The sequence below is a fragment of the Balaenoptera physalus genome, assembly GCF_965194825.1.
Source record: "Balaenoptera physalus genome assembly, chromosome: 3".
NCBI lineage: Eukaryota > Metazoa > Chordata > Mammalia > Artiodactyla > Balaenopteridae > Balaenoptera > Balaenoptera physalus.
In genome coordinates this window covers 13,726,867-13,961,252 of record NC_138890.1, presented here as the reverse complement: position 1 = coordinate 13,961,252, position 234,386 = coordinate 13,726,867, and the positions used below count along the sequence as shown (strand labels likewise).

The 234,386-nt window shown below is 51.5% G+C and overlaps 9 protein-coding genes across 24 annotated transcripts; 4 read left to right on the top strand and 5 right to left on the bottom strand.

Annotated features, from left to right (window-relative positions):
• Positions 1-924: 924 nt before the first annotated feature.
• On the bottom strand, positions 925-9,256 carry CILP2 (cartilage intermediate layer protein 2). Its single transcript, XM_082457806.1, is given in 9 exon segments — positions 925-3,658; positions 3,907-4,064; positions 4,292-4,400; positions 4,768-4,965; positions 4,968-5,045; positions 6,121-6,276; positions 6,805-7,077; positions 7,952-8,050; positions 9,047-9,256. Coding segments are annotated over 9 exon segments (3,471 nt in total). The 5' UTR covers positions 9,111-9,256; the 3' UTR covers positions 925-1,322.
• A 476-nt stretch (positions 9,257-9,732) lies between these two features.
• On the bottom strand, positions 9,733-18,568 carry YJEFN3 (YjeF N-terminal domain containing 3). Its single transcript, XM_082457767.1, has 6 exons — positions 18,145-18,568; positions 14,006-14,114; positions 12,023-12,133; positions 11,673-11,786; positions 11,443-11,593; positions 9,733-9,996 (listed from the first exon to the last, which is right to left on the bottom strand). Exons 1-6 carry the CDS (start codon positions 18,258-18,260, stop codon positions 9,791-9,793), a joined length of 807 nt encoding a protein of 268 aa, XP_082313893.1. The 5' UTR covers positions 18,261-18,568; the 3' UTR covers positions 9,733-9,790.
• Positions 18,569-18,791: 223 nt separating this feature from the next.
• NDUFA13 (NADH:ubiquinone oxidoreductase subunit A13) lies at positions 18,792-27,129 on the bottom strand. Its single transcript, XM_082457803.1, has 5 exons — positions 26,980-27,129; positions 21,107-21,185; positions 19,671-19,742; positions 19,203-19,272; positions 18,792-18,985 (listed from the first exon to the last, which is right to left on the bottom strand). The coding sequence occupies exons 1-5, from the start codon at positions 27,071-27,073 to the stop codon at positions 18,866-18,868; spliced, it is 435 nt and encodes a 144-aa protein (XP_082313929.1). The 5' UTR covers positions 27,074-27,129; the 3' UTR covers positions 18,792-18,865.
• Positions 27,130-27,256: 127 nt separating this feature from the next.
• Positions 27,257-29,206, top strand: TSSK6 (testis specific serine kinase 6). The gene has a single exon (XM_082457796.1). The coding sequence runs from the start codon at positions 27,929-27,931 to the stop codon at positions 28,748-28,750; it is 822 nt and encodes a 273-aa protein (XP_082313922.1). The 5' UTR covers positions 27,257-27,928; the 3' UTR covers positions 28,751-29,206.
• A 5,075-nt stretch (positions 29,207-34,281) lies between these two features.
• GATAD2A (GATA zinc finger domain containing 2A) lies at positions 34,282-133,825 on the bottom strand. 12 transcript variants are annotated; one of them, XM_082457681.1, is made up of 13 exons: positions 133,495-133,825; positions 95,340-95,428; positions 70,802-71,070; positions 47,687-47,819; positions 47,453-47,584; positions 45,521-45,610; positions 44,361-44,492; positions 44,043-44,210; positions 41,721-42,000; positions 38,970-39,268; positions 38,110-38,292; positions 37,719-37,914; positions 34,282-35,254 (listed from the first exon to the last, which is right to left on the bottom strand). In XM_082457681.1, exons 2-13 carry the CDS (start codon positions 95,352-95,354, stop codon positions 35,124-35,126), a joined length of 2,028 nt encoding a protein of 675 aa, XP_082313807.1. In that variant the 5' UTR covers positions 95,355-95,428; positions 133,495-133,825; the 3' UTR covers positions 34,282-35,123. The 12 variants fall into 12 exon arrangements, with proteins under 12 accessions (XP_082313807.1, XP_082313806.1, XP_082313809.1 ...); XM_082457680.1 differs by lacking the exon at positions 133,495-133,825 and adding an exon at positions 120,210-120,528; XM_082457683.1 differs by lacking the exon at positions 133,495-133,825 and adding an exon at positions 93,250-93,363.
• A 15,232-nt stretch (positions 133,826-149,057) lies between these two features.
• Positions 149,058-179,999, bottom strand: MAU2 (MAU2 sister chromatid cohesion factor). 3 transcript variants are annotated; one of them, XM_082457669.1, is made up of 19 exons: positions 179,684-179,999; positions 169,111-169,128; positions 168,675-168,740; positions 167,874-167,969; positions 166,282-166,376; positions 164,153-164,180; positions 163,629-163,784; positions 162,341-162,487; positions 162,163-162,253; positions 160,930-161,033; positions 160,261-160,338; positions 159,892-159,957; positions 158,458-158,544; positions 157,027-157,076; positions 156,749-156,826; positions 156,425-156,536; positions 153,423-153,513; positions 152,423-152,550; positions 149,058-152,038 (listed from the first exon to the last, which is right to left on the bottom strand). In XM_082457669.1, exons 1-19 carry the CDS (start codon positions 179,957-179,959, stop codon positions 151,889-151,891), a joined length of 1,917 nt encoding a protein of 638 aa, XP_082313795.1. In that variant the 5' UTR covers positions 179,960-179,999; the 3' UTR covers positions 149,058-151,888. The 3 variants fall into 3 exon arrangements, with proteins under 3 accessions (XP_082313795.1, XP_082313794.1, XP_082313793.1); XM_082457668.1 differs by having other exon boundaries at positions 149,058-152,045; positions 158,461-158,544; XM_082457667.1 differs by having other exon boundaries at positions 149,058-152,045; positions 179,684-179,998.
• A 298-nt stretch (positions 180,000-180,297) lies between these two features.
• On the top strand, positions 180,298-209,665 carry SUGP1 (SURP and G-patch domain containing 1). 3 transcript variants are annotated; one of them, XM_082457692.1, is made up of 14 exons: positions 180,298-180,373; positions 182,066-182,237; positions 186,031-186,131; positions 187,140-187,340; positions 189,373-189,484; positions 189,816-189,916; positions 190,882-191,005; positions 199,087-199,442; positions 206,093-206,199; positions 207,048-207,225; positions 207,609-207,715; positions 208,548-208,693; positions 209,039-209,168; positions 209,467-209,665. In XM_082457692.1, the coding sequence occupies exons 1-14, from the start codon at positions 180,340-180,342 to the stop codon at positions 209,491-209,493; spliced, it is 1,896 nt and encodes a 631-aa protein (XP_082313818.1). In that variant the 5' UTR covers positions 180,298-180,339; the 3' UTR covers positions 209,494-209,665. The 3 variants fall into 3 exon arrangements, with proteins under 3 accessions (XP_082313818.1, XP_082313820.1, XP_082313819.1); XM_082457694.1 differs by having other exon boundaries at positions 180,299-180,373; positions 189,361-189,484; XM_082457693.1 differs by lacking the exons at positions 180,298-180,373; positions 182,066-182,237; positions 186,031-186,131 and having other exon boundaries at positions 187,175-187,340; positions 189,165-189,484.
• Positions 209,666-212,523: 2,858 nt separating this feature from the next.
• On the top strand, positions 212,524-221,088 carry TM6SF2 (transmembrane 6 superfamily member 2). The gene is made up of 10 exons (XM_082456753.1): positions 212,524-212,760; positions 214,393-214,496; positions 214,905-215,002; positions 215,073-215,176; positions 215,580-215,662; positions 216,304-216,428; positions 216,611-216,712; positions 217,043-217,135; positions 217,803-217,922; positions 220,593-221,088. The coding sequence occupies exons 1-10, from the start codon at positions 212,666-212,668 to the stop codon at positions 220,797-220,799; spliced, it is 1,131 nt and encodes a 376-aa protein (XP_082312879.1). The 5' UTR covers positions 212,524-212,665; the 3' UTR covers positions 220,800-221,088.
• Positions 221,089-222,336: 1,248 nt separating this feature from the next.
• HAPLN4 (hyaluronan and proteoglycan link protein 4) lies at positions 222,337-230,669 on the top strand. The gene is made up of 5 exons (XM_082456256.1): positions 222,337-222,656; positions 223,680-223,797; positions 224,075-224,437; positions 226,023-226,355; positions 226,741-230,669. Exons 1-5 carry the CDS (start codon positions 222,654-222,656, stop codon positions 227,130-227,132), a joined length of 1,209 nt encoding a protein of 402 aa, XP_082312382.1. The 5' UTR covers positions 222,337-222,653; the 3' UTR covers positions 227,133-230,669.
• The last annotated feature ends 3,717 nt before the right edge of the window (positions 230,670-234,386 follow it).

Here is a 234,386-nt window from a genome sequence, read left to right as displayed (position 1 = left end):
CCAAGGGAGTCTCACGCGTGTTCTTGAGGGGACTGCTGGGTCACCCGGGGAGCCCCCGCTCCTGCCGGGATTCACTCCAAGGCCCAAGCAGCCCTTTGCCTCTCCTTTTTGGGACCTCAATTTCTCTGTCTGGAAAGTGGGGGTGTGGTCAGAACAGCGCCTGCCCCATGGGGTGTCAGGACAACTTGCCTGGCCACGCGCACACAGAGCGCAAGCAAGTGATGGTTCTGCACCTCCAGACTGAGAGTCCCGGTGAGGTCAGAGGACTCAGGACCATGGCCTTGGGCAGCCAAATCACCATGTGGTCAAGGCATGGCCAGGCCTCAGCCGGGTGTGACCCAGGGCAGGGCAGCTGTGGCCCCGGTGGAAGTAGTCCAGGGAAGCCTCAGTTCCTGCCTCCTGGGGCAAGCGGCCCTGCCAGGGCCTCTCCCTGCCCACAGTAGCCCCTGGGCATGTGGCCAGATAGGAGCCACTGACCACAGCCAAGCAAGGAGGATAAGGCCAGGGCAGCCGCTGCTACTGTGTTTTGCAGTCAGGGCTGCACAAGCCTGGGCTGCTCATGAGTCGGCTCTGCACACACGTCGCAGATGCACTTCTGTGGGCATCAGTTGGGGCCCACGTGCCTGCCTGAGGAGTGTCCGGGGCTGCACGGGGGCCTGCAAGCCGCTTGCACAGCCATGTCCGTATGTGCTTCAGGCCTGTTTCTGCCTGCCAAGGTGCACCTGGATCCAGCAGCCCCAGCCTCCATCCTTCTCTCCCCAAGACTGACACCAGGAGTTGGAAATGCAGCATCTTTAATTGAATCCCTGCCCCGACCCCCTGGGGAATCTCCAAGCACCAAACATATGAGAATTGTGCTCCCCCGCCCCAGAGCCAAGAAGCCTCTTCCCCAGACCTTCAATGGGCCATGTCCAGACCCCACACTCACACCTGTTATTATTTATTCAATAAATAACCCCAAGAACAAAACTCAGGGTAGAGGACCCAATAAAGCATCCGGCTCAGCACGGAAATCTGAAAGGGCAGATTATCTGAAATCAGGGTCAAAATATGAAATGAAATCAGAGCTGGCATGTGAGCTGGGAATGATCCCCTCTGGGCCTCAGTCGGTCACCAGCCCCGACCATCACCCCAGGATGCTGGCTTCCACAGTCAGGACAAACTCCATTTCACGTCACACAGCAACAATTATCTGCCTGCGTTTCCACCATCGGACCTGACTGAATTCTGGGCAGGGGAGGGAAGTACCCAGAAACCTGAAGAGGCTTCCCAAGGACAGAGGAGTCTGGAGCAGGGCAGAGGAGTGAGGCTGGGGCCCAGGGTCACTGCTGGACCCTGCCACGGCGGGTGCGGAGGGGACCTGAGGCTCGTGCCTGTGCCCGGGCCACCTCGCCCATCTCCCTGCGGATGTCACCAAGAGCTGCCGATGGGGACTCCAGCAGCCTCTGGAAGAGGCTCGGCCGGCCCTCTGGTGTCTCCCGGCACTGAAAGGTGACGGCTGTGCCAGCATCGGCCTTCATCTCCCTGGAGAAGCCATCAGAGGAGCCATCGAAGCAGCGGCCGATGGCAATCTCCTTGGCCAGCCTTGGGCTTTGGTCAGTGACTGTATAGACACCATAGTTGTGACCCAGAGGGTCCAGCGGGGCCAGCATGGAGAAGGCAGCCAGGTCATCAGCGGGTGCAGCAGGGGGGTGCCGGGTCAAGTAATCCTGCAAGAGTCCGTTGACCTCCACGCGCCGGCAGCTGCCCTGGGGCATGATGGTCACCAGCGTCCTGTCCACCTGACTCTGGTCGAACAGCATCCCGCTGCACTTGAACTCCACGCAGGCGGCAGATGTGCTAGGGCGCTGGGGGTCTCGGACACTCCGGTCATCCCGCAGACCGTAGAGCTGGCCCTGGGTCTGAGGGTGGCTGCCGCCCGAATTGTGGGAGCGGACCATGTATTCCTGGGGACCCTGGATCTTCACCTTGAGGAAGCAGGCCCTGAACTCCTGCGGGTTGGGCCACCACGCCAGGAGATCTCCAGTCCAGGAGGCCGGCACGCCCTCGCGGAAGGGGACCACGTTATACTCGTATTTTTCCATCTCCACGCGAGCAAAGCGGAAGTGGCTGGCGGTCACCGGGGCCTCCTGGCACTCCCGCAGGTTGCGCCACGGGTACACGGGGCCGTTGGCCTCGGTGGGGTCGCCGGACCTGGGTTTGGCGAGGTTGATGCGGAAGCCATTGCGTTTGAGGGAGGGGTCATCGTGGTCGGTGCGGCGGTAACCCAGCTTGTCTAGGTAGGGCTGGGCCACGCCCACGGTGGCCGGGAGGGGGCGGGGCCGGGAGGGGGCGGGCTCCAGCTCCTCCCCGCCCAGGGTGGCCGTGACCAGGGCGGTGTAGGCGTCTGGCCGGTCAGCATCGCAGAAGGCGGGGAGGCAGGCCCCGTTGGGACCAGTGACGGCGCTGTCGAAGCGGCCCCAGGCGCGGGGGTTGGCCGAGAAGCCGGGGGCAGGCTCCAGGTTGACCAGCGTGACCACCACGCCCTCCACCTGCTCGCTGGGGGTGAACTTTTCGTTGGCGTAGGCGCGCACCTTCACCAAGCAGCGGCGGCGCTCAGGCACGTCCAGGTTGAACAGACGCCGCTCCCGGATCTCCACGTTGCCCACCAGGAAGACCCGCTCCTCCCGGCGGACCCGTGAGGCCGCCGACCTCTCACGCTGGAAGCCGCTCTCCTCTTCCCACAAGCCCGTGTCAGGGTTCAGCGACCACAGCTTCAGGGCCTCCACGTGGCCGGCCATTCGGATCTGGCTGGCAGCCACACGCACGGCCACCGGCCCGGTCTGCAGCTGCTCTGCGGAGCCGGCAGCACGCAGGTCCACCGAGAACATGCCGTAGGTGCGCAGTGGAGCCAACTCCCCGTCACCGTCCACAAATCGCAGGTCACTGGGGGCGGCGGCCGCCGAGGTGACATTTCGGGGGTCCACGAATGTCACCCGGGCCTCCACAGCCCCTGCGTAGGGTTCACCATCAGCTCTGCGGAAGGCTCTCGGCGGGATGACCAGCTCGCCTAAGGGGGCTTCGTCCTCCATCTCCCCGAGGGATATCGTGTTGCTCTGGCTGGCATCTAAGATGACAGGGGCTTTCTTGCGCATGGCCTTGACCTCATGGTACACGCCCGCACCTCGAGGGTCAAAAGGCAGGACCCTGACAGTGTCCACGAACTGGCCACTGGGATCCACGAAAGTAATCACCGGCCGCTGAGTGGAAGGTGCCACCTCAATGGTGAAGTCACCCTGGTAGGATGTGAAGCCAATGGGCTCCCGGCCCAGGAGGATCCGAGCAAAGCGCAAGGGCTCCCTAGAGTCAGCGGCCACCACACGTCCCCGGATCAGCCCCCGAAGGGGCAGACATTTCCGGCAGCCACATTCAGCCACTATCTTGACTGGGAGGATGTAGCCAGAGCAGTGGATCTTCCTGCTCTCCAGGCGGTGCACTGAGCAGCAGCGGGAGCCTGCATCCCCACATCGGGGGCTCGAGCCTGCAGAGCTGGGGCAGAGGGTGTCAGGGCAAAGGCCCACGTCCAGGTAGATGGGGCCGCTGCCTGGCTGACCACAGTCGTCTGGAAGCTTGATCAGGTGTTCTCGGGGCTGGGGGTCACAGGCTGGCTGGCCTGGGGCTGTGGAGCAAGAAATCAGCCAGATCAGGGTAAGGGGGGGAACTCCATGGAGGCCAAGGTTGGGGGCCTAGATTGGGGTCAGAGGCTCAACCCGGGGGCTCAGTGGGAGCCTGGGATCCGACTGAGCAAGGTCAGAGATCAGTCTGAAGTTGGGCTTCCATTTAAAGTTGCGTTTTAGCTGGGGTTGGGGCTCAGTTTGGTGTCAGGGCTCGCTCAGGGCTGTGGGTAGGGTTGCTGAGGACGCTCACCAAGCACGGTGAGTTGGGCAGTGCCCGATCGCACGGCCCCGGCATCATTCCACGCTTTGCAGTGATAGGTGCCTGCCTGGTCTGGGTGAAGCCCATGCAGTTCCAGGTGGGTCCTGTACCTGTGCTTTCGCCTGTCCAGCAGGGTCCCGTTGTGGAACCTGGGTGGTGGGTGAGCAACACCATGAATGCCCTTGGCACGGGGGAGGGGCTGCATCCGTCCCGCCCCACGTGGAGCACAGGGAGGTTGCAGAGCAGCTTCCTCTGGGTCTCTGAGGCACCACACAGGCACTTGTGAGGCACTCACAAGTCTCTGAGTCTCCATGGGAAGCCCATTCCAACCCCAAAGCTGGGCGCGAGACCCTTGAGCATGGGGCAAGGCACTCACCAGGAGTATTTCTTGGGCATGGGGGTGCCCAAGGCTTTGCAGCAGAAGGTCACATTCTGGCCAGCCTCTCGAACTCGGGACTCAGGGTGCTTCACCAGGTAGGGCTTCTCTGGGGGCAGAGGCAGCAAAGGTCAGGGCCCTGCCCCATCCCAGCTTCTCCCAATGACCCTTCCCAAGAGCAGGGCCCCATCCTTTCCCTTACAGTGATGCCCTGTTTCACTTGGGCCTTTTCTGATGACCCTCCCCTCACTCAGGTTCACCTCACATCTGCTGGAGACTGTGCCCTTAATGCTTAATCTTAATGCTTCCCTTTGCAACTCCACCTGTCACCTCACATCTTCTCCAATGACCGTTACACCTTATTTCTTGCCCCATTGGCCTCACTGTGCATCACATCATCCCAAGTGCTTGGTGTCACCCTGAATTTCCTCCCCAGTTCCTCAGCCCCCTCATCCCTCTTGCCACGAGTCACTTACCCAACTTATTAAGGACAACAGTGACCACAGCAGAGTTGGAGCTCTTGGCCTGGGCCTGGGCCATGCCTGCAGGGAAGCCATCCATTTGGGCACTGACATTGGCTCGGCTGCTGGCACAGACTCCAGGCACCCAGAAGGTTCCGTGGGCATGGCTAGTAGCCATGGTGCCAGGCCAGTCTCGCAAGGAGACCCTGGCTGTGGCAGCGGACGCCCAGATGGGGTGACCACCGAGCCCAGAAGGATGTGGTCAGGGCACCCACAGGTGTTGGGACCACACCCTGGGGGAGGGGGGACACAGGAGGCAGAGAAGACTCTTGACCCCTTCCTGGGGAGGGCTTTCCTCTCTATCAGTCACTCAGCAAAGGTACTCAGACACCCTCCCCACCTTGTTCCCCTCAGAGAGTCCTCAGCATGGACCTGCTTGGAGCAGCCCTTGGTGTGAAGGACATGGGGCTGAGTGGTCAGGGCTGGGCCAAGGGGAGGGACTTGGGGTCCTGGTGTGAAGGAGATGCCCTGGAGGAGGGGACAGGATAGGTGACTCTTACAGGGCAGAGAGGCTCCTTCTAGCATGAGGGGAAATGTTCAGGCAGGGGCTGGGGGCCCAGCGAGGGGATGGGTCTTGGGCCCAGAACATCTCCCTCCCGTCACAATCCTGTGGTTTCGCCATAAAATGGAAAATTCCACTGGAAACTTCAGGGCAGAGGCACAGAGAAGGCAGAGCCAAGCAGAGTAGGGTGGGGATCCCACCACCCCATTGGCCACTGTGCTCCCCCACCCTGCTGCACGCTCTGCTGGGGCAGTCTCCAGACCATGTTTGTGGAGACCAGGCCTGATTGGAATTTCCAGTCGCCTCCTGGCTGGCCTGGTGTCTGGCCCAGGGAGGGCCTGGGCATCGTGTCTGCCAGGGTGTGAGCGCATGTCCGCGTGGGCATGGGGGACGGGCGTGGCCTGCGAATGCCACGCGTGTGTGCACCCCGAGTGCGTGAGCCAGCTTCTGTGTGTATCCACGTCCACCAGGACATCCGCACACTCCAACAGGCACACAGAGGAAGCGCCTCCTCAGATCTGCCCATGACTGGACGCGACCCCCATGGCGTCCACCCGTCCAGATGTACACATTTACCAATGCTCTTCGGGGGCCGGAAGGGAAGGAAAAGCCAGTCTCCACGTGGTCCAAGTTCTGGTCGTCCAGGCTCCGCCCCTACACTCAGGCTCCGCCTCCTCCCTCCAGGCGCCGCCCCATCAGGCTCCGCCCCAACTAGCCCCTCTAGGTACTTCCCTCAACTGGCCCCGCCCCTACACCCAGGCCCCGCCTCTAACCCCACTATCTCCTCCAGGCCCCGCCCCTCCTACCTGGACATGGAGGCCTCACACACTTCTGCGCCTCCAGGGGACGCCCAGGACACGCATCCGCAGCGGGGCTTGGGCAGCGGCGGCGGCGCAAGCGACGGCCTGGCCCACAGCTCCCCGAACAGGGACCCCACGGGCCCCACGCACCCCACGTGACCTCTGGAGAGAGGGCAGGGATGGGGGCGTCAGGTAGAACCTGGAATTCTGTTGACAGTGTGGGACTGGAGGGTGCTCCCGTCACGTGCATCCGAGTCAGAGAGAAGTCCTGCCCACTGCCTCAATCGGTGCTCCCCCAGGCGCACCAGTCGAATGTGCAGTTGAGGTACCTTCCCGCCCTCGCCAAGATAAGCCCTGCTGTTCTCCCTGCGTCTCACACACATCTGGGGCTCAAACACACCTCCACAGAACGGCCCTAGTTCTAAGGCCTAGCAAAAGACGGCAGTGAGAGGGAGCTATGTTCCTGGGGGCCCCTTCCTGACCCCCACCTGGGCCCCGGCCATTCTTAGCCCCTCCCTTCCAAAGCCCCTCTCCTATCCGGTCCGGCCCTCTCCTGCGGCCTTGCTCCTAAAAGACCCCGCCTCTTCCTAGCCGCGCCCTGCACCCCCCACCCCCCCACACACAACACCATCCTTTCAGGCCTCATCCACCTATGGCCAGTCCCCGCCGCTCCCTTAGCCCCGCCCTCACCGAGCGGGCAGCGGAAGCGCACGTGGTAGTTGGAGCAGCGGCGGCCTCGGGGCTGCTCGCGGTTGAGGCACCAGAAACCTCGCGTGGGGTTCAAGTGTACGCGCTCGCCGACGTCTGACGGCAGGGCCCAGTCTGTGGTGCGCGCCTCCAGCGCCAGCGGCCGCGGGCACACTCGCGCCGGCCCGTAATAGAAGCGGATCGCAGCCAGGCTCTCGAAGTCACCGTCGCCTCCCGGGTGGTCGACGTTGAACCAGGACGTCCACTCGCTGGCCTCTGCGGGCACCACACGCGCTGGGACCCGGGCCTCAGCCGGTCGGGCCCCATCAGTTCATGCAGGAGCCCGGGCTGCGGCCTGCCCACCCCCATCTGCGTGTTTAAGCCAGGTCCCCCTCCCCACAAAAGTGCATGGGCTAGCCCAGCCTGCCCAGATCCAGAGCCCTCGAGGGCAGAAGGAGCTGTAAAAGGATCAGGGGAGGTTGGATTGCGCTTGCACCGGCCCTAGTTCTGCTGCTCAGTATCTGAGCTGGCCCATGAGTGTATGCTGAGATCTTGCCACTGTCTCACCAGCCCCCACTCAGAATTCAGAACCGTTGAGGTGTAAGGAGATATAAAGGCAGCACGAGGAGCCAGGCCTGAGACCAGCTGTTCCACTGCCTAGCGGCCTCGCATCACTGCCAGCTGGGACCTTGCTCATTGCCCACTGAACCTATCAGGCAACCTCCGTTTCACGGAAGCCAGAGGTGGGAAGGGTCTGGTCTCTCACAGGTTAGCTTCTGTTTCCATCAACCCCCCAAGGGGCGCTCACTCCTTTCCTCATTCAAGAGCAAGTCAAATAGAACCTTCCTAGCTGGGAAGCTAGAGACTTGGGTTCCAGAACTCCTGTTTCCCCGACTGAACTGAGCTGGTTATCTCACCGCCCCGCCCCGCCCCACCCTGGTTTCCTCCTGGACAAACAGCCTGGGCTCTCATCTCCCTGCTCCTAAAACTTAGACCTCTTGGGGCACCGCTTCCAGGGGCTGCCATGCCCAGGGACCAGGACAGTCCTGGGCTCTTCACCCAGCTTGTATCCCCTCCTCACAAGACCCTACCAGCCAGAGCTCACACAGAGTCCACAGCAGAACGAGGACTCGGACCCAAGCTGGCTCACCTTCCCAGTCCTCCAGGGCTGGCGAGGGCTGGCCAGGATGCAGCAATGAACCTTCAAGGCCCCACGCAGTCACCATGGGCTCCTCAGGGGTGGTGGTGCCTGTCGAAGGGGTGAGGGGTAGGGGGAAGGACCTCTGTGAACTCCTGGTATGCAAAGTGCTGCCACGATCGTCCCCATTTCACAGAGGAGAAGCCAGAATCCAGCTCTGGCTGATCCCGAGAATTGCAGCACCCCCTCCTCCAGGAAGCCTCCCCATGACCTCCCCACCCCCAGTCTCCCACAGCCCCATCCCTCACTCTGACACAGCCCCTTAGGTTGGGGAAGTCTGTGTCCACTCTGCTCCCCAGACCCAGTTCTCCCACTGTGCTCAGTGGCCATGGGTTCAGTTGGCTGTGCCCCTCCCTGATGTCATATTGATCTGAATTTTCTTTCATCCGTTTGCTGACTGGAAGTCCCTCCCTCAGTCTACCTTTCATCCCTGCACTTGGGGCCCAAGCTGCCAGTGGGAAGTCCTTGGAATCTAGCCTGGCTTCTCCGGCCACGAGTTGTCTGAGATAGCTGGGCTGGGCAGTGACTTCAGACAAGTCCCTTCCCTCTTGGAGTCTCAGTCTCCCCATCTGAGAAATGGGCCCAGTTCCCCACTGCACTGAGTGTTCCAGAAATGGGAATTTCTTTTCTGAGTGCTGTGTGTGTGTGTGTGGAAGAGGGAAGGAGTTAGGTGAGAGGGGACAGCTCTGGCCCCTTCATACTGAGGCCAAGACTGGATGATTCAGGGTCCAAATGCTGTGGCTGAGATGGGCACCCTGCAGTCCTGAGAATCCAGAGGAGCCTGAAGTTCATAGCCACACTCCCGGTGCCCCTATCGTCCCTTGGAGGAGGGAAGACAGTGGATGAGATCCCCTCCTGCCCCAGGTGGTCCCAGAGCTCCATCTCTTCGTTGCCCCCTCACTCCACCCCCGAGGCTGGCAAAGGGAATGCAAGCCTGGGGAAGCAACTGGGTCCGTTGGTTCTGTCTCCAGGCTCCGGCTGCTTGCCACGCCCTCTGTCAGACGTTCGGCGCCTAGGGGGCTGGTCTGGGGTCTGGGGGCGCCTCACCTCGGGTCCCCGCCAGGTGCGCGGTGGCGACACAGAGGCAGAGCAGTATCTGCAGTGACGCCATGGCCAGGTCCGAAAGTCGGAGGGAGGGTCCCAGCTCCGCTGTGCACTCGGGTCGGACTCCCGCGGGTCTGGCGGCCGCTGGGGCTGTGGATGTGGGAGGGACGCGACCGCAGGCCACGCCCCGTCCAGGCCACTCCCCGTCCAAGCAACGCTCCCGGGCCCGAGGTGACTGCGGTGCGCAGACAACCTCTTTGGGTCGCCCCCCCCTTGGTGCGTCCGGCTGTATCTCCGCCCTCGGGCTGGCCTGAGTCCCCTCGTCGCCGGCTGGAAGTCCCCTCCTTAGCCCACCCTCTGTTCTCCACGTCGGGAAGTGCCTCCTGGAATCCAGCCTGAAGCTGTCCGAACCTCCAATGTTTAAGCCGCCCTTTAGGAGGCTAGAAATCCTCCATCGGGTCTAACTTCGATTCTGTTGGCTTTAGGCCACCCTGAGCAGCCTGGAAATCCCACCCTGAATCTACCCTCCAATCTTCTGGCTCGTTTTCTCCGAGGCCAGCGGGAAGTCCCATTTACGTCTGCCCTCCATCCCTCCCGCCTTGGGGCCACCAGGGGACCGGTGGGAAGTTCCTCCCTGAGCTTCCCCACCCCCGCGCCAGACCCCGCGCACAGAGGAGGCCCAGGCGAGGTGGCGGTGGTACGTGTGTTTATTGGCGCGGGCCCAAGCCGCGTGGGCACGGGTGGCTGTCAAAGCGCCGCGATGCAGTCGGTGCCCGTGTACCCCGGTAGGCGCAGAGCGAACTTTCGGCGCACGTCGTCGGGCACGAACCTGCCAGCCACGAAGTGGTGGCGCCCGGAGAAGCGGCCGGCGCATTGCTTGGGCGCCGCCAGCGATACGAGCACGTCGGGTCGTAGCCCGTCCTCGGCGTCGCCGCCGGTCTCTGGGTCCCAGCCTGAGGGAGGAAGGATGGGAGGCGGGGATCAGGAGCTGGAAGGGGTGCTGGCTCTCAGACAAGAGACCTGCCGCCCCATCACCCACTTCCCCTTCCCCATCAGACACAGCCTCTGCTCTGACCCGTGAGTTTGGTCAGACCTGCCTCCCATAAAACTGAGCCTCTGCCCTCAGGCCAGTTTCTCCCCGCTCCTTGGAGATGTTTCCCTCCTCCTCTGACCAGAGCTTCTGCCCTCATACTTGTCTACCTCTGCTCCCATCCTGCTGCCCAATCTTCCTCCTCCATCTGACTCAGCCTCTGCCTTCAGACGACCTCATTTCTACCTGCTGCCCTTTCCCAATCAGACCTATGCGTCTGCCTTCTGACCCGGCGTCTGTCTCTATACCTCCCTCCCTATCAATCCTGAGCTCCCCTACTTAAACTAAAGTCTCTTTCCACCCAGACCTCCCAGCCTCCTCCCAGATCCCCACTCTCTACTCAGGGGACAGACTTGCCACCATCCTCAGGCAAGCCTCCCCCATCAGACCTGTCTCTTTGCCCCAGGTTCTTGCCTCTGACAAGATGTGCCCCCCACCCCTCCCAACTTGAGCAGCCATCCTCCTCCCTCTGACTAGAGACTCTTCCCTCTGACCTGACATCCCTGCCTTCACCTTCAGACTAGATCTTGCCTTTTGACTTGGCAGGACCCTGCCCCCTCCCTCATTGGGTTGTAGCCTCTGCCATCCCTCAAATGAGCCTCCACCTTCAGACTAGGGGCTTTGCCTTCTCTCCTCCCTCTGACCTGTCTGGGGCCACTAACTAAAAGCCTCCTCCCTCTGACTTTAATCCTTCCTTCTCTGACCCTAGCCTCCACCCTCAGACTAGGGGCCACTAATAATCCCTCCTGACCTAACAGGGAGACCCTCTCTGTCCAAGGCTATCTGTTCAGACATGAGCTTGCAGTCTGTCCCCTCAGCCCACCTCCTCCCTTAGACACCACCCCCAGCTCTGTGGCATCCTGCTGGTATGACCCCGGGGTCTTGTAATCCGGGTGATGTCCCCCTGAGTCTGGCCACCCCCACGGAGGGTCTGGCTGGCCAGCAGCTGTTTGTTCCGTTCTGCCCATTGCCTAATGGCTCCAACAGGCCTGGGGCGGTGGCCAGGATGAGCGGGGCCTTTGCCGAGTGAGCTCACGTCTGCCCCGGGTGACTGGGCCAGGGTGGGCAGCGGGCACACTGTGCTGGGTGTAGGGGGGAGGGGACCCAGGGTCACATGGGCACCAGCCTGGGTATTCCCCATCCGAGGGATGGACATGACCCTCAGCCTCACCCAGAGTGCAGGATCCATCCATGCTGGGGAAACTGAGGCTCAGGGTGGGCAGACAGGCTGGGACCACCAGAAGCCAGGGTACAGGGGCCTCCACCCAAGCCCTCCAGGTCCTCATGCCCCCCGCTCCACCTGACATGCCTGAGGGAATGTCCAGGCTCACGAGGGGGATGGACAGTAGCTTGAGCGTGGCCAGCGCACGCATGCAGGGGCCCCCGACCTTGCCCGGCTCCACACCGGGGCCCAGCACAGCGTCCACCACCAGCCTGTAGGCGTCATTGATGAGCCGGACCTGGAAGGGCAGGCAGAGTCAGGGGTCGATCTTGGGGCACTGTCCCCCACCAACCCCCTCAGTTGCCACCTGAGCTGACCTCCGTGGGCAGATAGGACAGGAAGGGGATGTCCATCTTCTCACACTGGGTAGTCAGGTCGCGGTGCAGCGGGTCCAGTGAGCGAGTGGGGTAGAAGATGGTTGGTTCGTACTCCTGCGGGGAGTGGGAAGGGGTCAGCACTGGGGCCCTCCCAGGCTCCCCACTGGGCCTCTGCCCCCCGATCTGGGTACCAGGCAGCAGACACTGCCTGGCACAAGCACTGGGCATATTCTGTAACCTGACATGCCTCATCCTCCCCCTGGGACACTAATAAGAGGAGGAAGCAATTGTTTTTCAAGGATGGGTTGGGAGTGTGACCCTGGGAGGCCAAGGAAATCCTTGCTACTCACAAACACCCGCAGGTGCCGGGCACAGACCAGCCCCACTGCCCCATTCTGCTCCGGGCCGCACACGACTAGCACCGTCCTCTGCTTCCGGGAGTGGGCAGGCAAAGGGAACACCTGGCAGGGGCACAGCAAAGGCAAAGGCATGGCGTTCGGAACTTCTCTTTACTCCAGTGGGGAAACTGAGGCTTGGAGTAGAGGATGGGATAGGGCTTGGGCCTGGAGGCAAGAGGACAGGACAGGAGGAGAGGGGCCAGGGCCTCTGGGGGCCTCAGTTTCCTTGTTGGAGACCCAGAGTCCTTGCCTCAGGCTCTGCCAAGCCCAAGCAGAAAAACGTGCCTCCTGCCACGACCCGAGCCCAGAGTGCGGTTTGTTTATTCTCGGCCTGAGTTGCAGACATTCTTCCACCTTTTTCCACTGCAGTGGCTGCCCCTCCCCCCGCTCATGTTTCCAGGCCTCCGTCCCTCCGTCCCTCCCGGAGGCCCCAAAGCTGGGGGCAGTAGGGGAGGGGGGTATTTTTCCAACGCGCCATACCCTGTCTCTCTCCATCCGTCCCTCTCCGTTGGCCTCTGTCTTCACCTCCCTGTCTTTCTCTCTGTATCTCTCAGACTCTCTACGTGTCTCTCCTCAGATGAGACGTGTCTCTCGTTTCTGTCTTCGCCTCTGTGTCTTTCTCTCAGTCTCTGTATCTCTTAGACTCTCCTCTGTGTCTCTGTGTATCTCCCTCTCTTTTAACGCAGAAGCTAAGAGTCTCAGCCCTACCCTGACTCTCTGCTTGGCCTCAGCTCACTCTCCTTCCCCAGCCTCTATCAAATGGGAGTAACAATGGCTCTGACAGGCTTGTGGGGTCTCTACCAGGCCCAGGGTGGCTCCAGGGGGCCCAACTATAACCTCCAACCACACAGAGGGAAAGTTATTTCCTTTCTGAGTCTCCTCCCCAGGGCCTCAGCAAGGTCCTGACCCAACCTGGTCCTACCTATGACCCCACCATGCCATGCCCAGAGCCCCAGACCCGCAACCAAGTCGGGGAGAGTGATAACGTCCAGCTGGCTAGGACCGAGGGGCCTCTGGACAAACACAGAGCTTTCAGTGCAAAAACTGGACGGTTGGTCATCAATGGCCAGGCGTGAGTTTACTACACTGAGTTTGCTTTTGTGGCTTTGATTTTCATTGTTCTCTTTTCCTCTGAGCATCTCACTCAGGATCTGTTTCACTTGGAACTAGCAACATTTAAGTTAAAAGACAATTGAGTCCACATAAAGAAAGATACTAAGTTTTTAAAAAACTATACAGTGGTAATAAGAAGAGGAGGAAGAAGGGGAGGAAGAGGAAAAGGGTTAACCTGCTGGAGCCCTGACTCAATCAGGCACTTTTCTAAGGCATTTGTGTTTATTAATTGGTGTCAGTTTATTACCCTTTTTCAGAGGAGGAAACTGAGGCCCAGGGTGGTTTGGCAACATGACACAAAACACTGGACAGTAGTATCGTCATTGCTATTATTCTTGCATCTCTTGCAGGCACCTCGAGGCCTGGGGGTTTGCTCCAGAGCCAAACATAGCTCTACTTCCAACCCCCCAGGGCCCTGCGCAGACCCTTCCCCACCTCTGGGCCTCAGTTCCCCCACCTGTGGCTGGGAGTTGTTTGCGGATGCTCAGACTTCAGGAACTGACGTCCCCTCTGCTCAAGACCCAGGAGGTGGCAGAGGCAGGCAGTCAAGGGCCCCAGACCTATCTCTGTGGTTGCCTCCACGTTTGTGGGGACCCCCGTCTCTGTCCTGACGCTCATCAACACCCTGGCCTGGGCCAGTGATGATCCTCTCTGGACCTCAGTTTCCCCATCTGAGTGATGGGCTGGGGTGGCCCCAAGCAAAGAGGGGCTTCTTGAGGGCAGAAATGACCATCCTGGCCATGGGGGTCATGCAGCTAGGCCTCCACTCTGGTGGGCTGGCCATCTGGTTGGGGTCAAGGTTGAGAATCAGGGGTCAGGTACCTTGGTCACAGCCACGGCACTAGCATGGCCGCACCACTCCACCAGCTGCTGCCGCCCGAAGCAATAATCTTCTAGCAGCTCCCGCTCCAGGGCAGCTGCCTCCGCTGTGCTGGGGGTCAGAGTGGGGAGAGATGCTCAGAGACACAAAGAGATGGAAAGACTTAGAGACAGAGACTCAGCTGGAGCCAGAAATGTGCCACCAATGTTCCGAGCCAGGTCCGGATGCCACCCCCACCCCGTGCCCAGAGCCGAAGACCCTTCCTCAGTTTCCTCATCCATCGCACACACCATTGAACGGAAGTCTGGAAGGCGGCGGGACTTTTGAGCACAAGCCTGAGGCGCGGGAGCCCTCTGGTGGTCGAAGAAGTGCATGGCAGTGCATGTTGGTTCTATTGCCCCAAAGCATGGGATATAGAGCCTCACCCAGATGCCCCCAGCCCCCAAGGCAAGAGGAACCCAGAGGGGGGAATAGAGCATGAAGGACTTAGTTGTTGGGGGTGACGCGTGGATTTCAGGCAGTGAAAACCACTGAAAGGATTCTAGGACACTGGAGGTTAACTGGACTGGGGGTGCCTGGGGGAGGTGGGTTTTAAAGGCAGCAGAGTTTTGTTTTGTTTTGCTTTGTTTTTTTGGCCACGTTGGGTCTTTGTTGCTGAGCACGGGCTTTCTCTAGTTGCGGCGAGCAGGGGCTACTCTTCATTGCGGTGTGCAGGCTCCTCATTGCGGTGGCTTCTCTTGTTGCCGAGCACGGGCTCTAGGCGCGGGGGCTTCAGTAGTTGTGGCACACGGGCTTAGTTGCTCCGCAGCATGTGGGATCTTCCCGGACCAGGGCCCGAACCCGTGTGCCCTGCATTGGCAAGCAGATTCTTAACCACTGTGCCACCAGGGAAGTCCAAGGCAGCAGAGTTTGATGGCTCACATGGGGAGGTGGATGTGGCGCCTGCAGCTATGAGACTCAGTGGTGATCCCTCTTCAGGGACAGTGATAAAATTCAATAATTGTGGCCAGAGAAATGGAGCCAAAGTGCTTGAGGTGAAGCTCAGCCCCCAGCTCAGTGAGTGACTGAGGTCCGTCTCATCTCTCTGAGCCTTGCTTCCTCCTTTGCAAAAGAGAAGGCAGGACAGGCTAATTTTCTAGGTCCAGTGCAAAATGCAAATGTGGGGCCCCTTGATCAATAATTATTAAGAATTTTAAGATGGTGATGGCAGAGCATTAAACCAAGTGTTGGGCCCTTCTAAGAGCAGGGCCCAAGCTGGCCTTGGTCTGGGCTTGGTGGCTACAGAGAGGAAGAGCTGGCTGGCATTGAGGACTGGAAGACGTTCCTCACTCCAGAATCAGGGGCTGGAGCAGCTGGGCAGGGTCTATAGCCTGATGCCAGCTTCCCGTAGCCAGGACCCCTTCCAGCTGGGGAACGGCACTTGCCCCCAGCTCAGCACACACTAGAGTGTAATGATAATAATAATAATTGTTATTATGATAATTATTATCATTATTATTATTATTGTAAAAGGACCAGGCCCAGAAGAGTTGGAAGAACATATAACAACTCAGATAAATAAAATGGTTTGCCCAGAGTCATGTAGGAAGCAAGTTGGAAAACTGAGCCTTCTACCCTTGGTGTCTGTCTCCAGAGCCACGGATAGAGTGTGAGCAAAGCAGAGGGAGACCTACAGATGGGCAGAGGTTTGTTGGGATGAATCCTGAGGTTCCTTTTTTTGATTCTGTGAGCAGGAGACCACAACCTTCTAGCCAATTGTGCAGTGTGACCAGGCCAGGCAGCAGGAGGGGTGGAGGTGGGAAGCAAGCATTGCTATGCAATGGGGAGTCAGGGAGGGCTTCCTGGAGGAGCTGGCCTGGAGTGCTGTGGGAGGTAATCCAGGTGGCAAGAACAGTGAGGGCCGAGGACCTGTGGTGGAAATGAACTTGGCAGGTTCAAGGGACAGAAGAGAGGCAGAGAGAGCGAGGCTGAGAAACTTGGTCAGAAAGATACTTCCGGGTCCCACACAGATGGGGAAGATGGAGGCTTAGGGCAAGGTGACATGCCTTGTCACCCCAGCGAGCAGAGCCAGATTCAACTCCCAGGTGTCTGCGGCTGATGCTGCAGGAGGTTGAAGGACCGGGTGGGGAAACAGAGCTCATGGTGGGGCCAGATGAAGAGCGCCCCCAGGACAGGCCGGCCCAGCTCCCGGGAAAGAACGTCGAAGGCGCTTTAAGAATGTGGCGGGGCTTCCCTGGTGGCGCAGTGGTTAAGAATCCGCCGGCCAGTGCAGGGCACACGGGTTCGAGCCCTGGTCCGGGAAGATCCCACATGCCACGGAGCAACTAAGCCCGTGCGCCACAACTACTGAGCCTGAGCTCTAGAGCCCGCGAGCCACAACTACTGAAACCCGCGCACCTAGAGCCCGTGCTCCACAATGAGAAGCCACCGCAATGAGAAGCCCACACACCTCCACGAAGAGTAGCCCCCGCTCACCGCAACTAGAGAAAGCCTGTGAGCAGCAACAAAGACCCAGCGCAGGCAGGCAGGCAGGCAGGCAGGCAGGCAGGCAGGCAGGAAGAATATGGCTCATTCCTCTGTCTTCATCTTGTGACAGCTCTGTTGCCCCCGCAGGAGGGCTGGGGGAGGATCATCCATTCCTCCTCTTCTTTCTGTTCCAAAGCTTTGGGCTCTGGCCTCCACCTGGAACCTTATCTTCCTGCCTAACCGGTCACTGGAGAGATAACCGGGACTCCACAGGCAGAGGGCAGTCCAGGCTTAGGAGCCTGAGGGTAGGGGCAGCAGCTGCTCTGGGCAGGGGAGGGGATAGGGCAGAACTGTTATGGGACTGGGGAGCGGTGCTCAGTTTATGAGGGTGCCTCTTGCTTCTCCCAACCTCGGCCCCCAGATGAGAGGAGCTGTGAGGCCCCGCGATTTGCCCACCAGCCCCAGAAGGGGCAAAATGCTCCAGGAGGGGGCTTTTTAGAGATGAAGCTCTGAGGCTAGGGTGCCTGTGCCACACGCTCCCTGCTTTCTCAGCTCCATCTGCTTCTCTCCACCCTCGTGCCTCTGCCCACCAGCCCTTCATCATTGCTCACCTGGCTGCCGACTGCAGTCACATTCCCCCAAACTCAACACAAGCTGAGGGGGCTTTGAAAACTTGAACACCAGATTTCACCACCCCGTCCCAAACCTTCTTATGGGTCCCCAGTATTCAGAGAATATTCAAATTCCTCACCTTACTTACAGGCCCCCCACTATGTCTCCCATCTCAGCCTCCTCTCCCCGTGTTCCACTCCCACCCAACACACAGCACCCCATCACTCCTTAGTTGGCATCTGAGGGCCCCCCATCCCCCACACCAGGTGAAGTCACAGCTCCAGCTTCTAGAACATTTTCTTCCCCCTGCCTAGCATGTGCTGGGTCTCTCGCTGAGTCTGGACATCAGCCAGTCGCTCCACAGTATCTGCCTTGAGAAGAGGGGCTGAGTGGACAGTGGGCAGGTAGCCGCACAAAGGACTGTGGGGTCTGGTTTACAGTGAGGTCTACAGCCCTGCTTGGGGTCCCATGTCACAAGCGCTTAGAGAAGGACACAAGAGGATGACTTAGGACAAGGTGGAAGGCACAACCACAGCTGCCAGCTCCAGACCCCAAATTCATCAGCCCGCTGGCAAGTGGCCTATGTATTTAACAATCACTTTAGCCCTAGGGCAGCCAGTGGCTTCCCTCCCCAGGCTTCAGTTTTCTCCTCTGAACAAGGGGTTAGTAGCAGGTGCACCATCAAGGAGTGTGTGAGCATCTGAGGGGCTAAAAGAGCTCAGCTCTTCCTGGATGGGGGACAAGGGTCATGGGCTCCAGGGTCCCTGGGAAAGATGGAAAGGGGAGGCGGGCCCTGCTTAGGCTGTGGGTAACGGGGGAGCGACCAGTGGTGCTGATGAGTAATTCATGAGGGGCGGGCCTGCTGCAGATGCCGTTTCCCTGGCAACACAGCTTTGGCGGTGTTGGCAGCTGCAGGCTTAGTCTCTCCAGTGAAATGCGGGATGGGCCTGGGATTCTCCCCGCCCCCCATCCCGGCCATGCCTTTGCCTCTGATCTACAGCCCCTGGTCCCCCAGGCCCTCTTCCAGCCATGGCCCAGCCTCCCGTCCCTCTCCCCGGCTGACCTGAGGAAACACCGCTCCTCGGGCGCCTCCGCTAGGCCCGGGCCAGCCGCGCTGCTCATGGCGGAGGTGATCTGTGCGCACCGGCAGCCACCACCACCACAGCCTTTTAAGTGCATCCCTGGGCAGAGGGGGCGTCCTCTCTCCTCCCACCCACCGTGTGTCCGCCAATCAGGAGACGCCGCGAAGGCGCTGCGCACAGCCGTTGGTCGGTAGGTGCAAGTGGACTTAACCCCACTGCGCCAGCAATGCAGCTGCCTCAGAGGATGGCGGGAATCCCAGAGTTGCGAATATTGGCAGGAAAACAAAGTCTGGAGGGGCAGCGATGGGCCGGTTACCCCTGCTATGGGATCCTGGCCTGGGAGCAAGGGGACCCGCTTCTGCTGCGCCCCTCTCCATCCCGGTGCTCTCCTATGCAGGTCACCCACCCACCCCGTACCCAGGTGGAGAAGCCCCCCCATCTGAAGGGGTTGGCTGCTGACAAGCAGGGTTTCAACAAAGGTAGGAAAAAGTCCAGGCATATTTGGTAGCCGATGCTGAAGGGTGATCCAGGGGCCATCCCACTGGCATCTTCTGCTTAGTCCCTGCACCTCCTGTGACACCCCATAGCCCCCCAACCCCCAATCACTCAGTCCCTAGGACACAGGCAGGCCAGTCTCCAGAGCGTTTATTCTCTCCTAGTGGGGAGGGAGTAGGGGTCCAGTGGTCTGAGGGGCACAGGCGCCTACGTGTACCACATGAAGCCATAGGTGGCACGGAGAACCTCCTCGTTCATGCGCAGCCCGTAGAGCTCGCCCATCGTGGGGGTCACCCAGCGCGTTGTGTGGAACACGGACTCGCCCACCTGCGGGGACAGAAGGGTATGGGTGGCGGCGCAGCTAACCCCTTAGGCCCATGCAGCCTGCTGGGACCCCACCAGGCCTGGCAGCCACTGCGCCTACACCCAAAACTGCCTTGCCCTTCCGGCACTTGGCACCCACTACCCCTCTGCCCCAGGTTTTCTGTGGGAGGCTGCATTTCTGCAGTGGCCTAGACCCCCACCCTCCCTGCTGAAGACCCACCTTCCAATCCGGCACATCCTTCATGATGATCGCCTCCTCCTCCAAGTTCTCCCGAAGCATCTGGAGAACCCTGCGGGCACAGGGTGGGAGGTGGGCGACAGGCCTGACCACCCTGAGGGGCCCCTGCCTAACAAACCTGCCAAACCTGTCCCTGCTCCACCTCCCCATCACCTCCTGCAGCTTTCAACCCTGCACACGCTGACTCCTCTTCTTTCCTTTCTTCCACTGGCAAACTCTTACTGTCCTCCTGCCCGGCCCCAATGCCCCCTCCTCCAGAAGCCCTTCCATTCTCCCTCTTGGGTCTCTGCTGCAAATCAAGTTTGGGGCCCTCTCCAAAGACGATGGCATCCCCTGGAGCCACATACAAGGTCATGGCTGTCGGTCCCCATGTGTGTTCTGGCCTTATCCCACGCTGCAGGCTGCAGCACTCAGGCCTGTAACCTCCCGACCCTGGCCCCAGCGGCACACCTCCGGTCCTTCTCTGCCTGCAACAGAGGCATCAGTGCAATGCGGGCCTCGAAGTCCTCGATCTGCAGGCGCCTGTGAAATCCCAAAACCAACACTCAGATCAGACCATGGTGGGATGGGGGGCAGATGATGAGGCCCTTGGACATGCATTACCCTGGAAAGGGGTTTGGGGGAGAGGCAAGCAAGGGGGAAGGGCTTGGGCAGTGGGCTCTGCCCACCAGCAGCCTGAGACGGGGGATGGGGGGGGGTGCATGCAGTTGACACAGGCGGCGTCAGTCCACAAGACTGCTGGCTTCACACTTTCTTTTCTGTTCAAAACTTTTTTTTAAATCCTAAAAATAGCCCGGGCCTGATGATTGCAGTTAACTGTGGGGAACGTTCATCATCGGGTTCTGGACTTTACAAAATCACATCCTTTTCACCGCAAAATAACCGTGGGGGGGGCAAGCATCATGGGCAGCTCCTTTCTTCTCCCTGATTTTTGGCATCTCCAAGCCACCAGCCCCACCTGTGCTGGGTGGCGTGGGGAGAGCGATGCCCAGTGATGTGGCCCAGGGGGTAGGTAGCCTCCGGCCCTGTCCCCTCATCACTAGGAATCTCACAGTAGCACAAGGAAGGGTCTGGGTGAACTTCAGCCCCCACCTCAACCCTCCCACCCCCTCCCCATTCCCCAGGACCCAGGGTAGCAGCCCCGCTCCAGGCTGCTGCCCTCACCACAGTCACACACCGTGGTTACTACTGGGTCCCTCTGGGAGACTGGGCCTGGTCTTGCCTGCCCAGTGTGGCGGCCCTAGCGTCCAGCACCCACCAGGTGCTCCTGAGTTCACTCAACAATGTTGAGCGCCCTCCACGTGCTAGGCCTTCTCCAGCACCGCCTGTGCTGGGGGTGGGCAAGCTCAAGGTGGGTGCTAAGGACACAGGACACAGAGTGGGAGAGGGTGGAGGGGCCCAGATCGTTGGGAGCCAATGAGAAGGAGCCACGTGGTGGGGCGTTGGGCAAGCTCAGAGGCGGCCAGAGTCCCAACCAAGGCCGTTGCAGACCTGGGTCCCTCAGGCCCTGTACTGCTGGCCCGGCCACTGTCTTGCACGATCTGCTTTTTAAGCCTTTGTATCATCATTACCTGATCACCACCCACAAAAAGACAAAAACCCACTAAGAGAGTGCATCACGGGCCTGTCCCTCCACCTCCACCTCTGCTATGCTAACGTGGACCCTCGGGTACCCAGTGGTGGAGGTCAAGGGCACCCAGTAAACATCTGGAGGCGAGCTTCTTGCTTACTAGTCAGTCATTCCTTGAGGGTAAAGCCCAGAAATGGACTTGCTGTGTCAGGGCCTGCACTCCCTGAGGCCTGAGGAGTTGACAAGGCGCCCCGAGGTACACCAAGTCCACAGGCACACGTCCCCAAGCTCCCCTTCTCACCAGCGCAGGGCCTACCTGCGTTCGCGGTTCCATTTCATCATGCTCCAGTACCCAAAGAGCAAGGTCCCGACGCCCACGGCGAACATGCTGTAGCCTGTGGGGAGAGGGGGCGCTGCTCAGCACCTGCACGTGGGACAGGCCACCTTGTCCTTTCTTCTCCTGAAGCATAACCCGCTCGCTGTGCAAATACTCCAGTAACATGAATGAGGGAGAAGGCAAAAGCCCTCATGAACCCCCTGCCAGAGATGGCTGGTACCGTCTCTAATGCTTATTTTTTCAGACTACATTTTTTTGTCTCTGTGGAAAGTCCACTGGCCCCCTCCCTTGGACACCCCCTCCCCCGCAGCTGCAGCCCACTCTTTATCCCATTCACCCACTCTGCGGGCAGGGACACCAGGCTGCGAGGCTGCTACACCTCTGCCCCCACGCCAGGGTTCCTGGAAGGTACAGGCCTGGCAGAGACTATGAGAGGGCCTGAGGGCCTAAACTTTTACGGTTGGGTGGCCCTGGCCCCGCCACTGCCTAGAAGGTTGTTTGGTTCCCTTCAGCCAGCTGGTCCCCATGGGGAAGGATGGTGTCCACGCTGCGTCCCAGCTCCACGGAGGTTCTGGCTGCCTGGGCCACCTCCCTGTGTGTTGCCCACAGGGGGCTGGATGGGGCTGCCGGAGGCAGGTAGTGCCCTGCAGGGGCTGCCCAGCCACCCCCTGGGCTCCCAGGTGCTGCTTCCTCCCGGCCCAGTGGGGTGGAGCCCCTTCCCGGGACCCCAGGAGACAGAGGCCGAAATGAATATTTACTGAGAACACGTGGGCACCTGTGCTGTAATTCTGACAGGCCATGAGCCTGCTGGGGTCTTCAGGGAGGTCTGGACGCTTGGGGCCTGGCTGGGGCTGGCTCGTCCTGCACCACCTCATCTTTCAAGCCACAGTCTCTCCTCTGGACAGAACTCGTGGTTGCTGGGGTGAATTGACAAGCTCAGCCAGACCGAGCTCCATTTAACACCCAGTAAAGGACCGGCAAATGGTGGGTAAAGCCACTTCCTGGGACTCGTGGGGGGACAAAGTGGGGGCTCTTTCTTCTTCAGCTCGTCTCCAGCACAAGGCTCCTCTGGCACCTCTGTTGGACCCAGAGATAATGAGAAACTGGCTCAATTTTTTAATTCCTTTAGTTCAACCTGTTAAAAACATGAGCTCAGGGTAAGGCACTTCCACGTTATGGGGCACAAGGTAGCGAGGGCACCCTGGTTCCTGTGCTCAGAAGTAGGACCTCTCCTGAGAGGGCCGAGTGCCCAGGACCAGTCCCTGGTGCACCCATGGCTCTCCCACAATGGCTGACCACCTGCGTTGGGCACTCAACGTTCTTTCCATTGGGTGGGAGTGTTTCATCAGAGCTGCCCGTTATTTGCAACAGCTGCAGAGAGGCCTGGGGCTGCTGCTTCCGACCCAGCCCCAGGGAAATGACTGAGAGACTGTCTTTGTGAGGACCTCTTGCCCTCAACATTGGGCACCCATGTGTGGGCCCATCTGTAAGATAAATTCCAAGACTAAGGTAAGGTGGCCTTTAAGATGATGCAGCTCTAATTCATCTATTCCTCATTGACAGTGGTGAGGCTGAGGCCCCAGGCCCTCAGGGGGTGTCTGTGCCTCCAGAGCTGCCAGTCTGGTGGGAGAGGCCAACGAGGGGCATGCCCAGAAGGGGGTGCGGGCCACATGTAAAGAAGACCTAAATGAATAGAAACGCATCCTGTGTTCATGGATCGGAACTTAACATTGTTCAGATGGCAGCACTCTCCAAACTGAGATACAGATTCAGCAGTCCCCATCAGAATCCCAACCTTCCCGCCCCAGTCCCACAGAAATTGACAAGCAGATCGTGAAATTCATATGGAAATGCAAGGGACCAGAATAGCTGAAACCATTCTGAAAAAGAAGAACAAAGTTGGAGGACTCTTCAAACTTATCACGCAGCTGTGTGTACAAGACAGTGTGCCCTGGCATAAGGATAGACATGTACATTGATGGAACAGAGCTGAGAGTCCAGAAATAAACCCTCACATTTACGGTCAATTGATTTTGGACGAGGGTGCCAAGATTATTCAATGGGGAAAGAACAGTCTTTTCAGCAAATTGGACAACTGGATAGCCACATGCAAAAGAAGTGTGCTCCTTCCTCCCTCCATACACAAAAATTAACTCAAAATGGATCAAAGACCTCAATGTACTAAGAGCTAAAACATAAAACTCTTAGAAAACAGAGAAGTCATTCTCTGTGACCCTGGATAAGGCAATGGTTTCTTAGATATGACACCAGAAGCACAAGTGACAAAAGAAAAAATAGAATTGGACTTCGTTGAAATTTAAAACTTTTGTGCTGCAAATGACACCATCAATGAGCTGAAAAGACAACCCACAGACTGGAAGAAAGTATTTGCAGATCATATACCTGATAAGGGAATGGTATCCAAAATATATAAAGAACTCTTAAAACTCAATAATAAAATGATTAACCACCCAATTAAAAATGCATAAAGGATTTGAATAGAAATTTCTTCAAGGAAGCTATATAAATGGCCAATAAACACATGAAAAGATGTTCAACATTGTTAGTCCCTAGGGAAATGCAAATCAAAGCCACACTAGATACCACCTCACACCTACTAGGATGGCTAAAAATTTTTTAAATGGAAAGTAATTAGTGTTGTCCAGATGCAGAGAAATTCGAAGTCCCGTACATTGCAGGTGGGAACGAAAATGGTACAGCCAATTTGGGAAGTCTGGCAGTTCCTCACAATGTTAAATGTGGAGTTACCATATGACCGAGCAATTCTACTCCACCTAAGAGAAAGGAAACATATGTTCACACAGAAACCTGTACAGGAATGTTCACAGCAGCACTGTTCGTAACAGCCAAAAGGTGGAGACAACTCAAATGTCCAACAAGTGGTAAATGGACACACAAAATGTGGTCCATCCGTGCAAGAATATTATTCAGCCATAAAAAAGAATGAAGCACTGAAATACTACAACATAAGCATTAAAAACGTGCTGAGACAATCCCACTACTGGGCATATACCCAGAGAAAACCGTAATTCAAAAAGACACATGCACCCGAATGTTCATTGCAGCACTATTTACAATAGCCAGGTCATGGAAGCAACCTAAATGCCCATCAACAGACGAATGGATAAAGAAGTTGTGGTACATATATACAATGGAATATTACTCAGCCATAAAAAGGAACGAAATTGAGTCATTTGTTGAGACGTGGATGGATCTAGAGACTGTCATACAGAGTGAAGTAAGTCAGAAAGAGAAAAAATAATATCGTATATTAACACATGTATGTGGAACCTAGAAAAATGGTACAGATGAGCCGGTTTGCAGGGCAGAAGTTGAGACACAGATGTAGAGAACGGACATATGGACACCAAGAGGGGAAAACTGCGGTGGGGTGGGGATGGTGGTGTGCTGAATTGGGCGATTGGGATTGACATGTATACACTGATGTGTATAAAATTGATGCCTAATAAGAACCTGCAGTATAAAAAAACAAACAAACAAAACAACTAATACTAAACTTTCATTGGGTTATTTGTATGGAAATATGTTAATATAAATGTTTCAGACATTAAAAAAAAAAAAGTGCTGAGAAGTCACACAAAAAGGACACAGAGTGAATGATGCCATTTATATGAGAGGCAAATCCATAGAGACAGAAAGCAGATTAGTGGTTGTCAGGGGCTGGGAGAGAATGTGGAGTGACTGCTAACGGGTAGAGCATTTCTTGTTGGGGTGATGAAAATGTTGTAAATTTAGATCATGGCGATGGTTGCACAACTGTGAATAGACTAAAAATTGGTGATCTGTACACATGAAATGGGTGAACTGTATGGTATGGCATGTGCATCTCAATAAAAATGTTAAAGATACCAGAAAAAAAGAAAGGGCCACTCGCTGGGTGCAGGTGGGAGTGGAGAGAGGAGAGCTGGGGGTGAGAGATAAAGGGAAAAGGTGGGGGTAGCAGTCACTTCGGTAGCAGCATGGATTAAAGGCGGCCTGAGCCAGCTTGGCATGTTCTGGGATGTTGGCGCTGAGTGGGCCAGGCAGAGAAAAGGGGAGTGGGTGCCAGGCTTGGGGCCACAGTGCCTTGACAAGAGCAAGACTGACTGGGAGAGAGCAGCTGTGGATAAGGCTGGAGGACAGAGGATGAGGGCAGGGTGCAAGACAGACTGTAGGGCCTTTGCATTTACTGTTCCCTCTGCCTGGGGAAATCCTTTTCAGAGAGGTCCTTTCGCCCATTCTGGCTAAAGCAAGCCCCAGTTATCCTGGGCCTCGGCACTGACCACGATGGGAAATTATGGAGTGGTGTGTCTGTCTCCTCAGCTAAACAGTGAGCTCCTCAGGACATAGCCCAGCACCACGGATGCACTCAACAATTACTAAATGCAGGTACATAAACAAAGACCACATCCCAGAAAGGAGTGTGGTCTTATATTCCTCACCCCTCTGCAACCAGGAAAGACTGGGGTGGGTCTGTCTGTGCTGCAATGAAAGTTGGTGTCAAGGGCTGTGATGTGAGACCCAACCCCAATCGGTGGTATTTGAGGCACACGGGAGGCACTGCTGTATTATTAACTGGAAGGGGACCAGGATATGGGCCACATTTGTGACTTAAAAATGAAAGAGATGCTGACTGTGGGAAGCCCAGGGAGACCCAAGGGCTAGGATCTTTCTGCAGCCTGGTCTGCAGCCTGGTCACAGAACTATCCATGTATAAACAGACCTCATGCCACACACCCGAGGAGTGCACTGACCTGGGTGTTAAGAAGAGACTCAGATCACTTCATATTTGTTGAATCTAGGAATGAGTCTAGAGTCGAGTGCCCATGTGGTGCCAAATCTAGTCTGTAACCTGTTTTTGTACGTCCCTCGGGCTAAGAACACTTTTAGGTTTGCAAAGTTGTAAAAAAAAGCAGCAATAGTGGATAAAGACCATCTGGCAGAGAAAGCATGAAATATTTATCTGGCTCTTTACGGAAAAAGTTTGCCAACCTTTGTTCTGGATTACAAAAAAGCCAAGAAGGGGCGGGGGAAGACCTGAGTTTTCACCTGACAATAACTTTTCTACTGTCTGAATTATAACTTTTTTTTTTGAAACTATGCCCATGAATTTTTTTGCTTTTTAATTGAGGCATAATTTTCATAACATGCGCAGGGTTAAATGTAAAGTTCAATGACTTGGAGCAAAGTACTCATTCTTAACTCGTTTTACATTTTTTATATTTCTCTGTTATCCTTGGGTGCAGAGTATGGGCGCCTTTTACTTTCTCACTTACATTTTTTTGTGTTGAACCCAATAAAAAAATTTAAAACGTTACTTAGAACCCCTGACAATTTTAAGAACACATAATTCTGGGATAGCCTGAAGTTGGGGGAGGAACCACTGCACATAACGTGTTTTTTTTTTTTTTTCAGAACATCTTTTAAATTCCCTCGGTATTCCGGGTTTCGGCCCCAGCTTTGCTCTGGGTGGCCCTGTGGGGAGGTCGCATCCTCTCTCGGGCCTCAGTTTCCCCACCTGTGAAACCGAAACGTGGCGGAAGGCTCGCGGCGCGGGCTAAATTAACCTCAGTTTCATCAATTGTAAAATGGGAATAATTAACGGGACCGACCTCTTGGGCTGTTCCAAGGAGGCAAAGGGCTTAGTAAATGCTCGACAAACTGCAGCAGTTGTCGTTATTGTTAGTACTGAAGCTGTTGGGGATCCTGGAACTCCGCCTCCCGTCATATGGAGAGGGAAACTGAGGCCCGCTAGACTCCCCGGCATCCCGACCCCGCCGCGGCGCCCAGAAGGCCCAGACCCTGACACCCCGGCGCAGGGCGACACTGACCCGACAGTCCTCGACGGGGAAGGTTCCGCTTGTAGTCGATAGGGCCGTAGCCCCCCAGCGGTGGCATGTCCTGCTTCACCTTCGACGCCGCCATGCTTACAGAACCCTGCACTTCCCGTCGCGAGAGGAAGTTACGCAACGGCGACCAACGCCATGATGAGTGTGGCGGAAGCTGCCACGCCGGTCTCGGACCCGGCTGCAAAACCTAGGGCGCTGGTGCACTTACCTACCCCAGTGCGTGGGAGGGCTCGGATAGCTGGGCCCGCGATCGACTGCACGCCCCCAGCTGCGGCCGTAGAGTCCTTATTTTCTCTTCTCCCACATGGGGCGTGGCTCAGTCGGTGTCAAAGCCTGCAGCCCGTCCGGTCGCCAGAGTCCTTGCACCAAAGGACCACCCATTCACCTTCCCTCTGGGGCGATGTGCAGGCCAGTTAGAAACCTCAGGCTCCCGAGGGAGCCAGGTCTCTTCCCCATTTTCTCCCCCTCGGGGGGCCCTGTGGGCAGCCCAGGGCTCCACAGGGTCAGGGCTGAGTACACGAAGTTGGGGGACGGCTGCTACTCAGATTCGGACTCATGAGGAGCCGCCCCAATCCCAGGCACGGATTCCACTCCTGGTGGTGGTCGGGACGCCTTGCTAGTGTCCTCTCATCGGGAACTGGACCATTCAGAGTTATTATGAGTCACAAAGCCCTAGGGCCTTGGGGGCACCACGAGGCGGGGTCTGGGCCCCCACCCCCCACCCCGAGGCGGGGTGACGCTCGCGGTCACTTCACAAGGCAGAAATTGTTACCTAGGCAATAAAGGGCACCGCGGCGGTGGGGGCCCGGGAGTGGGCACATGGGGGTGCGGGTGTGCAGGTGCCAAGCGCCATGGGTTAGGCCCGAGATCGGAGTCCGACCGCCCACCGACAGCAGCCGCCTCCTGCTCCCCACGAGCCCCAGGCGCCACCATGTCGGGCGACAAACTTCTGAGCGAACTCGGCTATAAGCTGGGCCGCACGATAGGCGAGGGCAGTTACTCCAAGGTGAAGGTGGCCACGTCCAAGAAATACAAGGGCACGGTGGCCATCAAGGTGGTGGACCGGCGGCGCGCGCCGCCAGACTTCGTTAACAAGTTCCTGCCACGCGAGTTGTCCATCCTTCGGGGCGTGCGGCACCCGCACATCGTGCACGTCTTCGAGTTCATCGAGGTGTGCAACGGGAAGCTGTACATCGTGATGGAGGCGGCCGCCACCGACCTACTGCAGGCCGTGCAGCGAAACGGGCACATCCCTGGGGGGCAGGCGCGCGACCTCTTCGCGCAGATCGCCGGTGCTGTGCGCTACCTGCACGACCACCACCTGGTGCACCGCGACCTGAAGTGCGAAAACGTGCTGCTGAGCCCTGATGAACGCCGCGTCAAGCTCACCGACTTCGGCTTTGGCCGTCAGGCGCATGGCTACCCCGACCTGAGCACCACCTACTGCGGCTCGGCCGCCTACGCGTCGCCCGAGGTACTTCTCGGCATCCCCTACGACCCCAAGAAGTACGACGTATGGAGTCTGGGTGTCGTGCTCTACGTCATGGTCACCGGGTGCATGCCCTTCGACGACTCCGACATCGCCGGCCTGCCCCGCCGTCAGAAGCGCGGCGTTCTCTACCCCGATGGCCTCGAGCTGTCTGAGCGCTGCAAGGCCCTAATAGCCGACTTACTGCAGTTCAGCCCGTCGGCCAGGCCCTCCGCGAGCCAAGTAGCGCGCAACTGCTGGCTGCGTTCGGGGGACTCCGGCTAGAAGCCGGGGTTCCCACCATTCCCGCCGCCCCGAGCACTGCGCAAGCGCAGCGCACGCGCAAGAAGCGCGCTTCCGGAGTTCCGCGAAGCCGCCGCGCGCCGTTGCGCACGCGCCCTTTCCCCTTTCCCACTTCGACGCCGGAGGCGGCAGTCCCCCCCGTTTGGAAATCAGCTCGTCCGCCAAGATCCCAAGAGCAGAAGGGCGCGTGCGCTTCCTCGGTTCCCCGAGAGAAGGCCCCGGGAAGGGGCTGGACGAGAGGAGAGGGAAACGTTGCCCCCGTGCGGAATGAGCGACCGCTACGCGGCGGGCAGTGGCTGCTTGGAGAAGCTGCTGGCGAGCGGACGCGCGCGGAGGGCGTCTGTCCACAGCCAGCCGCGCATGCCGGTGAGGGACGGCGCGCTCCAGGCGCTGCCCCCCTTGGAACTTGCAATAAACTCGCTCTTTCTCGCACCTGGCTCTAGCGACGGCCCCCTTTTACGGAGCTGGGGGGAGGGGATCGCTCCCCGGGAGAAGGCAGGCGCGGGCGCCCCATTTTAGAGAAAGGCTTGTGGAGGTTCTTGCTACAGGTCTGAAAAGGGAGTTGGAAAGATTCGAACCCAGACCTTTCGGGCTCCCCATCTTGGGCAGACTCGAAGGGGCTTTGGAGTCGTCCCCGGCGTCGTAATGGTCCTGGGAATGGAGGTGCTGGACTAGGGAGCAAGAACCCCAGCACCCTTCTGGTGTTTAAGGATGGAACAGCAAGGGGCGGGGGGCGCCTGTCCCTACAGAAACAGCATTTGCAAAAGAGGAAATTGATGCCCACACCGGTATCACTTGCCCAAGAACAGCCAGGATTTGCACCCAGATATGTCTGAAGTGGGGTGGGAAGGTGGTGGAAGCTCTCCCTAGTGAGGGTCCCTTCCTTGGTGAGGGTAAGAGCCTCGGGGGAGAGTCTAGGGTGGGGCATTTGTCTGACGGGTTCATTCTGTACTCTGTCCTTCATGCATTTTTTTGAGCGCCTGCTGTGTGTGCCAGGCTCTGGGACTCAGCCAAATGGCTTGGATTCATCCCTCCTGTCAGTGAAGGGAGCAAGTGAAAAGTAAAATAAAAGAATGGAGTGAAAATAAAATAATTGTAAGTTGTTGCTAAATGCCAGGTGGGGGTGAGCAAGGAGGGACTGAAGGGAACGACATTTGAGCTGAGCCGGGAAGGAATCAAACACTGGAAACAGCAAAAGCAGTGTTCCAAGTGTTCCCAAGACAAGATGGAGCTGGTGTGTTTGAGTAATGCTAGGAACTCCTGTAGCTGGAATGGAGGGGGAAAGAAGGTGGAGAGGTAAAAGGTGTGTGTCTGGTATCTGGAGAGAGACCCCACAGGGTCTGGGGGAGATTGGGGGTTATTTTGCTTGTGATGAGGTTACTAGGTTTGGTGACAGTGGCTGTTGTCATTTGGGGTGTATGGGAAACACCTCCCTAGGCCCTTATCCTACCTGCCTCCACCCGAGCCCCACAGTACCTGAGGAGGGTGGTCATTTATGGGTCTGACCATACCCCACCCCTGCTCCCTCACCCTCCATGGCTCTCAGGTGCCCTGGGGATTATGTGCCACCTCTCCCCTCACTTCAAATAGGCTGTGGCCCCAACCCCCTCATTTTGCAGAGGAAGAAACAGGCTAAGAAAGGGGAAATGACTTGCTCACTCAGAATAAAACCCACATCCTTTTCCCCTTGCCCCCAAAGTCCAGCCACACTACTCTCCTTTGTCCTCAACCTGCCTTGCTTGGTCTCACCTCCGAGGCTTTGCACAGGCTGCTCCCACTCCCTGCACCACTTTTCCCCTCCCTTCATGCAAGACTTGGCCTAAAAAGGTCACCTCCCATGCTACCCCATTCTTTCCCTCCTCACCCTTGTCTCAAGGTGTGATCCCAATGCCTGGGGCATGGCACATGCCTTTTTCTGTCCACTGGTTGATCTGTGTAAGCAATGGGCCTGGGGTCCTCCTGCCTCACGGCCACACCCACAACTCAGTTCAGAGGGGACAAGGTCTCAGGGACCAGGGCTGGTGTCCCATTTGTTAGGTGGAGAAGATGCATGAGACTTGCCCTCCGTCCACGGAGTAGCTTGTGCCTAATCCAGCAAAGACTCACTTGAAGGCTGGCTGTGGAACCCCGGAAGTGGGCTTCTCTCAGCCAGTGTCGGGGTGTGGGGCACCAGCCAGTATGTGTCACGGGTGGAGCAGGACAGGGTTGGGTTTAATTTCAGTCATGTCTTGTACCAGTTCTATGCCTTGCCCAGGCTAGTCATGGCCACTGGGGAGGCTGGAGGCAGAGATGCCCCAATAACAAGAAACAGCAAAATACATAAATAAATAAAAGCACCTAGGAAAACAGGGTGATGTTTACTGCACATTGGAATTCAACAAAGTGCTTACAAGTCTCATTTTTGTGAGTAAAATTTTGAAACATGGTGTCAACATCTGAAAACAAATATTCACCAGAAATTGTTCATTTCGGAGGCAGCCGGGTGGCTCCCACCCTCTGTGCTTAGAATCTACACCTGCAACATCATGTCCTGCAGCAGACACCCAATGCCATGCCAATCCAGAAAAGCCCACCACTCTGGGATGGAGGCTGGTGATGACTAGGAGCCAGGCCAATGGGCAAAACCCACTGCATTCTCACTGCACTCCCCCAGCGCTGTGGGTAAACGGGCCACAAAGCCCCAGGTTCTGGTGGAAATGGAGGCCCAGAAGCAAGGCTGTGGAACCCAGTTGGGAGAAAACTAAATACCCATGACAAGTGAGGCCTGAAAGAAGCCCAAGAAGCTGGTGTCCTCTCCTTTGCTTCCCCGTTAACAAAGGGTCACCCTGCTGTCCCTTCCCAAGTTTCCAAGCTGCCCCAAAGCCACGACAAAAACAACGTGGGATACCAGGGCTGAAGGGACGAAAAAAAAAAAATACAGCCAACACATCATCCATTTCTTTATTGTCCTTCAGATTCTAAAACTTCCTCATGACATAATGTATAGCCATTGATTCCAGCGTCTTTGTTTACTGGAACTTCTGTTCCGGTTTGGTGGGAGATTTTTTTTTAAACATTTATTATCAAAGACTTAGAGTCACAATAAATACAAGTGACAATCTCCTCCCCCCAACCAAAACAAACCACCTCCCAAATACCCTACACTAGTGTGACTATTATACTTTCTTTGTTAAGGATTATAAAACTTTAGCTGTCCTTTAAAAAAAAAAAAAAAAGCTCAGTCCAAGTTCTTTAGGCAAACGCCATGTGCAGCATAACTAGGCATCAAAGAAAAACCCTACGGCAGAGCAGCAAGGACTGTCTTTCCCATTATTTACACCCCTGTGATGATAATGTATTATTTATATAGAAAACTCCTCCCCGTGTCTCTCCGCCCACAGGAGAGTGACTTGTGGGACACAGGAGCCACAGGATGCAGCAGGGGTGTACTGTCGCCTCTTTCATTCCCTCTGCACTGGAGTGAGCTTTTGCTTCCTGAAGATCTTATAGTACAGACAGGACCAGAGCCGCGCCCCGCCCCCCGCCCCCACGGGAAAGGCCACTCTTGACCTTGTCAAAGGTGTGGGTCCCAACAGTACACATGGGACACTGAGGACTGGAGTCCCCATGACATGGTCAGGATGGCCAGAGCCGTGGGCAGCTCCAAGTGGACGCACAGTTATCTGTGCGAGCATCCACGTGCACTCGGGCCCACACAGGCAGCCACTTCAGATGGGGAAGTGAGCTTGGTGAACCCCACACCCGAGTCCACAGAACAGCTGACGTTTTGAATAGTTTCCAGTTGCCATCGGGGGTTCCTGTCACAGATTCCCCGGCAGTTACAACTGTCATTTGGGACTGGGGGCTCCCACATTCTCTGGTTCTCCTGGGAACCAGATCCTCCTACAAACCTACAAACTGGGAGCCTACAAACTCCCAGAACTGTAGCCAATTTTGAGGGGTGGGCTTTGGGGCTGGGAGAATACCCTTAATGTTACTATCCTTCCCGTATTCAGAGAGGTATTTAATGCCTTTTCTTGCAACATTATAAATTTCATCACAGAACCACGCACTTGAGGCTTATAGACGTTACACTGCAAAGGGGAAATTAAAGGAAAAAAGGGGGGAGATAGAAGTTTTGAGACAGTAGAAATGAATAAAGATTAAGGCATCTCACCTTCTTGACCCCCTTTTAAAAAGCTACATTTATGTCACAGTATGTCCTACTATGGGAATGTTCCTGCAATGCTGAGCTGCAGGAGGCAGAGACAAGGTCAGGGCCCGGCCATCCCGTCCTCCGCCTGTGGCGGTCAGTTTGTACTGAACTCACAAGGCCTATTCAACAGCCTGGAGAAGTCTGGCCAGGTGAGGTGAGGAGAGGTGGTTCCTGAGCATAGTGGAGAGTGAGGTTCTGATGGGGACGGGGTTCGGGGCCAATGCAAGTGGCTCAGTTTGAGCCCTGGAGTCACAGACCCAGTCAACCCCCACGGGGGTGCAACAACCGTGGTGCATCCCCAGTGCAGAGGTGACCTTGGCCCAGACGCCTGAGTTGCTGCATAGGACTGAGGTCAGTTTGCAGGGGAGGCCAGCGGGCACTCCTTCTGGGAGGATTTGGAAAATTTGGCCCATGTCATTGAAAAGAGAGAGCTAACAGCTCAGAGTAGTATAAGACAGGTATTTATTTGCCAGGCACACAGAAAAATGAGAGGAATAGAAATGCTTGCATACTCTTGATTTTTTGGTGTAAAAACACACCCTTCCCCGCTCCCCCACCCCTCCTGAAGGTCAATTTCCCCTTTCCCCCAAATCCCTGGATCTTGGAATGAAAGCCACCCTTCTCCTGCCCTCCCCTCCTCCTTCAGCCCATCTACATTATGTACTCAAAAAAAAATCAATGAGAAATTTAGGGTTTTACACAACAAAAAATTAGAACGCTTTGGAAAACTAGTTCTATGGCATGTCAAAAATGTCCTCTAAACACTGATAGTCACACAACATGGGAGGGGGCGGCGGCGGTTAAATGAGCCTTTATTAGAATGTTGCAGCAGTGTATTCGAAGAAGGTGGCCCTATAAAATAAGGATTTTAAATTAAGTCCCTAACTGCATGGATAGGAAAACCAGGGCTGGGGCTGAAGTGAGGAGCAGCATACCCCATCTACACACGCGTGTGCACGTACGCGTGACACCCTCACACCTGCACAGAGCTGGCCCATGTGCAGCACACACACACACAACAGCTTCTGCCTTTCCTCATGGACTGATTTTTAAGGAGTGGGAGAAACCAAAACACAACACAACTAAAAGCAGACCTGATCCTTTGTAAGACATTTCTGTAGACTCTAGGGGGGTTTAAAAAAAAAAAAAAAAAAGTCTGAAGGCAAACCCTGGCAGCATGGCCCTGCTTTAAGGGAAGGTTCTAAACTAGACCCAAACATAAACCCTGAAGTCTGGGGGGGTGCAGGGGCGCCTCCCCACCCAGACACACCTGACAGAAGCACAGGCCAGGGCTTCGGATGTTGTCCATCAAAGTAAGTAGGAAAAGAAAAGGAAAGAATTTAATAAAATAAACCACCACAACAAAAACCACAACAGCCAGCCCCTCCCAACTTCCCGCTCAGGCTCTGGATGTTGCTGCCGATTCTCTCCTCCCTACTCTGTTGACGGTTCTCAGCTTCCAGGATCCCGGGCTCTCTGGCTGGGTCTGGGTTGCAGTTTGTTCTTCTGCTTAAGTGTGGAAGGTCGGGGGTCTCCGGGACGAGCAGCAGCAGAGGCCTTCTGCTGGAGCAAGGGCTGGGTGGTCAGAGGCCCACCCTCCAGGGCATGGGGGCCGTGCTTGGCAGGGAACCCTGGGTCTGCACGGTTTACATTAAACTCCATCATCGTGAGGTGATTAAAAAAATCTGTCAACCTAGAGATTGCCATGAAGGAAGGCAGTCAAAGATTAGGAGGCTAAGACAGAGGGAAAAGCAAAAACAAAACAGAATGCTCCGCTCAACTTCAGAAGCCCCGGGCGCCACTGCCCGAGCATGTCACAGTGTCTAGGGTGAGCCGTCCATGTGCCCTTCGGGGGGCCGAAGGAGAGGGCGAGGAGCAGAACCAGCCCCCAAGGTCCACTTTTCTGCTGGTGTTGGGCAAACTAAAGGCAAAGAAAGGAAGAAAGCCCATGGGAAAGGTCCCCAGTAATAATCCTGGTCCACCTGTGAAGTGGTCCCCCCACGTCGATGAGACTTTGCAGCCAAGATCGGAACTCTCACTTCCGCAGCGCGGCTGGCGCTTACTCGCCCTCTCGGGGAGCAGGGTGTCTTCCCGGGTGGAGGGTGGTGGGGCCAGGTGGGAGGGAGGAGGGAGCCTGTTCTCCACTGGGCCCGGCTCGCACTATTTCCACGTGGCCGACTGGGGGATGGAGCGTGGCGGGATCATGTCCAGGAGGTACTCCCGCTGGCGGTCCACAGCTGAGGAGGTCTTGTGCACCGCCAAGCTCGGGCTGACAAATGCAAGGGCCCCGCCTGCAACAGAACAGAGCAACAGGCCACAACAGCCCAGTCAGGGGGAGGCACCTGGGAGGACCCCAGCCTCAGCTGGGCCCACTGAGCAAAGGTGGTTCAAATACCAGCCTTGAAGCTGAAGAGAATTTAATAACTCAATCGCTTTTACAATGTTCCCAGCCTCTGCCATGGTAACCTTACACGTGGGGCAATAATCAGAGATTCTGTCATCTACCAGAACTATGAAAACTGAGTTGTTTACTACAGTGCTATACAGAACACTGAAAAACTGCAAATGACTGAACTGTGCAACTGGCAATCCAGTATGATGCAATACTATGCAGTCATTACAACTGATCCTGTCCTCAGTTTTTAATGATATGGTAACATTCTCTCATTAAAACATTAAGAGGGACACAGAATGCTAAATACAGCATGATCCCTCTGTAAGGCACTTCCTGTTTTTTATTATATATGTGCTGGCATTTACACACATGTGACATGTGAGTGAAGAGGTGGAGGGGGGTTGGGGAGGAGAATCCTGAAGTGCAGCATTTGTTCTCCTGGGGTTGACAATGGCCACTGCCATTATCTTCTCTTTTTGTTTTCTCCAAATTTCCACGATGAACAAGTACCACTTTTTTTGGGGGGGTGGGGGTGGGGGGGTGTGCTGCACGGTTTGCAGGATCTTAGTTCCCCGACCAGGAACTGAACCCAGGCCCCAGCAGTGAAAGCACCGAGTCCTAACCATTGGACCGCCAGGGAATTCCCCAAGTATCACACACCCACACCCACCCTGCCCCCCACCGCCCCACCAGCCTCCAACCAGCACACTTAGGTTTTGGGCTGGCCTGCGGGAAAGGACTGCCCTGGAGTCTCAGCTGCAGCAGGGACCAGAGTCGCTGTGTTACTCAGAAGTATTTTTGGTGGGTTAATATATTTTGTGGAATAAATGTTCCAAAGTCAAATGCACCACAGAACCCTCCCTGTGCATCCAAGGCCAGCACTCCAGAAACCTGCTGCTAGGTCCCGCCCAGAAAGCCACCATCCAGAAACCCAGGGCAACCAGGAGTGCAAGCAGAACTCCTCTGAGAAATGCTCCTCTTAAGCCATGACACTTTCATATCTAATCCCACAAATCGTTGAACACAGCAACTATTTATTCCTTCATATTCTTTCAAACGTTACCCTTAATACGAAGTTTTCACGTGGTACTATCACTGTGCGTACACGCATACTCTCATATTTGACTTTTCCCACTTATCTCATGTACTTTCAAATTTCCCAGAAAAAGAACTTCTGACCAGTCTATGAGTTCTTAGCTGTAATCTTAAACATGCTGAACAAAAGTATCTCTGGTTTGTTTACAAATGCTCTCTGCTCTCCAGGAGGGCCAGATTCTTCTGCAGTTGGATGAACTCCCCCGAGCTCACTCTCCTCTAGAAGGCTCTGACATTTGGGCATGTTTATAACTCATGGTCAGCTGTGTGCACAGCCGGCTTCTGTGTTTTGTTTCCACCAACAACCCAGACTTCCCAGTTCTGACTAGTGAGATGGATCTCATGATGCTGCCTCTTCTTCCTAGAGCAACCCCGGGGTGGGGGTGAGGAGGGAGATGGGACACTTGGTCCAATTAGACCTCTCACCCAACTCCTCCTCTCAGCTCTTTGTGCCTACATTTCACTGTCCAATTACTGACGGACACAAGACATATTTAACTTTCATCCTAAGGCCAGCACATAAATAATAAAAAACAGGACAAATGGTATGGGGGATGACCCAAGGACAACCCAGGGAAGGTGGGGCTGTGGCAGACTGGGGGATGACCACCTGAGGGTCTCCACCTCCCCTGGTTGTTCCTCAAATGCCATCTCCTCAGAGGCCTTTGTTGCCTACCTCAGTTGAAATCTCAGCCCCCGCCCAAGGGTCCCCCTCCCCCTGCCTGCTTCCTCATTCTGTTTTGCACTTTGTACCATCTGACCTGTCTAAGCCAGAGGGGGTGGGAAGAGGGTGCCCAGAGAGCAGGGAATGAAGGACACTGGGTGAGTAAGAAATGAACTCAGTGCGCCGCAAAAGGTATCAATACACTGTAACAGCAGAATCAGACATTCTCTATGGCAGGAAGGGAGAGGGGGTGAGTTGGCAAAATGAGCATCTATGCTCACAGGGTCCACAGACGGCGCGGGGGTGGGGGGCACTGCCTGAACGGGTTCTGTCCCCCATTTTGGGTCAAGAGCTGAGAGTCTGGGTATAGAGGGTGGAGACAGCGAGGGTGATTAGTATTTATCCAGGGCTGCCACTTGTTCAGGGCATCCTATTTAGTGAACAGAAGAGATGAAGCTGAAGAGTCTGAGGCAGCAGGTCTGCAGGTTCAGGGCCCTTTTGTGCCATTACCTGTGCATGTGCACGTCTTGGTTAAAAATAAGGAAGGGATGGACCCAACCCCAGCGAGGTTCCTACTCCGAGCCCCATAGGGTCTGCCCACCTGTACTCAGGGGCGCCTTCTTCCAGTTGGAGGTGGCACTGCCCTTGCCAGCGCTCACGGCTCTCTCGGAATGTCTGCCGGTCCTGCTAACGAGGGCTGTGGCCGAGGCTGCATTCTGCAGTTTGGGTGACTGGCTGAACGTGTGCAGGATGCCTCGGGGCGTTGTGGCTGAGCCCCGGGACAGCTGGCTGGAGGCCTACAGTGGAGAGAGGGTGCAACAGCTCGTGTGGGGAAGGGGACAACAGAGGGCAAGATGCTCAGCGCAGCCGCTCCTTGCTCTGGCTGACCTCTTCCCACCCACACGGGATCCCTGAAGTCCAAAATCAGGAGACTAGGTAAGTTACACCGAGGCGGGAGGGTAGGAGGAAGGGAAAGAGAGAGAGAGACACACAGACAGACACAGGCAGTGTGACAGTCGGCGACTGACGTGGTCACGGTCTGGGATGTGAGGGCCGGTTGGTGGTTCGGTGCAGGGGGCTCCCGGCACCGCAGTTCTGACCTGTAGCACAGCCCCGTTACTCCAGTCGCGGGCCTCTCCCGAGCGGAACGCCAACTTACGCCGGGGTTTTATGACCTACACAAACGGGGGTTGAAATCGAGGTCAGCACTGTCCAGAGTCTGGCCAAGGGTGACCTAGAGTGACCAAAGGGCAGCAGCTATGGCCACTTGAGGCCCAGTCCCCACAGGATAGGCATTTCCTGAGGGCAGCGCAGCCACCCACTACGTAGGGATCTTGAGAAGATGTGTTTATTAGTGAATTACAAATGACTTCCAAGAACACAAAAAATTGCCAACAGGGACCTTTGGGTCTATAGGGGGTGGGAAAGCAAAGCATTATAAAAAAAAAAAAAAAAAAAAAGCAGCCAAAAAAACTTGATTTCAAACTTGCTTCTCTCCTTAATTTAGCTAGAACATTTCTTCCAAACGCCCCTTTTGTATCTCAATGTGGCTTTCAGAAAAGTCCTTTTAAACAAGAAGTGCTTGTCAGCCGGCACACTGCGAGTGAAAGCTACAAAATCTAAAGAAACTGCAAATTAGTATTTTCACCACCAAACACCACCATTAAATGCAATTTAGATGCACAAGTTAACAACCAGGCAGATGATCGCCGAGTGTGGGAGAGAATGTCTGAACATCCTGCCTGCTAGCGACAACTCCCTGCCAAGGGAACGAGGCCCCTCTCCTGGAAGGCGAGGCCACCCAGCCCATGCTCCCAGGCCACAGCTCTGGCTCCCATACCAGGACTCTCACCTGCTTCAGCGCAGGGTGTGGGGCGGCAGCAGGCTCGGCCTTGGCCTGCGCGGGGGCGGCGCCCTGCTGTAGGAGGCGCTGCTCGATCTCCTGCTCCTGCTGTAGCGCCTTCACGAAGGCGGCCTTCAGGCGGCTCGTATGCTCCACCTTGAGTGCCTTCTTCTGGTTGGACGCCATGCAGTTCTCACACATGATGGCGCCGCCCTTCTCCTCCCGCCAGCGGCACGTGAAGTCCGTCTTGCACTGTGCACACATGTAGGGCTCCCGGGACAGCACAACGGCGGCTGACATCCTGCCCGCTGCAGGGAGAGATGGGTGTGCCGCACGTCAGAGGAACAGGAACACCACAGTAGGAGCCCGGACCACCCCCAGGTGGGATATGGATGAGGGCAGAGCAGGGGCAGCACCCTGGGCCATGTGGCCCAACTGGCATCAGGACACCAAAGCCTCAGTCAGTGTTCGTTAGGCAAACACATATTGGGTGCCAACTGTGTGTGGGCACTGGGCCAGCCTCGGGAGGCTTTGCTGGCAGAAGCAAAGTTGAAGCACTTTAGAAAACACTGTGAGTTAGGCACTCTTGATACCAACTCTCAAAGACATCAGTGCTGTCAGCTTGGCATCTCCCAGTCATCTTTCCTACCCACAGTGCAGACATTTCCAACCCTCCCGTACTGCGTCACCAGTGGAGAAGAGATGGTGACCACTCAAGGCCCCACCTTGTGGTGACTGGCACCCTTGCTAGTGGGTGAGTTAGCAGAGGACTAGTCATCTAGGCGAGTGCTTATGCCGACAGGCACTGTGCCTGGTGCCTTGTGGGTATCAGTGTGTCTAATTCTCACAACAAACTTCTGAGGGGCACCCCCCACCCCACTGTCCTGAGGAAGAAACTGAGGCCAAGGAGCTGAAGTGACCTGTGCACGGCTGGTCAGTGGCAGGGCCAGGACACATACCCGGCTGCCCTGGGAAATGGGAACTCGGTGGCTCCTTGATCAGCTACAGGAGGGGTGACTGGGGAAGCCACAAAAAGCACCTGCTGAGGTGTGGGGTCGATACTTTCTTCAATGTATATATGTTTGCCATCCAATGTGCAGTAAGGGGTACCTTTTGCACTCTGTTCCTATCTTTTCTGTGTCCAGCACTCCTGAGTTTAATTGCCTCTTGGCATTATGGACCATGATGCCGAGAGACCCTTAGCCTCCCCATCCCGCCTTGGGCCTGGCCGAGCTGCCCCTAACTGCTGAGGGGCTGTGCAGGATCTGACTCTAGGGGGGGTACCTGTCACTCCACGGAGCAGATGGGATGTTGCCTGCCCAAGCTGCCCAAGGCTCAGGGGTCTACACTGGGCCCCCAGTTCCAGCCCCCAGCCTACAGCTAACATGCTCTGGTAACAAGAGCACTTCTGCTTCCACACATCCAACCCCAGAGGATGGGGTACCTGCTTCCCAGGCAGCTGCGGCCTGCATGACCAGTGCCAGAACAGACACACCAGCGCAGGGCTGCACTCAGTGTCCACCTGTGGCTCTGCGAAATGTCAAGAGACACCTCAAGCAGGACTCAGAGCCTCCTCCCACAGTTAGGTCCTGTTTTTTGACAACAGGAGAGGGTGACTGACCCCTGATGAGAACACGCGGAGACAGACTGGTCTGGGAGAGCGGGTGCCCAGCACAGGCAAGCGTACGACGGGCAGGCATCGCCTCCTGACTCAGGCCTCCTGCCTGCCGCACTGCACTGGCCTTATAGCAGCTTTTTTGCCAACTTAATCTCATCATAAAGGAGTCACTGAAGGGATCCAGACACATCCAGGCTGTGTCAGAGCCCACATCTCTCCCCACTGGGCCTGGCTCTGGTGCCCCACAGTCGCTCAGGTGGAGTCCACCTGGCCATCCCCTGCCCTGAAAAGGTTACAGCTCTGCCTCCTCCTCAGCTCTGAGCATCTGACGAGATCACGTGGGGCGGGGATTCAGGCTGGCTGCCTAATAAATGCCACCACGAACTCAATCTAAGGGCAGAAAGTCCTCAGCTCAGCATCTGCTGGAGGCTCCCAAAGGGCCAACCTGACCTCCCACCTTTCAGTATCGTTTTTGCTCACTACCTTATATATACTCTTTTATTCCTAAAACCTCCTAACATGCAGGTGTGCTTTCCAAACTACTTCCAAGGAGGGTAATACAATGAGCCTGGCCCGGGCATAGGTGTCCCTCTCCCACTTTGGGGACTAAGAGCACTCAAGGCTCTGCAAAGTTCCACCTTTGCCCAACTCTCAGAAGTGGCCCCATCAGAAAGAAGGCGCCTATCGTACGTTTAAGGAATTATCTAGGGCGGGACGGAGAAATCAGGAGATTGGGACTGACATGTAAACACTACTATACATAAAACAGATAACTGACAAGGACCTACTGTATATAGCACAGAGAACTCTACTCAATATTCTGTAATGACCTATATGGGAATAGAATCTAAAAAAGAGTGGATATATGCATATGTATAACTGATTCACTTTGCTATACTCCTGAAACGAACACAACATTGTAAATCAACTATACTCCAATAAAAATTAAAAAAAAAAAAAAAGAAATTATCTAAACCTCACAGCAAGCAAATAACTAATGACAAGATGTCATCCACAATGTGCCCCACAGCTGTGGGTACACAGCAGACATGCCAACATGTGCTATGCATGGAAAACAAATTGCATGATGGAAACTTCAGCAGCAAGAGACAAAAACGGCCCCAGGCCCAGGGCCTCCTCACCTTGCGTCTCCAGCAGGTTCTGCACCACCTCCTCCAGGCCGACCAGGTAGATGAATTCGTTGTTGGCAGCGCTGGGTAAGAAGTTCATCTCAGGGGCGGGGGGCTTGGGTGGGGGGATTTCAAGCAGCGTCTTCTCCAGCTGTTTGCGCAGTGCAAGCTTGGCGGCTGCCTGTCGACTGGCTGGAGAATCAGCAGAGGTGACCACGGAGGTCACGCTGGTGGGGGTGGAGTTGGCCTGAGCAGAAGTGGCTGTCGTTCCTTTCAGCGATGCTGGGGAGGGCTTTTGGGAGACAATGACCTGGTCAGGGTGCTTGAGGCGCCCACCCTGAGGAGAGCCCAACCACGGCACCCACAGCCCAGGTCGGCACCATTAGCTACACTAAGTCCTTATAAAAGTAGCTCCAGGTCAGCACCATTAGCTATACTGACAAATCCTTATAAAAGTAACTCAGGACTTCCCTGGTGGCGCAGTGGTTAAGAATCCGCCTGCCAATGCAAGGGACACGGCTTCGAGCCCTGGTCCGGGAAGATCCCACATGCCGCGAAGCAACTGAGCCCGTGAGCCACAACTACTGAAGCCCGCACACCTACAGACCGTGCTCCGCAACAAGAGAAGCCACCACAATGAGAAGCCCCCACTCGCTGAAACTAGAGAAAGCCCGCGCGCAGCAACGAAGACCCAATGCAGCCAAAAATAAAAAAAAAAATTTTTAAGTAAAAAGTAACTCAGAGCTGCTTCACGTCAACAAGCAACAGGAAAAGCGGCATTAAGCTAATTGCTCTATGAAATGACCAATCTTATAAATACACTTGTTGAGGTTTAGCTGATATCCAATTAACTTTAAAATCTGTAATTTGCTACACTTTGCCACCTGAGGACACCCATGAAGCCATCACCATGACAGTGGGTAGCCCCTTGGCAACCGTCCCCCACCCAGGCAGCATGGCAACTGTCCTGTCACTATGGCCTGGCTCTCCTCCCAGCACAGGTCTGGGTGGCCTCCTTCCTCAAAAGGTTGCAAAGGTGGCTCACTGTGGCATCAATGGTATTTCCCTCATGAGCATCTCTGTGTGCCCCTGCACTTCACCTTTCCTGATCCTCACTGCTCCTGCGTTACTTATCATCTTCTGGACCCCAGTGGCTGACCCTCCACCATCTCCTTGTTCCAGACCACTTGCCGTCCAACATTATCAAATGCTCTCCCCCCAAACTTGGAGCTGACCATGCCAGTGCCCTTAGCTTTGTGGCACTGAAGACCATTCTGGAAATCGAAGGAAAGCTGTGCACACCATCTCCAGAAAAATACACACACCTGACAACTTGTAATGTAACACATCATGGGGTAGAGGGAGCCCAGGATGGTTGCCCAGACCCCACCCATGGGGTCTCCACAGCGGAGCAAAACTCCCCACCATAGAGGATGCCATCACAGCACTTTGGCCTGTCCACTCCAGCCTCTGACCAGCCAGTTCCTCCCTGTCCCTTTTGCAGGCTCCCCTGGCCCCACAGGGAGCACAGCCACAGGATCCACCACTGCCTGCCTGGTTCCCATCCGCATGGCATGAGAACAGGGTATGGTACACGGTAGTAATTTGATCCGAGTTTATGGTGTGGATGAAACTGCCTGTCCAGGACGTCCCCATTTGGGTGGCAAGACTGTACTTGAACCTGACTTCAGAAGAGGCAGGGACGCTGTCCAGAGCCCTGCTGGCCATGATCTTATCTGAGAAAGGCGGGCAAGGATGCACCATGCCAAAGGAGGAAGAGAAGCTAACTTGCACATCAACAAAAGCCCTTGCAAACCCAGTAATTTTATCTGTCAATGAGGATCATGCTTCGGCCTGCCCACCCCTGGTCCCATCTTCCCCGCTCTGTTGGGTGGCGACAAACCCTCCCCATTTCAGAGGCTCTGTACAGAGGTGAAGGGATGCACGGCTAAGAATAGATGCACGGGTGCTGAAAGGACATTTGCAGACATTCTCCACACGTTTGTGCCTGTAGAGGGGGAGGGTGCGGAGCGCTCTGGTGCCCCACCCTGAGCCTTCCTGTATCTCAGCTCAGATCTCCACCCCTCCCACTCTCGGCAGCTATCCACCTCTGCTAGATGGCAGTTGGCAACATAAGACTACTGCCCATGACTTTCATGCCCCAACTAGCTCCAAGGAGCTACAGTACCACTGTCTGTGGGGCTGGATTATCCAAGACCTCACTTGGCTCCAAGGAAGCAGGCAAGTCACACCAAGCCACCCTGGAGACGTGACTGGGTCCCAGGACTGTGGGCCATCAGAGGGGCAGCTGCGGGGCACACACATGACCCTCACCTGTGGGATGTTGACGAGCAGACTAGTGTTGGGGACGTTGGCGACGCGGATGAGGCCCTGCTGGATGATCCTCTGTCCCTGAATTTGCACACTGGGCACAGATGCCCGGGGAGCCAGGAGAAGCGGTGGTGGCCCCGTGCTGGAATGTTGTCTGATGTTGTGGATCTGCTGTCAGGGTGTGGTGGGGGGAGACAAGGCAATGAGAGGGACGACAGAGGGCGCCACAGGGCAAGAGCCCCCAACCTGAGAACTAGGAAGGCTCATTCTCGAGAGGTGGAGGGCTGCCTGGGGCTTCCCTTAAGCCCTTGCTCTGCTCACCTGGGCCCCCCTGACGAGTGGGGGCATGACGACCTGCGAGCTCGCCTGTGGCCCTAACTTCGAGGACGTCTGCTGCCCGCCACGGACCAGGGGTGGTGGGATGACACTGCCAGGCATCCGAGTTGAAGAGGTCTGTCAACAACACCAACCCTCAGATCTTACATGACTTTTTAAACAAACAGGTTTGCTGTTTTTGTAAAAGCACATACTCATTACCCAAAAAAAGGTGATGGGGGAGGAGAAAGGGCAAGCTGGGACGAAGTGAGAGAGTGGCACGGACATATATGCACTACCAAATGTAAAACAGATAGCTAGTGGGAAGCGGCCGCATAGCATAGGGAGATCAGCTCGGGGCTTTGTGACCACCTAGAGGGGTGCGATAGGGAGGGTGGGAGGGAGACACAAGAGGGAGGGGATATGGGGATATACGTATACATATAGCTGATTCAGTTCGTTATACAGCAGCAAGTAACACAGCATTGTAAAGCAATTATACTCCAATAAAGATGTTTAAAAAAAAAAGATTAAAAAAAATTTTAATGTCAAAAAAAAAAAGGTGGTGGCAGAGAAAATAAAAGCTAAAATGCCTATTTATTCAAAACACAAAAGAACCAGGAACAGACTCTGACAAGAGCCACGCCAACCTGGGCTCACTCAGGCTCACTCAGGACTCGGGCCCCACCGCAGCAAGAGTCCAGCTAACTGGGACCAGTACCACCTGCCTGCTGGCCTGAGCTGGGGGCTCAGGCCTGTTTGAGGGGAGGTGGCCCCTGGCCTGACCTCTGTCCTATGGCTGGAAGTGGGAGATCTGCCCATCTCACCCCGTGGGCAGAGGAGGCTGTGAGCCGGGCTGGGACAATGCCCCGCTGGGCCCCCCAGCTGCCCTCAGAGAGTCAGGCTGAAGGGAGCCCAGTCTGCCTAGGACCTTGGTCCTCTCTCCAGTCTCCCTAGGGGTGGTCATGGGAGGGGTCCTCCGAGAGTCTGTGTGATTTGTTTATGATGTCAACAGGGGCCTGGGTTGGGTATGGGAACACAAGCATGCTTTATTTTTTGGGCTCCCACCAGAAGGCCTCATTCTAGTCTAATCAGAAGGAACGAGCGGCCTTTTGCAGAAACTGGATCAGGGCTGCTCAGGAGCATGATGCAGAGGGAACACTGACCTGAAGTGATGGCTTGCCGGAAGGAATGTTCTGGGTGCCCCGTACAAGCGGGGGAGGGGTGGTCACAGAGCTCCCAGTGGAGCCTGCGGGCTGCAAGAGAGCAGGACATGCAGGAGATGAGAGGGCCACCAACCCTGCTCCTCCCACACGTAATTCTGACAGAAGAGCATTGCTTTTCTTCCTCTTCAAAAGGCATCAGGCTCTCAAAGGTTCTGCTTCCCGCCTGCCACGTTCCTTGCAGCAGGAATTGACATGTTTGAAACAGATAAAGGGGATTTCCCTGGTGGTCCAGTGGTTAAGACTCCAGGCTCCCAATGCAGGGGGCCCGGGGTTTGATCCCTGGTCAGGGAACAAGATCCCGCATGCCGCACCTAAGAGCCCACATGCCACAACGAAGATCCCGCATGCCACAACTAAGACCCAGCACAGCCAGATAGATAGATAGACACGTGAATAAATAAACAAACAAATAAATACAATAAACAAAGGACAGATTTTCCAGCACCCTTTACCCCACCCCCCCGCCCCAGGGTGCTTGGCATCACTGTGGTTCAGGTGCCAACTCTTCCCTCCAGGGGACAAAAAAGGCTGGTGGTAGAGGCTGAGGTGAAGGACCCTGGGCTTAGACAGGTTAATCCCAACCCTGGTGAGAAAATGTTGGGTCCAGGCACTTTTTTTTTCTTTTTTCAAAAAAGATTTATTTATTTATTTTTGGCTGCATTGGGTCTTAGCTGCGGCACGCAGGATCTTTGTTGAGGCATGCGGGATCTTTCATTGCGGCGTGGGGGCTTCTCTCTAGTTGTGGCGTGTAGGTTTTCTCTTCTCTAGTTGTGGCACACGGGGTCCAGAGCGCGTGGGCTCTGTAGTCTGCAGCACGCAGGGTTGAGGCGTGCGAGCTCAGTAGTTGTGGTGCATGGGCCTAGCTGTCCCGCTGCATGAGGGATCTTAGTTCCCTGACCAGGGATCAAACCCACGTCTCCTGCATTGCAAGGAGGATTCTTCACCACTGGACCACTGGGGAAATCCCCAGGCACTTCTTAAAGTCACATATTCCACCAGAAAAGGGACACTGACAGACTTGGTTCACATCATCAATTCTTAAGCAATCAACAAGGAAACAAGTAATGAGCAGGCTCTGTCCATCAGGATATTAACAGACGCCAGGCTTGGTCCACTTGTTTACCAGGTGGGGGTGGGGGCTCAAGCAAATCCCCAAGTCTGACCAGAGAGCGTCCCCCTGTCCTGCTCCCTTAAGGGGACACATGTTCTACACACTGTACTGCCTGAAATGCATTTACTTTCTGGTTCACTAAGAGAGTGGTTAGAATATAAGGAAGGGTAGTTTTGTCACCGACCAGGAACCTTCCCAGAATGGGACACCAAAAAAGGACAAAACAAACTTGACCTTGCCTTACATGGTAAGGCGCATTTAGAAGCAGCACAAGGAGCCTGAGGCATCAGGGGAGGTTAACAGGAGAAGCTCTGGGGCCGGGCTATGGTGCACCCTGTGGCATTCAGCAATCTGTCCACAAAACCACAGCGGCCCCTGCTGGCCAGCACATTCATCCACAGGGCCGAAGGCCTTTCTGAAAAGGGGTCTGAGACAGAGCTGTGCTTCCAGCACCGTCAAAGATGCCTGCTCTCCATTTCCTTGATGGAGTCTACAGGGAATGAGGTTTACATACTCAGATCCAGAATATACTAGACCAAAACGTACTCTGATATACTCTAAGCTAAATCCAAAACATGAACTTGAGTCTGCAAATTTCCAATTCAGACCCTGTCCCTACACCCCTGAGGAAACCTGACCCCTCATGACCAGTCTTTCTGGCTCCTGGGGCAGCGGTGGGCCAAGGAAATGACCATGGCTTTCTGTCCCTGGTTCTAAACGGCTCTCACTGACCACTGAGGAGGGAACAGACGCGCACATACCTTCTGGGTGGTAGTTTCCTTTTGTATTTGACTCTGCCGCAACTTTTTCAATAAAACGAGTTTTGCTTCTTCTAATCTTAACTCTTCTTTTAGTTGCTTAATCATCCTTTCTCGTTCTTCAGGACTGCTTTTCTACAAGGGCAAGAGAACAAGGGTTGAGGGGGAGGGCTGGGGGCCGGCGAACACAGGCTGTTCCACTGCGAGATGGTTCCCCAGCATGGGGACAAGGCTCACCATAAGGGCCTCAGTGCTGGTCTCCTTCAAGGCATCCTCGGTCAGCCCATTCACCCTCGGGCTCGCAGGCTGCTCGTTGTCAGAGAGTACGATCACGTCGGGCGAAGGGGCTCTCCTCTCGGACTTCATGTCACTGTGGAACAGGAACAGTGGCAGGTTACTACCAGAGCGTCCCGACTGCGCTGGACAGCGTCCCCTAGAGCCCCGCCCCACACCCCGCAGATGCCTGGATTCAGACGCAGACACAGCAAGGTGGCAGCAAGCAGGGCTGCCTCACCAGACCTCCCCCCACCAACTGCCCACCCAGGCTGCCTTCTCTCACCACACTCACCACGGGGCACTCAAATCTGCCAGTTTACGGCTGAGCCCTTCAAGAGCCGGGACTGTTCTTGGTAACCACTTCTGTGTCCCCCGGGCTGAGGACACCTACGTGTCTGAAGGTGACACAGTCATTTTGAAAAACACCATGGCTCCTATCTCTACCACGTAGCTCAGTACTGAATAAAAACACTGGGTCCTGAATCTTGGGCCTCTGGCTGGGGCTCCTACCTGCCCGTGTTGGAAGCCACCTGATGGGGCATCCAGCCCCCACGCAAATCAGCCTTTCTTTGCTAAACCCAGACTCGCTGACAGCCCTCACTCGCGGACAGCCCACCTGCCCGTCCCCAGGAGACAGAAGGGCTGATGCACATGTTGTCGGCCTACATTCTAGCTCCCCAGCATGGGGTGTCACCACCTCACAAGGTGGCCAAGGCTGCCTGCTGGATAGTCCTTCCTGGGCTACACGTGGCCTCTTCACCCTGCCAGTGGCAATGTAGCGGTAGTGGCTGCATGTTTTGAAACCGACTGGAACATGGAACACATTTTCTCTCACAGATCTGGATACTTTCCACCCACCTGATCCGCTTACAAACTAGTTCCCAGCCACCTCTGCGCATTACCCTCTGCCCTCTTACGCCAACCCTACCGCCCAAGTCCCCTAGGACATACATGCACATCTAGTGATGCTGGACTTCTGCACTGGCATTGCTGACCCCACACATAAGGACCAACGGGTCCCACAGACGGTGCTTAGCCCCGAACCAAGCAGCTCTGTTTGCTGAGGGTGCAACGTAAACTTTCCCTTGAGATCTGGCCTCAGCATTTGTGTCGAAGGAATCAAATCCTTCTATCAGCAGGAAAACCAGCCAAGGACTGAATGTGTCCGCTAGGTGGCACTGTGACCCAAAGAACAAACTCGATGAAGTTAACTGGGAGTAACAGCTCAAAGTTGTCCCATTTCTTCCAGCTGAGCGGGGAGAGAGTTACAGATGGAGAACTGGTGTTTTAACAGCCCACTGAACTGCCCTTTCGATTCCCAGAGTGAGCTGTGTCTTCAGGGAAGGATGGGCACAGAGGACCAGACACTGCATTCCCTAACTCCCGTAGCCCCTCAACCCGCAGTGTGCTCCCCAGGCCCCTCCTGATCCCACCTCCTAGAGCGGCATGGCTGCTGCACCTCAACAATCCCAGCCCTGATCCGATTTAACCAGCACAGCTGCTGGATGGTCTTCCAGACAAGAGACCAGGAGAGTGAACAAAAAAAGGCTTCCATTTCAAGGTACAGAATCCCCTCACTGTGGTTATCAGCCCACGTTCTCAAGTCCAGAAATTGGCTGGCTGTCTATAAAGTAACCCGGGATGTCTCACTAGGGCCTCATCAAACTAAAAACCAATGCAATTCGGGAACCACCACGCTTTCAAGTCTCCGTGTCTCCCTGCTGACTGCCAACTCTGCCCAAGATCAACTTTAAAGATGACCTCGGGGGACTTCCCTGGTGGCACAGTGGTTAAGAATCTGCCTGCCAATGCAGGGAACACGGGTTCGAGCCCTGGTCCGGGAAGATTCCACATGCCGCGGAGCAACTAAGCGCGGAGCAACTAAGCACATGCGCCACAATGTAGCCCCCGCTTGCCGCAACTAGAGAAAGCCCGCGCACAGCAACGAAGACCCGATGCAGCCAAAAATAAATAAAAAAAAAAAGAAAAAAATGACCTCGCGGCTCCAATTCCGGGTTCTGTGGACACACACACAGGCACTAAGCAGACACAAGGCTCCAGCACAGGAGCTGCAGCCGCTGGTCCCAGCCCAGGTGGGTTCCCAGGCGGCTGGCTACACACGGGCAGAGGAGCAGCCCAGGCAGACCCACGTCTGGAGTTACAGACTACAGGCGTTTCCTGAGCAAGAGCGCTCTAAGACAACGGTAACTTACAGGGATTTATCACTTTTTATCATCTCAATGAGGATGTGCACGTCTTCCAAAGGTGAGATGTCTAATAAAGCTCAGATTTGCCTGAGGGAAGAGGGTAGGGTTAGGGACTGGGACCCTGTGGAAGCTGAAGCTCCCTGAGATGGCCACTCTGACCACAGCACTCCCAGGTCCCATCTTGGACTGAGACTAATCAATAACTCGTCCAAGAGATGACATCACCTCCCATCAATGATCACTCAGCATCCCAGCAGCCAGCAGGGAGTGAACTTCCTGTATGCTAATCAGGCCACCAAAAAGTCATGTGACAAAGGCATTTCCCTCTTTGGTCATGTGACCCTTTAACTGTGCCTTCCAACGTGAAAACCATGGCAACAGCCAGTTCTAACCAGTTTGTGACACGCAGCCTTCATTTTGAGAAGTGAGGTAGGGTTCAGGTGCTGTCAGGAAATGGAGGCGCCAGCTCACCCTGGGGCTGCCGGGCTGCAGGCATTTCCTGTGTGGTGCCGGCCCGTTCGATTGTTACAGGGACCTGAGTCACCTCTTCCAAACACAGAAGGGTCACCAGCCCCACTAGTTTCCAAGATGAAAAACTTTCCTAAGTTCAATTTTAAAGCAAAGGTGCTTCAAGTCTCTCATTACTTTCCCAGAGGGTTCTTTTAATTCAGGAAAAAGAACACGCATTTGACAAAGGCTAAAAATTATTGTGGGCATTCTTTTTTTAAAACGTATTTTAAATTATAAAACCATTTAGGCCAGGAGAACAAAGCATTGGAAATTTAGCCCAACATGCCAGGGGAACAGTTGTAGTGGCCAGGTGTACTGCCTCAATCCAGGGCAGCTGCCTGGGCACCAAGTTTATTTAGAAGCTATATGATTTCAGGGCAAATTCATTAAGCCTATCCTGCCCATCTTGGGAACCCTCATATAAAATATTATGATCAGGAGACTTCCCTGGTGGTCCAGTGGCTAAGACTCCACGCTCCCAATGCAGGGGGGCCGGGTTCAATCCCTGGTTAGGGAACTAGATCCCACATGCTGCAACTAAAGATCCCACATGCTGCAACTGAGACCTGGCGCAGCCAAATTTTAAAAAATTATGATCAGAAGAGATTTTACATGACCAACAAAAATCCCTGGAAGCAGGCCAGGCTGTTAGCAAAAATGGTCTCACTACCTCCTCCCCTGTATACCGGCCGTGGCTAAACAAACAAGAGTTCTGTTACCTGCCCAGAACTTTCATCAAGTTTCCTAAAGGGAAGGCAGGGATTATAAACTTAACTCATGACAAGATCCCTCCATTCACAGCACCAGACTACCATCCCAGCTGCTAACCAATCAGCGGTCAGTGTGAGGTTAATATTTAAGTGTCTCACTGGTCTGTGCCAGGGGAAGCAGTCTCATCAAGGGAATGCAGCTCTGACCTTAGTTGTTCTCAATATGGGCCTGCCTGATGTCTGGGGAAGGCACACTTGATCCACACTCATTCATTTACTCACTCACTCCAATTTGCTGAAAGCCAACCTAAGAAGCAGGTGCTGTGTCAGGCAGTGGGGAGAAACCCCTGGATAAAAGCAGTTCCGTCCTTAGGGTCGACCAGGAGGGGCAGACGCAAAACCAGGAGGGGGAGGGGCAGGTGGGAGTGGACCACCACCTGCCTCAGCCCACTGAGCAGCAGAGCAGCTTCACCAAGGCACGTTACTACCCCAGACCTGCTTGATCAAAGCCTGCATTTTTATAAGATCCCTAAGATGCCTGCACACACTAGGGAAGCAGGGGACGAGGGTGGGCCAAATGAGGCCTGGGGACAACAAATTGCTCCTCAGGGCTAACCCAGGGGAGACAAGCAGGGCTGGTGGCCAACTACTCCCTGATAGAACCCTCCCTCTTCCCCTCATCTTTTGGGCCTGGCTGGGCAGGGAGAGGCAGGTGGTTGCTAACTGTTTGCTGGGTACGGCAGGTGCAGGGGGAGGCTTTGCCAGACCCAGCGCCAGTTTCAGCAAACATTAGTCTTGGCCCCACCAGACCCTTCCCCAGGGCATTCCTCCCTCTAGAGCCCATTCACCCCTCCCAGGCCCACAGCCTCTCCAGCCCTCAGCCCCTGAACTCCAAGTTGCTGCTCACATGTACGTCCTGTCATGAGCTCCTCCCACCTTCCCCACCATCCCCTCCAAGGAATGTTCCTCCGTCATACTTCTCATCTCCCTTGTGAGGCCCAACTCACACTTCAAGATGCACTTCAAACCATCTGTGCCCTCAGAAAAGTCCCCGGCTGGCCAAGCCCCGCCCTGGGAGCGTGGTCAGCACTACCCCACTGTACTCACGGGGCCCACCCCCGCAACAGCGTGCATGTCTCAGGCAGCCTTCTTCGCCCTGCCCCTAACTGTCCATCCTGGGGGCAGGGAGCTTAGGGCAAAACTCTGGGGGCTTCCACTCAAGGGCAGCACAAGCCTGAGCAGAGGCACTCCCCTGACAGAGACCAGCTCACTCACCCTCACCTCAGCAAACTATCCAAGAAAGTGCCTCGCCCTCCTACAAGGAGCCAGCCCCGCGCTGGCTCAGTTCACCCTCCCACAGCCTCCCAGGGTGATGCTGTCATTGCGCATTTGATAGGCGGGTTCCCCCACCCAGGGCTGGGGCCGGAGATCACCACAGGCATAGCAGCCAGGGAGCCATGGTCCCACCTGGAGCCATCTCCACAACGCTGGGGCCCTACAGCTCCCGGTGAGGGCCAGGATGCTCCTAAGGTGGCCCGACAAGCAAAGGGCTCCCCACCTCCCCAGAGCCAGAGGGGCAGGACTCTCCTCCTAGTGCCATGCTGGGTGGTGGACAGGCCACAGGGCCTCCTCCCAGGGCAGGCACTGTGCACCAAGCCTACACACACTGAGGGGAGGGGGAGAGTCGCACCCTTACAAAACCTCTCACTTGGTTCTGCCTCTTGCAAGTGAGAAGCCCAGGGTAGGACACTTCCCTCTCTGTGCCCCCTACAAGGATGGGGACAGTAATTCCTGCCCCACTGGGTGGGGTTTGCTGCATGAGGTGAGACCTCAGTGCCAAGGAGGCTCAGACGCCGTAGGAGGCCATCAGGGCAGTTCAGGCCCCAACCTCTCCTGAGGCAGTAAGGGGCTGCTTGCTGTGAAGGTGAACTTGGCACACAGCAGTCAACTGGGTAACACGTGAATATTCTCAAACCCGCTGAAGACAGAGATTGGGCCTGCTGTGTGGGTGCTCAGATGACACAGCTGGTGTGCACCTACCTCCTCCTCTTCCCTGCACCTGGCTCCAGGATGGGGTCTATGAGTTCACGAGGAATCTGCAATGCCTGTAGACTGACGGATCACCTTGCACATGTGAGCAGCTCTTTCCACACGCACACAGATGCTGCACTGGTAAAGGATGTGCAAACTCACTTAAAAGGATTTCTGAATTCTGTGTCATTATGTCTTGTCAAGCATTAGGCCCTGGAAGTCCAACTCCTAATCTATGAGTCCAGGACTCTGGTGGATGTTAAGGAGGAGTCCTAATACACCTGGTTGACAAAACCCTGTACAGAGGACCACCGCACTACACCCTTACGAGCCCATCCATTCAGTCCTGAAGAGCACCATGGAGGTATAGCTCATTCCAAGTGATCCATGCCTCCCCATGCTCACGTCCTCGTGTCTGGTCCTATCCCCGGGACCTGGGTTAGTTTTGTGGCTCACTCTCTGAGGCCAGGAGTGAGGAACATAGAGGAAGCAACGATGCAAGCTTTTGAAGCAAGGTCACAGCCTCAAAAGCTTGTGCTTGGGACTTCCCTGGTGGCACAGTGGTTAAGAATCCGCCTGCCAGTGCAGGGGACACGGGTTCAAGCCCTGGTCCGGGAAGATCCCACATGCCGCAGAGCAACTAAGCCCGTGCGCCACAACTACTGAGCCTATGCTCTAGAGCCCGCGAGCCACAACTGCTGAGCCCACACACCTAGAGCCTGTCCTCCGCAACAAGAGAAGCCACTGCAATGAGAAGCCTGCTCACCACAACGAAGAGTAGCCCCTGCTCACCGCAGCTAGAGAAAGCCAGCGCACAGCAATGAAGACCCAACGCAGCCAATAAATAAATAAATAAAAACTAATTAATTAAAAAAATAATAATTAAAAAAAAAAAAAAAAAAAGCTTGTGCTTGGGCCCTTGGAACATATGCTCTGAGAGACCACCCCAGAGTAGGATACCAAACTAGCTGCTTGGAAAGAGGGTCACAGAGACAGACACAGCGATGGGCCCAGCCATCCCACATGAGTAACCAAGACACTGGGGACACCCAATCCAGCTGACGTGGGACTACAAAGATGAGAACCCAAGAAGCTGCACCCAGCTGGAACCAGCAGACCTGACAGATGATGCTACACCAATAGAGTTACTTTAAACCACTAAACTAATGGGGCCGGCAGCCCAGCTCTGCCCCCAGTGAGCTGGCCTACACCACTATAATGCCATGGCCTCCCTCAGACTCAACAAGGCCACCCACTCTAGACGCTACAGTACCCTGGGAGAGAGAAGGTGGGAAAGAAAAGGTTTACCCAAGTAACCATCCCTGCTGAACCTCAAATCCCCCCAAAAGGACCAGCAGTAGTTCTCTGCACACAGAGGCTGTCCGGGGCAGATGCAGACTTGGGAGGAGATTGGAGCATAGCTCTAGGACTGCCCAGCAGGAGCACAGAGCTGCCCAACAAAGAAAAGGGGGTGTATAGACGGTCCCACAGGAGAGGAAGGGGCCATCCTCAGGTCTGGGAGCCACTACCGGCGGCTTCAGGCACCACTGGGAGTGGTGTCTGAGTCAACGCTGGAAAGCAATTCCATATACTTAATCCAATGAGCACTCCCATTCCAGAAATACTTCTAGAAAAGTCCTAAAGAAAGAAAAATAAGACGTTTATCACCAGTTCCCAGGTTAGTCCTACTACCTGGTAACATTTCATTGGCAGTTCCCAGTTGCATACTGAGCATCTCCGCAGACACACACCACTGGGATCTTTCACAGCCGTTTGGGCATGGGAGCTGCCCACTGGGACCCCATGACACCCCACCCTCCTTTCCCAAGGGGCCCCATCCATTCAGACACACCCAATGTGATCAGAAAGGGAACCGCTGCATGCACACACAGGTGCGCCCCAAAGCCGAACACTTGCCTGCCCTTGAGGTTGGTGGGCACTGACGGGTGCCTGGTCCCTGCCGTGCCCCCCGGAGCCCACCTGCTTCCCGCCAGCCCCAGCCCCTCAGCTCCCTCGGCTCCCCTGCGCAACTCCCCCAATTCCCCCTCGACTCCCTTCTTGGCATCCATTACCACTTCTCCCAGCACTGTAACTTGACACCCTGTTGGCTGGGATGTCAAGACAAAAGCCCAGAGCCTGCTTTGTGGGGGCCAGGAAGTCAGAATACATTTTGCTTCTAGGCCACAGAGGCCATGGAGGTGAGCAGCTGGGACGGGATTTTTGAAACCCAGCCATAATTCTTCCTGGAGACTCCAGGTCCAGCTATCTCTCTGGGACTCCATTATGGCCCACCCTGCCATGGCAACAGGCGAACATCTCGGAAGAAAGGAAGAGAGCAAGTGTGACCAGGGTCTGGTCCCGAGAGCCCATCCCCCAACCAGGGCCCCCAGCACAGAGGCGGGCAGTCCCAGGGCAGAGGCAGCTGCAGTGGAAGAGCACTGTGCCATCAGCAAGGCCAGGAGGCATCCAGTCTGTCCTGCTGGGGATCCTTCTAGGAACACAGGAGCCCCTAGAAGTCACACAGCCTGGCTAGGGAGACCTAGAGGACCTCACTGGGACTGGAAGCAGGGATAGGGGCCAGTTTTGGGGGCATGCAGAGTCGATGGAGAAACAAGCCAAGAATGGGCAGAAGGGAGTGTTCCCTGGGCCAGCAGCTGGCAGTGGCCCCACAGAAAGACCCTGACATCAAATGGCAATGGGGCAGCCTGCAGAGCCAGTACCCACCCAAGGAGGTCACTGCAGCATGACCCTGCCAGCAGGCAACATGTTCCAGTCAGGTCACCACCAGGAAGGCTAAATCCGATTCAGCACGCTCTCTGCTCAGAAATTTGGGAAGGGGCACATATTAGAAATGACCACAGTCAGAACTGAAATGCTGACTTATGTCAGATTTGGGAAAATCACCCAGCACATCTGCTGACCCTTTTTGATGGCCATCCCTGTGCCAACGACCAAGATGCATGCTTCCATGTGATCGTCTCAACTGCTCAACTGTCACCCACATCACCCACATCCACAGGTGCGGAAAGAGTCTTAAAAGAGTGACTTCCTGAGGTCACACACCCATGGCCTGCAGATAACCTGGGCCCACAGCAGGCCCAGCCTCCTATGGACCCCTGGCAGGCCTGGTCAACTCTGGCACGCCAAGGTCTGCCAGGTGTACCCCACAGTGCACGGGGACCTGGGCCCCCTGTCCTAGTCAGACCAGCTGGGCACCCATAGCCTTCAGGGGGCTACATGGTATCCCAAAAAGGAGGTGCAGGGCAGGAAAGGGTAGGTCTCACATAACTGTCAACTGAGGCCTCTAACTCAGCTTATCAAATACCAGTTTTGGACTAGGTTAAAAAGGGGAAAATATTTTTATTTATACTTGACGGATGCTGGATAGCCACCAGCATCTGCATGCCGAGTCCCCGAGGTGATAAAGAGAGATGACAGTGCGAGGACATGGATGTGGTCCTTGGACTTCACTGGGAAACAACTACACATGGACGGCTACCTGCTTGAGAAAGCTGGGTGGGGTTTCAGCACTCGGGAATCCAGGCTTCCAAAGGGCCTGGGCCTGGGGAGTGAAGGTAAAAGGAGTGTAAGACCCCTCTGCTGGTCACAGCACTATCGCTAGCATCGCCTCTTTCCTCTGTCATCGTACCCACATGCCAGGCCAACATTCCTCCAGGGAGAAACTCAGGAGCACGCTGCAGCACGGAGGGACTCCCTACACCAGATGGACCCAAACACACCTCCTGGGATGCCAGCTTCCTCACCAACTCACAGCAAGTCAGCTGTGTGCAGATGAAACCACACTCGAGAAACAGTTTTCCAGCTTGCAATGACCACAAACTCTTGTGATAAATGGAAAGTGCTCTATTTGCCTGGAACTTTCTTGCCCCCTCTTAAATATGTGTTTCAAACTGCTGAGTCCTGCCCCTCCACGCCCTGGCAAATCCCAGGGGATGTCCTCCCAGCATGGCTCGGGTGTCCCCCAACCCCCCACCTGACCTGCTTCAGCTGCTCTAAGCAAAGCAGCTGTGAGACTCCGCCCAGGTCAGCCATGAGGACTCTGGGGGGCTGGGCACTCATCAGTGGCTCCTAGGACCTGGCCCAGTCACCAAACCTCAAAGAGCTTCAGTTTCTTCATCTGCAGAATGGGATGCCACTGACCATGAGAGGATGCTGTGAACCGTAAAGGGCACAGAAAGTGCATCTAGTCAACGGACGATGACCCCACCTCTCTTCCCCATCCTCAAAGAATGTAGTAACATGCACACTCAGGGCAGCCCCCATCACCTTTTCTGCTATAATTTAGCTCTGAACTGATTCATCTGGCCACCTGCCCGGCAATCCGAGGTCTCTGGGGACAAGATCCCAGGCTGAGGGCTTCTCTTCCTCCCACTGTCTGACCCCATCAGGCCACTAACCACTGTCCTGCCTGAGATGTGAGCTCAGAGTCCTGCCAGGCATCCTTGCTTGTGCCCACTGTGGACAGCCTGCCTGCGCTCCTCCCAGTGTGGTCCTCAGGACCCCTTCAGGGGCTCTGCCAGGCTGTTGTAACATCGAGATGACATTTGCCTTTTTCACCAAGTCAGGAGAGCTGCACCAAACTGTGCCAAGACTCACGGTGTCATCACGCTGTAGGCAACGCCCTGCATGAAGTACAAGCTATTGATTTTATTAAAACTCAAGCATTTGAGAACATGTCTTTTTAATATTCTGTGACAAGATAAAGCACTCCTGTTGCGTACAGAAGCAGAACAGACATGCAGGAAAAAAATCACACGTTTGAGCGTTCATGATGCTTGAAGGAAGGTCGGACAGACATGCTGTGGTTATTCAGACTTGGGTGTCTGGCACACACTTTCCCCAAAATGGTCAAAGCAAAGCCTGTTCACTTCAAGGAAAACAACCGATAATATGTCACTAATGATAATGTCTGAGCTTCCAACAAGCAAAATGTAGAATTTTGGGAAATTTGTGAGCCCAAGAGCTTCCCAACAGATCGGATAATTAACTAATCTGATTCCGCAATACTGTAAAATGAAATATATCAGTATTTGAAAGATCTCTGTAACTCAGTAAACTGGTATTTTCTAATGTTCGATGGTATTACAAACTCAAACATGAGTAAAAGATCATTCAGGGAGAGAAAAAACACATCTAGGCAGAAGAATCCAAAATAATTTGTGTAGATGCTCCACTCTCAAGGTGGAGAATGACTCCGCATCCCTTCCCTTAGGTGTGAGCTGACTTCCTTCCGAAGGGCACAGCATGGAAAGGGAGAAAGAAAGTAACTTTACAGTGAAGACACCTGACATACCCAGGTGATCAAGGTGTGACAAGTCACACTGATGGCACGTGCCCTGGACACATGTGTGATGAGAAAGGCACTTCCCCTCTGTGGTCCTCCTCTCCAAAACCCAGTCCAACCATGAGAAAACCACCAGACAAATTCCAACTGAGGGCCATTCTACAGAACACTTAACTCCAAACTGTCAAGGCTGTCAAAACCAAGAAAGTCTGAGACACTGTCTCAGCCCAGAGAAGCCTAAAAAGACATAACAACAAAATGTCATGTGGGATCCTGGAACAGAAAAGGTATGTAAAAAACAGGAAATCTGAATAGACAGTATAGACTTTGGTTAATAGTAATTACTTGTGACAAATGTTCTATAGTAATCTGTTAACAATGAGGGAGATTGGGAAAGGGTGTGCAGGAACGATCTTCGCAACTTTTCTGTAAATCTACAACAATCCTAAAATTTTTTTAAAAATTGTTCTGTTCAGGGACTTCCCTGGTGGCGCAGTGGTTAAGAAACTGCCTGCCAATGCAGGGGACACGGGTTCGAGCCCTGGTCCGGGAAGATCCCACATGCCGCGGAGTAACTAAGACGGCCACAACCACTGGGCCTGAGCTCTAGAGCCCGCCAGCCACAACTACTGAGCCCATGTGCCACAACTACTGAAGCCCGCATGCCTAGAGCCCGTGCTCCGCAACGAGAAGCCACCGCAGTGAGAGGCCCGCGCACCGCGATGAAGAGTGGCCCCCGCTTGCCGCAACTAGAGAAAGCCCTCGCACAGAAATGAAGACCCAACACAGCCAAAAATAAATAAATTAATTTAAAAAAAAAAAATTGTTCTGTTCAAGGTGCAAGAGAGACTGACAGATTTTAATGTAACTGAGTACAAAAACTTCACTGATAATCGAGGTTTCAGAGTCTACAGTGCAACTAACCGTTAGGAATGGCCACTCTGTGTTTTGGTGTCGTATTAAAGGAAGAAACACACAATTATCCAAGACTAACCAAATACTCCTCCCTGCTCAAACTGCTTCTCTGCGTGAGGCTGGATTTTCTTCACATGCTTCATCCCTAACAACTTATCACAAGAGACTGGATGCAGAAGCAGATATGAGAATCCAGCTGTCTACTTATTAAAGAGATCTGCAAAACAGTTATTTTTTTTTATAAGCAATGTTCTTTATGCTAACATGTAATGGGTTTATTATCGTCATCTTTAAATAAATAAGTTATTTTCAGATTTTCTAACACAGTAAATGTCAACATATTTTCCACACGACCAAAGGTTCTCTGGGGTCCAGAGATGGAAAAGGGGCTGCACCAGTGCTTTTGGCAAAGGGTTTCCTGTCCCCATCACAGATGCCAGTCTGAGCAGAGATTCCCAAGTGCAGTCCTCCTGACATACTGCAACCACGTGGTTTTTTCATGCTGCCAAAGTTGTGTTTTGAAAAGCAAATGTACTAAAAATTTAATAGGACTCACCACACATATACGCCGTAATTTCCCTATAAAACCTATTCAATTGTAAGACAACAAAATTTGGTAACCCTGTTCTTGTGGCCTTAAAAAGCGTCAACTGTACAGGCCCCACAGTTACCCAGTTCACAGAGAACTTGCCACTGCCCAGGGCAGCTTGGACACCCTGCATCTGCAGATGGGCAGGCCAAGCACAGACTTCCCGTAGAGGCAGGTCAGGCACCCCAGGCCCCCAACACCAGGAAACTATCCTGCATCTCATGCCCCACTCCCCCCTTACGCCGCACTCCAGGCAAAGGCATCTCCTCCCTCCTCCATCATGTCTACCTCTGTTCTCACATGGAGGCATCCAGCAAACTTCCAAGCTCCACCCACATCCAGAGCATCAACTCTCCCCGCTCCAGAGGGTGGTCCATGGGCTGCGTTTCCCAGCCCGACATCCAGCTCTGCTCCCACCGCCATGGGTCTTCTCAGGCCCTGAATCCAGGCAAACCCAATGGCTCCAGGGAGCTAGCTGGACGCCCGAGCACCCCTATGTCTGGGCCGTGAGCTCCCCAGTACATGCATGCCACCCAGACTGCTCTTTCCCACAATGCCCACGGATACCACATGTGCCTGGATTGGTTGTTCCCTTTAAAGCACTGTTGTGTTAAAGCTGATTTTGAAAGCTGTCAAGGGCCTGCTTTAAGGAACTCTGAATGTCACCAGATCTCAGTGCCCCCTAAGACCTGAAGCTTTTGAATGTGATTACATCACAACTATTTTTAAGATTTAAGCTCTAAAAATAAGCACTCTTATGGCTTGGGATCCAAGGAAGGGGACACACAGTAACGTCTGGTATGTCTCCCATCTCTCCACCCATCAGACGCTCCACGCTCCCCACCTCCTTCGCACTTGGCCCCTCCCCCAGGCGGACCCATCCACAGAGCTGGATCAGCCACAGGGAACTCAGCTCCCCTCTCCCTCATTCTTGGACACCTGTGAGTCCCAAGTCTCCTTTCCATCAGCGCTGTGACAAACCTTACTGGACTATGCCTCACTTCAGAGGAGATGGTGGGCTCCAAGGGTGGGGTGAACTGTCCTGGGCTACACAGGGGTGTGAGTGAAATTGAGCCATCAGACCCCACATTCTTTTTTTAACCACCTGTTATCCCCTGCTCCTTTTCAGGCTCACAAGTTACAATTCGAGTGCTCATCTTCTTGAGGAAAAATCCCAGAAATCTCTTGCAATCAGGCCAGCTCTCTTTTCCTCTAGGGCACATTCTGCTAACTGAGAAAATACTCCTCTCCTGGTATAAATCCTGCTTGCCCCACCTGGGGTCACACACGGTATGTGTGGAAAGTGCTAGGTATTCACTCCTGCTTCTAGTGGAAAGTGCTAGGTATTCACTCCTGCTTCTACCTGTTCTACACACAGAGCTCTCTTCATCTTTCTTCTCCACCAGGTTAGGTGGCCATGAGGGACAGGATGGGATCCCTCAGACCAGCACACTCGCAGGCCCCACCCCCAGGGTTGGTTATGGTTCCAGTACACCTGCTCTCCTCATGTCGGAGAAACCGGCTGTAAGATAAAAAGCAATGCATATAAAAGCAGAGCCTCCACGGCAGAGGGCTGGACAGAGACCCTCCTTCATGTACCCCTATAGGTAGAATGTTTAAACCCACTACAGCAGTGAGGGCATAGCCTGTCAGCATGTGACAAAGCACCAACAGGAATACATGCCATAAGAGGATATCAGAAACTGCAATTGCAGAATTATACTGAATAATTTCAAAATAAGGAAATGATCTGCTTAATCTGCCAATCTGCTTAACTCACACATGTGTGAAGAGAAGAGTTCCTGACTGCTAAACAAACAAGCGCTTACAGCTACTACCCTGATGACTGTACGCGGTGCCTTGCTGGTTCCTGTCAGGGCAGCCACACACTAATATCCCCAGAAGGCTGGCACTATCCAGTGAGAAACCATCCCCTCCAAGGCCAGAGGAGGGCGCCGTAAAGGCAATGGGGAAGTGGCAAAACTGTGGAGCTCCTTACCTGTCACCAGGCTGGCTCACAATATGCCCCATGTGAGCTAGGTCACTCTAAGAGTTAGAAACAGGGCACCCAGAGTCTGTCACTCTGCCATCCAAAAATAATCTAATGATTTTCAGAAGTACAGGTGAACCCCTCAAAGAACAATTATTACAAACCTGGGATAAGATACGGCCCAGAATAAAGACAGGTAGACAGAGAAGAACCGGGATGAGGACCCGAGGGAAGGGGAGAGGCAGAGAATGAGGAGGAGATGGAGACAAGTCACAGAGGTTTGGAGAGGTGGCAGCTGAGGCAGGGGAATCCAGAACAAGGAACCGATTTCTGAAGGAACGTACCTCTCAGTTCAGCTCTTACGTGCTGAAATGCAAGCAGGCTATGGATTTCTAGTTGGAACTGATGGAGCTGCTCCCCAAGGCTGCTTGGCCCCTCCTGGAAGCCGCCCAGCCGCAGACAGAGAACTAACAAGTGAAAGGCCAGCCCACAACAGGTGCTGGGGAGGGGCTGGGCTCCCCAAGAGCCTCCCACAGAGTGCCAGAGGCCCACCCCCACCCCCCCACCCCCCCAGCCCCCCACCCCCGTTGAGGGAAGTGATCGTCACACAGAAGGAACAGGCTCCTGGCTGCGAGACTTCCAAAGCTCTCACACATGGGGGAGGGGGGGGCGGGGTGTCGATCGCTGGCGACTATAGGAGGAGCCAGGGTGAGGGCCACAATCACACTCACTCAGGCTGTGAGAGAACCAGAGCCCTTTCCAGAGCCATCACGCCCACAGCTGTGTAACATTCCCCCGAATCACTCAAGGACGCACATTCCAGCAGACAGCTGGCCGGTGGGTCAGGCACAGCTGCAGTGGAGCATGGTGGGGAGAACAGGGTAGGACGGGGGCTCACGTCTGCACATCACCGTGGAGGACCCCCACCCACCCCCACGCGGGAAGCTGGCGCAGCAACCATCGCTGGCCTCACCCTCTGTGGCGGAAGGGAGAGGGCTGATGGTCACACAAGCAGGCCAGGACCTGGACTCAGACCTCTCTGAAGACTCCATGGCTAAAACTGTAAAGCCTGACACCACCAAGTGAGTATTAAGTAGCTGGACCTCCACGCCTGTGAGAGTAAAACCACCCAGACATTTTGGGGGAAAGGCATGGCAGTTTCTTTAAAACAGCTCAATGCCCACCTACCCTGTGACCCCAGCAGTTTGACCTCAGGTATTTAGCAAGAGAAATGATGATCGATGTCCACGCGAAAGACTTCTACAGGAATGATCACAGCACCCCAAACTGGAGACTGCCCGGTATCTGTGGGCAGGTGAGTGGACGACTATGCACATCCACGCAGCAGCCCCTCAGCAAAATGCTGAAACACACAACAGAGATGAATCCCAATCACGTGGAGTGAGAGAAGCCAGACCCCACCAAGCACATACTCTATGATTCCATTTCTAGGAAGTTTGAGAAGAGGCAAGACTGGTCGAGAGTGGGAGAATACACCCAGTCAGGGAGGGCAGGAAATGTATGGATGGCTCCAGGGCACTTTCTGGGGTGATAAGGTTCTGTATCTCGATAAGGCTTTGAACTACACAGGTGGATACATGTGTCAAAACCGCAGCAGGAGAGGCATACACGGCAGGCACCAGCAGTACTTCCTGGCAAGGCAATGCAACCCCAGGGATTACTGTATCCTTCTTCTCCCAAAGGCCTCTTGTAAAGCATGTCCACCCAAACAAGGACTCTATAACTTGTGGAGTCATCTTGGAAACGTTAAGTGATGCACATACCTCTTCCTGTGGACTCCATTTCTACACAGAACAGAACAAAACAAGGCCAGCCACACAATCCAACATTACAGATGACAGGCGGAAGCACTATCGTGTTACTTTCAGATTCATTTTCACTTTGGAAGAGGACTCGGGCGTTAACATGGGTGTGGATGACATGCCCCACACACACTCACCACTGTGGGTGGCCAAGTCCTGTCTTAATAGCAAATGATCTGCCATTGAGAATCCTAGCTTCTATACAGAGTGTCGCCCTCCACTACCAAAGTCCCAAAAGAAAGATGGGGCAGTAATTCTGTCATCAAGGATACCAGCTGCAACAAAGGTGCCCTGCTTTTGCAGCCTTGGTAAACAGAGGGTGTACTTCTGGTGCATTTTACAGTCTGTTAAACCTTGCAAGAAGGTAGAAAGCCAGAAAAACTAAAGCCAAGAACAGCTCTAATGGCTCAGGTGCTACTGCCAGCTCCCAGTAGGCCACAGGCCCCTCGGTAGGGATAAGAGCACACATCAGAGTCCTTCCCACCCACACCATAGGGCAGACCATTGGTCCAAGTAGAGCCCTGTCCCACAGCAAAAGAGACACACGATGCAAAGCAGGGAAGGAAGAGAAGGTGTCAGACAGCTGCCTGAAGCCCACGCACCCCAATGGAAGCCAGGGAGACACAGTCACCATGACACCTGCCCCACACATCCACACAAGACCCTCGTGGCTGGCTGTCGAGCAGCAGAAATGGGGCTCCAAGTCTGCTCCTGCCCTGCCCATGAGACCCTGGGAGCCCAGCCTTGTTTCCTCCCAGGTAAAATGAGGAAATAGAGATGGTCTGCTTAGGCAACCAGTGACTTCCATCCCTAGTGAGCCACACCCCTAAAGTCGAGGCTCCCCAACACCTCTGCATATTCTTTCATGATCAAGTATCCTAAAAAACATTTAAGTCAGATCCTGTCCTATCACTTCTGTCCCCAGGGACGAGCATGGTACCTGCCACAGACAATCCAGGGAGAGTTGGCACCTCAGAAAAAGGCACACACAAACACATTTTCAGTGAAGTATGGGGGTGGCTAATCATGAAGTTCCCATCCCACACAGGCCCAGGGCAACCAAGGGACCCAGCCCTAACCTTTCAGGTGCAGAACCTCTGGAGAAGAAGCTCATGTTTTACTCAGTTAAATGTTCCTCTACCCAAGAGGCGAAAAACAAAGCTCTTTTCACCTGTGTGTGGCCCAGACTATTTTTGAAGATCAACAATTTGTGACAGAAAGAGAGTCTCCTCTATAGGAAAGTGCAGGAGTGGAATCTATTTATCTCAGAAGCAAAACAGAGAACCCAAAACAGCTTCCTCTGCCTGTCCCAGCTCCAGCCTCTTCCAGCAGTCCAGACTTGGGGTAGGGGGAGGGCAGCACATGCTCATGAGCTTTGAGTTGGCCTCACAAGACCAACAGGATCAACCTCCACCTCTGCGGGGTTTTGTTTTTCCATGAGCACATTTACGGATGCCAGAACGGAAACCAAACTATTTTAACCTCATTTATATTTTTTAACATCCATATTGAGGTATAATTTACATACCACAAAATTCATCCATTTTAAGAGTATAATTCAGTGATTTTTTAGTAAATTTAGAGTTGTGCAACCATCCCTACAATCCAATTTTAGAACACTTCCATCACCCCAAAACGTTCCCTTGTGCCTGTGATCTGTTAATCACTGCCCTCACCCACCCCCCACCCCTGCCTCAGACCACCATCTGAACGCTCTCTGTCTCTGTAAGTTTGCTTTTTTGGACACTCCCTGTAGATGAAATTATACAATACGTAGTCTCTGGGTCTGGTGTCTCCCCCTCGGTATGGTGAGTCTGAGCTTCATCCATGTTGCAGCACAAATTGGTAATTCGCTTTTTTAAAATTGCTGATTAGTAATCCACTGCATGGATATAGCACATTTTGTTTATCCGTGGCCATCTGGATTGTTTCCACCTTTTTGCCTATTGTGAATCATGCTGCTATGGACACCCATGTACCTGTCTTTGTGTGGACACGCTTTCATTTCTCTCAGGTACATTCCTTGGACAGACTGCTGGGTCATGTGGTAAGTTCATGTCTAACTTTCTAAGAAACTGACAAACCGTTTATGCCATTTTACATTCCCACCAGCAATGTATCAGGGTTCCAGTCTCTCCATGTCCTCGCCAACACTTGTTATTGTCCTTTTTTTTTTTAAAAAAAAGAGCTTTTACTTATTTATTTGGCCGTGCTGTACGGCATGCGGGATCTTGGTTTCCCGACCAGGGATTGAACCCATGCCCTCTGCAGTGGAAGCGTGGAGTCTAAACCATCGGACCACCAGGGAAGTCCTCTGTCCGTCTTTTTTATTACAGCTACCCTTGAGACTTGTTTTATGGCCTAGCATATGGTCCACTCTGGAGAATGTTCCATGTGCACATGAGATGTATTCTGCAGTATTCTATAGATGCCCTTTAGCCAAAGAGATCAACAGTGTTCTTCAAGTCTTCTAGAATCTTGCCGATTTTCTGTTTAGTTGCTCTACCAATTATTGAGAGAGGAGTACTGAAATCTCTTAACTATAATTTATGAACTGTCTACTTCTCTTAGCAATCCTATCAGTTTATGCCTCAGATATTTTGGGATTCTGTTGTTAGGTACATATACATTTGTGACTGGTGTATCTTCCCATGTGCCGTTAAAAAATGTCCCTCTTTGGCTCTAGGAATATTTTTTTGTCTTAAAGTCAATTTTATCTGATATTAATACAGTCATTCTAGTTTTCTTATGGTTACTTGTGGTATATCTTTCCTCATCCTTTTACCTAAGGATCTAATGGGTGTCTCTTATAGACAATATATAATTAGGCTGGATCTTGCCTTTTTTATCTGCTCTGACAATCTCTGCCTTTTGATTGGGGTGTTTAGACTACTAACATTAAATGCAATTATTGATCTGGTTGGACTTACATTTATCATTTAGCTGTTTGTTTTCTACATGTCTTCCTTCTTTTTTCTTCTGTTCCTCATTGACTGCTTTCTTTTGTGTTACATATTTAATGTACCACAATTCTTCTGTTGATTTTTTTAAACTATATTTTAAAGTTATTTTCTTAATAGTTGCTCTAGGGATTCCAATAAGCATTTTATTAACATCACAGTCTACTTCAGATTAACACTAACCTGATCCCGGTAAAATGCAGAAACGTTACTCCAATACAGCTCCATTTCATTCCTCCTGTTTTGTACTGTTGTTGTCCCATATATCACGTGTCTATATATGTTATAAATACAACAGATTGTTGTATGCCTTTGGTCAATTGCCAAAGAGCTAAGGTTGTTTTTGTCAGTTCTATCCAGTGTTATGGTTAATGCTGCATATGATGTTATGTCTTTTCACTAAGAAGAAATTAGAAAAAAGTGTCTTTTCTATTAGCCCACATATTTACCATTTCCAGTGCTCTTTATTTCTTCCTGTGAATATATGTTACCAACATGTCACTTCCTTTCAGCCTGAAGAACCAGCAGGTCTGCCAGCAACAAATCCTCAGTCTTTGTTTATCTGAAAATCTCTTTTTGCTTTCGTTTCTGAAGGACAGTTCTGATGCACTGAGAATTCTGGGTTGACAATTTTCTTCTTTGAGTACTTTGAATGCCATTCAGTTCCCTTTTGGTTTCCATTTGAATGTCTCAGGTGAGAAGTCAGCTGTTAATTATATTAATGCTTCCCCTATATGTGATGAGTTGTTTTTCTCTTGCTACTTTCAAGATTTTCCCTTTTTCTCTGGCTTGTAACAGTTTGACTCTGATGTGTCTAGGTATAGATCTCTTTGTATTTATGCTACTTGAGGTTTGTTGAGCTTCTTGGATAAGCTTCTGCTCAAATACACGTTTAGCCATTCTTTCTTCAAATTGTTTTTCTGTCTTGCCCCCAAACATGTCTGCAACCTTGAGCTAACACAGCCACTGTCCCTCCCCACTTGCCCATCTCCAAAACTGTCACTTTAACCAACAAGGCCACGGGTAGGGCTGCTGCCCACCACTCTAAATTGAGTGAGCCCCTTCTCACCCCTGCAGAGAAGCTGTTGGTCCTTACAGCCTGCACTGGCTAGGCAGAACTTCCCTACCAAGAGAGCTGGGGAGAGGGCATGAGAGAAGCCCCAGGTCAAATGCCACAGATTCTCACCATTTTTACCCAGAGTTCAGCAGTTTCTTAAGCACAAACATTTCGCAGACTATTGTGTGGTTCTGGTCAATTTCCAGAGTGTTGAAATGGCTGATTTTGGGGGGTCAATTCTGTGCTGCTTCATAGTTGTTCTTTTGGGGAAAGGATTTGACAATTTCTCCTCATTCATTCACTGCTGGAAGCTGCCCTCCAGCCTTGATTTGTTTTGAAAATAAAACACACACACATTGGGAGACTAAGTCAGAAAAAATGCCAAAGAGAGATGAAGAGGGGAACTGCAGAGAAGGAGAGAACTGATCCTACCATTTTATCGATCTCCACAGTCTAAATCTCCCCAATGTCGTTTAAAAAAAAAAAAAAAAGTTGTATCTTGGTGATTTTAATTCGCCAGCACTTCCTTAAAGAAAAAGGAAATTCTCTCTGCTAGAAGCCACCAGAAACCCCCCTCTAGCCTTCAATAGGCCTAAACTGGGTCATAAGAATAGCACAGCATGAAAGAAAGAAGCAGTTTTTAAAAAGATCCAAACAGAAATTCTAGAAAAATACTATACAGCAATGAAAAAAGAGTAACTATTCCTACATTCAACAACATAAGTAAATTTCACAAACATTATGTTGAATGAAAGCAAGCAAAGGGTACAGACTATATAATTCCAATTACTTAAAGTTCAAAAACAGGAAAAACTAATCTGCGCTGTTTGAAGTCAAGAAAGTGGTTACTCGGAGGGTAGTGACAACAAGTGGGCATGAGGGCGCTAGTAACGTTCTATTTCTTGATTTGAGCTACAAGGATGTGCTCAGTTTGTGAAATGTACTAAGTGGCACATGTGTACTTTTCATTATGTATGCTATACCTCAATTAAATAAAATTCTCTATATGGAGGTTCCCAAGGGATGAGCCAGACGCTCTCAACGAGGATCCAAAGACTGCCTGCTGCTAACACAGAAACTATGGCCACTCACTCCAAAAAAGATTACAGTTTTAGAATGGCTCTGGGCTGGACTTGATCCTATTCTTCTGTCAAAATTCACAACTGTACTTCAACAAACTAGACAGAACATTCTATGTGAGGACTCAAGGAGACACTAGCTCTATATGTGACGTCATATTTTAAGTGAAGCTTGAAGACTGAAGGGTAGTTGTTACCAACACTTATTTCCCTCACCACATGCCATGCACCAGGGTCAATTCTGGGTACGCATCTGTCACCCAGAGATGCAGAGCAGAGATTATCACCCATTTTACAAATGAAGAAGCACGGGCCAGTATCACCTGCCCAAGGTCAGTCAGGGAGTGTGATCTGACCCCCACTCTGCCAAATCTGGGCTCCTTCCACAATCTCACACTGCTTCAAGGATGCCCTGGGGTCTCCCTAGTCCCACAGGAGGACCCCTGCTCTGTGTGCCTGGGTTAGTCTCTGTCTCTTGCTCTCTTACATTCTTTTATGCTCCTTCAACACTTAACCTCTCCCTCACAATTCACTGGCCTGCCCTACAGGGGAGCACAGTGATTATAGGAAAAAATGTAGACCAGGAGCCCAGGAACACAAGAGGGACCCAGTAAATCTCTACAAATGTGGGTTCCTCCTTCTCTTCACCCACCTGTGACACTCTGAAAGGAAAGGGAAGGGAAAGCAGACCCAAACTTAAAATTTTATTTCTAGAACTTTAGAAGAGGCCTCTGGTTTTAGAACAGGGACTGCAGAAAGCAGAGCCAGATAAAAAAGGCCTTTCTGGGTAGCAAGAACACAAAGCACACCACCCCAGACTAATACGCTTCCCCAGTAGGAGGGGGTTAGATTTTCCCACTTATCTCAAGGCGGTAAGAATTTTTAAAGCTGAGAAATACTGAGTCAGACAATCTCTGAAGTCCTTAGGACGCCAACAGTGTGGGGCCCAAATGAATTTAACACAAAGACGGCAGGTTGGGGTCCCCCTGTGGGGTCAGTCAACACAAGGAGGCAAAGAGCACCTAGGTTCTCCAGATCTGCACTTACTGCCCCTCACCCCACCCCGGGCAAACAGACATGGAAGGGAGTCTGCAGAGGAGGCACTGAGGGAGACAAGGGATGAACCACAGAGGGGCTGCAGGGCTTCTCAGGAGGCCACGGCCACCGGCTGCTGACTCATGGGACATCAGGGTGTGAAGGGAGGGGTAACAGCAGGAGCAGGAGCTAGGCCAGCAATTCTCTTTACGGGGAGAAAAGAGGGTTTCTTAGTGAAGACATGGGGTGGTACACTGAGTCTTATTTCTTTCAAGCTTTTTCCTTAAAAGCTGAGGATTGGGAAAGTTACTCTTGAAGCAATCAGTATCGATGAAGGAGAACCCGAAAGAGCCCATTACAGGAGTCCCCAACACAGGGGTCCCTCCTCCCTGACGCACGGCCTAGGAGGAGTGGTGGCGCACGTGAGAGGGCTGGGCTCCCGACTCTGCCCCTAGCCAAGTGACCCAAGCAGGGTGTAGCATCATCCCTGGCCTCCCATGCTCCAGATTTGAAAAGCAGGGAAGCTGGACCAAATGAAGAAGTTTTCCTATAAACTAGAAGAAGCACAGAGCTAGAAAGCAGGTACAAGTTTAGTGAAGGCCTGCTGTCAAGCAGGGGAGCCAACAGAGGCTACCATTCCCCCATCCTGTGAGACCCACGCCCCATGCTACAGATGTCTGGGCCCCAGGGCCCCAAGAGGGAGGTCCCTTGGCCAGGATGGTGGCGGAGGTGCCAGGGCTGGAGCCCACAGCCATCTCCATGATAAGCCACCGAAAGCTGCTTCCTGCAGGCCTGACGGCGGCTTCACCCCCACAGGCCTCCTCACGTCCAGGCCTGTCCCTGGTTCCTGGCCCCTCCTGCTCACCTGTGTGTGGTTCGCATGTCCACGGGCCCATCGCCCACCTGCCCTTCGCCTCTGCCCATGGCCATCGCCTCTGCGCCTCTCAGCAACCCTTGGGCTGGGCCTGCTCCTGGTTCAGGCGTCACTCTCATGTCTCCGTCAGCGTTTAACTCTGAAGCCAGCACTCCTCTCTCCATTTTTATTTTCTTGCTCTCCACATCGTCCTCTGCTGGGTCCCGGTCAAGCGCTCGTTTCTGACTCCGTGTTCGGCATGCTTCTTCAGTCATTCTGAACTTTAGGGGATGGAAAAAACATGACATTTAAACTTGGCACAACGAAGTGGCTGTCTTCTCAGGAACTTTTCACAATGTCAGCATGGAGTGTTTTCCTCACCATGTGACAATGGCAGAAGTAGGTACAACAAATGAAGGGCCCACAAAGCGTGCCCAGGACATTTCTTCACTGATGTGGGGAAGGCGAGAGCAGGAGCAACAGAGCATCTGGGAAGCCAAGCTATGCATCGCCCCATCCAGGGCCAGAAACCTGCAGGGACCTGGACAGGAACAACGGAAGGTGGCTGCTTATCAGAAAGAAGGGGGGAATCTCTGCACTCCAGACTCAAGAGCAAATAGAGGAAACTGTTCTAGATCTGAATTCCCTGCCTATGGGATCCTGAGCACCTACATGGGATTGGAGGTATCTGGAATCCAAGAAGGAGGGACCATGCTGTCTCAGGAGCAGGGTCACAGCCCAACTCCAGCCCTGCACTGCACTGATGAGGGTTGACCCTTCTACTCCCGCTTCAGCGAGGGGCAGCCTTCTCACTCCCTGCTCACCTCAGGGGGGTGAGGAGTGGGGGGTCACACTTAACCCTTTGACTGCCGACGAGGCGAACTCTGAGTGGGGTGAGGCCTGGCCCATCACCATGCCGGCACCCTGTACCTGCAGCATACACATATCTTGATTGAAAGAAGAAAAGAAAAGAAGAAAAAAAACAGCTGAGTCAGTTTTTGATCCCATGACATCACTGGGCTCCACATGACCCTTCCCAGGATTCAGTCTGAGAGACAAAGCACTTTCCAGAAAACCAGTCTGAACCGGTTCCAGACAACAAGCTGAAGTGTTGTTAACCCTCACAGAGACAGGAGGGAAGACCGCAGTGATGTCTGTTTACAGGGAGACTGCTGGCATTCCACAACCGAGTCTGGGACACGAGCACTCGCTCTTAAAGGGGCCGCTCAGAGCCCAGCCTTGATGTCCCAGCGGGGCAGGACATGGGAAACCAGACTTCAACAGTCAGGGTCTAAAAAGCCATGCAAGAGTTCATCACAAAACAAAAAAAGAATTTAGCTGCCAGGCTCCTGAACCCTTGAAGTACCAGTTCTCCACAGGACAGTCAATGCCCACATCTACCAACGTGGGGGCCCGGGGAGGAGCACACCGTATGAGCCCCTCAAAGAATCCCAATTCACACCTGCAGTGCGCCTACGATGAAGACCTCCTGGCTCTGTGTCCAAGCAGGCAGGGCACCCAGCACCTCAGTTTCCTCACCAGCAAACACCCTGGGAGGCCTGTCCTGGGTATGGCCAGGCAGAACCAGTCCCAAAGCAGCCCACCTTCTGGAGACTTGGTGGGGGTGGGGAGAGCACAGGGCATTGAAGGGGCCCCATCACTGTATGTGGGACACACTCCTGAGCTGACTCATTTGCAAGCTCCTTAAAGGAGCTGATTTCACAAATGAGCAACAGTGCAGGGCCCTGCCTTGGACTCAAACTGAAAGGAAGGAAAGTGACAGCTGCTTCGTGCTCCTGGCACAGGAGGCCGAGCGTCCGTCTGACACGTGTTAGGCCAGCGTGCCCCGGCCTGGACCCTCAGACATCTGCTCCCACGGGCAGTCCAAAAGGGTTGAATCAAGCAGGTTTCCCCGTGGCCATGTCACCCCCGCCCCTGGGGTGCTCCCCATTCCAGGCAGGGCTTGAGAAGTCTGAAGCTCAAGGGCACAGACTATCAACTTGGCCTCCATCTGCCTCCAACCCCTCCTGGCATCCCAGCCTGCACCTGCTGCCCACCCCGTGCCACCTCAGCCCTCAGCCACACTCCATCCCTCTGCTCTCACCCAGATCTCCCCATCCCCTCCTTCACCTGTAGAGGTCATCTCCTCACCACCCCAGAGGGAAGCAAGGGATGCTCCCATGTCCCTCTCAGCCTAAAGTTCTAGTTTCTGTCCTTCTCCAACATGCTTTCACCACAAATGCTGTCAGCCTGCTCACTGAGTCTGTCTGTCGTGTCTCCCCATGAGCTGCAGACAAGTCACTGCCCTGAACTGAATGTCAGTCACCCTCCCCTCCTCTCCCTCACTGTGGGAGGGATGGGTCACTTTCCTTTTGGGCACTGCCTAAACAGCAGGAGCTGCTCGAACGTATGGGGAATTGGATGAGAGGAGTGATTTCAGAGGCCACGTTGGATGGTGGGTACCTGTGCTCCCAGGATCAGAGAGGAGCCTATTGGGGGTAAAAGATGAAGGGAGTCCAGGACCTCAGGCAAGGAGGGCCCCCACTGGAGTCAAAGGAAATTCTGTCCCTAAGGGAGAAGCTCCCAGGCTGGCCTGGTGCCCACTGGGGGAGGGGAGGTCCTAAGTGAACAGGGAGAATGCACCCCCCAATCCTGCACTCAGAACCGCCCCCAATGCTTCCCCACTTCGCCTCTGCTCCAGCCCAGCCTGCAGGGCCCCCACCCCCAGCACAGCCTCCAGCCTTGTAAACCCCAGGCTCCAATCCATGAAGCTCATTTGAACGCCAGACCCTGCATGAAGTCCCTCCTTCCTCCCAACTGCCCACATGGATTGCGGTGGGAGGAGAGGCTGACGGAGGTCGCTGTGCATCAGGTCACCAGACCAGCGAGGTGGTGCCCCAGTGACCTCACTTCATTGTCACTGGTGAAGGACAAGCGGTCACAAGGGGCCAGAGTAGAGCCTCACACCCATGGGGCTGTTCCCACCAGTCCCAGAGACCATGCTAGGCCACAGTTCTGGTCGGGGTCCCCAGCAGAGGACCTGGGAGACCATCTGCTTGTGTTCTGTGTGCAGTGTCAGGGCAGCTCACTCAGAAGCTGAGGGGCTGGAACTCTGCCAACCCCAGGCACGCCCTGTGCCTCTGGCAGGCTGCTGAGTGGGGGAGGGGTGCAGCAGTCTTGCCCCCCTCCCCCACCACATAAAGGGTGAGCACAGCTGGAGGGGGCGGGGCCAGCCATGGGGGATGGAGCCTCAGGCTCTGACCTCCCCCTCCTTGGGTGGCGCCTCCTCCACTGGGAAGGCGGTTGCCTTAGTGCCCACATGGGGCCTGCCACCGGCCAATCCCGGACACCACCAGGCAATTGCTCCTGGGGAGGGCAGGTGTTAGTAAGGAGCGGCCTCTCCCTCCTCTCAGCAGGAAGGACCAGTGCCCCAACCTAGCAAATCAGGGCTGGCGGCCACCGCCCTGCAGGCACAGAGGCAGGGACAGCAAAAAAAAAAAAAAAAAAAAAGTTGTCAGGAAGAAACCAGCCTTGAGGAATGAAGTGTGACCTAGGAATGAAGCATGACCGACAATTTCTGCAAAATGCAGTGAGGAGGTGCATTAGAATACTTTCTAAAGAGCAGGTGAAGAGGTTGGATTACCCCAACTGACAAATTAGGATCTGCTTCAAAACTCCTGGCGAGTGAGGGAGGGATAGCAGCCACAACGGCCTAAGTTCCACCACAGGCCCGGGGAGAACTGCTGGCCCACAGAGAGCAGTCCCCTCTAATCAAGGCAGGATCCAGTGCCGGCTGCTGTCTGCAGGGACAGATCCCAACAGCAGCAAGCCCACCGTAAAGATGCGGCCACCAAGGCTGCAAGGCTGCCTGAGGCACAGGCTGCTGCTACATGGGGAGCAGGGCTGGAACCCAGGTGGCCTCAGCCCCTCCTCACTCTCTCCAAACAACCTGGCTGGACAGGCAGGATGCAGCCCAAGTCTTCCTCAGGCCCAAGAAGGACAGGCTCCAGCCATACTAGAGGCTTCACAAGCACACAGCACAGACCAATCCCAGGATGAGTGGGCTACCAAGTCCCAGGTAGAATGCTGACAACATGGCTTTGGGTTGGATGCGAATTTCAATTGCTTCTACCAAAAGATGCTTTCTTTTATTAAAATGTCACCTTCCGGGGCTTCCCTGGTGGCGCAGCGGTTGAGAATCTGCCTGCTAATGCAGGGGACACGGGTTCGAGCCCTGGTCTGGGAAGATCCCACATGCCGCGGAGCAACTAGGCCTGTGAGCCACAACTACTGAGCCTGCGCATCTGGAGCTTGTGTTCCACAACAAGAGAGGCCACGATAGTGAGAGGCCCGCACACCGCGATGAAGAGTGGTCCCCGCTTGCCGCAACTAGAGAAAGCCCTAGCACGGAAACGAAGACCCAACATAGCAATCAATCAATCAATCACTCAATAAATCTTAAAAAAAAAAAAAAAAAAAGATGTGACTGCATATCAGCATCAATAGTAACTAAAATACAATCCCCATATTTAAAAAAAAAAAAAAAAAAATGTCACCTTCCAACTGGTCTGAGGACCTCAGGTGGAAAATCTGTTCTAAGACAACTCCAAAAGGGTGAATTGTGCTGTGGCAGGAACCAGTATTTTTTTTTGGCTGTGTTGGGTCTTCGTTGCTGCACACGGGCTTTCTCTAGTTGCAGCGAGCGGGGGCTACTCTTCGTTGCGGTACGCGGGCTTCTCATTGTAGTGGCTTCTCTTGTTGCGGAGCACAGGCTCTAGGAGCGCGGGCTTCCGTAGTTGCAGAACGCGGGCTCAGTAGTTGCGGCATGTGGGCCATAGAGTGCACGGGCTTCAGTAGTTGCAGCGTGTGGGCTCAGTAGTTGTGGCGCACAGGCTGTAGGGCATGTGGGCTTCAGTAGTTGTGGTGCACGGGCTCAGCAGTTGTGGCTCGCGGGCTCTAGAGCACAGGCTCAGTAGTTGTGGCGCATGGGCTTAGATGCTCCGCAGCATGTGGGATCTTCCCAGACCAGGGATCGAAGCCATGTCCCCTGCATTGGCAGGCGGATTCTTAACTACTTCACCAGGGAAGTCCCAGGAACCAATATTTTTTTTTTAATTTTTTTATTTATTATTTATTTATTATTTTTATTTTTGGCTGTGTTGGGTCTTCGTTTCTGTGTGAGGGCTTTCTCCAGTTGCGGCGAGTGGGGGCCACTCTTCATCGCGGTGCGCGGGCCTCTCACTATCGCGGCCTCTCTTGTTGCGGAGCAGAGGCTCAGACGCTCAGGCTCGGTAGTTGTGGCTCACGGGCCCAGTTGCTCCGCGGCATGTGGGATCTTCCCAGACCAGGGCTCGAACCCGTGTCCCCTGCACTGGCAGGCAGATTCTCAACCACTGCGCCACCAGGGAAGCCCGGAACCAATATTTTTAAACAGGACTCAGGAGACTAACACTGATCCTGCACAGGGGGCGGGGCGGTGGGGGGGGTGTTGGTTGAGAGGGGGGATTAGATAGGCATAAGGCATAGAGCCATAACCCTGAGGTTATCATTAATACTCTGTACTAGGAAATGTTATTTATACCACACTACTACAAAATAACAGCAGGAACACTACTAGTAATACTCCTGTTTCAGGCATGAGAAAAGTGAGGCTTAGTAACATGTGTTTGGGAGAAGTGACAGAGCTGATGCTCTGCAAAGTAGATGATGTGGGGTGCTTTTTCCAGAGCCCAAAGAAGGGAGTGAGCTTGAGGAGGTGGCAAAAGGAGGGTGCTGAGTGTAGACTGACCTCAGGTGGAGCACAGAGGACAGCGGGTGTGTTGGATGGAGGGGGAGTGGGAGTGGGATCCAATTTGTTCTAAAGGATTTGGGGACAGACTGAGGCAGGGAGGTGGCAGAGGGAACAGTCAGGGGGGTTTTGTATCTCGTGGTTCAGGATGGAAAGGGGATAGAGCAGCAGGGAGACATGACCAATGCTGGGTGTACTTTAGAGGATTTGGACAACACAACATACCAACAGTTGGACACTAGGCGAGAGAGGGTTGCTTTGTTTTTTTTTGCCTGAGCAACTGGAAAAAGATGGATTTGATTTTCTGAGATGGGGAAGGAGCAGATCTGGGGGAAGAATGTTGGGAGTGGGATTGTTTGGCATGCAGAGAGGCTGAGGAGTGTCTGCTGACAGGCGGAGGCCCGCACACGCACACGTGAGATAGCCACTGTCCTCAGGGCGGCATGGAAAGAAGGGCCTGGGCCTGTGCAACAACCGATGCAGTTGAGTTACGATGCAGTTGAGTTACGACAGGTTCCAAATGCCAACCTCACTAGCCACTGGCCAAGCTCCACACTCTCCACAGACCCTGGCTGACAGGCATACGTCTTCCCTTCCAGACTAGAGACCTCACTCTGCTCTCTGCCTGAGCTACTTCCTGACACATATCTTTGAGTGACAGTGGCAGGGATAGAGCAGCTGTGTTCTGGAAGGAAATCACACCAAAAACACCAGCTCTTGAGTTTTAAATAATGTCAAACCTCGTTAAGGCCAAGTAGAAGGGATGCAATTTAACTTGGGAAACAGAAAGTTGATCCCAACAGCCAGCCCCCACCACTAGACACTGCAGAGAACACAGGATGGACCTCAGGGAGCAACTGGCCAGGGGAGCTTGTCACTCTCTGAGTCTCAGCTTCCCAATCCATACCTCATAGGTGCGCTATGTGAAGAGGCACAGAGTGACATTAGTAAAAACTTGAATGAGAAAATCAAGTTGCAGAATAATATGATACCATTCACAGTTTTAAAATGCTTACAACCTGCAGAAAAAAATACTGAAAGTTCACTAAAATCGAAACTGAAAGAAACTGGACTAAAATCCACAACACTCATCTCAGAAACTTTCACTGTCTGTATTAAGCATTTCTTGATTAAATTATTTCTCTTAACAGGACTATTTATCAGTTTCTTTGTATTCAAAGAAAACAAAGATAAAAAGGAGAGTTAGATAAAATAACACTCCCACCTACAAAGGTTGAGAACTGAAAGAACAAGTGGTATTGGGTGGGGGTGAGGGAAGAAGGCCCTGCACGGAGGGAGGACCCCCCCCCCCGCCCCCGGCCAGCCTGTTGAAACAGGCAGAACAAAGAACCCAAGATGAACCGTGACCTTCAGTGTACTGAAAGGGGATGCCGCTGCCACTTTCCCATTTGTTGTCGGCAGCTTAACAGTCCACCTTCTATACCACTTGCTACGGTGACTCCTGGGCTCTAAGCAGTAAACCCAAACCCCTTAGCTCATCCCCACAGCCCATCTTCTACCTGGGCCAGTAGCTGTCCCAAGTGGACATCAGGCCACAGCATCAGTGTGGGCTCATTCTGAGAGGGCCCACAGCCCACACTGTTCCTCACTAGGGCTGCCCACAGCAACAACGCCCATACAGCTTGACGGCTTCATCTCAATGTTAAACTCTTCCACGGCAGAAGACTTTTCCCATTCATCTCCATTTTCGGTGTGGAGCAAACAGTACGGGTTCAGAATGTGCTACTGAGTTAAACCTACATTTCTGTAAATTAGCCTCACAAAGTGTATGATTCCTGGGGTTGCCCTACAAGGCAAAATGTAGCAAGCAAGTCAAGTGCTTTCATTAAAAAGTCCTGGGACTTCCCTGGTGGCGCAGTTTAGAATCCGCCTGCCAATGCAGGGGACACAGGTTCGAGCCCTGGTCCGGGAAGATCGCACATGCCGTGGAGCAACTAAGCCTGTGCACCACAACTACAGAAGCCCGTGCGCCTAGAGCCTGTGCGCCTAGAGCCCGTGCTCCACAACGAGAAGCCACCGCAATCAGAAGCCCGCACACCACGACGAAGAGTATCCCCCACTCACTGCAACTAGAGAAAGCCCACACACAGCAACGAACACCCAATGCAGCCAAAAACAAAAAACAAAAAAAACTCCTGCATTCTGACCTTCTGGGAGGCGAGTGTACTGAGATGGAGCCTCACAGGTTGAGGCCAAGGCGGGAACAGGAATCCAGGGAGATGGTCCAGGCAGAGGAACAGCATGGGCCAAGCCGCTGAGCTGGGAGAGTCTCAGGCAGAGGAAGGGAGGCCACAGTGAGCCTGTGCTAAAGGTTTCCTGAAAAACAGAACTAAGTCTTCCTCACTGACTGAAGCTGGGTTCTGAACCCTTAGTTATCTGAAAACTTAAGACACTCCAGAATACAGGTGTTTTCTCTCTTGTACATCATCAGAAGGGGCCCTGGCCCAGCTAGGAGCTCCTTGGACTTTCAAAGACCTGAACTGAGAAGATGAGAAGGACAGACTCTCCCTGCAGCAGTCCTGCGACCCAGGTGGGGACGGGCCACACCTATACATGTGGGGGCAGGGGGACAGGTGACATATACCCAGAGCCTCTGGGGGTAGAAGACCAGCCTGTCATCCCACAAGGTGGGGAAATCCAAGTCTAGTGGGTCTGGAACCCAGGTCCAACACTCTTCTTTCTACCTGGTATTCTTACAAGCTGCTCACTGTGGAACGTTCCACTATACACTCTAAAGCCCTTTTGTTAATCATGTTTAAATTGTTTGTTTTCACCTGGAGAGACAAGCACATGGTAGGGCTTAAATGACACTTGCCAGTGAGGAGGAGGACAGAACAGCTGTCCTCAAATGCCTCCACGGCAGCCTCACCTCAGAAAATTAAGACTTGCCCTGCCAGGGGCTGCGGAAGCACTCATGGGGAGGCCTGGGCAGGGAAGACCCCTGCAACCAAAAGGTACAAGCCCCCTGTCATCAGATGTCACTGCCACCCACAAGGTAACAGGCCATATGATGGCAGGGTCATGCCATCAATGTTCCTGGTGTATCCCCAGCTCCGGAAGAGTGCCAGCCACATAGTAGGTGCACTTCAAACATTTAATGAATGAACAAATGTAGGTTTTACAGAGAGGAGCTCAGGGACTGGGGGGTGGGGTGAGGGGTTGGTGAGCACGGGCTCCCTTTCACCACTGGGATTCTCAGATCTCAACCCAAGTTTAATGCTCCTCTGTTGTTAACAGAAATGTGGGGTCTTCTTTTACAGACAGAACACCTTACACTGACTGAGTATTTACCCCACATGGATCATCTCAGATGCAAGGTGCGTGCTATCGTCAGGCTCTGTTTTACAAGTAGGGAAACTGAGGCAGGTGACGGTCACACAGCAAGTGGGTGGGACAGTGCTGGGAACTGAAGCCCATGCTCCTCCAGACAGTGCCCACTGAAACACCCTGTCAACTACCTAGAGTCAGGCGTGGTTTCCAAAGGACACAGGGAGCTCCTCACAAGCAGGAAGTTTCGCTCTGGCCCAATGGGGTCCAGACAAGATATTAAATGTTTACAACTTTATTGAGTGTTATGAGTGAGACCACACCTTTTTTTTTTTTTTTTAAAGGTGACTTTTTTTTTTTAATTTATTTATTTATTTATTTATTTTTGGCTGTGTTGGGTCTTCGTTTCTGTGCGAGGGCTTTCTCTAGTTGTGGCGAGCGGAGGCCACTCTTCATCGCGTTGCGCGGGCCTCTCACTATCGCGGCCTCTCTTGTTGCGGAGCATAGGCTCCAGACGCGCAGGCTCAGTAGTTGTGGCTCACGGGCCCAGTTGCTCCGTGGCATGTGGGATCCTCCCATACCAGGGCTCGAACCCTTGTCCCCCGCATTGGCAGGCAGACTCTCAACCACTGCACCACCAGGGAAGCCCGAGACCACACCTTTTGCTGTCTGCTTTCAGAGTACAGAAAGTTCTGCTGGAGCACAACATATGCATTCCCAAAACTTGCCACATGGTGCAAAATCATGCAATAAAAACACAGGGCTTGTAGGAACAATGGGGTTAGGGCACAATACCCTAAAACTTCATCAGCGACATAAAAAAAAGACAGGAACCTGATTTTTAAATGGCAGCACGTTAAACAGCTAAGAAATACACAAATGCTGCCTGAAGCCTTATGCCTCACCTGAGGGAAGATCTGGTGTTTGCTCTGACAGTGGGTGGGATGCAGTTTCTGAGTTACTGTGACATGTTGCAAGGAGGCTGTCTGACCCCAGAAGGGGATGCGTGCGGCCCAGAGGGGGCGTGATGCGCATCTGAGGTGTGTGCATTTTCCTTTAGGGTACCAGCAGGCGCTCTTTTAACTAGGAGCAGTTTTCCAGATTCCTATAGTACAGGAGTCAGCAAACTTTTTCTTAAAGGTACACAGTAAATATTTTCAGCTCTGCAGGTCATTCAGTCTCTGTCCTGATTACTCAAGCTCTGCATCTGTGACAGTTCGTTCTCGAATGGGCACGGCTGTGTCCCAATCAAACATTATTTACCCAAACAGGCCAGCAGCCTGTGGGCCATAGCTTCCCAACCCCTAGACCTAGCATTTCTCCTGGACAAAATCGCACATAACCAAACAGTGTGCCCAATATATTAATAGTGTTGGAACAAACCTGCTTTTCCAAACAAGCCTCACAGCAGAACTGACTACAGAGAAAAATCGATTTCAAAAAAAGGACCTGAATGTGTAAATTCAATCCAAGCCCAGAACTCAAGGTTAACCCTTCTGACAAATCAGAAGAAATTTAGTTTCAAAAAGTGTCGAGTGCAGACTGCTTACTGCAGGGTCAGTCTGTCCCACTAGGTGGGTCTATTTTATACCATCCTAAAAGCCCTACACGCTCTCAAGATAAATAGGTCCCTCGTAGAAGGAAATTACATGCTATAAACTCAACTGCTGCAGTGGATGAAACTTTAACCCAGTTACAGAAACAAGCAGTTCCTAAGCACACGTGCCTGAGCATCAGACCAAAGCTCTAAGGAAAAGCACAGGAGCTGAGAACGACCTGATTGCGGGGGCGGGGCGGGCAGGGGGCAGGGGTTAAGCCAGGAAGGAAAGTGTGAATCAAGCACACTAGGGCTGAGTCGCTGGAGACCTGGGGGTCCCTGGGAAGAGCCATAGGGCCAGGCTTCTCCAGGTAACCAGGAATCACCTTTGTCCTCAAGGGCTGGGGACAGGGGGGTCATCTGTGCTAGAGAAACCCTAAGAAGCGCACTCTACCTGGTTGGAGGGGTTGGGATCTGGGAGGACACAGGTTCACACCATACTGCCCCCAACTGTCCCACTCCAGTGCCATCAGAGCCATGCACCTTGCATCCTTAATGAACCTTGGTGCATTCTGCCTGCAACTGTAGCTCCACAGCTCAGCCCCAGCCTGGGGACACCAGGAGAGCCTCGGGAACAGCAGTTAGGCTCAGCCTCCACCTGGTCAGCACCTTGGTCCTTCAATTCTCCTGACCTTTATGCGAATGCTAGGCCTGACTGGTAGGCACATCACCTCACCCCCAGCCTCGTGGCGTCGTGTCCATCCCACACAGGAGCTCCCTGGACCTGGGGACTTGCTGCAAGTTTTCTGAGCCTTCTGCCTAGTGTTAAGAGAAGCCGACGCTGGCTCGCCAGATAAACAGCCACGTAACAAAAATAAAAGACTTGACCAACAAATTCTTCTGTCCTGCTGAAGGGGCTCACTTGCTCTTTCAAAGACTTCTCACAAGGTGGGCAATCTCACTGCTGGCCTCCAAAGGTGGCCAGTGGTGCCTAGGCTCTGGGTAGGCTGAGACAATGAGAAGGGAGTAAAAGGGATGAGGAACACAGGGTGCTCCAGACTTGGGAGCATCTGACCCCACTTGATGGACACCCTACTGGCAGAGGAGGGACACAGGAAACCAGGGTGTCGGCAGACATCTCCCTGCTCCCCAAAATGCAGCACACCAGGCTAGTTGAACACCAAGCAACCTTGCGCCACACACACAAATACACACGCGTGTGTGTACCCACACTCATGCAAACACAAACACATGCGCCCACGTACACATGCACACCACACACACTCATACGTGTGCACAGTTTTCATCCCCTCCTCCCACCTCCAAACCTTCTCCAATTACCTTACAAAGGGTCTTCTCTATTCATTTATGAGCAAAAGAACAGCAGTTCTTATGGGTGATCAGTGTCCAACTATCTCAAGAAGAAGCAAAACCATTAAGTATGGAAATGAGATTAGACACAGGGTCCAGGATCACCAACTTCTAAAGCAAGTGAAGGAGCCCAGAGGGCCTTGCAGAGAGCCCTGCGGGGCCTTGTGCGGATCCTTGCACACCTCCGCCACATCAACCCACAATTCCTCCAACACAAATAATTTCACACCTGGGTGGAACAGCTGAGCATTGTAAAATCACTAGCACTGCAACCATGCTCATTTCTACTACTTTGTGCACACGGTAGTTTAAGTTTCCAGAGAAGGCAAAGAACTGACTTTTGTCTACTGTTGTTTATCTGAGTGATGCCTGAACCCAGAAGGGAACTTCTGCAGCACTGAGGCGCCTGGTCAGTTACTAACGACCAGGGACACCCTCCTCCTAGTTCACAGCCCATCTGGCCCAGGATGTGGACGCCGACAGGCTCCCAACACTGATTCTGCGCTAGACGGCGACCTCCAAGGGGCCAGTGACCTGCAGGCACCACCTTTGTGGAGGGCAGGAAGAGCAGCTTGGGGGGTCCCCGCCCTCATGGGAGCAAAGACCCAGTAAGGGCTATGAGATATGTGTGTCAATCACCATTTTGTTACAAACCAACACTGGAAAAGAAATCCACCCTGCCGGTCCACAGGAGGCGGCTAAGGATCTAGCTTCATTTGAGCTAGGCCCCAAGAGTAGAATCTGGAGTTGTAGAGATGGAAGAGGGAGAAAGAAATGGTAGCACAAAAGGTGAAGTGGCAGAAATACACAGGCGCATGAAAACCCATCTCCAAAGTAAGTAGATGAAACCAGAAAGGAGATCAAAGCTTTTAACAACTTTTTTAAATGGAATGAGGTTGCTTAGAAGGAAAAAACATTCTCCCATTACAGTGAGGCCACTTATATTCAGTATGAGAGGCTAAACAGTGATGATCGGGCCTCCCACAGACTTCTCTGACTCTGGGTGCCCTGCAGGAGTGCAGGAACTGGGGGTGGGGTAGGGGCCCTGACCGGCCTGCCATCAGCCTGTGAGAGTGAGGAGAGCTGGAACATTTAATTAGGTCCTGAAGGACAGAGGAGGGGAGTGCTGAGACCTGTGAAATGGCACAGAGTATGCTCCAAAAAGACACATGCACGCACACAACTTAAATGAAGTGCCTCCAGTCACTCCATCAAACAAATCAATCTGAGCACTGGCACTCTCCGCAGGGAGCTCTCTGCCCTCAGCCCCCAGAGGTGCGCTCTACCTAACCCTTCAGGGAAGAGACACCATTTGCAAATTCAGCGCTCAGCTCAGACACAGAAGTCAAAGGGGAAGGTTAAGTTCAGGAGCATCTCGACCTCCTCCTAACAGGGCACTTCTATCATGCCAGGTGTGCCCAAACACCACACTCCATCTGAAATGCTAATGACCCATTTATAAGGCCATCACCACCCAGAGGAGTCATGCAAGATAAAGTCAGACCAAATCAGCCATCCTATCAAGTCACCTTCAGTCCTTGGTTCAAGAACCACCCAGATACGTAGGTATGTATATAGATTGTTAAGACTGAAAAGAGTAAAAAAAAATAAAAAAATTAAAAAACCACACACACAGAACCTCAGGCTTTTACATTTACAAATAAACACACATTTACAATCTGATTATTTTTTTTAAGGTGGAGGACATGTAAATACAGCCTCTGAAATAATGCTTTTTTGGGATATATTTAATAAAATTAACCTAGAAAGCAGAAACTTTAATGTACTCAAGTAGTAACCACCCAACATTTTAAAAATAAAACCTGAATGGTCTTCAGATTCCTAAAGGAAAATCCCATGTAGACGTGCACTGTGGAGAAAGGCGCTTGGAAGCACCTCACCCCACCACCGCTTGTGGGAACAGAGCAGGTTTTGGGACAAGTCATCTCCAGAAAAATCAGTGGTCACTGCCTTCAATGAGGCTCATGCCACATAAACAGCCAGCCCTCTGGTAGCATGCCCAGCCGCTCAAACTCACCTGGGGACATGCAGGGCCTGGCCTGGAACAGCCAAGTCCCCTGACCTCAACAACCATCCTCCCTCCCTGGAGTCATGGGGGAGGGGCGGCTAAAGAAAGCACAGATCCTGTTGGGGAAGATGGTGTAGGTAGGGAGGGTGTTTCTATCTTCCCCCAGACATCGACAATCTCCTAAAAACTTCTGAAAACACGGAACACCACTAACCAGACAGGCCACGCAGATTCCACTGAGCTCTGTCTACCCCTCAGCCTCATGCCTTGGCCTCTGAGTGCCCCTTCCCAGGGACATGAGATGAAAGTCTGTCTACACCTCCTAGTCAAAGCACACAGTAGGACAAAGTACACCTAAACTGATCGTGTTTTAAGGGGGGGGAGAGAGACGGGTAGCGAGTGTTTTAAAACTGTTGATAGCACCCCCAGGCTCACCCCATGAGGACATGGATTTTGTGTTTACACTCTCAGAAGTGCTCAGTAAGCACCCAACACTGCCCACCTGGAAGTGGCCCCACATGGGTGTCTGAGCCTCTGACAGCGGGGGCCTGTGCCCGAAGCCCAACCCCTGCAGCCCCGGAGAGAGAAACGAATGGTGCCAGAGAACGCGACACAGAAATAAAGGTGCCACCTGTGAAGGGAATCTGAAAAATATGAAATGTCCACAGGGAAATGGTGACCAGGAGTCCTCTGGCGTAGGACGTCACTGTGAGGGATGTCTGGTTGAGTTTCCCTCCCACGGGAAAGGACCAGTCCTCTGTCCCTCCCAGCTGCCTCCCAGGCTGAACCTCCTCGGCCCACAAAGGGTTACGCCTGCCATTTCCATGCCACCTGCAATGTGCCAATCGGGTGTCACATCAAAAATGGGAGGCCTTAACCCTTCCAGGGCTGACTCCCTCAGGGCCTGGCCAAGAACGCAGCCCTGACCACCAGCTTCATCGAGCTGGAAATGGCAGGAGGTTTTACACAGAAAATTCCAGGAAGGGCCAGAAAAGCCTTCTCCAGTCTTGGGAGGAAATGTGAGTGGAAAGTGAGAGAACCAAATGTGCATCTTTCATCGTTTTCAACAGGACACCCAGCAATGTGGTGACGCCACTGCCTGGAAGCGCTGCCTGGGCTCCTTTGTCAGCTCCTCCCTGCACACATCCTGCGGCAGCAGGGCCGGCGGCCGCCCCAAAAGGCTCAGAGCCAGCAGGGAAACCTACGTCTAGGACTAAATAAGTTTCTGGTCTCAATGAAGCCCATGGGTCTAAGAAACAGTTCCTACTGATGAACAGTTCTTGCAGCACTTCCTGCACAGCTGTGAGAGCTGGAACAGAAATCCTACTTCTCTCCTCCACCCTGTAAATGGAAATCTTCCCCTTAGGCAGGGGGTTGTTCTGGGTAGAGACACCTACAACAACCTCCAGGAAATAGCCAAGCTGACCTAGAGCATATCATATTAGTGGTCATTTTGTAAAACATGCTACTCAAGGTAAAAGCAAGGCCTCACCCCAGCCAAGGCCCTGCCAGCCTCTCTGACCTGTCTACTGCCGTCCCCGACACGTCCCCCCTACCCCTCGACCCTATTCTCTCAGCTCCAGCCACTCTGACATCCCAGCTGCTCCTCTGAAAACCAAGTTTACTCCCACCTCAGAGCTTTTGTACTTCCTGCTCCCCCTACCTGGAAGGTCCTCCCCCAGGTCTCTGTATACCACTCTCTTCTTCAGCCGAAACAGCAAAGTTACATGTATCTCCCCTCCATGTATGCACTTCGGTGGGTCTCTACCCCTTTCCCACTTCATCACCACTTGACATTCTATTTACTCATCTCTCCATTTACGTGTTTGCCCCCCCCCACCCCATCCCCCACAAGAACAGAGAATATCTCTCTGTTCAGTGCTACCATCCCAGGGCCCAGGACAGAACAGGTGTTCAATACATATTTGTTAAACAGATGAGAAAAAGTACTTTCAGAACTTCCAGCTATGGCACTCCCCTTCCTGGTTACATAAGCCAAAAAGTCTTCATGTTGGGCTTCCCCGGTGGCGCAGTGGTTGAGAATCTGCCTGCCGATGCAGGGGACACGGGTTCGAGCCCTGGTCTGGGAAGATCCCACATGCCACGGAGCAACTAGGCCCGTGAGCCACAACTACTGAGCCTGCGCGTCTGGAGCCTGTGCTCCACAACAAGAGAGGCCGCGACAGTGAGAGGCCCGCGCACCGCGATGAAGAGTGGCCCCCGCTTGCCGCAACTAGAGGAAGCCCTCGCACAGAAACGAAGACCCAACACAGCCATAAATAAATAAATAAATAAATAAATCCCATTTAAAAAAAAAAAAAAAAAAAAAGTCTTCATGTCAATAAAAAAATATAATGATCAAAACCAAACAAAACCCTTACTGCATACCATATATGAAAATCAACTCAAAATAGGTCAAAGACCTAAATATTAAAAGCTAAACCTACAAAACTCTTAGAAGAAGAGTATGTAAGGGTAAATCATGACCTTCGATTTGGCAAGAGATTCTTAGATATGACACCAAAAGCTCAATAACAACAAAAGAAAAAAGATAAATTAGACTTCATCAAAACTAAATTCTTTTGTGCAAAAGAGAGTGAAAAGATCAACAGAGCGGGAAAAACATTAGAAATCATATCGCTAATAAGGGTCTGGTGTCAGAATATATAAAGAACTCTTAAAACTTAGCAACAAACCCAATTCAACAAAACAGGCAAAAGACTTGAAAAGACATTTCTCCAAAGACAGACAAATGGCCAATAAGCACATGAAAAGATGTTCAGCATCATTAGTCATTAGGGAACTGCAAATCAAAACCACAATGAGATACCACCTCTCACCCACCAGGATGACTATTAAAAAAAAAAAAAAAGGAAAATAAGCGTTGTTGAGGATGTGGAGAAATTGGAACCACCACATATTGCTGGTGGGAATGTAAAATGGTAAAATGGTGCAGTAATGTGAGAAACAGTCTGGCAGTTCCTCAAAAAGTTAAATACAGAATTACCATATGACCCAACAATTCTACTTCTAGATATATACCCAAGAGATGTGCATTTATTCAAACAAAAACTTGTACATAAATGTTAAAAAGCAGCACTGTTCACAACACCCAACAAGTAAGAACAACCCAAATGTTCATCAATCGGTGAATGGATAAACAACATGTCGTATATCCATACAATGAAATATTTTTCAGCCATAAAAAGGAATAGGGCTTCCCTGGTGGCGCCGTGGCTAAGAATCCGCCTGCCAATGCAGGGGACACGGGTTCGAGCCCTGGTCCCAGAAGATCCCACATGCCACGGAGCAACTAAGCCCGTGCACCGCAACTACTGAACCTGTGCTCTAGAGCCCGCGAGCCACAACTACTGAGCCTGCATGACACAACCACTGAAGCCCACGCGCCTAGAGCCTGTGCTCCGCAACAAGAGAAGCCACTACAATGAGAAGTCCGCGCACCGCAACGAAGAGTAGCCCCCACTCGCCACAACTAGAGAAAGCCCGCGCACGGCAACGAAGACCCAACACAGCCAATAATAAATAAAATAAATAAATTTATTTAAAAAAAGGAATAAATTTCTGATTCATATCACAATGCAGATGAACTATGAAAACATGCTAAGTGAGATAAGCCAGACACAAAAGGCCATATAGTATATGATTCCATTTATCTGAGATGCCCAGAGCCACGCGAATCTACAGAGACAGAAAGTATTGATAGATTAATGGTTGCTAGGGACTGGGGGGCACAGAGGTAGGGGAGTGCAGGAGTACAGGCTAATACGTACAAATTTCACTTTGGGGTGATGAAAATGTTCTACAACTACAGGTGATGGCTGCCCAATATTGTGACTGTATTAAATGCCAATGTACACTTTAAAATGTTTTAAATGGTGAATTTTATGTGAATTTTACTTTATTATTTTTTAAGGCAGGAAAACAAAAAAACAAAGTAATCTTAACCTCAAGAGTCACAACCCCTCTACGGCTGCTAAACTACTAAAACGCAAAAGCAGGTTTACTCTGACCCCCCAAGAGCACCGAATAGGGTCCTCAAGGAAAGACTCCTTTGTGTAACAAGATCCAAACAATCGAAGAGCCATTGCCAACTGGGATGCAGTCCTTCCACGAGCAACAACCGTCAGCTTCTCACAGCAACCGAGGGGACCACAGCAAGCCCACGGTACAGATGGGCGTTGTGACCACATGGGAGACAAATGGGACAATTTACCAACAGGGAGCCAACTCGGAGAGAGGGCAAGACCTCTGATGGCAGGGGTCACACGGGCCACCACCGCAGATCCGGATTCAAGTCAGGTTCGTCACAGGCTTCACACTGGGATTGTGCCAGACGCCTCAGTCTCATAGCCATTTCACTCACGCATTCACCCAAACACCTGCTTAGTTTCTACCAAGGAGCAGGAGCTAACTGGGCCCCAGGGACACCCTTGGGGTTTCAACAAAAGGCCTCCCACCCATAGCAGCATAGCCCCAGTAAGCCATTGGGGGGACACACACAGATGTGTGGGGTAGGCAGTGGACAGAGCAGGCTGAGACATGGGGCTGAGGTCCCTCGCACACTGGGAGTTGCAATAATCCCTAGATCACACATAAGGATCAAATCTGCAAAGCAGTGCTTTTAATAAGACAAAGTCATACTGAAGACCAGCTAACTACCTACTTTATCCAGTCTTAATTGGCTATGGCTGCTATGGACAGACCACACCAATAGAGAGGTGAGATTGATTTCTAATGAATAATATATTAATTTATGTCAGAAAACAACATATGGGACATTACAGCATCAGGGTGTTGATGCACTGTGGTGATAAAATGCACTCTGGGTGCTGGGGGAGGTGGGCAGAGTGCTCCCAGAACAGAAGGTGCCATCAGCATCACACTACATTAGGTCAAAACCAGAGTGCCTGGTCCATCTCCGCACACCTCAGCTTCCTCACCTGTGAAATGAGAACAGTGCCCACTTCATCACTAACGTTCTTCAAGGGCTCCATGAAGGTACTTTAAGTGTTGTTATTACAGAAGATGAGAATGCTGTAACAAGAGGTTGTCCCGCTTGACAGGCTACTGGTCACAGCCCCTCACAGCAATTCCAGAATCTCTGCTGAAGGTTTTCTGCTTGAACTTTAACCACAAGCGGCCACCATCCTCACTTTTGTAAACGAGTGTTTCCCCTGCCCTGGGTGACATGAATCATAAAGCTCCCTGAGGGAATGCCTGGGTCAAACCCCATCTTCCAAACTTTTCATTACGGAAAATTGCAAACATACCCAAAGAAGCAGCGAGAACAGCACAAATTAACTGCTCATGCCCACCACCCAGGTTCCATGGTTGTCAGACGACCACCTTGGTCTTTCACACGCCTCACGCCCACTAGCCTCTAAGAAGCAAATGCCATACAACATGCATTTATGAACAGTGCAGTGTTTATCACTACAAGGACAAAAAACCACAATCCCATGCTCACACCATCAACAATTAAACAATCATTCCTCAATCTTTGTTGAAGTCACGCTTGGCTGAAATCTATAGGTTCCGCCGCTGCTTTCTTTTCAATCATACGTTGAAGAAATCAGGCCATTTGTCCTGTTTCCCACAATTGGGTTTTGCCAGTTGGCATCCCTGTGGTATAATGTAACACAACCCCAATGTCCCAAAACTAGATTTTGAGGTCCAACCAAGCACACATCCCTCTGGAAGCATGTGCACCCTTCCCTGGGGGCTGGAAGCTACTGAGGTCCACTGTCTAGACCCACCATTTCATCAGATGCTTGCAAATGTATGAATTTATAATTCCATCGTTTCATATTAATTAGCCAGAATGTTAATAGCTACACGGTCCATTAGCCACATGTGGCTATTTAAAAAGATTTAAATCAAATAAAATTAAAACTTGACTTCCTCAATCACGATATTCCAGGTACCACACTGGACAGTGCGAGTAGAGGATTCTGGAAAATTCTGGCAGCACTGATCTATCTTCGAAGGAAACCAGCTCTTACCTACTTTTTTGTTCCTTGCAAATACAGTCCATAGAGTAGAGGCAGGATAAATGCTTGCTCCTTTCCTTCTATCATCTACCAATTTTCAAAATGAGTTGATTCCCTGACACCTTCCGAAGGGCACCAGTGAGTTTCTTCCTTTCCTTTGAGCACCAGTAGGAACCCTGGATTTTTTAATACATTTGACGCTCCAACTCAGGGACTAACTCTCATTCACATTTACCTGCCCCACCCTTGGTGGGGTGGAGGGGGGGGATTCCTTCTGACACAACCCTGGTACCATCTTATACAACTGGGACATTCCCAATGCAGATTTAGAATTAAAACATTTTCACTTAAGTATTTTGATCTTTTATTTGCATATGTCTTTCATCCTAAAAATTTTGGTTCTTTTTTTTTTTTTTTTTTTTTTTTTTGCGTGGGCAGGGTGCAGGTCATAGTTCCCCAACCAAGGATCAAACCCAGGCCCCCAGCAGTGGAAGCGTGGAGTCTTAACCACTGGACCACCAAGGAATTCCCAATTTTGGTTCTTAAAGACATCAATTACTTGTTTTCTCCTACAATATATAACAGTAAGACTATGGGCATTGTTGACCTGAAACCAAAAATATGATTCCTAAAAACAGTTAAAGATTTTTTTCTAATTTTTGCCTTTATGGCATATCTCGTATCTTACAATCAAACTACTATGATTTAGGGAATTCCCTGGTGGTCCAGTGGTTAGGACTCTGCAATCTCACTGCCGAGGGCCTGGGTTCGATCCCTGGTCAAGGAACTAAGATCCCGCGTGCCACATGGCATGGCCCAAAAAAAAAAGGAAAAATAAAAATAAAAAATAAAATATATAAAAATAAATAAATAAATAAAATATAGGGCTTCCCTGGTGGCGCAGTGCTTAAGAATCCGCCTGCCAATGCAGGGTACAAGTGTTCGAGGCCCTGATCCGGGAAGAACCCACATGCCACGGAGCAACTAAGCCCATGCTACTGAGCCTGTGCTCTAGAGCCCGCGTGCCACAACTACTGAAGCCTGTGTGCCTAGAGCCTGTGCTCCGCAACAAGAGAAGCCACCGCAATGAGAAGCCCGCGCACCTCAACGAAGAGTAGCCCCCACTCGCCACAACTAGAGAAAGCCACAACTCGCCACAACTAGAGAAAGCCTGCGTGCAGCAACGAAGACCCAACACAGCCAAAAATAAATAAAATAAATTTTAAAAAAATAATAAAATAAAATATAAACAAACACACATGTCTATATCCCACCCCCACCGTTCCTTATGAGGGATAAAAGTGAGTGCAGTACATCTCTTTATCCTTCACCTTATAATTTTTTCTACTCATTTCACCCTAGAAATCCCATCACCATGACAAGAAGATACCCCTCCTTCCTCTGCTCAGGGGCTTGACTCCACCCCACTGGCGATCCAGCCCCATCAGTCCCAGCCCCAAATGACAAACATCTAAGTTATTTCCAGTTTGCTACTTCAGAATGTTGTAATGAACAGTCTTGTCACAATCCTTATTTTTGACAGTCTATCTTTGGCATACATTTCTAGAAGTGGACTTGCTGGAGCAAAGGGTAAGCAAAATCCCCCTCCGAGGAGTTGTGAACCTCCAAAAGCAACATATGGTGCTGCCTGATTCCCACCAAGAGAATGGTGTACACCTTTCAGGACAAAGGGTCAGAAATATCTTCGGGAAGCTCCAAAGAGCATTATTCTTAGTGTCAGAAAAGACTGAGTATCTTTTATGCCTTGGTTAAGGGTCATCTGCATTTGCTTTTCCTGTTTGTTTTTCTGTAAGTCACACCCATTTTGATCCTTAACACCAAGCACAAGGCCAGTCTCTCAGCACGAGAGCAGTATGTGTAGCTGCTGAACGAACAGGACCCGACAAGCAAAATTCAAGGGTGGACACCAATTCCATTAGCCCAAGCAGGCAGCCTGACCCTCAGTATTCACACCGACAGCCACATACACTGTGGGGGCATTGTGTGGGGGCTGTGTATGTGCCTCAAGACTCCCCAGGACCCAGCTCTCCTCCTGCCTTGCTCTTCCTCTGTGCCCGGAGTCCTGGGCAGCAGGAATGGGGAGGCCTCAGCTGACTTCAGGCCATGGTTCAACTGAAAGTGGAACAATCAATCAATCTGCTGAGCTGACTTACACCCACGACAAAAAGTACACAAGCTGACATATTTATACATCTCTTAAAAATAACTGCTCAGGGAATTTCCTGGTGGTCCAGGGGTTAGGACTCTGTGCTCTCTCTGCCAAGAGCCCAGGTTCGACCCCTGGTCAGGGAACTGAGATCCCACACCACAGCCAAAAAAAAAATTGCTCAAGGGTGTTTTTGCCTGTTTGACATCGACCTCCATCTGCCACAACCATTCACAGACCATCCTTTCCCGTCAAGCCCCTTCACTCACCGGGTACAGAGAGGCAGGGCCGGAGGGAACACCTGAGGGGGCTTCCAGAAATTCCCTCCGGAATCACCAAACTAACTGCTTTGTAATGCTCTGGCTGTGTCTTCCTTGTTGGCCCTGTGATAGGAAAGGAGCAGTTTTCTTTCATTCATTCATTCATTCAGCAAGTACTTACTGCTCAGACTATGTACTTCCTAGTTAACAAAGGGCCCGGGAGAGATGGGGTCACCCAGCTGAGGACTTCAGAGAACCCTAAGCCAGCCCGCTGCCTTCAGACAATGCCCTGGGCTATAGGACAAGGGATGATCACTCACCCCTCTGGGCTGCAGGTAAGACCTTGTCGAGACGTAAAGTACCACGATTTTTCAACACTAATGTCCAAAGAGAGCCTGTTGACAACCAAGCACCAAACCCACTTTCTAGGTGGCTGGCTCACTGCATGCTGCCACGAGCACCAGGTAACGAGCAGTCAACACTGATGATCCTCAACTAGCCTAGGAAACCAGCACAGACTTTGAGTCATTTTTTGTCTCCAGAGAGCTCTGGGGGCCTGGGGCAGGGCTCGGGGGGATGTAAAATGGTGCAGCCACAATAACAACAGTCTGGCAGTTCCTCAGAATATTAAAGACTCATGACCCAACAATTCCACTCCTAGGTATATATCCAAAGGAAGTGAAAACAAGTCCACACAAATTTGTGTACATAAATGTTCACAGCACTATTCATAATTACCAAAAGGTGGGAATAGCCCAAATCTATCCCAGATGAATGGATAAACAAAATGTGGTCTATCCATTCGATGGAATATACTCAGCCACAAAAATGGATGAAGCACTGACTCATGCTACAGAGTGGATGAACCCTGAAAACTTGCTGAGTATGAGAAGTTAGACACACAAGGTCATAGATATTATGTGATTCCATTGATATGAAATGCCCAGAACAGGCAAATCCATAGAGATAGAAAGTAGATTAGTGGTTGCCAGGGGCTGAGGAAGGGAGATTGGAGAGGGACTGCTAATGGGTGTGGGGTTTCTTTTGAAGGTGATGAAAGTGTTCTGGAACTAGATAGACATGATATTTGCACAACTCCTGAATATACAAAAACATCACTGAACTGTATACTATAAATGGGTGAATTATATGGTATGCAAATTATCTCAATTAAAAAAAAATTTTTTTTTAATACCAGTAAAGTTTGTTTTTGCTGGGTAAACATTCTGGAAATGTTTTCCTGACACCAGGACTACCTGACCATGCCCATACTATCATCTTGCTATATGCAGATAAGAGCTGAAACCTCACAAACCGACCTCCAACCCTTGTCACATACCTTGCTCAGCCCAGCAGCCAGTTCTTACCCTGTGCAGCTGTGACACTGTTTGAAGGGCATACACCCCTTGGAAAGTCACCAGCCAGCTGGCCTATAAGAGGAAGCAGCTAACCAACCCAAGAGGTCTCCAAGCTACCTCTGTGTTCTAAGATGTCTCTCAGTCCTACATTCTTCTCCAGGTAGGCAGCCCTGGCCCAAAACATCACTGGCCTGACAGTAACAGACAAAACCCGACCTGGGTTTTGGGCTCTGTCCTTCTGGGTCCCGAAAGCCCTGGACAGAGTCTCCACCTGAGAGCCCTAAGCAGTAGGGGATGGCTCAGTTTCCCCACAAGCACGGGGTGCGGTAAGGGCAAAGAGCTCCAAGCACTGGTGGCTAAGGATAAATTCTAACGGTTTCTGTCAGCATTGGGAAATCACAGGAATGGCCAGAGGGCAAAGGCCACTTGGCCAGGATTATCCTCTGCCCCTGATGCTCACAGAGGACAGTTCATCCTACTTGGGCCTGGCCTTTTCAAACGAGTGACCCCTGAGATGCAAGAGGAGAGCAAACGGCCATCCTGGAGGAGGCAGGGCCTGGGCAGCCCTGTGGAAATGGCCCAGTGTGCAATCCCAGAGGTACCTGTCTTCCTCCTTCTCCTCTAGGAGGTGGCCATCAGCTTCTAAAGCAGTGCTCTGTTTCAAATGTCCAAGGACCTTAATAAGGCCTATTGAGTAAGTCAGTGCCTCCGTTCCACAGATACTAGATACTACACACTCACCTGGCTTCTGGGCATGGGACGGTGGTCCTACCAGCCGGCCATGGTGGGAGCTATGTCAAAAGGCAACTTCCGTCAATGAGCTGGCCAACCTAAAGCAAAGAACAGAGGAAGAAACACTGAGTTTCCAAGGAAAATTTCTGGAACGTACAGACAGTTTTAAACATCTCCAATCCCGGGCTTCCCTGGTGGCACAGTGGTTGAGAATCCGCCTGCAAATGCAGAAGACATGGGTTCGAGCCCTGGTCCGGGAAGATCCCACATGCCGCGGAGCAACTAAGCACGCACGCCACAACTACTGAAGCCCGTGTGCCAAGAGCCCATGCTCCACAACTACTGAGCCCACGTGCCACAACTACTGAAGCCCGCACACCTAGAGCCCCTGCCCCGCAACAAGAGAAGCCACCACAATGAGAAGCCCACGCACCGCAACGAAGAGTAGGCCCTGCTCACCACAACTAGAGAAAGCCTGCGCGCGGCAATGAAGACCCAACACAGCCATAAATAAATAAATTTATTAAAAAAAAAAAAAAAAAGTCTCCAATCCCTGGAATTACATAGCGAAATTCTAGATTTCAACCAGAGCTCTGTGTCTGCTACCTTCCAAGGGAGGGCAAGCTGAGGAAATCAAATTCTATCAGTCTCTGATGTATGACCCAATAAGGTGCACTAACCAATAAATACTAACATCTCAGACACTACAGATCTCATCTTTAGCAATATGGATGGAGACAAGAGGTGGTACACAACCACAAGCCAACATACTGAACACACAGAAAACAGTTCAAGGATTTGATGATAATGGTAATGACATTAACAGCAGAAATAGAAATACTAGCATTTAATAGATGTTTAGTAGTGAGTTCCAGGTACTATGCTAAAATTCAGTATCTCTTTGAATCCCCAGGACAATCTTAGGGATAAGTTACACAATCACCCTCATTTTACACATAAGGGATCTGACATGTCTGATATTCAGGAACTTGCCCAGAGCCACCCAGGTCTCCCTCTCCGTAGGTGACCTCTCCCCTCCCCAGTGCCCACTCCCCAACACAGACCCCAAGGAAACCACCCACCATTACAGGCAGTGCAGAGTTTGCCCTCAAGAAGCTGAGGGCATGAGGCGCCCAGGGACGGACAAACTTCATCTTCCACATGGAGGCGGCTTCACCGCCATAGGGCAACTAGAAGTTTCACCCAGGGATCAACTCCAAAGGTCTTACACTGCCCAGGGAGAAAGAGGCTGCCTGTTTAAAGATAGGAAAACTAAGGCTCAAGAATGTTTAGGAGCTCTCCCAAGGTCCCAGAGACAGCATGGCCCCAGAACTTCCCCTCCTTTGTGACATCAGATGTCCAGGGCTCTGGGCACAGAGATTGAACCCAGTGAACCAGCCAAATCTCAGACTCCCAGGCAGCTGTCAGTTGTAGCTTGCCAAATATTGTCAATATCACCTCTGTTGTCATTCTTTGCACCCACATGACTACCAGGAGCTTGCTCTGATATGAAAACTTTATTTTTAAGCTGGGTTCACAGCAATTCACAGCTCACGGATGGCGAGAAACACTCCCACAGGAGAACTTGCAAAATAAGCAAATATCAGTGAACTCTATGGAAAGACCTTTGGGAACCAAGAAGCACACAGCATCCTCCTCTGTGAGGGCCAGGGCTGCTACAGCCACCACCAGGGCTAGCTCCTAGGGAGAGGGGCCCTTTCTGCCACTCTTTTTGGCCCCATTCAGGCTGGGAAATGCAGTAGATGCCATGAATCTTAGTTCTCTCTCTCTCTTTTTTTTTATTTTTAAATATTTACTTAGTCAGTTAGGCTGCGCTGGGTCTCAGTTGCAGCACGTGGGATCTTCGTTGCAGCATGTTTAGCTGTGGCATGCGGGCTCTTAGTTGCAGCATGCATGTGGGATCTAATTCCCCGACCAGGGATCGATCCCAGGCCGCCTGCATTGGGAGCGCGGAGTCTTACCTACTGGACCACCACAGAAGTTGCAATCCGAGTTCTTTTACCTCCCAAGCCAAGGCCTCTCTCTGCCATGGAGGGGGAAGCCTCAGAAAGTAGGGGTCCTGGGCTTTTCCAAGCACCTACTCTCTTCAGGATTAAGGTCAATATACAAAAGTCAGTGGTATTTCCACACAATGGCAACAAACAACCAAAACTCAAAGCTCTTTAAAAAAAATCAGTTAATACTACCATAAACATGAAATACTTAAGGATAAATCTGATTTTTTAAAAAAATGTGCCAGACCTATAAGCTGAAACTACAATAAGACGTTGCTAAGAGAAATGAAAGAAAACCTAAATAAACAGAGAGATATGACTTTTCCATGGGTCAGAAGGTGCCAATTCTCCCCTAAATTGATTCATAGATTCAAAGCCCCAATCAAAAATTGCCAGCATGGGACTTCCCTGGTGGCGCAGTGGTTAAGACTCTGCCTGCCAATGCAGGGCACACGGGTTCGAGCCCTGGTCCGGGAAGATCCCACATGCCGCAGAGCAACTAAGCCCGTGTGCCACAACCACTGAGCCTGCGCTCTAGAGCCGCGAGCCACAACTGCTGAGCCCACATGCCACAAATACTGAAGCCCGCGGGCCTAGAGCCCATGCTCCACAACAAGAGAAGCCACCGCAATGAGAAGCCCGCGCACCACAACAAAGAGTAGCCCCTGCGCGCCGCAACTAGAGAAAGCCCGTGTGAAGCAACGATGACCCAACGCAGCCAAAAATTAAATAAATAAATAAATTTATTTATTAAGAAAAAAACTGCCAGCATGTTTTGCAGAAAAAAACAGGCTGATTCCAAAATTTATATGGAAATGCAAAGGACCTAGACTAGCGAAACACTGAAAAAGAGAAACAAATTTGGAAGACTTACCTAACCTGATTTCAAGACATGCTGTATGTAAAGTTACAGTAGCCAAGAGAGTATGATATGAACGTAAATACAGACAAGTAGAAAGATGAACAGAATACACCCATGCACATGTGGACAAATGATTTTCAACAAAGATCCAAGTACCCTAACTCCGTGAGACCACAAGACACACTGGATATTTTCCTGAAGGGTTAACCTGCGAGGAAGGTGACCTCAATCTGTTATCATAATGCATACAGTGCATCATGGGGCAGTATGCAACATACAAGAAGTTTTAAGGTCACTTCAGACTTTCACTCTCCACCACAGCTCATGGTAAATTCAGTCTTTAAAGATGCTCAGATTAAAATCTGGAGTTGCCTTTTTTTTTTTTTTTTTTTTCTTTTTTGTGTGCACCATGAGGCATGCGGGATCTTAGTTCCCCGATCAGGGATCAAACCTGTGCCCCCTGCATTGGGAGCCAGAAGTCTTAACCACTGGACCGTCGGAAAGTCCCCTTTTTTTTTTTTGGCTGCAGTTGCCTTCTTGATAGGACTACCAATCATCCAGTCTGCCAGGAAATCCTATTGATTTTGCCGTCAAACACATCTGGGGTCCCACCACTTCTCACACCTCCACTTGCCACACTATCCTCCCTTAATATGACGGAGGTCTGCAAACTGGACCCCCTGCTTTCACTCCTCAGCTCGAAACCTTCCAAAGGCCCTGCAATCACTCAGAGTGAAGCCCCATCCTCTCTTGACCCCAGAGACATGTCCACCCTCCTCCAGCCATGCTGGCCTCCAACACACCAGGCACCCTCCCACCCTGGGGTCCTTTAAGGTTTTCAACAAAATCCCCGATACTTTGTAATTTTAACAATCGATTCTTCAATTTGCATCCCAAGTTGAAAATGACCTTTGAAAACATAACTACCATACAATAATCTCTAAATGTCAACAAATGCCCAGTCCATATTCAGCTTCACACAATTTCCCAAAAACGTCTGTACACAGCCTGTTCTAACAGTAGTTGCTAGCTTTTGTGCTAGCATTTGTGCTAGCTGCTCTCTGCCTCCATCACTCTCCCCCACCATGGCTGTCTCCTCCGTGCACCCCCAAATCACTGCTCAAATGTCTCCCTCAAAGCGGCCCACCCTGCTCACCCTGCCCTTTCTCTCCCACAGCCCTGGCCTCTCCTCAAATTCCACACAACACAGCTACTGTATCTATGGACTTTCTCACCCGGCAAGAACATAAATGCCACAAGGAAAGGGGTGTCTGCCTGGTGCCTGATGTCGAAAAAGCACCTCCAACAGTGTCCGGTGCTCAATAAATATTTATAGAATGAATGAGCAGAGATGGTTTAACATTGAGGGAGAAAGAACCAATCTGAGGAGTTCACACACCAACAACCCCTTGATACAATTAGAGCAAAATTCACGAAGGAGCAGAAACCAAGCAGAGACCACTTAGCACCATCAGGATTGGGAGCATTTCTCTAAAATAAACTGTAATCACTTTTCACTGGTATATCATTTGGGCTGCTGTGCCATCTACCCCACACCGGCTGGGTTTAGAGAGCTTTTACTGTTTTTATTTCCAACCCATATATTTAAAACAGTATCAAGTAACCCTTAAGTACACAATTACCAACTCATCAGAGACTCTTCCACTCCCTTGATAAATCATTATGGTTTGGCTCTGACCCTGCACCTGGGTACTCCACTTACATGCATACACACACAACACCCCGAATCTTCAACCTACCCAAACAACAATTTCCCAATCTGAGGGAGATCACACTTGGTAAGGAGGCAGAGATTGGTGATTTACATGAAATCAAGTCACTGCACTTTGGGCAACAAAAGTCCACTGTTGCCAATTCATCCTCTCCAGCTCAGGTAAGAGAGGTCCGCTCCCTTTTAACCTGAGGGGAGGAGCCCCCGGCCAGACACTGGCTGCTGTCTAGGGAGCTCCAGTTCCTTAGAGACGCTCCAGCTGCAATGCCCATGGCCAGCCCAGGGACAGCTCTCAGAGGCCATGGGCACCTGATGGGGAAGCCTGGGCTCTCCAAGGTGCCCCCCAGAGGGCCCCATCATCCCTTCCGAGGCCTGGCCCTATGGAAGCTGCACACCTCTGATCTCCTCCTACCACCGTCTGCACTCACCAAACACTTGTGCAGTCTCTAAAATTCTTCAATTGTATCTGCACCCAAATATTTACCACTCTGGCTCTAATCCAAGCCCGGGAACATGATATTAAGCCAAAAAACCTCCAAGATGAAACCCAGCAATAATACTATTCACCTTCTCCCACCCCTAGGTCCACAAAGTCCACTTGTTCCACACAAAATGAGCACCCCACCCAGACCCTCTGTGCCAACAGTCTTAGCGACTGTACTGCTAACTGCCAAGGAGAGGAAGTCCCCAGCTAGCTCTATGAGAGAGGGAGAAACTGAGGCAGGGCAATAGTGGATCATCTCAAGGAAGCCCAGAGGTCACACTGCTCCAACATGCGCTGGCTGGTTAGGGAAAGATTAACTTGGGTCAGAGTCAATTCCCTAATCCAGGGGTCGGCAAACTACTGCCTGGGCCTGTTCTGGCGAATGGTTTTCCTGGGACACAGCCACGCCCACTCAAGTTTGCACTGTCTCCAGCTGCTTTCATCTACAGGGCAGAGCTGAGTAGTAATGACAAAGACAGTAACGGCCAAAAATACTGACTACCTGATCCTTGAAAGCAGGAGGGAACCATGGCCCTAACAGGCTCTGCTGAGCATTAAAGGGACAGAGATGACTCAGGCAGAGCAGCATGCCTGAGACAAGAAGTCAAGGCAGAGGCACAGCAAGGGGGTGCTTCAGCTCCACGTCAGCCCCAGGGGACCAAGCAGTACCTGCTCTCCCCAAGGCAAAGAGCCTCATTAACCCTATATCCCCACAGAGTGAGGGAGAGCATGACTTGGCAGACTAGAGAGGCAAAGAACCAACCCCCATGAGGGCCAAGGAGTCGACAGTGAGGCCAGCTGCACAAGCCTATCCTTGGCAATCAGAGCTGGCCGGTCTCCACTGTCAAGCCAAAGCATCCACCAGGGTAACAACCAGTATGTGCCCTCCAGACCCCTGGTCTGCCCCTGCCTCTCCTCCCTCAGCCACAGTAACCACGGCCTCACCAAGAGACAGACTGTCCACTCCCCACACTATGCCAATGCAGCTGTTCCTAAAGCTCCTTAAAACCCCCCAACACCTCACCACAGCCTTTAAGGCCCTGACTGTTTAGGCGCAGGTGACCCTATGAAGTCATCTGGTACGCACATAGTAGGTGTACACACACCACGCTCCTGGCTCCAACCACACAGGCCTTGTTTCGATTCATCTTACCCACCATATCTGCCTTCCTCCACGACTGGGCCTTTGCACGTGCTATTCTCACTGCCAGGAAAGTCCTTCCTTTCCCCCACTCACCTTTCAGACTCAAAACATGTGTTACTCAGGCACCCTCTCCCCCCTTCCATCCCCGAGGACTACAGCCTCATCACGTGGCACGGCTGATCTTGACATCTGACATCAAGCATCCCACTAGGTTCTCTCCCCCAAACGCTCTACACTCCACAAGAGAAAGGGCTCTTGCTCATCTCCTTATCCAAGGCCCAAGGAGGCATGGAGAAGAAATGACAAAATGGCATCCTCTGTGAGTTATAAATACTCAACCACTATGTTTTCACCACCAACTTCATGCAAAAACATAACAATATAAATATAACATCAGGAAGAAACAATATGGAGATAGGCAAGGCCACAGCATCACCACAGTCCCTGTGGAGCCCAGAGCTTCCTGGGGTGGGGGGGAGCTCTCCCCAACTCCCTCACATGGCTGTTTGGAGAAAGGCGCCTGGAGATTCCCATAGGCCTCAATGGCCTTGTGTCTGGAAGGGCTTCCCCTATCACCAATAAGAAGTGTGACCTACCCCAGCACCCATTCACCCACACCCTGCACTCCCCTCCCCCTTTCTATTGCCAAGATTCCATATCCCTCCCTAAAAAACCCATCGACAATCCTTCCAACAGAAGTCCCTGCCCTCTCGAAAACTTGACTCCAGCATGACCCTCCTTTCTTCTAAGCTTCCCTCCCTTTCACACTACCAGACCATCCTGATGATAATGAACAGAATCCTACTGATGAATCACACAGCCAGCTGCTCAGCCACAACCCTCCTGACAATTAAACAGTCCGTCCAGCCTGGGGCCAAATCCAACTGTGCCCCTGGGAGCCCACCTAGCCCCTTAGGACTCAAGACCATCCTGAGGACCAAGTGGCAGGCCCTGGCTCCAGGCAGGCTCTTAAAGAGAAGCAACTAGTTCTTACTTCGACTACTATGATTAATGTTGTTCCTCAAAATATTTTGACTCCTTATAACAAGGTTCCTTTCAGTGTTTCCACCCTTGCTCCCTAGCAGCTGCCCAGGCAGTCCACTCGGCAGTTCAACACTTCAGATAAACCCCCATACTTAAAATGCCCAGGGATCAGGAACTTCTCTGGTGGTCCAGGGTTAAGAATCCGCCTTCCAATGCAGGGAACGCGGGTTCGATCCCTGGTCAGGGAACTAACATCCCACAGGCCACAGGGCAACTAAGCCCGCACGCCACAACTACTGAGCTCACGTGCCTCAACAACAGAGCCAGTGTGCCTCAAACTATAGAGCCAACGCACTCTGGAGCCAGCACACAACAACTAAAGAAAAGAAAACCTGCACGCCACCACTAGAGAGAAGTACGCGTGCCGCAACGAAAGATCCTGCATGCCTCATCAAAGATCCTGCATGCCTCATCAAAGATCCCGCGTGCCGCAACTGACCCGACACAGCCAAAAATAATAATAAAAAATAAATAAAACAAAATAAATGAATAAAATAAAAAATAAAATAAAATTTTAAAAAGCCCAGGGATCAAATGTCCACATCTAGACAAGTCTGAGACTTTGGTAAGTGTCTGAAATGTCTAGCATTAGGGCATTACGATATTAAAGGATACCTTGAAGAAAGCGTCACAAGAACAAAAGAGGAAATAACTTTTGTGTTAGTAACGAGGATCTACAAACTAGAGTCTCCCCTTCTGTGCATACACACCAATATGTGCCATACTAAGGGAATTCTCTAACAAAGAGCCACAGAAAACCAAGAAACACCTTCAATCTCTGTGCTGAGCACTGGAGGAGAGAAGACCTCAAATGTTCCTGGACTGTCCCCCTAAATTCTTGCAGACTCCAGTTCTGTGTGACTCTACTGGGGAGGAAGTGCATCCAGGCCCCATGGCTCTAAGGACCAAAGAACACCCACGGAATCACGCTCCCAAGATGATGTTACAAGGAGCCTTCTAGAACCACGTATATCTTTTTTTTTTTTTTTTTAAAGCCCCTAGTATCTGGCATAAGGTAGACCATCAAAATGTGAGTGCCTCTGTTCATTTCTCCCTAAGCTAACTCTTGGAGGATAAAAATGCATGCTCTGGGCTTCCCTGGTGGTGCAGTGGTTAAGAATCCGCCTGCCGGGCTTCCCTGGTGGCGCAGTGCTTGGGAGTCCACCTGCCAATGCAGGGGACATGGGTTCGATCCCTGGTCCGGGAGGAACCCACATGCCGCGGAGCAACTAAGCCCGTGCACCACAGCCACTGAGCCTGAGCTCTAGAGCCTGCGAGCCACAACTGCTGAGCCTGCGCGCCACAACTAGTGCAGCCCACGTGCCTAGAGCCCATGCTCCACAACAAGAGAAGCCACCACAATGAGAAGCCCGCATGCAGCAACGAAGACCCAATGCAGCCAAAAATAAATAAATTTATTTATTTTTAAAAATGCATGCATGCTCTCATAAGGATGCAGGATATTTCTGAATTCAGAAAGGCTCTGGGGTTTTTTCTTTTTTTTACTGTGCTAAAATATACATAGCATAAAATTTACTGTCTTAAATCATTTTTTTGGTCTTAGTCATTTTTAAGTGTACAGTTCAGTGGCATTAAGTACATTCACACTGTTGTACAGCCATCACCATCACCCATCTCCAGAACTTTTTCACCTTGCAAAATGGAAACTCTGTCCCCATTAAACACTAACTACCCATTTTTCCCTCCCTCCCATGCCCATCCATGCAACCACCATCCTACTTTCTGTCTCTATGAATTTGACTACTCTAGGCGCCTCATATAAATAGAATCATGCAGTATTTGTCCTTTTCTGTCTGGCGTATCTCACTCAGCACAATGTCTCTTTGAGGTAGAACAACAAATCATTTTAACCTTTCGAGGCCTTAGTGTGTACAGAAAAAGGCCCATGGGCCTCGTACACCCACAGCCAAAAAGCATGGCTCTAGAACCCTGTTTCCCAGATCTCCCATGTCCCTGACATGTTCTACTATCAACCAGTCCTTCCCTCCACTCCCCAAATAAATTGCACAAAAAGATACTGGAAAGACTTAGAATAGTGAGATGAAAGCAGCATCTAATGTTATACCTCAGATGGACTTCAAGTATGCTAAGTTTCATCACCCCAGTTCTTGCCTCCCAGAGCACTCTGTCTCCCCAGGACACACCTATTCCAGCCCCATCTCACAGCCATGAACCAAGGGAGTCAAGAAATCCCTGTCAGATGAATGATAAAGATAACTAACTCATCTTGGGCACAATCTTTTCCTATACGTGGAAGCCAGAGATATCACAGCACAACCCAAACCTATTCCTTGGAGCACCTGAGCCAGACTCAGAAACCCTTACGCAGGCCCACTGGTGGTGTGAGCCCTGAGGTCCAGACACGTCAAACTCAAGACAACAGAGACACAGACAACTAGCCCCAACAGTGCACTCAGCAATCAACGTCACTGAAGAGGAAAACACTGCATCCCCTCCTCAAGGTACCAAACCCACTTATCTTGTGAGGCCGACACAAAGCCAGGCCCAGGGGAGTCAGTCACCACACTGGCCAAGTCCATGGATGCTATGTGGGAAAACAGTGACACCAAATGACCCCACATGAGGTACCCAACTCCAACAGGAGGAGGACATTTCGTTCATTACCAATAATTTCAGATAGAAACGCCCATAGCACCTCAATTATCACTTTGGTTAACTGCTCCAGAATAAGGAGAAGGGCAAAAATGATTTTCTGGGGTTCCCCACCTAGTTTGGCTTGGCAAGCAGGCAGTCTCCTTTCCAAACAGACATGTCCCTGTGTGACCTGTGACTGCAAAATATAGTGTCCTCCTGGGACGACTAACAAGGGGGAGGCTGAGGAGGTAACTGAGTCTCCAGGACCTCTCGGAACAGAAAAATTTGAGAATGAGGATCACAAAAAGCCCCAACCGCAGAAGATCTCCATCATAGCAGGCAGCCTGAACAGGAGGTTCCCAAAGCAGTGGGCCTCATTGCCAAGAAGGCACCATCCAGGTGGCCTCCACGTCACACAGCATGTCAACCAGCTGTATCAGTATTTATTTTCATGTCAAGAAATAAAACCTCCAGCCATTCCATTCTTGTGGCAAGTTTTCTTGAGTTTGTTTTTAAAGAAGCAACACCTTATTTATCACACAATCTCCTGGAAAAGCAAGAATCCTTCTTTCACCAAGTGGAGAACTAGATGTCCTCCACTGCCTCTGAGAGGTCCCGGGCCCTGGCCACAGGAGCCATGTGCTGCCTCAACCCAGGTCCTGTGGCCGTGGGCCTGTGTGTGCTGAGAAAGCAGAAGCAAAGCCACCAGCTGAGCACCTTCTCCATGCCGTAAAAACAGCCCCCAACTCTGTGATGACACGGGCACCAACCTTGACCTGCATATTCATGGACAGGGCAAAGACCAGCACATCACCCCAAGTCTCTCTGAGGAGCAACATGAAGGCCATAAGCTGAGCCCAGAGTTTATACTTCCTCACTGGCCATCTTCAAACAGGCGGTCTTGGTGAACAAGCAGCAATCTGGCGCAATCTGGTAACTAGGGCAGGTGCTCCCCACAAGTTTAAGAACCGGTATCTCACTTTCCAGAACTGGAATAGAGAAGGGAAAGCCTGTTCAAGAGCACCGAAGGAGCAGTGTTCTGTGCTGGCCCCATTGTATATAAATGAAGACCTACCTGGGCCTAAAGGAAAAAACTTCATGGTCTTGAAATCCAAACAAAATCTAAAAGTAGTTCACAAAGCTTATCCCTGTAAGGTCCAAGATAAGACTATTTTGGTCAGGAAACAGCAGGTAGGATGGCAGAAATATCACCAAAGAAATGTAAACCAGGGGGACTTCTCTGGTGGCGCAGTGGTTAAGAATCTGCCTGCCAATGCAGGGGACATGGGTTCGAGCCCTGGTCCGGGAAGATTCCACATGCCGAGGAGCAACTAAGTCCGTGTGCCACAACTACTGAGCCTGCGCCCTAGAGCCTGCGAGCCACAACTACTGAGCCTGAGTGCCACAACTACTGAAACCCGCGTGCCTAGAGCCCGTGCTCCACAACAAGAGAAACCACTGCAATGAGAATCCAACACAACACAACCAAGAGTAGCCCTCGCTCGCCACAACTAGAGAAAGCCCGTGCGCAGCAACAAAGACCCAACGCAGCCAAAATTAAAATAAATTTATTTTTTTAAAAAAGAAATGTAAACTGGGCAGACCACACAGTCCAGGAGAGGACCTCCAGTTTTCACCTCTAAAACCCACTCCCCTACTCCCCCACCCCCTCACCCCTGCCCAGAAGGGCCCCTGTGGCACTTGGGCACTTCCTGGGAGGCAGGGCTACTGTCTGCTCACTACCAAGGAAAGCACCCACCAGCTGTCCCACTATTGCTGGACGGACCTGGAGCCTCAGTTGGCCTCTGCCACCTTGATCCTCATGAAGGGTCCCATCCTCCAGGCAGGCAACAGGAGACTGAGAACAAGTGACTGAGGTCTATGTAAGGTGGTACTTTCCAGAACACCAAAGGGTCTGCCTAGAACCAAGTCCAGAGCAGCTAGTGAGTACCCAGGCAGGCGGCAAGGTCAGCATTGTCCACACACAAACCTCCAGATGCCCCCTAGCTGAGTTTTGGACAGAAGGGTGGCCTTGGTAGAATTCTGGAAATCCAGTCTGATGCTGGGTCTTCAAATACAAAACAAGCTACAACCATCTGAGCAACCAAGCTTTCCTAAGAGGCAGAATTCAGTTTCTCTATCTGTCAGGAACCAGGTCAAACAGTCAAAACCATCTAGTAACTTCTGACACGTGGCTGGAGCCATCCAACAACCACATCACAGCACTGATGGCCGTGACTGAGGCCACGTGTTCAGCCCAGGAGTCCCGAGGCCTCATGGCAAGGTCCAGGCCAACAAGCCAGTTCCCAGCCCCAGACGCTTCATCATTGCCACAAACTCTGATGATGTATCACAACGATCACAAAAACTGCATGAATGATTAAAATGCTGCAAAGTTCCAAGGAAGAAACTACAACGATGGCAACATTTATCAGTAAATTGTGGCTTACACTACATAAGCCAATTAAGAACAAATTAAGAGGGACTTCCCTGGTGATTCAGTGGCTAAGACTCCATGCTCCCAATGCAGGGGGCCCAGGTTCGATCCCTGGTCAGGGAACTAGATACCACATGCCGCAACTAAGAGTTCGCATGCCCCAACTAAAAAAAGATCCTGCGTGCCACGACGAAGATCCCACGTGCCTCAACTAAGACCCGGCGCAGCCAAATAAATAAATAAATATTAAAAATTTAAAAAAAAAAGAACAAATTGAGAAATGACATGAAGAGACACCACATCTTCCTGACAATGTACCCAACAATAAAAGTATGATCAGAGGAGGTCAGGAACATAGGGGCTCCTCAGGGAGGGTGTTTCAGAGAACCGTCAAACTGTCCTCACTGCCCCCAGCCCTTATAAGGTAAAATGAGCCCAAGATGGAAGAAGCAGAGCCTTCCCAAGGTCTCAGAGGAGGTAGGGAAGAGGGAAGGGTGGGCTACACCAGGCTCCTCTAGGCCATCAGAGCTTCCCAGCACCTTGCATAGACACTTCCCATCACTTTATCCTCACAGAAGGGCCACTGGGGAGAAGAGGTGCTGGGCAGACACAGGGCCTTGCTGGCTGGGAAGAGTTCTGCTTGACTCAGCCAAAGAGCCAGCATCTAGGGAGCAAGCAAGAAGGAAACCGTGCTAGAGAGTCAGACACATAGAGAAGCCTGCTCCTGGAAGAGAGAGGCAGCAAAGACCAAATCCCTGGCCCCTACCAAAGCTTTAGAAGAGTGAAAGGCCTGCTTCCTGGGGTGCAATGGCAAGGACACCAGAATTTTTAAATACGCTTTGTTTTGGCTTCCGCTGCGAGTTGGAGATTTCCTTGCTGGTAGAAGATTTTAGTACTAAACCTGATGTGCTATGAGGTACAATGCAAATGTCATGTGAATCTGACTTAAAATAAGAAGCCCAAAGAAACCTGTGGGCTGTGCCCTCAGTGGGACTTTGTCTGTACCTGAGACTCACCCCAGAGTGGGCCAGGGACCCCACAAAAGGCAGGACTCTGCCACATGAAGCCCATGACCAACACGGACTGAAATGTCTTTCCTCCATTTGTACACATACACACACGCACAAGCACATATAGAGCCATCACACACGTGCATAAGCACATGTGCACATGCACACACAAGGGTGCACACAAAACCAATATATATAGGACACCACATGGGCACACACGAGGCCAGCACACACTTTATCTTCCAGGCAAAGGTGTACTTCTAAGCTGTCAGCTGTTGAGAACGTAGACCACACATTCCAGAGAAACACTGTCCTAAGTAGGGTCAGGTTCCCAAGTAGCCCACAAAGTCCACCTCATTCCAATGTTCTCAAAGCACCGTCCTGCCAATACAACCCAACCCAAAGCAAGAAATCCCCTGGGAAGTCGCCTCGAGTCCCAGGCCACCAGCCCTCCCAGACCAAAAGGGGCGAGGAGGAGAGAGGAGGAGTAGTGCCACGGGGGCAAGGGTAGGGGTGTTCACTCACCTCACCTTTACTGGGCCAGCCTTGCAGGGACCCTCTGGCCTCCTCCAAGGCCTACCCCACTGCCATGTTCTGTCACCAGCCACCTCACACAGACCTAGGTCCTACCTAACCATCCAGCACCAAGATCCAGCCTGAGCCCCAGGCACTGCAGGTCTGTCCCCAAGACCCCAGTCACACTACTGCTCCACTGTCCCCCATGGTCCAGGACTCATCAGTGTTCATCGGACTTTGGTGGCACAGAAAGGGGAGGGCCTGACTCTCCATTGAGAAAGCTACCACTGGGCACACAGATTCAAACTGCTACAGAAAAAAAAAGCTCACTGCTGACAAAGGCAGGAACATCCAAAAAATCACCTTTAACACGTTGACAAGAGATTTTGTTACTAAAGGAGGAAAAGAAAAGTGCAACAATGGATAATGATTATTAAATTCTTTATGTGGTGCCAGGCGTGGTGCCAGTACTTTACATACCTGATTTTCATTTAATCCTCATAACCACAGAATGAGGTACTACCAACACTAACCACACTTCACACTGGGAGACTGTCACTGTCACCCACACTTCACACGGGGGACTGCCACTGATGCCCACACTTGACAAGTGAAAAAAACAGAGGCTAAGATAAGTCAAGGTGATTGGCCAGGGTCACAGGATTAAGAAGTTAAATGGGGATCCAGATGCAGGTCAGCCATCTCCCAGACCCAGGCTCAAATCTGAACCACCACACCTTTGAGGGCAGTCGGACTCTTAAGGCCATCCTAAGGCTGGATCCTTCCCAAGGCTACGGAAAAACTTCCTAAAGCAAAGATTAGCACATCCTCGATTCGCTCTTACAAGAGCACACTAACTTAACCCTTTACTGAATTGCTAGAGACCTCCTGGAGGAATGAGCCTTGTTGTGCAAACCCTCATTCCATGGACCATACAGCAAATTCAATAACTCGTGTGCATCTTCACCTTCTGCAAAAGGCACTAAAACCCTCAGAGGTTGACGAAGCACATATTTCTGAGCCCCTACCTGCCAGGGTACATACAAGCCAAGGGAAGGGGCTTAAAGGACTTGATCAACACTACCAGGGACTTCCCTGGTAGTCCAGTGGTTAAGACTCTGCACTTCCACTGTCGGGGGGACGGGTTTGATGCTGGTTGGAAATGAAGATCCCTCATGCCGCGGGGCGCAGCAAAAAATTAAGGGAAAAAAAAAAACCACTGCCAGCCTAGGTCATAAACTAGGACCTTTTCATCTTCTTTTCCATTGTGTGAGATGTACACACAAGACAACCACTCTTAGCACTCCACAGAGAGGACCAGGGGTCCTTGGCAAGGAACAGATGTGCAGAATTATCTTCTTTCCTTCCATCAGAACAGCACAGCACTCACGCATGAGGTAGGGAACAGAGCAGACACAGACCAGTGGGAAGGAGACAGGTCCTCTGGCCACAGACACAGCAAGGAGAGTGCGAGGACAGCAAAAGACACATGGCCCAAGGGACATGGAGCTGGGGGACGGCCCAGGCCCTGTGGGAGCGCTTCCTAAGGTGGGTGGTGGCCAGGGCATGTGCTGGTCCTCCCAGCTCTGCATATGAGGCACCAGGCTGCTGCCCTCACCCAACTCACCTGATTCCTCACTCCCACCCATGACCTCAAAATCAGGACCCTGATGGTGTCTTGGTCATCATCAAGCAGATGTCACTCTCAGACCCAAGTCATTTTTTTTCCAAGTGCCAGGTCCCCAAGGCCCCTTTCCTTCCTGTGTCCACAACCCCTCTCCCTACTCTCAAAACCAGTATTGTCATTGGGTAAGACACCCACCTGTCTTCTCCCCTGAACGCTGCAAGAAGAGTCAGGATTTGGAAACATTTGAGCAATGCATGAAACAGGGAAACATTCTCAAACTAGGAAGCAGCAGCTGTTGGAAAAATTCATGTGGATGTTTCAGAGAAGTGTCTTAATCGCTCTAGGTCTGTTTGGAAAAGTGTCCAAAACCTCAAGCTAGAAAATTCTCAGAATCTAGAAAATGCTGATTACCGGGACTTCCCTGGTGGTCCAGTGGTTGACTTCGCCTTCCAATGCAGGGGGTGTGGGTTCGATCCCCGGTCGGAGCTAAGATCCCATGTGCCTCAAGGCCAAAAAACCAAAACATGAAACAAAGGCAATATTGTAACAGATCCAATACAGACTTTAAAAATGGTCCACATCAGGCTTCCCTGGTGGCGCAGTGGTTAAGAATCTGCCTGCCAATGCAGGGGACACGGGTTCGAGCCCTGGTCCGGGAAGATCCCACATGCCACGGAGCAACTAAGCCTGTGCGCCGCAACTACTGAGCCTGCGTGCCTAGAGCCCGTGCTCCGCAACAGAAGCCACTGCAATGAGAAGCCCGCGCACCACAACGAAGAGTAGCCCCCACTCACTGCAACTAGAGAAAGCCCGCGCGGAGCAACGAAGACCCAACGCAGCCAAAAATAAATAAATAAAATAAATTTATTTAAAAAAAAAAAAATGGTCCACATCAAAAAAAAAAAGAAAATGCTGATTACCAACCAGCTCCTGGGGCACAGGAATCACATCGAGCCTCTTCCTGGTCCCTCTAATTGCTACAAAGCTCTTTTTCAGGCTAAGTTAAGGGCCATGTCCTTCTAATTTCCACCTATCCATCACTACTTCACTCTTGGGAACAGAGCAGAACTCGTATATACAAGACAGTCCCTCAGATATTTTATTCTTTTACCTGTTATTTATCACACTTTCATCTAACACAAAGCACTATTTGTTTGGGGAGGAAGAGACACAAGGACAAATCAAGTTCCGCACCCAGCCCCCAGAGCCAGCCGAGATCTGGCAGGGTCAAAGACACGTCCCTCCAGTTCATGAGGGTCCTGGGTCCTGATGGTCACACAGGACCGCCACACCTCAACCCACTACGTTCTCCTAGTGAAGCAGAAAGTGGCCATCCAGGGCCATAGGCTACGCCCTGGGTCTCACCAATGCCCACCTTCTCCCAGGCAGTAAACGTGATCTCAGACCACCCTTCTCTAGGGCCCAGCTCACCTCACCTTTGCTCATACTCAGCACCCCTAAAACCGAAGACCCACTATCTCGGGGCCTGAGACACCTGTACTGCATTTCACTCCATAGGCCACCTACTGGAGTAGCTCAGGCTCTTCTATGTCACTGGGTTAACTTTTTAAAATAACTTAAAAGAAAAATTAGCCAACCCTAGTTCATAGACTTAGAAGACTGGTTAAACTGATTCAACGTGACCCTAATTTTTCTAAGCAATTTAAGTTACTTTCTCCCTTCTGCAATAAACCAAGGTAACGAAGTGGGCATGCTCCCACCATCTTAAACTTCACAGAAGGTGCATGTCTCTCATCTGCTCACCCAATGCTAATAAGTACCTTCCCCAGGTGGCGACCCGTCCACTTTTGCTGCCTTTTGTGTCAGGGTCACCTGATCTTAACTCTGGAAAGTAAGAGGAGCCCCTTCCATCCTCCCTGAGGGGGGTGAGTGGGTACCTGATGGCACCAACAGCAGGAAAGGCCAACTGTCCAATCCTGAGCTGAGATCCCAACTCACCAATGGGTCTCCTGAAACCCCTCGCCACCCCCCACCCAATCTTCTCTCTTCCAAGAACATGGTCAATCCCTCTAACCAGTTCTCCTATGAAATGGTTTAAAGACTACTTCAGCAGGCAGAATGGACTTCCCCACATATAAAGGATATGCAAAAAATAACCTCCCTCGAAGCTTTTTAGCAGCCAGCTTGTGCTGTCCTAGACTCATCCTACTCTGAGTGTTAAGGTCCTTCACTCCTGCCCCAGACTAGCACAGCTGACCATCAGAGCCTCGTACAGGATCTGATGTCTAGCTTTTCCGAATCTTGAAATGGACACCCAAAATGGATCACCCGAAAGATGACTAAATAATAACTGCCATTACTTTTTATTAATAGATGGGGAAAAGCAGTTTAATGCTCTTAAAATTGAAAGCCATCAACCACTCAATTCCAGAACAGGAAACACAGCTAGAGTTTTTGTTTTGTTTTGAAGGCAGCCCTGAGACTCCAGAAGCAGCCCTGAGTTCTTCTTCCCTGTGTCCTGTCCCATCCTCACACCAGAGATACCATAATGACCTCAAAAAACAAAGCCCTGAGGAAGGAAACCTGCCAATGGACCTACACTACATAGATAAAAGAGAAACCTAAAACAAAACAAAAAATTCTAAACTAACCAGGCCATAAAGAAATAAGGATAACAGAGATCAGACCAGGAAGCACTAGAATGGAACAGAGATCTATGTTCTCTCTTCTGCAAGTCAACCCAGGGCAGGCCACTCCTCCTCTCAGGCCTCAGTTTCCAGTTTGTAACATCAAGGGCTGTCCTGTTCATCTGGAAGTCTGTATGCTGCCTGCTGGGTTCAGCAAAACAGCACACAGAAGCAAGCTAGTCCCAGGTGAATGTTACATTTGTCTGCTGCCCAAGGACCAAAAATAGTTACATTTCTAATGCTCTGCCTGACAAATATAAATGAGAGTAAGGCTACAATTACATTTCAATCCAGACTCAGTCCATTAATATCCTTAACCAAGAAAACTTCAAAAGCAAACTTCAAAAACTTCAAATGCCTACTACTGACACCTGAGGCTCCCACCACCTCCCCAGTCTTTGGCATCAGGAAATGTCACTTGTAAGGTTGAAACAAACAAAAAGCCTCAACAATAAAAACTTTAAAGGTTTGGGGAGAGAGGCAAGAGACAGATGACCAACATACAAACTGCTGAGAAGGTCAGCTAATCAAACAAAAGTGTTAAGGAAAATACTAATCAAACCCTCGAAATCTCCCCAGGTTCCGGTGGGTGTAAGAGAGTCCCAGGGAGGGATCTGACTCCAGAATCCTCTGAAAGAACTGCCCGCCATTGAAGGGGGTGGGCATTAGCCCTTTACATGCACAAGAATAATACAAGAGAGAAGAGAAAATGAGGTTCAGGTGTTGTCAATGATATGCAAGTCCTGAGAATATCACAGGTCTGGAGTGACTCAACCAATTCAATCAACACCTTCAAACCAAGGATTCAGTTTGCCATGCTCCTACTTTCCCCACACCACTGAGCAATTGGGAAAAAAATGTGTTTCCTCCGTGGATGAATGAAGATTGTAGCAGCAAAGTTTTCAGAACTGGCTGGCAGAGTGAGCCTGCCCAAAACACACAAGAAAGCTAAAAATATGCTGTCACTGCCACAAAAGTCCACCAAATGGAAACTCAAGTGACGAAGATACTGGCCTGAAACCTGCTCACCTCCAAGGTCATGGTGAGCAGCTGCCTCTAAGGTAAGAATGTGTTGAGTCAAGTTTAACAGCTACTGACTCAAAGGCTAATTGCACAGAACAACTGCGATTGTAGGAAATGTTATATTGGGATTATATGCAGATTTAAGACCACAAGGTTTTTTCACTTCCCTTCCGGATAACCTGACTGACCTTTTAGGTGAGATCTCCTTACAATAAGATCTGAAGACCTCCAAATTGTTAGGTTGTGGTGGAATTTTGTTATAAAGAAAATCTAGCTCCTCAATCTGAGTGTTTCATTGTGCGTGATGACTGAGATGTAAGACCCAGGGGGATCATCTTGTAGTTGTCCTCTGGGCAGAGAAGGATTTTGTTTTTTGGTTGCTTTTTTTTTTTGGCCCCACCTCGAGACATGCGGGATCTTAGTTCCTCGACCAGGGATCGAACCCGTGCCCCCTGCAGTGGAAGCTAGGAGTCCTAACCACTAGACCGCCAGGGAATTTTCCCAGAGAAGGATTTCTGTCTCAGAGGTAAATGGAGGATCAAGGGCTAGGATACCCCTGACTACTTTCAAACATTTCGCAATTGCCCTTACAGCCATCCCATGAGATTAAGATACAGTCCCTGTCTATGGATGGGAAAGCTGAGGCCAGGTGGCCAGAAAACCTGCCCAATGCTGAAGAGTGGTAAGCTGTAGTCAGATCTGCCAAATTCCCAAACTGGCTAGAGAGCTGTAAGTGCGGAAGGAGGACAGGATTCGGGCCCAAACTCTCCTGTTTGCCACTGCAAGCACCATCAAGCAACCTACTTCTCATCCCTGACTAGAGTCCACTCAGTAATAAAGCCAGAGGTACAGGGGCGCCTCTGGGTTCTCAAAGGCAGGACCCCATGAGAATCTGCCTGGCAAACATCTTACAAATGGAAGGGCTTCCCCTGAAAATCAGAATGTGGGGTTCAGGAAGCTCGGGATCAGGAAAAGGGGCTGTGTCTCCTTTGCCCTGATGAGGCACCACCAACCTAGCCATTCTCTATCACCAGGGAGGCACTAAGGCTGGTGGGAAAAACATTCATAGTCTGAAATCGGAAAGGTTGGGGCCCAGTCCCAGCTGTAGAAAAATCAGCCAGGTGACTCTGGCAAGTATCACCCTCTGTAGGGACTTCACCTTCTTCCATCTGAAATGTGGGGACAAGGTTGTGGTTCCAAGGGGCAGAGACAGTGATGGTTTGTCCCACAAACATAGAGGTGCTCCACACATGAGAAGCAGAACAGTCATTAATGCTTTGGGGCTCTGCCTCATCTGCTCTAGTCATGATGGTACACTCACTGAACTCCAATTTATTGAGCAGGTACACATACTAGGTGCTGTGCTATGCCACTTGCATTTATTATCTCACTCCCAACTCAGCTATTTAAGGCAGACACTACTACCCCCTTTTTAGAAATGGGAAAGAGGACAAGGTTCACCAAGGTCAAGTCACAAGGAAGTGGCCAGGTGGAGCTCACACCCAACCTAAGGCAAAGCCAGGGCTGACCCATGACACCACTACAGGGACCTGCTACCTGGGAACAGGCCCACGGCCTCATCTGGCAAACAGCAGGCGGTACTGGGATGTGGAACAGCCTCCCTGGCACCAGGAGGATCTGGTTGGCCACTATAATGCAGCACTATTTATTAAAAGTGTACTCAAAGGCATTACCTCATTTAGGATGAATTAGGTTTGAAGGTTCAAACCAAAAGACCTGACTAGCAAGGCAGGTCAAGTGGTTTCAAGGCTAGAGATGGAGATGCAGAAGGAATGGCTGAAAGATTCAAGTACCTCTGTGAAAATCAAGAGAGAGAAAGTGGGTGCAGTGCACTGAAGCCACAAAGACCCTTTCCCACATACCCTGGAAGGTTTCGGAGGATTTCAAGTCACTTCTTACGGCTACCTGCAGGTATTCAATTAGAGTAAGTTTCTCTGTCTTCCAAAAGACTAACCTACATTCTCATCACACACAAAAAGAGGTCGTAAATACAGCCTAGAAAGCAAGAGGAGGGGCAAGAAGCCCGTGGTCTAACATTCCTCTTGACTAAGAAGTCCTGGATCCTGTTTGCCAGAATCCACAAGCATGTAAGATCTGTCCCCAGCTGGTACTTTTGTTTCTCATAACACCAGTCTCACTACTTCCATCTCACTGCCACCACTTCAGGTCCCCTGTATTTTTTTACGTCAACCTTCTTAACACGTTGCCTTCCTAATTCAAGGTAAAGATGTAGCTTTGCACAGTTAGCACATAAAGTAAGTTTCATTACCTGAAAGAAAAGCAATCTGAGGCCAGGCTGTCCAACTCACCTCCTAAAACAGTTCAAATAACTCAAGAGCATCCATTCTAACAAACAACCACACTGAGCAGGCTGCACAGTTCTGTAAGCCTCAATCTATGACACTGCCAACTCGTTCTTCTGGTTCTGCCGCACTTCCTAACCCAACAACTATTACAAGGAAATCCCAATGATACTCTATTACCCCAGGACGACTGCTCATGAAGACCTCACCTACTCACCTGTTTCATAATCCTCCTAGTTTTCTACAATGAGCGTAAATTAACTCAATCATCAGGGAGAAAAAAATAAACCTAGGGAAAATAATCTTTTCCATTCCATTTGATGGCACAGAAACACCCCAAGTCCAAACAGGTAGTTCTCCAGGCAAGCATTTGAATTGCCTATGCTTTGAGAGGTTAGCATACCCACACCAAGAGTCCTTAACTGGATTCAGTGGTAAGGGCATTACATTTCTGTCTCTTGGAAACAGACACATTCAAGACTCTGAAGGTCATTCTTGATTTTCTCCCAACAGAACACCAGAAAATGCCAACATTTCAGAATGGCTTCGCTACTCTCCCACTCATGTCCTTCAGGCACCATCTTCCAGTCTTCTGCTATCTAAGGCCCAATGCACCCTCATCACATGGGTCCCTGTATTATCCTCTTCAATGAGGTCCTACTGTTCTCAAGGTAAATTCCAGACCCCTCAGCCCTGGAGCCTGCACATTTGTCTCTCTCTGCTCCAACCACACTGATCTTCTTTCAGTCCCAAGCACTCTCTCTGCCAGAAATGCTCTCCCTTTTTCACTTTACCTATTTAGCTCCTACATGTCCTCTGATCCCAGCTGAAAAAAGACCCCCTCAAGTCTTGCTCACCAGGTCACAGCATCCTTCTCTCCTTGGCCCTTGTAAGTTTCCCCAAGTTTATGAGATTAGTTACAATTTCTCTCCCATTAATCTCACAGTAAACTCCACTGAGCAGGGATTCCTAGCATGGTGCCGGAGGCACAGTATGCACATTGATATTTATTGAATAAATCAATACAGAAATCACTACTCGTAATGCCACAAAGTCACAAAATAAGTGATGCAAAACAAGTGAGAAGAACTACTAAAGAGTTGAGAATTGGAGTCTTTAAAATGTTTTATTACTTAAATTTAAAATGTTCCTTCTTTTTAAAAAAAATCATAAAACACAGGTATCAAAAAGTTAAGGAAAAAAACAAACAAACAAACTACTGCTAACCCTAATCTTGGTACAAATCCTTCCAGGACTTTTTTTTTTTTTTTTTACCAAGAGCAGCATTATTTCTTTCCTCTCTATCAAAATATAAGATTGTAGGATCCGCCAAATGATACTGCATTAATAGAGATGACTTGACATTAAAAAAAAAATGAGGTCATCTGAATGGAAATAACAATGCATCCAAATCATTAATACATTAATCCCATTCTCTACACCACATCCAAGATGAGAGGCAATCCTCTGCAAAACCCAGCTTCAGAATTTTAGGGGAGAAATAGAGGATGAAAGATGAAGGGTGGGGGAGTAATTCAGGCAAGGGTCTAGCAAATTACTCTCAAAATCCCCAACCTAAACTGCTTCCTCTAGAAAAGGACTAACTTTTCTGAGTTACAGGCTATGGAAGCAGGGCAAAGGGGGTGACTCTGTGGCTTGGTTCTTAAAAGCCAGCTGGTAACTCTGCTCTCCGAGGACAAAGCAGGGCTAGAAATGGTGTCACCAGGTCATCCCCCAACTCCAAGCAGAGGTGTACTGGAGCCTGGACAAATAAATGGCCTTGCGTTTAGGAGCTACGAGAAAATACTCACATACTGAGCTTGCAAACAGGAGCATTCCTGGGCTCTGGTGCCCCACAGGGCAGGCGCAAGTCCAGCTCTGCCCCTCTACTAAGCAGTCTTGGGCAAGCAGCCTGACCTCCAGAAGCCCCAGTTTCCTCACCTGTAAAGTGGGGACTATACTCTCCCTTCCTCCATCGGATTGTTAAGGGCACTGAAATATGAAATATGTCTGTGCACTGAGCTTAGCACACAGTGGGCATTCAAATCGGGGCCGGTGTCATCTTTTAGCCTTCCTCCACAGCTTGCTGTCAGGTCTAACACGCTACTCAGCATACTGATCTGGTGCCAGCAAACACTGCACATAATCTAACTTAAAAGAAAACTTGTAACCACTACCAGAAAAAAAAAAACATCAACAGGACAGTGGGTCCACGACTAAAGCAACTGCACAGAAGGCTGTCTGTCCCTCAGTTTCTCTGCGCTACCACAGCCAGAAGGTGTCACTGTGTGAAATGGACATACGGAACCAGAGACTTAACCGGTACTGTGCACTCCAAGAAAACTGAAAGAAGTAAAAGGGTAAGGAAGAGAGGAAATTAAAGGCGCAAGTGACTCACTCGGACTTTGATCTAAAGAATCCAAAGCTCTAAAGATAAGGATGAACTACACACCTAAAGGCATAGGATCAGATACACAAAATTAAGCAGTCCCTGCAAAATTCCCAAGGCAAGGCAGAAACGTACACCCAACGTGTCATTGAGTTCCTAAGGGAGGGATCCCCATTCATTTCTGGGTCCCAGTGTTTGCGCACACACCAAGTGTCAATCACGCTCTACGCTAGGGCCCTGCCCATAAGCCCTTCCTTGTTGAAGTGATCAATTCCGATTCTTGGCAATAATCCCTTTAAAAGGCCAGCTGCTGCTGTCTAGTCACTGATGCCGACCCTTTCCAGGTGGGAAAAAAGAAATCAATACAGCCAGCGCCTAGATGGGGAGCCAAATTTAAAGTGTAAAGCCCTGTGAAACGCCGGAACCCACAGAGGGGGAAGGGTCCCGCGGCTCCCGGGGGTCAGGCAGGAAGGGCGCGAGCGGGGGGAGGGCCAGCCCTGCAGGCGTGGGCGCGCGGGGACTCTTATTCTGACATGGGATCCGCAGCCGCCGTCGCCGTCGCCGCGGGGTTCAGCGCCGCGGCCCGGCCAGCCCGCGACCCCCGCCCGGGACCCTCGCCCTGCGCGCCCACGTGCCACCGCCCCCCAGCCCGTCCCGGCCGCTGGGAAGCTGCACCTCTCGGCCCGACCCCTCCCCCGACCCCAGAGGAAGCGCAGGAGGAAGAGGGGCGACGACGCGACTTTCCAGGACCCCCGCCCGGCCCGGCCCCCACGTGCCCGGGCGGCGTCGGAGCGCGGAACTTTCCAGGGCAGCGCAAAAAAGACGCTCCCAGAATAAAAGCAGTACTCGCTCGCTCTCACTTTTCCATGCTCACACAGGGGTCCCTCACAGCCCCCCGACCCTCCGACCCTGCCCAACCCACACCGCCCCTGCCGCTCCAGTCTCCCTCGCACGACCTCGGCCCCGACCCCAGCCCCCGCCCCCCGCCAAGTTTGGTCCGGAACTTACCGGGCCGCGGGCCGACCGGGCCCTAGGACAGCGCGCGGGTTCAAGGGGCCGCGGGGCCGGGGTCGGGGTCGCCTGCGGGGCCGGGCGGCCGAGGGGCTGGGGGCGCCGGGCCGCGCGCGCTCGCTCCGCCTGTGGGGCCGCCCGGGCCCGCGGCGCTCGCTCCGCCGGTCCGCCCGCCCGCCCGCGCCGCCGGCCAGATAATGCGCCCCTCGGCCGCACACATGGAGCCCGGCGCCGGCGTCACCGCCCGGGACATGCGCACCAGGTCAGCGCGCCCGGCCCGCGGCCCCCAAAACACCGGGGAGCTCTTAAAGGCGACGCCGCCCGCCCGCGCCCGGCTGGGCGGGGCCAGTCGGTTGGGGCGGGGCCTGATAGTGGTGGGCAGGGTCAGGCAAACCGACACCGCCCCGGAAGCACCGCCCCTCCTGACCGCGCTCCACTGGACGCCTGGCCCCGCGCGCCGGTTTCCCACGAGGGCTCGGGCGGCTCCTGCCGCAGGGGCAGGGGAGGGGGGTCGTCGCCAGCTCACCCGCGGCAGAGCCGGCGGGCCGCGCCCAGGGCTGACTCACGACGCGCTCACTGCTGACCTCGCTCCAACTGAGCCGCGAGACCTCAGGCAACTGCTTCTGAAAACCAAGGTTAGAATGCCACCCCCGCGGGGTCGTCACACAGAAGTTCCCCTCCAGGGGAGCGGCGAAACCGTAATTCTTCCAGCGCAGTAAAGAGAGTTCTACAAAGTAAGCTCCAGACCCACCCAGTTCAAAGACACTTCAGAGATGACTGCTCTCCCTCTCCAGTTACCTCCCAATCTTCCCCCGTGCCTCTGGGAGAAGGTGAAACCCCCCAAGAAAGCAAATCTGCACCCTTCCCTCTCCAGTGACTTGGAGGAAACACGGGAAGCAGTCTAACCTGAGAGAGGATGGGCTTTGGAGATGTTCAACTACATAAAACAAACACAGTTTTAATAGGGAAAATAAAATATCTAGTATCACAAGAAGCTCTCAATATCAAGATTAGGTTCTGAAGAATCACCAAAAAAGGCCCTTTCCATGTTCTTTTTACAGCGTTAAAACAAATAATTCATGATGAGACACCTAGATAACATATCCTAATACAAGTGAAACAAAAGTTTCACCAAACATACCTTGCAATGTACTGATATTTTCTATTTCATTTTTTAAAGATCAATGTAATTCCAACCCACAACTGGTCTTGACCCCAAATTTTAAAAACACTTAATGTAGAATAAGTTTTACAAGTAAAATTTTCTGCTATGTGCCCCCACCCCAATAAGAAGTTTAAAAAAGCCCATTTTAATTGTGTTGAGTTCCACACCTAATCGGCAACTTTTTGTTGTTGATTCCACCCCCAATCAATCCTACCCCCAAAATCTTCCAAGGGCTTTATGCCAACATCTGGCACAACTTCCCCAGGGCCAAAAGAGAAGCATTCCTTAAACTAAAAATGATACAAAGTACAAGTTGTTGACCCCCAAACACCTTCCCTGACCCAGATTTGTCAGCAATTTGCTTTGCTACAAAGAAATTCAAATGTTCAAATTCAAAAACCAAACAAAAACAGTTTATTCTCAAACAGGTGACGGTATAGGAATGCAGGAAACTCCCTAATCCCATATGCAAAGATAGTTTAAAGCAAATGATTTTCACTCTAATTCGGCAGCTGTTTATTTTGAGAACTGCTTTACTCCACGATTAATCAGATGATGTATATTAAAGCAATATAAGCAAAATATTACCTCACTGCTCCTCACCTGGGTCTTGATTAATGCCAACTTAATTAACTATAAACAGAGCAAAGTGTGGTCAGGTGGGAGACCCAAGACATGAGATTGACATAGGGATTCCAGAATCTGAGCTGGCAAACCCTGTACGAGTCACCAAGGTGACAACCATCCTGTTTTAAAGAAGGAGGCATGGGACTTCCCTGGTGGCACAGTGGTTAAGAATCCGCCTGCCAATGCAGGGGACACGGGTCCGAGCCCTGGTCCGGGAGGATCCCACATGCTGCGGAGCAACTAAGCCCCTGCGCCACAACTACTGAGCCTGCGCTCTAGAGCCCACGCGCCACAACTACTGAAGCCCGCTCCCCTAGAGCCCATGCTCTGCAACAAGAGAAGCCACCGCAATGAGAAGCCTGCGCACCGCAACGAAGAGTAGCCCCCGCTCTCCGCAACTAGAGAAAGCCTGCGCATAGCAATGAAGACCCAACGCAGCCAAAAATAAATAAATAAATTTATTTTTAAAAAAAATAAAGAGGGAGGCATCAGCTGTGACATATTAATGACACACCCCTATGGACTGAGGTGTGCACTGGTGACAGGTGGGCTGCTCCAGGGGACAGTGCCAACTTCTCCAGCTGGGAAAGGGTGAAATAGAGTTTATTTCTGTGATAGGAAGAGAGGACCAAGTGTGTAGATGGAAAAAGCGATAGTGAATCCAGACTTGTTTGGGGTCCCAGATGCTCAGGCGGGTGAATGCTGAGACTGCTTGGTCTAAAGACCTTGTGCCTATAGTACTGGACTAAACAGCAAATAGTTCAGCTGGGTGATTATGAAATATGATGCAATCACCTTCAGATGCCATTCTAAAACTGAAGAAACCCTAATTTAAGAGACAACTAGGGCTTCCCTGGTGGCGCAGTGGTTGAGAGTCTGCCTGCCAATACAGGGGACACGGGTTCGAGCCCCGGTCTGGGAGGATCCCATATGCCGCGGAGCAGCTGGGCCCGTGAGCCGCAATTGCTGAGCCTGCGCGTCTGGAGCCTGTGCTCCGCAATGAGAGAGGCCGCGATAATGAGAGGCCCGCGCACCGCGATGAGGAGGGGCCCCCACTTGCCGCAACTAGAGAAAGCCCTCGCACAGAAACGAAGACCCAACACACCCATAAATAATAAATAAATAAATTAAAAAAAAAAAAAGAGACAACTAGGGCTAGAACCATGTTTCTCCTGAAGTTTTTCCCCTCTGCCCTAAGAACAAGGCAGTCAATTAATAGTTATGGGTACCAGTTAACATGATACTCTAAAAACACTTCTGTTATGAAGTTAAACAAAAATTTCTGCCGAATTCACTTCATATCCTTCAGACCAGATCCTTGCTAATAATAGCCAAGCCTCCTTCCACCCTAACCACTGCAGAAATATTCTAATTATCTTTCTAATGTACTATTAGATAAACTTCCAAACACCATCTGAGTTAATTCCTGTACAACAAAGGGACTGAAGAAAAGAAATGTGGGCCAAATTCCATGTTCGTGTCCTCTTTTATAAAGTAGAAATTGGTCAAAGGCTCAACAGTAGTGTGAAACCGACTGAAAAGGAGTAGCATCACCTACTAAATGTTTAAGGTACTGTACTTTTGGGGTTTTAATCAGAAAATGTCTTTAAAGTTCCTGGTGGACAAAATTTAAGATGTCTTACATGATAAACACTGACAACAAGAACCATCTAAGAGACCACTCATCACAAGGGTTTTGTAGGCTGGGGAGCCTGTAGGCACCAGCTCCAGAAGTTCACAGGCTGGTGGCACAGAAAGACATAGAATGCTTTCAATGCAGAAAATGCATTCATAGAAAAGACAGGAATCACAAAGGAAGAGGCTGCTCCCCTCCCTGGAGAGGGGTCTGGGAGATCTTTATGGATGTGACATTTGAGCCAGCTCTTAATGGATGAACATCCCAGGCATCCAGAACAGCAGAAGCAAGGGCCAGAGCTGGCTACTCCTGGAGTGTGAGGGCTTTGGGGCAGACAGGGCTGCAAAGGGATGGATTCATAAACCTTTAAACTTTCTAGGTGGCTTTATCTCTCAGAACACCGAATGACTGTCGACCACTTACTTCAATTCATAAGCTAAGCAGATCTAGTTATGTATACTTCAACCAATTTTTAGATTACTGCTATCAAACAGTGACACTAGGCTCCCTCTTGTTTTCTGAGAAGCTCTCCAAAGAATAAACAGGTTGTTCATTCAAAAGTGTACCAAGTTTCGGACTTCCCTGGTGGCACAGTGGTTAAGAATCCGCATGCCAATGCAGGGGACACGGGTTCGAGTGCTGACCTGGGAAGATCCCACATGCCGCGGAGCAACTACGCCTGTGTGCCACAACTACCGAGCCTGCGCTCTAGAGCTCATGAGCCACAACTGCTGAAGCCCGTGCACCTAGAGCCCGTGCTCCTCAACAAGAGAAGCCACCACAGTGAGAAGCCCACGCACCACAACAAAGAGTAGCCCCTGCTCATCGCAGCTAGAGAAAGCCCGCGCACAGCAACAAAGACCCAATGCAGCCAAAAATTTAAAATATAAATAAATAAATAAATTTACAAAAGTGTACCAAGTTTAAAAAAAAAAGTACCTTTATGAAAAAGAGCACTACTTTCCACACTTTGCATTTTTAGTACTCTAAAGTCTAAAACTATTTTCACGGAGTTTAGGGACAATATAACCACAATCTCTAAGAGGATTATTTTAAAGTTTCTTATTTCACCCCAAATTCACTCTCAGATGGTGAGATTGCAAAGCAATTGGTTGGGAAAGGAAAGGAAAAGATTCATTTCTATGTGAATTTGATTTCCCTAGTACTTTGATATTTTTGGTACTTTTTTCAAGGACCAGAAAATAGTTAAAGGGACTATGCTTTATGAAAAATACAATACTCCCAACACATTACAGCTTCTACAACAAATGTCATTTTTTAAATCACAACACTTTTACACTAGATTAGGAGTTTGTGGGAGACAGATAAGCACCCATCTGCCCCATCCCTGTTGTGTATGCAGAAAAGCTCTCTGAAGCACAGCTCTCTAGAGATGAACCACTTTGTCAACATGTGTTTGTTTTGAGTATCATTTCTAACCACAATTCTGAACACTTAGTGTCGATGCAACATGGAGTTCAGGCTCCATCTGCAGTTAGTCTCTGTGTGGCCCTGACGATATCCCACTGTTACAGGGCTCTGAGCACAAATGCTTCCCTAAAGGGTTAAATACAAACTGCTCAGAAGTATCATTGTGAACCGGAAGTGTATCTCCCACTCTGTCTTCATCTGCATGTGTCACCAGTTGGCAAGGAGTATCTCTTTTGTGTCTATATATGGCTTACAAAAAAAAAAAAAATATGCACACCTAATTTAGGTCAATTTTAAGTCTTTGAAAAGTTCGTAAGTGAACCATGTTTTCTATGAATTAAAGAATTAACAGGAAAAAAAATCAGAAAACTACCAGAAAAAAAAAATGCTATATGACAGTCTTAACTCTAGAGATCAACCTATTCAAACCTGCTTAACAAAGAAAGAGTATTAGTCACATCAGTGGCCTGCTAATAAACATCCTTGGTTTAGACGTGAAGAAAAACATGTTTTAAAAACTTGGTATCCAGTTCACACCCCCCTCCCCAGTTATTAAATGGCAGATCTTCCGACCTAACATAGGAAAGAGGAAAACATTCCTCCCCAAAGTTTTCCTAATAGGATGAATACTCCCCTCCTCCACTGGTGCCCAGCATTTCACTATAGGAAATTCAGGAGGCGGGTCTTTCTAGTTTTCTCCTTCACAGCTTGATAACAAACACCATGTCCTCTTGCATGTTGACCTAGTCAGGCCTATAATTTTACCAACTCCTGGTTTGGGAGCAGTAAAATCTTTTTTCAAATTTGGGTCAAAAATCAACCTTCAATAGAGATACTTTAAGAGGTTAAGTATAAAGTTTAAAGCTTTGTAAATATAAATATAAAGCCTAAACCTTGAAAATGTCATGCAAGTTAAAAAACTGTTCTGGGGACTTCCCTAGTGGCGCAGTGGTAAAGAATCCGCCTGCCAATGCAGGGGACACGGGTTGGAGCCCCGGCCCGGGAAGATCCCACATGCCGCGGAGCAACTAAGCCCATGCACCACAACTACTGAGCCCCCGTGCTGCAACTACTGAAGCCCACGCGCCAAGAGCCCGTGCTCTGCAACAAGAGAAGCCACCGCAGTGAGAAGCCCGTGCACTGCAACGAAGAGTAGCCCCCACTTGCCACAGACAGCAAAGAGAAAGAAAGACTGTGCGCAGCAACAAAGACCCAATGCAGCCAAAAAAAGAAAAAAGAAAAAACTGTTCTGCTGTATTAAGAGTTTTAGACCAGCTTAAATGACAATTCTCAAAGGAAAAAAATTCAGAAGCAGCCCCCATTATCTGTCCTCCTGAAACTCCATGTAGGCTGCATACTATTATAAATAGAGTCTGCATGGTCTGATTTCACTGGCCATCATTGCTTTCTGATTGAAAATACTTATTCAGAGCTCAATTTAAATATTATTTTAGAGTTCAATCTTGAATTGTACTATGGCACATTTTATAAGACTCTCTACCTTTGAAGGTAACTTTGGGCTTTTCTTGCCAAAGGTGCTCAGTTCAAACTCTGATTTTTAGATGAGCATAACCTCCTCAGGTCAAGGGAACTCACCAGATGGTTTCTTTACCTCCAGGTCCCTGACAGTGCCCATGCTGTTCCTCTCCTGGGAATGAGTAGCCACCTAAAAAGTAGCTCTCCCGATCGCCCCTTCCTTTGCAGGCTCTCCTTCCGCAATCCAACTGCAGCATTTTGCTGCAGTTATCAGTTCATGAACTTGTTTTTTCCTAGTAGCATATGAGCTCCTGTGTCCAGCCAGGTGCCTGACCCTTACCAAGTTAAATGAATATTTCCATCACACTCAAAAGTAAGGCTTTTCCTACAACATACTATAGCCACATAGAGTGTAGGTTTGAGCCTTTTTCCTAGTTACCCTGTCATGCTTCAGGAGGCACTGCAAGTCCATATGGTACACCAAGGTGATGCAGTGGCAGCGGCAGCAGCAGCAGTGTAAGGCTATGATGAACTAAGGGAACCCACTGTCAAAAATCAGCCAATGCAGGAACCTCTAGATCATCAGCCCTCAGTCATACGCAGCGGCCTGTGGCCCCAACATGGACTGGTTTGCTCTTGGGCAGTATTAACTGCCATAGATAGCTATCCAAACTTGGGTGCCAACCTCAAGAGGAATAGTCAGCCTTGGTATGATTCTGCTAACAACTACCTTTACTAGGCACGTACAACAATCCAGCTGCTTGCTTCGTGCTTACCATCCCCACCCAACAAATGAAGAAACTGAGGCTCAAAGAGGTTAGGCCACTTGCAGTTAGTTAGGCCACCTTCCTGAGGTCACAGAGCCAGCAAGTGGCAGAATCTGGCTTTCTGGCTCCAAAGTTTCTACTGCACACAGGGCACTTTTACAAAGCAACAAAGACAAATAACAGCAAACAATTCTTCAAGAGCACACTCTTGCAGAAGGATCTGTCTACTGTCTGCTTCCTTTAGTTCTATACACGTCTCCAGAGCAGCCTTTTGCAGGCAAGCTCCTGCAGGGAACATTGTGATAATGCAATAGGAAACCATCCTGTTAACCACCCTGCCAGATAGTCCTGAGTTTGTGGGTACATTAGCTGAGCCCCTAGAACTGCTAGGTGCAGGTCCACTGGTGGCTCCCAGTTCTGACAAAACAGCTTACTGAGCAAAAAGTGATAACCTGAACATGTTTTCTACGCTCAAATTGGAGCCCAAGAACTCAGCCTGGAGTGTGGGGAACAGGAAATGAAGAGAGAGCAAGCATCCACTTCCCAAGGGCAACAGAGCCCAGAGGTGGGAGTCTGGTCACGTGCACAGTTGCATTGCTTGTCCACGCCCACTTCCGGTCTGGGCCTTCCTCTTCACCTCACGAGTCAGTACTTGGGTGAAGGGAAAGGAAAAGAAGACAGACTACCAGAAACTCTCCTTGTAATATGCTCTCTCTCCCCTGCTGGGCCCTGGGCCCTGAATGAGTATCCACCCCGGCTCTCTGGCTCCACCCCTCACAAATACACCTACTTAAGCAAAGCACCTGTCACATAATTGATCTATGTGGACTAACATCAAATCCGGGCCACAACATAGGAAGATCAAAATAGTGCTTCCCCAGTCCCAATACAAGAGGGAACCCTAGGGCAGAGGGAACTCTGTGCACCAAGAACCTACTAATACATGACTAAGCAGTCCACCTATTTGAAATCTCACTTTTCCTATGCCATAAACAACAGCCAAGCACTACCCTTGTCCGATTTTTTTTTTTTTTTAATATTTAAAACAAGGCGAGAAGGGCTTTAATAGCTGTTTATCTCTTTGCATAACATGCACTGCCATGAAGAAATGCCACAGGATTCCAAAAACACACTGCCACCAACTTCAAGAAAAGTAAAGCTGAAAATGCTCCTGGCAATAACCATTCCAGACTCTCTTTTGTTTCTCCAAGACTACAGCCACAGTCATCCTGGATCAACTAGTGCCAAAAGCCAACAATCAACCGGGAAAACACCATAATTTCTGCTTCCTTTCAGAGGGAGGAAACAGAAGCAAGGAGTCCAGTGAGGAAATTAGAAGGGTAGTAAGGTTTCACTTCCAAACCTCCAAGAAACTCCACCCCAAGCTCCCAACATCCAGGAATATGCCCAAAGAAGCCCTGAGATATTCTTTCATTCATTTGTTTACTTGTCTGTGACTGGGATGTTAAGATCCTTGAGGGCTGACTGCATCTGTCCCTGGGGGCCCAGCTCACTGCTAGGCCCCCAGCACCCAGCATGGTGTGCCTACCACATCATTGTCACACATTTACTGCTGAATTATTTGCTGGCATAGGAAGTTATATGAGCCAGAAAATCTAACACTTTCTATTTTTCAATCCTATTTTAGTTGCATTAAACAACAAAAAAACAAAAAAACCCTACCTTACAGCCACACAGGAAAACTTGTGCCAAGTTAAGCCCTTACTTGAGTGTTTAAACGTCCCTTATAGGCCAGTTTGGAGGGATAAATTCATATTCAAACAATGCACCAGTGTAAACAAAGGCAGCCAGGCTGCAGAGAGGATAAAGCCAAACTTAATACTAGAAATTCAAAATAACAACATCCATTCATTTGCATGGAACGACTCCATACAGTAGTTATTTCCCAATTCCGAAAGAGGTCAGCTTCTTTCTTATCATCAAAATCCCACAGGGATTTAATGCCCCCAGTGCTGTCTCCAACAGGAAGGAAACCCTGACTTCCCCAGCTATTTCAGTTACATAAATCAACAGTTTATTGTCCAGAGTTAGAAGCTGGGCAGTGTTGGGACCCACATACCTTTTAGCGCTGCCCACCAACGGATAACCACGCTACATTACATCTAATAAATGTACCTAGATCAATATCGTTCCTAACTATCCAAGGGTTTTTATTGCTGTAAGGATCTTTCAATTCAAAAAAAAGTTTAAAAAACTTCCCGTTAGATAAAAGGGACTTGGTAGTGGCGCCACCATCCACCAGAGTGAAGTCTGTGGCACACAAGGGACATCATAATTTCAAAAGGGATAATAATCCCCTTAAAGTTGTTTACCCTATGTTTTATATTTTAAAAATAATAAACTTTGCTCCTTTCCCATATAATGGAATAAATGTCCTTAAAAGAATTAAGAGAAATTTAAGACTGGCAGATATTTCTTGGCTTCAATAGTAAATTCACTCTGTGTGTGGGGGGATGGGGGCAGAGGGAGGAAAAGGGGATATTTCAAGAGAGGGGGAAAAACCCTTTTCTTCAAATTTGGAAGCGGTGCAGTGGGGGCCTAGCTCAGATTTTTCACCCACTATTCACCCACAACCCGGGTTTTAGCTATCAAGGGCAAGTGCCATCTGTCTCCACATGAATAAGTGAAAAAGGCTGGGCCCAACTCACCAGCCATGATTTTAAGGCTTTCACTAATTGCTAAGACAAAACCCTCTCAAAAAAAAAAAGTGTCCTGCCCACCCCAGCCTCCAACCCCAGAGTTTGAGTTAGCCTCTTCACAGCCCTCTGAATCCTTGGGAACTCAAGGTGAATTCTGATCTCCTCATGGGCACTAAGCCACACACTCAATGTACTATTATTGTGTGGCAATAAATGCCTTCGTACATCACTTTTCCAGTCTTTTGTCCCCAAATCTGATCCATTACCCTAAAAGAACAGTTCTTCTTCCAAGGTTCTAACGTGTAAGAAGAGATCACTCATCAGGTAACTGCTGCATATCACTCAGTCAAGCAGTCCCAAAGTATGGCCGTGATCCTTTATGGTTCACCTTCTTTTTCTTCCCACAATTCAAGCTTGTAATAATCTTCTATCTCGCCTGTGGTCTAATTATAGTAATACATCTCCATGGCCTTAACTCACAAATTACCCCATTTTACAGAGGGAGAAAGCAAGGCCAAGGCAAACACAAACCCCTGTCACACAGCAAATCCATCTCACATCTGCTATCTGAACACAGAAAAACGCTACTAGACCCAGGTGGCCAGTGGGTTTTGCAAGAGACACTCCGAGTTTCTTTCTCTTTGCTCCGCGGGCATATTTGGCCTTGGCAAAATGTCAAGTGCTTCCTGTCTGGGAGTCCAGACCAGAACCATAACCTCCTGAGCACAACAACCAACGTTTATTGCACACCAACCATGTGCTAGGCGCTGTGCTGGCTGCCTCCACTTCCCATTTGTAGGCGCCTTTACACACATTCACAGAGATGTGACCCCCTCAAATATTTAGTAACGTGCTGATCTTGTGCCATAACTTATCCAAGGCCACACAGCTAGGAAGGACAGACCCAGAATCTGAATCAGGTCCTTCTGACTTCAAAGCTCCCTCTTCCCTAACACCTCACCTTGCTGGTCCTATGGGCTTCATTTTCAAATAATAAACATGTGCCAGCACTTCTCTGCCCTGTCTCAGGACACCTTAAGCCCCGAGCTCCCCACCATATTTCCTCTTCCCCTCAGGGCAAGCTGACCAGGAAGAGGCAGTAGAGGAGCAACCAGGGCTGTAGCGGCTTCCTGCCTGGACTTGACTACCCCAGGAGCAGAGGGCCCAGGAAACTCTCCAAGCGCTTCTCCACAGAAGAAAATAGCTCGAGTTGAAACTTGTGTCCACATGGTCCACCGACAGATTTAGAACTCAAATTATAGCCTCGGCAGGAGTCTTCACAAAGGACTCAAATTAAGCAAGACCCAGATGGAAATGAACAGGAGAGAGACAGTCTTAAGTCAAACTGTAAAGTGAACTGCAGTTCTAGCAGAGTCAGAGGGAAGAACTGGTTGAAAGGCTAAACCAACCAAGTTCAGCCTATATTTCAGAACTCCACTTCAGGAACATTTTCCCCACATTTTTAGCCCGAGACTTGTGCATGGACACGAAGTGGTTACAAGTTACTCAGGTTTCAAACTGAGTTCATTCCTGTCCTTTGGACCATCTCTCAATGCCAGCATTCATCTACTTGGGCTCCAGAGAGCTCTGCGTTTGGCAAAACAGATAAAATTAGCTACTGGAGTGAACCTGGAATCCAGGGTGGGCCATTAAAAAAAAAAGGTACACATGAGATTTGTAAAAGCCACATAAAAACTTCCTTTGAGCCAAGCTGAAGTCACCTAAAACTTAGAGAAATGAATTCAAATCCCCTGTTCCTTCCCTCCCTTCCACCCTTCCTGGGTCTAAGGTGACCCATTTCCTGCTTGTTGCTCTGCCTTTCAAACCCGAGTGGCCCACAAACTGAGGATCCACTGGAGATCAAGGGGTAAATCAGAGGGCCTAGGGAGAGAAAACACAGCTGGAAGACCTGAAAGAGCGTTTTTCTTCTACCTTTTTTTTTTTTTTGGGGGGGGTGAGTTATACTATGCAGAGGGAGGACGGAGGGATGGGACAGGAAGTGGGTCAGTCCCACAACTTGAAAGTGTGATAATGGGGTACAATGCTCCAGCCCTGTCCCTCCTGCTACACTGGCCTGACAACACTGTGGTGGCCCCATGACTCAAAAACAGAGTAACCAAGACTGTCCTCTGACAACAGCTCCTGCTCCCCCAAATCCAGCAGGCCTTAAAAGGATGAGAGAAAACAGCATTTTTTTGCCTGTCTCCCAATCTCCCTTCCAACCACAAATTCCTCCAGGTCCCTGGAAGCTGAGGTAAAAGTTCAGAGAATACCCCTAATCTGGCAAGAAAGAAGACTGAAGGTGGGAGGGGTATATTTCTGATCTCTCCTTCCAGAATAGAGAGAAGTGGGTACCACAAACAGAAATACGGGAACCCTTAAGTTGGGGGCTCAAAGGAAAAATGGGGGAAGAGTTTCTCCCTTAGCAAATCAGGAGGGAAACCTCAGGAAAGGGGGACTATCCTCAGGCAGGTGGAAGGGGAACCCCTGGGGATTCAGGGGGACCCTTTAAAGAAGTGAAGAAATCCACTGTGTCCTCCATCAGAGAGGAGGTATCTTGAAAGAGTGCAGGCACATTTCAGAGATGTGGGGAGCCTAATAGCAGTGGGACATCTCATATTAGGGGGAGAACCTCTGGAGAAGCCAGGGACCCCTCCAAACACTGCAGCATCCACAAATTAGTAGGCGTCCCCTCCAGAACGAAAACTTTTTTGGAAAAGTGGGGAACATTTCCTCAAGTAAATAAGGATCCAGTCAGACGTATGGGCATTTCAGAGTAGTGGGCCCCCTCAGTAAAACGGAGGTACTCATCAAAACGTAGCGGGTCCCATCAAAAGTGGGGTCAAAACAGAAAAGTGGGGAACACCTCCAACAAGGATCCTGACAGAAGCAGGAACACCTCAGATTAGTTGGGCGACACTTGGGAAAAGGAAGAGGTCACCCAAAGAAGTGGGGACAGAAAAGCAGGGAGAGCAACGCAGAAAGGTAGGAGGAAAGGAAGACCTGTGAAAAGCGGGGGACACCTTAAAAAGGCAAGGGCCAAAAAGGAACACAGAACAGTGGGACAACAGCTCAGGGAAGCAGGGATCTCCTCGCAGAGGTGGGGGTCCCCCAGAGAAGTGAGGAGAAAGGTGCCCTAAAAGCAGGGATGTCTCCCTGAGAGAAGTGGGGGTCCCTCAGGGAAGACGGGGGGGTCCCAGAAACGCAGGGGGTCCCGCAAAAAGCAACCCCTCGGAGAAGCAGGGGTCCCCTTAGAGAAGTTGGGAGGGGTAGTCTCAAAGAGGCGGGGGCCCTCGGAGAAGGCGCCCCTCAGGGAGGCAGGCGGTCCCTTAAAGAGATGGGGCACCCTCAGGGAAGGGAGGCTCCTATCAGAGAGGCGGGGTCCCTTAGGGAAGCGGGTCTCCTCAGACAAGGGGGTCCACGCATGGAAGCGGCCCCCTCAGAGAAGCGGAAGCCCCAGAGAAGCCCGGGGCACCGGAAGCCGGGGACCCGCCACCAACGGCGCCCGCCCCTCACTCACCGAAGTTGCTCGGCGCCTCTGCGGGCGGCTGCTGGGCCCCGGGCGGCCTCGGGTGGCAGGGTCGTATCCAGTCCGCTCGGGTCCCGCGGCGGCAGCTCCCTCAGGTGGTGCCCGCGGCGGCGGAGTCGCGGCGACAGGACGACGGACGGTCGACGGACAGACTGAGCGGGTGGCGCGGAGCGCGTTCGGGCGGCGGGGGTGCGCGTGCGCGCGCCGGGGCGCTGACCCCGGGCGGGAGGAGCCGCCGCACAGCGCTCGAAGCCGCCGCTCGGTCTCGCTGCTCCGTCTCACACTGAAATTGCCCGCTTCGCAGCCCGGCTTCCCCGGTTGCTAGGCAGATTTCGCCTCGCACACTTCCGGGTTGAGGCGCGTCTCACTGAGTGGCGGCGCCGCAGGCCAATGAGATCCAGCCAGGGTTCCCGGGATCCGCGCCCCGAAGAGGGCGTGGCCAGACTCATGACGGACAGCACCCGGCGGCCAATGAGCGCGCTGGCCGGCTGGCTCTCGGGATGGCGCTGGGGGCCTGGGCGGGCCCAAGGAGGCGGGACGAGGTGACTGACAGGCGGCCTGCCAATGGGAGAGTGTAGCGGGCCTCAGGTCCAGTCAGGGTGCTGCGGGGGCGGGGCTTTAGCTTCAGGGTAGGAACACCGCGAGGGGTGGGGCATGAGGACGCGTCAATCCGTGGCCGGCTCGCTCGGACACTGGCGGGGGGTTACACCGGGCTGCCCGGCGGCCAACAACTGGATGGGCAGGGGGTTCCCCGCAGTGCTCAGCAGGGGCGCCCCACCCACAATGCACCGGAGGTGGCCTGGGCCCGGCGGGCGTGGGGCGGTTACGCCGGGCAGTGGGCGGGGCCGCATGAGGCGCGCTCTAAGGACACTGGGCGAGCTGTGGCGCGGCCTTGTTTCCGAAGGGTTTCGTTGGCCCTGGCCTCTCCTCTGACTAGAGTCACGGGTTCGACTCTCTTCTGAGAAGAATCTTGGGTTTCTTGCTTCCAGCCCCCGTTCTAAGGAAAACCTTGAGGAATCTTGCCCCTGACCCTTGTTCTGAGAAGAGTTTTAGCTATTCTTGCCCTGCCCACTTTTCTGAGAATTGCCAGGGAAAAAATGATTTTGTACATTCGGGACGCCCCCTACTCGCCCCCGCCGCTCTCTGTTCAAAGAAGACTTGACGGGATTCTGGCCCCTGTCCGCTTTACTAAGGAGAATTTGGGGAGCTCAGGGTCCACTGCCTTTCCTGGAGAGTATTTAGAGAACATACCCTGCCTGTTTTCTGAGCGCTAGTGGGAGCCACTGGCCTTCTTCCTCCCTGATCTGAGGGGCAATGGGGGCTGCATGACCCCGGCCTATATTTCTTTTTTTTTTTTAATTTTTACTTACTTATTTATTTATTTATGTTTTGGCCGCGTTGGGTCTTCCTCGCTGCGTGGGCTTTCTCTAGTTGCAGCGAGCAGGGGCTACTCTTCGTTTCGGTGCACGGGCTTCTCACTGCGGTGGCTTCTCTTGTTGCAGAGCACGGGCTCTAGGAGCGCGGGCTTCACAGGCTCAGTAGTTGTGGCTCGCGGGCTCTAGAGCGCAGGCTCAGTAGTTGTGGCGTGCGGGCTTAGTTGCTCTGCGGCATGTGGGATCTTCCCCCACCAGGGCTCCAACCCGTGTCCCCTGCATTGGCAGGCGGATTCTTAACCACTGTGCCACCAGGGAAGCCCTAGCCTTCATTTCTAAAGATAACTTGGGAAATTTCTAAGTTGCATGTCCCTCCTCCAACCAGAGGAGAAATTTGGGACTTAAAGCACCTCTCCTCTCTCCAGAGAGGAATTGCAGGAAACTGATGGCCCCTCACCCTTCTTAGTCAAGAACTGCCAGGGAGTTAAGCTCCCTGCACTTTTTCTACGCAGTGTTTGAGTGTTGCAGGAAGAGTTCCTCTTTTCCTAAGAACGGCAACCATTTGACTCCTGTGCCCCAGAAAAGTTACCCATTTAGCTCTCCTTTCTTGTTTTTGTTTTTTGTTTGTTTGTTTGTTTTGAGGAGAATTTTTCCAAGCATCTGTCCACTCTTTCCCAAGGGTCAAATCCGTGGCCCTTCCTAATTCTGTCCCCTGTCGGGGTCTTCAGTCCCACTTTTCTTCTCTGAGTGGGGCCCTTCCAAGAAGCAGTCCTGCTAGCCACCTGTCCCGAGACAAAACGAAGTAGTCACCAAACTCTGCTGTAGCATCCACCATGACCTACCAGGCATCAGAGGCCTTCACCTCTGTCTTCCCCCAGCTGGTCTGAACTCCTCCCATGATTTACCCCCGAAGAACCCAGTTATACCTTTCACAGGCAACCAGACATCCATTGAATTGAAGGGGTGAAGAAGGCAGCAATGAGAAAGAGCCACAACACTCTGAGGATTCAATATGGCAAACTTTTATCTCCCCCCACTTTGTGCACAGAAGTGTGCAAGATGCTGAATTATAGGATGGAACTTGTGAACCAAGATGAACACAATAAAGGGAAATAGGCCTATTAGACAAGGCAGACTGTTATACTAAAGAGATACCCAGAATATGTTGTAGGAATGTAGAGGAGGAAGTGATTAAATGAAATAATGTTTGTGGGCTTCCCTGGTGGTGCAGTGGTTAAGAACCCGCCTGCCAATGCAGGGGACACGGGTTAGAGCCCTGGTCCAGGAAGATCCCCCATGCCACGGAGCAACTAAGCCCGTGTGCCACAACTACTGAGCCTGCGCTCTAGAGCCCGCGAGCCACAACTATTGAGCCCGCGTGCCACAGCTACTGAAGCCCACGCGCCTAGAGCCCGTGCTCCACAACAAGAGAAGCCACCGCGCTGAGAAGCCCGTGCACCACAACAAAGAGTAGCCCCCATTTGCCGCAACTAGAGAAAACCCGTGTGCAGCAACGAAGACCCGACACAGCCAAAATTATAAATAAATAAATAAATAAATTTATTTTTTAAAAAATTGAGGTAATGGATGTGATGGTGCTTCATAAACCTTGAAGTGGTGTTCCCGTGTAGAAAGGATTATTGTTATTGTTACAAGTGGGCTGACATTCCTGGAAGAAAAGTAAAAAATAAATTCTGAGAGTCAGAGTGATGGGAGGTTGGCAGAGAGCCCTGTGGGGCCTGACTCCCTGAGTGAGCTCAGCCCGGACCCAAGTGGCAAGGCTCACGGAGTCCTTGGCTAGGGAAGGAGGCCACTGGAAACATAAAGACACTGTGTTCCCAGAGTGCCTTGTTTGTACCTCTGTTGTAGCACTTACCACATCCTGCAAGTGTCTGAGGCAGTCTGGGTGGACAATAAACCCTTGGACTTTTGGTGAGTGGCAGAACTGGGGTCAAACACGTGCCTGCCACTCCCTAGCGAGGCCAGTTACTTTCCTTAGCCATATCAGGAGTGAGAACACCAGTCTTTAAAGGTTGCACTGAGGATTGTGAGCTCAAAGTGCCTTGCATGGTACCGGGTACACAGTAGGACTCAGGAGTTTTTTGTTTCATTCCAGTCACTAACTAGGTTGCTTTCTGAGAGCAAGAATCCAGCCTTATTCGTTTAAGTAATCCCTCAGTGCTTTTATAGTTCTGAATTGAACTGGGATCAAAGAGCAGCTCGTTGTCCAACCCCTTCATTTTATACATGAGAAACTGAGGGGCCCAGAGGGCAACTGTGACTTGTTCACATCCTACTGCTATTTTATGGCTGGATCCTAAACTTGCATTGTCTTCATCTCACTTTTGACCTCTGTGCAGGAAAGATGAGAAGGAAGGAGACCTGTGCCCTTGAGTCATGCAGAGCAGAGTCATGTAAGAACCCAAAATTCCCTGAGCCTTATGTCTCTCTCAGACAAGCTGGGAGAAGGTTCTGGATACAGCTCTAATAGAGTCCCCAAACTCAAGAACAAAGGGCAAGTGGGGTCCCTGACCAGGGTCAAGGCCACCTAAATTAACTTTATCAAAGGGAAATTGCAAATGAAGTGAGGTTATTTCAGAGCTACTCTATGTAATTTCCAGACTGATCCCTGGAAATGTCAGGACCTATAATTAGATCTCACTTTTTATTTTAAGAATGCACAGAATTTCTCTGATTCTCTGGAAAAAAGCATTGCCTGGAGGCAGAGATGTTGGATTAAGCGATGTCCATGAAGTCTGGAATCCTAAGCATAAACAAAAGTCCCATTTGGCTGGAAAATTGTATCCTTGAAGAATCAAAGGCAAATGGGCATTTGTCAGAGAAAGTGAAATGCCCCACCAAAATGGATGACAGGAGCACAGCTTCTGACATAAAAGAAAGAAAGAAACAAACAAACAAACAAAAGGAAAGAAGAGCACGTGACCCATTCCAAGGATGGGCTTTCCTTTCCATGGTGGTAGCAGCGATTGCATCTTTCTGCATCAAGGCATGTCCCTTCCTGGGTCTGGGAAATCATGTGGGCAAACTGGCTAAGTGACATTCACATCCAAATAGGGAAATGGGAACTGAGCCAGGTGAATGCACAGGCAGCAAGGAAGGCAGGGCCTCAACAGTAGTTAGAAAAATGATGACCTGGTGGGTGCTAGCCTGCAGAGACATTCTCTTGGTGTTTTGGCTTTGGACAAGGAAGAGTGCCCACTGACAATGAAGAATGACAGCTTGTTAATACCAGTGGAAAGGATACTAAGCAAAAATATTAAAGCCCACTAGTGTCACTCAATGATAGTTGAAGTTCAGGTACAAACAGTAAAGTGCCCCTCCATAATTGCCTCCTAAGATTCTTGGACTGCCTAATTCATTTGGGTTTGACAAGCACTATGAAGTTCACATATGTGAATTGCTAGTCTACTGAAATTTGCATCCTTTGTCAGGTCCATTGGAATCAGCCTTGGTTCTCCCAGGGAAAAGGTGGTAAAAAGTCAGTGCCTGGGGGGACGGATAAATTAGGAGTTTGGGATAAATTAGGAGTATGTTAATCCCAAACTCCTAATTTAACACTACTATATATAAAATAGACAAATAACAAGGACTTACTGTATAGCACAGGGAACTATACTCAATATTTTGTGGGGACTTCCCTGGCGGTCCAGTGGCTAAGACTCCACTCCCAATGCACAGGGCCCGGGTTCAATCCCTGGCCAGGGAACTAGATCCCACATGCCACAACTAAACATCCCACATGCCGCAACTAAGACCCAGTGCAGCCAAATAAATAAATAAATAAATATTTTAAAAAAAAAATATATATATATAGTAATAACCTTTAAGGCAAAAGAATCTGAAAAAAAATTGATATATATGTATGTATGACTGAATCACTTTGATCACTTTGCTGTATACCTGAAACTAACACAACATTGTAAATCAACTATACTTCAATTAAAAAAAAAAAAGTCAGTGCCTGTTTCCAGAGAGAAATAAGACACCACCAAATCAGGAGGTTGGCCTATATGTCCTCATATAGCACCTGAATTATCCAGGGGTGGGGAGCAGGGTGTAGCTTTATTGGTGTTGGTTGGCTAGAAAATCTAGAATCGAGTCCAGATGGAGTTCAGGAGTCCTTTCAGCCAGATTTTTTTTATAGATCTCTAGGTCAAAAAGCTGGACTCTAGTAACAAATCTTACCCAGTTTGTACTGACACAATTAAGTGAAATTAGTGATAACCCTTTTCTGAGACAAAAAGTGTTATCTATACCTACATGCCTACAGCCTAGAAGACTTCTAAATCAAAACGGTGACTTCCCCAACCAGGAAGGAAAGCATTTCTGAATAGGAGAGAGTTCATCTTAGACACTCCGTATGCAGAAAGGAGGAGCTGAACGCAGACTTACTGCTGCCTTCAGAGAATTCACCTTGAGATTCTGTTGGATCTGAAGGCCTTTAGCATCCCAGACATGCGTTTACACCTGAGCCTAAAACCCAGGTCAGGGCTTTCATTCTGCTGCATTTCATATCCTTCCCTCCATCTTCCTCTGCCTTGAGACAACGGCCCTGTGCCCAGGGACTTAAGTGACTCCAAGTGGCATGTGTGTCATGCCTGTGGTCACAGCCCACTGCTTTCATTCCCTCACCATTCTCTCCTCCTCATCAGGCTGGTGTCTAATCCTGCCACTAAAATCTCTCTCTCAACTTAAGTTCTCTCTGAGAACTTAACGATTCCCATTCCAGGAACTCTTCTTGGTGTGTATTTTCTCTAACCTCTAGCATCTAGAGGACACTCCCTCCTCCTTGAAATATCTTCCATTGGCTTCCGGGGAACTTGACTTTTCTGGTCTCCTGTGCAGTCTCTGTGCAACTTCTACCTGGAAATTCTGCCAGGCTGCTCATCTCTTGCCACTCTTTGCCCTCTATGTGTCATCAGAGAGTAAATCCCTTTGTGGAGTGGGACTATATAAGAACTCTAAAATCTGTATTTCCAGTCTGCCAGAGTTCCTATCCAGGGTCTCCTTTGCCTCCAGATGGTTCCACGAAGATGTGACTCAAACCTGACCAAATATCGGACCAAATTTGGTAGCTCTCTCTTTGACCCATCTCCCATTCTTTAAACTAGCTGCTCTTTGTCATTTTCTTTCTTTCTTTTTCTTTTTTTCTTGCACCAATGTCACTTTCCCAGTGTTCCAGGATGAAAGCTCTTAAATCTTTGGAAGTTTTAACATCATTCTTCAAGCTCAAACTTAGTTGCTAAATGTCGTGATTTGCCCGCTCACTTTTCTATCTACTCTTTTCAATTTCCATTGCTACCACCCATGCCTGGACTATTATGTGCAAATTATCAGACTAATGTCTCTTAAATCATGGACCATGTGACACCCCTACACAAAAAACTTCAATTTTTATGGAGGCTGTGTTGTATTGCTTTTGTAATCAGGAAGGAAAAAAAAAAAAAAAGAATTCCATCACCAAAATGTAAAGACTGAATCTTGGCTTAACGTTTGAAGCCTTTTCCTTGCCCCTCCCATCGCTACAGTTTCTTCCTGGGATGCTTTCTTCAGGAATGATACCTTATGTTGATTAGTGCAAAATTTCCTACACTGAATTCCACAGGGCATCAGAATGATTCAAGATATCAGTAGAGATTCTGTGATGAGTTTCCCTGCTTAAAAAAATTTTTTTCAGGACTTCCCTGGTGGTCCAGTGGTTAAGACTCCGTACTTTCAATGCAGGGGGTGCAGTTTCGATCCCTGGTCAGGAAACTAAGATCCCACGTGCTGCATGGCATGGCCAAAAAAAAAAAGTTTTCAACCAGAAGATTTTGCTAAACCTTTAATATTGATAATACATGTTGTTATGTTATATTACAATCCCCCTCCCTTGACCACATGAGGTTTCCTTTTTTTCTAAGAACACCCATCAATATCCTTGCGCTACTGTACAGCACAGGGAACTCTACTCAACTCTCTGTGGTGACCTAAATGGGAAGGAAATCCAAAAAAGAGGGGATATATGTATACATATAACTGATTCACTTTGCTGTACAGCGGAAACTAACACAACATTGTAAAGCAACTGTATTCCAATAAAAATTAGTTAAAGGGCTTCCCTGGTGGCGCAGTGGTTGAGAATCTGCCTGCTAATGCAGGGGACGCGGGTTCCAGTCCCGGTCTGGGAGGATCCCACATGCCGCTGAGCAACTAGTCCCGTGAACCACAACTACTGAGCCTGCGCGTCTGGAGCCTGTGCTCCGCAACAAGAGAGGCCGCGATAGTGAAGAGGCCCGCGCACCGCGATGAAGAGTGGTCCCCGCTTGCCGCAACTGGAGAAAGCCCTCGCACAGAAACGAAGACCCAACACAGCCAAAAATAAATATAAATAATAAATAAATAAATAAGACCCGGCACAACCAAATAAATAAATAAATAATTTTAAAAAAAATTAGTTAAAAAGAAAAAATCCTGGTGAACTCACATTCAGTAGAATGTGGTTCATGGCTTGATTGGGGCTGGCTTGACATGTTGCCCTTGTCTAAGCCAGCTTCTGCCTCCCTTATTGCATCTCCCTCTCTCGGGGGGTTCTATGAGATCAAGGTACATTGCCCCATTTTGGAGGGGAGACAGTCGAGGCTCAGGGTTTTCAAATAAATAAAACCAGAGCCTAGGTTTCAATTCCAATTGTGAACAAAATCCAACTCCCGTACAGCCTTTCCACCTGCTGGGGCCACAAGCATGTTGCTAACTAACATTTTCTGTTTATAATCCTCATTTTTGTGCATTTTGTATTAAGTCACCACACTCCTCTCTCCCCTTCACATCCCCTCTTCTTTTAGATAATAGCGTGTTAAGGACTGTCAGAACCGAGAGGAAGTTAAGCAATCAGCTAGTCCATCTTCAACATTTCCCAAATGCAGAGAGTGCAGAGAGGGTATGACTGAGCAAGCACAGCATCAAGGCAAGAGCCGAGCTGGTCTCTTGGCAAAGCCAGCCTGAATCTCAAAGGCCACAGAGACTCACTGCACTTTCGTGGTTGTTAAACCCCGGTGGCAGAGCAGGCGGCATCCTGTCTCCTGTCTTGAGTGGAATTCAGGAGTCCCCAGGGAGCTCTGGGCAGTCACGGGCCGCGCCCCGTGGGTCACTCGTGTGCCTTTGTGAGGGAAGTTTCCTTGTCACTGCCCAGCTGCTTCCTGCCTCCATGTTAAGGCCTCCAGGCCAGTCTGTGGGGAAGCAGCCATCAGGGCTCCCCACCTTTGCCTTCCACCCAGACCAGACCGGGCTCGTCCTTCCCGCTGCTGCTCAGCCTCTCACGCATCTGCTCACCAAGGCCCTGGTCCTCTTTATGAGAATTTTCTCCTGGATTGTTGCCGAAGCATAGACAAGTGAGCCAGGAGAGAAAGACATCCCCCCAGACATATAGAAACTATAGCAATGCGTCTGGTCAGCACCATTCTCCCCTCTTCCTCCCCTGTGGTGGGCATGGGGCTGGCACTGGGTGGGTAGCAGGGTGAGCGGTGAGGATGGAATGAAAGAGGATACTTAGTGCTTCCATCTTATGTTGTTCTTTTGTATGAGTAACCTTTCAAAACTTCCCTCATTCATTGGTATATTCATTTATTCCACAAATATTTAATGGGCCCCTAAGGAGGGCTGGGCACTGTGGGGTAGAGCGCCGTGGGCAAAGGTGCCGGGGATGAGGCATCTCTCTCTCACCTTGACCCTCAGGCCTGCTGTTCCCTTCCCCACAGGCAGCCACCATCACCAGTCTCTCAAATGTCCCTCCAGAGAGGTTCTATTCCATGTGCAGATGCATGGGGTCCACTTTGATTTTGTGCACACACAGAGTCATGGAGCACACGCTCTGATCTTTTAAACTGAAAGCAAGTGTTCTGGTGGGCAATTCTCACCATGGAGGCAAGTTGCCACCCTCTATCAGTGACCGGGACTCTTCTAGAATGTTCCTAAGAACGGAGCACCCTTAGCCCAACATTGCTGTTCAGTATAGAAAGCCCTAGAAACACCTGCTTTGGTGCCCAAGGGGAAAAGGTCCTTGGATCCTTGGAGTAGGCATATTTCTACGTGTCTTGGGTTAGGAAAGGCTGAATCACTACTTTTGCTTAGATCTGGAAACTAACTTATCTTCTTCCTAGTGCAGGAGTCACTAGTGCCCCTGGGTCTGGAAAGCTTCACTCCTGCTCCAAATGATGCTGAGAGCTAGGGGCCTGCAGCTTAGGGGGAGATGGAGCTGTCGCAGGAATTTCAGTGCAAGGGCCCAGGTTCTCCACTGGAGCTGTCAGAGGCCTGTGGTCATGGTGACCGTTCTGGATGCTGTGGTGAGCAAGTCGAATGGGGAGGGACAGACTGACAACAAAGTGAACAAGGTGATTTCAACCCCTGGTGATGTTGATGAAGAAAAGTAACCAGGGTTGTGACACAGTGACTGGAAAGGATTCCGGCCAGGGCAGGAGTTGATGGCTTGTGAGCAGGTGGATTTGAGGAGAGAACTGAATCTTAACAGGGACTCAGCCTGGGGATGAGCATTCTGGGCAGAGGGGAGCAGTGGATGCCACAGCCCTGAGGGCACCGAGCATGGGGCAGAGAGCAGCTGGAGAGCTGGGGGACAAGGATGAAGTGGGAGAGCTGATGTTGCAGGCCTGGGAGGAAGCTGGATTTTATTCTAACGGGAAGAAGAAGTAAGCGTGCTACAAAGCTCTGTGAGCTCTGTTTCCCTCTGGTAAAATTCCTTGTTTGGATTCGGTAATCTTCCAGCTCTCTGGTTTCATGCCTGTGTTCTTTTATTCAAAGATGTTATTGAGCCTCCAGGGTGGCCAGATTTAGCAAATGAAAACATAGGATGGGGCTTCCCTGATGGCGCAGTGGTTAAGAATCCGCCTGCCAATGCAGGGGACACGGGTTTGAGCCCTGGGCTGGGAAGATCCCACATGCCGCGGAGCAACTAAGCCCGTGCAGCACAACTACTGAGCCTGCGCTCTAGAGCCCGCGAGCCACAACTACTGAGCCTGCGTGCCACAGCTACTGAAGTTCACATGCCTAGAGCCCATGCTCCGCAACGAGAAGCCACTGCAATGAGAAGCCTGTGCACCGCAACAAAGAGTAGCCCCCACTCGCTGCACTAGAGAAAGCCCATGCGCAGCAATGAAGACCCAACTCAGCCAAAAATAAAATAAATAAAATAAAATTTATTAAAAAAAAAAAAAAGAAAAAGAAAACCTAGGATGCCCAGTTAGGGTGAATTTCAGATTAATGACCAAGTCTCCTGTAGTATAAGTCCATGCCACAGTGTCAGAGTATCTTCCATATGCCAGGGCCCCGCTAGGAGTCAGCTCAGCTTTGAACGATTTTCTTCACACAACCCCACAGCCTACTGCCTTCGGAGGAACTGGTCAGACATGAAGGCTAGAGTCTGGTGTGACTTGGGAGAGAGAGATTAACCAGCTTCAAAAATCCACCTTGGCCCCAAATTGTGACCTTGAACTGGCGATTCCTTTGGGTGCCCCAACTCTTGTTAGATGCCCACATGGCATTGATTAAAATGCCTTTGATTTCCCCTGCATCACAAACATGTATCGTGTTGTGTGAGGGGTTATTTGGGTGGCCAGATATAGGTTCTGGCCTTTTTCATGAGAATTATGAGAAGGGAGGGTAACGTGTTCGGCACTCACCCATTATCCTCACCGAGGGTGTGGCTGTGAGAGACCTGAGGTAAAATTTGAATGTTGGAAGGATCCAGAGAGAGATGATGTGGCCATGGGCTCCTCGTCCCATCACGGGGACTGAGTTGACACTGCCATGGGGTCTGTCGGTGTGCAAAGCCCACCTGGCCCTGTACTCTGCAGACAAGGCATGTGGGTGTTTCCACGGGGCAACCCTGGGCATGGCCTGTGGCCTTTCCAGAACACAGCCAGGGAGGGGCAAATAATCCCTGGAAAACAATCTCCCTAAGTCAAGGTTTTGGGTCTCAGGAAAACTAGATGCTGTGAGAGAAACAGATCCTGTGAATGAGGGTTTCAGGTGTGGCCCTGGTCCTGCGGGGACTTCCTTCTGTTGGCGCCAGAAGACAGAACTTTCTGGAGGCAGGGAGGACTTCTTGGAGAGATGAAGTCCCTTTTCCTGGGGAGGGGGTGCCTCAGGAAACATCGTGGTGCCTGCTGGGAAGGGTGTTAGGGGTACAGTACTCGGACTGGGGACCCAGCTCTGAGGCATCTACTCTGGTTAGTTCGTGGTGGTGTCAGGAGGGATCTGGCCCTTGGTCACCTGCTGTTGGAGCCCATGTTATCCAAGGGGGTTAGTGACCCCACCTCTGTCATTGTCACCTTCTGACCCATGCCCTTGCCTCAGTTCAGCCCTGTCTGCATCACCGCCACCCGAGCTCACTTCTGGGATGTAGGCCTAAGTGTGGTAAGAGGAGAAGAACCTGAGGAGACCCGGGGACTTTGATCCTTCCCCTGGACAAGGGGGCTCCATCACTTTCCCCATCCATCAATGTCCTCCTGAACATGACCCAGGTGTCAGCTGTGCTTGAGGTGGTGGTGGGCACATGTGGCAGCCCCTGCCCTCCAGAATGCCACAGGCAGCCCAGATGCCCACCCAGCATCCTCTCTGGGGTGGCCAGACATGAGGGCTGCCCATTCCCTTCCCACAGTCTTGGTGGCCACGTAAGCAAAAGTTGGAAACGCCATCTAGCTGCCCAGCTCTGACTGGCTTGGCTGAGGGACATCTCCCCTCTGTCCTGTCACAGAGCTCCCCCACCCCCCAGGTCCCATGGTTGTCCCATCCTACAGTGCACTACTCCTCTCTCACAGGCAGGACAGCACTCACTCCTATTTGAGGTCCATCATAGAGCTCCTGGTACAAGGTGCACTCCCCGAGGGCACGGACTTTATCTGCTGTGGTTCCTGCTGTGTCCCCAGCGCCCAGCACCCAGCACGTGTCAAATAAATGTTTGGCAAGTAAATGAGGGAATCAATGGTGCAACCCTGACACCTAGAGAACCACGGGGATCAGCGTCTCTGACCTGCATGTTACAGGAGGGGAACTGAGAGCCCTGAGGTAGAGGTCAGCCCACATCCTTGCAGATAAGGACAGAGCCAGGGTACATTGGGGTCTGGTGACATCCAGCCCAGCCCTCCCAGCCTGCTTGCCCTGCCTGATGGGGACACTGCCCGGGGTGTCCGCGCCCCCTGGTGGCTGAGGAGCAGGCTGGGCCACTGGCAGCCGCTGGTGACACACAGATGACAGAGTGGGAGATTTACTTCCGGTTCACGTTACTTCTGAGCAGTTTGTACTTAACCCTTTAGGGGAGCGTTTGTGTTCAGAACCCTGCAGTAGCAGGACATCCTCCAAGGGCCACACAGACACTCGCTCTGGGCGGAGCATGCCTAACTGCAGATGGAGCCTGAACTCCAAGCTGCACAGACACATGATGCTCAGAATTGTGGTTAGAAACAATACTCAAAGCAAAACAAACACATGTTGACAAAGTGGTCCTCTTCTAAGGATCTTAGAGAGCTTTTCTGCATACACAACAGGGATAGGACGAACGAGTGCTGATCTCTCTCCCATAAACTCCTAATTTAGTGTAGAATGTTGTGATTTTTAAAATGACATTTGTTGGACTTCCCTGGTGGTGCAGTGGTTAAGAATCCTCCTGTCAATGCAGGGGACACGGGTTCGGGCCCTGGTCCGGGAAGATCCCACATGCCGCGGAGCAACTAAGCCCATGAGCCGCAACTACTGAGCCTGCACTCTAGAGCCTGCGCACCACACGAAGAGTAGCCCCCCACTCGCTTCAACTAGAGAAAGCCTGTGTGCAGCAACGAAGACCCAATGCAGTCAAAAATAAATATATAAATTAATTAATTTAAAAACATCAAGCCCCCAATTAAAAAAAAAAGACATTTGTTGTAGCAGCCATAATGCATTGAGAGTATCATATTTTTCACAAAGGGACTGTAATAGTCCCTTTATTTTCGAGTCCTTGAAAAAAGTATCAAAAAATATCAAAGTGCTAAGAAAATCAAATTCACATAGAAACGAATCTTTTCCTTTTTTTCCCCAACCAACTGCATTATAATCTCACCAAGTGAGCATGAATTTGTGGGGAAATACTTTTAAAATTGTCAGCAATCCCCTCTTCCCCTCTCAGACCCTCTGAGGACCAGCAGAGCGGGCGGTGGGGCGTGGAGAGGGATGGGAGGGAGGGGCCTCCTCTGAGCTGGGGTCAGCCTCCACTGGGCACCTCTGAGCTGACTTGGATTTTATTAGGGGAAGAAGCCACCGTGGTTCAAATGGAAGAAGCGATGCAGGGTGCTGCACAGACAGAAACATGGCAGCAATCTCCCTGAATAGCTTTCTTTGTGGGGAAATGTAAACCCAAAGAGTTCAAGGAAGCCAAGGGGGAAGCCAATACACATGGGGAATACTTTAAATTCTCGGGCCCCCAGGAGCCCATCAACCTGGGGGTGTAAGGTCCAGGCTCCCCTGTAGGACGGCAGGGACCTGCTGTTGGCATTTTGGTGGCGGCCGGGTGGGACTGGCCACAGTGACTGGGTGTTGTGACACACGCACATTGTGGGCAGGTGTCCACAGTGGCATCTGCTGGACCTGTCTGGGGTTGGCCCATGCGCTCTTCCCTCTGGGATGCCCCACGGACCTACACACCCTGTGTCAGGCTTGGGCCAGGATGTTTCCTCAGTGAAACCCAGCAGCCACAAGGAGAGTGCCCCTGGCAAGGGGACAGGTGGGAGTGAGCACAGAATGTTCTGAGACCATTCAGGGAGGAGGCTGGGCAGCAGCCAGGTGGGAGACATGACTGGGCCTCAGACAGACGGAGAAGATGGCCAGGAATAGGCAGAGTGACCGGCAGGATTTCTGAGGATTGGGGATGTATGTGTCAAAGGCTAGTAACGACCCCTTCCCCAGGCATGTGATGCTCGGGCCAGCTGCCCTGGCCACCTGCTAGCCTCTGTGAGGCCCATTCCTGTCTTCCCCTCAGTCCTGTGGCTGCCTCCTGGCTGAGTTCCTGTCATCTACTTCCCAAGTATGTTCTCTGCACTGTGTCATTGTCTGTGTGGAATCGCTCACACACCCAGTGGCCAGCAGTTCTGCCCTGGGACGACGGCCCAAAGGAGCGTTCAGAAGTGCCCCTGGAAGGGAGCAGTCAAGGCCACATGGGCATCATCTCGGGGCACAGGGACAAGAGCAACACAAGGGCCTTGATGCAGCATGAGTGGCAGCCTGGCACAATACATGCACATTAAAAGCACGGCACAACCCAAGAGAATTGAAAACACGTGTTCAAACAAAATGCACATCCATAACAGCACTACTCACAATAGTCACAAGGGAAAAGCAACCCAAAGCCCATCAATGGATGACTAGACAAAATGTGGTCCATTATCCAACAGAACATTATTTAGCCATAAAAATGAAGCACTGATACACGCTACAACGTGCAAAAACCTTGAAGACATCAGGCTGAGTGAAAGAAGCCAGACACAAAAGGACACATGATGCATGATTCCATTTATATGAAATACCCAGAAGAGGTAAATCCAATAGTGACAGAAAGTAGATTAGTGGTTTTCTGGGGCTGGAGGAATGGGAATGGGGAGTGACTGCTAATGGAGATGGGGTCTCCTTTTGGGGTGATGAAAATGTTCTGGAACTAGACAGAGGTGCTGGTTGTACATAGTAAATGTATTTAGCGCCACTGAATTGTAGATGTTCAAATGTTAATTTTATGTTATGTGACTTTCACCTCAAAAAGGAAAAAAAAAAACCTGAGGAAAAAAAAAACCTAGGCACATGAAGGCTGACCCACGAGTTTTCTAAGAACACAGGGAATAGAACACCAGGCACGCAAGAAAGTCTGTCTGTGGCGAGGGCCAGGACAGACAGTGCTGTGGGCCTTGCATGCCATGTCTCCGGGGTTTCCTCCCCTCTAGGCAGGGCTGGACTGGGGAACATCATCATTAGCGGGGAAAAGATTCAGGTTGCCACCAGGTCCTCCAGTCCGGGGCATTGGGTTCTGCATCCTCACACTCTGTAGGTTATAGCAGAAGTCTCTGTGGCCCTGCTGGCTGGGCGGGGAAGGTTAGTCTTTGGGATGGCACATGTGAGGGGCAGACGGCACAACAAAGACACAGTGAGTGATGGCTCCCGCAAGTTGTTTTACTTTGAATATACAGGAAAACAAATCTACAAACGAGAAGCTATGTTCTACGGTTATGTCTTTTAAACAATTCTTGTATTTACAGATTTTTTTTTTCCTGATTAAAAGCACCAGCTGAAGATACAGGCTGCTAAAAACATAAGACACTGCAAACCCATTAAAAGACCGTATGCCAAACATACTTATTGAAAACCCTTTAAGGAAACAAAGACAATGCAACCAACAAATTTACCAGCTGTGCCACCAGGCAGCCCTTTCCGATTTCCCTGCCTGTGCTCCCAATAAATGGGACTGGGAGTGCTTACCCAAGGGGGAGGACGCTGGCCTCACCCATGGGCGACTGGGGGGATCCAACAGGGGAAGGCAGCTGTGTCTCCAAGGGAACCTGCCACCTCCTGGACCAACATCCCCAGAACCGTAGGCCCTGAGGGCCACCACTGCTCATAGGAGGAAGTGGGAGGCGCACACAAGGGGTCTGACCAGCTTTAATTTACCTGCCAACAGGAATCTTTCCGCTACTCCCTCACACCTCTGTATGCTTAAGGGTTTGGAGTTTTTATTTATCTGTTTTTTCCTGAACACTTAGCTATATGACACTAGCTATAATGTCTCCCTGGGGGCTTGCTTGCTCTTAAATTCTTATGATTGAGAAACTGTGAGGCACTGAATTTGGACTCACAGGAAGGTATTTACAACAGCTTTATGTAATTGAAAGGTGCTGCAGTGAAGGGGACATTCAAAGCTCACACACACGCACGCATGCAGTACACGTGGGTTGGCTTCCATAAAGCTAGAGTGGAATATTAAATATTGAGTACTGAATTCTTAACTGTAAACTTAAGAACTTAACCTTAACTTTACATATACATAGATAACAAAGTGGTCACTAAAAGCACTTTAACATCAGGACAGACGTTAAGTGTTGAGGTTCTTATTTCAACTGCTCTACATACAAAATGTCCTAGAAGGAAAGAAAGGTTTAAATAAATACACAGAGACAAGCATGATGTAAAGTGTGATTGAAGAAATGTGGGTCTGGAGAGGTTCGACAGTGTGGGGTCCAGGCCTGCAGGCGCAGCTTGTAGCAAGACAGGTGCTCTGTCCCTTGGGTGGAGGGGAGGACCTGGGGGGCACCCTTGAGGGGGGAGAAAGACAGGATGTGGACAGCTCATGACCAGACATCAGACCCACATCTGCAGGCCTCACAGGCCCAGTGGTGACATCAAGGGGGTAGCCCCAGGGAACACGGGAGAGGGCCAGACTCTTACGAGTGACCCAGGATGACACAGAGAGGGCAGGTCCTCTTAGGACAAAACTCTGCCAGCCCGTCCCTTCAACCAGCCTGTCCCTTCAACCAGTAGCTCACTTGCATGCCTGTTGCGGGCCCCCAAGAGGGCAGTAGGGCCCTGATATGGGCAGTGGCCCAGAGCAGGGAGGTCTGCTGACAGGCCTGCTTATGGCTAAGGCACACCCAGGCCTCAGGGCCCAGGCAGCTGACCTGAGCGATCCCAACATTCCTTCCTTCAAGGACACTGAGGCTTCAAGAAACAGCCTTCACGGTGCTGGGTGACTAGACTTGAACCAACAAGCAGTTGTGACTAGCAAAACCACTCACCACCCCTCATCAGGGAGATGATCCCAGGTGCCGGAAGCTAAAGGCGGCAGCTGCTTTGACTGCCCCTAAAGTCACCATCACCTGGGGCACCTCCTCAACTACCCAAGAGGAACACAGAACCAAGAATGGCTGTCTGGGCCTGGCAGAGCCTCCTGGGATCCAGCTCAGGAAAAGTTTTCAATGCTGTTCTGAGACCCAAGGCAGGTAGGTTTCCTCCTCCTTCCCTCTGAAAACAGGGCAGGGGGCCAAGGGAGTGGCTGCCTGCAGGCTGGTGGAGCTTCAGGTGTCTGCAAACATTCTCTGCAAAGGAGGCTGCAGAGCTGCCAGAAAGCAAGCCCCTTTGATCCGGTGCCCTGAGTTGGGCTGAGGAAAGTCCCTCTCCCCGGCTTCCTGCCCTGCACTATGGACGCTGACAGGGGGAGGGCGGCTGGTGCAAACACAGGAGTTTCTGCTCTGGGCACCAGCTCTGTGAAGCCACACACACACACACACACACACACACACACACACACACACACACACGCGTGCACACACACACGCACACACACGTGCACCCCCATGGCTGGACAGTGAATCCAGTCAAGGTGCAGATGTTTGGAAGCCAAGTTCCTGGGTCCCCCAGGGCCCCCAGCTAGAGGTCCCAGCTGCCAAAAGGATGGATGCTGGACAGAAAGGCAAACTGGGAAAAGCATCGTGGCAGGACGTGCATTTTTATCCCTGACATGAGCAATGACTTCTTCCCTCTAATTTTGGGCCAGAAACTGGTGTCTTGCCTCTGGGCACTGGAAGCTGCCATGAGCAGAGGAAAGACTCCAGCCCAGTATAGAGGCCCAGGCGATGGAAGTCACGTGGCACCTCGGTGGTAATGACCACCCCTGCATGCAGGATCGGGAGCTGGCCAGTGGCTGGCACTCTACTCCCCGCCCAGACACACTCTCTTGAAGACATGACTCAGACGTGGAAGCAGGCCTGGCAGCTGAAGTCCACTTTGAAGGATGGCTCTGGAAAGTTGCCTCCAAAATCCCACCTGCGAGCCTCAGCACCCGGACTCCTGGTACTCAGCAAGAATGGCCAGCCGGCCCTTCCTGGGAGGACGGGAATTGGCCCTCCACACTCCCCAAGGACTTGGAAGCTCTGGAGACAGTCGGGAAAGAAGCCTGGGGACAGCCATGCCAGCACGTCTCTAAGGAAAGCTCAAGTGCCATCTGGGTGGAAGTCGGGGCCACACCAGGCCCCACAGAGGCCCGAAGAAGCTGAGTGGCCCTGTCCAGGAGTCTCACAGGAGGCTGGCCAGGCTGGTGTTGGGTCCATTCTGAGCTTGGAACTGCACAGGAGGCGGGCCGTCTGTCCACTGTTGGGGAAGAGGACACACAAGTGAGGTCCTTCTTAGAGAGGAGCAGGGGTGTGCTGGGCCACATGTCTGCGCCTGGAACGCTGCCCTCCTCGGGCTGGTCACCAGCCAGGACCCTGCGTCTTCCACACTTGAGTCAGATGGGCCCCCAGGAAGCAGCCTGCATCACCCACTTGGGTTGGTGCTATCTTGCCCATCCAAGGGGGCTCCTGAGGCCAGGCTGAATTAGGGATTGTTGGAGAGATGGAAGGAAATGGTAGCCAAGTGTGTACTTCCCTCCTCAGGAAGCGTGTCCCCCAGGGGCTACAGACCAGGTGAGCTGGCCCCAAGGAGCCAACCAGCACCCTCATTTTGTCTCTCCCACCCTGTGCCCGTACCGTGATGAGGTTGTGCTCAGGGAGGCTGCATGCCTCGATGTGGTCCTGGAGCAGCTGCTGCGAGAAGTTCTGGTGCATCTGGGCGGCTTCATGGGCATCCATGGCATTCCCGCAGGCTTTGTTCAGGTCTGAGGGTGGGATACACACAAAGGATGGGCCTGCTTTGGCCTGCCACTGCCCCCACACCCTCCCCTTGGGTGTGGGTGGAGCCCTAAAGTCAAACCCCAGCTCTGCCAGTGGGTTGCTGTGTGTCTGGCACATCACCTGCCCTGAGCCCTGTGTCAAGGTCAGCAAAGCCCACTTGCCAGCAGCCCTCACATGTGCCCTCCTATGTTCCTGAGTCCTTTGTCCTTGGAGGTGGATGAGCATAGGGGCAGATATAAGGGCTGGTAGGGCAGTGAAAGTCCCTGGGGCTCCCTGTGGATGCAGCACTCCCTGCAGCACTTCCAGCACTTCCTGGCCAGCTCTTGGGCACCCAGGAGCCCACCGGGAGCAAGGCACCCAATGCTCACTTCTGAGGCAGGAGAACTGAATGGGTGCATGAAGTCCACTGCAGATAGGAACAGTTTGCCCTCTACCTCCTCCCCAGGGCCCTGGGTGAGTCTATGGACCTCAGTTTCACAACCTGTAAATGGGAGAGCAGCAGTAACAACACTGACACCTGCTGAGCACCCTGGCTCGTCCTGCCTGACAGAAATGACTGCCGTCTCCATTCATGGGAAAGAAACTGAGGCCAAGTGCCAGGGCTCACAGCTCAATTCTTCACTCAGATGCCAAGAACTAGCCTTGTGGGTCCCAGAAAGACAGAATCAGATTCTGCGTAGATCTCACTATGTGAACGAGCCCACTGCCCTCAAACAGGGCCTCCTGAGAAGCCTGAGAATGTGCTAGAACTGGGGCTATGGCCTGCAGAGGTCCAATCTGAAGCAGAGGCTTAGCAGGGCTTACCTAGGGTCCTCTAGCCTTTGGCTCTACCCAGAAGCCCCAATCTCTTACTCACCTCTTAGCAGGGCCGATGACCACAGCTGCACTGACATGTCTGGGATCTTGCTGGCTAGCTGCATGGCCGGCACCACCATGTTGTTACTCTCCTGTCGATCGAGAGCAGCAGAGGAGTCAAGCGCGGGGGGTGGTGGTAGAAAGGGCTGGTGGCAGGGACAGCGTGGGCCCCACCTGTGACCTCCTGCTGCTTGGCATATACCCACTCCTACTTCAGAGCCTATCTCAAATGACCCTCTCCGAAGTACTCCTCGACCACCTTGGGGAAAAATAAACTGCCTCCACGTCTCGGCTCTGCATGTGCCTCCTCCCTGGGGTACGGCCATGGGCAATTCTATGTGCCTTTGTCTTTCTAGGCAGAGGAAAAGGCACTGGTGGCAGTCAGCCCTGGACCCATATCAGGAGCTGATTAGAAATACAGATTCAGGGGTCCCAGGGCTGGGAAAAGGCAGCAGTCTGTCCTGGCAGGAGCAACGAGGGCTGAACGGACAAAAGAGAGAGGAAGAGAAGTTTCTCTTCTACGTATAAGCCTGCTCTTGTGCGATGCCACCTGGGACACACAGGGCTGTGGGGCAGCAGGATGTTTGAACCCTCCAACCCTGACTCCACCATGTGATTGCAACAGAGCCCCCGGCCCCCAATCCCCAGGATGAGCTGAGTGAGAGCCGTTGGGGGCTGTAAACACCCATCCTTGACCCCGCAGTGACCGGCAGCACTGCTGTGACTACACCCAGTCCGGAGACCACAGCCTGCTGGCCTAAATGTTGGGTTCAGGGTGACACTGGGAAAACTCCCAATGCGGCAACACCTTGCAGCCTGGGGGGAGACTTGGCATGTAGCCCAGAGACATACAAATCCTCAAAACCAACTCCTGAGGCCCAGGTTCAACATGGCCACGGTTGTGCAGGACATGCCGCCACACAGACACAAAAGCCCAGTGACTTTATGCTGCCCTGTGGCCAGCACCTCGAAGATAAGCTCCAGGTGGGTCTCAAAACTTTTCAAAATTGAACCAAGCCCTTCCAAGACCTCAGAATGCACAGCAGAACAGGAAAAACTACTCTCCTCCTCTAGGCCTGGGGCTGGGAGGGAGCTGCCAGGAGGGAGAGTCCCCCTTGGCTCAGGTTCCCCCATGACAGCTTGGGGCTGCCCCACAGAACCTGGGTTTGAAGCACGGAGTGATCCTGAGAGCAGTCCTGTATGAGGCCACCCGCAAACTTGTAATGCCCAAGGACACTCTGGCCTGGCAGGCCCGGGGCAGGCAGTGTCTCCCCCAGACGTGGAGCTGCTTGAGGCAGGACCTGGGTTTGAGGCCTCTTGGTGGCCCCATGTTACCCTACGTGGGCCCAGGCACAAAGGGAGCAGCAGAGGTTCCCAAATAAGCTCTATAATTTCCTCCGGGAGCGCCCCAAACATGAACCAGAAGCTGCAGCTGAAGAGCTGCTCTGCCCATCCTGAAGGTGGCTTCTGGACAAACAAGAGCCAACAAGGTCTGGGTTCTAAGCCTGGGTTTGCAGTTTGGTGCTGTGTGACTTACTTTTTTTAACTTTATTTATTTTTTGGCCATGCCGTGCGGCATTCCGGATCTTAGTTCCCCAACTAGAGACTGAACCTGTGCCCCCTGCAGTGGAAGAGTGGAGTCTTAACCACTGGACTGCCAGGGAAGTCCCTTTTTAAAAATGTTCATTTTTTTAAAATTTGGGGCTGTGTGCCTTCAATCTCCCCATCTGGCAACGAGGTAATCACAGCCACTGCACCAAGACACAAGGCAGGTGGCCTACACTCAGTGGAGCCTCACATTGAGCACCTTGTCCCTGCCTAACCCCCAGATGCACACGGAGGCCACTGTCCTCACTGTGCTCAGTGGGTAGTGTGACAGGTGTTGTAGAAGGAGTGGCGCTACACTCAGAAGGGAGAACTTAGTACTGGTCCTCCTCCTTCCAGGGTGATGATACCCCCCAGGGTTCAGGCCACAGCTACAGGGCATGTTGGCCTGGCAAATGCTTACCACATGACTGTGGGGAAGGGGATGCACCAGGCTCATTAAAAGCACTCACTCTTCAGAAGCCCTGGGGCTTGATCAGATAGAACTTTATGGGCCAAGACAAGTACCCTGCACTATCTGTCCCAAAAAAACAGCTGAAGTGAGTTTGGCTAAACTACAGAGTTGATGCCAGCTTAAAAATTCCCACTGCCGTTAGAAAAAAGCTCCAACACAGTGGTGCAGAGAAAGACCAGACATAAAATTATAAAACAGCCTGATAAACAAAACCTATGCATGGGCAGAGGCAGGCAATGGAAAGAGCTGGAAGACAGAAGACATGCGATGACTTTCTCCTTTGCTTCTCAGACTTTCTATGAGAAATAAAATACATGCCGTATTTTATGTTGACAAATATTTTCCTTAAAAAATTAAAGACCCTGTATGGTCGATGGGTTAGAGCAGGTGAGATGTACATACACCCCCAGATGGGGAGACTCGGAGTCAACTGATCCCACCAGAGACCAGTTGGCATGGGTGGGGACCAGGCCCAGGGGGGCACTGTTGGTGAGGGTAAAAACACAGAGTGCACTGAAGACACCACGTGTGATGGGCAGAGATGGAACCCTTGGGATTGTGACTGAGCAGACACACTCCTTCTCCCCAAGTATTAACACAGGAAAGGGAACCTGCCCTCAGCCTTGCCAGCTTTGGGCAGCCTGACCAGCTCTAGCTCCACTGTGCCCTGGGGCTTTGCCTGATGACTGCCCATGGCCAACACTGGCCCTGTCTGCCCCACAGATGCATCCTCCGGGGATCCAAAGCTCCCCCAGCCCTGCCTGCCCAGGCTGTCTGAGCCAGAGTGCCTCTGCCCTGGCTGAGCCTCACGGAGCAATGGTGGGTGAGGGGTCAGTGAGATGCGATCATTGTGGGGCACAGAATGGGAGGCACTTCCTTGCTAGGTTCCCCCTACTAAGCACCACCCTGGCCCCATGCCCCTCAGCCTGACCCCTGACACTCACCCTATGGTTTCCCAACACATAGAAGATGTGGCCCAGGAGCACAAGGGAGCAGGCTGTAAGCCGGTTCAGGTCCTCTGCATTGGACATCTTCAGGGTTTCCCGCAGAAATCGCCTTCATGAGAAGAACAGATGATGAGGCCCCATCGGGAGGCCTTTGGGGAAGAAAAGGCAGCAATGGCCTTGAGGCCCTGAGCAGAGGGCCACCCACCCCATCTGGCAGTGGGTGGGAAGGGCAGGGACAGGGGACCTCGCACATGCTGTTGGGGGAAGAGAAACACCGGGAGGTGCCGGGCACGGGGCCACCTGCCCTCCCCCAGTACTCACTTGGCCTCGTTATAGCGTCCCTGGAAGAAGGAGAAGAGCCCACGCACGTAGAAAGCTGCTGCTCGGAGGCAGTGCGAGCTGAGGGGAGAGCGGAGCGTCACACCTTGGTGGGGTTTTTGTGAAACCAGCAGATTTACAAAAGGGGATTGGTTGGGGGGGTATGAGGTGTTGGGGTACATGGGGCAGTCTAGGGTCCCACAGGTGCTCACACCACCCCAAAAAGCAAAGAAAGCATAAGATAACTAGTAAAGTAGAACTCAGGGCCTGGGGCAGCCTACCTGACGGGGAAGCTGTGGTCTGGATTGATCCTCTCCAACAAACTGTACAGCTGTGAAAGAAATGTCTGCAAGTTAGGATAATTCCACATTTCTAAATATGAGAGAGTTCGGCCCCAGATATGCTAGTAAATTGACTAGGGCTGCCTGCAACTTCCTGAGGAATGTGCCCGTACCCCAAATCCCACGCCTGTAAGCAACCTGCCAGGAGAAGGGGCAGGACCTGCAACATCACTGACATCTTAGGTGCCCTTTGGCTATCATATGGAGGGTGTGCTGGTGGATGAGGGTTGAAGTGGGCTGAGGCTTCACCCAGTACCCACACAGTCCCATCAGGAGGCAGACACTGGGGTGGGGGTGCAGAGGAGACACAAGGGAACCAAACTCCTCTGAGACCACCAAGGCCACACCAGGCCCTCATGACCCTGCCCACTGTGCTTCCTGACTACTGGAGCAGCTGCACTGGGCTTTCTTTCTTTTTTAATAAATGAGGTGTTTTTAAAAAAATAAATAATTAATTAATTTTTTGGCTGTGTTGCGTCTTTGGTGCTGCACGTGGGCTTTCTCTAGTTGCATCGAGCGGGGGCTACTCTTCGTTGCGGTGCGTTGGCTTCTCATTGCTGTGGCTTCTCTTGTTGTGGAGCACAGGCTCTAGGCGCGTGGGCTCAGTAGCTGTGGCACACGGTCTCAGTTGCTCCGTGGCATGTGGGATCTTCCCGGACCAGGGATTGAACCCACGTCCTCTGCATTGGCAGGCGGATTCTCAACCACTGTGCCACCAGGAAAGTCCTGCACTGGGCTTTCTACCCAAAGCATTCAAGCCAACCAATCACCTGGGAAGTCAGCTAGGCTTTTTGTAGCCAAGAGGTGATAGTGGCCTGAACTAAGAAATGAAGGCCGCAGGGGTGGAGACAAGTGGCCGAATCTGAGATACTCTAGAGGGGTCAGGGCTGGGAGGGAATTGCAGGGATAAGGGGGTGTTGCAAGGGGAACCTGGTGGGAGGGACTTATCCTGCGAGGTCAAGCTCTGGCCCACCTTCCCACCTCAGCAGGCTGGGGCACCAGAACAACCTAGAGACCTAGTGCAGACAGCTGCCCAAGCTGTTGCTCCTCATAACTGAGCCATGAGGCCTCACCAATGTTCTAGAACAGACATCTCAGGGTAGAAGAAATTGGGTGTTTTTTTCTGAGGGATTCAGTAAAGCTTGGCTCGTTTTCAGTAGGGAAAAGTGTTAACTGGCTGTGGGAATGTTTCTGTCCTAGACTTGGCCTTCCCCCAGCCATGCCCACGAATCGTTGCATGGGACACCTTGTTGGGGGGCAAATACCCCAGGGCTACTGAGATTTGCTGGTTCCCAGGACAACACTCCCCCCACGCTCCCCTCCAAGTAAGAGTTGAAACAAAGGATACCAAACATGAAGCATGTCACCTACTACCTCTTGGTGTCTATTTCCTTCCCGTATATACACACTCGCCAGATTGGTCACGATGAAGGCCCACAGCTCCTGGTGATTGGTGAGCTGGAATGGGAGACACAGGGCATTAGGGGGCTGGGCTGGGCACAGTCATGTCACATAGGGGCCGCTTGGCGGCATCAGAGCCACCCAAACGCTCCACAGTGGCTACCTTGGAATCTCCTTATTCTTTTCATTCCAAACACACACCCCTTGCCTCCTAAACCCAAGGACAACAAAACTGTTAGTTCTTTTCATTATAAAACAATCACCCACATTATGGGAAATTCCGGAAACAGAAAAGAAAAGCCAGCCACCCTGATCCTGCCCTCAGAACACACCACAGTTTGGTCTATTCTCTGCTGTCTCTCGGTCTGAGACCTGGCTGGACCTTCCCTCTACGCCACAGGCGGTAACCCCAGGACCCGTGTGCTGACACAGCAGAGGAGTACGCTGATCCTCGGGGAGGCAGGGACCCTGCCTGGAAGAAGCCGAAGCTGTTAGAGGCCAGAAATGCTTCTGACGGCTGGTGGTGGACAGACCCTGATCCCCAGTTCTTCTGGGGGGACAGGAACGGCCACGAGAGGGACCAAGCTGAGCGGGCTGAGCATTCCCAATGGGGCTGAGGGAGCGCAGCTGTGTAGGAGGCCGAGGGTGCCTGGGAAGCACAAACTCCACCTGGAGGCCCCTGGCAGGTGCCAAGGAGGTCCAGAGGGTCATCTGATCTGAGCAAAGATGCTCCAATATGTTTGTCATGGGACCGCAGGAACAGCGTGTGGTTGGGGGTCATGCGGGGTTTGGGCCCAATTCCTGGCTGTGCCACCCCCCTCCCCCCGCCAGTGGGGAGGACTTCCTGGGACACACACCATCCGTCGGGAATTTTGATGTTGAACCAAAGAAGCAGCAGCCACTTGTGTAGGAAATGAGATGGGGAAGGAGGGTCCAAGAGACCTCCATAGGGCCGCGGGCAATGTGGGGTGGTCCTGGCACCACTGCAGTGAGCAGCACCAGCCGACCAGGGCCCAAAGTAGCTGTGACACAAGTCAACGCCACCTGGTGGGCTTTCAGGAAGACTGGGAATCGAGAGTGAAAGTGGCTGAACAGGCCATGGCACCAGCCCTGAGTTAGCTGGGGAAGCCCCACTGCAGGCTAGCCAGGAGCCCCCTTGCCCACAGCTATCCCTCATTAAGCTGTGCTGCCAGTGCTGGCCTTGTCTGCAGCTGAGCAGCACAAGACGTGACACAGAAAGCCCTGGATAAATGGTGTATCACTGTCACCGCTGGCATCAGGCTGAGTGCTGTGGAGTCACCCGCTGACCATGGTTTTGTATGGCTGTTGTCCTCATCACAGACCACGCCCGACTCCTTACTGAGAAGCACTGCCTGCCCCATAAAGCGAGGGCCGGCACCTTACCCGCAAAGCTGTGGTGAACTGGGCTTCAGCGTTGTCCATGCAGTTGACAGAGACACAATACAGGCCCTGGAAGAAGAAGATGCTGAGGGCTCAGAGCCACATGCAGCTTGCCCGGGCCTGCACAGCTGCACCCAGGCAAGCCTGACAAGTGACCACTGAGCTAGCTATATCTGAGCTTTACCCTGACAAACAGGGAGAAAGATAGCATGCTTAATTATTCCTGCCTCCCGGGACCTAAGTCAACTTGGACTTGATGACATGCTTGTCAGAGTGAAGTCCACTGGGAAGGTTCTGAATTCTGCCTGGGGTGGTGGTCACAGGGTTACTCGCAGGGATGGGGCTGGGGGCGGGCAGCCCTCATGCACTCACCAGCAGTGTATGTAGCTGTGCTGCGTGGTTGGAGAAGAGCCGGGGGGATTGCTGGCACAGCTGACAGACCTGGGAGATCTGCCGGGAGAGAGCATGTCTGACATCACTTGGCCTGTAATGTGGGACCCAGTGCCCTGGCAGCATTGAGGAGAGACCCCAAAGCCGGTGGGTGTGCCCATGTCCTGCCCAGTCTAACTTGGGCACAAAGTCCCAGCGGATGTGCCCATTGTGAGGATTAGGCACGGCCTTGACCTCTTTGAGGATGGTGACCCTTGTCCATTACCCGCCTTCTCCCTTTCCAACTTGTGTCTCAGCTGTACAGTACCTTCACCCTTATCAAGGCCCCTGTGCCCTTTCAGGAAGGTGGGCATAAGGGATTACGGATCACAGGGCAGGAGGAGTGCTAGAACTGCCGTCAGGGGACCCTAAAACCCCAGACCCCATGTTCCTTGGGCATGCCAACTTTTAGGTAAAAGCCTCTGATCAGTTGTGTCCATGCAGGGTCGTGGACTGCCAAGTTATAGTCATATAACAGATGACGTCCTGCTGACACGCACTGGCGACACATTTACATTCTCCCACATGACACCCTCCGAGACCCAGCAAACTCAAACCACTCTACCCCTCAGCCTTCCCACCCTGTGTGTGTGCAGCCCCCAGTGGCCTCACCTCCTGCAGAGCTGTGGCCTTGTGTCCTGTGACGAGCCTGCACATGATGATGTGCTCGAGCAGGATTACTTGGAAGGAGGACAGAATGGGGCTGCAGTCGAGCACTGGGGGTAAGAGGCAGGGATGAGCATTCGAAGCGTGGGCGGAGAAGACAACTGAGGAGACACTGACCCCTGCCTCCTAGGGGCTTCGAGCCCTCCGGCCACACCGGCCCCTCAGCTACCTGGGTCTGAGCCCACTTGCTCCGCTGGACACTGGCCCAGCACCCAGTCTGTCACCTTGCTCGGTGCCCACAGCACCCTCAAGCGAGGGGGTGCATCTCCCTGTCTAGGTGAGGAAACAGGCTCATAGCAGGCTTTGGTGACCAGAGTATTGTAAGAACAAGAAATCCTGGAGGGATCTGTCTTCCATCCTCACCACACCCCGACCCAGCTGAGTGCTCAAGGGCACTCTGGACACAACACATTCTAGAAATGCTGAAGTTGTCTGGGAGACTGAGGCCACGGCGATAGGCCTCAGGCAACAGTGGGGGGACCCTAGCTTCTGGCTGCCCCAAGCGGCTGTCCTCACATTGGAACCAGACAGCACCTTCCCAACTCATCTGAAGGGAAAGAACCGCAGCCCCCGCGGGCATTGGTTCTCTGGCTCTAAGGCTCTTCCCCAGCAGCACTGACAAGGGCACAGGGAGTGAATGAGGTTAACAGGCGCACAAGCCAGCCAGGGATATGTGGGGCTCTGGGTTCCTACTAGTCAAAGGTCCATGATCGCACAGGATGGATTAGTCAAGCATCCAGGAAGAACCCAGGGCCTCCAGAGGACCTGCTGTCAGTCAGTTCCAATCCCAACCTCACCCTGAACACAATCCACATCACGATACTGATAATAGACAGCAAAAGCAGCCACCGCCTGTTTCAATTGAGCACTGCCGCCCCAGCAGCCCCCAGTGGAGTCCCGCTAACCCGCATGGCTATCTTGCGCAGTGAGGGGGACAGGACAGAGACGGCACAACTACCCCACAACACAACCCCCTGGGGATCAAGGATCCAGTCCAGGCCTGGCCTGCTCTGCCCGAACCTGGATCGTCCCCATCTGCCAACTGGGGTAACAAGATCCATGGGGCAGGGACCCGTGCTGCAGTCTTTAAAGGTCCTTCAGGCCCAGCATAGGAGGTGGTGATCGGGCCGCCCACCAGGGGGCTACTTGACCCACTGAGCCCCACAGAGCCTGACTTACTCTTGAGCTTCTCCAGCTGCATGAGGGCCTTGTCTGTGTACTTCTGTGCCTTCTCTAGGTAGCCGGCTTGCATGGAGTGCATCACAGTCACCTGGTGACAAGATCAGATGGTGGTGGTCACTGGGGCCCTCTCCTCTCTCACCTGGGCCACCAGGCCCCGGCCCCTCCAAGGACTCACCAGGTAGACAAGCACGCACATGTGCTCCTTGGGCAGCCAGTGGAAGAGGTCAGCGGGGTTGCTGGGCAGGATCTCATCATCGTGCAGTGTGGAGATGGTCTGGATGCACTGCTGCAGCTGCTTCAGGCATGGCTTCACGCTCTTTACCTGCAGCAGGCAGACAGCAATGCACACCTGAGCACCCGTCTGCTCCTATCAGGTGCCAACCACCCTTAGGAGGCAGGTGCCCACAGTGGCAGCTAGCCAGGTCCTGCCTGCCCATCGGCCTCTCAGCCCTTCCTTTCCGGGAACTCCTACCACACCCACCACTTGCAGGAAACCCACCCCCCAAGATGGGTCAGCCAGCTTTCAAGGCACAGGGCAGGGCCAGGAAGGTCATCTGTGGGACTGAGGCTCCACCACCACCCAGCGCTGGGCACAACACCAAGGCCCGGGAAAGGCCTGTTCAAAGACCCTGCTCCAGCCACATTTTCTCCTTCCTGCAGTGACCTGAAGAGAGGAGGACACGGCTGGTTATCCTGGGAGGTGTGAAGTGGCCACTCGGAGTCCTGCAGGTGCCGTGGTTTATACAGACTGGCCTTTCTGCACCAGGAAGCCCCATCCCGAGGCCCTACAGGCCATCTCCACAGCCGTCAGCACCCTGTGAGAGTCTGCACTGTGCTCCTATGTGTTGACTGAAGTGCTCAGCCCAACAGGCAAAGGTTGGTGCATGTGGGGCAACCAGGAAGTACGACAGGGCGGGGAGGGTGCGTGGGGCAGCACCCATCCAAAAAGCTGAGACGTTCCCCCATGTACAGGTACAGCTGCTCCTCAACCATATGAGGGTTATGGGCTTTTTGTGTGTGTGCCTCAAACACAGCTGATTTTGTTAGTCCCTACTCAACTCCCACAAAGCTGTCATTAACTGGGGGGTGGTGGACAGACACTGCTTGAGCACCTGCTGTATGCCAGGCACCATGCCAGAATCCCCAGTGTATTTTCTTGGATTCCCCAAACTGCCCTCAAGGTCATCTGACCATTCACACACTGAGTAGATGTGTGTGAGGCCACAGCTATTCCCGCTATAAGGGCAGAAATGGGACAGACCCATTCCTGGAGTGCCCTCTGTCCACAGAGGTACAGTACTCATGCCAGAGCACAATAGGGCTGTGGGGGAATCGAGCCCCGAACGACAGACGTGCCCAGTGGTGAGGGACAGGAGGAAATCGCAGAGCTGATGTCTTAGCTTACAGGCCCACCCACCACCTGCCTGCTCCCCAGCAGCCCTCAGGTGAGAGGCACTACATACCTGCCCAGCATCCAAGTAGTGGGTCACCTGGAGCACCAGGAAGAAGACACGCAGAGACTCTTTCTGGATGGGGTTCCCTTGCCAGTTCTCAACTATCTGTCCACAGAGGGTCAGCAGTGGGTGGACTTCCTGCAACTTGCGCTCCATCAGCAATAGCTGGGGAGGGAGAGGTGCACGTGCTGGGAGACCCTCCTGGTACAAAGGACTGCCGCCCACCTGCCCACGCGCTGTGGGACTGCTGGCACCACGAAGAGAGGGTGCATAGCCGGGCTGGAACCCAGGTCTAGGCAGCTCCAACCCAGGCTGCTCTTCCATCAGCACAAATCCCACAACCTGGAACCTGAGTTTTACCTCTGAATCCAGCTGGGGGACACGGGCCTGCCCCTCGTGGCTGCCTGCCACGTGTGAGGGTCTGGGTGCCTGAGGGGCCACGACATGGCAAGCAGGCGAGGCTTTGGCAGACCTCGTGGGGACCCGGCCTCACATCCACCATACCAGCCCCAACCCATCCAGCCTCCACTTACCATCCCTTTGCTGAGCAGGAACAGTGCCCTGGAAAAGAGAGGGGTAGTCAGGTCTGGGAGACTCAGGCACCCCCTGGGATGACTGTGTCATCTCAACGTTCACAGGAACCTAACGAGCCACCTCTGGGACAGTTAAATGGATGACAATGGACCCTGGCCAATTAGGTTTGTTTTACTTATAAGAGGGCTCTATTTTGTTCTATTCTATTTGTTTTTAGCTTTTTCCTGTTTAGACAATCATGTGGTTCAAAAGCTCAGAAAGCAGAAACACGTGCTCAGAAAGCATGAGGGGCAGGGTACAGGACAGCACATCCACCATAACCTTACTCTCGCTGACACAGCAGATCACACGTTCCACATCTGTGGACAGCACAGGGTGGGGCAAGGAGAGAAGGGGGGTAATTAGGCTCAGGTGCCCACACCGAAATCTGTACCTCACCGTGGCCCCTCTGTGCCCACACTTCCTTGCCTATAACCAGCCAAGCCCCCTCGGGCTCTCCTGAGGGTTAAGGGGATGAAACTCAGGAAGCCTAGGCATGTCAGCAGCCTCGCTGCCCACTGTCCCCACCCTCAAGGGTGGCGCGGCCAGGAGATTTCTACTGTCTTAAATCTTTCTGCACTTTCTAAACAAGCACATACTGCTGTCATCAGCAAGAAAAATAATAAAATGAACACAGTAAAAGGTTTACGAGACTGCCAAAAGACAAAGGAGGGCAGCCCAGCCTCACCCCAGTGCCTAGGGGCTCCTCACGGCACTGGCGTTGGGACAGGCTTTTAGGATCGGCTGTTGGGCTGTCATCACAGTTTGTTCAACATCTAAGTCTTTGTCCCGCCAGTCTGTGCAGAGTCCCCATGTGCTGCAGCTGACACCCCGTCAAATGGGCATCGTTCCAGGTGAGTAGACTGAGGTGGAGGGGGGTCCCCGTCACACAGTGAGAGATGTCTATACTCCCAGCCACCTCGCCATTCCTTGTTACCTCACGGCGTGGACACTCTAGGGTCTACTGTCTGACTATTGAAATCTAAGGCCTAGAACTTCATGTCAAGGTTCCCATATTGTCACATCACTAGGCCATATCCCTGAGATCAGAAGTTCTGTGTCAGGCGACCTGTAGGCGCCATGCCCTAGTGAGGCCCACCCAGGTCACCCGCCCACAGTGGTACAGAGGCCTGTTTGAGGACACCTGTGAGTGAACATGTGCAGTGTGTGGCCATCCCCATGCCCTGCAAGGCATGAGTGTCACCCTGAATCCAGTGACGGCCACAGCACGAGGAGGATAAGACGGGCCAGGAACACAGACCAGACTGTGCGACAGTGTCCATCCCAGGGCAGGTTGGTCGAGGGATGACAGCCTGTGGGGAACTGTGTGGACCCCTGTGAGCACTTGCAAGTCCAGAGCTCAGAAAATGGAGTCAGGGACTGTTCTGTGCCATAACCCCACGGGACAAGCTTAGATTTTGTGTTTCCAGAATCCCAATGCACACAACAGAATAAGAGCACTGCTACCTGGAGTCTGGAATCCTACTACAGAGGATTCTTCTCTTTAGGGGAAAAAGAGACAGACTGGAGGCTCTCTTAGAGGGCACACAGTGAAGCACTGGTGGCCTCAGACCTCTGACCCCAACCCCAGGGCATTAGCCTCCAGGTAGTCTAAGCAGTTTCACACATAACATGAACCTATGTCCCTTCTTTTACACAAATGTCCACTTACTCTGTCTCCTGTTATGTATCTAAAAACTCCTGGGTGTCCCCTCAGTGGGGACACTGGTTGCCAAGCATGCTGCCCACACTCTCTCCAAGCACCACTCTTGCACTGCACCAGGAAGGGGATCAACCCAGAAAATCATACGAGCCCTTTTTATTTCAAGAGATACTAGAAACGTGCAAGTGCTGATGGTGCTGAGAATGCCAGCTGCCCCTCACCCTCACAGTCAACTCAACAACTTCTCACTTCATGAATTGATGGGGCAAAAGCATCTCGGTGCTGCCTTAATTTGCATGTCTCTTACTATGTATAAGGGTGGCCATCGTTTCATGCTGAAATGCCATTTCTATTTGTTGTCCAGGATCAAGATGGCCAAACTCTTTCCAAGTAAGAGGAGGAGGGGCCCAGGGAGAGGGTGCCTACCGTGTGTACTCAGATCCCACCACCCGGGCGTACTCGGCCCCCACACCCAGGAGGTCACAGGCTGACACCAGGTCCTTCTCAAGTGTGTGCAGTTGCTGAAAAGAAGAACGAACAATGACCCTCATTTCCAAACCACTTGCTTTACAGTACCTGACCTTATTGCTGGGGAGTTAAACTGAACCTCCCTACGTCAACAATATTGCCTCATGTCAGTTTTCAGCTAAATTAAGCATATTATCTCATCAACAGTGTTTGGGTACAGAACTCCACTTCGTTTATAGTGTACATCATCTAAGCTTAATGGTGCATACAGCCAGCAGTTAACACTCACAGGTGCAGACCCCTCCAGGGCTGTGCGAGTATGTCTGAATGCTTCCCAGGTCACTTTCAGAGGGTGGTCACTAGGGGAGCAGCCAGAGGAGCCTCTAACAAGGAGGGACTCTTTCAGGGGTAAGTACCTATGGGAGTTTCAAACCCAGAAGCCTTGACAGGCTGAAAGGCAGGGACACCTGTGGGGCCTTGGTTGAGATCTTGGGCTCCGTGCTCACAGCACAAACCAACTCTGTGACCTGAGGCAGGTGACTCACCGCCTGGCCTGCTTCCTCCTCTGCCAGCAGGCACAAAAGCACATGGAGGATAAAAGGAGGACAGTGACGTGCAGGGCAGGAAAAAGCCTGGAGGGAAGGCAGGGGCCCAGGCTAGGTGAGCTCTCAGCAGGGGACCCTCTGAGCCAAATCCTCCTGGCATTAAGGCTCCCCCAGGGAGCAGGGGACACTTGCAGCCCAGCACCCACTGTGTGTTCAGGCAGGTGATGGGGCTTTATCATGGAGGGTGGGCGAGAGGTGGCCTGGTGGGTAGGCTGTGTCAGGGGCAGGAGAGGATAGAGGATGGTCAGTGCTGGGGAGGTGTGGGCAGAGCCCAGGATGAAGAGGCACTCCTCATGAAGGAGTCTACCCAGCCCCCGGCCTGCAGACTCCTCCACTGTAGCCAGGAAAGCCCAGCTGAGAGAGCCTCTCACCACCCGAGCATCGCAGAGTGCAGGGACCAGGCACCACCTACATCTGAGGAGCTTAAGGGAGGTTGAGGGCAGAGGGGCTGTGTGGAGCCCAGGGTGAGGCTATACCCCAGCAGGCCCCAAAAGTGAGCTCTAGGAGAAAAGGCTTGACTCCAGCATTTGCTGCCCAATAGGCAGTCCCTTGGAATCTCTGCACAGCTCTCAGAAAACAGAGTGGACCTCTGGCAAGAAATGCTCCCTAAATTTTGACGAATGCAGGCCAAAGGGAGCAACAGGAGGGAGGGGAACATGAAGACTAGGCCCCAAGTCAGCTCCAGGGGAAGGACACTCCCACCAATCACCCCAGGTGCTGCTGAGTGAGAGGCCCACCCTGGGAGTACCGCCTCCTGGCGACAGTCTGGAGGGGACTTGTGAGCAGGTCAAAGAAACGTTCCTGTGTCCCCATCCGCTCAGTACAGCAGCCTGAGGAAGACCCGTGTGTCCCAGAGTCTGCTTATTTGTACTTGGGGCAGCTGTGCCCCAAGGTCACGGCCCCCAACAGGCACCCACGCATCTCGGCCAGGCCCGCAGTACTCACAGCAAGCTGGAAGAGCAGGCGGCAGTGCCAGTATGGGGTCTGCTGTGAGATCTGGATTGCTTTCCGCAGCAGTGGCTTTGCTGCATCAACGGAATTCTGAAAGGAAACAGTGAAGTTTGGGGAGGAAAAAACAAGGTGGATTCCTTATGCAGCAGCTGCGGAGCCAGAAGGCCATTCCTGTTCACACTTACCAAAGGATTTGTGGGTTGCCAATGTGCTTGATTAAAGAAGTAAAGATATTTTATTAGACTCACTGGCTGGGAAGTTTTTGCATCGACCTGAAAATAACTCCCCACTCAACTAAACTGAAACTAGCTTTAGTTCAAAATCCTGAACAGTCAAATTGATAACAATTGCTGTCTTTCCTGTTCTGCAACTAGAGAGAGGGGCCAGGGGCGTGAAAAGGGGTCACTGCTCAAAGCTGGGAAAGGCAATTTTCAGCTACACCTGACGTCAGGAACCAGCTTAAGGTAAACTATATAAACTTGTTCAGGAACTAATCATCTTTAGCCTAGGAATCATCTTTAGCCTAAGTTTAAACTATATAAACTTGTTCAGGAACTAATCTTCTTTAGCCTAGGAACAAGGCTGTTTTCCAACAGTCCTCGGTAGAAAAAGATTCTGCTAGCTTTTGTTAGCAAGTGATCACCCATGGCTGCCCCGTGCCAGGCGTGGGAGATAAGAAAATTAAGAGAAGTCTTAAAAGCCATAAGGGAATCCACTCCTGAGAGTCCCAGTTTGCCACTGTGCTTTGCTACAGGGAGAGGGAGTTTGCTTTCAGAAACCTTCATATGTTCTTACCTCTTGACAGTATAATTCAGACAAAAGACTTGCTGCTTCAAATTTAACATCTTCAAACTGCGGGATCTAATGACGTCCAGTTAAGGAAGTAGAGACACTGCAAAATGGTCAGTTTAAAAGGGCCACAGCTCAGCGTTCTTACACTGCAGAGGCTGGCCGGACGGGCGTATCCCCACCCGCTCTAAAACCCCAAGTTCACATATTCCCCCAGTAATCCCTGAGCTTGCTGCTGGCTGGGTGTGGAGCTAGAGGCTGGGGCATGAAGAGGAGCACAGCACCCAGGGAGAAGCTACCGGTCTGAAGGGATGCTTCAGGTAATCTGTGGGGCAAAGCCCAAACCCAAGGTGTGCATTATAGGTAGGATTCAAGTTTATAACACATTTTTTTTATTTAGAAAGAGTTTTCCTTAAAGGGAACAGTACCAAGAAAAGGATACTTGCTGTGATATCAACCACTGAAAGAGAAAGAAAAAAGGATTAATTCTCAGCCATACACTTTGCACATGCTTAACTGGCTCCACTTTGGGGTTTACACAGGTTGTCTTATCACCAAAGGCTGCAGGTGTTCAGTTAAGTGGGAAGATGGCCTGCTCAGCCTAAGAGGGTGGGCTTGCTTTTCCTCTAATCCAGCAACCAGGGCGTGTCTGGGGGAAAGGGAACATGAACTTGCTCCCCTACTCACGGGCTTCCCGTCCTGCCAGGCTCCTGAGTCAGAACTGGAGCCCTCTCCCACTACAGCAGCAATGCTTCACAAGGGGAAGGAGCACAGAGGGGCCACCACATGCCATTCACTGTAGTACGCCAATAGCAAATCATGACATGAGGAATTAATTACAATTAGAGAGTAGGTCTGTGGGTGTCAGTCCTTCCTGGAGAAGTGACATTTAAAAGATGTTTGGAAATGAGCAAAGTTAGCCTCAGAGGGGAGGGAAGAGTACTCCAGGAAGGACTGGTGTGGGCAGCACCTGGCCAGGGGAAGCAGGGATGATTCTGAGTTCTGAGCTCACCATCCCTCTCTGCTAGTACACAGGCTGGGACGTGGTTCAGACAACGACATGCTCCCACTTGGCCTTAACTGTGCCCTGGAGTTTCACATTCCAACAGGAGGTGGTGAGCTCCCAGGACAGTCCACCACACTGACCACAAGTCTGTCAGACCATCAAGGACTCAAGCATATACCTGACGCTGTCCCTGCTGACCCACTCGTCCTGCAAACATTCTCAGAGCCTCAGCGGTTGCTGGAAGGCAGATCCAGAGCCCAACAGAAGACTCTTACTTGCCATGCTCTGTGGAAGAACAGTGTGTGTGTGGTGTGTGTGTGTGGGGGGGGTATGTGTGTATGCACGCGCATGTGGAGGGAGGTGGTGGGGGTTGGGGTGTCTGGGGCTGGGCCTTGAAGGATGAGGATGTAGGTATGGGTGGCCATACCTACAGGGACAGGCAAAGAAGGAAGAGGAGGTGCTCCAGGCAAAGAAGAGCAGAGGGCCAGGGAGGTGAGGCTGGAAGGCGCATTTGGTCTCTGTGCCACTCATGTGACTGTGGGTAAGAATGCCCTGATGTCACCCCTGGAGCCTGACCCAGTCAGAGGCATAAAACAAAAGCACCTAATCAGATCCAAGTTTTAAGAGCATCTTAGATGCAGCAAAGGATGCAGAGGGAGGGGGAAGAGAAAGAGGAGCCAGAGGCTGAAGGCCCATGGGTCTGTTGGCCGCCAGGGAGAAAGGCCAGTGACGCCAGCGGGACAGCCTTGGAGCTCGAGATGTCTCTGGGGCTGAGTGGTGGCCAGGGAAGTCACCAAAGAGGCTGGGGAAGACTTGGAGCTGGTCTGGAGACCAGCTGCCTGAGAGACACAGGTGGGCCAGGAGGCGGAGCTATGGGAGTAGAGGAGAGGGATAGAACAGAGAGAAAGAGGGAACATGGAGAGCCACCAGGCTCCTGTGTCTGTCACACACACATACAAGTGCATGTGCACATAGAGCCCAGGCAAAAGGCACTCTGCAGTCAGCCCGGGTGTCCCCTCCCAAGGCCCCCCTGCAACAGGGTCAGGAGGAGCTGAGGGTCCCAAGAGGGACAGGGCCAGTGCCTGCTGCCAGGAGTGTGGCCCCAAGTGAGGCTCCTTGGCTGAAGACCATCTACATGGACAGTGGGGACAGGCCTAGCTCCTGCCTCGTGTGATGTCACGAAGCTGGTAAACACAGAAGTAGGGGCCTGCTTTCTACTCCTCCTCACTGGGAAGGGCAGTCGAGCAAGAGACACTCCTGAAGGCCACCAACTGGGAGGAGGGACAAGACACCGTGTAGGAAACTCTGTGACTAAAAAGTTGGGTTAGGGACATGCTAAGACCTGCTCCAACCTCGAGATTCTGTAGTTCCATGACTTAATCTCCACATGCAAGACATATCTCAGGCAAGGCCTCCATACTCAAGGGGAGCCCTTTAGAGAGAGTACAGGGTGGATAAAGACACACATGAGAAGCATTTGCCTTCCACTCGGAGCGCCGTGTGGCTTGCTCTCAACAACCCAGCCTGGTAGCCAAGGCGGAGTGGGCTCAGTAAACCCATCACCTACAACTGAGTTTCCAAGTCAAGCTTGGCCATGCCTCAGGACCTGGTGTAAAGCTGACTACATCTGTGTGTCACTGCCCCCCAACAGAGGTGAAGAGGGCAACAAGAGGCGAAACTCCTCCAGTGGGGCGAAGAAGCCTTCCTTACGAGTCTGTGGCCCAGGGATGCTCTCCCCACTGCACAAGGCATACTCCAAATTCACGTGAGGACAGTCCACAGAAGTATGTCCATGGTGGGCAGACTGTGAGGGGACACAGCCAGTTGCCTACTGCCAGGGGAGGGCCCCACTATGCCGACTTCTCCAGCGCCTTGGCCTGTGCTGCTGGGCCCAGGCCCACATGGGCCCATCAAATGTCTCTTCATCTGGGGCTTTTGTGTGGTTAACATCTATTCAGTAGACATTTGGGCTGGACCCCACTGACATCTCTTTTCTGTAAGTCAGATGTGTCTGTTAATGATCAGTTTCTGTCTCTGACAGTTCTCTCTGTTTTCTGACCTGAGGGCTGGAGAAAGAGCATCACATCCCCCTGGGGCCTTTAGTGACTATGGGGAGAGCTGGAAAGTAACATGTCCAAAGTTTTAAGGCTCAAACCTTCTGGAAGGCCTCGTCTGTCAGTGTGAGAGGCTGTCAGGAGCGCTGCTCTAGGGGCCAGAGGACAAAGTTTGAGGTGTGGACCCACATGGGAGTTAGCAACACTCCAGCTCCTGGAGGAGCTGGATCCTAGTGGTCCTTAGCATCCATTTCCCAGAGCCATGACCTGCCACCATTCTCTCATGCATGCACTGTGGGCCACTACCCCCCAACACACACACAAACTGGGGATGTTGGATAAAGCCCCATAATGTGCCTCATCATGATTCTGTGTCCCCAGTGTCTAGAATGGGTTCACACATGGGAGGCTCTAAGGAAACATTTGTTGCATGAATGATGACTTTATCTATCATCACAAGGAAGTGAGGGCTTCCTCATGCACAAATGGCCACAGAACTGAGGCTTATGCCTTTTTTTTTTTTTTGGCTGCACTGGGTCTTCGTTGCTGCGCGCGGGCTTCCTCTAGTTGCAGCAAGTGGGGGCTACTCTTCGTTGTGGTGTGTGGGCTTCTTATTGTGGTGGTTTCTCTTGTAGCAGAGCACGGACTCTAGGCACTCGGGCTTCAACAGTTGCAGCACGTGGGCTCAGTAGTTGTGGCTCACGGGCTCTACAGCGCAGGCTCAGTAGTTGTGGTGCACGGGCTTAGTTGCTCTGTGGCATGTGCAATCTTCCCGGACCAGGGATAGAACCTGTGTCCCCTACATTGGCAGGCGGATTCTCAACCACTGCGCCACCAGGGAAGCCCAGGCTTATGCCTTTTAAACACAAAATTCTAATTCCTAAGTGGCATCAGACATCTCTTTGTCTTTAAACGTCACTGTTTCTTGCTCAGGCATCAGTGTCAGTGACCCCTGAGCCGTCCCCGAGATGACCCATTTCTGAAGCTGTAGGACTAGCTCCATGTCAAGGTGAGCCAGTCACTTCCCCAGGATTGTCAGTCAGAAGCCAATCAAATCACTTGGCTTTTGTACCTTTTTTAACACTTGCAACATAAATTCATAATCAGAAATCTAGATATTAGAAAATACGTCCATCTCACAAATTACCCAAGGTTGCTACCTCAACCTATGTTTTACTTTGTAACATTAAAATACAGCTTTTATGTCTTCTTCCTCTCATGGGAAAGCAGCCAGAGAGTCCCGTCACTGCCAGGGAGCCTGCAGGTGTGAGGCAGAGGTGTGGATGACCCTACCAGAAGCCTCTGGGGTCACCTTGGGGTTCTCAGGAAAAGCAAGGGTCACCACAGGGCTAGCACGCACCCTGAGGGGTGGAAGGGCTGGGATCAGCACACTTCCCATTCCTAGGGCATTCAGTTCAGGGCTGAGTGTTTCAAGCCTTCTTGTACCTCATAACCAAGGTAACTTTTTCTTAAAAATCAGGTTTTTTTAAGTCACCAAAATGTGTAGAAATAGTTATCAACTGCAACTCCTCTGGGATGGAAGCACAACATTCAGGAGCCAGCCTTGCCTCTCTCTGCCATGTGACCATGGCTACAAGCAGCCCGGTCAGTACTGTCATCGGCAAGTCGGAAGTGGTCTCTACCTAGTGGGTCTGGTGAGGATCCAGAGAGACAGTGCTCCAAGAACCGTGAACGCAGGGCCTGGCATGTGGAAGGCACCAAGAATACTGTAATAATTCTCAGGCAGGAACCGGAAGAAGTGGGGGTTGCAGGGGAGACAGGGGGCAAGTTGGAAGAATCATGAAGTAAAGGTTCCTAAACACATTTTACTTCCTGAAGTCAGATGAGACTCAGAGAATGAGTGAAGAAAATGGAACTGCAAACAGGAGGAAGCACAGATACTCTTCCATGAAAATGCTTAACACCAAGTTCTGCAAATGCAGCTTCTGTACCAGGTTCTGCTCCCAGATGATGTAGCATGGAATTTACCAGGACACAGCCGTGATCCTAAAGGATGAAAGATGTGCTCCATCTGTGCCTGATGATGAAAGGCCCAGAATTGAGCCCTTTCAGGCCTTAAAATAAGAAAGGGAAGCTTTTAATCACTTGCTGGGAAGGTAGCCATAGACTCTCGGGCTAAACCTGCAAGCACCATTAAGGAGTGTCTGACTGGCAGTTTGGAGCTGCTTTCTAAGTCAGACGAACAACCACTAAAAAGTAGCCCCATTGCAAACACACAGAGAAAGCAAACATGGCATCAACACAGATGCTGCAGTCACAAAAGACCACTGTCCAAAGAATGACTGCCTGGCTTATACCAAATAACGAACAATCCATTCCAGAGAAGTAGCATTTATTCCTCTGTGGCTTTCAAATCAGCAAAATCTAAGGATGATGATGCACTTTCCAGATAAATTAAGAAAGTTAAGGGGGAAATAAATACACATCTAAGTACAGATATAAAGATTCCCAGTTCCACAGTGGAAGCACAAATGACTGAAATGGAACTGTTTGAAAACAGTAAAATATAAAAGAAGACTGAAAATTTACACAGGAATAGTATGTAGCAAGAGGAAAGACAACAAGGCAAAAATGAAATGAAAAAGAACACAATCTGACAAAACCTGTAGAAATAGCTTCACAAAGTATCTAGCCAAGAGATTTCTATGTAAAGTGACATTCTTTATAATCATGAATGATTTAGTCAGAGTCACAAAGGAGTCAAGAATTCTGTTGAGGGGACTTCCCTGGTGGTGCAGTGATTAAGAATCTGCCTGCCAATGCAGGGGACACGGGCTCGAGTCCTGGTCCGGGAAGATCCCACATGCTGTGGAGCAACTAAGCCCATGCGCCACAACTACTGAGCCTGCGAGCCACAACTACTGAAGCCCGCATGCCTAGAGCCTGTGCTCCACAAGACAAGCCACTGCAGTGAGAAGCCCTTGCACCACAACAAGAGTAGCCCCCGCTCGCCGCAACTAGAGAAAGCCCATGTGTAGCAATGAAGACCTGACACAATGAAAAATAAATAAATTTAAAAAAAAAAAAAGGGATTCTGTAGATACATCCACATCCCTGCCAAAACCATAAGCAAAAAGAGAAGGCTCTCTGGTGAAGTGTCTTGTCATGTACCGTAATAGTTACAGGACCTGCTGAATAGATCCAGGGAATGAGGCAGCCAGCAGGTACTCTGAAGGCCTGCAGGGGCAGGTACGACTGAGAGACCAATGGCTGCAACTTGGATAAAGCTGCTGAGGAAAGGGAGAAATACCCTCCATCCCTCTGATGGGAACCCTTAACAAACGAACTGATGAAGCAGATGGGTGAGTATATTACACATTCCTTCTGGAAAGCTTACAAATACAGTTGAGGAAACAGAAATAATAATCTACCCTTATATATATAAAAAAATGATTACAAACGAGGTTACGGTCTCTCATAGGAAAAGCAAAAGATGATGAAAATAATAGTTAAGGAAGATGAATGTAATACTAAATTCAGAGGTCAATTAAAAGTTTTACCTATAGCACTTATATGATTCTTTACCTAGTAAAGAATGAAAGGAAAGGAAAGGAAAGAATAAAAGTTGACAGCTCCCTGATTTGAAAAAAATGCACAACTAATAAAGAATGAAGTTTAAAAAAAGCATGCTTGCATTGCAACACAAAAGGAGATGAGAAACAACGAAAGAAGGAAAACATTACAGAGACTGGCACTTCAACTGAAATCTGAACAAACTTTCATGTGGGGATGCACCTGACAGAAAGAAAGGTATTTCCAGGTGTAACGACAGTGCGACCTACGGAGGGTACCCTGTGGCTCTATGGAAGACCTCACAAGATTTAGGGTTCTGTAAAATCGAGGGAAAACTCTCCACAATGATAAGGATTTAAATTATGGGTCCAAAAGCCAAGCAGCTACAAGGAAGCAATCTGAGGCATGGCTGCTTCTCCTTGACAGCACTGAGTGGGCAAAATATGATAAGGACAATATACACAGTGACTGGACTTCCCTGGTGGCGCAGTGGTTAAGAATCCACCTGCCAATGCAGGGGACACAGGTTCGAGCCCTGGTCCGGGAAGATCCCACATGCTGCAGAGCAACTAAGTCCGTGGGCCACAACTATTGAAGCCCATGTACCGAGAGCCCATGCTCCGCAACAAGAGAAGCCACTGTAATGAGAAGCCCGTGCACTGCAATGAAGAGGAGCCCCCGCTCACCACAACTAGAGAAAGCCTGCGTACAGCAATGAAGACCCAACGCAGCCAAAGATAATTAAATAAGTTTATAAAAAAAATATATATACAGTGACTATGAAACACTGCTAGAAACAGGCTAAATGGAAAGGAAAAAGTAAAACTGTCACTGTTTGCACATGACATGATACCATATACAGAAAATCCTAGAAATGTCACCAAAAAATATAACTTATAAATGAATTCAGTAAAGTTGCAGGATATAAAATTAATATACAGAAATCTGTTGTGTTTCCATACACTAATAACGAAATATCAGAAAAAGAAATTAAGAAAACAATCCCATTTACAACTGTATCAAAAAGAATAAAGTAGCTAAGAATAAATCTAACCAAGGAAGTAAAAGTCTTATACTCTGAAAACTCTAAGACATCAACGAAAGAAAATGAAGACTACAGAAATGAATGGAAGCTATACTGTGCTCATGGATTGGGAGAATTAATATTGTTAAAATGACCAACCTACACAAGGCAATCTGCAGATCCAATGCAATCCCTCTCAAAATACCAATGGTATTTTTCACAGAACTAGAACAAATAATTCTAAAAATTTTATGAAAACACAAAGGACCCTGAGTAGCCAAAGCAATCTTGAGAAAAAACAACAAAGCTGGAGGTATCATGCTCCCTGATTTCAAACTATGCTACAAACCTACAGCAATAAAAACAGTATGGTAATGGCACAAAAACAGACACATAGATCAATGGAGGAGAACAGACAGCCCAGAAATAAACCCATACTTATATACAGCCGATTAATCTACAACAAAAGAGGCAAGAATACATAATGGGGAAAAGACAGCCTCTTCAATAAATGGTGTTGGGGGACTTCCCTGGTGGTCAAGTAGTTAAGAATCAGCCTTCCAATGCAGGGTACGCGGGTTCAATCCCTGGTCGGGGAACTAAGATCCCACATGTTGCAGGGCAACTGAGCCCGTGCACCACAGCTAGAGAGCCCATGCGCTCTGGAGCCTGTGCGCCACAACTACAGAGCCCACGCACCACAACAACAGAGCCCGCACGTCACAACTACTGAGCCCACGTGCCACAACTAGAGAAAGACCCAATGCAGCCAAAAATATATTAATTAAATAAATTTTTTTTAAAAACCCACAATATTTCAAATAAAAAAAAGAAAAGAAAAAAGAAACAGGCTGAACGGCCTGAAGACAAGGGAAAGGAGGTGGCAGGATTTGTTGTTAACTGAGAGAAGGGAGAGCTTCAGAACCAGCACATCCACTAAAGGCACTGGGCCGTGAGGCCAGGGCAATCACAGCCTCCACCCTTCCCACACCCAAGGAAGCTTGACACTTCATTTGATCTCAGCCTCATCACTGCTCAGCAGAGACCCCGATATCAACCAGTCACCGACAGCTCAGGCACTCCTAGGGATTGACCTGAAACCTTGAGCGGTTCTCAAGGCTTGCTCCCCCACCTCATTCAGGCCTCTGTTCAAATGTCACTCCCACAAATAGAGACTCCCTCATTACCTTTGCTAAAAATAGCTGTCAACTCCAACCTTCACCCTGGTTTTCATGGTTCTTCTATAGCTGCCTAACCTTTTACTATATATTCATTGTTTGTCTCCCTCACAAAAACATAAGCTTCTGTGGACAGGGACTGCTTTAGTCACTGTTGATCCCCAGCACCTAGAATAGGGCTTGGCACCCAGTGTCAGCTGATTAAATATCTGCTGAATGAATAAAAGAAAAGAACTTCACAAAAACAACGACTTGGACTTCCCTGGTGGCGCAGTGGTTAAGAATCTGCCTGCCAATGTAGGGGACGCAGGTTCAAGCCCTGGTCCGGAAAGATCCCACATGCTGCGGAGCAACTAAGCCCGTGCGCCACAACTACTGAGCCTGCGCTCTAGAGCCTGCGAGCCACAACTATTGAGCCCGTGTGCCACAACTACTGAAGCCCATGCACCTAGAGCCCGTGCTCTGCAACAAGAGAAGACACCGCAATGAGAAGCCCGTGCACTGTAACAAAGAGTAGCCCCCGCACACTGCACCTAGAGAAAGACCGCGACACCAACGAGGGCCCAACGCAGCCATAAATAAATAAATTAATTAATTAATTAAAACAAAACCCCATGACTTATGGTCTTGGCATGGACCCTGGCGATCTTGACCCTAGATTTTTTGTTGTTGTTGTAAATTTATTTATTATTATTATTATTATTTTTTTTTTAATTTTTGGTTGCATTGGGTCTTCGTTGCTGTGCGCGGGCTTTCTCTGGTTGCGGTGAGAGGGGGCTACTCTTCGTTGCGGTGCGCGGGCTTCTCATTGCAGTGGCTTCTCTTGTTGCGGAGCACGGGCTCCAGGTGCGCAGGCTTCAGTAGTTGTGGTGCGGGAGCTCTAGAGTGCAGGCTCAGTAGTTGTGGCGCACGGGCTTCGTTGCTCCACAGCATGTGGGATCTTCCTGGACCAGGGCTCGAACCCGTGTTCCCTGCACTGGCAGGCGGATTCTTAACCACGGCGCCACCAGGGAAGCCCTTGAGCCTAGGTTTGAGCTCAGTTTTGTTAATAAGTTGCTGTGTGGCTTTGGGCAAATCACTTTACCTCTCTGGGCCCATACTGCCTCACTCCTAAAACAAGGAAGTGGATCAAGAAAGAACTAAAGCCCCCTTCCAACTCTCTACAGTCTGCAAAACAAAGATCTGATTATCCTACCAAAGGCAATTTGTTACTAGCCACCGGTGGGTTCAGATTTACCTCAGATCAACACATTTTTAAAATCGAAGTTGATTGTATTCAAGAAGTCTCTCCTCTAAGCAGAATAAAGCTGGGTAAATGGCAAATGGAGACACCCTATGACAGGAGCGCAGTGTTGCTGTGCGTAGAAACAACTGCACAGCCAGAAGGGGCAGAATGATGGCCACTTTCCCACATTCTTTGAGGCACCAAGATCCCACAGGTCAACATGGGAAGATAGGGCCTGCCCTTTGAAGGGGATGGATGAGTGGATAGTGGGAGGAAGAGAAGTCACAGGTAGATACGGAGAAAGCAGGAGCCCTGAGCCCTGGAATCCAGACACCCCCCCCCCACCCCCCGCCCCAGTTCTGCCTTTTACAGGACCTCAAACGACTGCCTCCAGGCTCTGGGCCTCTGCCTCTCACCTATGACTCCCCTCATCACTGATGGGGGCACAGTACCCTCCAGACCCTTCTCAGACTTCCGTGTTCTGGGAGAGGATGCCTTCCGAGATTTCCTCAGAAACCGAACTTCAGATTCTTAAGGGATGCTTGGACTGTTACCTGGACACTCCCCTATGCCCGAGTCATTTAAGAAGGGAGCGTTCAGGCTGATGCTCCCGGGGCTGAGCCCTGAGGAGCTAGAAGCTGCAGGACTCACTGGCCGATCTGGGGGCGTCCCCAGAGATGCCAAAAGGTGACATCTTGCTGCAAACCTGAAGAATTTGGAGACCCTGTTGCTCCTGAAAGAGGCAACTCTCGGAGTACCCGGAGCGGAGTCCTAGGCCTCTGCCTGTCACCAGAAACATTAAGTACGGTACGGGGCGAGTTCCCTCGGGTCCCGAGAGGCTCACGTCTTCGGGGTCTTGCTGCTGGTGCGGAAGTCACGCCCCAGGTCCCGGAGGACCGGCGCCGGCGGCCCCCGCCCGCCAGGGTCGCGACCCGTCAGCCCAAGCTCGGAAAAGAGCCCGCGCCTCCACCCTCGCGGCCCGGCCTGCGCTCACCGCCTTCTCCAGGTGGCTGCGCGCCTGCTCGCTGTTCTTGGTGTGGTGGTAGAGCACGGAGCCGAGCTGCAGGTGTGTTCGGGCCTCAATGCGCTGCGGCGGCTTGAAGGGGAACACGGCCTGCAAGCAGTGCACACACAGGCGGATTTTGGGCGGGCTGGAAGTGCGGAAGTGTTCGGCAAAGCCCAGGAGCGCCAGGTACCACGACTCAGCCGCCTCGGCCTGCGCTGCCTGGGCCGCCGCCGCCTGAGCCGCCGCCGCCGCCTGAGCCGCCATTTTGGCCTCCACAACAACAAGCTGCCGCCACAAGGAGGCGGAAGCAGGCGCGCGGGGCGGGGCCGGGAGCGCCTCGCGTTTCTCGCGAGAGCTGCAGTACAAAGCATCCTGGAATATGTAGTTTGTATTTGGAGTGGCCGCGGCTCCGGGAAGGTCTGAGAAAAGGCGACACCCTCTGGTCCGCGGGACTGTGACCGGAGATTTCCGATGGGCTGAGGTTTGCATTCCTGGGGTGAAGACCCCAGGTGTCCAAGCAATGGCAGGGCGTGGCTTGCCGACGCGGACTACATCTCCCATCAGGCCATGCGTACTATAACAAGCGCCCCCCGCCCCCCCCGCCCCCCCCCGCCCCCGGTGGCTCCGGAGCATTGTGGGATTGGATGAGTCTCAAGATGGACAACCGGGATGTTGCAGGTAACAGCCCCCGCCTCTCCGCAAGCGTCTGCCTGGGTCTTCGGGCTACGCGTCCTTGCTTCGCCCTACCGTCGGGCCTGCCTCAACCCGCCGGCCCTTAGCCTCAGCCTCCCGGTGGCTGGAAGAGGCGGCTTCTGCACCACCCCCGTCTCCCGAGACCCCAGACCCAGTTACCCCGCCCCCGCACCCCCCCCCCCCCTCCGTTGGTTTGCTGAGGACGGCAGGCTTTCCTTAAAGGCCGCCACCGGGATCTGCCCTGCGCCTGCTTTCCGAAATAACCGCCTTCAGGGCTGCTCTGAGCTCCGCTCCCCGAGCCAGTGGCAACCTTGGGCTGTCCTGCGCCTCTCTCTTCGTGGCAGCTCCTGACTGGCCTGTATCCCGCTTTCTGGAAAAGCTGTTTTTCCGAACTGCACTCGGCCTCCCTGTACACATTTTCCTGGGTCTTTAGAGCCCCTACTTTACCACAAGCCTTATTCTTCCCCCTCCCAGCCCTAGCCACCCCCCAGACTGGGATACATTGAGGAAATATTCATTGTGTGCTAGGCACAGTGCTAGTTGCTGAGGATGTAGTGGTAACCAAAACGGGGCCATGCCTTCCTGAAGGCTACTTTCTACTGGGGCATCACAATGCACAAAAAAGGAAATATTTACAGAGAGTGAGTTATAATGATACGAGAGAGTGGAGGTGCAGGTTGCTGATATTGGGTGGTCAAGGAAAGCCTTTTTGACTAGAAGATATTTGAGATGAGAAGATGCCAACTATTGGAAGGCCTGGAAGGCAGAGCCTTCTATGCAGAGGGGGACAGCAAGTGCAAAGGCCTTGAGAGCTTATCATTTTGAAGAATGTCAGGGATGAAGTGGAAGTGGGGAGGGGAGCCATCTCTGGCAGGGTCTTGAAAATCGGCTTTCAGAATTTGGATTTTATTTTGAGTCCCATGGGGAACGTTCGAGGTGTCTTCTCCATCTCCACAGCTACCACCCTTGTCTGAAGACACCATCATCTTTTGCTTGGAGCCAGTAAGCCTCCTCGTTGGTCTCCTTGCTGCCTATGCACTCTGTCCAATCAGGAGACAGAATGATCTTAAAAATAAAAATACCAGTTGGATCTTATCAGCTTAATACTCCCCTGTCACTTCCTAAAATCCTTTAAGTAAAACTCAGACTCCCTATCTTGCCCTACCCCTGCTAGCCCCACCCCTGGAACCATCTGCTCTGACCACATTGGACCCCTGCTTCTTACTCTGCCCAGATCACTCCCCATGTGGCTTTTCAGGAAGCCACCTCTTTATCTTTCTGGTTTTAGCTTAAATGTCCCCTTTTTTAATGGTTATTTTCTGGCTGCCCTAGCTGTACAGGTGGTCCTCTGTTATGCCTTCTCATCTTTTTTTTTGTTTCCAGCAGAGAGCTCTTATCATGATTTTGCAACTACTTTTTTGTTACAAGTCTTTTGTCTCCTCAGCCAGAGGTGAATCCCACATGGGCAGAGGGCCCTTCTGTCTTGATTAGCACCAAGTACAGCATCTGGTGCATAACTCAGTAAATGTTTGCTAAATAAATGAAGGAACAGACGTGTGAATGTCAATCTGAATGTCAGTTGCTGCAGGCGGCAGCCTCTGGGCTGCTCCCATAGCAGCCACTGGGCATGTTTTTGGAGCAAAGGTGATTTCTCATGTACTTCTTTTCCCTCCCCAGGAAAGGCTAACCGGTGGTTTGGGGTTGCTCCTCCCAAGTCTGGAAAAATGAACATGAACATCCTTCACCAGGAGGAGCTCATTGCTCAGAAGAAACGGGAAATTGAAGCCAAGATGGAGCAGAAAGCCAAGCAGAATCAGGTGGCCAGCCCTCAGCCCCGGCATCCTGGCGAGTAAGTCTACCCTGAGGCTGGATTAGGGTCTTCGAGGGTCACCAACAGAGGGTTTTGCTTGCGAGAGTAGTCGAGATGTTTCTGCATCTAGCCACAGCCTGATGGTGCAAGGAGGAACGCAGGTGCACTTTCAGGAGGCTGTGTGGCAGGACAGAAACAAGGGGTGTATGGGAGCCCAGAGGATGGCTGCCAACTCTTTCACTCAGTGGTTATTTACTGCTGACCAGTTGTGGGCCAGGGGCCAAGAATACTGCACGGAGCAAAAACCCAGATTCCATGTCTGCCTTTATGGGGCTCACAGTCTACTTGGGAGGGGGAGTCCCAGTTATACCCCTAGAGCTCTGGTAGGCAACACGAGGCAGGGTGATCCCAGATGCAGCAGCTGCCATAGGGATGCAGAAGAGGCTCTGCATTCTGAAGGCCCCGGGCAGAGGCAGCCCTTTGAGGAAGCAGGAAAGGACTGCAAAGGGCAGAAGGGAGGCGAGCCCCTGTGTGTCAGGCAGCTCAAGCTGCTGCACCAAAGGGGCTGTTTCTGAGCCAGGAGAGAGGGTTTCCTCCTGACTGTCCTGAGAAACTCTGAGGGCACCCAAGAGTTTTGAGCAGGGATGGTGTGATCAGGGTGACAAGATCCAAGAATTTCAGGCTGGAGATTGAGAGAGACAAGCCCCTTCCTCTGCGGTCTGAAGTGTGGAGCCTGTTAGCCCTCCACTAGGGCTCTGTTCCAGCTCCCACCTTTTCTAAGAGTCCGTGGCTTCTCCTTGAGGGCGGGACTTAGACTTTATTCTTGTTGGAACCTCCAGGGTGTTCAGGAACATGGGGACTAGATGTTGAGTGATCTGTGGGTGGGCTTGTGGGCTGTCACCCCTGGGGTTATGGAAGGACTTGCACAAAGATGGGAAAGGCCTGTAGGACTGCTTCCAAGAGGACCCCCTGGAGGCTGCTGGATCTCAGCGCCAGGATCAGGCAGCCAAAAAGGAACATCAGGTGGGTGGGTGCAGAGTACAGGTAGCTTTGAAAATAAGGTTGTTTTCCCCATTGTAAAAGCTTAGGACACCTTAGAATTTCGTGCTGCAGAAATAAGAAACATTCAGGTTGCCTCAAGAGAACCATTTTGATATATTCCCTTCCCATGTCATTGCTTTGTTTCACTAAATTGTGGTCAATTTCATATGTTGCTTTCCCACCCCCCCCCCCACTTTTTAAAGGAAAAGCTTCCCCCCAACCCGCGCGTTACAACTCTTTAGAACCGTCACAGTTTTAAAGTTTTATTTATTCATATTAAGATATGACTTACATGCCATAAAATTGACTTTTAAAACTGTACAATCTAGTGATTTTCAGTATATTCATAGCATTGTGCAACTATTATCACTAATTCCAGAACATTTTGTCACTCCAGAAAGAAACCCCATGCCCATTAGCAATCACTCCCCATTCCCTCTTCCCTCAGCCCCTGACAACGACTAATCTACTTTCTGTCTGTGTGGATTTACCTATTCTAGATATTTCATGTAATACGCGGCCTTTTGTGTCTGGCTCTTTTCACTGGACATGATGTTTTCAAGGTTCATCACTTTGTAGCATGTGTCAGTACTTCATTCCTTTTTTTGTTGGCTGAATAATATTCCATTGTGTGGATGGACCATGTTTTGTTTATCTGTTCATCAAAAGCCATCATTTAACAGCTGTGTGATAACCCTTGCCATTTTTTTAATAGATTTTATTTATTTATTTGTTTATTTATTTATTTATTGGCTGCGTTGGGTCTTCCGTGGCTGTGCGTGGGCTCTCTCTAGTTGCCGAGGGCTTCTTATTGCGGTGGCTTCTCTTGTTGCGGAGCATAGGCTCCAGGCGCGCAGGCTTCAGTAGTTGTGGCACACGGGCTTCAGTAGTTGTGGCTCGCGGGCTCCAGAGCGCAGGCTCAGTAGTTGTGGCGCATGGGCTTCGTTGCTCCATGGCATGTGGGATCTTCCCGGACCAGGGCTCGAACCCATGTGCCCTGCATTGGCAGGCGGATTCTTAACCACTGCGCCACCAGGAAAGCCCCTGCCGTTTGTTATGGGTGGTTTTCAAGTGGGATTCGTGTGCTGACATGCTGTTGACCCGAAGTGTTTTCTGGGGGGGTTTTTTTGGCCACACCGTGTGGCTTGCGGGGTCTTAGTTCCCTGACCAGGGATTGAACCCGGGCCCTTGGCAGTGAAAGTGCAGAGTCCTAACCACCGGACCACCAGGGAATTCCCCCCCGAAGTATTTTCTTGTCCTTCATTGTCCCTGCCTTCTTTCTGTCCCTCCTGAGGGAGGTGCACACAGCATGAGGACAGGGCCAGGGTCACTAGAAGGCCCTGCTTGTTTAATGCCAAGGCTGGTTATCAGCAGAACTTTCTCTTTCATATAAAATAACTTTTACTGCCTTCTCTCTCTCTTTTGTTTTTTAACTTTAAAGATAATTCATATATGTGGTAGAAAACCTGGGAAGTAGAGGAGAAGAAAATGAGGAAGAAATAAAATCAGTTGTAACCCTGCAACCCAGAGGCAAGTGCTGGTTGCATTTTGATGGATTTTTGTAACAATTTTTCAGTCAAATATATTTTTACATAAGTAGGAGCACCCTGTAGATACTGTTTTACATCGTGCCTTTTTGTTTTTCATTTAACGTTGTGCTTGGTTGCTTTATTTATAACACTTTAACTTTTCAGGGCCACTCCATCTGCCTTATGGATGTCTCGTAATTTATTTAACCAGTGCCCCTTGTTGACTACTTAGGTTTTTTTCCACTTTTACTTCATTAGAATGGATTTCTAGGAGGATTAAACTTTACTTTAAAGGAAAAAGTTCAGACCTGTGGGCTCCCTGAGCTTTTCCAGTTATTGGGTGTGTCTGTATGATGGATGTGCCCCTAAAAGCAGCACATACGAGGAGTTTCTGAGGTTAGAGCAAGATAGTATGCTGTAGGAAAAGATGAAAGAAGTAGAATATATGCCATGATCACAGCCTTATTCCCTCTATTTCTAATCTAAGGGGCAAATCAAAGAAGTATATCAAAGTATTAATTGTGGCTCTTGTGAGGTGAGGAGACTTTTTTAGGGTTTTCTCCTTGCTGTCTGTATTTCTGTTTTTTTCCATGTTCCCATTTGCTCATAATGAGCCTCTATCACTTTTATGATAAGGAAAAATGAATTTGAATTAAACACTTAGGCCCCTGGGTTTGCTTTTGTGTTCGTTAAAAATAAATTTTTCTTTTTTCAAAATAAAACATACTCTTTTCAAAAAGAGAAAGTAATAAAAATATAAAATTCCCCTATGATTCTCCCACCAAGAAATTGCTTTGGGTATTTTCCTCTGCACATGTGAAACCCACAGAAGCGCTGGCTGACCCAGGCATGGAACTGCGGTCACACGCAGGTACAGACACAGGCCCCGCCTTTGAGAACTCTACAGTCTAGCTGGGAAAACAGACGTAAGAATCAGTGATAGCCCAGATGATTTGTTAACAATAAGTACGGCAGGTGCTTCTGAGCCATCTTCTTGGGGAGGCCCTTTGGACCTGGAAGGTCAACATGCGGGTAGAGAAAACACCAGCACAGATGGGATTGCTTTCACTAGAACAAGATTGTTCCATCTTACTACTCTGAAGACTGCTCTGTGCACTCAGTTGTCCCCTGGCATCTTTGGGGGCCTGTTTTGGGTCCCCTTAGGTGAGAACACAGGGGTGGGGGTGGGACTGAGGCCGACAAGGCGTGCTCCCTCCCCTCTTCTCAAGGCTTACCCTGTCTGTCCTCTGTCTCGGGTCTAGAATTGCAAACGCACACAACTCTAATGTTTCCAACAAGTTTGCCAACGACGGCAGCTTCTTGCAGCAGTTTCTGAAGTTGCAGAAGGCACAGACCAGCACAGGTGAGTGCAGTGCCCCCTGTCCCATCTCACCTCCTCCTAGAACTCCCCCTGCTGGCTTTCTCTCCCAAGGGTCCCTCAGCACCTCAGAAATGGCAGGTCCCACCTTAGACTTGTTCCTCTCACCCCTCGTTCATTGAGCGTTCTCATTCTACTCATCCTCACACTAAACGCCCAAGGGGAGAGTGCAGACCTTGCCCTCTAGATGCTTACCCCCAAGAAGTGGAGACAAAGAAGCCAGGTTTCGATCCAGGGGGTAGGGGCCAGGAGTAAGCATGCCCCAGGGTTGTGGGACTGAGGCTTGAGTTAGAGCGGCGGCCCAGGTGCAAGGAACAGGACCCTCTTCGGGTGGGGGCACTTGGCCCACAGGAGCCCCATGGGACATGCCAGGTGTGAGAATCACCACCTGTGGGAAGCCCACCTGTATCTGTGGTTGTGCAGTTTATCAGTCTCATTTTTACTGTAAGAAAGTTACTGGTGAAACAGCTGACCTTCAACCTTTGTCAGGTTTCCCAGGTAACAGTGAAGACAGTTAACCCAAGGCCAAGTTTGCCCACAGAGAGGGAGGAAGAGCTATATGAGCTCTTCACTGCAGGGTCTCATGCCATGAGTTGTGTTTGAAAAGTCCCAAATAGACTGGCTCCAGCCCGCTACTGACAACCAGAGGGAGTGGGTGTAAGCTGGACGTGGGGATTCAGGTCTTATCCGGAAGAGCTGCAGCATCCCTAGTCTGTGGATATAGGCATCAGAGGCACCTACTGCCAGAGTTGCCACCTGCAGAGTCCCGGGCTGGGTGACCACAATAGGTTCTTCTCTGAGCCTCAGGGGTCCTCATCTGTAAAATGGGGGTGGCGTCCTTCCTGAGTGCTTCTCATCACTCACTGCCTGCCAGTGCTGTGCTAGAAGTTAAGAACCCAGCCACCTGGGGCTCGGGGCATGCAGGTTAGGCAGGAAGATGAGGAAACCTGCACCACAGACCTCGAGTGTGGGTGTCCTTCCTTGTATCCCAAGATGCCCCCCCGAGTGCGCCCGCTGCCCCGCCGCGCGTGCTCCCTCGCACCGGGAAGAGGCCCCCCCTCATCAGTAGCCCGCCGGGCCAGATGAAGAACTACGTGCACGCCAAGCAGCTGCCCGTGGCCAGCCGCCCGAGTGTCTTCCAGTCTCCTGACGAGGACGAGGAGGAGGACTATGAGCAGTGGCTGGAGATCAAAGGTGAGGTGCGGGGCTGCTGCCCTCCTCCCACGGCTGCTGCTCAGCCCCGCAGGCAGGGCCCGTGGCCACCGGGGACGCACAGCCGGGGGTGAGGGGTGCTCCAGGCTGAGCCAAGGGTCTGGGTGGGGCCCTTCAGGATGAGGGAGGGGAAGGAAAGGGTGGGGAGCAGAGCATGGGGAGCATGGAGGGGCTGCAGAGTGGGGGCTTCATCCTGGGAGCTGTGGGACTCATTGTCCACTTGTGTGGGGGCTGGCCTCCCGGGGGGCGGGGGCGTTCTCAGGGGAGCGTTCACTTGTGCCCTCCTCATCCAATACTAGAAGAGGAGCTCCTCAGTGCGGGTACTTGTCTCCACGAGTTTGGGCCAGAGGTATGAGCGTGCGGGTTGGAGGGTGTGCTCTCCTGCCCAGGGAAGGACAGTCATTGGCCTTGGGTGAGCCAGTTCCAGCCCCATGGTGGAGGAGGGTGGAGGAGGGTGGTGATGGTGGCACTCCTAGTGCGTCCAGCCGTGTCCATATTCAGAACGAGACTTCGGTGCTGTGTGGAGAACGAGCTATGTGAAGTCCTGGCCCTGGGCCACCTCTGCTCCAGGATGGCTAGCACGGTCATGTCTCCCTGACAGGACAGACTGAAGTGACCATATAATCATGCCATGGCAGCCTCTAGGCCTCTTGTTCTGGATGAGGGTGCCGGCTTCAGGCCGTGCATCTAAACAGATCAGTGGCCAACCTCGAACCTTGGAGCATTAGTCAGAATGGAATCAGTGAGTGTGGTGTTTCCTCAGAGAGGGGCCCTGGCAGTTCAATGGTACCCTGCTGGGAACTGCCACTTTATGAGGGTCAGTGGGTGTCTCAAGGCCCTTGAGGCTTTTATGGCCTGCTGTTGATAGAACCTCAGAAAAGCACCTGTGCTTGTAAAGTGACCAGGTCAGGGTCATTGCCAGGCATGTGGGAGGGGGGTGAGGCTTAGGGAAAAGGTAGACACAGAATGTCTCTGAGACCTCTTATAGGTCCTCCTTAGGCCACATGTTGTACCCCCCCTACCGCGAGCTTCCTGGCAGTACAAGCAACAAGGGGAATAAGAGTGGCCACAGGCTCAGTGTCTGGCCCCATTGCCAGGAGGAGCAAACATTCCTAAGCACTGACTGACATCAAGAAATTTCTTCTGGGAGTTTTCATATGAGGGATGTGAGCTGTATGGTGGCTGACAGTCTCAGAAACAGGCCAGCAGTAAATACAAAAGCAAGTTCCATGTGGCTCAAAGTGGAGGCTGATACAAAAATATATTTTTTAGTGGTGTTCACTGAAAGTGCTCTGAGGTAACAATTAAGCCCGTTGCAATGAGTGTCCCTAGCTCCCAGATGTTGGTCTGGAAACACATGCTCTCACTCACGGAAACGAGGACTTCTTGGAGAAATGGCTGGCTCTAGGTCTGGGCAGGAAGCGTCTGAGATGATCCTGAAGTGCCCTGTCCCAGCAGATATCGAGGAGGCCATCAGAGACTGGGGTCATGTCCAAAGGCCTCAGGAGCCAGCTTGAAGAGGCTCCACTGGCCACAGAGGGGGTGATTGAGCTTCTGTGATGATATTAATTGTGTTGGATTGAAACCCACTGATGTCTGTAAATCAGAGTTTGTAATGATATTTTAAAAAAAGAATTTGTCTTTGAAGGATGAAAGGGAATTGATTTATTGTACTGAACACTGGTAAAGAAAGGAATTGAGCATTCCACAAAAGGAGGGGGAGGCTGGCTATGTTTTCCAACATCTCCCTGCCAGCCTGGGGACTGGCTTGGCCTTTGGGAGGCTCACACACTTTTCTCCCTCCAGCATGTCTCGCAAAGGCTGTCTAGACCGACTCACCCCTCATCATGGTGCTTTGTGCATGGACCCGGGACGCCCGACAACCTCCCGCATTTCACCCTCTTCTCCCCCGACCCCTCTGTCCTTGTGGTCCGTAGAGAGAGTGTGCCTGTTGACTGTGGGGTGTGTGAGTTGAACCCCAGTACTGACAGCCTCCTTAAAGTTTCACCCCCAGAGGGAGCCGAGACTCGGAAAGTGATAGAGAAATTGGCCCGCTTTGTGGCAGAAGGAGGCCCCGAGTTAGAAAAAGTAGCTATGGAGAACTACAAGGATAACCCAGCATTTTCGTAAGTATTTCTGGGAGGGGAAGGCCACTGCTACTTAATGTTCTTGCCACATGTTAGTACATGCAAATGTTCTTGTAAAACCCTGGTGGTGACTGAAGCTGGCCGGGGCTGGGTGCTTCCTTGCGTGGGCCAGATACTGTTCTGAGAGCTTTCTAATTCACACCAGAGGTAGCAAGGGGCCCCAGTGTGGTGTGGAGACTTATTTTTGGGCCCCATCAAGGTGTCTCTGCTCACCAGCTTGCTTTTGCACAGTATGTCTTCAGAAGCTGCATGGGTCCACCCATCCCCGTTGCTCATTTTCCACTCTTTGTCTTACAAAACTCCTCTCCAGGTTTTTGCATGATAAGAATAGCAGGGAATTCCTCTACTACAGAAAGAAGGTGGCTGAGATAAGAAAGGAAGCACAGAAGTTGCAGGCAGCCTCTCAGAAAGGTAGGTGGCTGAAGGGGGTGGGAGGTTCTAGGGAGGCGTGTGGACAAACCACGCCCCAGGTGGAATCGGGGTTCCTTTTCCTGGAACCCGTCGTGGCGTGGGGTGGCGTTGACAGTGCAGGTCTGTGCCCTCCCAGGGAGCTGCGGTCATGCTGGGACCAGCACTGCCCTCCCTGCCAGTGCTCTGAGGAGTGGGGAAATCTAAGGGTCAAGGTAAAGGTCAAGGTCATGTCCAGGAGCTCAGCCCTGTGCATGTAAAGGGGGCACAGGAGAGGAACACTTGCCCCTTGGTTCATGGTCATTTTCACAAGTGCTAATGAGCACCTGCTGCATGCTGGGCACTGAGGACAGCTAGAGACAAATGCAGTGACTGACACTTGTCGAGGGGGTCCAGGAGACAAAAACGGTCAGCTGGTGGGATGAGTGTCAGGGGAGGGTGAGATGCTGCCTGGTCTCCAGCTGTAATGAAGTGAAACCCCAGCCAGGTGCTGGTGGGCAGCAGGGGGATTGATGTTTAAGCCAAATGTGGGCCACAGACGTCGGTTCATCATGTCTGTCACTTGCAATCCCTTGCCCTGACCTTCTTCCCAGGAGAGGTGGGCCAGGCCCATCCCCCCCATGTGACCTGGGGGGACAGCTGCCAGCAGAAAGGCTGAGGTGGGGATTCCCATCTCTCCTCCAGCCTGGACCCAGACTGTCCCTCACATTCTGTTCCCACGTCCCAGTGTGTGTCCAAAACCCCCAGACATATGGGGTGGGAAGGGGTCGGGTGTGGGGGGCAGAGGCTCAAGATATATTATTATATTAATTCAGGTGTTTGGTTCCAGTGCAGTAATCTGATTCCCATTTGCCTGTTTTTCTTTGTATTGTTCCTAAAATAAACCCCTCTTGTTGCCCGGGGTTCTTAGCAGAAATTAGGCTGTTGGGTGTGGTGAGTTGAGCTCAGTACTGACAGCCTGCTTAAAGTTTCACCCCCAGAGGACGAAGAGGTCAAGAACCTCGCAGAAAAGTTGGCCAGGTTCATAGCGGATGGGGGTCCCGAGGTGGAAACCATTGCCCTCCAGAACAACCGCGAGAACCAGGCATTCAGGTAAGCGGTGGCGGGGGGGGGGGGAATCCCACTGGAGAGGTAACCTCTCACCCTAGTCACAGCTCCCCCGCTGAGAAAACAGGCTTGGTGTGGTATTGAGATGTACTAGGGTCCCATGGCAAGAAGTTGGCAGGGCCAGGACTCAGGTCCAGGAGTTTCTGACCACAGAGTTTAGCCCTGCCACCCAATAGGCATTCCCCAAGTGCACATTGGTGCCCTGAATCATCTCTGAGGCAGGTGTGTGGGGATGGAGAAAGTCTCTAGCACTTGCCTTGCTCCCTTGTAACAGAATAGGCCAGGCTCTCGAGCAGAAACTCACAGAGTCGTTGTTCACTGTTTGCATCCTGAGGGTCTCATCTTTACGACAAGGGAAATGGCAGGAAAGCAGGGAATGTGATACCTCAGGCTCTGGGGAGGGGGAACCCACAGCCTGTGTGCAGGTTCCACAGAGTGGGTGGGACAAGCATCCCGGCCTCCCTGCTGTCCCCAGCCACGAAGTCACACACCACTCCCTCAGGCTGGGTCTGTGCTCCCCCGGCTCTGTCATTCGTTGGGTGGGTTCAGCCCCCAGCTCTTTGTGGGGGAAGGCTGATGGGGGGGCCCGGATGTTGGGGTGTGGGTGGGGTGGTCACTGCTGCAGGGCGGGGACCTGCAGAGGTTTGTGAGGTGGACGTTGAACCTGTTGTGGAGGTGATGCACCCATGAGGACACTTTTGGCCACGAGTAACACAAGTCCCCACTCAGTCAGTGAGGAGATGCGATGGCGCTTTTAACGAAAGTGCTGGAGCAGCAGCCATCTGGGCTGGTTGATTCTGCAGCTCTAGACACCATCAGGGACTCAGGAAGAAAGAAGAAGGTGTGGATGCTGGGCAGGCGGCCAGTCGCATCTACTACATGTGAGCCAGCGTGAGCTAGACACGGAGCAAAGTGAAGGGCGTCTGGAGGGACTGCCACGCAGGAGTGAAGCGACAGAGATGGCGGGCGCTGTGCCACCTTGGCGGGGGAGCAGGGTGAGCGTTGACGCAGTGCAGATGGGCCTTGGAGCCGGGCCGGGCTGGGTCCCAGAGGGCTCAGGTGTCCACTGAGAGCCTTTGGAGGGTCTGCGTAGGGAGTGACAGGGTCAGCTGTTCTTCCAGGATCATCTGGCCACGGTTGTGGAGGGTGGTCAGGCACACCAGGTTGAGGCACATGGGGGCAGAAGGGAACCATTGGGTGGGGGGCCGGGGGTGGGGAAGGGCTGCTGAGGGTTTCAGGTGTCCCTGTGTCTGGTACCTGGGCAGCTAGGAGCTTTCATGGGGGCTGTGGGGTGTTTGGGTCTAGAGTTCAGGAGACCCAGGATCTCCTCACAATGTGGTGATATCGGCCACCATACCCGGACCAGTGTTAACAGTGTTACGGTCTAAGTCACTACGTCTTTTTTTTTTTTCTTCGTTTACCTAAGTAAGTTTATTTAAACAGGAAACTTAATGTACTGTCACTCAGCGTTACAAGAGCTGACAAAAAATCTATCACAGGCAAAGTGGGCGAGGTAATGGAATTCTGTACAAAACCCCCAGCTCAGGTGGCTCTCCCTGGTCACAGGGGTCCGGGGCTCAGCAGCTCCAGCCGAGCCTTTTCCCTGGGGTCAAAGCGAAGAGACTTTATCACCACAAGCGACTCCAGGCCCTCCCTGCAGCGGTTGCGCCTTGTGGGGGCATTACTGGCAGGCATCCAGCTTTTTGGGTGTGGCTTTGATGGAGGCTAGAGGGTGACTGCCACGGATGAGGACAGAGCCTGGGAGTGTCTGGCAGAGAAGTAGCTGAAGGTGACCAGCGTGGTCTGGAGGAGTTCATTTCAACACCAGAGCTGAACTACAGTTGGCACTCCACACATTGGGGAAATAGTAAACGAGGGAGGATCAGGCGTCCGGGCCTGGGCAAGGCATGCAGGTTCATACCAAGCAGACTGTTTCATCTTTGCATGGGGTCAGGTACAAGGCCGCTCCTCTCACCCCCAAATCTAACAGCCACCCCGTGTTCCTGCCGCTCTAGGCCCTTCTCTTCTGATTTCCCAGCAGTTATGAGTTTTGGGAAACAATTGTAATAGCTGTGCTCATCTGTAAAGAAGCTGGAAATACCTGTCCCTTTGACCAGTCATTCTACTTCTGAGATGCCATCCCCAGAAATAATGTTATATATATAGCACTGTCATAGTCTTGAAAAATTAGTAACGCAATGAAAGTCCAGCCCCAGTGGGCTAAACTCCTATAACTGCATCTCCCCAGTGGAATCGTGGCTCTCGGAAGGCAAGTTGTTGAAGGTGGTAGCAGCCAGCACACCTCAAGCCACGTGTGACTCTGACACATCACCCGGGCGAACCATGTTGTTCTTTACAACAACCTGGCGTGTTGGCCTTTAACAGGTGAGCAAGGCAAGGAGGCCAGTTGGTGGAGATGCCTTCACCACCATGCTACACTGCATTCTAACAGGAAAGCCTTATGTTGTCGGGTTAAGAAATTCTTAAAATATCAGGATGCGGAAAATAGAATCACAGCTCTGTTCAAATAAATCTGCAGTGGAAAAAGTCTGGAAGGAAAAGACACCAAAGTGGTAACTTTGGTTAACCCTGTGCGTGGGATTACACCAGTCAGAGGGAGTCTTCGTTGTAGAATCCCCTGCACCTGTGCCCGGGGCCCATAGTGAGCTGTTAGGCTCCTCGCAGACAGGCATACCCATGGGGGGCTCTTGGGTGCTGCCTCTCAGAGCATCTCGGAGGAGAATCAGCATGGATCAGCAGCTGAGGCCAGGAAGAGGCAAGCTTGTGAGCTTAGAGGAGACCCACCCCATTAGGAGCTGCCCCCCTGCCCCAGTGGGCGAATTCCCCAGTCTGCTTTTCTCAGAGGAACCAAATCACTTTAAATCCATGTCCTGGTTGCTACGAGTCTTTTTTAAATTCAGCCATCTGCTCCCTTCCCTCTTTGAACGACTTCTTGCTTTCGTCTCTTGATTTTTTTTTAAGATGTTATTTTTTGAGCAGTTTTAGGTTCGCAGCAGAATTGAGGGGAAGGTACAGAGACTTCCCATGTGCCCCCTTCCCCGACACATGCACAGCCTCCCCCATTATCAATATCCCCCGCCAGAATAGTATATTTGTTAAAATTGATGAACCTATGTTGACACATCATGATCACCCGAAGTCTATAGTTAGGGTTCACTCTTGGTGTTGTGTACTCTTTGGGTTTGGACAAATGCGTAATGACATGTATCCATCATTATGATATCATGCAGAGTATTCTCACTGCCCTAATATTCCCTGTGTTCTGCCTGTTCACCCCTTTTTCCTCCCTAACCCCTGGCAACCGCGTAGTTTTGCCTTTTCCAGAATGTCATATAATTGGAATCATAGTATGTTGCCTTTTCGGATTGGCTTCCTTCACTTAGTAATACGTATTTAGGGTTGCTCTGAGTCTTTTTTTGGCTTGATAGCTCACTTCTTTTTAGCACTTAATAATTTTCCATTGTCTGGATGTACCGCAGTTTATTTACCCATTCACCTCCTGCAGGACATCTTGGTCGCTCCCAAGTTTTGGCAATTATGAACAAAGTTGTTATAAACGTCAGTGTGCAGGGTTTTTGTGTGGACATAAATTTTCAACTCTTTTCTACCAAGAAGTGTGATTGCTGGATTGTATGGTATATTTAGTTTTGTAAGAAACAACTTAACTGTCTTCCAGAATGGCTTGTACCATTTGCATTCCCCGCAGCAATGAATGAGAGTTTCAGTAGCTCCATATCAACATTTGATGTTGTCAGTGTTTTGGATTTTGGCGGTTCTTATAGATGCATAGTGATATTCATTGTTTTGATTTGCATTTTCCTGATGACATGATGGGAAGTATATTTTCATAATGCTTATTTGCCATTTGTAAATCTTTGGTGAGGTGTGTGTTAAGGTCATTGGCCCATTTTTTAATTGGCTTGTTTTTTTATTGTTGGGTATTAAGAGTTCTTTGTATATTTTGGGGTTTTTTGTTTGTTTTTTTCTGGCTGTGTTGGGTCTTCATTGCCGTGCGTGGGCTTTCTCTAGTTGCGGTGAGCAGGGGCTACTCTTCGTTGCGGTATGTGGGCTTCTCATTGCAGTGGCTTCTCTTGCTGCGGGGCATGGGCTCTAAGCATGCGGGCTTCAGTAGTTGCAGTGCATAGATAGGCTCAGTAGTTGTGGCGCACGGGCTTAGTTGCTCCGCGGCATGTGGGATCTTCCCGGACCAGGGATCAAACCTGTGTCCCCTGTATTGGCAGGCGGATTCTTAACCACTGCACCACCAGGGAAGTCCCCTTTGTATATTTTGGATACCATTCTTTATCAGATGTGTCTTTTGCAAATATTTCTCCCAGTCTGTGCCTTTTTCTTCTCATTCTCTTGACATTGTCCTTTGCAGAGCAGAAGTTTTTCATTTTAATGAAGTCCAGCTTATCAGTTGCTTTCATGGATCATGCCTTTGGTGTTGTATCTAAAAAGTTATTGCCATACCCAAGGTTACGTAGGTATTCTCCTATGTTTTATAGTTTTATGTTTTACGTTTAGGTCAGTGATACATTTTTAGTTAATTTTTGTGAAGGTTATGAGGTCTGTTTCTAGATTCTTTGTTGTTGTTGTTGTTGTTGTTTTTGCATGTGGATGTCCAGTTTCAGCACCATTTGTTGAAAAGACTGTCTTTGCTCCATTGTATTGCTTTTGCTCCTTTGTCAAAGAACAGACCATATGTATGTGGATCTGTTTCTGGGCTCTTTATTCTGTTCTGTTGACCTCTTTGTCCATTCTTTCACTAATACCCCACTGCCTTGATTACTGTAGCTTTACAGTAAGTCCCGAAGTCAGGTAGTGTCAGTCCTCCACCTTTGTTCTTCTTCTTCAGTATTGTGTTGGCTATTGTGGGTTGTTTGTCTCTTTATATAAGCTCTAGAATGAGTTTGTCAATATCCACAGAATAAATGATTTTGACTGGAATTGCGTTGAATCTAGAAATCAAGTTGGGAATAACTGACATCTTGACAACATTGTGTCTTCCTATCTGTGAACATGGAATAGTTCTTCATTTATTTAGTTCTTCTTTGAATTCATTCATCAGAGTTTTTTTAGTTTTCCTCATATAGATCTTGTACATATTTTGTTACACTTTACCTAAGTATTTCATATGGGGGAATGCTAATGTAAATGGTATTGTGTTTTTAGTTTCAAGTTCCACTTGTTCATTGCTGGTATATAGGAGAGTGATTGACTTCTGTATTTTAACCTTGTATCCTGCAACCTTGCTATAATAGCTTATTAAGTTCCAGGGTTTTTTGGTCTATTCTTTCATCTGTGTTTTTTATTTTTATCTTTTGTCGCACCGCATGGCTTGCAGGATCTTAGTTCCCCAATCAGGGATTGAACCTGGGCTCTCAGCAGTAAGAGTGGAGAGTCCTAACCACTGGACCACCAGGGAATTCCTTCATCTGTTTTTTCTATGTAGACGATCATGTTATATTTCTTCCTTCTCAGTATATTTTCTACTTCCTTTTCTCGTCTTATTTCATTAGCTAGAACTTCCAGAATGATGATGAAAAGCATTGGGGAGGTGGGATATTCTTGGCTTGTTTCTGTTGTTAGTGGAAAAGCTTGAGGTTTCTCATCATTAAGTATGATGTTAGCTGTAGGTTCTTTGTAGATATTCTTTATCAAGTGGAGGAAGTTCCCCTGTACTCCTAGTTTACTGAGAGTTTTTCTCATGAATGGGTATTAGATTTTATTAAATGCTTTTTCCACAGCGATTGATACGATCATGTGATTTTTCTTTTTTAGCCTGTTGACCTGATGGATTACATTACTTGATTTTCTTTTTTTTTTTTTTTAATTTATTTTATTTTAGTCATCTGTTTAGTTTTTGGCTGCATAGGATCTTCGCTGCTGCACGCGGGCTTTCTTTAGTTGCGGCGAGCAGGGGCTACTCTTTGTTGCAGTTCGCGGGCTTCTCGTTGCAGTGGCTGCTCTTGTTGTGGAGCACAGGCTCTAGGCATGCGAGCTTCAGTAGTTGTGGCACACGGGCTTCAGTAGTTGTGGCTCACGGGCTCTAGAGTGCAGGCTCAGTAGTTGTGGCGTATGGGCTTAATTGCTCCGCGGCATGTGGGGTCTTCCCGGACCAGGGGTCGAACCCGTGTTCCCCGCATTGGCAGGCGGATTCTTAACCACTGCGCCACCAGGGAAGCCCACATTACTTGATTTTCAAATGTTGAACCAGTCTTGCCTGCCTAGAATGAATCCCACTTAGTTGTGGTGTCTATTCTTTTTATACGTTAGTGGATTAGGTTTGCTAATATTTTGTTGAGGATTTTTACATCTGTGTTCATGAGAGATGTTGGTCTATAGTTTTCTTTTCTTGTAATGTTTTTGTCTGGTTTTGGTATGAGGGTAACTGAGTAAGTTAGGAAGTATTCTCTCTGCTTCTGTCCTCTGAAAGGGATTGTACAGAATTGGTTTAATTTCTTCCCTAAATGTTTGGTGAAATTCACCAGTGAACTTTTGGAAGGTTATTAATTACTGATTCAATTTCTTTAATAAAAATAAGCCTGTTCAGATTGTCTAGTTCTTCTTGTGTGAGTTTTGGCAGATTGTACCTTTCAAAGAATTGGCCCATTTCATCTGGGTTATCAAATTTGTGGGCATAGAGTTGTTCATAGTAATCTGTAGTAATTTTAATGTCCGTGGGATCTGTAGTGATGGCCCCTCTTTCTTTTCTGTTGTTAGTAATTTGTGTCCTCTCTCTTTTTTTCTTAGCTTGGCTAGAGGCTTAGCGATTTTGTTGATCTTTGTTTTTTTTAACTTTTGCAGATGTTCCACACTGGGTTTTCTGAAGGGTGTGCATGCTTGTACCATGACCCAGGAATACAAAGAAGATGACACAGTCTCCCCATCCCTCCATCCCACCCTAGGATGTTAGCGGGATTGGGAGTCCTCCCATCCCTCTCCCATCTCTGACGTAGACATGTAGAAATAGTATGTGGATTTATTTTCTGCTAACTTCCTTTTATACAAAAGGAATTTACAGCATCCTCGAGCCTGCATTTTGCTTTTGTAGTACAGCATTGTGCCGTGACTGTCTTTCCAGGTTCATGAGTGCAAGTCTAGCCCCTTCTTGTCAAGGGCTTTGTAATCTCTGCTGTGCACAGGTTTTGGTATGTGGAACTGGGCTGTGACTCTTCCCTCTGGTGTGGACTCTAGAAGTAGGACTGTTGGCTCAGTACATGCATAGTCTGAGAGATGCTGGGCAGGTGCAGAAGGAGCCGCAGCCTCTGCCGGCTCTGAACCCAGCACCTCCTGCTCTGCACTTGGGGACCAACAGCTACCAGCAAGGCTGTTAGTGAGCTCCCTGTCTGTTCCGATGTTTAGTGTCTTTGTTTTGTCTCTGTTCACTGTTGATGCCTCTCAAGGACGCATCAGAAAGGAGCACAAATAAGCCCAGCTGTCAGGTTTGGGACAAATCCTGCCCTTTTTGGCACCAGGTGTCTCTCGCAACTCAGGATTTCTTGGTTTGTAGGCACCGGTGCACTCATCTAGGACAGCAGGGGAAGAAGCTTGGCAGAGCCTGGGGAAGGTCTGAGAGAGCCCGCACCTTTTCTTTCGAAGCGGGATCAATGATATTGTGACGGGCATCCAATAAAGATGGGGTAGGGGCTTGGAGTGGCCCTCAGCTCACAGGAACAGCGTCATGACAAGCTGTGGGCATGTCACACTGTTCCTCAAGTTTGGGCCACCAGCACCAGCAGCCACTGAGGCCTGGCAGGGCAGGGGTCACGATAGAGACCCCCATCTTGACATGACCCTGAAGTGACCTAGCTGACCCCAGTGTGCCTACACAAGGCCCAAGCTTCTTCTGCCCTAAATCAGGGGTAAGGGGATGAGGCCTGGCAGGGCAGGGGTCACGATAGAGACCCCCATCTTGACATGACCCTGAAGTGACCTAGCTGACCCCAGTGTGCCTACACAAGGCCCAAGCTTCTTCTGCCCTAAATCAGGGGTACGGGGCTGAGGCCCAATGACGGTGTGCCCCCCACTGTCTTTTGCAGCTTTCTGTATGAACCCAACAGCCAAGGGTACAAGTACTACCGCCAGAAGCTGGAGGAGTTCCGGAAAGCCAAGGCTGGTCCCACGGGCACCCCCACGGCACCTGACCTCGGACTGAAGCGCAGATCTCCTCCTGAGACCCCGTTGGGGTCCATGCCCACCGCCACTGCCTGCCCTACCTCATCTGCCCCCTTGCCCAACGTCAACCCATCTTCAGCTGCCCCAGGGAAGCCGGCCACCACAGCCAACATGAAGAGGAAGCGAAAGAGCCGGTGGGGTCCTGAAGAGGACAAGGTGGAGCTCCCACCTGCCGAGCTGGTGCAGAGGGACGTGGATGCTTCTCCCTCGCCTCTGTCAGGTGGGCCGACCCCCTCCCTCAGCCTGTTGGGGAGGGTCTGGCATCTTTCACTGAGCGTAATGTTTTCAAGGTTCATCTGTGTTGAAGCACATGTCAGAATTGCATTTATTTCTACAGCTGAATAGAATTCCAGTGTACGGATAGACAACATTTTGTTTATCCATTCATCAGTTGTTTAGAAGCTTGGGTTATTTTCACTTTTTGGCGATTGTCAGTAGTGCTGCTGTGAACATTGGCCTACAAGTACTATTCGGATCCCTGATTTTGATTCTTTTTTGTATATACCTAGGAGTGGAATCACTGGGTCTTACGGTAATTCTCTTTAACTTATTGAGGAATTGCCAAACTGTGTTCTGCAGCAGCTGCACCATTTTACATTCCCATCAGCAGTGCACAAGGGTTCCAGTTTCTTCTCATTCTCGCCTTATTATATAACTAGTCTAATAAGTGTAAAGTGAAATCACAGTGTAGTTTTTGTTATTTTATTTTATTTATTTATTTATTTTTGGCTGTATTGGGTCTTTGTTTCTGTGCGAGGGCTTTCTCCAGTTGCGGCAAGTGGGGACCACTCTTCATCGCGGTGCGCGGGCCTCTCACTATCATGGCCTCTCTTGTTGCGGAGCACAGGCTCCAGACGCGCAGGCTCAGTAGTTGTGGCTCACGAGCCTAGTTGCTCCGCGGCATGTGGGATCTTCCCAGACCAGGGCTCGAACCCGTGTCCCCTGCATTGGCAGGCAGATTCAAAACCACTGCGCCACCAGGGAAGCCCCCACAGTGTAGTTTTGATTTGTATTTCCCTAATGACTAATGGTGTTGAGCATCTTTTCATGTGTTATTGGTCAGTGTATAGTTTAGTTGGAGAAATGTCTATTTTAGTCATTTGCCCATTTTTTAATTGGGTTGTTTGTCTTTTTGTTATTGAGTTGTAGGAGTTCTTTATATGTTTTAGATATTAACCCCCATTCAGATACATGATTTGCAAAAATTTTCTCTAGTTTTATGGGCTGTATTTTCATCCTCTTAATGTCCTTTGATACACAGAAGTTTTAAATTTTAATGAAGTGCAATTTATTTTTTCTTTTGTTGCCTATGATTTTGGTCTTAAGAAACCATAGCCACATCCAAAGTCTTGAAGATATGCCCCTATGTTTTCTTCTAAGAGTTTTATAGTTTTAGCTCTTAAATTGAATTAATTTTTATATATGTTATAAGGTTATGAAGGGTCCAACTTCATTTCTTTGCATGTGGAGATCCAATTTTCCCAGCACCATTTTTTTTTTTTTCCCCCAGCACCATTTGTTGAAGAGACTTGTTTTTTCTCCATTGAATGGTCTCTTGACACCCTTGTCAGAAATCCCATAGATGTAGAAGTTTATTTTGGGGCTCTCTGCTCTATTACACTGGTTTATATATCTATCCTTATGCCAGTAGCACACTGTTTTGATTACTGTAGCTCTGTGGGAAATTTTGAAATCGGGAGTGTCAGTCTTCCAACTTTGTTCCTTTTTCACGCTTTGGCAATTCGAGGTCCTTTGAATTTTTGTATGAATTTTCAGATGGGCTATTCCATTTCTGCAGAAAACATTGTTGGGATTTGTTAGGGATTGTATTAACCGGTAGTTTGCTTTGAGAGGTATTGACGTGTTAACAACATTTAAGTCTTCCAATCTGAGAACATGGGATAGCTTTCCATTTACTTAGGTTTTCTTTAATTTCTTTCAATGTGTTTTGTCTTTCTGTTGTACAAGTCTTGTACCTCTGTTAAGTTTATTCCTAAGTGATTTACTCTTTACGATGCTGTTGCAAATGGATTTGTTTTTTTTAATTTCCTTTTTGGATTATTTGTTGTTAGTATAAGAAATACAACTGATTTTTTGTGTGTTGATTATGTATTTTTTAATTTTTTGCTAAATTCATTTATTAGGGTAACAGTCTTTAGGGTTTTCTACACATAAGATCATGTCATCTGCAGATAAGGATAGTTTTACTTCTTCCTTTCCAATTTGTATGCCTCTTACTTCTTTTTCTTGCCTAATTGCTCTGGCTAGGATTTGCAGTACTGTGCTGAACAGCAGTGGTGAAAGCAGGCATCCCTGCCTTGTTCCTGATCTTAGGGGGAAAGCTTTTGTTCTTTCACCATTGAGTACGATGTTGTTTTATGTGTTTAATAGATGGCCTTTGTCATGTTGAAGAAGTTCCCTTCTCTTCCTAGTTTATTGAGTGTTTTTATCATGAAAGAGTGTTAGATTTTGTCAAGTGCTTTTTCTGCATCAATTGAAATGATCATGTGGGTTTTTCCCTTCATTCTATTAATGTGGAGTATTACATTGATTGATTTTTGTATGATGAAACCACCCTTTCATTCCTGGAATAAATCCCCCTCCGTTGTAGTAAATAATTAGTTTACTAATTATTTACATGCTGATGGATTTGGTTTGCTACTATTTTGTTGCAAATTTCTGTCTGCATTTATACTCATAAGGATTATTGGTCTGTAGTTTTCTTATATTGTCTTTGTCTGCTTTTGGTATCAGGATAATGCTGACCTCATAGAATGAGTTAGGAAGTGTGTCCTACTTTAACTTTTTGGAAGAATTTGAGAAGAATTGGTGTTAACTCTGCTTTTAAATCTTGGGTAGAATTTACCAGTGAATTTATCTGGTTCTGGGCTTTTCTTTGGGGGGGTTGGGGGGGAGAGTTGATTATTGATTCAGTCCCCTTACTTGTTATAGGTCTATTCAAGTTTTCTGTTACTTCTTGAGTTAGTTTTGGTAGTTTGTGCTGTTCTATGTGATCCAGTTTGTGCCATTCTGAGTATTGTGATAAAATCTTGTGCTATCCGCTCCACCCTGCCTGGGATGTGAATCATCCCTGTGTCCAGCACATCCCACCCATTAGTCACCAGTAGTCACTCAGTTATCAGATTGACTGTCATGGTATTGCAGTGCTTATGTTCAAATAACCCATATATTACTATTTTACTTAATAATGGCCTCACAGCACAGAGTAGTGATGCTGGCAATTTAGACATGCCAAAGAGAAGCCGTCAAGTATTTCCTTTAAGTGAAAGGGTAAAAGTTCTTGACTTAAGCTGAGGTCTCCAAGATCTACGGTAAGAACAAATCATCTATCCATGAAATTGTGAAGAAGGAAAAAGAAGTTTGTGCTAGTTTTGCTGTCATACCTCAAACTGCGAAAGTTATGGCCACAGTGTGTGCTAAGTACTTAGTTAAAATGGAAAAGGCATTACATTTGTGATAAGATATTTTGAGAGGGAGAGAAAAACCACATTCACATAATTTTTATTATAGTATATTGTTATAACTGTTCTATTTTATTGTTAGCTATTGTCATTAATTTCTTACTGTGCCTAATTTATAAATTAAACTTTGTCATACGTATGTATATATAGTATACATGGGGTTAAGTACTGTGTGTGGTTTCAGGCATCTACTGGGGGGATCTTGGAATATATCCCCTGCAGGTAAAGTGGACTGCTGTATCCCCCTGTTGTTTTAGTAGTTGAGTCTTTTCTCTTTTTTTCTTAGGCAGTCTAACTAAAGATTTGTCCATTTCGTTGGTCTTTTCAAGAAACCAACTTTTGATTTCATTGATTTTTCTCTCGTATTTTGTATTTCCTGTTTCTTTTATCTCCATTCTAATCTTTATTTCCTTCATTCTGCTAGCTCTGGAATTAGTTTGCTCTTCTTTTTCTGGTTCCTTAAGATGTACAGTTAGGTATTGATCAGAGGTCTTTATTTATTTATCTATCTATCTTTATTTATTTATTTATGGCTGCCTTGGGTCTTTGTTGCTGCACGCGGGCTTTCTTTAGTTGCGGCAAGCTGGGGCTACTCTTTGTTGCGGTGCGCGGGCTTCTCATTGTGGTGGCTTCTCTTGTTCCGGACCTCGGGCTCTAGGCACGCGGGCTTCAGTAGTTGTGGCACACGGCCTCAGTAGTTGTGGCACGCAGGCTCTAGAGCACAGGCTCAGTAGTTGTGGCGCATGGGCTTAGTTGCTCCGCAGCATGTGGGGTCTTCCCAGACCAGGGCTTGAACCCGTGTCCCCTGCATTGGCAGGCGGATTCTTAACCACTGCACTACCAGGGAAGCCCTATCTTCTTTTTTAACATGAGCATCTACAGGTATACATTTCCCTCTTGGCACTGCTTTTGCTACACCCCATAAGTTTTGGTGTGTGTTGTGCTTTTGTGTTCATTCATCTCTAAGCATTTTCTGATCTCTTGTGATTTCTTCTTTGACCCATTTGTTGTTTAGGAGTGTGTTTAATTTCCACGTTTGTGAATTTTCCAGTTTTCCTTCTATTACTGATTTCTGGCTTTATTCCATTGTGATCAGAAAAGATACCTGGTATGATTTGTCTTTTAAAATTTATTAAAATTTGTTTTGTAGCCTAACAAATGATCTATCCTGGAGAATGTTCCATGTGTACTTGAGAATACAGTGTATTCTGGTGGTGTTGGATTGCATATTCTATAGATATCTATTAGGTCTGGTTGGTTTATAGTGTTGTTCAGTCCTCTATATCTTTACTGATTTTCTGTTTAGATGTTCTGTCCATTATTTAAAATAGGTACTGAAATCTCTAACAATTACTATGGAACTGTTTATTTCTCCCTTCAGTTTTGTCAATTTTTGCTTCATTTATCTTGGGGCTCTGTTGTTAAGTCTGTATATATATTTAATTGTCATATCTTCTTTCTGTATCAAATCTTTGTAAATATATAACATCCTTTGTCTCTCATAACCTTTTTTGATTTAAGGTATATTTTGTCTGATACTAGTATGGCTAGTGCAGCTCTGTCTTGGTTACTATCTGCTTGAAATTTCTTTTTCCTTCCTTTGACTTTCAACCTATTTGTGTCTTTGTATCTAAAGTAAGTCTCTTCTAGACAACATATAGATAGTCCTGTTTTCTCCCTTAAGCTTTAAAGTACTTGGATTCAGTTTTGTCATAGAAAGCTCAGGAAATGCACAGTGATAAGAACAATAATTGATACAGTCACTTTTGCACAGTGATCTCCAGCTTCTCCCTCCTTGACAGCAGTTTCAGGGACAGCCAACGTGTGGCCTCATTTCTCATTTTCTACCACAAACCCATAAGGTTGGGGGTCTGTTGTCATCACATTTTGCAGATGATGTTGGTGACTGATAATTGGCCGTCTCATGCCGTCTGACTCCCTCACCACGCAGCCTGCACCATGGGCAGAACCCTCTCAACCTCCCTCACCCCTGACTTCACTGGAGCTGGACACACAGGCACAAAGAAGAGTCATGTATGCCCTGGCGCCAAAACCCACATTTGCCACACAAGGATGGGCTGAGGGGGAAGGCGTCTCACCCAGGTCACAGGGCTGGCCTGGCCTGTTGGCCCTGCCCGCCCAGCTCTGAGAGTGGTCTCTGGCTGAATGCCTCCCTTGGCCAAAGAGAAAAGCTACTGACTGAGAAGTGTGGTACTCCCTGGGGCTCTAGATAGCACCTCTACCCAGGGTTGAGGGTGCCTAGGGTCGGATTGCTGCTCAAGTGCCAAACCTGGTGCCCACTGTAAAGGAGGGCGCTCAGATGTGAGGGCTCTTCTGACGCATGCACACCCCACCTCTGAGATCGTGTCCGCAAGGTCCAGCCCCAGCTCCCAGGTCCTTCATATTCTAGGGGACAGGTACAGGCTCTGAAGTCTCAGGTTCAGATTCAAGCCCCACTGGCCCACATTGTCCCCAGGGGAGCGTGGGCAGCCCCCACCTGCCTGCTCACTGGTGAAGTCGCCCAAGGAGGAAAGGGACTGTGGGTGTGATCCAGGCACACAGCAGGCTGCTCAGACCTTGGCTCCCTTGCTCTCTCCATGGGGCTCTCCAACATCTATCAGAGCCCCCATAGACCGAGGAGGGATTGGTGTGCAGTCTTAGGGCCCAGGAGCACCTGCGGGTGGTTCTTGCAGGCAACGACCCGGTCCCGTTGAGCTGGGAAGACCTGGCTCTTTCCATCCTCCCAGAGGGGCCTCTGCACCCCTTTCTGCCTGGCTTCTTCCCCAGGAAGCCACCACCTGAGGGGTGGTTGTTTCCACCACCCAGATGGGGCCATTGCAGCATCTTGATGTGAGTTAGCGTTGCAGGCTCCAGCCAAGCTCCAAAGGTGATGCCAGCTTAAATGTCAGTTGCTTTAAAGATGGTTGGCTGCTTCCCCAGAAGGAGCTAACAGAACCACGCAGCTGAGTCTTATGCCAGACTCCAAACCTGTGTGTCTACATAAGGTATCTGTTCACCGTAGGGCTTACTTCCAAGAGCCTGTGTTCAAGCATCTCTGGCTTTGCAGATTCCCTGCCTTGTCACCCATTAGCTGTGTGACCTTGAGTGAGGCCCCAGACCTCTTGAGTTTTGGTGTCAGCATTTGCAGTGTGGAGTCATAGAGCCTGCCTGGAGCAGTCATTTGGGGATGGAACTGAGTACACACGATAGAGCGGAGCAAAGCCCCCTGAGGTCATCAAGTGACATGCGTGCTAACTGTTCCGACTTCAGTGTCCTGCCACATGGGCCAAGTGCCTCAGGTGTCGTCAACACATGGACTCTGCCTGGGACACAGATGCATGGCTAAGCCCACGTGTCTGTTGCTGACCAGCCTGTGTCTTGTTTCTAGTTCAGGACCTCAAGGGTCTAGGCTACGAGAAGGGGAAGCCCGTGGGTCTGGTGGGTGTCACAGAGCTTTCGGACGCCCAGAAGAAGCAGCTGAAGGAGCAGCAGGAGGTAAGGCCCTGGGGGGCAGGGCAGGCAGGCTCCAAGGGGCTGGTGGAGTATCGTCTCCCACCCTGCCCTGTGGTGCAGTGGTCACGGTGTATTCTTTCTGAGCCTCCCTGTGCCAGGTGAACCCCACAGTCAGGGGAGAGGCTCTTGGGCAGGTGGGTCCCCCATCAATGGCAAGCCACCCCCTGAGGGCCCTCCCAAGCCCACAGTTGGGCCCAGAGCCCAGGCCTTCTTATGCTGCCTGGGCAGCCTTCTCAGCTGATGCTCCACAGCTACTTCCCACTGCGCTCGTGGGCTGGTCCTGACTGGAGAGTCTCCATTTAAGTTTTCCTTACCGTTCCCTGCAGCACTCAGTACAGGATAAGCCTGTCTGGCGCTGGGTGCCCTGAACAATGTGACAGCTGTTCAGTTGGTGTTGGGCAGTTTGGGAGTGAGGGCTGGCTCAGCAAGGAGCTCTGTGGCCAGGATATGGACAGCTGGGACAGCTTACCTGAGCCACCTCCTCCAGGCTGGCGGCCCCATCACATGACCCTCGACCCTCCCAGTGGTCAGGAGCCCACGTTGCCCTCATTTGGTCCACAGTGATGGTGCCCAGGATATTCCAGATTCCAGGCCGGGCTCTGGGTGAAACAGAGAGAGGTCCTCCCTGCTCAAAGTAGAGATTCAGGGGACCCAAGGCATGTCCTGACACAGGACTCAGTGCCTTCCTGAACACTTGCTCTGAGCCCTGCTCTTGTGCCTGCTCCAGGGAGGGGGGAAAAGGGGTGCCCAACATGCACAGGGGAGGCGAGGGGGCTAGCTTCCTGCACGTACGGTGCACGGCCTTCCTCACTGGCGTGTGCCGCCCACAGATGCAGCAGATGTACGACATGATCATGCAGCACAAGCGAGCGATGCAGGACATGCAGCTGCTGTGGGAGAAGGCACTGCAGCAGCACCAGCATGGTTACGACAGCGACGAGGAGGTGGACAGCGAGCTGGGCACCTGGGAGCACCAGCTGCGGCGCATGGAGATGGACAAGACTCGGGGTGGGCCGAGGAGCGAGTCACAGGGGCGGGGTGGGGGGGTGCCCTTTTCTTCAGGGTGCTGTGGGCTCAGGAAGCCCACTCACCGGCCCAGGAAGTGCCTGGAGACACCACATTGGGGTCTTAAGCCACCTATCCAGCCTGTAAGGCCTTGGGCAAGAGACTTGGCCTCTGTGCCTGTTTCTTCAGTGGTAAAAGGATGGTCCTCTGAGTGTTCACTGGCGTTTGAACACGGAACACGAGGGCTGCGTGGGAGAGCAGGGCTCGAGGTCTCAACCAGCTGCCTCGTTCCCCACGGCCCCAGACTCCCCCCCGAGACTCACACTTCTGCTGTGGGGCTGCCACACCCTCCTTCCTCCTCTCACCTTTACCCCATCTCTGGGCAGAATGGGCGGAGCAGCTGACGAAGATGGGCCGGGGCAAACACTTCATCGGAGACTTTCTGCCACCCGATGAGCTGGAGAAGTTCATGGAGACCTTCAAGGCCCTGAAGGTAGGCTGGGAGGGGCCCCAGGCACCAGCCCCGGCTGTGAGCCTGTGTAGCAGGCGGCCTGCGCAGTGTCCCAGCCCCTCCTGCAGCCTCCTCATGTGGCAGGCATCTGTGATGGCCTCAGGGGCCCCCTCGCTCACAGGAGGAGTAGGGCCCTCTTGCCACGGGTGGCACCTGCTTATGACAGGTGCCATCTGCGTAGGGAATTAGAAAATAGCATCTTGGCTGCCGCTTTAGAAACATTTCCTGGGGCTTTAGGGAAATTCTGCTTCCAGTGGAGCCAATTAAATGCAGTTCACAGGCAAAGCATTTCTCAGGCAGACGCCCCCATGTGTTGGGCTCTCCAGAGTGAAGTTGTTCTTCCCATGCTGCCCTCATGCTCAAGAGGAGAGGGCTGACATAGAACATTCCACATAGTCTTTTGAGGGTTTTTGTAAAACTGCTTTGTACCACATAATCTCACCAATGAGATGGTCACCTCATGTGACCACAGCACTCTTTTAGCACTCTGTGTAACAGATGGCTCTTGGAACATGGGATTTTTCTTCACTGATGAACCATTAATCTTTCTCATGGTGGACAAGGCCTGTGTGACCTGTCACCTTGCCCTCTTTGACTTGGCCACCAGGGAGCTCAGTACTGCTTCTGGCCCTGGGGCCTCTGAGAAGGGGCAGCTTGATCTCTTCTCGAGGAGTCTGACCTAGTGGTGGGGAGGCAGGTGGGCAGGTGGTCCCAGCGGCCAATGAGGCCATGTGGGGGGTGGGGTTTCAGGCCAGAGCTGGGACTAGGGATGGCTGCAGCCCTGGTGGATGACGGCTATCTCCTCCCCCTGCAGGAGGGCCGTGAACCTGACTACTCAGAGTACAAGGAGTTCAAGCTGACAATAGAGAACATCGGCTACCAGATGCTGATGAAGATGGGCTGGAAGGAGGGCGATGGCCTGGGCTCAGAAGGCCAGGGCATCAAGAACCCAGTCAATAAGTGAGTGTGGCCTCCAATGCCAGGGGGGAGGGGGGAGAGGAAAAGTCCCACACGGAGACATAGGCCCAGGGCCTGGGTCCAGCCCTATCACTGTGCTGGGAGTCAGGGATATGGACTCTGGTGGCTGGGCCGTCTTGGGCTCTCCATCTTCCCACAGTGCCAGGAGTGTCCCAGACAGATGTCACCCAGCCCAGCATAGCCCCCACATTGAGCTGCATTGGGGTGCTGCTGCTGAGCCCAGCCAGGGCGGGTGAGGCCTCCCTGCCCCAAGCTCAGGTCCCTCACCCCGCCTCTTGCTGGCACCAGCCTGCTCCCCGGCTCACACCACCCGTTGCCCCAATGCAGGGGGACCACCACGGTAGATGGTGCTGGCTTTGGCATTGACCGGCCAGCCGAGCTCTCCAAGGAAGATGACGAGTACGAGGCCTTCCGCAAGAGGATGATGCTGGCCTACCGCTTCCGGCCCAACCCCCTGGTGCGTGTGTCCCTATCCCCCTATATTGCTTGTGGCCGGGCCGCCACAGTTCCTCCGCTGTAGGCGGGTGGTGGTGCTGGTCACAGAAGTGTCCCTCCTTCCGTAGTCCAGCTAGGCTCTCCAGCAGACCCACCCCACCTCTCCACCTTGTTCGAGCCTGCCTCGCCTCCCCAAAGCCTGCCCTCCCTTCTAGAGGATGTGAGCTAGCTGCCCCCGCTAGGTTCTAGACGGGAGGAACTGCTAGCTCCCTTTAGCACAGCATAACCACCTCCCCTTTTATCTTTCTTGCTTCCCACAGAACAACCCCAGACGGCCTTACTACTGAGTATTCTGGAAAAATGCACAAATGTACTTTCCAAAAGACCGACCATTCCTGGACTGTGGAATGTTCCGGCCTGCTTTTCTGCCTGCCCTTCCCATTCTTGCGAGTGTCGTGCTGTGTATTAAAATCCCAGTGCTTGCCTGCCGTGGCAGCCTGGTCTTGCCATCACCAGAAAGCCCTCCTGTTCCTTAGCAGGGCCAGGCTGGACCGGTGGGGGCAGGACGCTGCTCTGAAGGCTGCGCAGCGCCAAGGAATCCTGGAGACCACCTGGACCTTCTGTCTGCTTATGGGGTCCCCCATCGGCCTGGGTTGGAGTTGAGGGGAGGAGCTTTGGAGAGGGGAGGGTCGGCCAGCTGGCCAAGACCTGGCTGCACCTGGGCCAGAGGCATCAGGGACTCCCCTCCTAGCCTAGCCCTGCACTGCAGAAGGAGGCTGGGGAGGGGTCTCCAGGCAGGGCCCATTCCTCCCTCAGACCCACAAGGCAGGTGGACCCAGGGCATACCTGTGCCCCTCAACCTCTCTTGACACGTGGCATTGACAGGGCCCCACACACACACACGCACAACAAACCTCGCTAGCGATGGCTGCAGCCCAAGCTACCCTAGCTGCCCTGGGTCCTACAGGTATAGTGGACACACGAGTCCCTAGGGCTCGTGCCTTTGGGGGACAGCTTCATGGATGGATACACTGTACTAAGACATCACACGCCTCCTGGAGGAGGGGAGGCTATTGGGTAGCCCAGACCAAGGAGAGCTTGCCACATCTCCAGAGCCTGTGCCTCACACTTGTGCAGAAACCACACACTGGGGATCTTGTGCAACTGCAGCTGCTGAGTGAGCAGCTTGGGCAGGGTCTCGGAAATCTGTGAGCCGTGCTTGGAGTATCAGAGCCTGGCAAACTGAGGAGCCCCTACCTCTCATCCCCCTGCCACATACACGTACCCAGTAGGTTCTGCTCAACCCCTGTGAGCTCATGGGGTCTGAGGACCCAAGCTGGCGTCAGGCTCCTGGGCCAGCCTGCAGTTCACACAGTCATTCAGCCAACAGCACTGACTGTGAGCCACATGCATGGGATTTGCCCCTGGGCACCCACAGTCTACTGGGGCTGTGGCCATTAACCCCTAACAATCTGAGACTGATAAATGCCATAAAGAGGAAGTGGGACCTATGGTGGAGGTGGCCTGGGGAGTGTCTCAGTGAGGGAGTTCAGGGTCTGGAAGTCTCAGCAGCAAACCCCTGGCTGGCATGACATGTACTACCCTGTTTCCCCACCATGGACGCTGTACCCAGGGTAGGGCAAGGGGGTGAGGTGGAGCCTGCCCTGGGGGACCAGAGTCCTGAGCACAAGGGTATAGGTCTGGGCAGCCAGAGGTTCCAGTGATGGGGACCCTGGGCCTCGGTCCCAAACACCTAAGTCAAGGTCACCCCTCCATTTAATTCTCAGTGACCAGAAGGCTTGCCAGACTCAGACCACGGACTCTAGCCCCAGCCAGGGGGACAGTTGGAAGAGGAGGCTTCCAAATGCTGTGTGAGTGTGCAGGTATCTGCCAGGTACAGTGTGCAAGGCCAGCCCCGTAGACAGAGCTGCACCAGATACTGCTGGCCCTCCAGGGGGAGAAGTGGGGCTGGAGTGGCAGGGAGACCTCCCTGGAGGAGGGGACATTGGGGCCTGCTTTAAGGGGTGAGGGAATATGAGAGGGTCCATCTTGCAGATAGGAGAGAGGCATGTAGGGTATTGGCACCACAAGAATTGAGAAAAATCAAGAAATGAGGCTGGAGATTCAGATCAGCCCAGAGAAACCTGAGCTTCATGCATGAGCAACAGGCACCTGGGGAAGGAGGCTCTCAGGTCAGTGACCAGATCATCTTGTCACCCAGGCTCAGAGATGGGACCCAACTGCCCCATGGAGAAGGGGCCCTGGCTGGGCCCGGGTGGGAGTTGTGGGGATGTGAGGGTTAGAATTTCCCCCCAGGGGATTCCCTGGTGGTCCAGTGCTGTGGCCCTGGTTCAATCCCTGGTCAAGGAACTAAGATCCCGCAAGCCATATGGCACAGCCAGGAAAAAAAAAAACTGGGCCCCCTAGGGCAGGAAACAGGTGGGCACCGCTCACCCTGTTTCCTGCACCCACAAGTACCACGTGGGCAAGAATCCGAGGCTCGCTGGAGGGGTTGACACAAAGCTGCCTCCTAATTCTCCACCCTGCAACCCCCTCCCTGGTCCAGCCCTGCCCCCTTGCATATGACCCCGAATGGAGCCCAGCCTCCTCCAGGCTGTTCAGAATGCTCCCAAGCCCACCCCACCTTGCTCCATGACCCCACCACCAACCCCAGCCTTCAGTGCCTCCTTTCTGCTGCTCATCCCCAAGCCTGAGCTATTTCTTCCTGCCAGGAGCACCATTACCAAACTCCTCACCAAACTGACTCCATCCCCGCTTTATCATCTCAGCCACCCTTTGGACCTCGCCCACATGAGCAGGGGTTCAGGCTACACGGAAGGAACACAGCAGAGAATCACGGAGTCCAAGGTGTCCCCAACCCTGGGCCCTGACCGTCTGCCTTGAGTTGGCCCCCGGGACCAGTTAAAACTTCACACCTGGACACATGTTTAAATTTGTCTGTGGCCACCGCATGAAAACTCAAATCCAAGGGCACTTAAAGGGAACTCTGCACCCAAGCGGATGAGGTTCCTCTGTCAGTGCGCACATGCAATGCCCACTTGATCCTGGGCTGGAGGGAGGTCTGCGGAATGTGGAGAGTTAAAAGGGTCCCCCTTTGGGGTCGAGGTTGAGGCTAGGATGCCTGTGACTTAGGGTGAAGAAAGAAGTGCAGAACGAGGCCCGGGGAACGAATTCCCTTAGACTGAAGTGGCCTCCAGGACGCAGAAGCGGAAGCATCGTGAGGCATCGTGTTCTAGCATTAGTAGAGAGGGAAACCGGTTGGGCGACGGGGACTGCCACTGGGGACAGCGCAGAGTCCGGCAAGGCTATCAAGGCGGGGAGGGGCCACTGCGAGAGGGAGGGGCCTCGCAGGGCAGTCACAGCGGGAGCTCGAAGGGCAGTCACAGCGCGGGGGCGACCTTTGCGCAAGGCGGGGCCGAGCCGGGCTGGGTCCCTGGCAACTCCGCGCCCAGAGCCACCGCCGCGCAGAAACCAAGCCGGGGTCCCGGCACCGCCGCTATGGACATCCCGCCGCTGGCGGGCAAGGTCGCAGTTCTGTCGCTGGGCGCTCTCCCGTTGTCCTACGCGCTCAACCACGTCTCGGCGCTCTCGTAGTGCGTGCGGGGAGGGGCCAGGGCGGCCTCCTCGGGGTCTGCGGGGCTGGGCTGGGGTGTGGAGGGGGCGGGATGGAGGATGCGCGGGCTCCCACGAGCCCAGCGGCCCCGCGCCGCTCCGGCCCGCGAGGACAGGGGCTGGGTAAGAAGAAGCCCCCCCACCTCCAACCGGAAATCGCCTTCCAGCAGGCCCGGAGCTGTGTGCTGGAGCTGGGGTCGCTCCTGGGACGTTTGGGGCCTGGGGAGGAGGAACTTTGAGAAGCAGGGCCCCTAACAAGGCAGGGTTTTGGAGGGTTTCTGGTGTTTTCCCAGGCATGTGCCCAGCACAGGCTCCAGAGTCCCCAAGGGTCAAAGTATTGCCCCAGATAATGCCCCAGTGACCCGGCTCTTGCCACACACACGCTCTGCTGCGCCACCCCTACCAGCCTGTCCCTCCATTGCCTGTCTCAGGCCTGGGACTTTTCTTCTCTTCAGGGCTGGCCCACCCTGTCCCTAGCCTCAGTTTCCCCTACATACCTCGACCTCCCCTGTCCCTATCTCCTAACCCTAGGCCTCAACCCTGTGGATCCAGCTACTGGGTACCAGGCAACCACAAGCCCCTCACACTCCCAAACCCAGCACAACCCAAGACATGGGGTAGAGGGAGTCTTGACTGTGGAGTTGGCTCCTTGGGTACAAATTACTGGCTCCATCCCCCTGGACCCTGAGTGAGCCAGGTTGCCCCAGGACCCTCAGTTTCTTCACTGTGTAATGAACATAATTCTAGAGCTCATCCCATAGTTACAGTTAGGGATTACAAATTGTGTGCCAAGATGCTGGTGTGGTCTCATGTGATTGCTATAATTGTCATGTTGGTTAGATGGGGCTGGGAATGGGGATCCTAGGGGTTAGAGGGGTTCAGGAGAAGGTCAGGGCCTGGAGAGAGTGTGGGGGGGAATGTGTGACCTTGGATATGTCTCCCACCCTCCCACCCTTGGCCTTGGTTTGCCAAGAGTTGGAGGCTGCCCAGAGACCTGGCTTCTATTATCTCTGCAGCTGGTTGACCTGCCTTATCAGGTTGATGGGAACAGATCAGGGCAGGGGTGGGGTGGAGTTGATGGAAATATTTGGACTTTACCTGAGGAGTCAGGAGCTTCAGACCATGAGGTGTACAGAGCTGAGCACTAGAGACCCTCTGGCAGGTGTGGGCACTGGGACTGGCCACAGAGGGTCTTGGAGCTGTTGAATGACAGAGCAAGCAAACTGTCACACACATCAGCAAGTGACTGGATAAATCATATAGTCAGAAGTGTTGACAGATGCTCTCTCTGTGCCTGGCCCAAGTCAGGCAATGATCCTTTCTGAGGAGTCAGGGAGGGCTTCCCTGGAGAAGGAGCAATGTAGATGGGCCATGAAGGATGAGTAGGAGTTTGCCAAGTGGAAAGAAGACTTTTGGAAGGAGTTTCCAGAAGAGGGAAACAGCTGGGGCGAGAGCCTGGTGCTAGGAAAGGGGAGTTTCAGGGAATGGCTTTCCTGGACGGACAGATGCTTCAGCCTCCTCACCTGGAGCTTCCTGGAGTCTGCTCTTGCCCTAGGGTGGGGCAGGACCTCAGAATGGGCCTGGCCTCCCTGACTTGGTTTTCCTCTCCACAGCCCCCTGGGGGTGGTGTGGATGAGCGCCCTGATCCTGGGTCTGCTCTTCTTGGCTATATACAGCTTGTCCCGAAGTGACATCTACTATGACCCACTCTATGCTGGTGAGTTGGTGGGAGGGTCTTAGGGAAGAGAACTGTCTGGGCAAGGGCCTCCTCCATCAGACTGGCAGCCCTTGAAGGGCCTTCATCAGACTGGAGAACCTTAGAGACTGGAGAGCCCCTACTGACTGGGGAACCTCAAGGGGACTCCCCCTTCTGACTTGGGACTCCTGAGTGCAGGGACAGTGCCTTTCCCATCAGCCTGGGGACCCCTAAAGGCAGGGACTGTGCCTCCCTCTGAGGCGGGCTGTGGGTCATGTGACTTGCGGGGTGGGGCCTGGGAGCAGGTTTGTGCAGAGGCTTTGCCCGGAAACTGGGTGGCTGGTCACCGACCTGCAGTCTCAAGCTCCGCCCACACCTGGTCTGTGCCCCGCCCACACCCTGCCCATGCCCCGCCTACTCTCCCCGTAGTGTTCGCAGTCTTCTCCTTCACCTCCGTGGTGGACCTCCTTATCGCTCTCCAGGAAGATGGCTACATGGGGAGCTTCATGGCGTTCTACACCAAGGAGGTATGTAAGGGAGCGGTCTGGGATGCCCGCAGCCCTACTGCCTGTCTGAGCCCTGCACCTGCCCCTGCAGGGTGAGCCGTACCTGCGCACGGCACACGGGGTCTTCATCTGCTACTGGGATGGCATTGTTCACTACCTCCTCTACCTGGCCATGGCTGGTGCCATCCGTAAAAGGTGCGTGGGGTGGGCAGGGTGGCACCTGGACCCTGGGAAGGAGGTCGAGTCCTTAGGTGGGAGGTCCCAGGTCAGGATGAAGCCAGAAGTATCTGTAGGGGATATCAGGAAGCCTCTCTAGGGCTCTAGACAGGAGTGGCCAGGAGAAGGATCCAGGGAATATCACAGGTGTCAGTGATGGTCGGTTCTCTTCTCTACCACCCTGTGCCTGGGCAGACACTACTGTCCTTGGACAGAGGATTTGACTGTTCATTCCCTCATTCAACTTCCTGTTGTCCCTTCTGTCCTGGGTGACACTGAAGGGATCCAGAGCTGGGGATCCCAGATTGGTCTCTGGACCCTGTCGGGGGCTCTGAGACTGGGGGACAGGGATCTACTGGTCACCCCTCCATCCCCTGCCCAGGAAGAGGTACCGGAACCTTGGACTCTACTGGCTGGGATCCTTCGTCATGAGCATCCTGGTGTTCCTCCCAGGAAACATCCTTGGTAAGGACTTGGCTCTGAGGAATCCTGTCTCCCTGGGCTGGGTCACTGCCCTGTGTCTGGAAGTTCCCAGTGGATCCTCCATACCCTCTCCAATGTCTGCAGAGGGCACCCTCCTCCCCACCACGTGCCTCTCCATTCAGAGCCTAAGCCAGCAGCCTTTCCCCACCACTCCCCCATTTTCCTCTTGGAGGTGCGGAAGCGCATTCCATTTCCTCCCCAGCTAGCGGTTCCTGACCCCAGGGACTTGGCCCAGAATGCTCTTGACACCAGAAGGGAATTTTAAGGTGGATCCAGAGGGCAGAGTGAAACCTTTGTAGGTAGGTCTTAGGAGGCGGAGCAGAGAAGGCAGCCAGGGATGTGGGGATGGCTGTGCAAGAGGAATATCCAGGGTGTTTCTAGGGGGAGCTAAGAATAGCTGAAGTGTACGAGCCGTGTCCAGAAGGTAAATTGAGGCAGGCCAGGCTGAGGAGCATGGACATCATCTTATGGGCACTGGGGAGTCAGACGTGTTAGGGCTGAGCTAGGATGGCATTTGTGAATCACAACTTCCAGCCAGGGGCTCTGACATGGCCCAGCTAAAGGATCCGGCCGGGCCTGGGAGATCCTCGCTGCATGACACCCTGTCTCTCCTACCATGGCAGGCAAATACAACTCAGAGATCAGGCCTTCCTTTTTCTTCACCATCCCCTACTTGCTGGTCCCCTGCTGGGCTGGCTTGAGGGTCTTCAACCAGACCCAGGCACCAAGCTGCTGCACTCCCAACATGGTGAGTCCCTTGCCCCCAGATAGGCCTTGTGCCAAATGCCTGAATGTCCCCCATTTGAGTTGCTTCTGGTCAAAGACATTATCTCCTTGGAAAGATCTCCTTGATCATTAGGGAAGAAGGGATGAGCCTTCATTGAGTGCCTGTTGGATACCAGACTTCTCATGCTGTTTCTCATGGGGCAGGTGGAGGAGGAGCAAAGAAAGGGCCTTCTGCAGCGCCCAGTTGACCTGGCCCTCATCATCTACCTCATCTTTGCTGCATTCTTCACCTTCTTTCGGGGCCTGGTGAGTCTGCACTGGCCAGCCTACCTGCCTCCAACTCCCCGTCCCCAGCCCATCCCTCCCTCCTTTATCTTCATTATCCAGTGCAAAAAGGCCACTGCTCTCCCATCTGATCATCCAGGGAAGTTCATCGAGTCTAACCTGAGTGTTACATCACAAAGCCCCATTCCCTGTAGCCTTCTCTCCAGCTCACATATCTGTGGATTCTCAGCCAGAGGAGAGAACCAAAGCTGGGGCAGGCCAGAGCAAGGGGTATGGGCCCCTCCTGGGAGGCCGGGGAAGGCTTCCTCTGGGAGGGATGTTTGAGGCTGTTGGTTTGTCTGTGGGCCCCAGGTGGTGCTTGACTGCCCCATGGATGCCTGCTTTGTCTACATCTATCAGTATGAGCCATACCTGCGGGACCCCGTGGCCTATCCGAAGGTGCAGGTGAGAGGGCAGATGGGAGGAGAGCGCCACAATCCTGCCGTGGTTAGGGATCTGCTGGGCCCCTTTGAAGCAGGTGTCAAAAACACAAGTCAAACAGGTGGAAGCACAAATGGAATTTATTGTCCTACCAAAAAAGTACAGATATTCTCTTCAGGTATGGCTGGATCCAGGAGCTCAAGGATAGCTCTGTCTCTAGACTGTGTTTTCTTTGCATGTGCTCCACTCCCAGGTAGTGCCATTGTGGTATGGCAGAGACAGCCTTGGGTAGCTCTAGGCTTCCATTCTTTCTACTTAGCCACCACAGAGGAGTGTGAGCCCTTAATTCCTCAGCTTAAGTATAAGTCTTAGGCAGGCTCTGATTGGCCAAGTTTAAATCACATGCTCATAGCTGATTTTTATGGCCAGGGGGCTGGGGTGTTCTGATTGGCCAGGCCAGGGTCACATGCTACTTCTGGAGTAAGGTGGGTGGGCTCAGTGTGTGGGAGTGGGATGGGTGGGGAAACCCAAGGGAAATAAAGAAGCAATTTGCACAGGGTAGGATGTGCAGAGACCCCCAGTCCTGGGTGGGGTCTGAGGTTGGCCAGATTCTCCTTGGGGCCACCACCTGAGGGGTATCAGGAGACCCAACTGGGGCAGCCGCTCAATCCATCAGCTGTGTGCCCCCCAGATGCTGGTGAATATGTTCTACGTGCTGCCCTTCTATGGCCTGGCCATCTATGCCCTCATCTTTCCTGGCTGCTCCTGGCTGCCTGACTGGACCTTGGTATTTGCTGGAGCCATTGGCCAGGTGAGGTGGGGTGGAACGGGGTGGGGTGGGCCAGTGCATAGGGAAGAAAGTTTCTGCCTGCTCATTAATTGCTTTTGTGCTCACCCTGAGCAGGGTGATACTCGGCCCCTGACAGGCTCCACCCCCAGCTCAGTACCCCAGGATTCCCTAGTGTGGGGGAGAAAGAGCCAGACACAGACACCCCAAACCCATGAGGTTAGAACTGAATAGAGGGAGGTAGAGTCTGAGAGGGATTCCAGAGGGGGCAGAGTTCTTAGAAAAGGGGGCATAGGCTTTTTTTTTTTTTCTCTATTGTACTTTACTATTTATTTTTTACTTTGTTGCGGCATGATTGTATATTCAAAGTACAATAAAAGAAAATACTTATTGTCTATTTCTCTTCTGGATATTATTATCATTGTTATTATTATTAGTTGTTTCATTAACGATGACTGTCAAAAATAATTTTGTTGTACAGAAGAGTGCTGTAAAAATCTCAGCCATCTATCAAAATTGCTAAGACTGTCTCATTTCCACCCAGCTCTTTAAAGGCAGAAGAACTACTCTTAACTTGGTTTCTTTCTTCTCTATATTTTGCTTTGGAAGCTGTGTTCTGAGTCCGAAGGCTCTGACTACCAATATTTAAAGTCAAGCTTTGGAGATATTTTTGCTTTCTCATGCATAGGCTTTAAAAATTCTTACACGCAATATTTGGCTCTTTATTCCATCTGTAATTTATTTTTCTATGTGATGTGAAGGAAGAATCTGAAAATTATATGTTTCTCCTTATGATACTCAATGATACTCAGTATCCAAGGTATTAAAGAATTTGGAAGTATCTGACTTGACAAGTTCAAGAAATTGGAAACCTTATTTCAGGAGGAGGGAAATCTTCTAACATTGTAAACCAGAAGGACTGGACTGATCTTGCTGAGCCCCAGCTATCATCCTACTCTCTGTTTTTATTTTGTTTATTACTATCTAATTATAAAGGGTTATTATTAAGAGAGAATAGTAATTCAAGCATATTCAAGGCTTTGTGTAGAAAATATCTTTACTCCTTTTAAACATAGATTTTACTTTTTGCATAGTTTTAGGTAGCAAGCCAGTTAGGACTGTTGAGAATTTCTGAAGCAAAGAAAATTTACATGAAGGAATGTTTTGGGCTTCATGAGGTTTCTGAACTCTAAACCCCTATACAGAAAAAAGGGCTTGGTTAACACTGTGCTAAGAGAGTTGACCAAACTTCAATTTGACTTCCACCTGAACTAGGTTGTAGTTTGTGTCAATAAAGATGACCCCAGCCCTCATGCTGAGTCTTTGCTCAAGAAAATGTGACCCTGCCAAACCACAAAATGTACTCTGTCTAACCCACCTTGCCAAACCATTTTCAGTAGTTTTTCCACTTACTCTTTTTGTAATTTTCCATTTCTTTTTTTTCCAAATAAATGTTTCTTTTTTTTGAGCTCTGGAAAGATATTACTTTTTTTTGAATTTTTGAATTTTATTTTATTTATTATTTTATACAGCAGGTTCTTATTAGTTATCCTTTTTTTTTTTTAATAAATTTATTAATTTTATTTATTTATTTTTGGCCGCGTTGGGTCTTCGTTGCTGCACGTGGACTTTCTCTAGTTGCAGCTAGCGGGGGCTACTCTTTGTTGAGTTACGCAGGCTTCTTACTGTGGTGGCTTCTCTTGTTGCAGAACACAGGCTCTAGGCACGCGGGCTTCAGTAGTTGCAGCACGCGGGCTCAGTAGTTGTGGCTCACGGGCTCTAGAGCACAGGCTCAGTGGTTGTAGTGCAAGGGCTTAGTTGCTCCACGGCATGTGGGATCTTCCCGGACCAGGGTTCGAACCTGCGTCCCCTGCATTGGCAGGCAGATTCTCAACCACTGTGCCACCAGGGAAGTCCCAGTTATCCATTTTATACATATTAGTGTATATATGTCAATCCCAATCTCCCAATTCATCACACACCCCCCCGGGGGCATAGGCTTTGAAGTATGGGTATGAGTTCTTCAGGCAGGGAAGGGCATTCCAGGAATGGGAACAGCATAAGGAAATGCACAGAGGGGGACAGTGATTTAGAGACCCATAACGTGGGTAAAGGCAGAGACAAGATAAATTGACAGCTAGATGCTAAGGGCTTTGAACTCTGGGCTTGGGGGCTTGCGCTGAGAACAATGGGGAGCTGTAGAAGGTGTTTGAGCGGTGGAGGGCCCAGTCAGAGCTGGGGGCATGTTTCTGGGTTTCTGATGGGAAGTGATAAAGGCTGGGCCCCTGGCCAGGGCAGTGGGACCAGGGGAACATCCATTAGATATATTATTATTTTATCGATTAGGGGTAGAATTGAGAGGATTTGTATCAAGGCTGCCTGGGGTGGGGAAGACCAGGAGGAGGAGCTGGACTCAGGGCAGAGAAATAGGGTGCAGGGTCCAGCAGACAGAGTGAAGATCGTTCTGGTTAGGCAGCTGGGGAGAGGCTTACAGATAGATGGATGAGGATAGACAGGACATGTGAGGACAGGGATATTTAGAGACAGATGGATTGAAGAGGGGAGACAGGTAGGTCAGCAGAGCCAGCGAGATAGGGATGGGGACATTTTGAGCTCCGCAGGGTGGGATGCTGGTGATGCTGGGACTTGTTCTCTCCTGGTCTGTGACATCCATCCTCCCTTTTTGGCCACCAGGCACAGTTCTCACACATGGGTGCTTCCATGCACCTGCGCACGCCCTTCACCTACCGTGTGCCTGAGGATGCCTGGGCCAGCTTCTTCGTGTGCAACGTACTGTATGCTCTGGGGCCCCACTTGCTGGCCTACCGCTGCCTGTGGAGCCCTGCCTTCTTCCTACGCCCGCTTCCTGGCCCCCCAGCCCACCATAAGAAGCAGCACTGAGGGGGCCATGGGACTCCCCAAGATCCTGTTTACATACCCAGCTGGCCCTGCCCCTGGAAGGGTGGGTTGGGTTTTTTAGAGGCAGGAGGTGTGTCTTTGGGTGCCTTCTGTCCTGGCTATGGTGATTTCAGGGTGGGATGGGGGGGCCCAAGGTCCAGGTGTTCCAGCAGAGAAGGCCACGGCCATGCTCAGCTGTCACCTCACCCAAACTCCACACTGGCACCCTCCCGGAATTTATCCATCATCCCCCCATGGATCCTTTCAGTAAAATTCCTTTTGATGCATAAAATGTTGCTCTGAGTGTTTCAGGGGGCAGGGGCAAGGGACCCCCTCCTCCAAACCCACGAGGGCCCACTCATCACTGCCAGCATAACCATCAGGAGCTGGGGGTGCCGGACAGCAGAAGTCTACCTCTGGTTGGTGTGCCCAGCCCCATCTTCCAGGTAGGGAAAACCGAGGCTCAAAGAGGACCAGAGACCTGCCCGAGGGCACAATCAGGAGAGAAGGGTCCAAAGTCTAAGCTCCACCAATAAATTCTAATAACTAACAGTGTGGCACAGTTATTAAGCACCTACCATATACCAGGCCAATGGCTAACCTCACATGCTACATGCTGGGTCTCACCGCATATTCCAGATGGGGAAACTGAGCCTGCGGGAGATGAATGTCCTGGTCCGAAGTCATGCCTCCTGGATGCAGCTGAGTTAGGCAACGAGCCCCAGCCCCTTCAACCACAGAGCCCATAACCCTGCCTCTGCTGTCTGACTGGCTTATATTTGGGGGAAACTGAAGCTGGGGAGGCAGCCAAGAAGTTGGGAGAAGGGCTCATTGCCTCCTGGTTTGATTTTTGAACTTGAGTGAAGGTCCAGGTTCAGGGGTAACTCCTGCCCAGACCACTCTGGGTCAGGGGGTTGATCCGCCGGCTCCCTGCCCTTACCAACACTTATTAGGCACCTATGTCTAGCCATTAGATCTTCACGAAAGACCCAGCACTCCATATCTCAGATGTGGAAACTGAGGCATAGAGTGAGGGACAGAGTCCCTCTGCAGAGCGTGTGATTGTTGTAGGGCCCGCATCCCACAGAGTGAGCACCCTTTGGCTGCCGGGGCCCAGGACGCTTTGATGGTCACCCAGTGACAGATGGGAAAACTGAGACGTGCAAGCCAAGCCCCTTTCCCAGGTTACTCAGCCCCCTGCCCACGCAGGGCATCATCAGGCCCCCCACTTCCTCCATTTTTTTTTTTTTTTTAATTTATTTATTTATTTTTGGCTGTGTTGGGTCTTCGTTTCTGTGCGAGGGCTTCCTCTAGTTGCGGCAAGCGGGGGCCACTCTTCATCGCGGTGCGCGGGCCTCTCACTATCGCGGCCTCGCTTGTTGCGGAGCACAGGCTCCAGACGCGCAGGCTCAGCAGTTGTGGCTCACGGGCCCAGTTGCTCTGCGGCATGTGGGATCCTCCCAGACCAGGGCTCGAACCCGTGTCCTCCGCATCGGCAGGCAGACTCTCAACCACTGCGCCACCAGGGAAGCCCCACTTCCTCCATTTTAAAGAGAGTTAAACTGAGACCCAGAAAGTTTCCTCCGGTGGCCCAAGGTCAGCCAGCAGGGAGGCTGGGACCTGGCTCTGAACTCACTGTTCAGGGCAGTCCTTCCTCCAACTGTGCCCATCATCACCTCTCCCCCAGCAGGCGCCACCACGTCCCCTTTAACGCCCCCCCTCGTCCACCTCCCTCCTCCCCTTGCAGGCAGACGCCGGGATTGCGCCGCCTGCAGGGACCTGCCCAGTCCTTCCTGGGTGTGCGGGGAGCGCAGTCCCGGCACATAGGGGCCGCTGGTCGGGGGCCGCACCGGCAGGATGGTGAGTGGGGCTATGGGTTCGGTAGGTCCTTCTCTGGGATTCTGTCTCTGTGTCTCTGATCTACATCCCGCAGTGTTTCTCTCTTCAGTCCCTCTCTCCGTCTCATCTCTCCCATCTCTCTCTGTCTCTCACCTTGTATCTCTTTCCCTCCCACTCTCTCCCTCTCTGCTTCTCCTTTTCTTATTCTATGTCTCTCCCTACTTTTCTCTCCCTCTTTTTTTTTTTTTTTTTTGGGTCCCTTTTCTCTCCCTCTCTCTGAGTCTCTGTCTCTCCCTACCCCCATGTCTCCCTCTTCTCTGTGTCTCTTTCCCTCTTGCTCTCTCTCCTTTCTCTCTTTCAGTCTCTCCCTCTCTACCTCTGTCTCTCTCCATCTTTCCTTACTCTTCTCCGTGTGTCCCTCTGGCACTCTCTTCTCTCTCCCCCTTTGTATCTCTGTCCCTCTCCATCTTTCCTTCCTCTGTCTGTGACACTTTCCTTCTGTCTCCATCTCTCCCTGCCTTTCTCTCTGTCTCAGTCTCTTTCCCTGTCCTCGCCCTCTTTCTGTGCGTCTCCCCCGCTCTGCCTCTACCACCCGCTCGCCCTGCCACCCCCACCTGCACGGGTTTGCTGCAGTCTCCTGGCGCGCGGATAACCTTGCCGCTGCCGCCGCTCCAGCTCCTCTGCTCCTCCCCCCTCCTCCCCAATCCTCGGCCTGGGCCAGAAAAGAGAGAGAGAGAGAAGGGCGCGGGGCTCCGAGGCTCTGGTGTTGGGGTCAGGGGGTCAGGTGGGTTGCCTGTGCAGAACTAAGGGAGAGTGAGTCCAGGGGCGTGGGCTTTGCCCGAGGGCAAGTGTGTGAGATCCTGGGAGAGTGGGGGTGGGTGGGAGGGTCTGCTAGCCTTCTCCTTGGGGGGGGTCCTCCGGGATCCTGGCTGGGCTGGGGACCTGGGCATGTAAGAAGTCCTCGCCGCGGGAAAGGAAGGCCAGAGAGTGAGTCTTCTGAAAGGCAAAGGCCAGGAGGCTGGACTGAGCGCTCCGTGCCACCAGGTGTGTGCTCCGGCGGCCCTCGGTCGCGGGGCACTCTGGGCAGCTGCATGCGGAGTCCTGCTGCTCACCGGCGCCGCGGAAGCGGAGCACGGCCGGAAGAAGGTCGTGCACGTGCTGGGTGAGTCAGGGCCGTGGAAGCGGATCTTGCCCCGCAGAAGCCGTGGCCAAGTAGGATCACCAGGGTGCATGGAGCGGGGAGGACGGAGGGTGCTGGGCGGTCCTGATGGCCACAGTCCCCGCCCCCTCCCTAGTCCCCTTACGGAGCCCCTTTACCCTTCTGATCTCCTGATCCTCACCCAAGTTTTCTTCCCACATCCCTTTCCCTGGGTCCCCCTCCCCAGGTTCCCCTGCCCCGCCCCTAGAACCTCTTCTTAACCCTCTTTGGTTGCCCATAGAAGGGGAGTCGGGCTCCGTGGTGGTGCAGACAGCGCCGGGACAGGTGGTCAGCCACCGGGGTGGCACCATCGTCTTGCCCTGCCGCTACCACTACGAAGCAGCCGCCCACGGCCACGACAGCGTCCGCCTCAAGTGGACCAAGGTGGTGGACCCGCTGGCCTTTGCCGATGTCTTCGTGGCGCTGGGTGCCCAGCACCGGGCGTTTGGCAGCTACCGCGGGCGGGCTGAGCTGCAGGGCGATGGGCCCGGGGATGCCTCCCTGGTTCTCCGAAACGTCACGCTGCAGGATTATGGGCGCTATGAGTGCGAGGTCACCAACGAGCTGGAGGATGACACTGGCATGGTCAAGCTGGACCTGGAAGGTGACTAGCCTGTGGGCAGGATGAGGCTCATTTCTCAGGGAGAAGAGAGGAGGGTATTGCAAAGGACAGAAACCAAATCAAGCTGGCCTGAAGGAATTCAGCGGCTTGGTGGGGTAGGATAATGGTTCTGATCTGGGGTGATTTTGCTACCTGGGGATATTGGCAATATCTAGAAGTAGGTTGTGGTGATATAGTGGGTAGAGACCAGGGATGCTGTAAACAGCCCACAACACACAGGACAGTCTCCCCACAGCACAGAATAATCCAGTCCAAAATGTCAATAGTGAAGACATTGGGAAACCCTTTGGTAGGATCCAAGCACAGTGAGATCCAGGCATTCACATCATGTCAGAAATCCTTCCTTCAGCTCTGTTTCCCTGGGTGGGCTTTCCTTGGACAAGTTTCCCCTGATGGAACCAAAAAGTAGTGCCAGGCTTCCACCCTCCCAGCTTGGCAATTGATTTCCTAGGAGTGCTAGCTAGAGTCCCAGAGTTGTCCTTCATTGGCCCAGCTTGAGTCATTTGCCTATCCATGGGCCAATCACTGCGCCTGGGAGATGGCATGCTCTGATTGGCTGACTGTGGAGCTGGGAAGTAGGGTTTCTATCTGAAGATTTCCCTCCCATGTGGTTTGCCTTCTTCACTCCACCTCAGAAGATGCTAGAGAGATTTCAGAGCCCTCACTCGCTGAACTTCCCAACAATAGCGAATAACAACAACAATAATAGAAGCAGCTCTCCTTTATTGGGTGTTTTCTATGTGCCAGGAGCTTGGTTGAAGAGCTCTCTGAGCTTTCATTTAATTTTCCCAAAAACCCTGAGGGAGATGGTATTACTCACAGAGGAGCAACTGGCTCAGAGAGGTTAGAGCCTTGACTAGGGCACATACCAGTGAGTGGCAGAGCCAGGACTGGAAATCTAGTCTGTCAGGCTCCAGCTCTTTTCTCTGGCTCCTGTTTGATCCTTCCTGCATCTGCTGAGAGAAGCATCTGCACCTGCACCCCCAAGGTCCACCCCACAAACACAGACACACAGAGCGCTAGTGAGCTGAGATGACTGTGATTCCGATGAGGGACGAGCTATAAGAACTGAAGGTAGAAGGGAAACCAATGGGAATTGTCCTGGACAATGCTGGAGATCAAAGAGGTCTTTGCCCAGGGTCAAACTTTCGTGGGCTCCCAGTGTGAGGGAGTCAGTTTTGTGGGCTCAGGATTTGACAAGAAGGAAGGTCCCGATGCTGGAAGAATGTCAGAAGCACGTAGAACTGAAATGGAGGGTTGTGGGAGCTGGGTTTTGAAGGATGAATAGTAGTTCGACAGGTGGAAAGGTGGAAAGAACATGAACAAAGGCCTCCAGTGGTGGAAAGGAGGTGGACATGATTAAGTATGTCAAGGGGGAGGGTCAAGTGAATCCCAAGCTTAAGGCAAAGGTATGAGGGGTGTGAACTGGGGAAAGGCATGGTCAGCTCTGAGGCCATAGTGAGGGATGGCCTGAAAGGTCTAGGTGGAAGAGTCACACGGCACCACAGATGTCAGGTAGGTGGGTGAGAGTTGGGGGGTCCGAGCTGACCCTCGTGTATCCTCTCAGGCGTAGTCTTCCCTTACCACCCGCGTGGAGGCCGCTACAAGCTGACCTTCACGGAGGCGCAACGCGCGTGCGCTGAACAGGACGGCATCTTGGCGTCGGCTGAGCAGCTGCACGCGGCCTGGCGCGACGGCCTGGATTGGTGCAACGCGGGTTGGCTGCGCGACGGCTCCGTGCAGTACCCGGTGAGCCAGCCCCGGGAGCCCTGCGGCGGCCTGGGCGGGGCCGGGAGCGCCGGGGCTGGCGGCGGAGCCTCGGGGGCTGTGCGCAACTACGGCTACCGCCAGAACGCCGAGGAACTCTACGACGCCTTCTGCTTCACATCCAACCTCCCGGGTGCGTAGGCTCCACCCCTGGGAGGAAGGTCCTGCCCTCCGCTGGCCCGGGCCCCGCCCCGCGTATGAGACCCCACCCCCACACAGGTACCCTCTCAGACTCTTTCCCACTCCGCCCAGGTCTCTCTCCCTGTTCATCCTCTCCACACCCGCCCTCGGGGGTCCGAACCAGGAGATCCCGTCCCTAGTACTGCCTAGGCACGGCAATCAAACATCTCCTGGCACCAGCACTGCTCTAGCCGAGGCTGTGGTCCCGGGGTGCAGGGGAGGGGGTGTTTCTGAGCCCTGAGGCTGAGGTCCTAGGCTGCAAGCGGGAGGGTGTCCTGAATCCCGAGGAAGCCGGGTCCCAAGAGCGGCCCTAACCACTCCTCCCCACCCCACGGCAGGGCGCGTGTTCTTCCTGAAGCCGCTGCGGCCGGTGCCCTTCGCGGGAGCAGCGCGCGCGTGCGCGGCGCGCGGAGCGGCTGTGGCCAAGGTGGGGCAGTTGTTCGCCGCGTGGAAGCTGCAGCTGCTGGACCGCTGCACCGCAGGCTGGCTGGCGGACGGAAGCGCACGCTACCCCATCGTGAACCCGCGCGCGCGCTGCGGCGGCCGCCGGCCAGGTGTGCGCAACCTCGGCTTTCCTGACGCCACGCGCCGCCTCTTCGGCGTCTACTGCTACCGCGCGCCTGGTGCACCGGACCCGGCACCTGGTGGCTGGGGCTGGGGCTGGGCCGGAGGCGGCGGGTGGGCTGGAGGCGCGCGAGACCCCGCCGCCTGGACCCCGCTGCGCGTCTAGGCCCGGGCCGTGGACCGCTGGGGCGCTTGGCGGCTGGCCGAGTGCCCTACGGCTACTTGGAGATGGACCACACCCCTGGAGACTGGCCATGCACCCTGCGGTGCCCTGCAAGTTGACCAGGCTTCCTGCGGTCCTTAAACCCTGGCCACACCCTCTGAGGTCCCCAGAGTCTGGCCAGTCCGGGGAGCCAAGTCCCCTGGAGTCCCCTGGAAATCGACCAAGCCCCGCCTCTCCTGGACAGTGGATTCCTCTCCTCTCCCAACTTTCTCCAGGAGACAGGGCACACCCTCTGAGAACCACTGGAGACCAACAGAACCCGAGGTCTCCTGAACACTGGAAACATCTCGTGAGGTCTTCTGGAACTACCCCCAAGGTCGCCTGGAGGCTGGACCCCCGGGATTATCTGGAGACTGGGCAAACGTCCTATGCATCTCCCTGGAGACTGAAGACTGGTCCCCTAAGGTCACCCGGACACTGAACTCTCCTCCCTATCACCTGTAGAGAAACCAGAAACCTCAGAGTTCGTCAGTTGACCATGCCACCGTGGTCACATGAAGACTGTGGGCTCCTGTCCTCTCCTCTAGGGTGACCTGGAGTTTGGTTACTCCCATTCTCCCCCCTTCTCCCACGAGTCCCCCAGTTTCCATAGTAACAGGCCGTGTCCCCAGGTAACTGTGGAGAACAGCTCCACCCCTCCAGTTTCAGGGGAGACCACCCTTGTCTGTCACTGTTAAGACAGATTGACACGCCCCAGCTGGCTCGCATTACTGGCAGCCGTGGCCCATCCCTTAGGTATCTCTCTGAGGGAGCAAATCCGTCTTCACCTGACGGGCCCTTTCCTGGCTGTCACCTAAGAGACCATCTCCCAGGCCCAGAGACCCATAAAATCTATGTCATTCACTATGGAGAGAAGCTGCCCCACTTCCCATTGTTACCAAGGCGACCAGCCCAGCTTCTACCTGTCACCTAGAGTCACACAGCCCTTCCTTCATCAGTCACACCCACGGAGTTAGTGCCTCCCTCCTCCAGCTGTAACCATGGACACCGCACGTTTCCTATCTCACCCACCTTCACCCCAGAGACCTACAACTTCACTCCCACTGTCCTCACCCTGACCAACAGCCATGGAAACCACCCTCTCCCCTAACTGTCCTGAGAGTGACCCAACATTCGGTTCTCCAGCTCTCACCATGGAAACAGCCTGCTCCCTTCTGCAGGGCGCCTCAGCTCCTCGCTACCCTCCAAGCTCCTCCCCCAAGCGGCTTGGACCCCCCCCCCAGCTGTTGCCATGGAGACTACACTCCGGTGTCTGAGGTAACAGAACACCTGTCCCCCTAGGCTTTCCCTTGTTGGTAGGGCCCGCCCCTCCAAACTGTCACCATAGAGACTGTCAACGTCGTCCCCAGGACAACTGACTTCCCAGTTCTCAGGAACTTCTTACCATGGGCCCGAACTGTGCCCCATAGGGCTTAATGGCTGCCCCTTCACCAGATGGGCCCAGCTCCAGGCAGCATCTCAGACCCAGGTGGACTTCTGGAGCTGCTGGATATCCTCCCTTTGCACGCTAACTATATCCCAGACAACAGCTGTGCACGAGACACCCTTGCAGCACCCAGGTGAACAAACTGAGGCTCTGGCGTGCCCCTACCCTTTGTGCTATGCAAGCACTAGGCTTCCGCTTCCTCTCTGAGACCACATCCCCCTTCTCACTGAGTTCCTCTCTCCTTTTCTAACTTCCCTCCACCCACATTTTCCTTCTTAGAGATCCAGGAGAGGTTGAATTGTCTTTAAACCTCAAAATCCTCTCTGAGCTCCAGCCAGGTTCTAAAGGGCAATTTGTGCTAAGAAGTCAGGACCCAAACTCCCCAGTGTTAATAGCCAGCTCAGAGAGACTGTCCATGAACAAGGCCACCCCAGCTTTTGGAGACCCCAGTTTCGAGGTCTTGCCTGGAGTGGCACTGGGGTCCCTCCTGGAGCCCTCCATATTGTCACATCCATCTCCAGGAAACCCATCTGTGGGTTTTGGAACCAGGTATGCCTGGGTTCGAATCCTGCCTCTATGACCAAGTGACAAAACCCCTGATCCTATTTCCTCCTCTGTATCAAGGCTGTTCTAAGGTCCCAGTGAGTGCAAAGTGTACAGCAGGGGCTCAATAAATTTTTTTTTTTTATGAATGAGAAAATGAGACAGCTCGTGGGTAGTTACTTCAAAAATGCACTTTGGTGGACAAAATGTTTTTCAGCTGTGGGTGCTTGGTGACGATTTGGTTGGGAAGCGTCTCCTCTCATTCCTCAGGACCATTCCCTCTCCCTAATCTCTCTCCCCTCCCTTCCCCCCCATCATCTTTCCCTCACTCTGTCCCTTGAGCCACCTCCCATGGGTCTGGCCCTTCTCAGCCTTGTCCTAATTGGGTCACTAACCAATCCAGTGATTCCTCTCAGTCCCCTGGGAATGAAGTGTGTGAAACTGGGTGTTGAGTTCCTGCATCAGGAAGGCAGAGAAGCTGCAAATTTTCCCTGGGGTGGGTGTGGAGGTCAGGGTAGGGAGAGTGTGGGCCGAGGAGTATTGAAAGTTTCGGGCATACAAAGAAAGGGAGAAGAGAAAAAAAAAGTGTAAACGTCTGATATGGTTGTAGAAGTGGGATGGTCGATTTAACTGCTCATGCTTCAATGACAGATGGGACAGAACTCCTAGAGATTCCAACCACTCATCTGAAGCCAGGGTCCAGTCCCTTGGTTAGACTGCCTTGGGATCCAGCTGTGCCTTAGCTTCCTTGACTAGAGGAATGGTAGGGGCATTTTTCTGGAGATGAGTGCATGAGATTTCTTTCATCCCACCTTTTCCCTGCTGACATCCTTTCTCCCTTCCATGGGTTCCAGCATCCTGATTTTGCCTCGGGTATGTAAGTTTCCCTCCTCTCATTCTGTGAGTCAGAGGGGCTGACGCCACTGGGCAATGAGTGCTGTGGCTCATCTTTCTGGGCAACCCTAATTGGTCCAGGGGTGGACATGGACCCAGGCAGACCAATGAGACTGCTTGCGATTTTGATGGACCAATAGGACCAAGGGAACCCTCTTTCTGCTGGGTCTCTGCACTGTTAGAGTGGAGGTCTTCGAGGGTCCACCTGGAGGAGACCTAAGGATGGCAACCAGGGTAGAGCCACTCCTGAAGCTAGTTATTCAGAAAAATGTCTCACTCCTGTCTTCCAGCACCCAGGGCACTTCTCCGAGACATCTAAAATTTCTTACATGTCCTTCAAAAGATGTTTCATATTCATTCAATCAAACATGCATATATTGATTTCCCCCCACTTCTACACAAATGAAAATATGCAACATATATTTTTTATGTTGTAAAACTTCACATAATATGAAATTCACCATTGTAAACATTTAAAAGTCTTCAATTTAGTGTCATTTAGTACATTCCCAGTGTTGTTCAACCATCACCCCTATCATTTTCATCACCCCAAAGAAAATCCCATACTCATTAAGCAATCACTCTCCATTCCTCCATCCCCACTCCATGCCCTGACAACTGTTAATCTACTTCCCATCTCTGTGGATTTGCCTAGTCTTGACATTTTGTACAAGTGGAATCCTACAGTATGTGTCCTTTTGTGTCTAGCTTCTTTCACTCAGTATAATATTTATGGCTGAATAATGTTCATATATGTATATATATCACATTTTGTTTATTCTTTTATCAGTTAATGGATATTTGGGTTGTTTCCACCTTTTGGCTACTGTGAATAATGCTGCTATGAACATTTGTGTGCCATATATACTTTATTTTATATATTTATTTATTTATTTATTTTTGGCTGCATTGGGTCTTCGTTGCTGCACTCGGGCTTTTCTCTAGTTGTGGTGAGCGGGGGCTACTCTTGTTGCAGTCCGTGGGCTTCTCATTGCGGTGGCTTCTCTTGTTGCGGAGCGTGGGCTCTAGGTGCACGGGCTTCAGTAGTTGTGTCTTGCGGTCTCTAGAGCGCAGGCTCAGTAGTTGTGGCACACAGGCTTAGTTGCTCCGTGGCATGCGAGATCTTCCCGGACCAGGGCTCGAACCCGTGTCTCCTGCATTGGCAGGTGGATTCTTAACCACTGCGCCACCAGGGAAGCCCTCATATACACTTTTAAAGTAACTCTTATTTAACAATATATTTGGGGACTGGTTTCCTTCAGCATGTAAAAATCCGTCCCCTTCCCCCACCAGCATTATTTTGAAGGTTGGCAAAGTAGTCATTGTTTGGATGCACCATAATCTTTGTAACCAGTCTCCTAATGGTGGACATTTACATTGTTTCCCATATTTTGCTGTTAGTAATAAGTACCATGGTCATCACATAAGTACAAGTATAACTGGAGGATGATAGCAGGAATTGTTTGATCAAGGCGTCAAAACTTGCCATTTTGTTAGTGATCTCCAACTCTTCTTAGAGGTGAGGCCAATTTATAGCCCATCAGTAACAGATGTACTTGCCTATTTCCATACGTCCTCAGTAGCATCATGTGTTACCACTTGTTACCTTAGCCAACCTGATAGGTGAAAAATAATATCTCATTGTGGTTGTCACTTGCAATTCACCTGTTATATGAAGCTGACTATCCTCCACTTTGACTTTAGATGCAGGCAGTTGAGTAAATCATAAATCATTCTCAGTTCAGGTACATTGTCATCATTGAAATATGCAAGGCCCCTCTCTTGTGAGATTTATTTGTTTATTCCCTTTTATTTATATGTCCTTATTTGTGTACCTTGGAGATCTGAAAATTGTGTATTATTTTGTTGAGCATATGTTGTAGTTTAAGAGCCATCTGTATTTCCTTTTCTTTGAGCTTTTTGTTCATATCCTGTGCCCATTTGGCTATTGGATTATTGGGGGTTTTTTCGTATTGATTTGTAGGAGCTCTTTATATATTAAGGCAAAATTCCTTTATCTCTGATTTGAAGAATTGTTTCCAAGCTTGGCATTCGCCTTTTGACCTTGTTAATGTTGTTTGTTGCCACTATTGCTTTAGAATAAAGCCCAAACTTCTCATTACAGCCCATATTGCCCTGAGTGATCCATCCTCTGCCTCTCTGACCTCATCTCCCTCCACTGTCTACCTCTGTCACTCCGCTCCAGCCACTATGGACTCTTTGCTGTTTCTCAAATGAACCATGTTCCCTTCTGCAAGAAGATTTTCACTTTTACTCTTCCCTCTGCCTGAAACTCTCTTCCTTTCTTCCCTTCTTCGTCTAGTTAATGCTATTCATCCTTTAGATTCCATTCACCTCCTCTAGGAAGCCTCCCCTGACCACATCCCAGGGGTCACATCTGTTCTGTCCACCACTATCTCCCCAGCACCCAGCACAGTACACGGCATATAATAGCTGCCCAGTAAGTCCTTGCTGAGTGAATGAATGAAGGAAGGTGTCAGGAGGCAGGTTGAACTGTTAAAAAATTTTATTAAAATGTCCAAGGAGTACATTAATGTCCATAGTGTCAGATACCACAGACCCACGGAACACTGCAGCTGACAGCATAACCAACAGAATCCAAAGCTGTTCACGCGCACACACACTCACACGCGTGCCACACACGCGGCACACGCAAACACTCACGTACATCTCAAAGGGAAAGACCAAAAGACAAACCACCCACCTTAGAAAATATCAGAGCCCCCTTCCACCATGGAGCTGGGGTGGGGGCAGGGCAAGGGGCTGAGGTGGTCAAGGGTAAGGAGCATAAACCAAGACACCCCAAAAAAAGTTGCATCCCCAGAGCCCCCCACTCCAAACAAAGGAAAATTCTTTTGTGACATGGATGACCAAAGATGTGTTATTATTTTTATATTTCTTAAACCAAGAGGAATTATCAAACCTAGAAGGCAAACCTATATCCCTGGGTTTTCTCAACAATGACCATAACATGGAACAGTGGATAATGTCTATATAGCAGGGAACACTAAAGACCATGGTCAAGGATGCGGGTCTAGTTTGCACTTCTCAATCTTTTCCTAAATCTTCCTGTGTGTTAGAGCATGATTATGTTTCAATTCCTTCCCCCCAAAACAGAGAGCAGGGTTTGGAGTCAGCCAGAGGCAGGACTGAATCGTTATTCCTGTCTTGCAAGCCAGTGTCTTTCTCTTATCTGAGCCTCAGTTTTGTCTTGTGTAAAATGGGAAAATAATGGTTCCTAAGTCACTGGGCTGTTGAGAAGATTCAAGGAGGCAGTGTGTGTAAGTCCTTAGTTGTCAACTATGATTAGTACTTCCCAGGAGGGATATAGGCTCAGCCAACACGTTTCTTTCTCTACTGAACCCTTAGATGGACCGTATATTTGCTTATTTTTCTTTCCTGCAGAGGGCCATTCTCCACTGTGGTTTTTAACACTAATCCACAGATGTTACCCAGACTAGAGAGGTTGAGAGTGGACAAAGGACATGGAGGAAAAGCTGTGGGTCTTTCCTGCCAGAGATCAGGAAGCTGAATCCCGACTTCTGGCTTGGGGAGAGTTTTTACAGGTTTCAGATTCTGGGGAGGAAGGCAAGGTGAGTTCTTTACAGCTTAGAAAATTAAAAAACTAAGAGAAAAATGTGTGTGTGTGTGTGTTTCAGTTTTAACACTGCATATCTCTCTACATGACCGCAGGTAGATGTCACTACTTCAAGTTTTAAGCATTTCTAGTCCACCAGGCAATGAATGGAGGAGACAGGAATAGAGTAGGGGTAGGGGTGGGACCCATGGCAGGGGCACTACCAATGTCTGCTTGAGGGATGGATATGGGCACCGAGCTAGAAAACTTGGCACCTCCTTGGTCCAGGAAGGAAGTTCTTTGTCCCCTGAGAGATGGAGGGGGAAGAAATCTGGGTTCGTTGAGCCCTAAACATCCTCTCATCCGTGTGTGTGTGTGTGTGTGTGTGTGTGTGTGTGTGTGTGTATAAAATTCACCACACATGCAGAACCACCAAATCTCAGCACTGGACTAGACCTGGGAGGGCAAGCAATACAGCTTCCCTTCATTGCCCACAAATTTCTCTGACTATTCTGACCCCTAACTCTGAGGGCCTGGGGGGATGTTGTTCCAAAAACATTCCTAAAATTCAGTACATAGGAATTCCACACTCAGTTCATCCACCAAGACTAAGGACTGACTTAGGCTGAAGTCCAAGGTGAAGGAAGAGCAGCCATCAAGTTCAAGCAGTGTGTGTCCATGTAATTTTCTACTCCCAAAGCCAGTGACCTTCACTATAGGCTTCAGCCTGCATTTA

Excerpts from the sequence above, each read along its gene's own strand:
- GATAD2A (XM_082457674.1), bottom strand. The coding sequence starts at position 78,841 with ATGCTGTTCCTCTGCCTGGACCATCTCCCTGGATTCCTGTTCCCGCCT. Across the intron at positions 47,820-70,801 it reads GACATGCGAACCACACACAG|TGACATGAAGTCCGAGAGGA; the intron begins GTGAGCAGGAGG and ends CCTGTTCCACAG. Across the intron at positions 45,611-47,452 it reads AGGAAACTACCACCCAGAAG|CCCGCAGGCTCCACTGGGAG; the intron begins GTATGTGCGCGT and ends GCTCTCTTGCAG.
- MAU2 (XM_082457669.1), bottom strand. The coding sequence starts at position 179,959 with ATGGCGGCTCAGGCGGCGGCGGCGGCTCAGGCGGCGGCGGCCCAGGCA. Across the intron at positions 157,077-158,457 it reads GAAATAGACACCAAGAGGTA|CTGTACAGTTTGTTGGAGAG; the intron begins GTAGGTGACATG and ends TTTCTTTCACAG. Across the intron at positions 156,827-157,026 it reads GACCACAGCTTCCCCGTCAG|CTCGCACTGCCTCCGAGCAG; the intron begins GTAGGCTGCCCC and ends CTCTCCCCTCAG.
- TM6SF2 (XM_082456753.1), top strand. The coding sequence starts at position 212,666 with ATGGACATCCCGCCGCTGGCGGGCAAGGTCGCAGTTCTGTCGCTGGGC. Across the intron at positions 212,761-214,392 it reads CACGTCTCGGCGCTCTCGTA|CCCCCTGGGGGTGGTGTGGA; the intron begins GTGCGTGCGGGG and ends TCCTCTCCACAG. Across the intron at positions 214,497-214,904 it reads CTATGACCCACTCTATGCTG|TGTTCGCAGTCTTCTCCTTC; the intron begins GTGAGTTGGTGG and ends CTCTCCCCGTAG.
- NDUFA13 (XM_082457803.1), bottom strand. The coding sequence starts at position 27,073 with ATGGCGGCGTCGAAGGTGAAGCAGGACATGCCACCGCTGGGGGGCTAC. Across the intron at positions 19,743-21,106 it reads AAATGGAACCGCGAACGCAG|GCGCCTGCAGATCGAGGACT; the intron begins GTAGGCCCTGCG and ends GGGATTTCACAG. Across the intron at positions 19,273-19,670 it reads CAGGCAGAGAAGGACCGGAG|GGTTCTCCAGATGCTTCGGG; the intron begins GTGTGCCGCTGG and ends CTGTGCCCGCAG.
- HAPLN4 (XM_082456256.1), top strand. Across the intron at positions 223,798-224,074 it reads GAAGGTCGTGCACGTGCTGG|AAGGGGAGTCGGGCTCCGTG; the intron begins GTGAGTCAGGGC and ends GGTTGCCCATAG. Across the intron at positions 224,438-226,022 it reads GGTCAAGCTGGACCTGGAAG|GCGTAGTCTTCCCTTACCAC; the intron begins GTGACTAGCCTG and ends GTATCCTCTCAG.
- TSSK6 (XM_082457796.1), top strand. The coding sequence starts at position 27,929 with ATGTCGGGCGACAAACTTCTGAGCGAACTCGGCTATAAGCTGGGCCGC.
- SUGP1 (XM_082457694.1), top strand. The coding sequence starts at position 180,340 with ATGAGTCTCAAGATGGACAACCGGGATGTTGCAG. Across the intron at positions 199,443-206,092 it reads TTCTCCCTCGCCTCTGTCAG|TTCAGGACCTCAAGGGTCTA; the intron begins GTGGGCCGACCC and ends TCTTGTTTCTAG. Across the intron at positions 206,200-207,047 it reads AGCTGAAGGAGCAGCAGGAG|ATGCAGCAGATGTACGACAT; the intron begins GTAAGGCCCTGG and ends TGCCGCCCACAG.
- YJEFN3 (XM_082457767.1), bottom strand. The coding sequence starts at position 18,260 with ATGCACTTAAAAGGCTGTGGTGGTGGTGGCTGCCGGTGCGCACAGATC. Across the intron at positions 14,115-18,144 it reads GAGGAGCGGTGTTTCCTCAG|CACAGCGGAGGCAGCTGCCC; the intron begins GTCAGCCGGGGA and ends TCTGACCCCCAG. Across the intron at positions 11,787-12,022 it reads CCCGGCACCTGCGGGTGTTT|GAGTACGAACCAACCATCTT; the intron begins GTGAGTAGCAAG and ends CACTCCCCGCAG.